The 287875-nt window shown below is 41.3% G+C and overlaps 2 protein-coding genes and 1 pseudogene across 2 annotated transcripts in view; all 3 read right to left on the bottom strand.

The window, feature by feature from the left end:
* The window catches only part of LOC136136057 (ankyrin-3-like), an 89241-nt gene extending 58896 nt beyond the window's left edge, over positions 1–30345 (bottom strand). Inside the window, 5 exon segments of the mRNA XM_065893928.1 lie at positions 2479–2714; positions 8043–8149; positions 23533–23635; positions 28740–28863; positions 30330–30345. Of these exon segments, the coding sequence (XP_065750000.1) occupies positions 2479–2714; positions 8043–8149; positions 23533–23635; positions 28740–28863; positions 30330–30345 (586 nt within the window).
* Positions 30346–44791: 14446 nt separating this feature from the next.
* LOC136136056 (ankyrin-3-like) lies at positions 44792–149991 on the bottom strand. Its single transcript, XM_065893927.1, has 24 exons — positions 149899–149991; positions 148170–148271; positions 147580–147678; positions 147273–147371; positions 139292–139390; positions 134050–134235; positions 132072–132170; positions 109544–109642; positions 87805–87903; positions 82603–82800; positions 80649–80747; positions 78051–78149; positions 75340–75438; positions 72116–72313; positions 70455–70553; positions 70069–70167; positions 63449–63646; positions 58635–58733; positions 51136–51234; positions 50950–51048; positions 50094–50196; positions 45991–46089; positions 45803–45865; positions 44792–44877 (listed from the first exon to the last, which is right to left on the bottom strand). Exons 1-24 carry the CDS (start codon positions 149989–149991, stop codon positions 44792–44794), a joined length of 2712 nt encoding a protein of 903 aa, XP_065749999.1.
* Positions 129112–131489, bottom strand: LOC136136536 (SWI/SNF-related matrix-associated actin-dependent regulator of chromatin subfamily D member 2-like; annotated as a pseudogene).
* Positions 149992–287875: the final 137884 nt, after the last annotated feature.

Below are 287875 nucleotides of genomic sequence, written 5' to 3'. Positions count from 1 at the left end.
GAAAATATTCAGCACACATAAGTAATCGAGGAATTGAAAGTTATTAAAATAGACCATAAGAAAGAAAGTCGGTCCATTTTTTAAAACACAATAGTGTATTGCATTATACAAAATGCTCATGATTTAAAAGGACACAGTCGTTTCTTGAAAAAAGAAATTCTGTAGATTGCCTATTTTGAAAGATTACTGATTTTTTTTTTTCCCTTAGCAAGAAAACAATCAATGTAACAATCCACTCCTTCCAACGGTCAGTTTTCATAACTTTCATGGCCTGTATAGTCAAGACAGTTACTTTGATTTTTACGTTGTGAAATGGGCAGTGTAATTTCCTAGCTCTCGTAGGGCTGCATAGGAATTAAACTTTCTGAAAAAGCATTATTGGTTTGAAACTGTCATATAACGATCTAGTGATTTTTGACAGTGTCCTTTTGCAAAAGAAGGCGAAAAAATGGCTGCAAATTGAAGAGAGCCAATCAAGCACAGGAATAATTTTGTTAAATTTTGAAGTAGGATAAATGCTAAAAAGGATGAATGGAAGTAAGCAGACCACAATCACACACAGTTTATGTAGCTGGATTGTGCAGCTTTATTTTATGACATTTAAGTAGACAGTATCATTATTCTCCTACAGAGGTTGTATATAACCTCGCCTCTTAGCCTGTGTGTTTATGTACATGTGGTGACAGAAGATACAGGCTTAAACAGGTAATAGCATAAAAAAGGACAGTAGTTGTAATGACCAAATGACATAAATAAAAACATATTAATATTTGATTTATTACAAAAGCATTCACTTAAAATGGGATGATAAATATGAAAACTTTCCTTTGGGCAAAATAATTATAATTAATTCAAATTAAGGGTTTGAAACATTTTTTATAATCCCTTTATTTTTCAGCGGGTAAGAACAAAATCAACTATTCCTAATAGTGTTAGTAATTTCAAGAGTTATTAAGATGTTCACCTTAGTTTTTAACCACACCTGGTGATTAGACATTAAATTTTTCTTTTTTTGAAAACTAGATACAATCTTTGCAGGTTAATGCATCAGATACTGTCACTCTACATATTTCAGGAATGTGGCTTTGTGTATGACATTCAACAATATTGGAGAGGAGAAATGAACAAGGGTCTGGGACCAAGGTGAAAGCCAAGCATAACTTTTCATAACAGGTTTCTTCATGCAGACTGCCAATGCAAACACACCAATCAGACAGATAAGCAGACAGACAAATACCAACACATTTCAGCTTAAACAGAACAAAACAAAACAATTTAATAACTTTAGTAGAATATGCTACCTGCTGCCTATTGGATTTTCTTTAAATATCTTGTATTCCCAACATTTTTTCAAAATCAGTTTACTTATTGATGACTTGTCCTTCTCACAGCCCATAAGTACTTTTAAAAAAAAAATGCAACTCCACACACATACATATATATATACAGGTATATATATATATATATATATATATATATACACATATATATCATTTACAGCAAATGTTGATTCAAAGCCTGCATATATCTTCTTTTACACTGGGTTAAAATTAGACTATCAGTCTGTCTTAAAAACTATCAGCATCAGTTGAAACATTTCAAATTAAAGCAAGGTTTACAGAAGCACAGAGTTATGAAAGCAGAATGCTTGCAGTGAATTCCACATGCTTGAAAAGCACAAGAGAGGTAGCGGTGCTGCATTAAGTCAAGCCACTATGATTTTTTTTTCTTCTTTCAGTGACACACATCAACTGAAAGCATTAAAAACCAAAAATAAAATTAAGACAAGAATAAGACCATGGGTGTGACAGAAAAAAATTGAAAATGGAAAAAGAACTGTAGACATTCTGTATCTTGTCTATAAAGATCCTACCCAATAAATTTTGTTCCTTGAGGCCCAAGCTGCAGGATTCGGCTAACCAAGCTCTCACCCTCATTTACAGGGGGAGGATTGGTAGGAAGATGCAGTTTACTGAATAACATCCATGCAGCAGGAAGAGAAACAAGAAGGGGAAACTGTGAACAAACTGTCCGTCACGACAGAGCCTGCCTGATTTGCACCCAAGTGCCACCTCAGAAAATAAATGCATTTTTTCCTTTTGTAAAATACAATATCACAATGGATTGTTCCCCAAAAAATGATCATTAAAAAGACATGTACCCAAAATAGCCATTTATTCAACGTGGGATATATAAGAGTGGTGCCTTGACTTCCACGGGGGCCGCTGGGGTTCCGTGCACTCACTGAGCAGAGAACATGCTTCTCGGTTAGTAAAACCTTTGGCCAGCAAACTGAGTTAAGGAAGTACCAGCCTACCAGCTTTTCAGAGAATTACACAGCTTTGTGACCTCTGATACTACATGAAGGCTGTACTCGACTGAAATGGTCCAACTCAACAGATTTAACTGTTAACTACTTGAGTTGACAAGGGTAAAGAAAACCAGAGATGTGGTACGAGGGCCAAGATGAAAACTGACAAATGACTTACCCTAAAAATTGTGCCCCTGCAGGACCCATTTCTACCAGCCTACTGGCTAATCCCTCTCCTTCCACCATCGGGGGTGGGTTGGCCAGTTTATGTCTCTTTACCAAACGGCAGGTGATACGGGTGGGGGCAGTGCACTTGCGAGGAGGAATGATGATTCTCATCCCGTGGTGCCGGCTTCCCCTCATGGAGCCGCCTCTTGCATCCACCATAAAGCTAACCAGAAACCTGCAGGGGGGAAGATCAGAGGCCAAATCAAGGAGAGACAGAAGCCGTTTTCACAGCAAGTTTGGAAACCGAATGTTAAAGTGACAGACAAGGTAGCTATCATTCCCCCTCTTTAAGAATACGTTGGAAGTAAATACAGTGGAGTCACATCAAACATGCATTTGACTTGTGAACTGAGCAAAAAGTACAACACGACACTTTATTTTTTGATGGTGCGTGGCCTCCGAACAGAAGCCAACCACTGTCAGATGCTCAAACTGAAGGAAGAGTGACTGTTTCAAAGTTGGGATAAAAACCGGCTATTGAACGACTGTCTTGCATTTAAAAACAAACCCACTGTATGTGGTCCCTGTGGGTGGTTTAAGTTTACATTCAAGGGTCATTTTAACTATCAATGGTTTTAGCCATGTGCTGACTATGGAATCTCTCCCCCTCGACAAGTAAGATGAAACTCCACAGTATGTCTTAAACATGTACAACTCATAAAATGAATGTATCTTTAATCATACCAACACTCTAATTTTTACTATTCTCACAAAGCAGAAAATAAGAATAAAAGCAGAAGGTGACTAAAGTTAGTATTACTAAGGCAATTTTGATGGAAAGGGGTTTAATCTTTTCAATATCAATTTGGCTTAAAAACTGTTTAAAATAACCTACATTTGAGTATCTGTATAGCAATACAAAAATGATTGAACAGACTTTTTAGAAAATATCTCTAAGTTATATAATTCTGTCATTGGCTGTTATATTAAAGCTAGGGAGGAAAAATTATTTGTCTGCATGTAGCTATGAAGATGTAAAGAATTAACTGTGTCATATTTGGGTAATATCTTTTAAAAAAATTTTATTGAAGTATAGTTGAGTTACAATGTTGTGTAAATTTCTGCTGTATAGCAAAGTGATTCAGTTATACATATATATATTCTTTTTCATATTCTTTTCCCTTATGGTTTATCACAGGATATTAAATATAGTTCCCTGTGTTATACAGTAGGTAGGACCTTGTTGTTCATCCATCCCATGTATGACAGTTTGCATCTGCTAACCCCAAACTTATTTGGGTAATATCTTGATTCCTATCATGTGTTCGTGAAAAAAAGACCTCCGTGACTCCTCCCACCACTGTCACCGTGTTGTAAAGCACTCTGATGAATGTAAACCACTGAGCCCAACATATGAAGGAGTGCAAGTCAGAGACTGGGGAACAGAAACAATGTATTTTTGCATTCTAATTTTCACATGTGAAAATAGGCTTATTAGTGGAAGAGCACCAAATGTTGATATTTAGAAAATTGTCTGAATACCTACAGTATTTGGGCGGGGGGCGGGGGCGTGGAAGGGGGATAATCCCATCCATCAAAATCCTCTACTGTTTACTCTTCTAAAAAACAGTTCTAACATCCTACAAATAGATTTCAGACCTTGCTTGGCGGTCTTAGCTGGAGACCCTTTCCTAAAGAGTGATGCCTCTTGACCTCGGAAGAGTAGCCTCTTCAACAAAGCAAATGGACCCACCATCCCCATGGAGAGAATCAAGAGCGTGGGGATCACTTTTCAGCCTATCAGATTTTCAGAACCAACTCTGGTCATCAGTGAGGTGGAATCAGCTTCACACCCTTTTGCTCATTTTGGATTTAGCTGTTTTCCTCTGGATTCATTAATGGTTTCATATGTTTTTGATATCATTATACATACTTTGAGAGACGGGAACCACTAGGATATTCAAAGTATGAGGGCAAGAGACTGAATCTCTCAAAAACAAAACAAAACAAAACAAAAATCACTCCTCCCTAGTCAAAGACAAAGATGCTTGTTCACTTGTACAAGTGTCCAGATGAATTGTCTCCAGTGTTGAGTGGTAAAAGGGTCACTTGAAACTGCTCTGGGGAGCCTATACTTTTTTAGACATATACATACTTAACAACTACTTTTATTCAGTAATAAAGACAACATGGCATATTATAAGGAAGCCCAACACAAAAATCTCATCTTTCCCAGCTTCCAGTAGTTAAAAATCAACTTGTGCTTGGGACTAAGAGTAACAGAATGAATTACAAATGATTCAAGATAAACTCTGGGTTTGAAAATGCAGTTGTAGTGGTATTGATACAGATAAACACCGGAGTGTTTACACTGAGAGGGCTGTGTTTGCCCTGGCAACAAACAGCTGAGTCTCACTAATACAGATAATAATTCAGATCAGGTTTTGTCTCGTTCACTGCTTAACCTACAGAGCTGAGCACAGTTCCCATACATAATCAGCACACAGTAAATGTTTACTGAATAAACCAATGAACAAAACCATTTTGTTAAGTGTGCTCAGAAACTGCCTAGGTCAGACTTGGTTACTAACACTGAAAAAAAATAGGGAAAAAATATATACATATATAAATATTTTATATATATAAAGTATATATATGTAAAGTGAAGGTAGCGTAAGAAGGGTACCAGTGTCAATATAAAAATACCCCAGCTACGAAGAATATCAGAACCAAATGGAAAAACCATGGCTTAGAAGATTTTAATAAAATTGGAAGAATCTCTTTGTGTTCTGTGTAGCAACCAGTGCATAGTTGGTGCTCATTACTGATTATTTATTGTTCTATGGTTTTCATTTTTATAGAGCCAAAAGACTGCGGAAAGATGGGAGTAGATGTTTAAGCCTGATATTGAGTTCTGTTAATGGCATTATGAAATATAGTGATTTGTTTTCTAAACTCATCCCTTACATATTGTATGCAAAATAAAATTTCATGCAATATCATTTATAGAAACAAATGAAAAGGTGATATTTAATCATATTCATTGTATCTTATTAACATTTAAACTAAAGCAGGAATTCTACAAATGATCCTAAAACTAACACATGAATGAATGTTTCTAGCTTTAGGAACAGCAGGGTGACAAATGCTGATACACTACAGACATTGACACAATCTAACTGTGGGAAAAATTCACATAAATTAAAAATACAAAAAGGGATGGTTCACATAAAAGACACAGTTATCACCTTGAATCATACTGAGGAAGTGGAGAAGAATAGCTGCAAAATAATTTAGAAAGCAAATGGGAAAAATTAATGTAAGATAATTAGAAGCAAGCAACAGAAAATGTCAATGATAAGCAAAGGAAAAATAAAAACCATCAGAAAATGAAACCAAGGCATTTGGCATTTGTGGGACAACTTGGAAAAAGATTTGCCTTAAATGGCTATATATAAGCTACACCATAGACCTGGCATTAGTGAGCTATTTCCAAGTGTATACCAAGTGTATATTTTCCTTTTCAAATAAGCCCAATTAGCTGCCATTACTTTTCCTTTCTTGCAGAAGTCTACTGTCTTCAGTGAATTCAAGGGGAAGGAGACATTAGTTGCCTATTCACATACTACACTGCCTCCAGTGCAGGGGAAAGCTCGTTTCTGATTTTTTTATCCTATGATCCCTCAACTTCTCAATTTACTAAATTAAACCCTAGTGCTTTTCTTTCCTGTGTAGAATACAAAGTGCTGGTTCTAGATTGTTTGTCACATGGTGGCAATTCACCAAGTTTGGTTCAAAAAACTCTTCAGTATGTTTGCCCACTTAATGAATGTATTCTGGGTGTTGTTTTTTAAAATTTATTTAATTAGTTTATTTATCTTTGGCTGCGTTGGGTCTTCGTTGCTGTGCGTGGGCTTTCTCTAGTTGCGGGGAGCAGGGGCTACTCTTCACTGCGGTGCGTGAACTTCTCATTTCAGTGGCTTCCCTTGCTGTGGAGCACAGGCTCTAGGTGCACGGGCTTCAGTAGTTGTGGCACACAGGCTCAGTAGTTGTGGCTTGCGGACTCTAGAGCATAGGCTCAGCAGTTGTGGCGCATGGGCTTAGTTGCTCCGCAGCATGTGGGATCTTCCCAGACCAGGGCTTGAACCCGTGTCCCCTGCAATGGCAGGTGGATTCTTAACCACTGTGCCACTAGGGAAGCCCTATTCTGGGTGTTTTATATTTTCCTTCTCAACTTTTTTTTTTTTTTTTGGTTTGTTTTTTGATTTTGCAATTTTAGACCCAAATACATCTACTATAAATCGTGTAACTATTTTAAGCAGTTTAAAATGTAATATTACTGTAATTAAAGCTTTTTCTAACTGAATTAAAGAAATGCAATATTAATGATTCAAAGACCACCGTGTAGTTTATAGTTTATAAGGCACTTTCATGTGAATCATTTCCATTTAAATGACATTGCAGTGACTTGTTTTTCACAATTGTGGTGTTACAAGCCACAATTGTGTAAGAATACTTTAAATAACCTGCAGCATTACTTGGAGTCTAGGACTTTTCCTCTCTAATATGGGGATAATGAGTAAAGCCTATCTCAGTGTCATTTTAAGGTTCAAATAAATATTAAATAAGATAATACATGTAAAAGATTTAGCACAATGCCAGATACATGAAAAGCACTAGGTAGGTTAGCCATTACAATTTATTGTAATTAAAAGCAGCAAAAAATACTTCATAAAATATATAAGGCACTTCACAAATGTTAATTATTGTTAATTTATTTAATTCAGGATTAAATAAATTGAATCTGCACTTGTCCTGGATCACAACTAATTTATGGCCTAAATGTCAATTTCAGAGGTGAAAATACTTTGAAATTTTCATCATCTTAATGAATTATTTCGATTCCATTTGTATGCGAATCAATTATCCCAAGTTTAATTACCTGTAATAGGCTAAGAATCCAATATCTAAAAATACAGTAATTTTCAATTCAGCAATTGAAGCAGGTCACCTTTTAGCGGCCTGCCTCAAATTTTGCTAACAGGGCAGCAACAAGGAGCCTGTTTGATGTGGTTTTTACTACAGCACTTCCAGGGTACACACATTGGTACATTCACTTTTTCCTTTCTTTTAAAAATTCATTTATGCAAAAAAATTTTAATTTAATACAGCTTCATTATCATTTTATTTCAGGAAAATCAGATACTCAGAAAAAAACTTCATTTGAATACAGTAAAATTAAGAGAAATGACTGTATTAAAATTTTTTATTTTGAAAAGGAAAATTAGAGACCTAAAAGTAGTGCCAGAATAGCCAGGAAGTGGTTATGCACCTCAGTAACTTCCTTTCTAACATGGTGCTTTTACCAATAAAAATAGAAATGCAGATTTGTTTAGCAAAAATATTTACTAATGACTTACAGATATATGCCACATATACTCACTAATGAAGTCCTTTAGAAGGTCAATACCTCATACATGTGAAGTTTGTCAATATGAATCTATAACTGCAAAAGTAAGTGCAATGTTAACTTAATAGGAAAAGTGACTTTTTGGTTACTTACCCAGAATGAACAGGACTTGAGACAAGATTGACATTGTCCAAGGTGTCTGCAGCCCAGCTGTAATGTCTAAGAGAATCTGAATCAAATTCTCTTGTGAATGTTAGATGCTGAAAAATAAAACGATATATTGTGTCAACAACCCATCCAAGACAGTGGTTTCTCTGTACGTACAAAATACACCTGTATGTCTCCATAGTCCAGAGAGTCTAACATTCAACGTAAGCATATATATATATATTTTTTTACAGTTGCCCCTTAGTGTCCTTGGGTGATCAGTTCCAGGACACCCCCCCCCCCCCGACCCATCCCCGTGGATACCAAAATCCAGAGATGCTCAAGTACCTCATATAAAATAACTAGTGTCATTGGCCCTCTGCATCCATGGGCCTGACTGTAAATTCCTCCACAGGTCTACATTGAAGTTTCAAGAATTAGAAATAAAGTTCATTGATATGCTGTATTATCTCAATCTTTTAAGAAACCATCTTGAGTAACTGGCATGGCACAAGGAATATCACAGAAGTAATGCTAACCATGATTTTAAGTACTTCAACAATCTCTAAATTAATCTGACAATTGTAAATTTCTTTTCCGAGTCTCAAAATAAAAATAAAAAAATTCAATCTTGATGACTTCTGTTTCCAAGTGGGGTAGAGAAGCCAGCAGCAGCCTAGTGCTGTACTAAGCACAACAGATAAGTGTGGAAATCATCTCTGCGGGCAGCAGAGAACAATTGAGGTGCAAAACTGAGGAGCTATATTTGGAGAGGTGGTTACCTGGAAGAGTTGAGTTTTTTGTTGCCATTTTTAACTTGGGGGCATTTGTCAATTACCAGTGCAGACAGAATTTGGGCTTTGTGCCTACAGGGGCTACCTGCTGGGGAACAGAAAAACCAAGGGAGTTTTGGTGGAGAGTTGGGTGGCCTCAGGCATGCTACAGATTTCTGTTCAGAACATTTGCTAAATGCTGGGGCTGGGGCTTCCCTGGTGGCCCAGTGGTTAAGAATCTGCCTGTCAGTGCAGGGGACATGGGTTCAAGCCCTGGTCCAGGAAGATCCCACGTGCCACGGAGCAACTAAGCCCGCGAGCCACAACTACTGAGCCCGCGAGCCACAACTGCTGAAGCCAGCGTGCCTAGAGTCCACGCTCCACAACAAGAGAAGCCACTGCAATGAGAAGCCCACACACCAAAACGAAGAGTAGCCCCCGCTCGCTGTAACTAGAGAAAACCTGAGTGCAGCAACAAAGACCCAACACAGCCAAAAATTAAAATAAATAAATAAATAAATAAAAATAAATAAATAAACTCTGGAGCTGTGCAGAACAGGAAGCTAAAAAACTAACCAGAAAATCTCTGAAAGGCATAACAGAGCTTTTGGGCAGTTTCATGAGAAAAAGATTTAGAGTGTGAGACTTGGAAGGGGAGGGGACCCAAAGATCATACCAGAATTTCAAATAAGGACCCTGAAGGGCCAGGGACAGACCAGAGGTAGCCTGAGATTTACCAGGGCTGCAAACCAGCCTCATTTCAGCAAAATCTTGACCGGATAAGAATCAGCCACCACTCTTTGCCTAGCAGAGGGATGGCGAGTCCTCTTTGAAGGAATATTATCATCACTGGGTGCGTCATGTCTACAAACTTGTTTTTATACATCATGTCCAGCACGCAATGCAAAACTGCCAAGCGTGGCCAGAGCACATGAACAAAAACAAACACAAAACAAACCCAGATACTATAAACAGACTCCCAAGTCATCCTACATTTTGAAGGAAGTTAATAAGAACTTTGATTATAGTTATCATAATAACTATGATTAGTATGTTTAAGAAAATAGGAAAAAAGATAGAGAAAAGAAATGAAAAGGTGGATGATTCAACAGAGGACTGGAATATACGTAAGGAAATCAAATGGGCCTTTGTTCAGTTCTAAGTATAATGTCAGTTCTTAAACACAACAGGAAACAGGGTTAATATGTGGGAAGTGTTCATGGAAAAATATAAAAAATGAAGGGTAGGTTTAAAAAATTTTTTTGTTTTATATTGAACTATAGTTGATTAACAATGTTGCGCTAGTTTCAGGTGTACGGCAAAGTGATTCAGTTATACGTATACATATATCCATTCTTTTTCAAATTCTTTTCCCATTTAGGTTGCTACAGAACACTGAGCAGAGTTCTCTGTGCTATACAGTAGGTCCTTCCTGGTTATCCATTTTAAATATAGTGGTGTGTATATGTCAAGGATAGATTTTTTTAAAGAATGGAAAATACAGAAAATAGTATGAGACGTAGAACACAGTGAAAGGTTTTAACGTGTGTGTAACTGGACTCTCGGAAGTAGAAGAGGAGAATAAGGTAGGGGCTATGTTTGAAGAGAGATGGCTAAGAATGTTCCAAATCTGATGAGAGATATTGGCTCACACACCAAAAACGAAATCAATCTCAATTTTCGTCCTTCTAAAGATCTGCTTTCTGCTGAAACCCCAGTAAAATGACAGTCAAGAATTCACACACACACACACACACACACACACACACACACACACACACAGGCAAAGAGAATAAGACATCAACAGAAAAGCAAGGATTGGTTGAAAGTCTCTCTAAAAAGGGATCTGATCTCCATAATCCCCTCACTGATTTATCAGTTGCCAAATAACTCACCCCCCATCAACCCTGGCAGAAATCTAGAGGCATAGAAACCAGAGGCAGAAGATTAGAAGGTCAGAGGCACCATAATGAAAATGGAGATTAATTGAAAGTTTATGTAATGAATGTTCAGACCCAGCCTTCTACCTTTATTGGTCTCCCAGACAGACAGTTAGGGACAGAGCCTTGAGGCAGAAAATGGGGAGTCTTCTCTGGGATTTTCCAGTGAAATGTCTCAGACTTATTACTTCAGTGGAAATCACAGGTGCTAAGCCCTCAACCATGCAGAGAGCATCCCATAAGCTTAGTACTCAGTCATCAAAAGCTACCCCGAGCAGTTGTCTCTGGAGAGGAGAAGTTGGGGGCTGAAGGTGTATATGGGGTTGCTCTTTTTAATCCTATTGAGTATGTCTTGTAAAAGAACATGACTTTTTTTGTTTCTTTCCCAAATGGAGAAGGACCTTTATTTGAACGGTTAATTCTCACGTGTTGCAACAGCCAAAGATCATTCTTTGCCCAGAGTGCTGCAGACGGGAAATCTTCATGTGCCCCTTTCCTTTTAAACACCAGATCCTATGGCCAGGCTAAGATATTTGGAAGCAAATTGTGAGCCAGTGTGCCAGCTGGGGGCCTGCTGAGACAAAGGGAAGATGCTCGCTGGCCAGGAGACCCTTAATCCAGTCGGAGTGACTTTAACACATTCATTTCCAGGCTGCTTGGATCCTTCCTTGAAGATGCTACTCCAAAAAGATCTTTCCTGCTTGCTATCAGCTTAGTCAGTTTTAGATTGAGCTATAGCTCGTAGGTTGTATAATTCTAGGCCAGCTGAGGGGAAATCTCCACAGGGTTCCGTCTAAGGTATAAATAAACAGGTGATGACTTTTTATTTGTGTGTGTAAGGTTCATAATAAGAAAACTTAAATTTTAAAAATTACTGTGAATTACAAAGATTAAAAAATAGCCCTGGGCTTCCCTGGTGGCGCAGTGGTTGAGAGTCCGCCTGCCGATGCAGGGGACACGGGTTCGTGCCCCGGTCCGGGAAGATCCCACGTGCCACGGAGCGGCTGGGCCCGTGAGCCGTGGCCGCTGAGCCTGCGCGTCCGGAGCCTGTGCTCCGCAACGGGAGAGGCCACAACAGTGAGAGGCCCGCGTACCGCAAAAAAAAAAAAAAAGCCCTGAGATCAAATGGAACAATAACTTGCAGAGCACTTATGTGTAAGTCACTGTCCTGCCTAGATCTTGGGAAAATGCAAAAATGAATGAGGAGCAGCCGTCTGTGCATTCGGTGAGAGAGGACACATCTGGTGGATGGGTATGCGATCAATGGTGTTAACAAGAGTTTACAGAACTAGGGTCCTAACCCCCAAAGATGAATACGTCACTTCAGAAAGTTCCCAAATTCTTTATGGGTTAACCAAAGATTAGGTGTTGGTTTCCGTCTGGCCTCATTTACCAATTTTACTGACTTTTTTTTTTTTTTGCGGTACGCGGGCCTCTCACTGCTGTGGCCTCTCCCGTTGCGGAGCACAGGCTCCGGACACGCAGGCTCAGCGGCCACGGCTCACGGGCCCAGCCGCTCCGTGGCACGTGGGATCCTCCCGGACCGGGGCACGAACCCGTGTCCCCTGCATCGGCGGGCGGACTCTCAACCACTGTGCCACTAGGGAAGCCCCCAATTTTACTGACTTTTAAAGACCCCAACCAACCCACCCTCAGAGTGGGGCAAAATATTTAATATAAAGTAGGTGGTGCCGCTCACTTTATTTTTTAGCAAACTGCAATTCCTCCATTTGGGGCAGCCCTAAGGCTATTTTCCAAAAGACCTATTCTTTTTCAGGTTCTAAGCAATAAATAATATCACTCCTCTTTGGTAATTACAGTAAATTATTTACCTTTGGTACTCTTAGAAACATGCACTGGCGACATTAATTATTGAAACAATGAATTGTATCCCACAAAAAGGTATGACCGCCGTCATGTAATATTTATCGAGGCTGGGGTGTGCCAGCACATGGGGATCCCTTTGACTCCTTTCTAACTCCCCGACTCTCACACCTCCTAGTCACTCACAGGAACTTTGTCATAACACAAATGAGCAAGTGTAGAATCAATTAAAAGACTTGTTCAAAACAATGAGCCATATGTCCCGATATTTGTCCCAGTTTTTCTTTTTTTCCATAGAGTTTTGCAGAGGCTGATGGGCAGGCCTAGCAATTTTAATAACCTAAATATAGACAAATAAAATGCTCTTCCTACAATGCATCCACTGAAACACAAAAATAAGGCACTTCATCTGAGCCTATGATTTTTATACAGATGAAGTGGTAGCTTCATTTGCAAGCTACCTGTCTCTGAACACTTTTTTCTACAGACTAATGTTTACTTAAAACAGAAACGTGCCGTTTGAACTGCTTACTTATTGTAGTCAACAATATGAATTTCAAGATGTTGTGACACGTCATTGTGCCTGGTACCATGGTACCAGGAGAAGCTCTTCTTCTGTTTGGTTACTGAACCAATAGACATTTAAAATGATAAAAAGGTCACTACGTGTGATGATGGTTAAAAAAGATGAACTAGAGATGGCTCTTAAACTTCCCACAGCAAGTAGGGGTGCTCCCAGGGCTTCATGGAAAAGATTGGCTTTAGACCTGAGGCACAGACTTGGATTTGAAAACTGCCTTCGCCATTTGTGAATAGAGAGCACTTCTTTCCCACTCCTAAGTTTTCCATTTTAGAAAGGCAACTCAACTGCGTCACTGTGGGCCTCGCCCTGTCCCTTAATGTTCAGGAAATGTGATTTCTTTATCTAAGTGGTAGATTTGGGAAAGGTAGCTAGGAAGGCTCCTCTCGGATCCAATTTTCACTCTCATGGACCTGAGCTTGGTCACAGAGGGCAGACATCCCCCTTCTGCTCCCCTAAACAGACCTCCGTGAGGGGGCTGCCTGCCCTGGGTCACTGATGCTGGCCACTGGGTAGGGGGTCTGCTCACTTCAGGGGTTCAGTTACCAAGCCCACTTGGCTCAGACACTCAGCCAGCCCTCATCCTGGCCTCCATCAGGAATAAAGGAGGTATTTTGCCTTTGACTGTTCTTTTTCTTTATTTATTAAAAGCCCCCTTGGAGATGCCCCAACATTACTTACTGCTTTTATGATCCTTAGAATGTCTCTTAACTTTTCTCAGTCTCAGTTTCCTCATTTTCAAATTGATGATTGGTTGATAGGAAGATTAAATGAGAACGTACACCAGAAATCTGGCACCAAGGCCAGGGCTGGCAGGCTGTGGTCGCTTCTACTTTTCAAAGGATTTTCAAAGAACATATGTATGATCGCTTCTATTTTTTTTTTTTTTTTCAGTTGCTCCTACTTTTCAAAGGACTTTTATTTATGTGAGCTCATTTGTTAAAATCTGATAATTTGTGGAGAAAGCAGGGCAAAAACAAACATACTCCAGGGCCAGCACTGGTCCTTTACAGTTATATACACAGGATGCCTATATGAAATCAACACAGCCCATTCAGTTAGAAGGACGCACCTTCTAAATGCCTAAGTCTTATTTATTGACTCAAAAACATTTAAATTTCTATGTTAACAGCAATACTGCAACCTACTCTGTCAACTCAATGTCAGGGACTATCCTAGGCCTTTACATTACTTTGTTCTTTGACTCTTCAGGACGGAGTGGCCTTGGGAGATAATATACCATTTTACAAATGAGGAAACTGAAGTTCAGAGAGAGACTTGAAACATTTGACAACACAAAGTGAATACCCGGTGCTGCGTGGCTTTAGTAGAACACTACGTGAAGGAAAAGTTCACACTGACTTAAGAAGACCTTTTACTCCCAAGTCAAAAATGATTATGAATAAGCACATCATTTTTCATCTTGGAAGTGATATCAAGGATACTATTAAAATCAAAATGCACATTACTCAATAGAGTCCAACGCCTGACTAATGATGATATCACTGTCTCCAAGAGGTTCATACTTTCCCAAAATAGTTTCTCACTAGCCCTGTTCCTCAGAGAAAAGAGGAGAGCAAGTACACACTGGCCTCACCAATGAAGACACACCCAAATGCCCAGGACTGGAAATAAATGTCCAGGCACAGAAGAAAAGAGGTAGAAGGCAAGAAAGTACTTGCAAGGAAAAGAAAAAGAAATCCAGTTCATTCCAGTATCAGCTAATTCTCCAGGCTGCTGACTGTCAACCTCCAGTGCTGGATGACACCGGTTAAGGTCCTTGTCTGTCTGCTTGGCTAGCCCTGGCAGAAGGTGGTCCTGCGGATGAACTGGTGGTCTTGATATTGCTAATGTTACCGGCCCCAGGTAAAACTCACAGCAACAGGTCCCACGGAGAATGAAGTGCATCTAATCTGAAAAACTGTAAACACGATCTAGTTGGGAAACAGCTGGATGATGTAACCAGACTGGGAGCCCAGGAGAGCAGAGGCTTCTCAAAGTCAATACCCGGCACTCGGTGGCTTTAGTAGTTATCCTTGTCAAGGATAACTTGAGCCTGTGGCCACACATCGGACAGGGCCAGGGCAGGGGGACCCATGTGGGTGTCAGATCCCCTAGACAGAGAACAGATGATTGGGTTTGAGGTGGGCTGCATCACTTCATAGCCCAGTGAGTGCAAGGTCAAAAAACCTCACTGAAGAAAACCTCATTTCTGCATGTGAGTAATGGGTGGATAATGTTAACTGCCCCAACTCACCATGAGAATGGAATGACCCAAGTAATATGAAAGTGATATGAAAATTCTAAATCGCTCTGCAAACAGAATCACAGATAATAATAATAATCTTGATGTTCCCAGATGTTTTATAATTGAATTTATTTCTTAAATTTATATAACACTGTGGCCCCGTATATAGCTTTTTAGGATGTTGTATGTTTGATCAGAATATAGGGAGTAGCCTGCTGGATTAACAAATAACAGTGGTCTTTTGGCCGTGACAAAATACTTGTCTAAACGCTGACGCTTCCAGCTGAATATGCTTCCCTCAGGCTGCCATACTTTGCTTATGAGAGTGGCACTGCAGCCTAGGGCAGCAGCAGAATGGGTTCAAGCAGCCATCAGACCTAAGTTTTATTCTCAGCTGTACCACCAAATGTCACCTAATGTGACAATGGACAAGGAAAACACTCAGTCCCAGGCTCTTTTGTCTGTGAAGTGGTACTGATAGTACCTAGTCCGTAAGGTGGCTGAAAGCACAGAGTGAGATGATCCGTTTAAGAAAATGTAGGGCAGGTGCTGCCCTGAGTATTATAATTATCATGATCTATGGCAGATACTGAGTGAAATGGCAAACTGCTGCTGAAATAGACAGTAGGTCTGTCTGGACATCCACCACAACTATCTGGAAATATTCTTTTAAGAAATGGATTCCATCTTAAAAGAAAAAAAAGTCTAATTCATAGTAACAGAGAATAGAATGGTGGTTACCATAGGCTGGGGGGTGGAGGAAAAGAGGAGATATGGATCAAAGGGGACAAACTTTTAGTTATAAGATGAAGAAATTCTGGAAACCTGATGCACGGCACGGTGACTGCAATGAATAAAAATGTATTATATACTTGAAATTTGCTAAGAGAGTAGATCTCAAGTGTTCTCACTACACCCCCAAAAATGGTAATTATGGGAGGTGACTGATGTGTTAGTTAGCTTGACCGTGGACATAATTTCACAATGAAGACATATTTCAAAACATCACGTGTACCTTAAATTCCATAAAAGAAAACCTCATTCAAGTAGCAAAATAAAATACAAATTAAGAGCTTACTAAAGCAGGTCTTTTTTTCCCCTAAAGTATTTCTTTTCTTGAAATCAACTCTTATAACCCCCAAGACTTATTTGAGACCAGAATACAAACCAAAATGAAGCTGCGTTCTGGAGATTTCCAGATCGGATTGATTTCAAGATAATTTAGCTACTAACTTCAACAAGAGAAGGTGAATCAAGGTCAGCATAGAAGCTGAGAGCGTTAACACATCAGCATCTGGCTCAAGACATCCACACGAACTGCACTACCTTAAGTTACAACACAAACCTCTCTGCGTTTAAAAAAAAAAAAATCTGTAATCTTGATGACCAATCTGTGAGAGGTGCTGAGTGGATCACCTAAGTATTGCTGGCAAAGCACCCTGAAGAGGAAAAAGCAGGATATTAAATATCACTAGTCAAAGGTGCTTATCTTCCAAGCGACTATCTCTAGAAAATCTTTAATCCCAGGCTGGTGACCTTCTGCCACCATGCACATTTCTGAGAGCCCTTTAGAAATTAGCTTCAAGGAAAGAAATAGGAAAGTTAAATCTGCCGATGGAGGGGGAAGGGGGCGGGCAGGGGTGGAACGGGGTTGGCAGGGACAGGAGGAAGGATTATTAGCATAACCAGCCTGTCGGGTTGTTCATTCCTCTCCTTTTCTATTACTGAGGTCATGGGAAAGGGCGGGTCTTGAAAAAATAAACATGAATTTCTCCCAGAGAACTCTCCAATTTGCACATTCCTTGCTAATATACCAAGTATTAGTACACAGCACAATATGTAACTAAATATACATGAGATCATCCTTAGCCTGCCAAAAGACCAAGTCCAACCCAAAGGATCTGGAATCCTAGACTGGGAGATAAATGCGAAGAGTTAGGGGGTGGTAACAGTTAGGGGTAACAGCTGCTTGAGGTACAGGGACGCTATCAAGAGGCCTCCACTACTGGCTCCAGAATGATCTCCACTATTACCCAACAGCCAGTGCAACTGTTTACACACTAGTTTAGTTACATCTTCCAAACTGGTCACCATTGGAAGCCGCGCGACTAGTCCCCTTAGGCACAAACCACGTGGGCGAATCTGTTCTGAAAAGGGAAGTCTGAAAGATGAAAGCAACCTAACGAGAGAGGGACAGGGCCCCACAGCTGCCCCGTTTTCTCTCTTTTTGTAGACACATGGCATGTATGTCAACAGAACTGAAAGGCAATGGAAGATCCTCATTCCTTAGTGATCAACTGGTAAAGAATGCCTTTCTAGATATTTTTGCTGGGAAACACCCAGGTTGCTAGCTATTAAATCACAGCTCATTTTTAAAAAATATATTATTTTTCTTTATTCTTTTTTTTTTTTTTTGAGCTGTGCCACACAGCTTGTGGGATCTTAGTTCCCTGACCAGGGATCAAACCCGGGAGCCCAGCAGTGGAAGCATGGAGTTCTAACCACTGGACTGCCAGGGAGTTCCCTCATTTTCTTTGTATTTAGGTAAAATTAGATTTATTCCTAGAGAGAAAGCATAAACTAACCGAATCTCAAGGTTGAACTGTACTTTGAGATTCTAGAAGACTTTCTACATTGCCCTTGATAGGTGGTTGTTCAGGCCAGGTTTGACCACCACCAAGAACAGGCACATTGGTGAGGACGGAAGCCCAAATTAAACTGGCTTAGGACACCCCAGGGGTGGGGGCAGGTTGAGATTAGTGTACTGGCTTATATAGTGGGAAAGTCTGGGGGGTGCAACTTCAGGCATGGCTGCATCCAGCCGCGGCTCAAAAGATGGTAGGAATGCTTCGTCTTCACGCTCCATCCCCAGGAGCTTTGGGTTTACATCACCTTTACACCTTAGCAACCCGAAGGCTAGACAAAATCTCATTAGGCTGGCTGAGATTTTATATCTCACCTCAATGTAATCATTATAACCCAGGACAAGGAATCCTCTGAATGGCCAGGTTTGAGGCCCATCCTTGGAGAAGAGGTGAGGGAGGGATTCAGCCCCTTCTAAACTACACTGACTGAGAAGAGAGTGGGTGTAGGGGTTTGAGCATCAGATCCTGTCACTGCCACCTAAAGAAGGTGGGATGGGTGTCTGCAGGTGAAAACCCATGTCCCTAAGCGATTTCCGCTCGTCTCCCATCTTTGAGTAACTGCCAGAAATGATACTGAATTAAATGTTTCTGCCCACAGTACACATCCCGATGACTTGTGGGGTCACTCAAGGGAAGTGTAATTAACTGGGTAGCCTGCACAGTATCTTCAGAGCCCTAGTACACCTTCTACTCCAGATCTATGTAAAGGCCAACTATTTCCACTCCTTTAATTTTCTCCATAATTTTCATAACTTGCTGCTGAATATAAGCTGTAACTGTTGTCAGTTCCTTTTAAAGCACGTTCAATAAGAACTTAGAAACAAGCATAATGAAGAACATGTGTCTAAATATAATCTTTCATGCTAAAGAAAGGGATACAGAGGATGGCACCGCCCCATGGTAAGAATACTAACAAGCCTGAGATCCTGGAGGGCAGAGTGTGAAGTTCTCCGCTGGCTCCCTTCTCACACTGAATCATGCACATAGAGAGTGGAGTGGTGTGAAAATATACATGTATAACTGAGTCACGCTGCTGTACAGAAGACATTAACACAGCGTTGTAAAGCAACTATACTTCAATAAAATTCTTTTAAAAAAGGAGGCAAAGAGGAGGCAACCTAGAGCCATATGGCCAGTGATTATCTGCCACTTACCAGCTGTGTCCCCTGGGGTGAGTTACTTCAGCTGTCTGTACCTCAGTTTCTTCATCTTTTTAATGGAGCAGAGAAATGATCTCATAGGGGTTTTTGTGCAACGTAAATGAGTTCATTCTAAACTATTCAGTACTAATTCCAAAACACTTAGAATAGTGCCTGGCACATAGTAGGAGCTGTTTTCAGCACCATCACCACAAGCATCACCACCTTATCTCCCGATGCCATGGCATCTAATGAACAGTACTCCATTTATGTCATGGGGGCTGGCTGACCTGGATCACAACACGGCAATTACAAGAGCCATACCAGACAGTTGCTTTCAATAGTTATGTCAGAAGAAATGAAAGAACCTGTCTATTATACTCATCCTCGACAACCAGGCTTCAGCTGAGAGTAAACCCTGTTCTTTATTACCTCCTATTGGGAAAGGAATGTTTCTTAGAGCAACAGATGTTACTCTAAGACATCCTGACACACACAAATCTCAGCTTATAAAACAAATACGTTAGACTGACCAATATACAAAAAGAACCCAGCCACAGTTGCTTTCAGGCAGTGGTTCCTAACTAAAGGTGCCTCCCAGTATCATCTGTGGAATTCTGAAAAACACATGTGCCCAAGAGCCCAGCCAGGGAGACTCCAATTCGGTGCACATCTTAATCTCCAAAGAGCCACTTGGTGATTCCAATGTGTGCCCTCAACTAAGAACTCTGACTAGGAATCAGGGGCTTTCAACTCTGGGTGCATTTAAAAATTGCATGACAAGGCCCCCAGCGCCCCGGAATGAGGAACTGAACAATCCTGACCTTAAAGGTTCTCCGGGTGATTCTTGGGAGCAATTGGGGCTGAGTGTTACTGCCTTAAATAATAAAACGTTCTGACAAATGCCAGACATGATTTATCTACATACACATTTTCAGAAGCATATTTACAGGCGATTCTTGATTACAAGGTAAAGGGAAGGTAAAGGGAAACAGAGTTCATGGATAATCCAATATCACAGTACAAACATGTCAACTCTTAATATCCATGGGGGAATTAAGTAGTTTACAAACTAATCATGACTAAGGCCTAGCAAGGAACGGGGATGGGCTTCCTTCTCTCAGCCTCACTCCCCAGCTCTGGCCTCCACACTTCTGGCCTCCACACCGGCCTTCAAACCAGCACAGGTTCTTAGGAACATGGGGGTGGCAGGCCTAACCACCCTGGACCTCAACTGTACTTTAACAGTGGTTAATGTGCAAACGGATTAATCAGCGGCAGAATAATAAAGAGGCAACTATGCTTTGTATGGGTGAACGCTACTCTTGTTAAAAAAAAAAACAAAACTCACGCTAAGTTAATTTTTATTCATTTTTCACCTTTTCTTGTCAAAGCAACTTTAACTGGGCAATGACAAGGCAGTTTTAAATCGGACAGTAAGTCATATATCATTGCTAAATTTAGGAATTCTAAATATTTCAGATTTCTTGCATGCTTTCAGACAAAATCAATACTGTGGACAAACTCCATTTTGAAATTTGTCCATGCAGATTTTGAGACATGATAGACATCAACTAATAATTTTTTGTCACTTAATTCTAACATAAAGTGTTTAAATGCACTTCTGAAGTAAATGCTTCTCATGAGTCATGCCCAGTGTAACTAGACTCTTCCCTCTTAAAGCCTCTCTTTTGAGGAATTAGCCTTTTCTCTCTCTTCTATGATAAATGAGATATGGGATGAAATAAGTTAATACACCTCTTTCACAATCTGTTTTCCCCTTTCCTCCAAGTTTTAATTTTAATTTAATTTAATTTAATTTAATACAAAATTAAAAAGTTGAAAAAGCTGTATATGGAATATTCATATACACTCAGCCTAGATTTAACAATTAACATTTGGCCATATTTGATTTTTGTCTCTCACTCCATGCATACACTTTTGGCTGAACCATCTGAAAATAAACAGCTGACAAAGATTACTTCATTCCTGAAAAATTCAGCATGCATACCCCTGGAAGAGAGATATTCCCTGTATACCTTCAATACTATTATCACTGTTCGGAAAATGAACAATAATTTCCTAACAGTATAGCTTGTACATTTTCAAATGCCCCCAACTGTCCCTAAAATGTCTTTATGATATTCATATCTTTTTTTCCAAGTCTCCAGTGAATTTATCATGGAGTCATGTGATGTGCTCATTAAACGTGCTCGTTCCATGAGAAATGCCTGTCAGACCACGGATTCTCTGTGGCCATTACAGAAAGCAGCTTCCTGCTTCTGCAGTTATCAACTTAAGATTTATCTGTAAAGCTTTCAAGGTGTCCTAAGCTCTCCTTTCTTCTGACTGGCCTACAGAGGGTTTGTGATGTCCACAGAGGCATTTTTGAAATCGGAGCAGGAACAAACTATACAAAAGAACATCAGCTTTACCTCAAACGTTCTCTCTAGCCTTCATTTCTTTTCACGAATCCTTCATTCTGAGTAAATGTTGCCCCGCCATTCTACCTGAGTAAGTAGGTCTCGGCGGTAGCTGACAGGTCATGGTGTGAGAACACTCAGAAGCCTGTTTGTAACCTTGTAGCATCGCAAGCATTTATATTTTACTTTAAGGTTGATGTGCAGAAATTGAGAGGCTGTGTGACTATGGTGGTAAACGTGGTGGAGATGGCGGTGCAGGTGATGGTGGCAGTGGAGGTGAGGTCACGGTGATAATGGTGGTGGCGGCCTCCATTTCAGGCCCTTGGCCCCCCAAACAAGTATATATTCAGAAATATAAACCATAATTAGGGTCAACTGACAATTTGCTACTCCATTACAATAATAGCAAAATGTTCAAGGAATCTCCTTTTACTTGCAAGTTTGTAAGTTTTGTGGGGTTCCCTTAGAGCACAGAGAATTTCACGTATTTCTACACTTTTAAGTGTTAGCAATATATCCACTAACATTTCATTTCAGTTGGGAACATAAGGAGATCAGGATTATCCAACTAGGATAATGACCACAGCCAACTAAGCAGAGCGTTCTTCAGAAAATCTCAACCAATACCCGGGCAACACTTTACACCCAAGAACTTAGCTTCATCATTTGAGATAAGTGCTTTCTCCGGTGTTAACGCCCATTTAAACCATGGCATGTACCTATAATCATTCTACAGAGGGTGTTTTTTTGACCAAACACTGAAGAGTCACTGCAGTCAGCTCTGTAAGACCTGCTTGCTGAGAATGTTCCAGAGTGTATAAAGCATTAACATACGTATCGTAGGTCCCTATGAAGTACAACGTACATCTGTGTGTCTGGAAGTCGGCGTCTCCAGACAGATGGGAACCCTCAAGGTGTGACGACCCGCGGCTTGACCTCTAACTTGGTGATGATAAGTGTTCATCACTTATTCATCTGCCCCAATTTACCTTCATTATGTAGTGAATCAATAAGTCCAGCATCATTTCACCATTTACATTGTTTAAATATTACAGGCCACCTTCAAAATTAGTTTTATGGTCCAGTTGCATCCATCACCAGCTCCTGACTGTGCACAGTTAACAGCAGGTATTGTGTGAATCTAGAATAATGACCCATCCTGAGCCCCTACGCAGCAGGACTCTGTTACTGAGTCTTCCTGTAATAAACCAGTATCTATTCAACCACAGCTAACGGAAAGAAGAAATTGCATAAACACCAAATGAACCTAGCAGAGGTTCTAGTAGAAAGCAAAATGCTGGCACGCCTTGAGAAGGCCCATCCCAGGCAGCTTTGAAGCGAAGGGACCAAAAACATGACCAATCTAATCTTTAACTTGCTAAAAACAATTTCAGCAAATTCCAACATGCATACATAGTCTGTTGAGCGAAACCTAACCTTCATGTGGATAATGTCAGCAACTTTAGCTACCAATTATTATTACCTCTCTTTCATTTACTTATTTATTTTATTTATTTATTTTTGGCCTCGCTGCACGGCTTGTGGGATCTTAGTTCCCTGGCCAGGGGTTGAACCTGGGCCCTCAGCAGTGAGAGCGCGGAGTCCTAACCACTGGACCCCCAGGGAATTCCCTTAACTGTCTCTTTTAAAAACTGCAAGATCTGGCCAAGAAATGAGAAAGGTATCCATGCCTTTCCTAGAACTTTTCTAAGTTCCTCTTTGTGGGATGAGATTGATATGCAGAAGAGAGGGATATTTCGATTTATGGTACAATGGATTTTTTCTTTAACTGGCAGTACAGGAAGACTTACAAATGCAAAACCAAACATGCAGAAACAGAGTTTTTGTCATGCGACAGAGAACGTGATTCCATCATACAAATGAAAGTTTAACGACGGAAGAAGATTTGACAAAGAACGCATACCTGCTCTTTGGACGGCACCAGGAGTTCTTCAATCGTCATGCTGTCCCGCGCGAAGGAGCTTCTGTTCAAGGTGTAAGACCTATCCGAACTGAAGGAGCGGAGGCTGTTGTAGTTACAGTTAACCATTCAAGAGTGGGAGATGACGATGAGATGGATAAAAGAACGTTAATGCATGCAACTTTAAGAACAGGCAAGATGGCCAAAAACATCAACCAAAGTCGTTCTTGAAAAGACATCATCAAAAATAAAATCCCTTAGACTTTAGGAAATTTCTTAAGCTTAGACAACCTCACGATCAGGTTTTGTTTAAAATTAGGCGAGTTGGTGTCCAATCTTTGAGAAGGTGAAATGTGTGAAAACTTGGATATTTCACTATGACAGTCAAACCAACATGACTCCAGATGACTGCAGATAATTTGATAACTAGAGAGATTTTTCTTGGTTAAGACCTTCTTTTAGAGTCTCCTCCCTTTCTGGTCCGTATCTGTCTATCTTGCACTACTGAATGGAATTATGGTGCTGTAAATGTATCTGTTAATAAGGCTTTGGGAACTAGATGTGGATTTAACCTATCGAGAGCTCTGGTTTATAGTGGCTTGTCATGGAAAACATGAAGAGGGAAGGAGGGTTATGAATACACCTTACATTATCTTCATTGCCATCTCTCTGGCCTGGAAAAATTCAAATTCCATGTATGGTTATCTTGTCTTTCCTTACTGTATGCTTTTTTTCTTTGCTTCTTCTCTTCTCCTTTCTAGCCTCTCTCAAATCCTCTACACAGCCTTTGAATTTCCCAGAATGCATGACTCCTGACGTCCTGAAGTGCCCCTCACCACCTTGACCTCTAAACTAAATACCAAGAGGGCTGGGGGGATGGGCAAAATGGGTGAAGGTGGTCAAAACGTATAAACTTCCAGTTATAAAATGTGAATACTTCACATTTAGTTACTTGCTTATTTTCATTTTCTCAAATCACATTTTATTTTATATGACTTCCAGTTATAAGTCCTGAGGATTTAATGTACAGCATGCTGACCATCATTTATAATACTGTTTTGTATGTTTGAAAGTTGCTAAGAGAGATTTTTCTTTTTTGGCCGTGCCATGCAGCATGTGGGATCTTAGTTCCCCGACCAGGGATCGAACCCGTGGCCCCTGCAGTGGAAGTGCAGAGTCTCAACCATGGTACCGCCAGGGAATTCCCGAGAGTAAATCTTAAAAGTTCTCATCATAATAAAAAAAAAAAGTGTAATTATGAATGGTGATGAATGTTAACTAGACTTACTGTGATAACAGTTTTGCAATATATATATATATATATATTGAATCATTATGTTATATACCTGAAACTAACATAATGTTATCTGTCAATTATATCTCAATTAAAAAAAAAGAGACCAATAGAGTCAGGGATGCTGGTAACCCTGCATATATCCACAAAGGGCACACAGGCAGGCTGGAATGGCAGCTCATCTGAGCCTTGGCAGAACCCCTGTGATCCTTCAGGAACAAAGAGGATGGAGGCTGGTGAGCTGCTCCGAGGCCATCTTCCACTCACCTCCCTACCAGGTAGGCTGTCGTGAGGTAGCTTTTCACTGCCTCCCATTTTGAAAGAGGTCTGAGGCTTCCTGCCATGCCCTCCTTGGAAGAGAGCTGTCTGGAATTGGCTCCTTAGCAATGGGGCAGCCCACAGCTAGCGTGGTAGACATACAGCCCCTTTGGTTTTGGTGTCATCCTTTCTGGTGTGGAAGACAAGGGCCACAGGAAGTTAGCCTCGCCTAGGAAGTAATCAACTGTCTGAATTTAAACGTGGCTGCTCGAATCTTCACCAGCCGAATCTGGCAGACTTTGGCCTGGCCATGCCTTTGTCTGTGCTTGACAGGGGAAAGAGCAAAGGAGAGGCAACTAAGGAGTGATTCTGTGCTTGCACAAAATGATTTCTTCCCCCACTGCCTACATTAAAGGCATATATGGATATATTTTAGAGACACCAAAGAGTATCCAAAAGTGGGGATTTTTATATCAAGATACAGAGGCCCCCAAATGACAGACATAATTCTAAGTGTCTACACAAATGGCTAGGTACATGCTTCTAGGATGAGAGCCTTACTTTCTCCAAAATAACCATCATTCTACAGAGTCATTATTTGATGTATTCAGCAAATACTTACTAAGTGACTATTATGAGAGGGACACGATATCAGAAAATGGATATAGAAGCAAAAAAAAAAAGCATTATCCCTGCATAGAGCTTACTCAGTAAGCCACGTGACTCTGAGCTCTTGCACCGTTGGGCCTCCAGTGCCCAATCATATATGACCCATCACTCTTTTTTTTTTTTCCTATTTTTGTTGCAAACTTTTGTTCCTCCTGTTTCTAGCCCCATCCCTTCTCTCAGATGCAGTATAAGCTTCCTAAAAGCAGGAATTCTCTTTCTACTTTCTAACTCAACACCATCCAACAGAACTTTCTTTTCCAACAGAATGATGGACACGTACTCAATCTGCTCTGTCCAATACACTGAGCACCTGAAGTGCGGCTAGTGTGGCAGAAGAGCTGCATTTAATTTTATTTAATTTTAATTCATTTTAATTTAAATAATCCTATGTGCCTGGCAGCTAGACCATTAGACAGTGCAACTTCCACGTACTTATAGCAAGACTCCATTTTGCCCCCGTGATGTGATTTGAGAGGCACAGGAAGTTCCACACTCTGCATTCATTTCTTCAAATTTTGGTTCCCATGGCACATGGTAATATTGGTGGTACGTGAGAACAGTTTTTTTATTGTATATGTGAACAAACACAAGTTTTTTTTTAATGATGACACATTCATTTTAACTTTAGTTTTTAAACATATCTAAGATGTGCTTTTTATTTTTTTTAAAAACATCCTTTCTTTCTTTTAACTTACGTAGGAGTGCCAACGAAAGAACAGAGCCTAGAATTGGGAGCTACCAATGGAAAAGTCTAAAGATGTCCTCATTTTACATAATGTCACTTGACATAATTCCTACTCCTTACTAATTTACATTAGGCAGATGGAGCCGATTAACGGCATCAAGCTGCACTCTGAATCCTTGAGAGATTATTTGCATGGGGGTCCGGAAGGCATTAGGTTGTTTTTCACTGAGGTCAACGGTATTATTTGCAGCCATCAGTATACCCTAAGTGTTAAACAGGGGAAATGTTAGAAAAACACATGCTTCAGGTTTCTGAAGTTATACTGAAGTACCTAGCACAGCTCAGAACAGAACCCAGCAAACAAACAGCCCTTCCAATCAAGACTTTTCCTTTAAACCCAGTGCAATTTCTCCAGTTACTTCATGCACTATACAGCTGCGTTAAGAGAAATAAATTCCTCACGTATTCAGTCAACTTTGCGTAAGTAAACGTTACTTGTCATACATTTAGTTACTTGCTTATTCTCTCAAATCACAAAACCGATTTTCTAAAGCTGAGCAGAGAGATAAAAAAGAAAAAGCACATGGTAGCACAGCATAGCACAGCACGATGCTGGAGAAAATAAAGATGAGAAAATGAGTCAAGGAAGAGCAGAGAAACACTGTCAAGGTGCCGTATTTTCTTACCTGATCTTGGGACTATTTTTAAGTATTTTTAGAAAAAACAGAAGAAGTAGAAAGCAAAAAAATCAGACAGGGAAAAAAGAAAAAAAAATGTTATGGTCGAATGAGTTACACATTTAATGTATCCCTTTTTAAATGTTACACTCAGAATATTATACTTGGTAACAGTTTAACAGTACTTTAAGAAACATATCGGCTTTATAGATAATTTGCCTCTGAGCATAACATCAGTTGCCAATGTAAAAAAATGAGTTACATATAATAGCAACAAATAAGAATGGTGCAATCCAAACTAGAAGTACGGAAGCCTCAGACATGTCTTGTGGAAAATTTATAAGAGACAATATACTGGTTTCAACTCTCACTGGAGGTCAGCTGCTACAATTCCCTATATACAAATGATTGAGTCATGAAATGTAGCTTTTATATATTACCTGAGGAAGAGAATCAGCTAGTTATTGGATTACAAAAGCTCTTAAATCTCTAAATAGACTTTTCCCTTGAGGTCCCTTAAGATTCTGAAATATTTTCAGTTGTAACTTGTTATCTGTGATTACCTGAAATAAGACATGTTTTTAAAAACTTATTTTCCCCTTCTTATTAATGACACCTGCTACAATAAGATTTTAAGGCCTTTTATAAATATATATATAAAGCCAAAATTCTAATAAGTTACATGAGGCTCCAAATTCTATTAAACAAAAAAAGATTAACTCAAAGAAAAATCAATTCAGTGTCTAAACTGGCCACATCAACGGACACTGAGAATAAACTCCCAGGTTTACTTTGAGGGAAATGCCCTTTACTATTAGACAATGAAACTTTTAACAACAGATCCTTAAACTATAGGAAAATGTCCCCGGGGCGCTAGCTTAGAAGGTTTAATTATTAGCTTAAACTAACTTGACTGTCAGCAAACATGCTGTTAACCCAACCAGGGAAAAGAAGTCTCCAAATTCTGGACAAGGTTCTGTTTCTTTCAACCAGTGTCAGGCTGGAGCCAAAGCTTTCCACATACAAAAGCTGTAGCTTCAGTTTTCAGAGCTGAATTTGCTACCATTCTACCTGTAACTTTTGGTTAAGTCACTGTTTCACTCTTAACATGTCCCTTCTAAACAAAGTAATGGCATACTTTTCAAAGAGATAGTTGACAGACAATTCCAATAAACAATACGTAATTTTTTCCCAAGAATGCTCTTTTTTAAGTCTCAATCATAAATTGTTCTTTCAGTCACGGAGAGAGAACAGTGAACAATCAACACAATATTTCTTACTTATTGGAAAAGAGGATCTTTCTTTCACTATGGAACAAAACTTAATTTTAAAACATGTGACCTAGATTGGTTCTCTCCGTTTTGCCAGTGAGCTCTTTTGCTATTATGCTTGAAGCACTACTGCCACGTGGGGAAAAAAAGAACAAACGATTAACACATTCAATTGCATAAAATTAAGGACTGAAAACCACAAAAGAAGACAGCAGAGCATGTGTACATTTCACCAAATTCACAGCCTTATCCAAAGAGCAAACTTGGGGATAATGTGAAAAATGAAAATGATTTCGGTTTATGACACATCATGGTTGTTTTAAATTAACTGTGAGAAAAGAGCAACGATAAAATACCTGGCAGAGCGGGCCCCCAGACTAAAGCCCATGTAGCCCTCTGCGGGCAGAGAATCATCGCCCAATTCCTTAAGGTCTTGCGGCCCAAGATACTTGTCCGTGTCGCCTGTCATTGCATCTTCACCTGCGGATGCACAAAGCAAGCCCAAATCAGAAGCTTCCCTTTTGAAAATGTGTCTGTTGGGGAGAAAACTGTTCCTCCGGTCATTGGCCAATCACCCATTTTTCTCATGTTCATTTCCCCTCATCCCCCCCGGATAATATTTGAAACTGCCATTAGAAGGAAAAAGTATAGGTAGAGGTTAGTTCATCATTTCAATAGTGAATTTATTGTGACCACCTAGAGGGGTGGGATACGGAGGGTGGGAGGGAGACGCAAGAGGGAGGCGATATAGGGATATATGTATATGAATAGCTGATTCACTTTGTTATAAAGCAGAAACTAACACACCATTGTAAAGCAATTATACTCCAATAAAGATGTTAAAAAAAAAATAGTGAATTTAAGCAGCAGAAAGAGCTCCTGGCATTAGGTACCAATTTTAAACCGTTTCTGTATCTCCTTCCTCCCTGTCTCAAGCCCCAGCTGACTAGAAAGGTTGACCTCTTCTGTCAGCTAGAGTTTTCCTGGCCCAACCATGATGAGGGCAGCTTGTTTGAATGGACCTGGATTGCAAAATAAGAGGCATCTCTTCATTACTGTTCTGCAAATTGTATGTGGGAAGGGAACCGACTTTATTTTAAATGTTCTTCTCACACCCAGGATTTCAATTTGGAGTTTATGTAAAAAACTAGCAAGTTATTTAATCTGGAACTACAACTGCTCAACTGGGGAACCTTGAAACACATCCATTTTGAACTGTTTCGAAATCTATCAAATTAACAACTCAGTCCAGCTGCCCCAGTGCTTGAACCCTGCTTGGAAAGCAGCTCTACCTTCAATAGAGATCAATGGGGGCTTCAGTAGTTGTAAAGAAGGATGATATAAATTGCTCTTGAACCATCTATGCAAAGAGTTAATTCCATAAAGTACTTTTACTAGCTACACACGTACAACATGACCTCACACAGGAATAAACCACATTCCAGGGGTGACAGGGCAGGTTTTCCAGATGGCTTTTGCCCTCTGGGATATTTCCCATCCTTCTCAAAATGCAGCACGGGCTGTGGAAAAGTTCCTTTCACAAACAGGCAAACCCTATCTCCTTTTTCTGACTCTTGTTCTACTGGATACAAGCTTGGCTGGCCGAGCCGGATTTCAGAGGAGTACATGTTATGTTTTCTCAAAGGTAAGCGATTTCACCCACTCCAGCTCTATTTTCCAGTCCTTCATTCAGCACTGTTTATAATTTCCATTCATTTAAACTCGGGAAACCACAAGAGCTCAGCTTTTAAGCTACCAATCAAGTCTAAAAATCCAATAGCAACTACTGTTTTCGCAAGTGTAAAAACCAAACAGATCAACTTTCCATAGCTACCCGGTACCGAGAGATTATTTTCAGTAACTATTTACAGCTGGGCTATTTGCACACTCACTACATAGGAAACAAAAACAGCACACACCAAGTACGACTTAAAGAAAGATCTTACTCTGTGGCAAAGCCATTTCCACCGGGCTGGGCTGATCAAATGTTTTCCTGATGTTTCCAGGAATCCCTGAAGCAGTGATTTAGACTCTACCTCCAAATCAGCCCAAACCAATCCCTGGGTTGGATCCACTGTCTTCACCACTTCCTCCAAGTTCCTCTCAGCATCTTCGCCTCCTCGCCAGCAACTGAAGAATTACACATCTTTTCCTGCCCATCAGTGTTCAAAGATTTTCAATCTTTTAGATGAAAAAAAAAAAAAAAAAAAACCAAACCCCAAATCTGGCTACATTTCATTGAGATCAAGATCCTTTTTGATCACTCCGCAGACATCCTTTTAAAACTCCTTCTGATTGGATTAAAAACTCCTCTGGCAAGCCTCTAGCAGGATCGAATGGTGACATAAATGCAAGCCCCTGAGTTATTTGTATGTAAATATGAGGACTGCTCCAGTGTAGACTTTCGGTAATTTGATACCGATGCCCGGTGCCTAACCGGGTAGCCGAGGCAGCCTGAAATCTAGGGAGGGCCGGCGAGTGAGCCACTGCATTTAATTAGGAGGCGACTCTTCTCCAACCTGAAGGAAGAAACGGCCAACCCAGGTAGAGAGGAAAAACAGGAGAAGAAAACAAAGAAGCGGCCCAGGCAGGGAGTGGCAGAGAGCTCCAGGCAAACTTTAACTTTGTTCTCAGCTGGGAGCCTGGGTTATTTATGGTCCCTGTCAGGTGGAAGGAGGGGAAAAAAAAAAGAGAGAGAGGGAGGAAGGGAGGAAGGGAGGAAGGGAGGGAGGGCGGACCTGCCCTCGGGTTGAGGTTGGGAAACTGTGGGGCAGAGGGAAGCGGCTGGGATCCTCAGAACTCTCCAAGAAGCCCTGGAGAACGAGCTCATCACCGCTGCTTTTGATCCAGAGCTGCAGGAAAGGAGAAGTGAGACAAGCCGGGAAAATGGAGTGGATATTGTTTTCACTTCAGCACAAGCTCTTTCAACTCTCTGATCCGATTAAAGTCACTAACTGGGCCTCCCTCCTTGAGGGGTCCCTGGCGAGCGGGAGAGGAGGAGGAACCGGGTTGGCTGGGGAGGTCTTGGCTGCGAGGGGCTGCAGGCAGCCAAGGAGGCGCTTCTGTCACTGCGCTGTTCCGCTGCTTCCCTCTCTCTGGGGCTCCTGGCCTCCCTTCCCAGCTGTTCCACCCTGTTTTTGTTGGCAGTGGAGGGAAAAGCTAGCCGGACTTCTGCATCCTCCATCTGGGTACACAGGAGAGGCAATTTCAATTGCTTTTTCTCAGAAGAGCTGGAGCGTCAGCCTAGAAAGGGTCAAGGGTTTGGACATTATCTTGAAGGAAGTGGTCTGCAGCACTTTTGCATATATTGCATCTATCTCTTCAACTGTTACCTAAATATACAGAAATGTCAATCTGTAGAACTGAGGAGGTGGGGTACAGATTTGTGGTTCCTGGATCAATGCGTAAATAATGACTCATCTAATATTCAGACGGTATGACATCTGGTGCTTTAATTTGACCCGCCCGGCTATAATCAACACTGAAAATACCCAGAAAGTGAAGGGCAGCCATTTATACTGCCTGGTACATATGGAAAAATATTCCCCCCAATAATAATATAAACAAAAAGAATCATTTCCAACTCTTTAAAGAATGGAAGGGGAAGTCATGGGTAACATGGAGAAAATGTCTGAAGGTCAATCTGTTTTCCACAAGTGCACTTAAAATCCAAACTACTGGGACTTCCCCGGCGTCCAGTGGTTAAGACTCCGCGCTTCCACTGCAGGGGGCACGGGTTTGATCCCTGGTCGGTGAACTAAGATCCCGCATGTCACATGGTACGGCCAAAAGAAAGAAAAGAAAAGAAAAATCCGGGGCTTCCCTGGTGGCGCAGTGGTTGAGAGTCTGCCTGCTAATACAGGGGACACGGATTCGAGCCCTGGTCTGGGAGGATCCCACATGCCGCGGAGCAACTAGGCCCGTGAGCCTGCGCGTCTGGAGCCTGAGCTCCGCAACAAGAGAGGCGGCGACAGTGAGAGGCCCGCGCACCGCGATGAAGAGTGGCCCCCGCTTGCCACAACTAGAGAAAGCCCTCACACAGAAACGAAGACCCAACACAGCAAAAATAATTAATTAATAAACTCCTACCCCCAACATCTAAAAAAAAAACAAAAAAAACACAGATGCAATGCCTCAATCAAATATATGAATGAAAAAAAAGAAAAGAAAAGAAAAATCCAAACTACTTAGCAAAGCCTGATTCAATGGTGCTCACTCATTCAAGCTTCCTAACAAGACCTGCAAAGAGAGGTTCCTTCCTCACGACTTCTTGGCCAGCTTCTCTCCGGCCACTCCTACACACCCATCCTGCCCTTCTGTTACATATAATTCTTTCAGTCCCTAGAATTCCTGAAACTCTTTAGACTTTGAACCACTACATAGGGTGTACTCCCCTGATGGAATCTTTACCCCTCTTCTTCCCCTGAGTAGTTTCTCCAATCTTGGACTCTTTCTAGAACACCTCCCATCCTCCACTCACCATCCTAAGTTTGGTGTCCCTCATGTGGGCTTCCCTTATCAGAGTGTATTGGCGGGAAGAACACCTGCTTGGTCCCTCCCATGGAAGAGTGAGATGAGAACCCCAAAACTAGAACCCAGGTTTTCCTGGACCTGCCATATTGTAAATGCCCCATCAGTATTTTTGGAATTCATGATTGCTTTTATTAAAGAGGTTGGTGGTTTTGCTTTATTTCCCATCTACATGCCACAGCAACTTCGTATTCATTTGGCACGCCAAGCTTGACGACTGGTATACAGTAAAATTTCAATAAAATTAAGTTTCTGTTCTTTCTCTACATATCCTTCTTAGACTTCAGAAATGGTCTCTATGAAACCAAAAGAAGCCCAGAGTTGGGATGGGGATGGGAGGTGTTAATACATTTGGCCGAAGATTAAAGTAGTCTTATGACTATTAAGTAACAGTAATTAAGTAATTATGCATTTACCATTTCAGAATGATGAAAACATTTCTTACAAGGCATGGAATTTAGAGGTAAAGGCCATGGTCTTATTTTAATGCAATTTTGCATAGTAGGCGGTGCCTGGATTCAACTTCAAGCTTCATCACTTATTGATTAGGTGAACTCTGGGATACTGTTTACTCTGAGTCATAGTTTCAACCTCCACCAAACTGGGATAACAACTCTGCCTCTATCCTAAGACCTCTTGGGGGGATTAAATGAAATAATGCACAAAGAAAGGGTTTAGTCAGCACTGTCAGTAGTATTCAGTAACGCAGCTTTCTTTAGTGTTCAAACATCTGAATGCATGAACTCATACAGTTAGCATTTAAAATGCTACTATTGATACTGCCTGGGGCAAAATCTAACCATAGCACCAGGCCTCCCTGCTCTGCATTTCCTAACACAGGGCCAGGTTCATCACAGATACTCAACAAATACCTGTTGATTGAATGAATGGAGACACAATGTTAATACAACTAACTCTCATTTCAATAAACAAAATATTCTATGATTATCGTATAGTACGACACACTAATATACCAAAGATTAGAAAGGAATGAGATGATCTCTGTTGAGTATCTTGTTAACTGCCTCTAATCCATTCTACAATCCCCAAATATTTTGATTAGAAACAGCTTCTGACCAACGGGTACAGATAATTCTATTTGTAATATAACAAAAGTAATATTTCTATGAATGAACAACACTCATACAATATCAGATATCTTTAGTTACAATATATGTATTACCAGAACCCACAGATTTTCACTTACGAAATACTCGTGTGGGTTTGTGTTTCCTAGAAGCGTTTGGTGCAGTGGCATAACCGTTGTGTTGAAGATAAATCTGACTATTTTCTAGCAAAGAAGGTGTGGTAGCTAGTGTTTAAAAATGCCCTCTTTACCCCATCCAATGAACCAACTCTCCTTGTATCCATGCCTGTGTACTGCCCTTGTTTAAATCTGAACTGGCTCAATCTTTGAACACTAAAATGCAGGGGAAGTGATGTTACGTGACTTTGGACTTTGAGTTCAAGGATGCCTTGCAGTTTCTGCCTGAGTCTCTTTGGAGTATTTGTTCCAAAGGGGAAGTTAATCCCAAGGCAAGAAATTTGACGACCATGAGGCCACCTCGTGTAAAGGTGTAAAGAAAGTCAAGGTAGCCATGTGGAGAGAGATGCCAGTCAGCTCTCAGCTGTTTCAGCCATCCCGGCCGAGGTGACAGACCCTCGAGCGATGACGTCACATTGAACCTCTGGCCATGTGACTCCCACCTTAGCTACCGTCTGACTGCAAACTCCTGAAGGCTGTCTAGAGCCCAGCTGAGCCCTGTTAACTCACACAACCACGGGAGACGATGATAATAAATTAAACCACTGAGCTCAGAGGTAATAAGTAGTGGGAACAGAGGGGAATGAAAAATAACAAGGTCCAAAGGTAAGGCAAAGTGGTCACAGACAGGGTGCCTAATGCACCCCTAATCAATGAGAGTGAGCTCTGCAGTGCGTTCTACGATTAGTGTAGACAAAGTCTGGGGGAAGCACATGGGTAAGTGCCACCAGAGGAGGCCTCACCTATATGGAAGGGACTTTACACCTTTCAAAATTATGAGCATTGATGTTTTTACTGCTAATCCATTTCTGACAATAAAATACCAGAGGCTGGAAAATGTTTAAAGAAAAACCCAGGGCTGCCCTGGTGGCGCAGTGGTTGGGAGTCCGCCTGCCGATGCGGGGGACACGGGTTCGTGCCCCGGTCCGGGAAGATCCCACATGCCGCGGGGCGGCTGGGCCCATTAGCCATGGCCGCTGAGCCTGCACGTCCGGAGCCTGTGCTCCGCAACGGGAGAGGCCACAACAGTGAGAGGCCCGCGTACCGCAAAGAAAAAAAAAAAAGAAAGAAAAACCCAAACACCCCAAATCTACCTTGATCTCACCATTCCCCAAATAATAAAAGCTGTTCAGAGGCATTTCACTTCAATTTCGCAGGTACCCCTTCCTCCCAGTCCTATGATGACTAGGTTCAGAGAACAGGTTTCCCGTACTACAGTCAATCCTCCAAAGATTCATACGCTCTGTCTACGAGGAAATAATACCAAATAGAATCAGGGACAAAGGAGAGAAAGAGAATATATTAAATGGTTATCAGGACTGTGGTTGGTCACGTAGCTGTGCCTCATTCCCTGGTCCAGAATCAGTACATGGGGGAATATACCTAACCCAACTTCCTTGCAATCTTTCATTATGCCCGCTAATGATTTTTCATGGTGAATAAATGAAACAGTTCTTGTCTTATTGTTTAAGTGTTTTTATGCCCTAGGACGTCTTTTCTTCTTTTTCTTTTTTTTTGCATGTAATTTTCTTCTATTCTTTTCCATCTTAAGACCACTACCGAGGAATACTTTTGTTGCTTTTCCAGCGGTTGAAAGTTGATTTCCCATCTGGCTGGAGACTAGAATCACAAAGAATATTCCTTAAGGTAACTATATCAAATTATATTGTCAGAAACTTTGCTCAGATCCCTCTGATGCAAAATGCAGAATCTCCCCAAGGAATGTACTTTGTAACATTATGAAGCTGAAAATAATGGTAAAAAACACCTCCAAATGAAATGATAGTAGAAAATCTCCAAATTACATGGGATTTTTTAAAAAGCTAGATTAAAAAGAATAGAGGAACACAGTCTCTATGCTCTAGTGATTGATTAGGAGTTGATTACTTCATAGAACTCAGTAAATAGTCTAACTGAGAAGCAGTTAATGATCAGAATTGAGAAGACAAATTTATTGTGCTTGTTCTGAAAAAAGTGTGTTTTTTGATCATCACATAGCAAAGAGAGGAAATGTAAGCTACTGGGAAAATAAATCCTTTAGCCATTTCTAGTCTACGTTATAGAATAGTAGAATGAGATCACATCATTATAATCAACATCTATATTTATTGAGCATTTACTATGTTCTAGGCACTGTTTGGTGCTTTATAAGTATTATCTCAAGTAATTCTCACAACAACCTTATAGAATAGAATTGTTATCTCCGTTTCAAGATAAAGAAAACCCAGTTCACAGTGGTAGAATAAACAGCTAAGATTACTTAGAACATGGGGAAAATTGGATTCAAAATTAGTTGGTTTGACTACAGAGCCCTACTTTTAACTACTGCCAAACTCTACGCTATTGAACAAATACAATAAGAAATCAGTAACCAAGATATCAGCTCCATGGAGGCAGGGGTTTTTGTCTTCTCCTTCCATATCCAGTGCCCAGAACAATGCATGGCACATATTAGGTGCTCAATAAATGTGTGAGATGAAAGGTCAGTGATTGCTGTTGGAGAAAGGAACTCTATTACTGGAGCAAGAAGGAGGGAGACTTACTTTTCACCGTAAACTCTTGTACCTTGGGAATTTTATACCATGTACGTCTATCACCTATTCAGAAAATGAATAAAATTAACAAAATAAAACAAAATACAGGGACCGCAGATAAGTCATCTGTGTGTTCCATACACCAGAAAAGGTATTTTGACAGATGTCAGTCTGCCAGGTAGACATTAAGATGTGTATGTGCACCAGCAAGTATCCGGCAAAGAGGAAACGATACGTACAACATTTGACCTTACTTGCGTCTTTAAGACATGGAAGAGAAGAAATGAAATGAAACAAGGCAGGAAGAAGGGGATGCACCATATTAATGTGGTACTTCTGGTAGCTTCCCAGGGTTCTAAAGCAGTGGTTCCCAACCTGGAGGATGCATTAGAATCACCTGAAAACTCGCATTTCCGACAAGTTCCCAAGTGAATCCAATGTTGCTGGTCCAGGGACCACACTCTGAGAACCACTGGTCTCACGGGTCCTTACAAATGACAGTGATCTAATGGCAGTACTGATTCTATAGCATTCAGTGTCTGTTTTCCGAGTGGCTATTATGAGTATAATTAAAGTACCAGCTCAGCAAGTGAATTCAAAGAATGAGTGCAGTGTTTCTCAAATTTCAAGGGCTGTATTTGATCAGCTGGGGACCTTGAGAAAATGCAGACGCTGACTCCACAGGTCTCGGGTAGGCCCTGAGATTCTGCATGGGTAACAAGTCCCCAGGAGACCTGTTCTACTGTGTAACCACTTTGAGACGGCAGACAGTGGAGCGCTGGGCTAGGACCTATGTTAGGAGTAAAGCCAACTACTGCCTTTGAGGCATTTAGCCTCTAGTGAAGAAGCTGACACCAGGACACAAACCATGATACAAATACTGTACTCCTAATGCTGCCGGTTCCTCCTGAGATCATGCCTTGTGTGTGCTACATGCTGTGCTTGCTAACTGAGCACTTTACATGCACGTCTCGTTTAATCCGCAGCCCTGGGAAGCAGGTACTAGTATTTCCAGTTTATAGATGAAGAAACAGATTCAGAGTTATTTGTCAAAACTCACACATCTAGTTAGCGGAGGAGCCTGGATTAGAACCCACGCAGTCAGGTTGCAGAGACCAGGCACTTCCCCACCTCGCCACCAGGACAGAAGGTGTGTGTGTGTGTGTGTGTGTGTGTGAGAAGTTACAAAGTATTACAAGAGCACAAAGGAAGAGGGCAGCACATAGGACTGTAGACGTGGCAGATGCTGAACGGAGAGCGTGTGAGTACAGGCAGGGAGAGAGGGGTGGAAACGGGAAGTTGGCCATCCCAGGCCACAGGATGCAGCCCAGAGGAACAGAACGGGAATGCTGGAGACCAGCGAGCAGCCGGCTTTACTAAAGTTACAGGCAACTGACTTGTAGGAAATGGGCTGGTTGGGTTGGATTTTTAGGGCCCTTGAAATTGGATTATAGACTAACAATTGCCATCCGAGTGACAAGTAACATAAACCTGTTAGGGGGGACAATGCAATGACTTTGTCGACCCACGTTGTTTTCGTTTTTGTTTTAACTGAAGACTTAAACACTCAAAGCTCTCTCTCTTCCTCTCGTGCTGTCCCGGCCTAATTCTAATCCTAGAGCAGGAAACAGGATACATAGCTAGTCGTATCCATCTGATTAAGGAAAAGGAAGGACAGACATTTTTTGAGCATCTACTGTACGCTGGTCACTGTTCTAAGTGCTTTATGTGTATATTATTTCTTTTCATCATCTCAGCAACTCCATGGTATTAACCCGTTTAGAGACAAATAAAGGCAAAGAAGACTCAGCCTATTTTATTTTTTGGAAGGTTCAAATAAGGAACATAAAAATCCGAATAATTTTGAAGAGAAAATCTTTTCCATAAATTCAAAACTTTATGTCTAGCCCCCCTAATGTTTAGACAGTAAGTTTTATCATGAAGAAACCAAATGACACTATTTGCTCATGTCTTTTCCCTCAATCTTCCGATATTTGCATTGTCAGAAGAGCAAGGAAGCAAGAGTGAGAGGGAGGGGTTTCCCTGGTGGTGCAGTGGTTGAGAGTCTGCCTGCTGATGCAGGGGACGCGGGTTCGTGCCCTGGTCTGGGAAGATCCCACATGCCGCGGAGCGGCTGGGCCCGTCAGCCATGGCCACTGAGCCTGTGCTCCACAACGGGAGAGGCCACAACAGTGAGAGGCCCGCGTACCGCAAAAAAAAAAAAAAAAAAAAAAAAAAAAAAGAGGGAAGAGGAATATGATAGTACGAGGATGCTGACCCACTCAAACTTTAGTTCCTTCTTTTCTTTTCTTTTTTTTTGGTTGCACTGCGTGGCTTGTGGGATCTTAGTTCCTGGACCAGGGACCGAACCCGTGCCCCCTGCAGTGGAAGCACAGTCTTACTGGACCGCCAGGGAATTCCCAAACTTTAGTTCTAAAAGTCTAATTCTAACCTAGAGTCACACAATAAATAAGGGAAAAGTTACTTAGATTCCAGATGCTCATGCATTTCACTTTTCATTTTGCAGTTTGCAAGGACTCCCGTGCACATTCTGAGAGGCTGATAAAAGGAAGAAGATGTCGTGTCGACAGCGGAGGGGCTATGCCACCCACTTCCCGAGGTCCCCGTGTGTGGCACAGGCACTTCTGGGTCAGGCTGGAGGACCAGTGGATGCTTGGGACTCCATTATCTTCTGGGATGGAAGGAGGCTCAGGGCGAGGCTGCCCAAGCCCAAGGTAGAGAATGCAGTGAGCTCTCTCTCCTGCCCCCTCCCCTCCCCAGCTGCCTCCTCCGTCAGGAAGGAGCAGATGCTGGGTCTTTTGCTTCAACCTTTTGTTTTCCAGCATCTCCTGGCAGCAGTGGTTGTCCTTTCAAAACAGAAAGTAAGTTCTGGAATATACTGTTTTCTTGCTTTCCTTCTCAAAAGATGTGAGAGCAATGGGGTAAGTTGAGACAATGGTTAGATGAGCAATGGGTGACATAGGTGGTCTTAAGAAGTGCACGTCGGGCTTCCCTGGTGGCGCAGTGGTTAAGAATCCACCTGCCGATGCAGGGGACAGGGGTTCGAGCTCTGGTCCGGGACGATCCCACATGCCGCGGATCAACGAAGCCCGTACACCACAACTACTGAGCCTGCGCGCCACAACTACTGAGCCCACGGGCACAACTACTGGAGCCTGGGCTCTGCAAAGAGAGGCCACCGCAATGAGAAGCCCGCACACTGCAACAAAGAGTAGCCCCTGCTCGCTGCAACTAGAGAGAGCTCATGTGCAGCAATGAAGACCCAAAATGCACCCCCCCAAAAAAAGAAGTGCGTATCATTTTAAGGGATTCGTGTATCTCTCATGGGAGGGCCACCCACTGTCTTCTTTCTTTATTTCCCTAACTTCAGGTGCCGGTAAGATCCTGGCTTCATAGATGGTCAAAAAGGAATCAGACTTAAATGGCAAAGTTTGCACATCTCTTAAGCAACGACAAGAACAAGTAGCCATTATCCCACAGAGCAAATGACTCTTTTCTGTTCAGGATGCTTTTTTTTTTTAAGAGTACAAAGTCAATTTGACTCTTTCCTCTCAAACATGATTCTGTTCTTTGTGGCTAGATGTACCTCTTTTTAAAAACTGTATTGCAGTTTACTATTCCTTAATCCAGGCTAGATATCGTTTCTAAAGTAAGCACGCATGACTCAGTGTTGGAACCCTTCCAGATGTAGCAATGAAAAACGTCCCCTGTGATCTTGGTTCGGTTAATAAACAAACCCATCCCAGAAAGGAAAAAGAATTCTGTGTCTTTCCTGTAAAGAGCCAGAAAAAGACAGTGTTGGGACAGACACTGTAATTTTTTCCTATTTTTATCAGTACTCCTTAACCCTAATCCAGAAATTACCCTCAGTCACCTAAGTAAGATTAGATGTTATACTGACTTGGTCAAACAGACACCGAAGAAGAGAGATGGAATGCATACCTAAAACCTATGCCCCTTTTAAAGAAGACTAGAAAATGAATAAATTACTAGCCACAAACTAGCCCTGTGAAATCAGGCACTAAAATGATTCTTATGTACAGGGAAATTAGGTTGCTACATTCAAAGTGGCCGTGTCATGCCCTTTGGTTCCTTCTGTTCAGTCTTTCTCAGCTATTCGTCTAGACTCAACCCCACATCCAGAGCTCACTGCTCTTGGTTCTTCATTACCTGGGTGTATAAGGACCGTGTGTGCAAAACAGGAAGATGCTCACTGCCCCCAGGTATAAAGCAGTGCCAGCATCATGTACGTGCTGTACGCAAGGATCTGGCCTCTTCCTTCTCCTACACCCAAAGTGCTTTTTTTCTTTTTTTAAAAAATTTTTATTTATTTATTTTGGGGGGCTGCATTGGGTCTTTGTTGCTGTGCGCGGGCTTTCTCTAGTTGTGGCGAGCGGGGGCTACTCTTCATTGCGGTGCACAGGCTTCTCATTGCAGTGGCTTCTCTTGTTGCGGAGCATGGGCTCTAGGCACATGGGCTTCAGTAGTTGTGACACGTGGGCTCAGTAGTTGCAGCTCGCGGGCTCTAGGTGCGCGGGCTTCAGTAGTTGTGGCGTGTGGGCTCTAGAGCGCAGGCTCAGTAGTTGTGGCACACAGGCTTAGTTGCTCCATGGCATGGCGGATCTTCCTGGACCAGGGCTCGAACCCGCATCCCCTGCACTGGCAGGCAGATTCTTAACCACTGTGCCACCAGGGAAGCCCCACCCAAACTGCTTTTCACCATGCAGGGCAAGAAGCACCTGTTATTGGTTTGTTTTCTGTCTCCTACCTCTACCTACAGGGTGTGTACATACAAGGTAAAGACAGGCCAGGCCTGTTGTCAACTCTCATCCTCAGTGTGCTTCTGGCCCAGGTGCTTGGACCACCACTTCCCATGTGTTCACATCTTCCCTTGGTTCTCTAACCCCTCCTGTTCCAGACCCTCTGCCCACCATCCTGCCTGCCCCCGGTCAATCATTTTCGGTGCTGATGTTCCGTGGTGTCACCCTCCACTCTCTTCTTTCTCTGTAGTAAGAATCCCAGTGTCGGGGGCGGGGGTACAGGTGGCCAGGTGAGATCCCACTTCCCCATGAAGCAGGTCAAACGTTCTGGGTAGATGGGCAGGGACTAAAAGAACTGGGGGCGTGGGGGAAATCTTATTCAAAATTACAACTTGTTGGGCTTCGCTGGTGGCGCAGTGGTTGAGAATCCGCCTGCCGATGCAGGGGACACGGGTTCGAGCCCTGGTCCGGGAAAATCTCACATGCCGTGGACCAACGAAGCCCGTGCACCACAACTACTGTAGCCCACGTGTCTCAGAGCCTGTGCTCCACAAGAGAAGCCACCACCACGAGAAGCCCGCACGCCGCAACTAGAGAAAAGCCCGCATGCAGCAACGAAGACCCAATGCAGCCAAAAATAAATATATTTATTAAAAAAACAAAATTACAAGCTGTTTTGGGCAAATGAAGAAACCACCTATTGACCTTAGTCAATAAACATGCTAATGCCCTGACAGCTCTTCAACAGTTCCTGTTCCCCCTCGTGCCACAGGCTGCTACAGCTGCTCACCTGTCACAGCTTCTTGAGGAGAAAAAATACACTACATGAGAGCTACTTATTCTGGGTCTCAATCCACGAAGTCCTGGACGTGGCAGTTGCTGAGGTCAGCAGGGATTCCCAAATGGCCTGTGCTCATCTGACTGGACCTTCCCAGGCAAGTTTCTCCCAGGCCGTCTGCTGGAACTCACTCGTCTGGTTTCTCTCTCCATATCCTCTGGCACTCCTCTTCTTTTTTTTTTTTTTTTTTTGCAGTACGCGGGCCTCTCACTGTTGTGGCCTCTCCCGTTGTGGAGCACAGGCTCCGGACGCGCAGGCTCAGCGGCCATGGCTCACGGGCCCAGCCGCTCCGTGGCATGTGGGATCTTCCCGGACCGGGGCACAAACCCGCGTCCCCTGCATCGGCAGGCGGACTCTCAACCACTGTGCTACCAGGGAAGCCTGAGCTGGAAATTCTTTTAAATTCACCAACTATTCTTTGAGATGCAGACACCCCTTGGGAGAGTCATTAGAAAGCTGTTTATCGAGTCAATACGTAGCCTAGGGCTGTCTCAGTGAGAAGGGGTATAAAGGCAGGAAAAGGGAGCAAGGAAGCAAATTTTCTCCATCTTGCCTGTTCTCAGAAACCTGTAAGACTATCTTGTCCTTTCAGTCTCCCTCCTCTTGGATGCAGCTGTGCAAACACGTATTGAAGAGCTGCTGTGTGCAAGGCCCTGTACTAGGTTCTGGGGATACACCAGAGACTAAGATTAGGTCTCTGCGTCTGGTATTTCATTTTGACTTTATGCCGAGAGTAGCATGCAACTATGTAATGTCTGTTTGAAAGGTCAATTGCAAGCAGAGAGATATCAGGCAAGACGCTGGCTGGATGTTAGGATTTAACAGGTATTTGTAAAATGATAAAATTTCAGGTGAAGGACAATTTCTGCCCAACAGTCACCGCTCCCTTGGAGGACCTGGAGGCAAGGTAATCTCCAAGGCTTCTTTCCAGATCCATAAAGCTAAAAACATAATAGTCTGATTTATTTATTACGATGACCAGAAGATCAGGATAGTCCAAAGCATTCGGTGAGAAGAGGTCCTATAGGACATTTCCCCCAATAAAAAAAATTCACTCTTGGGTTCTATACATAAGAACACAGGTCACATTCAAGTAGCTATGAAAGAGGTGACCTAATTCCACAGACTTTCACATCTGTCTTCTTGTCCCACTCTGCCACTAACCTGGTTGGGTAAGTCACTCAACATTTATTTGGGCTTTACTTTCTCATCAGGATAATGGAGAACTTGGACTACAGGTTACTAACCTGCCCTTTGAGTTCTCTAAAATATGTGGATTTCACTTTGCTGGGGCTTCCATTAGGCACTGATTTGGGTACAAAGCTGAGGTGAGCTTGACTCTCTCATGATATCTGATGAAACGTTAGTGCTTTATTATACCTCAAACCTATACCTACTGACAATTATTTTAAGTTTTTTAGAATTTTTAAAATACGTTTTTATGAATAACGTATCCAAAGATTTTGACCCACTACATAAAGTATTTTGTTGTCAATAGTTCCAAAGAGATCAGAGCCTGAATCACTGAGTTAAAGCCTGAATCGGTGACAAGGATGCTCCCTAAAATGAAGAATTTTTAAAGTCAGTGTTGTTCACATGGAATAGGCAGTCTGGGAATTAGGCAATTCCCATCATGGAGGCATTTGGGCACAGGACCTCGTAACAGAGGTAATTCCAGCACTGGGTGACGGTTGTTCAGACTGAGTGACCTTTAACCAACTCCCTTTCAACATTAAACGCTACAACGTTATGAAGTCAAGAGCCCTTTTATTCCAACAGCCCCCGGACACATCCGTAAAGCAAGGGCTAAGTTTAAAGAAAGATGGATAAAATGAGAATGAAAATTTGCTTATTCATTTCAAATTCCCAAGCTGAGATCAATCTAAAGGAAATGATGGTCATTTCTAGTTAAACAGCGAAATGGAATATCTTCAAATGAAGAGATTCAAAATTTCTTCTTTTTGGAAATGAGTTATCCACATGTATAAGGTTGTTACATGGTCCATTCAAACTTGGCCTCTCATCAATGCAGCTATTTGGGGATATCTTGTTAGACACTAGCAAATTTTTAGGTCTGTGACTGTCATATCTCATAATAATTTCATTTGACACCATATTTTGTGAGTGTATGCATCTTTGTGAGAACGTCACTTTCCTTTTATCTTCTGCACAGGTGAAATTACTCTGAAAATGTTGCATAAGAAAGCAGCGGAATATAATATGACAGTAAGGCACGTTACTCGTAGAGTCCTAACGATGATGCAAATATTATCCACTGGGGGATAAACAGAGGTAAACATATAGTTGATGGTTTACAGAAAAAGAAAGAAAAATGATGAGTAGAAGCCTTTAATATTTATCAAAACAACATTTACAAACAATGTGACAGGTACTTTCAGGTCCCTAAATGACCACCAAGACATTAGCTCTCCTAGGCGGGCAATCCCTGGCTACAACGCACTTACACTTGGCAGTCATTGGAACTGAAAAAGCTAAAGTGACTTTGGATCAGGTAGGCTGTCCCACTATTTAGGTTTCCAATGAAATCTGGACAAATCAAAGAAGGAACCAGTAATTACAATACAGACAACCCAGAGGCAGAGAAAGACTAGCTGCACTAAGACTGATCCAAGAGAAAAATACAACATGAGAGACGGAAAATGGAGAAGCAATCAGAACACTGGGAGAGTCAAATGATAGAGAAAAGAAACATAAATATAATATAAATTCTACTCTAAGTAAACATTTCATTATTTCAGTAAAAAGGCCAAAAATTTGCCATCTTTATCATATTTATTTACTGTAAAAATGCTAGTTTTCCAAAGAACAATAAGGATGTCATTCGTTAATATAACTACATAACATGACCTGGTCATACGCACTGATTTTTAAGTAAGGCAGAAAACTAGTAGTTTCTTTTAAGCATATGAAGAATAGCTACAGTCATCTATAATTTGTCTCTTTCATGAAATCAATATTGAAAACTTACATTTTGAAAGCAGTTTTGTTCGGGTTGAGGTTTCATTATGAGTTCAAGTTCAAAAGCAACTTTCACTGCAAAGCTTAGAGTACGTCTTAGAATGGGCATTTGATCCCTTCCCTTATAAACCCTCTCTTATTAAAAAAATATTTTAGATATGAATATTAATCAGATTTTACTATCTAGATTTTCAAATGTAAACAATAAAAACAATTTTTATGCTTAATAGAAACAAATAGTAAGAAAGTAATCCAGATAGTTAGTAACACTTGCATTTTCAAATTGACAAATGCGTTCAAGGAGAGGGGATTCAAAGAGACTAAAAGAAGACAGTCAGCGATACCAAATACATGTTGTTTAAATGATACGTCAATTAATGATTGCAAGATAAAATGAAAAGTTAGTAACTCAAGGAAGGGTTACATTTCAAAGATAAGAAATGAAAGATAAAGCTGGTAGTTAAATTTTATCACAATAAAAATTCACAAATACCTTCTTCAACATCTGAGATATATTCGCCATCACTGAGCATTTCAGGGGCGTTGGCTTTACGAACTGCATGATTTAAGTGAACAATGTAAGTGTGAACAATGCACGCTCTTGATACTACAACGAAACATATTAATGCTTCTAAAAACATTTTGCAATGAATTTTCTTCAGGAAAAAAATACAAAGTCACTCTTTGTTACTATGAACTCAAAGGAGGTTTTCATACCTTCATCATCAGACATGTCAAGAACTTCATTCATCGTTTCTGGAACATTCATTTTGTGCTTCTCTATGACAGTCTAGTAACAAAGAAAGCAGTCATTTTAGTATGAGCAGACAGGATATTTTACTGAGACTATTCATTTCTTCCTGAATTAATCTGTTGGTTTACTGTGGGATTTGTGTGTTGAATATCTTGAAGGCCCCCTCATACAAAACGACATCAAAATTATGCCTTCATAGCACTAAGTTCCTCATCATATACATGGCAGAGAACGAACACAAGGTGAAAGAATTCTAGGGGCAAAGCGCACCAGCTTAAAAGCTTTAGGTCCGCAATAAAGCTTTTCAAAGGAAAAAAAGGAGAGAGATACTGCCTCCCTTAGTTCAATGCTATACTTCTTCACGGTCTTCATGGATCTGCCACCCCATCCCACTAAAAGTCTTAGCTGATGATAAGCCAAATGATTGGCAAGAAGCCTGTCTTTATTGCTTGTGCCAAGCCAGCCCCTTCTCGTTTTCCCTTCCTATGTGTATGTTTAATTTCTAGAATAAATCACAATATTGAGATTCCAATAACTTTTACAACCATGTGTTTGCAGAAAATATTTTAGAGGTAATGCATTTGCAGGATAATTTTAACTGCCACAAAATTTTAGAGAATGGTATACAGTATGACAGAGCAAAGGCTATACTGAATCTTTTAATTGCTCTTTGATGACTTTTCGCCTAGATAGATTGTATCCATCCAAAGAACACTGACGGTATTACTTGTTTGAAAATATTAATGACTTGATATGTTTTAGTTTTAAAATGAATCCTCTTTTAATCTGAGCGTATAAAAGACTAATGGTACAAGTCATGTTGAAGTAAAGCATTATTTTGCATTTTTTCCAGCATGTAATACTGTCATTGAACATTTTCAAAAAATGAATATTTTATATTAGAACAGTTTTAGATTTACAGAAGAATTGCGAGGATAGTAGAGAGTGTTCACCCAGTTTTCCCTATGATTAACACATATTAGCATGGTACCTTTGTCACAATTCATGAACCAATATTGATTTATTATTATTAATTAAAGTCTATGTTTTATTCAGATTTCCTTAGCTTTTGCCAAATATCCTTTTTCAGTGCTAGCATCCCATCCAGGATACCGTGTTATCTTTCGTTGTCAATCTCCTTAGGCTCCTATGGCTAAGTTTCTCAGACTTTCCTTGTTTTTAATGACCTTGACAGTTTTGGGGTGAACTGGTCAGGTATTTTGTAGAATGTCCCTTAATTGAGATTCGTCTCATGTTTTTCTCATTGATTAGACTGGGGTTATATGTTTTGGGGAGGAAGTCCACTGCGGTAAAATGTCATTTTCGTTACGTCACATCAAGGGCATATACTGTCAACATGATTCACCAGGGTTGACATTGTACTTGGTCATGTGGCTGAAGCAGTGTTGGCCAGCTTTCTCCCCTGTAATCTACTCTATTTCCCCTGCTCTCCACACTGTTTTCTTGCCAGGGAAGTTACTACACTCAGACACACTTGAGCAGTGGGGAATCGTGAGCCACCTCTTGGAGGGGAAAGTATTTTCGTAAATTATTCGGAATTCTTTTGCCTGAGAAATCTGCCTCTTCCTCCATAGTCATTCAATCATTCATCCCTTATCAGTAATGAACTCACGGATATATATTTTATACTTTGCACTATACCCCGATACCATTTTATTTCTTTGGTTCAAATTGTTCTGGCTTTGGCCATTGGGAAGTCTTTCAGTGGCTTCCCGTGTCCCTTTAACACGTCCCATCATTTTGTGTATGTATGTTTATTTATTTCTTTACAGGGAGGGCCTTACTTTTTGGCACTACCAGAGGTTGCAGGCTCATCTTGTATATTTCCTGCCCCAGTTGTAGATTTTGTCATTTCTCCAAGGAGCCCTGGTTCCCTCCATTAGAGAAGGCTGTTAGAAACCAACATCTGAGTGATAGAAGTACTCTGCTCGTTGCTACTGAGGGAATTTTAAACAATGCAATTTAAATAGCTTAATTCGTATCTTTTGGATAGCCGCTCCTAGCCACTCAGTTTCCTCCTCTGCCGTGATTGTAATGTCATTAACTAAAGCATCTTTCTCAGAATTGCCACATCCAACATGGCACTCCTATCAAAGATGCAGTGTTCTTTTTAAGGCTGCTGAAGAACTGATGCCTGCTTAAGGAGACAACGGTCGCTGGGGCTTCCATAACGTCTGAACAGAGACCCACCTGCGGGCGGCTGCACTGTGCTTGGTTAGCTTAAGGGCACACACCCCACCCTGAATCCCGTCAGTCCTCTCTGAGCTAGATGACAGGCAACCGCAAAGGCAGGGCTGACAAGGTGGTGTCTCCGCTTGAAATAAAGTCTCAAATACCACAGTGCTGGACTAGGTCTTAGGGACTTCAATGGCCTCTTTTCTAGTCAATGTGAGCGTTTCATCTGGCGGAAGCCTCATTTACTTCACCAGGCAAACTGGACCTTCCTGTTAGCATGAGTAATCTTTTCTGTCTGGCAGAAAGTCACCTAGCAAGTCAGCTGATGATGTTGAGTGAGAAATGGCATGACTCCCGTGCACATTCTTTCACTAGGAACCGGAGCCCTAAAACCCTTTTCTCTCAGTCCACTTCCTGAGGCTGTAACTTTACTTTCCCTGTCTGTAACTTTATTTTCTCCTAAAGCTCTTTTTGATATCAAAGAAACATTTTGAACTTTCCTAACAGGTGAGAAAATCATTGACATTTAATCAAATAAGATTTATATTTTGAACTATTATACCATCTTCAATTCTCTAACACTGAAACAGAGGTTTCACGTATTTATTTCAGTGACTTCAAGTCTTTTATAGCATGGTGACACTTGGTTGTTATTTAATACCTTGTCCTTCTCTCCTTTCCTACTCTCAAGAGAGTTACATGGCATATCTATAAAATTAAGGTTAATAAACATTATTTATTTAAACTCTCTTCTCGAGAATTTAATGATAGATTTTAAGATGATGAAATACTCAAGAGGTATATGAAAGCAATATGTAGGAATTAATTTCTATTCCAGCTATATCTTAAAGTTAGAGACGTGCCCTGGCTGACAACCATTGCTCTAGTCCATTAAAGCTACTGTTTTCTCTTTTGCAAATTACAACATTTCTCTTTTGTGATCAGCAGGCTGAAGTTTTAGCTTCTAAAACCTGTACACAGCCAAATAACTCAACCGGCAGGTAGCAACAGAGTCCTTCGAGCCATGGTGTTTTGTACGAAGCACTGTATATCCAGACTGCAGACGTGAACTATGCCTTCTTCGTGTTGGAAGGTGGCATATGAGAAAAGGAAGCACAGCTGATACTTCCAAGTGCTGCAGAGTCCTAAACTGACACTGTACGGACTCAGTCTCGGGCCTGTGTGTTGAGTCACGCAGTCAGGAATAACTCAAGTAAACCTCTGACATGGGGCAGTATCTGCTATCGATTCCAAAGTTACCAAATCCTGATGGAGTTCAAAGGCACCAGACGGGGTTCCAAAGAAGTGATTGTTTTTCCTAGGAAAACTCCAATAGGTGAATGGAAGAGAAGCGAGCGTGGTGGGAAAAACTGATTTGGAACCCACCTCTAGTGTTTCTCTAACAAGGCCAAAATATGTTTACAATAATGATGACAATGTACCCATTATCATTTGTGAGTTAAAATATTTTAAAGAACCAACTTAGGGTTTTCATCTTTCTTGCACTGTCAAAGAAGGATGTCAAAACATCTCATTAAAAAAGTTTTTTATATCAAAATAAAGAAATACATTCAGCTTTCTATGGAACTAAAACCTCTGTAGCTTTTTGAAAGGTATAACTTTTGAAAAGGTATTTTTAGTGTTTTGAATTTTTCTTCCCATCAGAAATGAGAGTTTTGCTTTGCTGACTGCCATCAAGGAGGTGACAGCATTTGGAAATACGGTGCTTAGTTTCTGAATGGAGGAAAAAAGGTTCATCTCCCCAAAGCCTGGAAAAATCTACAGTCTGAGAACTGGCTCTTGGGGTAATGGGGTTACAAGGTCTGGCATCCACTACTCACAGTCGTGGTCACAGTCTCTTCAGTTACCACCTTCAGGGTGTCCACCACTGAGATGTAGCCAAGCCTCCGGGCAATGGCCAGGGCAGTGTTCCCATTCTGGGAAGAGGGAAACATGGTCAAGGAATTACAAGTCATTCCACGTGTCTCAGCGCCTGTGTGTTTCCACACGTTTGCCTTTACAAACGTAAGGTGAGTGTCTCACCAGTCCTTTCCCACTGTCATACCCAAAACGCTGTTTCATTAAAGACATACCTTGCACAAAACCCACCTAACCTGTCCCTACTCATAGAGCAGAGTCTGGGCTGCTACACATGGAATCCGAGAGGCTTTTTAATGTTTTATGTAATCAAGGAAACAAACACGTGCTTCTTCTTATGTTTGTACTCCCTACTGGGTAGCAGTGGGTTTGTAGTTTTTTTTTGTTTTTTAGTTTTTTCGGTACGCGGGCCCCTCACTGTTGTGGCCTCTTCCGTTGCAGAGCACAGGCTCCGGGTGCGCAGGCCCAGTGGCCATGTCTCACGGGCCCAGCCGCTCCGCGGCACGCGGCATTCTCCCGGAACCGGGGCACGAACCCGTGTCCCCTGCACCGGCAGGCGGACTCTCAACCACTGCGCCACCAGGGAAGCCCGATTTGTAGTTTTTACGTGGGAAACATTAATCACATCTCTGTCTCTGGACAACTCACAACAATACAGTTATTGTCCTTTTCCCTTCATTCTACTGAATGCTCTGTTTATGCCTACTAAACATAGAAAGTCAAAGAGCAAACCTGTCCAATAAAAATGTAAGAAGGCACCAGCACCCAGGCCCAGCTCCCCCCTCATCACTTAGCTGGCCCTTTGCTCTTACCACAGTGAGTTCATTGGGGGAGGCATTGTTCTGAAGCAAGACGTTGATTATATGCGTGTGTCCCTGTTGAGCTGCTTGGTGTAACGGCGTATACCCATTCTGTAGAAGGAAGATGGAAGAAAAGACTCTTACTTCCTTGGACACGAGATCAATGACTTGGTAGATACAAAGGAGAAAGGAGTTTACCTTTGTTTTGGCATTCACTTTTGCAGAATGCTGGAGCAGGAAGTTAACAATCTTGATGTTTCCATAGTGGCAGCCCACATGTAGTGGTGTGTATCCCATCTGTAATTATATATATATAACCTTTATTAAGAAATAACCTTTCTTAACGAGGCAGAAAGCGTTTTTTTTCCCCTATATAAAACAAATGTCATTGACAGAGCTAATCTAAGGTATAAATAACAATACCACCTCACATGGAAATAGTTACTAAATGTCCCAAAGTGCTCACTCTAGCATCGGCTCATTTTATTTCCATAACAACTTTTCAAGATAGGACGAAAAGATGGAACGACAGCCTAGACAGAAGGATCCAGTGGCTTCTTGCAGAGGGTCAGAAGCGTGCTCAATGGACAGACATGGACTAGCATTTATTCAACACTCTACTCTCTCAAGGCATAAAATTGAGGTTAAAAAATGTGAAGTGGTTAAGTGATCATGAAAGCAGTAGATGATGATCAGAATGCATGACGGAGACAGGAAGGATAGAAACACTGAAGCAGGAGAGGCAGGTGTGAGTTCAGGAGGTCTGCGATATATGAACTTGGTCTAGCAATAGATGCTCTAGTTAAAGTCTTCCGCCTACCTAGGTAGAGCCCCACACTTTGAAAACCACTCATTTAGACAAAGCAATGGACTGCTTCTCCAATTAATATCCACTGACCCCTGAGGGGCTATAAGTTCCATCTATTAAAAAATATATCGTGTGTGTATGTATGTGTACGTATATATAGATACACACACACATATATTCTAGATAATTATTTTTTTTAAAAAGGATATTCCAGATATTTTTTCTAGATGGCCATAATGTAACAGACTCCACCACACAATTTCAGTGCCCATGGCCAATCTCTGTTTACGATGACACTGGCAGCACCAGATCACTGAAAGGGAGAGCACAGACTTTTAATATTTCTAAATGGTCATGGGTCAAGGGTCCATGTTTTCAAGTGTCTGCATCTTGTATGTGATGGCATTAGTGTGTCTTTATGGTGACTCTGTGCTACAGACTGAATGTTTGTATCCCCTAAAAGTTGTATGCTGAAACCCTAATCCCAGTGTAATGGTATTTAGAGATGGAAACTTTGGCAGGTAATTTGGTCATGAGGGTGGAGCCCTCATGAATGGGATTAGTGCCCTTATAAGAAGAGAAAGGAGACAGCCTGCCTCTTCTCTTTTCTACCTGCTACCAGCACCTTGATCTTGGATTTCCCAACCTCCAGAACTCTGAGAAATAAAGGTTTGTCCAGGCTATAGTATTCTTGTTATAGCAGCCTAAACTAACTAAGACACTCCAGCAAATGGGTGTATTTGAATTTGAAAAGGGGACGTCCGGAACACAGCTGATTGTGGAAGGTGAAGACACCTCAGCAGGGATGTGCTGCCCTAAAGAACTGACTCTGGTTAGATTCTATTCCATGAACTGAACTGTAAGTACAGCCACACTGACCAGACCCTGTTGATAAGCTCACCGTAACCACATGTATATGAGTCTGACTTAGGACCCCTAAAGCTGCTTCATGCACGATGAAGGGTATCCCATTTTGGGGACCAGAATTCACCTGCCTGCTTTGCAGGGTTCTTTCTTGGTACTGAGGAACTCAGGATACTGTGTTAGGAATCAGAATGCTGCTTAGGGAGGGAGGCATGAAAACAGTTTTCTCCTACCAGTTCTCAGTACAATTAGCTTAATTGACTGAAGTAACATTATTCCCAGTGTTAGTGGCAGAGGACTGATCCCAAACCAAAAGATTACAGAAAATATTTTAAAATTTTAAATATTAAGGAACTCTTCAAGTTTCTGGTCAACATGCCTAAGCAATGATGCAACCCTTTCCAATGGCTACTGTGCTACTGTATTGATCAGATTTTTAAAAGAAATTGAATTATTCTAAGTACCTTAATGTACAGTTTCTTCTCATCCTCATAGCTTCACTGTCACTCCTAGTAAAACCCTAAGTCATTATAGTGGACTGTTAGGACATGGTTGGTCTGGACCCTGCTCTCCACCTCCCATCTATTACATCTCTGAGCTCGTCTCCTACGAGTCTCTCCCTTGTTCACGCTGCTCTAAGACATTGGTCTCCTTGCTGCTCCACAAATACTACAGTATTTTATTAAAAATACATATGCATGCCAGGAAGATTTAGTTTTCATCCAGAGAAACCAAAATTGGGGCTCCTCTATTCATTGAGGGTCACAAAGTTCCCATGGTAAATGGCACCTTGCACATGCCCAGAGAGATGTGATTTGGGAAATTCCCTTCAACTAGTGGCAATACATTTTGGAAAGACCAACTCTTCTTTCTTTAATAACTAAGGAACAGTCATAGTTCAGATAACTGAGCAGTCTTTGCTTGCTTTTTTCACTGTTGCCTACTTATACCATCATTACAAGCTGAAGTTAAGTCATCTTCTTTAGGCAATACTGAAAGGGTGTATTTGTGTAGGAAGAGCAAACAGGTACAGAAGGAATATTCAGGCTGCTGTTTCTGATCTATGGTACGTGAGCATGAGATCTTACTGAGCAGTAGTTAGGTGCCTCCCTATGCAACATGGTTTGAGAAAGCGGGAGCAGGAAATCCACACTATTTCCTCACCTCCTAAACCTGTGCTCTCTCGAGTCTGTCTTTGGCCTTCCTTGCACTTGTCATAGTCTTCCTCAGTGAACACACCCACTCACAACTACAATTATTCCCTGATTTTATTTCAGTTAAATTTTTTGTTTTCAAATTTTTTTATGTTGATACTATTGTTTTAGGGAATACCTTTCTCTTGTCACACTAAATATTACTTAATAATATGGCAGGCTGTAAGATATTTCTATAAATAGCTTTTTCATAATTTTACTTCAATAAAACTGATTGAGATTGAAAAGTTGCATTTAGTAACAGACAGAGATTTTTCCTTTAGAAAACAAACTCTGAAAATAAACTCTCAGTATCTCATTTCCTGAAGGTGCTACAGTTGAACGTCTTAGCACGCTAAAAAGGTTGAAAAAATTTCTCCTGTGATTTTTTTACTTTATTGTTTACCTCCAAAATTAGTGTGGGGTTAAAATGGAAAACAAAACAAAGATCCTCTCAGGGACTACAGAAGAGTCAAAGATTATGAAAGAGTATTTCCGTAATGATAGAAGAAAAATAAGGCAATTGTCATCTCCATCCCTAACCCAGCCTATCCCACTTCTGACATCCCTTATAACTTCTTTGACCATTTCTCTTTCTACTGGCACCTTCCTCTTAGCCTACTAACATACTGCCATACTTCCAAACTTGGAAACAATAATCACTCCTTTCAAATATTTCTCTCCTTTCCTGGGTCTATATTCTCTTAAAGCTTCTTGAAAAAAAACCCATTTTCATTCACCATTCCCTTCCATTTTCCCCATATCTCACCGTCCCCACTACTCCAGTGAGACTGCCTTCTAATAACCCCGGTGCCACTGCAGTGCACGTGTTTTAGTGCTTTCTCTTCTGTGTCACACTCTCCTTGACAGTCTTCAGTTACTTGGCATCCATGTTATATTCTTTCCCCATTTCCCTCCTGCCCTCAGTCAGGCCTGCTTCCTTCCACCTCCTCCAACCACTTTAAAATATCGTTGATCCTAGGGATTTTGTCTTTGATTTCCTCCACACTGTTCCTCAACGATCACGTCCACATTCACAATTTCAACGGATACATTTATTCTGACCACGTCCAAATCGGTATCTTTAGTCCAGACGGCCCTCCTGTATCCCAGACCAAAGCTTTAGTCATTTACTAGCTGTCTCTACCTAGAGAGCCCCTAGGTCATGTAGGAATCAACACACCCAATACAGAACTCAGGGTGCTGTTTCTCCAACCAGCTTCTTCTCCTTCACTTCCTGTCTCGCTGAATGGTCACCTGGTTACAGAGCCACATCCTCAGGTTCGTCCTGAATTTCTCACTTTTCCTTAGTCCCTATATACACATGGTCTCAAGTCTAATTGTTTGTACTTGTTAAGTATTTCTTCAATTTCTCTCTTGTTTACCAATATCCCATCTGCCCCTTACTTGAGGCCTTCTCTATTCTTCATCTGGACCTCAGCAATTGCCTTCTAATGGCCCCTGCTCCAAGCTCTTTTACCAACTCCTTCTTTGCATTGTCTCCTAGGATCTTTCTAAACCAGATATCTGATCTTATCATCTTCTGTTTACAACCTCTCAAGGCTTACCAGTACAAACAGGATTAAAAACGTAAGCATGGCACATCAAGGCCCTCTGAGATCATCTTAATTATCTAGCAGTATCTTGGGGCGTGCCCCCAATTTTTTCTCATGTTCCTGTGACGCTGAACCAGCTATAGACCCCTCCTATACTCCCACCTTTGTAAATAACTCAGTTAACGCCAATAACTCTAAATTTATTTATTTATACATGGGGTCAAAATCAGGCTTTGGACCAGCTAGCTATGTTACCTTACATGAGTAATTCCTTTTCTGTGCCTCAGTTTCTGTAAAACAGGGATACTAATTTTATCAACCTTATAAGATAGTCATAAGGACTAAACAAATTAATAAGGGTAAATGCTTAGAACAGTATCTGACACAGAGAAAATGAGTAGTAAATTTTGCTATTATTATTACATTTTTATTGTTGTGTCTCCCTCTCTAGACTATGAATTCTGTGAGGACAAGGAACGTATCACCCAGGTAAGAATCGAACAACTAGTAAGAGCTCTAGAAACAAATGTGAAATGACTATGTATCAAATAAACATTTTTCATGATTTTACACACATTAAAAGAAAGCTAATTTAACAATTTACTTGCTAATCAGTACCTCTGAGAATCAGTGCTTTGGTGTGCTTTGGGGTGGTCTAAATAAAATGTTTCCAGAGATTCTCCTTTTGAAAAGCAAAAGAGGGCTTCCCTGGTGGCACAGTGGTTGAGAGTCCCCCTGCCGATGCAGGGGACATGGGTTCGTGCCCCGGTCTGGGAAGATCCCACATGCCGCGGAGCGGCTGGGCCCGTGAGCCATGGCCGCTGAGCCTGCGCGTCCGGAGCCTGTGCTCCGCAATGGGAGAGGCCACAGCAGTGAGAGGCCCGCATACCGCAAAAAAAAAAAAAAAAAAAAAGCGAAAGAAGTGGCTTCATTTCAGCTGTACGACACTGAGCATTAAACCCTGTGCCAGCCGCACAATTTAGTCTGAACTGATTTGGTGAACTTCAAATACAAAGTGAGATGGAGATATGGTGGGTCAGCAGGCCAGTGGGAAGGCTGCACGGCTGTTACCAGGATGTTCTGGTCTCTTCCCCACAAGAGAAAAGAGCTCCCGATAATTTAATTATTACTATTTTAAAATTGAAGCCAGTGACTCAAATGGTACCATACATTCTACCTGTCGGCTGCTTGGGATGTCATCTTTACCAGGAAGAATTTGGAAGCTGATGGGATACAATCAACTCCTTATTTACAAGGCTAGGAAGCAAATCCAAGCAACCCATCTCTTTGCACTCCTGCTCTACTCAACTATGGGACAATCATAGCCTCACTTCCTTTTGGTGCTGTGATCTTTGCTGAGAAGAAAAAGGATGAGAGAGTGATTTTTTTTGTCTCTAATTTTTTTAAGAGACAGAGAGATGCTTACGGAACTACATCACTCGTAAAGGGCAGGAAAAGGTACATGCTTCAGAAATATTATACTGAGTACAAAAATGATTACAGACTGTGACCTGAGTTGGACAGGGTTAGAAGGAAACCCTGGTGGAGACCCAATACTCTTAAACCGTGGGGTTGCTTTTGCAAATCTAGAACAGAAGGTTCACAGCACCACTTCTTCTCCTCCCAACCTGCCCTTGAGAATCACTGCCTTAATCCCTGACTGAATTTTGGTGGTGTATATGTTGGATGTGTTGAGATAAAACGTACTGAGAAACAGAACCCTGTTATTGCCTTCGCAAATTTTTCATTTATAAAGGGAGAGGGAACCAAATAAAATGTTTATAAGTCTGTGTGTGTGTGTGTCAATAGAACAACACAGGGTGAATCTATTTACCATGAAGTTGCAAATTTCTAAAGTAAAGATTTCTTTTCTGATGAAAGTGTACAAGCACAGTAAAGAATATAAGCTAAATCCAGTCTGAGCTTTTCAGATTGAAAAATGCTTGTATTTTCATGGAAAGTAACAAGAAACCATTCAGCCACTACTATTGCCTTTACTGGTTTCTCTGTTAAACATTCAGCTATCTAGGAAGGCATTCGGGGCTAAGGGGTTCTTTTAGAATGAAAAATTTGGAAAGAAACAGAATAGAGAGAACTGGGCACTTAGGCTACCAAAGAGGCCATGGGGACTTGAAGGGCACGAGGCATTTCAGAAATGGGAGTGAGGGAGGCTACCTGGGTCACAGCTCTAAGACTACTCCAGCCAGGGACCATTATATTTGCTTCACTATTTTAATACAGAGTTAAAAAAGCATAAAGGATCTTGCCTGGTCACGTCTCTTTTGGGCAGATTCTTTCTAATAGAATGCAGTATGGGTGGAGAAGCCACAGCCCTAGAGAGTCAGAACACGGTGCAAAGGGTGTAGTCTACTCAGGTCTGCTTCCTGTGCTCGTCCCGTAAATCCAGCCTGGTTCTGATGCCTGCAATACCTTTTTACCTGGCTAATTCCTGGTGACCCTTCTATGTTATTAATATCTTCAATATCTGTCCACACACCTCAGAATCCATCTATATTATACACAGAAATGTTCGTATTCACAGTATAATAGGTAACAAGTATTCATTTTTGTGTCAAAAATGTGACACACAGAAACAAAGTTACATTTTGAAGTAGATACAAGTTTGACATGAAGAGTAACAAAATTAAGTGCTGAAAGAAAATATTCAGAGAAAGACTGATATGAAGTCCTATCTTTGATGATGACACAAAACACCCATTCGTCTTATGTGAGTTTGAAATGGCGGCATTCTATGAGATTAATCAGAAATTTCTTTTTGAAAAGATAACTATTATGGCCGAGAGAGGGAAGGAGCTGCTAGCGATCATATACACCATAAGAAATTTAGCAAGCGAGTAGCAGTTGAATAAAACCTAATGTATCCTCTTCCATAGACTATGCCTGAACATAGTTAGAAGTCATCAATTACTGACAACTTTTTCTGTATGCATTTCTTAAAAGTCAGTCACAAAAATTAAAAAAGGTACAAGCTTTCACACTCTGCCCTTGATGGGCAGATGTGTTGTAACAAGGATTAAAAAATTGCATTAACACAGGAGGCAGCAACATGCAGCTACATAAAGTATTCAGGGCAGTAAAGGTAAAAGCACCTGGGACACCACAACCAGAGACACTGGTGTCCCTTGTACAGATACACGTTTGAAATACTGCGTACAAAAGACATGATGGAAGATGTACTTTTCCCCCAGAAAATTGTATTTGTTCCATACAAGGAGTCACAATGACACTCTGGATGGGCACCATCTTTTTGTGTACCTTTGTCTGGACGTCCACGTGTGCCCCCTGGTTTACTAGGACTTCGGCCACATTCACTCTGTCTTCTTGAGCAGCCAGATGGAGTGGGGTCAGGCCACTCTGCAAAAGATGAAAGTGGTCATCTTACAGGAGGGATGGAGGACACACAGGCGTGCTGGAGAAACAATTTAGGACTTCAAGAAGAGTAAGTCTACAATTTCTATGTTTAAAAAAATCTATAGGGGCTTCCCTGGTGGCGCAGTGGTTGAGGGTCCGCCTGCTGATGCAGGGGACGTGGGTTCGTGCCCCGGTCCGGAAAGATCCCACATGCCGCGGAGCGGCTGGGCTCGTGAGCCATGGCCGCTGAGCCTGTGCGTCCGGAGCCTGTGCTCCGCAATGCGAGAGGCCACAACAGTGAGAGGCTCGCGTACCGCAAAAAAAGAAAAAAAAAAAAAATCTATAGAGTAAGTTTATATACTAGCATGTGACAACATGGTTATCTGCAGGCTTAATGAAAAATTTCAAACATCCTCAAAAGTGGAGGGAATGGGCTGAACCTTGTGTACTGATCACAGATGCAGCAATTATCAAGGTTTTCCTACGTTTGTTTCATCCAGCCCTACTTCCTGTTTGTTCTTTGCTTTGCGGAAGTATTTTAAAGCAAATCCCAGACATTATATCATTTTCCTCTTATGTACTTCAGTGTTCACTTTTTTAAAATAGAGTCTTTTTATTTTTTACAAAATTATGCAAGAGTTCTAACGCACTACCAACGCATGACTAGCTTTAGAAAAATTTATTAAAATGAAAACTGTTTATAAATTGAATACTGACATATGATGATATCATTTTCTCCATTAAATATTAATACCCTAGGCTGACAAATATTTTCTTTATGTTGCTTCTGGGTAGGAAAAATGGTCTGTGAAATGTTATATAAATGCTGTCTCATGAGAATGTAATATGAAGGCTATCTTGTGAAAATTTCCAGGTCATTTAATGAGACCAGATACTTGAAATTGACTCTACCACAGAACGGACAGGCTATGTGGTTATCCCAATGGCCAAGAAAAGAATCACCAAGACTGCACCCTGGTTTAAAAATCCTCTGTAGCTGCATTTTTCATAAATAACATTTAAGAGAACGTAAGCTGGTGTAAGTGCGTCCAGATTCTTTTCTTTCATCCATTATGAGCACACAAGTTAATGTCCCGAGTCCTAACGGCCTCTTTCTCCTCCTCTGCATCTGTGTAGCAAGGCCATCAACCTGTCCTATTTGTCAGAGGAAAGGCGTGAACCAAAAGCAGCACCAGGAAGGGCACAGAACCCTCGAGATGCTGAACAGTATTTATTTAGGGGCTCCTATTCCATCAAACTAATGACAGGACTCAGGAAGAGTCATTCACTCTTGACTTTCTAATACTCTTTACAGACTTTTGGAAGAAGCTCACCCAAACTGGATAAAAGAGGAAACAGGAAAAGGAGGACTGGTGCCTTCACTTGAAATCCAAGAAAAATAAGCCTGGGGCCAAAACTGGCACCACCCAAACACTGACATAATCATAGAACAATGTTCCACGTTCCACTTTAGAGGCAACAGATATTTGCAGCTGTAACATTATGTAAAAGTGTCACAATCCCCTATTCTAAGTTTGAGACTTTCCAAACCTTCTGAAGAGCTTTACTGAGTGGTTCTCAGCACAGCTGGGGGAATGTACCGTGGCTGGTGCCCTACTTTCTCGCATTCCCCCGTGGACATTCGTGCTGTCCACTCTACCTTTGGTCTGGAGGCACCTCCAGCTTTCCTGGGCTTCCCTCTCTCTCCCCGGTCTCGAAAAAGGCTTCACTGTTATTATTTACGTGCGAACCCCCTGCGTGCTCACTTCCGTCGAGAGCAACATAATCCTGCATTTAAACTCTTTTCTCGTCTGTATTCTTCAAACCACTGTGAGTTTCTTGAGGTAACTACTGTACCTTTAATCCTTGTATAACCAGTCGAGTATCTAGCGTTTAATCCACCCACTAATCGACTGAGTCAGAGGAAAAAGCAAGCATCTTTCGGTAACATAGTATAAATTAAATAAAGAAAAAATTATTTTTACATTCATGATTTAAAAAACAAAATGTGATGGTTAAAACAGCCCTGTGTGAGTTCAGAAGTTATCTATTAACCTTTTATAAAGGTTTTGAGCATGGCTCTTTTTAAAAATGGCATTTATTGGGCACAGAGAGAATACCACCAACTTGGAAGAGGAACAGCTCTGCTTCGTACTCTATTGGCTGTGTAAAGAAATACAGCTACTTGTGGTCTGCAGAATTCGTGTGGGAAAGTGGGAACGTCAAAAGCAAAATCGCACCAGATCAAACACTAGTACTTCGGCAGGAACGTAGGTTCATGGGCTCTTTTTCTTAAAAACCTGGGAACTGCTGGTGAATAGCAGGAAGAGAAGTGAAAACAATCAAGTGTTTGGTTCAATCATACTTTTCACGAAAGCTAAATCTTTCTTTTAATATTCATTGTTTAGCAAGTGTGAAATGGGGAAGTGGGATGGGGAAGGGGGAAGGGGTGGAGGGAGAGTAACTGATGTTTAAAACTCTGGCAGCTTAGGAAAAATGGACAGAAAACCTGTCAGAGTCCTTATTGAATAGAGCTCTGCGGATTTTCTGTTTTCACACTGGAACTTATTTAATACTTGGTACAGAAAATGACTCCTGAGAAAGGAAGCAAAGACTTACAAATGCCTTCTTATTAGACCATTTCTAGGTACTGTGAAGTTCTTGAAAGTTCCTTAAGTACAGTGTGCCAGTGGGAATTTCCTTGGTGATATATTTGCTTATGTAGAGTTTGTTCAGGAAGGTGGCTGGGCATTTCCAGGCTTTCTTGGTTTGCTATGTCTTTTGGGCCTCAGAATTCCCTTGGCTGATCTCCCTCTAGTCTACCCAAGTAGACACTGAGAAATTCTTTCTGAAGTGTTCTCAGCCTAAATTTTTAAAAAATGATTTTAAGGTGAATTCAAGGCTAAATATGTATATTGCCATGGGTTAGCTAAAGGAATTTAAAGGAAATAAATGTTTATGACACAGTACTTTGGTGTCAGACCTATAGAAAATGTTCACCTGTTAACCAATTGTTCAGGTTTGTATTGTCTCTGGGAGAATTAATGAGATATAATATTCTGGGCTCCTAAGAATAAATACACTGATGGATGCCAGAATGTGGCATCATTTGAGAAGGCCACGTCCTCCATCTCATTAAGACAGGTTGAATTTTGCAGCAAACTATTATAAGGCTGGTCTATATATTAGTATATGAACCTTAGAAATTCAACAGCTCAAACAAATCCTGATTATAATGACTACTTGAAATTGCTTCGTGATTCCCGTTAATGCCGAGGCATACATTCCAAAGGAATGTTTAAAAAGAAAGATATGACAAAAGCAAATCAGTACACGAGAAAAAATAAAAGAAAATTGTGTTTGGTTTGCAGTGATCACAAAGGATTTTCAAGATACTAAAACTGATAAAAGGTTTTCCTATTCTCTTACGTATGTCTTTTGGTTCATAGAATTTGTTAAATTACCACCTTGGGAATTCAGATTAGTGCAGAGTAACCTTTTCCCCAAACTGTGAAAAGTCTAAAATTAGGACAACTATTCTTTTTCCACTTAGAAGAAGGTGCTGAATGTTAGTCATCTTCCTGACATTTCTGGGAAGTAAAGAGTGTTGTCTTTGTTTATTAGAGAATGAAACTGAGGCTCAGAGATGTCACATAACTTGTCCAATCAAGTTACACGTCAAGTAGGAGTCAGATTTCGGATTCATACCCAGGAAATTCAAAGCCTCTGTGATCACAAAACACAGGCCACATATATTAAAATATTTAAACTACTTATTATTCATTGCCATAAAACTACTGCTATCTTGAAACTCTACTCCAGTATCTGAGCTGTGGCTGAGAAATGTCATAGCTGTGCCATCACCATCCTGTAGAGGAGAAGCTAAATAACAGGGAGTTTGGATTATCGGGAATTTGGGGACACTCTTGCAGGTTTTTTTAAATCTGAAGACTAAGGAATATCTGTCTTGTATTTTGGGCAGATCTCAGACTCAGGTATTAATAAGCGGGTCAGCAAACCCAAATTCTCTGCTATACACAGTGGAGGCAGAGACCTCCTTAACATGTCTCTGGGTAACTGTGGGCTGGACTTTCACAGAGCTCTTCACTAACCATGGGGATGTCGAACGTGAGGTCAGGGGAGTCTGAAGACTTCTGGGAACAGAGACTTAAAAGTTCCCTGGCACTGCCAATTTACCTACAGAGACTAAGCTTTTGATCTATGGAGTAAGACAGCTACTCTAAATTTCTGTTATTAAAATGAACTCTCTGAAGGCAGACCTGTTTCCAGTTTCTTTTTGTAACCTAGGACTTAAAACTGGGACAGGCAGTAGGTACCCCCCAAATGTCTGTGGCATAGATCAACTTACAACTTTTTATTTACAACCTACAACTTCTTATTTACTATGTTCTGGTTGCCCTTTGACTTTACATTATAACAAAACATCACGTTACTAGAACAATTTTGTGGACCTCATTTTTATGGCTCTGTCACTCACCAGTATGACTTTGCAGTTATTGACTTAACATTCTCTTATTGTTTAAACAGATTTTTTTCAAGTTCTTCCTACGATAAATAACATGTTGGTACATACTTTTGTGCATACTACACTTTGCACTTTCTTTTTGACCTGAATTTTTCATGACTTCTTAGCGATCTTTTGAAGGTGAGGTTTTGCTGTGCTGGATGCTTTGCAGAGGAAAAAAAAAAAAGGTTACCTTATTGCTCAGGTTCACGTTAGCATTCCTGCTGAGGAGCAGTGACACCATGTCCACATGTCCTTCCTGAGCTGCAAGATGGACAGAAGCAATTCCTTGCCGGGTAACTGCGTTTGCATCAGCACCATATTCCAGCAGAGTTGTCGCTATGTCCATCTGGTTCTTTTTGGCAGCAATGTGCAGTGGTGTATAACCATTCTGTCAAGAGAAATCACTTGGTCACATGCCCAGTCACAAGATAAAAATGTGTGCAGTGCATTTTCAAATAGTATGCTTCCCTTTCTAGTGATTTTCTTTGATGGTTTAAAAAAATCATTAGCAAGTAAGCAAACACTGAGAAATCAAGAAGTGCTAGTAACATAGTGCCCTCATATCTCCCACATTCCTAAATAGGGAAAACGTACTATAGAGAGTTTAATGCAAAAGAGTCAAGAGTACCAGTGGTTTTACAAATGGATGGTAGCACCCCCTAGCACAGGTAGTTGTGTTAGTAGGTGCTCAATAATTACTTGCCTCATATATCCGGAATGAGAGGAAACCTAACTAGGAAACAAACAAATGGTACCACCGGGGCAGGTTCAGAGCCATTATTCAACCTTTAAAATCTCTTTACTAGCCTATTGCTTACAAGTGGAAATTTTTAATTTTCATGGTAGTCAAGATACTGTAATCTACTCCCATTTGCCATTCTGATTGCCTCTTTTATGAAACTTCAGTCACGCTTCAGCTAGACTGGTCCCCAAACAACATATGGCTCATGTTTCTGTCTTGCCTTACTCTACCAAGAATGCTTTTCTCCAACATGCCCTTGGGACCTGCATCTTTCATTTGAAGGTTCACCTCAAGGGTCACACCCCCATGAAGTGTTTCACCTCCCCTTCCACTCTTTTTTTTTCTGCGGTACGCGGGCCTCTCACTGTTGTGGCCTCTCCCGTTGCGGAGCACAGGCTCCGGACGCGCAGGCTCAGCGGCCACGGCTCACGGGCCCAGCCGCTCCGCGGCATGTGGGATCTTCCCGGACCGGGGCACGAACCCGTGTCCCCTGCATTGGCAGGTGGACTCTCAACCACTGTGCCACCAGGGAAGCCCCTCCCCTTCCACTCTTATACCTGCCCCTCACTTGGCTGACTCCAGTCAAAATCCCGGAGATGTTTAGTGGCACTCTTCTTCATATATCTGTCTCCTCCTACTAAAATGCAGATTTGTTAAGGGCAAGTATTGTGCCACATTTGTCTTTGTATCTCCAGAGCCTGGCAATGACTGGCAAATCCTTAGATTTGAGTCAAGCTTACTAGAGCTTTCAGAACATTCTGGGATCCTTCTCTTGGTTGACTTTTGATACTCAGAGGTGGAAGGAACCAAAATTCCTTTGACAAATTGTTAATAAGCTGCTTCAGGAGCCCTCAGAGTCCCCTGTCCTAAGAAAAAAGGTCCCCTGCCTTAGGAAACCCTGTCCTGACTCACAGTCATTTAAGAGGAATGCAAGATTACATTTTGACATGGGCCTGAATCTAATTACATAAAAAATGCCAATGAAAAACTAGAATTTTTTTTTTTTTTTTTGGTATAGACAAGAGGATTTAGAGAAAGAAAATAGAAAGAAAAAAGAATAATTAGAATTTATAAAATACAAATAGGATTTAGATTTGGGAATATGATCCAAATCTGGACAACAGATCAGTCACAATCTTTCCAAGCCATAAGGATGGGTCAGAAATAACTCAGAGGGCAGTGGGGGGCTACTGGTCGACCAGCCTGCTGTAATTAACCCTCATGTTTATGTCAGTGGTATGTTCTACTGTGACAGCATTGCTCCCTTGACAAACATTCTTTCTATATATGATTCTAGAAGATTTAAGGTTGCTGGATATCAACTGAAGAAAGTGGAAATGCCACTTCTAGACTCTTCTGAAACCAGCCTCTGCCGAACAGGATGGGCCAGGGTAGAAGATTTTATGCTCTTATTTTTAGTTTTGACCTATTGCCATCTGGAAACCCCAGCTGACCTCAGAAGCATTTGGCCCTCTGCTCACACACACCCTAAAGAGATCGTCTTCAGAGCCTAATGTAGATCTCGGGATTGAGCCCAACTCTACAGCGAGTGACAGGAGGGGGTGATCTGTTTTACTACCATCCCCACCCCTGAATAAAAGGGAAAATTCAAAAAGCAGTGCTAGGAAACCTGATTAGTCAAGACTCTTAACACGAACTAATTAGAGTGGTAAAGGCAAGATAAAGTCAGAGCAGCTTCTAACCATGCATCTTATCAGTCAGCAACTTCTCAACCTCTAAAGGTAAGTCAGTATCCTCTGAGATGTGACAATCCTCTTGATTACTTTTAATTCCACCAAGAAATCATTGACTCTTAGAAAACAGAGAAGCTCTGACATCTGTGTAATGCATGCCAATTCCAGACAAGTTACTCATTATTACTGAGGGGTTTATTCTGAGCTCCTTACCTGAGATACAAAGGAAAGTATAAAGCAAGGGAAAAACAATTTAGGGTATTATTTTAGAATGGCTAGCTCATCTCAGAAAGGCTTAAGAAATATTTCGAATAAGAAACAAGTACTTTATCTTGAGACCTATGATAAAATTTTCTAAATTTCCTAACTTCTTTCTAATTTCTAGAAAGTTAAAGGATTCTTACTTGCCATACAAAAGGAGACAGATACATTTATCAGAAGAGACATAAAGTAGTGAGAGACTAAACTAGAGAATAATCTCAATCAATACTCTTTTCCTCTTGATGTAGAGGACAAAGTGCATGCCATGTGTCCTTTTGCATTTCAAGATTAAAAACAAGAGCAGATGTAATTTTAAATGATTAAAAGTAATATATTTACACTGTACTTTATATTTTTCCCCCAAACCTTCATAATCTCTACTGATCCATGCCAACAGATATACTGTACAGCTTATGAAAGAGAAATCTGACAAATAGTAAGTTAAGGCTCACTAACCCTTCCACAACCTGTGCCCAGGTTATTCCTGAACTCAAGCCAATCCTCTTTCCAGCACAGTGTCCTGTCTCAGGAAATAGATCTGGCTAAAATGGATTAGGGAAGCCCATCTAGTTTTTCAGCACCCTCCTTCCTCTTCCATTAGCTAAAGTCACATCGTGTTTCTAGGGCACACGTGGGTAAGAAAATATGCCCGCAATTCTACAAAAGGGAAGAAAGGGCAACAAGAAAGCATCATGTACTCCAAGAAGAAAGGATGTGAATAAGGAAGAGGTAGCATGGAAAGCACGGCTGTCTGTCATATCCATATGCCTGCTTAGCTCTGTTGAGTTTTTGGCCCTCCTTTCTCACCACTACCTGAATTCAGAAATGCTGTAGCCTCCCTAGAGGAAAGAAGGTTATTTGCCTACCCTATATCCATTCTCCTTCCTTCCTTACTAAAAGAACCTTTGGTGTTGTGCCCTGCTGAAAACTACATTTCCCAGCTTCCCTTGCAGAAAGAAGTGGCCAACGAGATGTAAGGAGAAATGGCTGGGTGGAGCTTCTGGCAATGCCCTGCTGTCTGACTTTCTTTCTTCTTCTTCTTTCTTTATTTTTTTAATGTTGTGTTTTCTCAATCCATCCTACTGGCGATTAGGGTACTTAATACCACGTTATGAGGGCACATTTATCAGTCTGCTTTTCAAATATTACTCTTCTACCTTCTTCCAACCCACTGTTCCTCTTTTGCGATGTCCTATTCAGTTTAAAGAAATCAGAAAAAAATGACAAAACAAATTTAATTTTGTTTAAAAAAGTTTAGTCCCTATGAAAACCCATCCTACCTATATGTGACAGGCCCTCCAAGGGGGCCTGCCTGGACAGTAAGAGCTGCCCCTGTGGGCTACCTGTGTCTGACTTTCTTTACTACCTGGCAGCCTGAGCAACAAGAGCTGGAAGAAAGACCCCCAAAAAAATCACAGGAAATTTTCTTTACACTCTGGAAACACTGAACCAGCAACAACACCTGCCTACCTCCAGACTGGTTATGACAAGAGAACAAACAGAACCTCATCAGTTTAATCCACCGTAGCTACGTCTTTTTTCTACCAGGTGAACCAAACCCTAACTGATAGAACTGGCTTTGCTCAGGATCAAAGACTAGAAAAAGCTCCTGACCAAGGACCACAGCCTCAGAAAGTGGGGATGGTTGGACATGTGTCAGACATGGCATACAGAGACTCTTACGGAGGCAACTGCACTATGGGAATGAGAATGAATGTCCTCTTAGAAAAGCCTGTGTTCAATTGACTGTAAAAGATATGCTGAAGGCTAAAGGGCTGTTAAAGAACTGCTTTTCGACTCTTTGTCAAAGATGTTTTGCAGATAGGGAACCGTGAAGTCTTGTTGGACAAATACGAAGCTGAAAATCAACTACAAATATATCAACTATTGGCCTTTTTCATAGGATGAAAAGGTGGATTGGACTCATTTTGTTTCACTTATTTATGACTTTTGTCAATTCTCAACTACTTGGCACTAGTTATGACAAAATTATTACTCTCATGTGAGGAATGAATAGTTCACTTATTAATTATTTACTGGTTGCCTGCCATGAGCCTGAGGGTATTTATAACAGAAGAAAAGTGGCCCAGGCTTAAAGGGACAGGAAAATAAATGAAGTGGACAACTATTAAATTTCATTGTAAATTTTTCTCATTTTAAAACTTGTGGTCAAATATACATTACATAAAACCTACCATTTAAGTGTACAGTCAATGGCATGAAGTACATTCACAATGTTCTCTGTTCATTGCCACCATCCATCTCTAAACTGAAACTCTACCCATTCAACGCTAACTCCCCATTCTTCCCTTCCCTCGGCCCCTGGCCACCAGCATTCTACATTGTGTCTCCACATGAAATCACACAGTGTTTGTCCTTTGATACGCCTGGCTTATTTCATTCAGCGTAGTATCTCTGAGGTTCATTCATGTCGCAGCACGTGTCAGAATTCCCTTCCTTTTTAAGACTGAATAATATTCCATTGCGTGTATAGACGACATTTGGTTTATCCATTCATGCTTCCATGGACACGTGGGTTGCTTCTACACTTTGGCTGTTGTGAATAATGCTGCTATTCATTTTTTTTTTTAAATAAAGTTTTTTCAAAAGTCAAGGGATGGCTTTATGATAGAAAGAATGTCAGGGCTAGAAATTATGGGGAAAAGCTGCTCTTAGATGAAAAGCAAGTTTGGGGGCTTGATTTTGAATTGTAGATTTCACTGGGTACAATTCTGAAGACGATGGGGCAGGAGATGACTGAGAAATACAGGAAAAAAGGTTCTGAAGAGAAATAACTTTCAAAGATCACATACTCTCTAAATAGAGAAAGTACCTGAAAACTTTATCTCTGAAAGTATCCAAAGTAATTTAGAATAGCCCAAATTCTTTGTGTACAAGAGATTTGATCTAAACTAAACACTAAGTTTAAAGGAGAACACTATAGCTGCCCCCAAATGGAAGAGCTAAACAAATATAAAAAGCCGGAGGGATGCTAAAAGTTCCTTCAACCAACAGTATTTAGGAAAAGAATGGGATAGCATTTAAATTGTGCTCTGTATCATTCCAGTGTTCTCTGATCATAACTACCTGCTCAACAATAGCGAACTCATTAAACCAACAGCACTATGCTAACCTATCTTTAAATAAACTCCTTATGATTTGCTTCTCAAGTCAGAACACCAGAGTCATAAGAAAGCCATTCACTCTAAGTACCTCTTTTCTGAGAAATCTCTGTTATCTACCGGCCAAAAATGACCTAACGGGGCTTCCCTGGTGGCGCAGTGGTTGACAGTCCGCCTGCCGATGCAGGGGACGCGGGTTCGTGCCCTGGTCCGGGCTGGGCCCGTGAGCCATGTCCGCTGAGCCTGCCCGTCCGGAGCTTGTGCTCCGCAATGGGAGAGGCCACAGCAGTGAGAGGCCCGCGTACCGCAAAAAAACAAAACAAAACAAAAAAGACCTAACAATAAGAAGAAAGAAGAATAACGATTCTCCTACTGTATAGCACAGGGAACTATAGTCTGTATGCTGTGATGAACCATAATAGAAAAGAATGTGAAAAGGAATGTATATATCTGTATAACTGATTCACTTTGCTGTACAGCAGAAATTAACACAACATTGTAAATCAACTATACTTCAGTAAAATAAATTTTAAAAAAAGAATAAAGATTCTCCTTAGCAATAATAACAACACATGAGCAAAACCTCTCAACTTATTTTATTAAGCACACATAAACCACTTGAAGGCAATGTTTTAAGGCCAGGAAAATGTAACACATATTTTATAACTTTGACAAATGAGAACTTTCTTACTCCCTCTGGCTGTTCTTACGTTTTTAGTCTGGCTAAAGAGGACTTCAACTTTTTTTCCTGGATTTTCCTCAGACTCCAGGACGTCCTGGATTTTCAAGGAATATCAATGGACGAGTAAATATTTATTGAGCATCTACCACAGGAGTTGACTATAGCCGAAGGCACAGATTTCCTAAGGCACTTATATTGCCATGATCTTTAAGGGATGCCTAAACTAGGAGGGTGATACAGACGAAGCCAAAGTAAACATACATGTAGAGACTGCCCGTCAGTCTCCTCATGCTGTCACATTACAGGTACCTTTGCAGCCGCGTGGGGTGAGGCTCCTTGGTCCAGAAGCAGAAGGGCCACTTTCTGATTATCGTAATGTGCAGCTACATGCAGTGGGGTTAGCCCGCTCTGAAAACACGTGTAGAAACAACAACCAGTGTCAAAGCGCCTTAACGTCAGAGGCCTAGATTTAGGAGATGGGATTAGATTGGATACAACACACACTGTAGTTTACATTCCAGTTTCCACAACACTTGGACCCCAGCTTTCACCTCCTATTTCTGCAGTCATCTTCATCCTATGAGACTTAAATATGGATTAGTTATAATTTAGGTGGCTGTTGGTGAATGTTAGCAAGAGCTTGTTTTTTGTTATCATGGGAGTGGCCTGTTACAGGTTGGCCGATGATCCCATACCTTCCCAGCGGCATCTGGAGATGCACTTTTCTGTAGCAGGAGACTGGCTACTTCAAGCTTCCCGTACTTTGCTGCCACATGAAGGGGAGTAAATCCTTTCTGAAACGATAAACATAAAAATAATGAATAATAGGAACGATACAAAGGTATCACTCTTCTAGAACTGAGGCATTATTCTAATGGTGAAGAGCAGTTAAGCCTGTATTTAAGGACCAAGACTGGTAGATAACAGTTAAAGAATCCTCCTTTCAACACAGATGAGCAGCATATTTAATCTTTCTCGTTCTGTTGGCTCGGCCACGAGACACTAATCCTGGGGACTAGTCAGGTATCTGACAAGGATGAAGTTGGAAAGCTGGATCTGGGGCTTATTCTAGGGCCATTTGGGGATTTCACATTGTGGGAAGAATAGGTTATAGGGTCCAGGCCCAGTTTGGATTTGGAGGGCTTGGAAAAATCTAGGACAAGTCTGGACCTCCCATAACCTCCCACATCACCAGACTGGAGCCTTTCTCTTCCCCTTTCTTTATTGCCACACGTATACACACGTCTGTATGTATGACCCAGTCCTTAGGGGTAGGAGTCAGAGGTTCTCACACTTCAGCCACCACAGGTGAACTGAACAATAACACAGGGTTCTATCTCAATAAATAGGCGAGAGTTGGATACTGAGAGTTGAGCAGCTCGTTCTTCTTGCTTCCAACTCTTAACAAGGATCTGGGTATCGACCGGTCAGTCACCATGCACAGCTAGGGCCCCAAGCACGAGGCAGGGATTAGAGGGTCGTCAACATATTTGACCCCATGGGACTATAGCCAGTTAGAGTAAGCTCGTATGGTGGAAAGGCCGGGACACTCAAAACCCCATCACCCATTCCTCTGTTTCACATGTTAAATGAGATCCAGGAACTTGCATGTCTACTGAGGAGCCTAAAGAATCACAGGGGGCGAATTTTGAGAAAGTCATCATTTGTTCAGATAGTTTTCCAAGTATTTGTAATCACTGTAATTAATGCTTCTTCTCTGCATCTAAAAAAGGGTGTAACACCGATTTCTAGCTTTCTAAGACATGCCATGGGCCAATTCATCTTGCTATCACACTTGCTAGTTTATGTAGGATCAAAGAAAAATGAGCTCTAAATTTTGCATTCTGCACTTGAAAAGCAACTGTGTGGTGGGTCATTACTGTAAGGCATCAGAGCTGAGATTAAAAACAAAACCAAAAACCTATAAATCAGAAAAGAAAACAACAACAAAAAAAGCAGCATCAACAAACCAAGAAAAATACACCTCCTGCTTTGAAAGTATTATAAAAGCATTAACCAACTGAGCTTTGATAATGTGGTTTGTATATCTGGCCTCGGCAACAGAAATCTGTGGCTGTGTTTTTAAAGCACCCTTTAAATCTGTCAAACAACTTGCAAGAAATATCTGACTCCAGACATCAATAAGGTTTCGTTAGAAGATAATGTACTGAGAAACGTAAGATATACACACACACCAAATCACCCTGCCCCACCCCAGGGCTTTGCTGGCCATGTTAATCCTGGGATCCAAGTATAGCTGCTGTTGTACACCTTTTGTACCTATTACCACGCAGGAAACTGTAAAGAGAATGTTTTTTTGGGGGACACAGCAGGATTCTAAGGCTGGCTTTCATACCTTTGTTGTTATAGATAAAGATGCGCCATGATCCAAAAGGAAGGCGGCTACGTCCTCATGCCCCTCTCGGGCTGCAAGGTGGAGTGGGGTGTACCCAGAAGTCGTGGCTGCATTTGGAGATGCTCCTTGCTGTAACAGCTGTTGTACTATATCTGCTTTCCCCAATCGCGCAGAAATGTGGAGTGGGGTTTGGTCATCCTATAGGACAAGTAAAAGTTCAGGGCTGATGAGCTGAGAAAACAATGGTGCCACTCTGAAAAATACAGGAAACTTCACTGCTTGGTATCAGAGGCTACATTCAACTCTTTGATTCAATACTAAGGAGAACCTCATTTATCTTTTTCTTTAAGTTTCAGAAAGGTGAGGATGGCAGATCTAAGCACCTTAAACACCCTCTGAGTAACCTATCAGCGTGAGAACTGTGAAAGGCAGTTCTATCTAGAAATTATCCCCACTCCGTCCTGCTATACTTTAGCAAGTTTTAAAACTCTGATGGCTCCTTTTTGGGGGAGATAAGGGAATGTATCCTGGGAAAACGGAAATACCTGGGAGGGATATTATACCTCCACCAGTTCTCATGTACTCATATGTAATGAATTATTTTATTGGTGCTGCCTTCCCACAGTCAAAAGTGGGAGGAGGGGAGAGGGCAGTGTAGGATGGTTGAGGAAGGTTCCCAGCTACGATGGGGGCTGACAGCCAGCCCATCCTCTGCTTGCCGAGCTGTCATCCAGGCTGCATCTGCCTGGAGTGGAGGGCACCTTATGACAGTTCACCCAAGGACACAAGGCACTCCTAAGTCCTGCACCCTGAGGGCCTTATCCCCACGTTGGAGGGGTATCTTTTCCTTGTTTGCCCAAAGATGCCCTCTGGAGAGAAATCCTCTACCGGGATGTGAAAAAGTCCCGGTAAATACTTTATGTAGGGCAAGTAGAGAGAAGAGGCTGGAGCACAGGGCACTGCTGCGCAAAGGTCAAGATCAAAGCAAGAGGGTCTGTGTAACTAGTAGGAAGTGTGAGAAGTTAGGGGAGATGCCACTGGCTATGAAAGTCAGGCTCTTAACAATGGTACATACTATCTCTTTAATGAGATAACTATGCATCTTATGGTCAATTTCAGCTTGTGGGTGAAACCATTTCCTAGGCGAAATGCTTCATATGTAACAACACTCAAAAATGTGAGGTTTCTTGTAATGGTAGAGTACAGCCTCTCTTAACCAATCTACTTAACTGATTAACCAACATCCTCTAGATCAGGGGTCAGAACAGTAAAATCCAGGGGCCAAATCCGGCTGCCACCTGTGTTTGTAAATAAAGTTTTATTGGAACACGGTCATGTCCGTTTGCTGATGTATTAAATTATGTACTATTGCTGTTTCCACTCTGTAACGACAGAGTTGAGAGTTTGTGGACAAAGACAGTATCCCGTGAAGCCTAAAATATTGATGATCAGGCCCTTTCCAGAAAACGTTTGCGGAGCTCTGTTTCTAGGTCCTCTGTAAAATCTACCAGCTGGCACCACGATACACTGGATACTTAAGGTTTATAGTCCGCTGACTAGAATGTTACCACTACCTTTGTACCCACCTTTGTGGATTTTATGTTTACAAAGACCTAGTTGTGTTTGTTCCCACACTAGTGTGTTTATACTAGTACTTTTCTAGCTTGTACTATGTTTACACTAATTATATAATGACATAATATGTTAACAGGTAAAGTATGAGTACGGAAGGAAAGGCTTTAAGGACACTTAAAAGCCTTGGAGAGCCTTGGTAGACGTTGATGAAAAACCAACTACGGGGGCTTCCCTGGTGGCGCAGTGGTTGAGAGTCCGCCTGCCGATGCAGGGGACGCGGGTTCGTGCCCTGGTCCGGGAAGATCCCACATGCCGCGGAGCGGCTGGACCCGTGAGCCATGGCCACTGAGCCTGCACATCCGGAGCCTGTGCTCCGCAATGGGAGAGGCCACAGCAGTGAGAGTCCCGCGTACCGCAAAATACAGAAAAACAAAACAACTATGGGACTTCCCTGGTGGTCCAGTGGTTAAGACTGCATGCTTCCAATGCAGGGGGCACAAGTTCAATCCCTGGTTGGGGAAGTTCTGAATGCCACACAGCCAAAAAAGAAAAAAAAGACCAAAAAAAAAAAAAAAAACCCAACTATGGTCAAACTACGTATGGGCAGGAGAGCTGAATAGACTGGGGGAAAATTATAAAAGTTGAGAAATATCCTGTACTCAAACTGCTTTGCAAATGCCTCAGTTTTCTCTTCTTTTAACCCTAAACTAGAAACTACAAAGTATGTAATTAAATGACAAATAAATGTACATTTGTATATTGAAGGGCTAAAATTAAATGGTTGAGGCATTTACATATCTATTTACGATCCTTGACCTAAACTGCCATTTAAAAAAAAAATTGGTAAATTATAGTTTATTCATTCACTGAAAAAATCATTAAAAAAAAGCTAAACATCAATAAATAAACAACAAATTTTAAACTGCCATTTTGATAACCAGACCAACTACCATCAAGACAGTGACAGATGTTTCTTCTGGAGGGTAAATGCCAGGCAGAGAATGACGCATGCAGACTCAGCCCTTGGACTTCCCCAGCTGTCCAGTGGTTAAGACTCCACCTTCCAATGCAGGGAGCGTGGGTTCGATCCCTGGTCTGGGAACTAAGATCCCACATGCCGCAAGGTGCGGCCCAAAACAAACAAACAAACTCATCCCTGATGTTCTTCTATATTCTATGTTCCATGAACAACTCTGACCAAGTCTCAGGGTTTATGGTTTCACAACTTGCAGGGAAAAAGTTCAAACTCCCTTTTTCCTTTTGTGGCTCTGACAGCTGACATCTAGGTCAACCAAAAGAACTCAATTATGCTTCCAAACTGTGCTGGTTTTAGAAGCTTTGTGCATGAGCCCTTCTCCATAGAGTGCAAACAACTCTGGGCCAATTCTAGGTTTGTTTCCTAAGCCATTAGGGACGAGCAATGTGCCAAGGACACAAAGTTCTTGTTCTATTTCATTTTGTTAAATAATTGAGTAGATACACATACAGGGAAGGGATGTTTTCAATATCCCTTGGGTAGAGACTTTTGTCATTGGTGGTGGTTCATTACTTTAAAAGAGTGATCCTAGAAGAAAGCATGCCTATGTTTAAAGGTTTTATTAAAATCATTTCTTCTCTCGGCAGCAAACACTTCCACGCTCGGCACATACCTTAGCTTTAGCTTCTACCTGAGCGCCGTCTTGCACCAGATACCGCACGACTTCGGCCTGGCCGGACCGAGCTGCCATGTGCAGCGCTGTTTCTCCTCTCTGGGGAACAGGAGCCGTTAGGTAACTTAAGGTAACTTAACGGCAGCTCTAAAGAAGACTGGCCTATTTTCTTTGCATAAAGTTGATGATGGAGGGTTTTTTTTAAATAAAAAGTAGTTCCAAGCACTTCCTTATTGAAAATAGGAAAGATAGGAAATCAAATACACAAGAATTTCCCAGGAACCTGGTCCATGATGGCACGGCAGGGTCAGAAGCCGTGCTCAATAATCTACAGTGTAGCCTCACTGGGGGTTCAAAGGCAAATGCTATGGGGCCAAGCAGGAGGGTAGGCGAGTGAAGCGGGCAGATGGGGGAATGCTCCTGGAGACAGGCCAGGCCTTATCCTGGCTGGGGGGGGCGGGGGGGGGCGCTGCTAGCTGGCGTCAGTGGGCTACTCCAGTAACTCTTTGCGATGCCAGCTGTATCATGCCATACCTTCCTATTTTTCAAACACAGCGGCAGTCTGCATATTTGTGGATATTTCTTGAATGCTGGTCAAAAAATCAGAGTTCAAAACAAAAGAAAACCAAAAATGCTGCATAGGCAACACAAAACACACCCAAGGGCCAGACGTGGCTTTTGCCCTTGGTTTGCATTTCCTGCTTTATCTCAACAGGTCATTATCCCTTGGGGCATTATCCCAAGGGGTTATTTTCTTTGCCACTGGACTTCCCCCCCGCCTCTGCTGCTTTTCACCAAATGGACTTTAATTCAGATGATCTTTTCGTTTATGTAATAATAAAAAAAGGAAAACAACATAGAAAACACATATGGATTGAAATGTAAAAAGTAATAAAAATCAAATATATTCCGCCCCACACAAGTGATGCCCACCTTTATTCTTTATTTTAAAATTATAAATTTATTTCTTTATTTTTGGCTGCATTGGGTCTTCGTTGCTGTGCACAGGCTTTCTCTAGGTGTGGCGAGCAGGGGTTACTCTTTGTTGCGGAGCGCGGGCTTCTCATTGCGGTGGCTTCTCTTGTTGTGGAGCATGGGCTCTAGGCACGCGGGCTTCAGTAGCTGTGGTGCGTGGGTTTCAGTAGTCGTGGCTCATGGGCTCTAGAGCACAGGCTCAGTAGTTGTGGCGCACAGGCTTAGCTGCTCCGTGGCATGTGGGCTCTTCCCGGACCAGGGCTCGAACCCATGTCCCCTGCATTGGCAGGCGGATTCTTAACCACTGCGCCACCAGGGAAGTCCCAGTGCCCACCTTTAAATTACTTTTTATAGATATCGCTTTGCTTTATAGGACATCCACCTCCATGGAAGGATATGCAGAGATACAGTTCACACGAAACTTGTTGCTATGTTTCCTGGAAAGGTGCTGAGGATGTAGGTGACCATGTTACCCAGTGTTCTCTTTGTAAAGGAAAACCTTCTCTCCTGGTGTTAGTACCAGGAAAGACTGCATTTCAGCTGAGAGCTGGTCTGACGTGGATGTGCTGACTCAAGCTGTTGGAAGACATAGCGTCTTTCGGGGGCCCACCCTCAGGGTGAGGACACAGGACCTTATGGTTTGCCCTTTCTGTGCCAGAATGTTCCTCGTTTTATTTTTATTTCTTTGGTGCTCATGAGTCCAACAAGTGTTCTTATGCTTGTGGTCTGGGGTGCTAAGATTGTTATGATGCTAAACTTAAAATTCTGTAAAGCAATGTCAAAGGCCACATGCAGGCCGAGGGTGATAAGTTACTCCTCTGACATTTACTATGAAGTGGGTCTCACGGTTCTGCAGAGCAATGCTCAGTGTGGGAAAACAACAACATCCAATAATGAACTGAGTTCCATGGGTTTGCGATAACATTGTTGAGCACGCTGAAGAGAAATTCCTTTGAAGTTACTTGAAATCACAATAAGGAGAGTGTTGGAACCACCTTCTTGACATGCAACACTTATTTTTTAAAAAAATTTTATTCAAGTATAGTAGATTTACAATGTTGTGTTAATTTCTGCTATATAGCTAAGGGACTCAGTTATACATATTCATTTTCATATTCTTTTCCATTATGGTTTATCACAGGATATTGAATATAGTTCCCTGTGCTACACAGTAAGACCTTGTTGTTTATCCATCCTCTATATACTAGTTAGCATCTGCTAATCCCAAACTCCCAATCCATTCCTCCCCCAACTCCCTCCCCCTTGGCAACCACAAGTCTGTTCTCTATGTCTGTGAGTCTGTTTCTGTTTTGTAGATAAGTTCATTTGTCACATTTTAGATTCCACGTATAAGTGATATCATACGGCATTTTTCTTTCTCTTTCTGACTTACTTTGCTTAGTAGGATAATCTCTAGGTCCATCATGCATGCAACATAATGCTTCCGTTGAAAAGAAGCTCTCCCCGTCCACAAAACTTTATTTTTTAAAGCATAATATTCAGTAGTAACATACACAGTCCCTAAGTCTCAGCAATTTGTGACCAGCTAGTGATCGAATGGATCTTGCCTTTGAAATAAAGGAAACCACAGGTATTTTCAAAATTCTGCCCTTTTCTAAGTACTCAAGTTAAATGGGAATTAATTTACCTATAACAAAAATAAGTAGATGGAGAGCAATCGTTTCCAGTTTCATAAATGCTCACAATTAGACCTACTTTGTTCAAAGGATACTTACCACGTTGGTGGTATTTGGTGAGGCTCCATGATGCATTAGTTGTGACACGATATTTACATGCCCCATGAAGGCAGCAACATGGATTGGGGTAAGGCCCGACTGGGGAGAAAGAGGGAGATGTCAGTTTGTTGGCTTATTTTAAAAAGGGTTTGTCTGCCTGCCCACCTGCCTACCTGCCATCCATCCATCCAGGCTAAGATAACCAATTTATCAATCAGATCAGAAAACATCAAGACATCACCATGACGTCATAGATTTTATAAGGCAAACGTATCAATATTCATCATGTCTCTAAAGCACGTTCCGTGATTATGAAAGGCCTATGTCATAACCATTAAAGAAGAAAGATGTATTTCACACATTCTATATAGCTCTATAAAAAATATTTAGAGAAATACCTTGAAGGTTTTTTCCCTTTGCTACTAAGCCTTCCTTATCCATATGACTGTGTGTGTGTGTGTGTGTGTGTGTGTGTGTGTGTGTGTGTGTGGAGGGGGGACACTTGTGTGATTACATACACAATAGCAAAAATTCAACTTGTATTTCAGATCCTGTTCTGGTCTTTTAGTAAGGACTCCCATGCTCTCAGAATCACTGATCATATTACACGTGAAAGAGCAGGGTGGAAACACAAAGCCATCCCTCTAAGAAATGAGCAGATCAGCATTAACTGTCCCAATCATTTAAATTTTTATCTTTCTGCATATTATAAATCAAGGTGATATAATTAAGGCAAATAGAACAATGGTCACTAGACCTTAATTTTCATGTGTGCTTCAAAGTCCCCCTCACACACGCCCCCACAACCACTGGTGCTTCTTGCGTAAAATGATTCCACTTTCAATTTTTCAGAATTTAATCCCACTTATACCATGAACATCATAATTTGGAAAAAAAATACTTAATATGGCTAGAAAAAGCTGAGAGAGAAGGAGACAACTAATTTCAACAGAAATTTGAGTAATGTCAAAAAATATGTTAAAGGAATTCTATACAATGAAAGTAAGAAAGAAAACAGAAGAGGTAGAATTTTGGTTGCCCAGACTTCAAATAGTGGGAACTGAGGAAAACAGGGGGAAGGAGAATTTTGTTATAATTCGGCACCTATTCCCATCAGCAGGGGGAGTTGTGGGGACATGGTCTGCGTCGCCTTTCCGAGGGAGTAGGGGGCTGGCAGTGGCAGCTTCTCATCACAGGCTGGCATCTCTGGACACTTATTCAGACGCCAGTGAAAAATCTTTTATTTCAGAGCCCATTTTGATCTTTAAAAAGGGCTGCCACGCACTGAGAATAAACTTACTATTTTATAATGAAAATAACTGGATGCCTACCATAAAGCCAGAAGACTCAGAAAAGAGCGAATCGGTATTAATATTTTCTATCATTTAGTATTTCGAAGTTGTAAGTGTTAGAAATCAAGGCAAATACTTCATTTGCAGATGAGAAACTGAGGCAAAGCAACAATGACTGGACTAGACCTTAGTTTTTACGTTAGCTTTGAATCCTAGAGTCTTCATGGTTGCATTCAACAAAACTACTGAATGATCTACTATGGCATCTACTGTGTTGCGGGCATATTAACACCAGTAAGACTCTGGCCTGCCTTGGTGGAGCCTGCAGTTTTGGGGCGGGGTGGAGGGGAGTGGCTGGGTCATAAGTAAGCCAGCTGGACTAGAGCTTTGACGGAAACATGCACAGGATGTGGCAATGGTCCCAAGGAGGAGCTCCTGGCCCAGGCCAAGGGTTACGGGAGGATTCCCGGAGAAGGCAGCCCCAGATCTGGTCCTGAAAGACATACAGGACTGGCCTGGAAAGGGAGGGACGTGACGCGTGGAGGGTGTAGAGATATGGAGTGAGAAAAAGGGAGTACAGCCTAGGGAAGTGGATGCCAGGCTTGGTTTGAGTGTTGCAGGCTCAGCCCTGATCCCAATAAGTCACTTCTCTGAGTTCTATGTCAGTTTGTATGAAAGAAACCGAGAGCTACCCTTTTACTAACTTCAGCAACTCTGTGTTTCGTTAATTCTGAGTGTTTCCCGAGAGCAATCCTCACTTCATCAGTATGCAGAGGTTATGTTGTGCAGGGGTTCTCAACCGTGGCACACGTGACATTTTGAGCCAGATAATTCTTTGTTGTTGGAGGCTGGGCTGTACGCTGTAGAATGTTTAGTAGCATCTCTGGCCTCTGTCCACTAGATGCCAGTAGCACCATCCAGTTGTGACAACTAGAAATACTTCCAGACATGAACAAATGCCTCGTAGCGGGCAAAACCACCCCTAAGCACTGCATTACAGGATTTGAGAAGCAGTGCATGAATGGGTTTCATGTAAATTACGCTTGGAGTGATGGCACCCCCCGTCCCCGTGCCTGCCTTGAGCACGACACACGTGTTTGGGTTACGCTTCTCGTCATGGTGATGTATTTGCATGCTCCTCCCACTCTTGTCTGCTCTCCTAAGCACTGGCAGCCCCTTGGATGAAGGGTTCAGAAAGTAGTAGGACACCCACACACAGTAAAACTAGCTGGTCGTCAGGGAGGGCACTGGGCCTCTGCCTGCTGAGGCTATACATGGGGAACCCCAGAAATCCTCCTCTTCTCACCTCGGTTACAGCTTGGATGGATGCACCATGTTTCAGAAGGAGTTCCATTACTTTAATTCGATTCTTCTTGCAGGCGATATGGAGAGGGGTAAAGCCATTCTGCAAGGGAAAAAGACGCAGACCTATTGGATTACGTTCTGTTGAGATCTACTTCCACTGTGTATGGTAAAATATTTTTGCAAAAGTGACGTTGTGTAAAGATTTGGAAATGGGCGGCAACGAGGGGTTAAACCGAATACAGATTCTTTTCTGGAAGCACAGGTAGACTACCTGCTCCCAGGAACCCAAGGTGCCCTGCTAATCACGAACAGGAAGCAAATTTTTGTCATAATCTCCTGGTAGTTAAGGCAAAATGGTCATGCGTCTTCTTAGACTATTTTATTCTGGAATTTATTTTCCAAATATGTCCCTCCTCTACCTCATTTCAAAGACAGACTAAAAACATCTCAGCCAAAATTTGTCCTCACAGCCAAAACTTCACCACTGCCCATTGTGACTTCTCTGCTGCGTTTAAAAACAACTTCAAGACCTGTTCTGAAACGTTTTTATTTCTTCCAAGTTTTAAGATTCAAGTAGATGCTTACTCCAAGGAAGCAGAAAGTTAAACAACCCAACATTAGTTGGATCATTTGGTTTAATATTTAATCTAGTAAAAGAACCTGCTTTTTAAACAAATTACTTACCAAACTGTACTGTCCGCTAAGTGAGAGAGACCACGGAGCATATTTTTGTCGCCACAGAGAACTACAGAATATCAGGGCCCACCACACAAGTTTAGGTCAGAGTCACCGCGAGTGCTTCTATGGAGGTTTTGAGACCATTTACCAGGCCTTAGTCCATCCGGGGGTGACTGCCCACAACCTCCAGAACCTCCTAATGTTGTGAAATCTTCAGTCAGAAGAAAATGAGGATGAGAGCCCACATCCTGTTGTAAGGCTTTTTTTCTTGTATGGAAAAATAAGTCACGACTGCTCATTTCTTTTCCTCCCTTCTCAGAATTCAAAGATATGCTTGATATCTGGGGCCAGTCAACAGCTCTTAAAATGCTGCTCCAGGAAAAGCATTTAGAATTACGATGGTGATGGAGCTGCCTGGGGTCTGGAGGGCTCCTCTCTGCCCATCCGTTACTGCCCACTCCAAATCTCAGGGCCCACAGAGTGCCAGAGGTGACCATATGAACCGCAAGGGAACAGAGACCCTTCCTAAAATGGTTGATCAGATGACAGCCTTTACCGCAAAACTGCTAGTAAACGCACACGTTTTCCCTAGCACTTGGTGACATATTTTTTTCCTAAACATGAGTGCTTCTTCTGAACTAAATTTAAACAGCTTACTAACTTGGGACCATTTATTTTTCTAAAGACAACAAACACCATCTCCTTGTGAAAACCAAACTATATAGCAAAGCTCAAGGTTAAAGCAGCATGGCATTCTAGGAGTTAAGACTACAAACTAGACCAAATTTTTGATTCGCAACTTGAGGAAACAATGACAGGTGATATTTCATTACCTTACATGGTTAACATCCTCACATCGAATTTCTGCTCACAAATTCCTAGACCTTTCATGTTTAAGATGAAGTTTTCTGATCATTTTGCCTCGTATTTTTAGATCTCACAAAAAACTTTTAATTCACAGTTATCACTTTACCTACCAGAAGATAAGCTGACCAGCTCAGTCCTTTTGTACTTGTACAGTCTTTGGGTTTATTTATGTAAAAGAATCATGAGTGTGACCATAAAGAAGTTAATGATTTAGCCTCACCAGTCTTGCTAATGTTGGAAATAGAAGGGTTTACAGATTTTCCAGAAGGCCATTTGAAGGTTGACGAGAAGTACACTTTACTTAACTAGACCTTCCATTTTCACCTCCTGAAAAGGAATCCCTTTACGTGCAGGGGTAGCGCGTGGTCAGCAAGACAACACAGGCTGGACTTGTGAGCTAAGCTACTCACCAGGGCTTTGGCGTTGGGGTTAGCCTTCTTGTCCAAGAGAACCTTGGCGACTTTGTAATGGCCACAGTGGGCAGCCACGTGCAGGGCAGTCAGGTAGTCATTGGTGACGTCGTCCACAGGCACGTTATGCTGGAGGAGAAGCTGGACGCAGTTTAAATGATCCCCCTGTGTAGCCATGTGCAGTGGAGACAATCCATTCTGGAACACAGAAGACAAGCAGAGTTTATTGTTTTACCTTTCAAACGCGAATATGCCCAACATAAAATACAGTACAAATGTGAACAGATGAAAACCCTAGATTTGCACACGGAAATACCTTCTCTTTTTAAAAGGTTTTGTGGCAACTGTTTTGAACTGCAGCTACTTTCCAAACTGGTCCTCCTACTTCTTAAATCAATCAAAAATAAATTTTCAACGATAATTTCTTTTTCTGATTTAAAAAACAGTGTGAATTGCACCAAGGTCCACTACTGATTGCATTTCCAGTGAATCTGAATTCTTAATATTTAAGACTGAAAACCAACTACACTTCAATAAAAAAAGTACTGATAGCAACAACAAAAGAGTGAAAAGGATAAAATAAAGGCAGAAACAGAATGGTATTCACTAGACGGGTTTTTATTTTGTGCTTCTGTGTTATTAATGCTTGATATTGAATATTATATTGATCAACTTTTAGAAAAAAGATCTGAATACAACACATTTCATCTCACATCAACGTAGAAAGGAAAACTTTGCCCTTTTCCATCAATCTGGTGCCCCCATGTGTCTATGGCAAGGAAAGGCAAGACTGTGACGAACTCATTAACTAATTAATGCTTGCCTCAGTTTAAATCAATTGGGCTCAATGACAGGTCTTCATCTGCAATACGGATAAGTAAAAAATTCATTTAGAGAGCTGAGAGAAGGCATGAGTGGGGTCAAAGGTAACTAAAACCATTAAAAAGATTGGAGTGACATTTAGCATTCAACACACGTTTTCTAATGAAGGCAAAAACAAGGTATTAAGATATCAGTCTTTCCAGGCACGCTTCCTTTAAATATGCAGACAAAGTGTTGGAGCCTGGGAAGTTCCTAGAATCGAGTTATCAAGAGAGGCTCTAGTAATTACTGTAACCTAGTTTAACCTACGTGGGAGGGAAAAGTGATGGTAAATTCAGTTTCCAAAAAAATCAACATCACTGAACTTTGAAAATAATGATATACTAAGTATGCACCAAGGAACTAGGCATTTCTGAATCCTCCAGGCCAAGTTAAATTCCCCTAATTTATCTGAATGACATAAAGCAAGAGTTCAAGGGGGGAAAAAAAGCAAGCCTTCCTCTGGCCACTCTCATGGCATCATTCACTCACCATGTCATGTATTTCAGCTATTTTTGTTTCTTGAAAACAGGAGGTTCATGGGTTATAATTTCCCCATATTGCCCAGCAGAGAGCCTTGTATATATAGAAAGAGCTCCATAAATAATTATGTAAATTTAAAGCCTTCATACACTGCCACTCAAGCAGAATATTTCTGCCTAAAAAATTCCACTCCAACATTTTGCACCAAAGTAGAAACTAAGGTGCAGGAAAGGAGGGGAACATTTCTCATTTGAGATACTGCCACCCACTAGCATATGCACTTGTTTATTTCCTGCCAAAACATTCCTCCGCTTTATGTTTTGATACAGTCTTAGAGGAAAACACAAAGTAAACAAAGAAACAAAATGTGAGAGAACAAATGACTTAGTGGAGAGTAGAAATGGGAGGCTGTGTCAATAAAAGAAGGAGCTTCTCTAATGACACACAAAACAACCACATATGAGTGGGTAACTTATAGGCCACTGGGGAAGGACCAGAAGAAAGGAAAGATTATCTGCCGTGTGGAGAGGGGTCATATTATGTATGGCATTGTCATCAAGCTAAAAACATGGATCCAGTGTGATGGCTCTTCTTAGCTCAGAAAGATGAAAGTCTTGAAGAATTAGACAGACGGTCTTAAAGTTCAGAATGCCTTCATTCGCTTCCTATTCATTCAACAAATATTTGGGGAAGGTCTCCTATGTGCCAGGTGCTGATTTAGGTCCTTGGGGTACTGCCCTGAATAAGACAAAGTTCTTGTTTTCATTTCACTGAAGAGACAGCAAACAGGTAAAGAAACTAAGAAGGCCTCTCTGAGAAGATGACATTTGAGTTGAGAAATGTGTGAAAACTGCAGAGCTCTGGGACAGACTGAGAGAGGTCAGTCTGAGGGAATGGGAAATGAAAACAAACTTGGTGTATTCTAGGAAGTGAAAGGAGGCTGCTTGGCTAGAAGAAGGTAAGGACCCGAAGGAGAGATGAGGCAGAGAGGTGGTCAGATTCTGGTAAGGAATTCTCAGTGCAGTGGGCGGGGCAACTTCCAGATAAACATGGTAGATGTGACATGCGTGTTTATCCATCCTTTCACAAACTCCACTAAAAAACATGAACGGAATTGAAAAGGTAAAACCCACAGGGCATGCACACCCACACACTCATACAACATGGCAAAGGAAACAAAAAAAGATGTGTGATATCTATAAACTTTGGAATATGAGAAAATATTTTAAGTGTTACCTCATCCAGCAGAGAGGAAAAGGCTGACACCTAAGTGCCTGTCGAGGGGTATAATCCGTGGTGTGCTGGTAAATGTTTCACAATAGCTCTTTAAAGAACAGCCCTGAGATATGGCATTTGCCAATTTCCAAGGTGTAAAGACCTCTATGCTATGACCGATTTCAAGCTATCAACATGATGTTACTGAATATGGAACTGGAAAGAGATGTACACAACGGGCTCCAGTATATCATGGGGTATGATACAGAGAATGTTTACCTCTCAGATGCCCCAAAGGCAGACAATATGGAAACATAGTACCTTGGAGGATAAAGATGAAGCTTGGGGCCAAAAGCAGGATTGGTTTAGCTGCCTATGGAGTGGTCAGGTCTCCAAGCCCTTCCAACCCAGCAAAGCCTTATGACTGCCCCCTCATAACTTGCAGGAAACCAGGAATTTAATTTCTGGAGATTCTGGATGTGGAGGCTGGGGCAGAGCGGAGGGCAGTGGTTAGGCTCAGGACTGAGAACAGGTGTTCACAGAAGAAGGAAGGACAGCATAGGTGTTAAGAGTAGGATCTCTAGACTAAGACTGCCTGGGTTCAAATCCTTGGTCTGCCACTAGCTGAGACATCTCGAGAAAGTTACTTTCTCTTTTCGGATCTCAGTTTCCTCATCTATAAAAAGGGCATAATAGTAAAATCAGTACCTCATCGAGTTGTTGTGGGGAGTAACTGGGTTAGTATATGTAAAGTGCTTAGAGCCTGGTATGTAGTAAACACTATGTAAATGTTGTTATCATTGTTACGATTAAGGTATGCACAGAGGACCAGGAGAATGACAGCTCCTTTTCCTTTTTCGTACTCAATGTATTCACCTGGATGTACACGGCAAAAGGTTAGAGGACTCATCCCTCAAAAAAAACCAAACCTTCCAGAGAAAAGGGCAACTTATCCCGACGTTAGGGACCCCTCCAACCCACCACCACCTGATACACCTGAGAGAAGCCCTGCCCACACTCTCACAGAGCTTCCACTCAAAGGTGAGTGCTTGACACGGTCAGGTACAGACATTCGTGGGCAACCCCCATCATGAAAAAGACAGCCAAAGCCAAAAAAGAGAAAAAAGGAAATCTGAGGAGTTAGGGACAGATGAGAGGCAGAAAGAATTTTAAAGAAATGTCACCTTGAATGTTCTCCAAAAGGCAACAGGATGTATAGCATCCATAAAACAAGAACTGGATGCCTTAAGAAAAGAAGCTGTCAGAGGACAAGAAAATGTTCTTGCATATTAAAAGCATCAAAGAAAAAAGTCAAGGAGATTTCTCAGGAAAAAAAGTCAAATAGATACTGAGATGAACACTAGGAGAAGAATGACGAGACAATGATTGCTTTTAATCGTGCTTATACTGCTTTGATACAATAAAAATTAATTTTAAAGAGAACGACGGGAATTACTTGGAGGCTTTTTAGGCAAGAGGTTGACATGATTTGGTTGACAGTTTATATGGCCACTCTGACTGCAAAATGGGAACTGGATTGGAAAGGAGCAGGTGAGGAAGTGGGGGACCAGTAAGTGATTATGATGGTTCAGGAAGATGATGTGGCTCAAAGATAGCAGTGGGATGGAGAGAAGATAGATATGGACTGTGTGAAAAGAAGAATAACAAATAGAATGGTTTAGATGAGAAGCATTCAAAAGTCCAACATGTCATCACGTGCAATGAAAAATGGCGGCTGCTTAATTCTGTTGGATAACATCTCCAACAGCTCACCAATCTAAACCTGCATTTCAAATGAGTGATGGAATTGTTCAGACCACCTTGACCCTGTCCATCTTCACTAGAGTTGTTGAGTAAACACCAATCAGAGTACAAACAGGAGTAATACGTGCTTTTGGGGTTTTTTTTTGGTTAATATTTAGAAATTAGGGTTCCTTATAAAGCTTGACATAGCTTCAAAAAATCACTGGTTTGATTTTAAAAAAAAAACAGTAATGACTCTGAGGTAGTGTTTATATGTCCCCAAATTTATTTACAAATATTCTCTTTTTCAAATACTGTCAAATGGTTTTACCATTTAAAAATCCAGAAGACACTTAGTAAAACATTATTTTATTTCGGGCCATCATCACGTATTCCCTTCACATATGTCAACTTTTCCAAAGGCCCAAGCAAGGTATAGTCTTTCCAAAGTTTCCAGTCTTTTTCAGTTAAATGATATCTTGGCCTTTTTAATAGTCTGTCAACTCTCAAAAAATAAACTGAAGGGCTGGAGAAAGTGCACCAGCACCCAGACTTTAGACTGTAGATCTTGCAGTCTTTCCTTCCCCAACAAGCAATCATTTCTGAGCTATGAAAGTTTCATAGAATAAAATCAAGCAGTAAGTGTTCCTGAAACAAAACAAAATAAAAACAAAAGCAACACACACGCAAATGACTTGGTGATAGAGGGCATGCATCTGAAGGCCTCATAAACGCAAACTTAATCTTGAGGGTCACCAAAGATTGGGTGCACAGAGCCACGCTAATTGCTAAATTCAAACTACGGCATTTCTTATGTGATTGAAAGGCTGGGTGAAATAACCAGTCAAGGGATTCAAAGCTCAATACAGCGTGATGACCAAACACCTGGGGAGAAATTACCTTGGTTTTTGAGAGAATGGGGGCAGCTCGATCAAGCAGCATCTCCACCACCTGCTCATGGCCACTCCTCGCTCCACAGTGCAGTGGCGTCAGCCCGTCCTATCAAACAAGGCAACATCTTCGGTTACAGTTGATGGGAAATTCTATAAATGAGTGCATTTGGTCAAGATTCGGCGCGGCACCCAATGTGCTGTGGGCCAGTGAGCTTCAAACGTTTACACATGTATCTCATAAAACAATTCTATATTTTCAACTAGAGGACAGAATTTTTCATAAGTTTAAGTAGTTGCCAAGTGTGTGATTCCACACAAAACTGACATTTAAAAATATAACTGTTCCACTACCCTTTCGACTATTCAATGGAATCTAAACACTTAAGTAATTTGATATCCACCATTTAAAAAAATACACAAATCTTTTTTTTTTTTTTTTTTGGTACGCTGGCCTCTCACTGTTGTGGCCTCTCCCGTTGCGGAGCACAGGTTGCGGACGCGCAGGCTCAGTGGCCATGGCTCACGGGCCCAGCCGCTCCGCGGCATGTGGGATCCTCTCGGACCGGGGCACGAACCCGTGTCCCCTGCATCGGCAGGCGGAATCCTGTGCCACCAGGGAAGCCCCACAAATCTTTAAAACAGGAATTTGTAACAGAAATTTTACATTGGTCCTTTTTGCTCCTGCGTGTCTATTTCCATTCCACTTCCCCCATATAATTTTATCTTCGTGTAATATAATTTTATGCTTGATTGTTTTTTATTGATTACGGTATCATATTTCCCTGCTGCAAAAATACATAAATTTACTTTTTAAAAAGGTTTAAAGATTTCCTGAGAACATAAGCCTTTATTTAAGAATCAAAAATAAATCTCCTGATTGGCATTATAATTATTCAAACACAATGGATCAAAACAGCAAAAATATATTACACATTTTATGATTATTAAGCAAGAGTAACAATTCATTAAAAATTCCTCTCTGAATGAGATGTATTTTTTTCACAACTAGTTCATGGATCTGCTAATGAGTATTATTTATTGCTAAGATGAGACAGGGTTCAGCATCAATACTTCCCTAATTTTTGTTTTTGTAAATGCTAGTGCTAAGACATCTTGCCTGCATAAAGAAGTAGTTGGACTTTTGTTTTGGCAGTGCCGCTAATTCTCTAAACTCCTGAATTACATGCCAAAAGTCACTTAATAAACTTTCATCAAAGATTTCTTCCAATGATCCATCATAAGACATAAGGACCATTAGGTCCTTCCTTTTTGTTGGCAGCAATAGGACTTCTAAGCATTTGATATGCAGAGAATTGCTTATCTAATCACCAGACTCATGAGTTCTTAATAGGACACCAGTATTTCCAACTCTTCCCTTTTCCCCCTCTCCATCTCCCCTTCCCCTCAGAGGTTTTGCTCCCTGGGGCCCTGCGGCTCAGAGTTAGACTCAGGCCTTTCCTTTGGACTAGCGGACTAGCGAGAAGGGCTATTGTATTAAAACATAGGTGGGACAGCAGAATTAACAGGGAGATGAGGAAGTGGAAATTTATTCACTTAAAACTATCTAAGTGGCTCCAAATCCTATGGAGAAGTTTTCACACACCCTGGCTTATGTGTTCCCCAACTTGAAGATTCCTGCTGTTGACACTTAATACCTACCCTAAGGATAGTCACATTTTACAATACGTCAAAAGTTGATTTAATGTATTCAAATCACTTTCTAGATTGTGTGAGCAGATCTTGAAAGTAAGCCTAATTATCCTAATGTATAATCAATAAGGTACAATCTTATTTCTCAACTACTAGCTAAATCTCAGTAGAATTAAAATTCCTTGAAAAATGAGATATGAATTGCAAATATGACATGAGCTGGTTTGTGTATTTTGAGCGCGTTTAAATATTCTACCTTTTATGTTGACTTAAAACATTTGCTCTTCGAAAGCAAAGGTAAGCAATGTAACTGTCTTTCAAGTGGAAACAGCATTTTCTTAATAAAACAGAATAAAATAAAATCTGAGAATAAATTAAAAGTATACCCTGAAGGCCAAATGTCTTCCCAGTAATGTAAAACCTGAAAATATCTGAAGGAGAAATAATACAATCATCGCATCTACCTTGCGACACACAAAAAAGTCACATGCTCCGAATGTGATTGCCTTTTATGAACTAAAAGGTCAACTTTAATTCTCTCATAAGTAGACTCTATGATATAAGGGGTGACAATATGTATAGGCATTTTCAAACTATGGTCACAGACATAAAATTATTTATCTTTGAAAACTCATTTATCTTTGAAAATGATCTTCCCCCAAGCAAAATCCTACATACTGAATAACAAAGTGCTTGGCTATCTAAGAGTAAAATCTATCTCAACTCCTTAATCCTTTGAAGTACATTGTTCCTTACAGACGTATATTTTCGCTGACTTCATCTTTTTAAAAAAGTTTTAATTATGAAAAACGTCAAACATATTTCAGACTAAAGTAGACTGTATAGTGTAATGAATGTCTAGGTACCTGGTGGACAGCATCAATAAATGTCACCTTAAGCTCCACCTTGATTCATCTATATCCTGACCTCTTCTCCTTTCTTATACTGTTTTGAAGCAAATCCACAATATTTGATCACTGTATTCTCACAACTACCCTTATACGGAAGGTACAACCTTCTTTTTGTAAGTGAAGACCCTGAGGCTCAAAGAGGTTAAATGACTCATCCAGGGTTCCATGGGCTGAACTCAGAATGAGGCCACTGCTGACTGCCGTGCCAATAAGGCATATCTTGGGAGGAGTTATTAAGACAAAGCCCCTCTGCTCAAACTTTTAGCCACTCAGCGCCTTCTTCTATCTACATTCTGCAGCTGCTACCTCTGATCTCTGGTGCTTATTTATTAAAAACTTATAGAATCTGGAGACTCAGCCAGGAAAGGTGACTTTTTTTCTGCAGTGTCAGAGCTGTGAAGGGCTTTCCATTCTAGCCACTCCTCCTTTCATCACCTCATTTCAATGATAAAGTCCGCGAGTTCCCCAAGAAAGGCCTCATCATCCTTGCTCAACTGCAAAGAACTCCCTGAAGCAGAGCTCTTTCAATTGGAGTTTTACTTGCAGTGTTTTAAACACTGATTGCAAATGGCTGACTCCTTTGGATCTTCTGCAAATTTGCTTTGAAACTTTTCAAAGGTGCGTGGCTCTTCAAATAGCCAGAAGCCTGGCAGGAGAGAGCCCTTTCAGCAGGAAGCTCTACAAGATGTCACGACTATCTGGTTGCACAGACAGTGCCAGCCTGGCTGCTGGGACAGTCACAGGTCAGCGGAAAACCAGTGCCTAGAGTTAATGTAAGATCTTTAATTAGCACCACAGTTTCTACAGTGACGAAGACCGACACGACCAGCTAAACCACAGGAAGCTGGAAAAGGATCTGCCATGTAGTGATTCACAGTTCAGTTAAAAAAAAAAAAAAAAGCAGGCATTGCCATTACTTAATACCAATTTTGTGGGTTGGGGGGAAGTAAACATTTAAATTTCGAGCTAATTTCTTTGGCTTTGAAACAGGTGTGGCTTATCATTCATGTTCCTGATGGACTGTTCTGATCACGATACCCCTGTGTTCAAGAAGATCTTTCATAACTGTCATTCATTCCTCAGCCAAGTCTGAATTCCTCAGGTTAGCATTCAAAGCCTTCCAGTCAGTCGCTGCTACACTTGACTCTCCCCTAATTCCCTCCTCTTCTACCTCAATTAAACTCTTCGCAGTTCTTGGAGAAAGCCTCTCATATTCTACTTTCTCTGCTTTGCACACACTACTTCATGTACCTTGAAGTTCCCTTTCTACTTTTGCCAAGATCCAAATCCTTACCGTTTAAAGTACAGTTTTTCTTTGAAGATTTTCCCAAAGCTAGACATAACCATTCTACCATCAGGATTCCCCTCATATTTTATCTGAACCTCTGTGGGGGAACCTAAGACTTTTTATTTGGTATTTTAGTCTTTGTGAGCTTGAATTATGATTCCAATGAGTCTGTTTCTGACGACAAAGTCACTAGCTTAAAAGGGATACTTGAATCTCACAGATACGGTAACTCAGTATCATGTTGGTGAAAGTTGCTTACTAAAAATGACTGAGTGAATGAATGAATGAGTGGGCGAATGAATGGGTTTTTGGGGCTAGTCTTCTAAAAACGTTTTCTAGTTAGTTGCTTAATAATTCCTTTCCTTCTTATCCTTTATGTTTAAGACTAGACTGATTTTGTGTGTCAGAAGTGCTATTATAATACCTTATTGTCCCAGAAAAATAAAATTTTCAATAGATAAGTGACTTATAAATTGGAATCACACTGAAGAATATGCCTCAGTCTTCTTAGCATTAAGAACAGCAAAGTAAGACCATAAAAAAAGAACGACATAATGCCACTTGCAGCAACATGCATGGAACTCGAGACTATCATTCTAAGTGAAGTAAGTCAGAAAGAGAAAGACAAATACCATATGATATCACTTATATGTGGAATCTAAAATGCAATACAAAGGAACTTATCTACAAGATAGAAAGAGACTCACAGACATAGAGAACAGACTTGTGGTTGCCAAGGGCGAGGAGGGGTGGGGGAGGGATGGAGTGGGGGTTTGAGATTAGCAGCTGCAAACTATTATATATAGAACGAATAAACAACAAAGCCCTACTGTATAGCACAGGGAACAATATTCAATATCCTGTGATAAACCATAATGGAAAAGAATGTGAAAAAGAGTATATATATATAGAATATATATATTATATATAAATTGAATCACTTGGCTGTAGAGCAGAAATTAACACAACACTGAAATCAACTATACCTCAATAAAAAAAGAATACGAAAGTAAGAGAAATATGAGAATACTTGCTCTAAGATATTTTCCTCTTTGTAATTCAGAACATTGTAAGCTTAAAAAAGCTATTGTGGATGTTGTGTTTTGCAACAGTAGTGAACTGGTTTACATAGCAGAGAACTCCTTTCCTTAAAATTAGAGGAATGCTTTTTCCAATACAAAATAAGGATTCTTACCTGCTCCCAATTCCTGGAAATTTACAATTAATGTACAGTGTCACTTTGAATGGGTCCTAGGCTAAAAAGCAGTTCTTCAACCATATAGGACAGTATATAGCTTTGACCTCCAGTTGAGAAACGCTTGACAAAAGGCAATTCTTGAGGCTCTAGGGAGGCTGCCTCAAGAAAGGCAGCATATGCAGTTGGACAGGAGAGAAGGAGAGAGGATGTGGAGTTGCCATAGTAACATTATGGGAAGGAAATGAAACTGCATGGGGTTAGTGATTTTTTTTTTTTTTTCCAATTCCCCTGATTTCTAAAGCGCTAACATAATGAACAAGTATTCCCTTGGGCAGAATTCTGAAGCAACACAAACTGGTGAGTCTAGATCTCATATTTCATTTCAGTGACAGTAATCTTATTAGTGAGGTGGGGAACTGCACTTTATTGGCTGGAAAAAAGGCTCTTTTGCACAAAGAGCAAAATCCTGCACACTCGAAGGTCAAAAAGATTTTCTTTCGAGCCTGGTTTTTCTGAAAAGCATGGAGCGGGACATTAAACCATCATACTTAGGAATAATGAACCCAGAATATGTCCTTAACAGGTTGAATTTGCCCGAAGCCAATACTGAAATGACACAAATTCATGACTTGGGAAATACTTTCAGAAAGAAACATAGTTTATTTTGATTACTGTCCTCTAGATTTCTTTCTATTCTTCCTTTTAAGCAAAAAACATACTCAATAGAAGGAAAAGGAAATCAAGCAGAGAGAACTCTGTGGATATATACTTTTTTCTGTGTCATGGAGATAAAACAGGATGTGATATTTAACTGAAGATTGAAAACAATGAAAGAGAAGGCAGGTAGTGCCCATAAGACGACAGTTATAATGATAGCCAGAGATCAATTAAAAGGCACCATTACGTTCAATAGCAAAGCTATTCTCATACCTGCATTTTTCTCTAAAAATTCTGACTGTGTCCCCATTTTGTGCATGTTCGGTAATTGTAGATTTGGCCTGAGAGAAAGTGAAATAACATTTTGAAACCCCTCTGCTGTCACGGGCACTTTATATTTGTGATCTTAGTGAATTTTTATAACAGCTCATGAGAAAGTCATAAGAAGTTCCATTTATAGATGAGAAAGCTGCTCCACAGGATTAATGTAACTACCCAAGGTCACAGGCAAGTTAATGGTTCGCATTAGAACTTACACTCAAGGTTGCCTCTGCCAGAGGGACTGGATTTCTTCTACTCTACCAAGCAATCTCCTTTTAAGATCAAGAATTCATTGCTGCCATTTATACATAGGAAAGAAAAAAATCTCTTTCTAATGCTCTTCCTTGCTGTCATGCCATACATTCTACATGTTTTGAGTTAAACTAAAATAAGGTAAAATCCTTCTGTTGTTCTTTCTCCTTGGAAAACTAGAGTTTTCTCTCTGAGCCTAGAACACATCTGTTTACTATTTGTTGTGTATTTCTCCAGTCTGCTCTTTGTTTTTTTTTTTGTTTTTTTTTTTGCTGTACGCGGGCCTCTCACTGATGTGGCCTCTCCCGTTGTGGAGCACAGGCTCCGGACACGCAGGCTCAGCGGCCATGGCTCACGGGCCCAGCCGCTCCGCGGCATGTGGGATCCTCCCGGACCAGGGCACTAACCCGTGTCCCCCGCATCAGCAGGCAGACTCTCAACCACTGCGCCACCAGGGAAGCCCCCTCTTTGTGTTTTTTGATCCTTCTTTCTTATCTTCTCTTGGGTTAACTGAGTATCATTTAGTATTCTAGTGATTGATTCATCATATATATCATTAACTATCTCTTCCTTTGGCTTTTTTTTTTTTTTTTTTTTTGTGGTACGCGGGCCTCTCACTGTTGTGGCCTCTCCCGTTGCAGAGCACAGGCTCCGGACGCGCAGGCCCAGCGGCCATGGCTCACGGGCCCAGCCGCTCTGCGGCATGTGGGATCCTCCCGGACCGGGGCACGAACCCGTGTCCCCTGCATTGGCAGGCGGACTCTCAACCACTGCGCCACCAGGGAAGCCCCCTTTGGCTTTTTAACTAAACTCTTTTTTCTTTTCTTTCCTTTTTTTCTCTAGTGATGGTTCTAGAGATTAAAATATGTATCCTTGGACTTCCCTGGTGGCACAGTGGTTAAGAATCTGCCTGCCAATACAGGGGACCCGGGTTTGAGCCCTGGTCTGGGAAGATCCCACATGCTGCGGAGCAACTAAGCCCGTGTGCCACAACTACTGAGCCTGCGCTCTAGAGCCCACGAGCCACAACTACTGAGCCCACGTGCTGCAACTACTGAAGCCTGTGCACCTACAGCCTGTGCTCCCCAACAAGAGAAGCTACCACCATGAGAAGCCCGCACACTGCGGCAAAGAGTAGCCCCTGCTCGCCGCTACTAGAGAAAGCCCACGAGCAGCAAAGAAGACCCAACGCAGCCAAAAATAAATAAATAAATTTATATATAAAAAAAAGTATCCTTAACTTATCACAGTCTAAATAATATTATTAATTATATAGTTACAGTATTTATATATTATGTATTGAACCAATATTATTCTCATGCATGAGAATTCTGCAATAATTCCATTTACATTAGTAGTTTCATCTTTTGTGCTATAAATATACATTTAACTTTTACATGGATTATAAACCTCATAACAGCTATTACTTAAACAATCAACTTTTTAAAAATTTAAGAAAATAATTCTTTATCTGTTTATGACTTCTAACTCATCTCTACTTTATTTAGATCCACATTTCCACCTAGTATCATTTCCCTTCAGAATGAAGAACTTCCTTTAGTATTTCTTTTAGTATGGGTTTGATGGTAACAAGTTATCTCAGCTTTTGTTTACCTGAAACTGTCTTTATTTTATTTTTATTATGGAAATATACTTGTACTGGATATAAATTCTAGGTTAACAGATATTTTTTTTCAGCACGTTAAAGATATTTCACTGTCTTCTGACCCCCAGTGTTTCTGATAAGGAGTCAGATAACATCCTCATCATTGTTTTTCCATTTATAATGCATCTTTTCCTCTGGCTGCTTAAAAAATTTCCTATTTTTGACATCCAGCAGTTTCAGTATGATGTGCCTCTGTGTGGTTTTCTTTGGATTTATCCTCCTTGGTTTGCTAAGTTTCCTGGGTTTGCAGTTTATGATTTAATTTGGAGATATATATATATATATTTTCCTACCCCATTCTCTTTTTCCTCTACCTCTTAGACTCTATTGTATGTATTTAGTTGGCTTGCTATTATTCTACAGATTGTTGATATGGTGTTAATTTGATTTTTAATCTTTTTGCTTTCTCTTCTTCAGTTTGGATGATTTTTATGACTTGTCTTCAAATTCACCAACTCTTTCTTTCTTTATACTCAATCAGCTGTTTATCTCATCCGATGACTTAAAAAAATTCAGATATTGTGTTTTTCTATTGTAGGATTTCTATCTGGTTCTTCTTAAATTTTTTTAAAGGTTTCCTTATTTCTCCTGAAATTCTTCTTTTCTTCACCCATTATATCTTTTTCCTTCAGATTATTTAACATGTTTAATGAATAATAATTTTTTTTTTTTTTTTTTTTTGCGGTACGCGGGCCTCTCCCGTTGCAGAGCACATGCTCCGGATGCACAGGCTCAGCGGCCATGGCTCACAGGCCCAGCCGCTCTGCGGCATGTGGGATCTTCCCGGACCGGGGCACGAACCCATGTCCCCTGCAGCGGCAGGCGGACTCTCAACCACTGCACTACCAGGGAAGCCCTATAATAATTTTTAAATTATATACTGGGTATTGTGAATTGTATGTTATAGCAACTCTGGAACTTGTGGTGACTTGCATTTTGGCTTTCAACAATAGGTCTATTTCAGTTTTGTCCTTATTCCCAGAGTGATTCCTTTAGTCCTGGGCCAAAGATGTTTAGCAAGCCTCTCTGATGTGGTAATTCTGTCTCCTGTGTAGCAGGTAGCTGCTGAAGTTTCTTTGAAGGTTTCAATCTTTTAGCTGTTATTTTCCTCTGACCACCTTGGAGTTTTACCCTGCACATGCATAGTTCAGGGGTCAACCAAGGATTGTGGAGAGTTACATGTTGATTCCCCTCCTTTGTGGTTTCCTTCTTTCAGGGATTTCCCCCCTAAATGTCCAGCCACTCTTATAGCCCCAAACTTGATCCTCTGTCCTCAAGACAATAAAACTGACTTTCTCCATGAGCTGTCATAGTACGCTGTACTGACTAGTGAGGGCTGCCATGTAAATACAGATCTCCTCCTGTGTTATTTAGTTCTTTCAAAAGCTGAATTCACTCCAATTTATTCCTGCTGTCGATGCTTTTCAATGTCTCCAAACATGTTTCTTTTATTTTTATTTTTTTATAAATTTATTTATTTATTTGTTTTTGTCTGCGTTGGGTCTTCGTTGCTGAGTGCGGGCTTTCTCTAGTTGTGGCGAGCGGGGGCTACTCTTTGTTCTGATGCATGGGCTTCTCATTGCGGTGGCTTCTCTTGTTGCGGAGCACAGGCTCTAGGTGCACGGGCTTCAGTAGTTGTGGCGCACAGGCTTAGTTGCTCTGCGGCATGTGGGATCTTCCCAGACCAGGGCTCGAACCTGTGTCCCCTACGTTGGCAGGTGGATTCTTAACCACTGCGCCACCAGGGAAGCCCTCCAAACATGTTTCTTAAAAATATTTTTCCAGGGACTTCCCTGGTGGCGCAGTGGTTAAGAATCTGCCTGTCAATCTACAGATTCAATACAATACCTGTCAAACTACCAATGGCATTTTTCACAGCACTAGAACAAAAAATTTCACAATTTGTATGGAAACACAAAAGACCCCGAGTAGCCAAAGCAATCTTGAGAAACAAAAACGGAGCTGGAGGAATCAGGCTCCCGGACTTCAGACAATACTACAAAGCTACAGTAATCAAGATAGTATGGTACTGGCACAAAAACAGAAATATAGATCAATGCAACAGGATAGAAAGCCCACAGATAAACCCACACAATAATGGTCACCTTATTTTTGATAAAGGAGGCAAGCATATACAATGGAGAAAAGACAGCCTCTTCCATAAGTGGTGCTGGGAAAACTGGACAGCTACATGTAAAAGAGTGAAATTAGAACACTCCCTAACACCATACACAAAAATAAACTCAAAATGGATTAAAGACCTAAATGTAAGGCCAGACACTATAAAACTCTTAGAGGAATACATAAGCAGAACACTCTATGACATAAATCACAGCAAGATTCTTTTTGACCCACCTCCTAGAGAAATGAAAATAGAAACAAAAATAAACAAATGGGACCTAATGAAACTTCAAAGCTTTTGCACAGCAAAGGAAACCATAAACAAGACAAAAACACAACCCTCAGAATGGGAGAAAATATTTGCAAACGAAACAACTGACAAAGGATTAATCTCCAAAGTTTATAAGCAGCTCATGCAGCTCAATATCAAAAAAAACAAATAACCCAATCCAAAAATGGGCAGAAGATCTAAACAGACATTTCTCCAAAGAAGATATACAGATTGCCGACAAACATCTGAAAGAATGCTCAACATCATTAATCATTAGAGAAATGCAAATCAAAACTACAATGAGGTATCACCTCACACCAGTCAGAATGGCCAGCATCAAAAAATCTACGAACAATAAATGCTGGAGAGGGTGTGGAGAAAAGGAAACCCTCTTGCACTGTTGGTGGGAATGTAAATTGATACAGCCACTATGGAGAACAGTATGGAGGTTCCTTAAAAAACTGAAAATAGAATTACCATATGACCCAGCAATCCCACTACTGGGCCTATACCCTGAGAAAACCATAATTCAAAAAGAGTCATGTACCAAAATGTTCTTTGCAGCTCTATTTACAATAGCCAGGACATGGAAGCAACCTAAGTGTCCATCGACAGATGAATGGATAAAGAAGATGTGGCACATATATACAATGGAATATTACTCAGCCATAAAAAGAAATGAAATCGAGTTATTTGTAGTGAGGTGGATGGATCTAGAGTCTGTCACACAGAGTGAAGTAAGTCACAAAGAGAAAAACAAATACCGTATGCTAACACATATATATGGAATCTAAAAAAAAAAAAAAAAAAAAAAAAAGGTTAAGAAGAACCTAGGGGCAGGACAGGAATAAAGACGCAGACGTAGAGAATGGACTTGAGGACATGGGGAGGGGGAAGTGTAAGCTGGGACAAAGTGAGAGAGTGGCATGGACTTACATATGCCACCAAATGTAAAATAGATAGCTAGTGGGAAGCAGCCACATAGCACAGGGAGATCAGCTCGGTGCTTTGTGACCACCTAGAGGGGTGGGATAGGGAGGGTGGGAGGGAGGGAGACGCAAGAGGGAAGAGATATGGGGACATATTATATGTATAACTGATTCACTTTGTTATAAAGCAGAAACTAACACATCATTGTAAAGCAATTATACTCCAATAAAGATGTTATTAAAAAAAAAAACAAAAACGAACCTGCCTGCCAATGCAGGGGATGCGGGTTCGATCCCTGGTCCAGGAAGATCCCACATGCCTCAGAGCAACTAAGCCCATGTGCTACAACTACTGAGCCTTGCTCTAGAGCCCATGAGCCACAACTACTGAGCCCACACGCTGCAACTACTGAAGCCCACACACCTAGAGCCCATGCTCTGCAACAAGAGAAGCCACTGCAATGAGAAGCCCGTGCACCGCAATGAAGAGTAGCCCCTGCTCACCACAAGTGGAAAGCCCGTGCACAGCAACAAAGACCCAATGCAGCCAAAAATTAAAAAAAATTAAAAAATCAATAAATATTTTTCCAGAGTTTATGATTTTTATCGGCATGAGGCTCAGTTGAATACAAACTACTCTATCATTATTTAAAGTCAGAACTTTGCATTTGAGAAAAAACATGAATATGTGGCTTCTACACACTATACCATCAGAGTTTGTTTTTGTTTTGATCATACACTACTTTAGGAATACTCTTTCTATATAGATGAGAGAATTCTTGAATTTTCAGTAAACAGAAACTGAATATAAAATATAATTTTAAATATGTAAAGTTGCTTTTTATAAAGTTCTTAGAAGATGTTACATGAGGAAAAAAACAATTCAAATTAAGATTCCCAATTTTAAGAAACCCCAATAATGACATTTATTGTATCTCTCCATTAAGGAAGGAAGGTAACTGGAAGACGTTTATAGTGGATAACTGTAGAGTGCTTGTGTGCCTAATAGATACAGAGTTATTTAAAAGAAATAGGATGTGAACATTACCAACATACATCCAGGGAAAACAGGAGAAATAGGAGATTACTTTCCGAGCACCAGCACTTGGAACCATATAGCAGTTAACTAAAATAATAACTGTCCTGGGCTTCCCTGGTGGCGCAGTGGTTAAGAATCCGCCTGCCAGTGCAGAGGACATGGGTTGGAGCTCTGGCCCGGGAAGATCCCACATGCCGCAGAGCAACTAAGCCCGTGTGCCACAACTGCTGAGCCTGTGCTCTAGAGCCTGTGAGCCACAACTACTGAGCCCGTGTGCCACAACTACTGAAGCCCGCATGCCTAGAGCCCGTGCTCCGCAACAGGGGAAGCCACCGCAATGAGAAGCCCTCGCACCACAACGAAGAGTGGCTCCTGCTCGCCGCAACTAGAGAAAGCCCGCACGCAGCAACGAAGACCCAACGCAGCCAAAAATAAATAAATAAAATTTATTAAAAAATATAAAATAAAAGAATAACTGTCCTGAGGCTGCTTTGTAGATTCTTCAAGAGAGCCAGGCTTCAGTGGCACACGGAAGTTACCCAATTCTTTCAGGTCTCTAATTTGGTAAGGCAAATGAGGGTTCCAACATGGTGTAAAATCATTAGGAAAGAGAGAAAGGGAAGAAAAAAGATGCCTCTGTCATGTTCTCAGAACTCTTTGCAACTCTCAAAAACAGTCTTTCCTTCAAAGATATTTTCATGTTTGGAAGCTAAGAGAATTTCATGATTACTTGTTCGTTCTTTATTTTTTTATTAAGACTTTATTTTCCTTAGAGCAATTTAAGTTTTACAGCACAATTTGGGGAGGGTGCCCTTGTCTTTCTGTGAATCCAAATAAATACTTTCAATTAACTTTTAATATTTATGATATAAAAATTAAAAATGAATATATTTTGAATGACATAAAGAAATATTTTCAAATTAGTCTTGACTAATGTAGAAACCCAGAGTCTTCTGCACTACTTCAAATGTTCTTGTCAACATGTCTATGTTAGAACTCAAGGAGCAAGTATTGTATTAGAATTTTCTCTTTGACAGAGGTTATTTTATGACTATGAAATATTTAATATTTTCTTTAAGGATTTATTTTTAACCAAGGCAATCACACTCTGAAAATACAATAAAAGCAAAACTCAATACCAATATTTATTTTTCCTTCATATTTAACCTGAGAAATATAACCAGTTGCACTTCTGGGAAAAGATAAGCTAAAACTACAGGACATCTAAGTGACTCCTGACACCTTCCCAGAAGAGTAAGAATTTAACAACTGACAGATTGTTAGTTCATTCATACTCTGAAAACACTTTATCTACCTATGCACACATACCTTTATTCTTATAAAACCACTGGATGCCATTAACTTCAGGGAGCAAAATTACATTATCGCAGGACCAATATAAAGTCAAATAAAGTAAGACCTTCTGGCAAATGTAACATTAAGAAGTGTGTCTTATTTATATACTCAGCAAATACTTATTAGACATCTAGTATGTGCCAGGAAGTGTGCTAAGTGCTAGAGATATTAAGATGGACGTGTGCTGCTGAGTGTCAGGGTGTAGCTTTGGATGTAATATTATAGTAATGGGATTATATGGGGATGTGGGCAGTGGCACCTTGCTAGAAAGGCTGGAAGTTGGAAGAGGAATGGTTAGAGCAGCATTCTGGGAATCAGAGTATTATTATTAGGAACTCTACCTGGAACTCCTGAATGTTCTCTGAAGCACTAAATAAAAGCACAGCTACCTTTATTATTGGATGGAGAAGAGTCAGTGAAAGGAGATGGAGAACTCAGAAGCTGTCACGAAGTCTTAACCTGGTTCTAATTTAGGGTCCATACTGAGCCTCTGATTTGGCTGTGAATTGATGCAAATAATCAATAAAGGAGAATAAAAATGACAAGAGACCACCCATTGCAAAGTATCTTCCTTCAAAAAGGATACAAATACACGTGCTAGCTTTGCAGAGAGAGAGTTAAACTGGAAGAAATAGCGGCTACCCTAAGTAGTCATTCTTATCAAAGCATTTCTATAAAGAAACAAATTAGGATGCTGCATATAGACCAGATTGAAGCATTTGCCTTGACGTGTGTATATATCTTGGCACATTTGCCACCACTATTGCCTCATAAATTATGTTGTTATAGTGAAAATATGAAAGCTCTGCTCTCACAGCAACGTTCGAGTGTACAATACAGTATCATTAAGGGTACAACACAGTAGCGTTAACTACAGTCACCATGATGTACCTTAGATCCTTGAACTTATTCATCTTATAACTGACATTCTGTATCGTCTGACCAACATTTCCCTATTTCCCCCATCTCTCAGCGCCTGGCAACCATTCCATTCTCTGTTCTACGAGTTCCATGTTTTCAGATTCCACATCTAAACGATATCACATAGTAGTTGCCCTTCTCTGTCTGACTTATTTCACTCAGCGTAACGCTCTCAAGGCCCATCCATATGGTTGCAAATGGCAGGATTTCCTTTTATTTTTATGGTTGAGTAACATTCCATATATATTGACCACTGATGTCATTGATGGATACTTAGGTTGTTTCCATGTCTTGGCAATTATGAATAATGTTGCAATGAACATGGGAGTGCAGGTATCTCTTCAAGATAGTGATTTCATTTCCTTTGGATATATACCCCAAAGTGGGATTGCTGACCTTTATTGAAATGTTCCAAAATGCCTTTTGGAAATGCAAATGCTATATTGAAGCTTTATCAGTTAATCAATAAAGCTCTAGTGGGTTTTTTTCCCCCATAAAACCAGTGGGTGTTTTAATAATTTAAAAAACCCCTCCAATTCCTATATTTCAGGGGCACCACCTTCTTTGTCTAGTCTCCTCCCCTGCTGACTCCCAATAACTTCCCAGATTTGAGGGTGGTGTCATCAATCTAGTTTACTGATTAAGTCATCAGTGATTCTCTCTCTTCTTCTGGGACTCTCATGATGGGTAGATTGTTTTCACTTAATAGTGTTCTGTAAGTCCTGTAGGTTTTCTTCATTCCTTTTTTAAAAAAACATTTATTTATTTATTTCAGCTGCACCAGATCTTAGCTGTGGCATGCGGGATCTTCATTGCAGCATGTGGGATCTTTAGTTGTGGCATGCAGACTCTTTAGTTGTAGCATGCAAACTCTTAGTTGTGGCATGCAGGGCCTAGTTCTCCAAACAGGGTTCGAACCCAGGCCCCTGCATTGGGAGTGTGGAGTCTTACCCACTGGCCTACCAGGGAAGTCCCTTCTTCATTCCTTTTTATTCCTTTTTCTTTTGGTTCTTCTGATTGGATAGGTTCAGATGTCCTTTCTTCTACTTGGTCCAGTCTGCTGTTGAAGCTCTCTACTGAATTCTTCATTTCAGTCACTATAATCTTTAGCTCCAAAATTTCTGTTTGGTTGTTTTTTTATGTTTTCTACCTCTGTATCGAACTTCTCATTTTGTTCTTGTATTTTTCCCGATTTTGTTAAACTGTTTACCTGTGTTTTCTTGTAGCTCTCTGAGCATCTTAAGAACAGTTATTTTGAATCCTTTGTTGGGCAATCCTTGTATCTCCATTTCTCCATTTCTTTCGGTTGCTGAAAGCTTACTGTGTTCCTTGGGCGGTGTCATGTTACCCTGATCCTTCATGATCCTTGCGGCCTTGCACAGATGCTGTGCATTTAAAGAAGCAGTCACCTCTTCCAGACTTCATGGGTTGACCTTGGTATGGAAAGACCTTCACCTGCAGGTAGCATGCTCTGACCTTGGGTCTACTGGTGCAGGGTGCCAGATGCAGGATTGGGCGGTGGGGGTGATGTCTCATCCGCTCAGGCCGCTGGGGCCCACAGCATTGACCATAGTGACTGCAAGGGCTGTTGGAGACCTCAGTGGCACCACAGGTCCAGTGGCTTGGGATTTGGGCAGGCACTGGTGGTGGCTGGAATTGGTGGTGTGTACAGACTCGGTTGCAGGGGCCAACTGCCGGTGCCTATGTAGTGCCAGGTGCTCGTTTAAGACATACACATAGAGATGGGGGCGAGCGCCAGCTGCGAGGGTCTGGGCTAACTGCAGCCGTTGGGGCCCTTGGCTGTCAGCATTCATGACTGTGGCTGCAAGATCACACCGTGGGTGCACTGCAGCGGAGGCTGGTATCGGGAGTCAGGCTGGAGGCATGCAGGTACACAGCTGGAGGGGCCCACTGTAGGTGAGCCTGGTGGTGCAGGCCAGTAACAGGTCTGGCCCAGAAGAGCCATGGGGGCCCTGGCTATTGGTGTGCACTCCTGTGGCTTCAGGGTCTCCCCAGGGGGGTGCGTGGCAGTGGAGGCATGAGGGTCTGGTCGGGAGCGTGCAGGTGCACGGCTGGGGGCTTAGCTGCATGTGTGCTGAGTGGTGGAGGCCAGTGACCAGAGCCAGAGCCAAGTTCAGGTCCACGAGCAGCTGCGAGGGCCTTGGGAGTCGGCCTGCCCTTCCGTGGCTGCAGGGTCTTGCCACGGGTGTGCCCACAGCCGTAGAAGCCTGTGATGAGGGTCAGGCCGGCAGTGTGCAAGGGCACAGCTGGAGGGGCCCGCGCCAAGCACATGCACAGAAGTGAGTCACCCACGGGGGTCCAGGCTGGCGTCTTGTACTTGTGCGGCTGCAGAGGCCCGGGCCGGCTGCTGGTGGGGATGCTGGGCCGCAGCGGGGCAGTGGGAGGTAAAGAGCAGGGAGGGGCCCAGGTGGCTGGTGTCTGCGAATGTGAGTGTCTGTGGGGCAAAAACCAGTGACGTCTGCAGGGGCTCTGTGGCCGCTGTGCTGGCCATCAGTTACTTTGGTGGCAAAAGGCGCTGGGGTCTGCAGAGCAGGTCACAGGGAACCACAATCATTTCTGCTGCGTGGCTGATGCTAGGAGCCCTTGCTCTTTTTCCTTGTTTCTCCCCATCTCTATTCATCTCAGCTTTGCCAGTCTCTGGGTGGGGTGAAACCCAAGTGGGTCCTTTGCTCAGTGCCCCAAAAGGCGGGGAAGCTGGCGGTTCACCCCACTCTCCCTTTCTTGGTGAGGGGAACTCCTTCTAGTTGGGGAGGCTCACTCTTGGCCCTGAGCAGTGCTGGCCTGGGGAATGGGATGACACAGGCAAAATGAAGCCCTTCTTCCTTGCCTTTTTGTGCAGTATTCTCAGGTTTTTTGCTCCACTGTATTGCTGGAGTTTCTTAAGCGGACTCCTGAGCTCTCTTTGATCGTGGATCACTGTCTAATTGTTGATCTTCCTGGGTGATGGGGGCTGGGGTCTCCTACTTCGCCATCTTGGTCACATCATCCCAACGCATACCACCATCCTGACTTTCACTATAACTAATTATTCTTAAAGTTACAGCATCCAGTGCCCCAGCAGCTGGGAGAGCTTGGGAAATCATTGGGAACAACCCACTAACTGTACTGAGATGGAAACTAACACTCAGGAGGATCAACTTTCCTCAGTTCATGATCTCACTTGCTAGTCACGCTTAAGACTAGAGATCAGGCACTAGGGTAAAAAAAATTCACTCATCCTGCTTTTCCAGCTGGTCAGATCCCACTTAAAATTACTCTGACCACAATTCAAATTTATTTCGCTGATTGAAAGGGCACTAAGAAGCATCTGCTTTTAAACTGAATCCTTTATTAGGTCGGTAAGGCGTGCAAGGGGTCAGAGCAAGCCAACGAGGTCCCTTAGAGTGTGCTGGCCCCTCAGGTGAAACCCAGATTCGTTTTCCTGTCCCTAAACCCAAGGGGATTGGCGTGCAACAGGTCAGATTGCTGATGCAACAAGGTAGCTACAAAAGTAGGAAGTACCTGGCAGGAGGTAGGTGGGTAGATAACAATATTTATTTTCTAAAGAGCTACTGGATTGAGTCATTAGAACTTGTATTTATAAAAAAATTTGCTTTCCATTTTGAGGCTTGTTCCCAGGGCTTTCTGACACTTTATGGCTCTCTCCCTTTCACCCACAAACCCAGTCACTACTCAGCAAGAGAGCAGGGAAGCTCTGATGGGGAGAACACAAAATAGCTGACATATCTGGGGTATGTACTATGCTTTCTTCCACAGGGTCTGCCAGGAATTCAGTCTGTGCCCGAGTGACACCCCACACCCCGTGCAGGACAACAATAGAAGAATGACAGGCTTTTCTGTTCTCGGTTTTCCAAGGCTCCTTCACATCCACATGGCACTCACATAACACAGAAGAAAGGTAACGCCACGTTGAAACCGAATGGATGGTAAAAAGAAGTCTACATCTTGTTTAACATAAGACAGCCTTTCAGAACAGGGAGGCAAAAGGGCATAGAAACTAAGTGTATACTGAATTCGCCTATGTCCAGTATTCCGTAGGTCTGATGCTTTGACCCAGAAGTGCTTGTATGTTTTCACCCTGGTCCTCCCCTGTGATACCATGTGCCCCTTTAAGATGGGACCTGAATCTCCTATATGCTGTCCTCCTCCCGCTGTACCAAATACAGCAAGTAAGTGTTTGATAAACGATGCGAAATGACTGACAGGCAATTTTGCTGTGTTGGTGACTGATGATTGTATCAAAAGGGGGAGAAATAAGGTCATTTCTAATCCACACACTCAGTTAAACCCCAGCTGGATATCCAGGTACAGCCCTCCAAGCTTCTCTGTTTGCCTTGGCTCGAGTACCCCTCTTTGCTCGTCACAAAAATTCTCCCTATTCACAAGTGACCCGTTAGCTCTATTGGTAACCAAGTGGCATACACAACGATTCTCTAACTTTTATTGTTACAACTACTTTAAGCAGCCTGTACTCAGTGGAAGACCCCTGCCATTTAAAACAACAGTTCTAGCATACTGGTGATGGTTTCTTAGCAAATAATACCAAGACAATGCAATGAGACCTTGTCTTCAATTTACTTCCCCAGTCAGACAGTCTTGCAGGGGGTCAACCTTCAACTTCCTTCATTCCTCCTCTCCAGGAAGCTTGTTTCTTTTATGCTACATACATGTTTTTCAGGTTTAATAGTTACCAAGAAAAAGAAGTCCGGGTCTCCTGCTAAATATTCATGGCTGGGCTGTCTTTGGGTCACAGCACACAGCAGACAAACTACCCATCGGCTTCATGAGGGTAGGGGAAGTGTCTTGTTGTTTTGCTCTGTTAATCAGCTGTGTCTGGCCCACAGTGGGCACTCAATAATCATTTACTGATTGAGGGAATACATGCAGGGAATAATAAAGTAGTGAATCCAGGAGCTACGGGAATCAAGTTCAGGTGGCTGGGCCGGTTTTAGAAACATGGAGATCAGGATTCTTGGAAAGAGGAACCAGAGGATTGTGGGAGATACAATTACAGGACAGGGAAAACTCTCCGAAACCCTTAGAGAGGAGGATGTTGAGGAGACCACATTTTGCTCTTACATGAAATGCTGAAAAAGAAAATCCCTGGTTAGAAGTTTAATGTTAATTGGAGCTCTGAGTTATACAGGCACACCTCATTTTATTGTTCTTCGCTTTATTGTTCTTTGCAGATACTGCTTTTTTTTTTTTTTTTACAAATTGAAGGTCGGTGGCAACCCTGCATCAGGCAAGGCTATTGGCACCATTTTTCCAACAGCATTTGCTCACTTTGTGTCTCTGTGTCACATTTTGGTAATTCTCGCAACATTTCAAACTTTTTCATTATTGTTTTATTTGTTACGGTGATCTCTGGTCAGTGATTTTTACGTTACTATTGCAAAAAGATTATGACTTGCTAAAGGCTCAGATAATGGTTAGCATTTTTTTTTTTTTTTTTTGCGGTACGCGGGCCTCCCGCTGTTGTGGCCTCTCCCGTTGCGGAGCAACAGGCTCCGGACGCGCAGGCTCAGCGGCCATGGCTCACGGGCGCAGCCGCTCCGCGGCATGTGGGATCTTCCCGAACCGGGGCACGAACCCTTGTCCCCTGCATCGGCAGGCGGACTCTCAACCACTGCGCCACCAGGGAAGCCCAATGGTTAGCATTTTTAAGCAGTAAAGTATTTTTTAAATTTAAAGTATGTACATTTAAAAGAGGTAATGCTATTGCACACTTAATGGACTATAGTATAAACATAACTTTTATATATACTGGGAAACAAAAAAATTCCTGTGACTCACATACTTTCAATATTCGCTTTATTGCAGTGGTCTAGAACTGAACCTGCAATATATCTGAGGTGTGCCTCTACTAGTAATGGCTGAGATTATTTCTGGTCTACTTTACGCCAACACAGTTTACAAACAATAGCTTGATCACTGCAACAACCCTTCAAGGTGGCCACTGATTGTATTTTCAGATAGAGAAATTACATGCAGAGGGTTATATCGCTGACCTAAGTCAACCAGCTAAGCTCACCATCCAGGATTCCAACTTGATTCTAAGTTTCACTTCTTTCCCCTCCCCACACAGTGCATCACACAGAACAAGCAACATGTCAAACACCTGGCTAGACTGATCTGTGTTTAAAAAAATTTTTTTTTTAAATTGTGGTAGAAAAACACACTGTAAAATTTACTTTCTTAACCACTTTTAAGTGTACAGTTTAGTGGTGTTAACCGTATTCACACTGTGTGTAACATCTCTAGAACTGTTATCTTGCAATATTACACTCTATCCCATTAAACAACAACTCCGCATTTCCCTGTCGCCCAAGCCTCAGGCAACCACCATTCTACTTCTGTGTCTATGACTGTCTACTCTTGATACCTCCTGTAAGTGGGATCATACAGTATTTGCTCTTTAGTGTCTGGCTTCTGTCACTTAGCTTAATGTCCCCAAGACTCATTCATGTTGCGGAATGTGACAGGATTTTCTTATAAGGCTGAATGATATTCCATTGTATGTACACGGCACATTTTCTTTATCCATTTATCTGTCGATGGATATGTGGGCTGCTTCCACCTCTTGGCTATTGGGAATAATGCCTCAATGAAACTGGTTGTGCAAATATGGCTTCAAGATACTGCTTTCAATTCTTTGGGGGTACATACCCCAAAGTAGAATTGCTGGATCATATGCTAGTTCTATTTTTACTTTTTTGAGGAACCTCCTTACTGTTTTCTGTAGTGGCTGCACCATTTTACATTCTCACCAGCAACGTGCAAAGGGGGACAGATTTGTTTTTAAATACAATAACCGTCAGTCTTAATATCAAACTGGCCCAACAGCCCTGCCTGCAATATCAAGTAGTGATTAACTGCTTAAAAATTTAACTCAACTAAAACTCTGGACGTAGGTCTTAGTTTCTATAATTAAAGCCAGGTACTATTTAAACGTGTATTAAAGATTTATAAATATGGATCATTATCCCATTGTACGAAGAATCAACTTAGCAGTCATTTTTTAAAGAGACTACCACAAAGGACATAAAGATAAAGCCAGGGCTGAACCAGCAACAAAAGTATTAGGAGAAGTATTCCTGCTTCCTGAAAATAAGCGTAAGCATGCACATAAGTTGCACTCTTACCCTTGTTTTGGCATCAATTTTAGCTCCTCGATCAAGCAATAGTTTTACCATATTGGCGTTTCCTCGTTTTGATGCAACATGTAAAGGAGTGATGTCATTCTGTGGAAGAACAGAGAAAAAAGTAGTGTTACCCGAGTTTAACCAAAACATTGCTTCCTAAACCTTCCCCAACACATCCTCACACTTTTCTTACCTTTTTAAAAAAATATCCATCGTGAATAGAATACTTCCCAACATCTCTATCTGACGGTAATTTTACTCAGAAGGAGACCTCAAAAAGGGATGAATTTTAAGGGACATGCTCTGTGGGGTAGGGTCCAAGTTTATTTCATTTGATTGACATTATTGACGGATGAGATGGTGATAGTTTTTATTCTAACATCCTGCACATTTAAGTCAACATGTTTTCCTATTAATGTGTGTGATGCACACTGGCTACTGAATGGTTGACTAAGTGGCTGTATTAGTCAGCTGTGGCTTACTGAAAGGAGTGTCACGTTACTCAGAGCCGGCTCTGGGTCATCTGAGTACAAGTTGTCAAGGAGAGACAAGAGGAACTCAAACTGGGAAGTCTGTCAGTGCCCTACACGGTCACAGGGCTTCCTTCCCATGCGCGATGGGCTAAAAAGCGTTCACAGGCATTTATTAGCAATTGCACAGAAAAATGACTATGTTGATTTTTTTTTTTTTTAAACTACTGTTGAGGGCTTCCCTGGTGGCGCGGTGGTTGAGAGTCTGCCTGCCGATGCAGGGGATGCGGGTCCGTGCCCCGGTCCGGGAAGATCCCACGTGCCGCGGAGCGGCTGGGCCCGTGAGCCATGGCCGCTGAGCCTGTGCGTCCGGAACCTGTTGCTCCGCAACGGGAGAGGCCACAACAGTGAGAGGCCCGCGTACCAAAAAAAAAAAAACTACAGTTGAGGAATAGACATATGGTCAGGACAATCTGACATTCCAATCAAGATCCCCTGGATACCATAGTCCTTTCCTCCACTCATCTGACAGGTGCTGTGATTATGTCCAGACTGTCAAGGAAATACGTGCACATAGTGAAAACACTCTCTGTTTTGGCTCCTTCTTCTTGTGTAGCAACAACATGGGTTTAAGGTCTGCAGTTCACAAAAGTCAATTACACGATAAACGAACGAGGCTCATAAGGGGTTACATTCTTGTCATGTGATGGCAGACACAATATAATAACCACCAGCTATGGATTCATGTCCTGTGAATTATGCCGCACTGCCTTAAACTCTTCACTATCTCACTTAGTTTTCATAATCCTCACAATGTCACATACAATCGGAATCACAATGACCATCTTACAGATTAGAAACAGCTGGCAAAACCAAGATTCAAATGAAAATATGACTCTTAAACTTATGCTTTTGAAAAAACGCTTTAAAATGAAAATTTTCAAACAGACACAAAGTTTGAGAGAAAGCCATAATGAGCTTCATGTACTCATCACTCTGGTTCAATAACTGTCAAACTTCTGCCAATATTATTTCTTCTATACTCCCTACTATTTTTTCTGCCTGAAGGAGTTTAAGAGGACAAGGAAAACCCTAGGCATCATATTATTTCACCCCCAATCACTGCAACTTAATTATCTCTAACTGATAAGGATATTTGTAAACAAATAATAACAATATCATTAATTTTATCCAAGTAAAAATAATTCTTTCAAAAAGCCAAGATCTGTCAATGTTTACATTCTCCCATTCTCCCCAATTTTCTCAGTACAGTGGTTCAGATTGGAATATCCACAACTTGCATTAGGTTGAAATGTCCCTTAAATCTCTTTTAAAATCTCCATAGATGCCCTATTCCGCCTTCTTTTTTCCATGCCCATGTATTTATTGATTAAACTGGGGAATTTACTGTGTACTTGCATCCTCATGGAGAGCTGTTTAACACATTCTTTTGTATTTTCTATAAGCTTTTCTAGTTAAATGCTTTTAGGCATTATACATTCTCCCGTGTGAACAACTCTTTACCTCATTATTCTTAGGTGCTAAAGTATAAATCAGTTCCACAATAATTAGTTCGTTAAGTCAAAGAAGGAGAAAGAGATCTGAGTAAAAGCGATATGCCTTAGTCATGCTGGTGGGGAGTGGACAGGGCTAGTATGATTGCTCTAGACCAAGTGGTAGGCATACTTTTTCTGCCAAGGGCCAGATATCAAGTATTTCTGGCTTTGCAGGCCATACCATCTTCATTGCAATTTGTCACTGCTGCCTTTGTCAGCAGCCCCACGTGACATGCACAGAAATGGGAGTGTCTGTGTTCCAATAAAACTTTATTTACAAAAACAGCTGGTGGTCTGGATTTGGCCTGTGGGCAGTAGTTGGTTGATCTCTGCTCTAGACCTATCAGCTTGTGGCTGATGGTTTCAACGGTGTGTAAAAGGTGACAAAAGAGGAATTAAAACTATAGAGGCTGTGCATTATATATGCTTTGGCCCTCTTTGGGGTGGATGATTTTGCGTATGAATGAAAGCTGGCAGAAAGAAACTTTCTGATGGTCTTGCTTGTCTCCGTTGTCTGAGTGTAAGTATGTAAACGAGCCAAGCAGCACTATGGATGAATTCTAGGCCTGAGACAGCAGATGCAGCATCAGATTAGGTCTATAGGAAACACAGTCCAACAGGAGAGTTTACCGAGCTCAGAGTGGGATACAACACAAAGACCTCATCACTCCCCAGCGTGAGTCAGGGCTGACATGCTATTTCCCTTTAAAGATGTGCCCTTGCCTGGTGGAGAAGGACTTAATTAACCTTTATCACAAGGAGGCTAATTTTAGTGAGAGGAAAGAGCTCTATTTCTAATTTTGCTCTCTTCCATATTCATGGACTCTATCTTACGGTGATGTGTAGATGTCAAAAGGGTACCTTGAAATTCAAACTCCCACATTTTTCTACACTGCTCTGACCCCTCCTAGAGTACTACTTTCTATTTCTACAGCACTTAGTAAGTGTTGTAAATTACTTATGTAATTTCATTTTATCTTCACAACAATCTACTGGAGATATATATCATTAATCCCATTTGATCAATCAACCAAGGGATAGAACTGATCAGTAATCTGTATATTAAGAGACAACTAATGAGAGGCAGAATCAGCATCAGAATTCAGTTTTCTAGATCCTCGGGGTAGGGGGTGTGTGTGTGGTATTTCCAGTCAGGGATCATAAAGGCTTTGCCTAAAGACTAGGCTTCTCATCTCCGTCAAATGGAGCTTCTGGGGGCTTCCCTGGTGGCGCAGTGGTTGAGAGCCCACCTGCCGATGCAGGGGACACGGGTTCGTGCCCCGTCCGGGAAGATGCCACATGCCGCGGAGCGGCTGGGCCCGTGAGCCATGGCCGCTGAGCCTGCGCGTCCGGAGCCTGTGCTCCGCAGCGGGAGAGGCCACAGCAGTGAGAGGCCCGCGTACCACAAAAAAAAAAAAAAAAAAAAAAAAAAAAAATGGAGCTTCTGAGTGAAACACATACTTTTGTATTCCTGAATCAGGTAGCGACTGCTTCTGCCAATTAGGAACAAGTCAAAATCAAAGTGGGATTTTGGACCAGTCAACAGGACATTTGGACCAGTCAACAGGACATTTCTATTTTGATTCCTCAGTTAACCAATAAAAATCTTTTATGCTCTACTAGGTACCAGGTCCACTGCTGCATTTCCATTATACAAGCGGGTCACAAAATTATGGAATCCCACCCAATCAAAAGAGTCCAGTGATGTTAAAGACAAAAAGGAGGAACCTTTTAGGAGGAACCTCATTAGCTGCTCGGGAAGCGTAAATGTGTGCCTGCTTTCTGGGATGCAGTTTGACAGTATATATGAGGAACCTTCAAATCTACAACTGAGACAGGAGATAGATGGGCCCCAGGCTGGGCAGTTGGAGTTTGTCCCCTGTGGACAGATACTCCAAGATGAACATAATACAGGAGGAAGGAGAACCTGAGCCATGCCCAGATAAAAGAGACCACATATTCCTCATTCTTGAGGTCAAGGAGACCTTCCCAACTACACGTGTGCAGAAAGCCTCCTGCGGGGGCCAAAAAGGGAGGGGGCACATCAGAGTAGGTGATGTCAACCTTCCCACAGGCCTCTGGGCTAATATCCATCTTGGCTAAGAGATGCATGCGCACATAGGGTAGGACCGTGAGTTTAACCCAATACAGACTCAGAGCCAGGAAAAGCAAGATGCTTGGCCAGAGGAAACCCGGCAGAAATGCCCCATAAAAGTGATACAAACTACCACAAAGGCACGACTCTCTCTCTGAGTCTGCCCGTGTGTGTCTATTCACATGTACTCTTTTCCTCCTAATATACAATTGACTTGTTTCACTACTTTCCGTCTCTTTGTGGAAACTCCTTTCTACAAAGCTGATGGGCCAGGGCCTTGTCATTGGCTACTGGCCCTCGTGACCTAGCGGCTAGGATCCAGCACTCTCACTGATGCTGCCTGACTTCAATCTCTGGCCAGACTGAAGTCTGGCTTCAAGCCGCTGCAGGCTGAGGCCACCCGAGATCACAACCACGTATACAAGGCAGAGGTTGGCTGCCGTGGTAGAAAGGGCGAGAGTGCTGAGACAGACCCAGATCTGAGGCCTAGGCATACTCCCTAAGACTGAAGTGGATCCAGAATGAAAGACCCCTCAGCCCCAGCCTAACGTAACAAGCAACTGTAGCCGGCTCCTGAGGTCGGGCAGGAGCTTGGTGAGAGAGAGACTCTGTGCTACAGGGATGCAGGTAGAGCTGAGCGGGGGAAGCGCACCAACCAGGGAAAATCTCTGACGGCCGGCCCTCACCCTCAGCGTAAGGCGGTGCAGCCCCGTCTAGAGGAACGTGAAACCTGTGGCGCAAACAAAATGTAAACTCGGCTCAACTCCGGACTCAACCGGCTTGGGCTTCCACATTTACAGCCTGACAGGAGAAGGAAGACACAGGCCGCTTCCAAGCAGGGATACTATTTTCCTCAGTGTCTGCATTCTATCTAGTGGAACAGGTGAACGACATGCAACAAAAGTTAGGGAGTTTACGTCAAATGGAAACACTTGATAAGAAAACCACACTATCGGAAATGAAGCATTCCCAACCTAAATGTCTGTCAACAGAGGAATGGATAAAGAAAATGTGGCCCAGATATACAACGGAATATTACTCAGCCATAAGAAAATGAAATAATGCATTTGCAGCAACATGGATGGACCTAGAGATTATCATACTAAGTGAAATCAGACAGAGACAAATATCATATGATATCAGTTATATGTGGAATTAAAAAAATTGATATAAATGAACTTACTTACAAAACGGAAACAGACTCACAGACATAGAAAACAAACTTATAATTACCAAAGGGGAAAGGTTGGGGGGAGGGATAAATTAGGAGTTTGGGATTAACATATATACACTACTATATATAAAATAGATAATCAACAAGGACCTAATGCATAGCCCAGGGAAGTCTACTCAATATTCTGTAATAACCTATATAAGAAAAGAATCTGAAAAAGAGGGAATATATATATGTATAACTGAATCACTTTGCTGTACACTTGAAACTATCACAATATTGTAAATCAACTATACTCCAATATAAAATAAAAATTAAATAAAAATATAAAGTAAAAGTGAAAAAAAAAAGAAATGAAGCATTCCTTTGATGGGTTCATCAGTAGACTTCACAGAGCTGAGGAGAGAATCAGTGAACTGAAAGATACACCAGTATGAATGATCCAAACTGAAACACAAAGAAAAAAGAAAAAAGAATGGAAAGAAAGAACAGAGCACCCAAGAGCTGTGGGATGATATAAAAGAGCTGATCGGAAATGCATTAGGAAATGAGAGAAAATAGGGCAGAAGAAATATTTGAAGAGATCATGGTAGGGAATTATCTCAAAATAGTGAAATATACCAAACCACACCTCTATGGACTTATATTCTCATCTGTATAATGGACATAATACCTCCAGTGCCTCCATCACAGGACTGCCAAGGGGAGAGATGAGATTAATTCAAAAAGAGAAAGGAAACTCACAGGTATTCCGTAACTCTTATCTCATTTAACCCACTCAACAACCCTAATAAGGGGTATCATCTATTTTCTTTCTTTATGTTAGAGATGAGGAGAGTAAAACTCAAACAAATCAAAATAACTTGTTGGGCTTCCCTGGTGGCGCAGTGGTTGAGAGTCCGCCTGCTGATGCAGGGGACACGGGTTTGTGCCCCGGTCCGGGAGGATCCCACATGCCACGGAGTGGCTGGGCCCGTGAGCCATGGCCGCTGGGCCTGCGCGTCTGGAGCCTGTGCTCCGCAACGGGAGAGGCCACAACAGTGAGAGGCCCGCGTACCGCCAAAAAAAAAGCTTAATTATTTAAAATGAGTTAATCTAATGATATAGATTTCCTGTAATCTTTCTAATGAATGCTGTAACTTTAATAACAGTCTATATTTTTTTCTAACAGTCTACTAGTAAAATTTCTTAAAAACATAAAAATGAAGGCAGTTTATAGTTATAAATTTTCCACACTCATATCATTTCTAATAAATCAGAAATTAAATTAATCTCTGTGCTGAATACTTTTCTTTCCCCTCCAGAAAATAAATCATTCTTTCAGGCTTTGGAGGTGTCAGTGAACTTGAAACTGTTAGTCTCTCAAGTATCCTACCCTCAACTTGGCCTTCCAATAAATTAGATTCTTGCTGAAGTTTCAAACACGTCAAAAATGAAAACAATGTCTTTGAAGTTTCTAAAGAAAGATGGTTTGGAAAGAAATAAAGCCAGTCTAGTGCAAATGGCTTTATCTGTGTACTCGTTCTAAGGAGATGGAGCTCCTCCAGGGACCAGCAAGACCACAGCTACCCAGGGGCCAACACCCCGGTCTCAGCTTCCATCTGGCACTGCTGCTGGGGGCTGATGGTCACACAGTGAGACATAAAAAATGAGTTAGAAGGTCTGGATGCACATCCTTGTTCTTCCATCTTACTCTCAGTAGGATCTGGGACAAAGGACTTCTTGGGATCTCAGTTCTCATCTGTCAAACTATCTATTCTTGTGGGTCTCAAATGATGCATTGTACATAGAAGTATTCTGTAAGCCAGGGGTCCCCAACCCCCGGGATCTGACGCCTAATGGTCTGAGGTGGAGCTGATGTAATAATAATAGAAATAAAGTGCAGACTAAATGTAACGCTCTTGAATCACCCCAAAACCACACCCCCCCCCCGCCCCCAAGTCCGTGGAAAAACTATCTTCCACGAAACCAGTCCTTGGTGCCAAAGAGGTTGGGGACCGCTGCTGTAAGCTGTAAATACGCTGCATATTCAAGGTTATGTTATTATGGGCTTATAAACATAAAGGTCGTTTTTACAAGCAAAACAATTACTGCGATTTCTGTGACTCAACTTTAGACAATTTATATGAAGAAAATATTTTCATAGCATGGCCTCAGTCAGTGTTTTCTAATATGCTCGATCAGAAGAATTACCTGAGGAACTTGTTAAAAAAACACAGATTGCGAGGCCCCATCCCTGAAGCACTGAATCCCGGTCCAGGGCAATGGGAAGATGCTGGCCAGCTAGGGAAAACCGGCTGCAAGGCCTTGGCTTGGAGGCTATGAATAAATGGTTTTTCATTTTCAAACTCAGAGGCATGTGCTCCTTGGACAAGCCTGCCTTGTATTTCTTACCAGAAAACGTACATGATACCTTTTTGTCATAAAGCCATTACGTTTCTAAATATCGAGAGTCCATTTCAAAGCATGATCGTTGGGGGTTCAAAAATGCAGAACTGATAGAGATAATAAATAACATGTAGTGGAAATATGAATGCGTTACCTTTTAGAATGAATTTGATCATTTGTCAGTCTTTTTAAGTTTGCTCATCTTTCAATTAAAACGTCCTTAAATGTGAGATGGGATTTCGTAGTGAGCTAAAAACAAAAAAACCTTTAAAATCTTGAAAAATGTATTTAATTCATTTTGCAACTGGTGCAGGCAGCAAACGAGTAGCCAGCTGGTCGAAGAGAGACTACTGGCAGTTCTGGTTTTCCTGGGATGACCCTGGATTAAGTCCAAAGCCCGGTACACACTCCCTCCGATGTTAGAATATTATGAACTACACGGTCTGAATGTCGTTTATTTTACTTGCTTGTTTTTATTGTCTTTTTTTACTTGACTGATTTACTTTGCTGTTCTTAGCTCAAGCTCTGCCACCTTGAAGCCGTATAGTTTAATTGAAACACAAGTTATTTAACTTCTTGCTCCCTGGTGTAAAATGGAACTCATACCCACATCTCACGGGAAAACTGTGAAGAATAAAGGAAATAACGTATAGGAAACTTACTGGAGTACGTAGTAATAAATGAAAGCCATTTCCTAAATTAGTTTGAATTTTGGATACGTTTTTTCCACCTCCTATTTCAAAGTCTCAGTAGTAAGAGCGGAAAGGACCCTCAGGGTCTTCCAGTCCAACCAACTCTGAGGGGTGCATCACGGGGGAAGCTTGCTGCCCTCTGCAGAGCAGTCCCAGAGTGAACACGAACTGCCTGGCCCTTCTTTCCCATCTGGGGACATTCCCATCTCTCCACCTCTTGGCTGTAAAGAGATGATCAATCCAGCAATGCTGTCTCGGGGGGGCACCACTGGCTCCACTGGCATTCTGGTTGGGACACTGTCACTGGCATGAGGATGTCCCACGCACTGAAGGGGGTTTAGCCATCCCAGCCCTGCCCCATTACATGCCAGCCATCATTCCACTTCTCCATTTAAAGACCTGTAAGAACAGAGAGTCGAATGGGGCTGACCAGGGGCTGCGGGGTAGTGGATGAGTTGGGGAGATGTCGTTTAGGGGTACAGACTTGTAAATAGTAGATAAATAAGTTGTGGAGATCTAATGTACGGCATAGTGATTACAGTCAACAAGACTGTATCATCAACTTCAAAGTTGCTAAGAGACGAGATCTTAACTGTTCTCACCCCAAAAAAGAAATGATAATTATATATGTTAGCGTTATTAGCTAACAAAAGCTGTAGTAATCATATTGCAATATACAAATGTATCAAACCAACACACTGTATACCTCAAACTTATACAGGGTATCATGCCAATTATCTCAAAAACAAACAAACCAAAAACGCTGCAATTACTCCTTTCTACCTGCAGGATCCAGGCCAGTGCCCTCAGCCCAGCCAGGGGTTCGGGGAGTCCCTTCCCACAGGCTTGGACTCGCCATTCACCTCCAGCCTCATTTCACATGTGCAAATGGGCCTCAGCCTCCACTTCCTGGAGCTGACTCTAATCCTTTTATGTCCATCACAGCTTAGCTTTTCAATTTGTTTTTTTCAACTATGATAGTCCATGCTGATCTCCTACCTGAACTTGTTTTCTGGGAACCTACTGCTTTGATTTGTGAGAGAGCCAATAAAGGATCGCGCATGTTTCCCCAGTTCACCTCTCTGCAACGTTTGGTTCTTCAAAGTCCTAAACGCTTCGCTCTAGGTGCCCCTTCGCCCTTCCTGTATATGCTTCAAACCACCAGAGGAACAAGAGCAAGATTTTCTCACGAAAGAACTAAGATGCCCAGGAGGGGACCAGGGTGCATCTGAGCTCATCCAAGTGTACCTTCTGACAATAGGAAGTGTGAACAATGGTCCGAATGTTCAGTGGAGGGCTGCAGTGGAGGAAATGAAAATTCTACAGCTAATGAATTATTCCCTTTTAAAGTGCAAATGAATAAAGCGAGCACTGCCAACTCCTAACTTAACAGAACTTTATTTCACAGAATTTCAAAATAGGATTTATTCGGGTCATTTGAACATGTTCTCAGAGCAACAATTCTAGAGCTGTACTGCAGGAAGCAGGGCATACATTCAAAGACAAAAAGTGAAAGGGAAATAGGTACCTTCCAATTTCTATGATTTTTTTTTTACTGGCGTTCTTACTGTCTCAAACAATGTCACGTGAAGCGTTTGGTAAAGGCTGCCCTTCTCATGCTGACAGACACAACGCAAACACTGTAACTCCAACATTCTGGGACGCACCATTTCTGACTAGCTCCAGAAGTACTCTAGAGAGCTGACATGATGTCACTTGCTTGACATGTGTCACGCTTGACAGGTGACTGTGTCTTACACTGATGGGCCTCCTCCCAGATGTAAGCATTAATCACCACCACCAGCACAAACATGGCTAGGACCCTGGCCCACATGCTAAGCAATTGGTATGGATTATTTCGTGCGGTCACAACGATGCTACGCATTTGGTACTATTTTCGGACCCATTTTATGGGTGACAAAGCTGAAGAAGCATGAATAACTTGTCCAGGAGCACACAAGTAAGCCACGGTACCAGCGTGGAACTCCAGCAGTCTGACTGCCTTGCTGTTTGCTTTGACACTGTACTATACCTACTCTCTTCTGCGAAAGGCCTCCATCCCTGTCAGATAAGGTGGTCAGGCAGAAGGGAAGGGCTTGTGGTTGATTGATCTCTCTCCTATCTGGCTAATAAGAAAAATGCAGGGCTTCGCTGGTGGCGCAGTGGTTAAGAATCCATCTGCCGATGCAGGGGACATGGGTTCGAGCCCTGGTCCGGGAAGATCCCACATGCCGCGGAGCAACTAAGCCCACGCACCACAACTACCGAGCCCGCGTGCTGCAACTACTGAAGTCCACATGCCTAGAGCCCGTACTCTGCAACAAGAAAAGCCACCGCAATGAGAAGCCCGTGCACTGCAAGGAAGAGTAGCCCCCGCTCGCCACAACTAGAGAAAGTCCGTGTGCAGCAATGAAGGCCCAACACAGCCAAAAATAAATAAATTTTTAAAAAAAAAGAAAAGAAAAATGCAGCCTACATGATGAAGAGGCTTGCCCTGGACCACATCAGTGACCGATGATACAGCCAGGATGAGAGCCAGGGCTCCAGCACGTATCTGAGAACTTTCCTCCTCAGTCTAGGCTGCTACAGCTTAGAAACTTCAGCTCCTCAGACGACAACAACACACATCCCATACCACAGGGTAGGATGTTAATAAGCTCCAATGTACTAATGGGTTTAAGACAAAAACATTACCTTAAAAAATTATATAGGAGATTCTCCTTTGATGTGGCATTCAGGGGATTAAATGAAAAAGGCAGGAACAAGATTGCGTGGCATGCAGAGAGCAATTCTCTAGAAAAGGTCTATCTCCCACCACTCTGGCCTCCGCTTACTGGTTTTGTTCTTCCTGAGATGTTAATATCACCATGGTAACAAGAATATGGGTAATGCAGTAACCACACTGAGACTCTTCCATAACTCACATTTCTTTGCTAAAGGCTCCCAAATCTCCATTTTCATTCCAAAGGAGGTTTATATAACCCGTTAAAAATGTCTTTACAGGAATAAAGACATAGACCTACTAGAGAACGGACTTGAGGATATGAGGAGGGGGAAGGGTAAGCTGTGACAAAGCGAGAGAGGGGCATGGACATATATACACTACCAAACGTAAGGTAGATAGCTAGTGGGAAGCAGCCGCATAGCATAGGGAGATCAGCTCGGTGCTTTGTGACCGCCTGGAGTGGTGGGATAGGGAGGGTGGGAGGGAGGGAGACGCAAGACGGAAGAGATACGGGAACATGTGTATACGTATAACTGATTCACTTTGTTATAAAGCAGAAACTAACACCATTGTAAACTAACCATTGTAAAGCAATTATACTCCAATAAAGATGTAAAAAAAAAGTCTTTAATGCTGTTGAACCTATACTAGGAGATAAACATAAGTTATTTTATATTTGAAAATACGTATCAATAAAAATGAGTGTGTGTGTGTGTGTGTGTGTGTGTGTGTGTGTTTGGGCTTTATAAGGACAGACATCTAAACGTTAACAAAATAGGACTCTTATGGACGGTTTTTCTTTTCTTTCTTTTGCTTTATTGTATTTTATTTTAAAAATAACTTGTATAATGCAGGGAAAATATTTTTTTTTAATGTATTTGCAATGGCATCGCCACACAAACTACAGTAGCGTCTCCGGAAGCCCTGGACCCTTATAAAAACATGACAAAAGCCACCCTCCTGCTGAAGCGATGCTCACCTCTTCTCCACGTTTGAGTGGCTGATGATCTTCCTAGCACTGGCTGGTGGTGGCCTTGATTGGGCTTTGATAGCTCAGAAACTGAGGCTCTGCTTCAAACACCCTTAACTGAACAAAGCCTGGCAGCAGACCTTGGTGACTAGCCCTTTGTTCTAGGCGTGTCTTCCAAGGTCAACTACACTGCTGAATCACAAGACTCGTGGCTGCTCAAATCAACTTGCCTCTCAGTGTCTGACATTCAATACTTGGGTTTGGTGTACTTGCCTCTCCCCCTCTAGTAGAATCCTATGGATTTCCCATCCCCCTTAATGCAGCTCACATCAGTTCGGGAAGTGGGTCCCTATCACCAAGTAAAGCTCAGCCTGAAATTCTGATAGACCAGGGAGAGGACTGGGGCTTGAGGAAAGCAGGTTTGAATAGGTACTGGGTGCCCAGGAATAGTGGATAAGGAGGCCTGGAAGTTATCTGTTGATTCATTCTTGAATTCAACAAATATATATCGAGTCCTTCCCAGTGCTAGGTACTGGGTTACACTCCAGGGATCCCAAAATGTGTAATAACACGTAGGTCTGCCCTTGAGGAACTCAAAGTCCTGCAGGGGAGGTGAAGCACAGGGTGTGTGAGGCGTATTTCACGACACCTCTACTTCAGCCTGTATAGGACTGTTCAGCTAATGCACGCACAATGCTTAACAAAGAAGCTGGAACTTACTAAATACTCAAATCACGACTATTTTCTATCAGGATTACTACACATTTTTACCTACAGAAGAAAGGAAGAAAATGAGCATACGCTGAGCACTTATTCTGCAGCAGGCAACATCCTGGATGCTTTCATGGTACCACCCTCTGGCTTAATGGAATGCAGCTCCATCTGTATGTGAAAGGTACCACTCAGGGAGGCAGATCAAGGGCTTCCAGGCAGCAAAAATACAGGTCCTGCCTTCCCCCAGTACCGTGAGGAATGGTTCTCTGAAATAAAGTGCCTACCTCTCTTAAAAAAGTCTAAATGGCAAGAGACACATTCTCCATGGCTGAGTCCTTCACTGGAGGATTGAAAAGATGAAGTTCACGTTAAAGTCATTATCACAGAGGCAGGAATGTGGTAAGCATTTGGAAGGAGGATATTTACCAGGTGAGGAAAGATGTCCCGTGGAGGAGCTGGAGATAGAGGGTGAATAAGGCATCTCAGGCTGCAAGGGGCTTGGTAATAAACACAGAGTGCAAGACAAACACTCCCACAGAATTAAGTTTCAAGGCCAATCACGGGACAGGACCAACAGGGCACGATGAGCACACACACTGGGGCAAGGAGGGGAGCGACCTATTTTGGGGGGTCAGAGAGAGCGTCTTTGAGGAACAGGATACAAGCATCTTTTACCCAGATTAAAAAACAGAGGCTCACAGAAGTAATTGTGGCATAATCTCTGGCAATTGGAGACCTCTCTTGAGACCTATCTCAATCTCTGATATTTCTGAACTCTCCATGGCATGAACTGGGGAGAAATTACTATGTTCAAGTTGCCAGCAGTATTTTTAGTCCTCTTTGGAAGAAGATTTCAGTTTTATTGCTGTTGGTGGTCACGGCAGTCTCTGCTTACATGATGGGAAAGGCAGCAATCTGCTTTTGGAGCCAAAAGGGGCAAGTCTATTAGGAGTAAAATTGCTTCTGCTTAAAGCATCACTTTCCTTGGAGGGGAAAGTTGCATTTAGAGATAATTATGACACCGAAGGGAAGGAAGACTGAGACTGATGGTGTCTCAGCTTTGCTCGAAAGAACTTTCTGTGATGATGGAAACGTTACGTATACAGTGTTAAATTAATACAATGGCTGCTAGCCACACGTGGAAACTGGGCACCCGAAATGTGGTTCTGGGGAATGAGGCACAGAAGTTTACATTTAATTTAAATTAAAGTTAGTACTCAGTTGTTAGTGGCTACTGAATTAAGAGAGCCCAGGTATAGAGGAAATGGGGTTCCCCCTCTCTCTGGGACCAGAGACTAGGTTAAGGGGCTTAGACTCTGACCAGAAGAGACATAGTGTTGGTAAAAGGGGTTCTCGCTAAGGGAAGTAAGAGAGACTCTCCAACACAGTGGCTTCAGGGGGCTCACAAGGGAGCCCTTTCCTGAGGAAGGGGTCATAGCCCACGGACTTTGGGGACAGTGTTATCCAGAAGAGGTCCCTCAGCTCTTTTTTTTTTAATCTCATTTTTAAAAATTAATTTTTACTGGCATATAGTTTCTTTACAATGTTGTGTTAGTTTCTGCGTACAGCAAAGTGAATCAGTTACACGTATACATATATCCACTCTTTTTAAAATTCCCTTTCCACCTAGGTCACCAGAGAGCACTGAGTAGAGTTCCCTGTGCTATACAGTAGATTCTCATTAGTTATCTATTTTATATATAATAGTGTATATATGTCAATCCTAATCACCCATTTCATCCCTCCCCCCCCATAACCATAAGTTTGTGCTCTATGTCTGTGACTCTATTTCTGCTTTGCAAATAAGTTCATCTGTACCATTTTTCTAGAGTCCACATATACGTGATTATTATATGATATCTGCTTTTCTCTTTCTGACTTACTTCACTCTGTCTGACAATCTCTAGGTCCATCCATGTCTCTGCAAATGGCACTATTTCATTCCTTTATATGCCTGAGTAATAAGCTCTGCCTTTCTGTTCTGAACTCCCTTCATCAATCCCAGAGTTTTTAGAGAAGTCTTGTTGGGCACTAGAGCCAAGACTGAGTTGTGCTTTGGGGAATTAAGAGAGAGAGACTCTTTGGTATGGTTGAGCACATGGGGGCCTCAACAAATTAGCAGCGTCAGGTCAGTGGCTTACTTGAGTCTGGACTTCCAGGTCTAGCTTATAGGAGAAGTTCTTTAATATTTGCTAGAATGAAATTAACTGAGAAAGGAAGTCTCCAGATAATGTTTATCCACGGACGTCGTTTTGCTTATGCATGGGCCGACCCCTTGTCAACCTCTTATTTGGGCAGAACGTAAAATCTGACACTTGTATGTTTCCATCAACAGGTTTAGGAGTTCAACTGTCTAAAAACACTGCTCTCACTTTAACAAAAAGAACTTTAGATAAAGTAGCCTTTATCTAAGAATTTTAGATAAAGCAGCCTTTCTTATGACATAATTGAGTTCCACATGTGGCCAAGGCCCTGCTAAAGCTTTGTTCAAAACAACTGCTATTTGAGAAAGGCAGTCCAGTTGGACATGTTCTCTAGTCACAGACCTGTGGCACAAGTGCCAAGTTCTATCACACGCAATTAGAACACCACACAGCTAAGTACCTGGGCCATAGTGTCTCAGCTTCCCTGGGCAAGGCGCCTTCACAGATGGAGATTTAGGCAGTATGGGGTAGTAGGAATGGAACCTTTTGAAATGTAGCTATTAAAGATACTGCCAACTATGAAACTTTTTTTTTTCTTTTTTTTTCATTATAGTTAATTTACAACGTTATGCTAATTTCTGCTGTATAGCAAAGTGACTCAGTTATACACGTATATACATTCTTTTTCTATATTCTTTTCCATTATGGTTTATCCCAGCAGATTGGATATAGTTCCCTGTGCTATACGGTAGGACCTTGTTGTTTTTCCATTTTAAATTTAATAGTTTGCATCTGCTAACCCCAAACTCCCAGTTCATCCCTCTCCCTCCCCCACTCCCACCTGGCAGCCACAAGTCTGTCCTCTGTGTCTGTGGAAACTCACTGCTCTTAATAGAATGATTCACATGATATAAAAATCACATATGAATTATTTCACACACAAAAAAACCTGTCTCCATAGATAACTAAGACTTCCTTTGTCAGAAAGTGAAAACTATATAACCCGTGCTTCCTTTTCTACTACATGTATAAACGCCCTTAAAGCCTAAATTTAAGGGCTTTGTATTCACTAGCTCTTTCCAGTTGCTTGGTAACATTTACTTTTTCTGTTTCATCCTTACATGTCTTACTTTGTATATTTTAATCTGTAAACCTCCTGAAATCCTTTTGGAAACAAATGAGGTATAGCACTCAAACACATAAATCCGTAATCCTTTTAGAGATCAGAACAAAAAAGTACTACATACCAAGACCAATAGAAGGATATTTTATTCAATTATCTTCCCCAGATGGGAAGTTAAATAATAATTTGCAAGAGAAAGGTTAATGACGAGAGTGCAGATTAAGTTAGGTGGTCCATTGTATTTGATGAAAAAATGTCTTAGCTAGCAAAGCATTCATCTATCTTCTTCAATGAAGGGAATTTTGCAGGCATCCAATAATATCATTTGGCCTTTACCTACTCCAGGGCATCAATGCTCCTTACTGGAAAGCGAATCAGGAGCAGCTCTGGTGTGCCTTACTTACATTCTCTTCCCCAAGAGAGCTAGGATGACTTGCTAAGAGAGCAAGCGTCACGCATAAATTCAGACGGTGTCAAGGCCATCTCAGCAGACACAATTCAGAGAATGCAGCCTGCTGACCCTGCACTGCAGTCTTCAGGAGCTATTCTATTAACTCCCTGCTGTGGACCCTTGAGGCTGAACGGGTCTGGATAATCCGAAAGGAAATATTTAAGATGTCAGACAGGAGATCTTACGCAATATATAAACACGGCAAAATTACAACACAAAAATCAAAATTCACATTATAATAAAAATCTAAGGAAAGGTGTTAATAGAACAAGTAAGTATCCTATAAATCAGTTACCATCACTGCTGCTCGGGGGTAGACATTCACCACTGGCGAGGATCTGCTCTCTTGCTGCCTGAATTAGCTAGCACTACAAAGAAGCATAGAAAGCAATCCATTCTATTGTGTTCTCTCTTTAGTCACACCGCGTTTGGCTCTGCCTCGCACCTGCCTCGTATCTGCACATGGACTACACGCAGGAAATGATTCCAGAAGGGTTATCCCTACTCCTATCCCCAGCTCTCTTCACCAGCAGGTAGCTATTCTTGAGGTCCCGCCCTCAGCCCACAAAGAACTACAAGACCGTATCCGCCTTTCTTCAATGCTCTGTCCCAGCCAGGAAGCAGAAATCACAGCCCCCCTAAGACAAAGGTTGCTGCTGTCATTTTGTAACTTGACCTCTAACTTTCTAATCTACACCTCTATCTCAACCCAGTTCCTGAAGCATACGATTTATGGTTATGATTTGCACCTAGTTCTTTGCAACTCAGGCTTAATGATCCTTCCTTTATTGTTTTGACCCGGCAAAATCTGATCCCATCTGTGTTCTAGGGCATCTTACTTTTTTCACCTGCTACATCCCTGAGAGAACTCTGACCTAGAAGGACCCCACTCGAGTTGGGAAGGGAGAGGTCTCTGTAATACAAAAGGCTAAATGCTGGATTGTTGCATAACAAAATTACTGGAGATTTGGAACCTACGGTGGGTTTCTGGAGGCAACTAGCAGTTGCCTCCAATTAAGCTTTTCGTGAAGACCAGTTCTGCTCAGACATCCTACTGCAAGCCATCCATCACGTATGGAGGGAAGCATGTGTTGTAGGGTGTAAGCAACAGTACAGGCCTCCTAGTAAGTAGGATTAAATTCCACCCCAGCCTTCAGTTCAGAATGCTATGAGGCCTCGTTAATTAGGAATGTCTGGAGAAAATGCTTCTCCAAATCAGCAAAAAAGTCTGAATTTTAACATATTTTAAACAAAAGCACAATGTGACTTTTAAATCACATATGGTAATTCAGACAAGGTTAACAAGGTAACAACGTGGGTCTGAGGTCTCCACTTTTTTTTTTTAAACATCTTTATTGGAGTATAATTGCTTTACAACGGTGTGTTAGTTTCTGCTGTATAACAAAGTGAATCAGCTATACGTATACATATATCCCCATATCTCCTCCCTCTTGCGTCTCCCTCCCACCCTCCCTATCCCACCCCTCTAGGGGGTCACAAAGCATGGAGCTGATCTCCCTGTGCTATGCGGCTGCTTCCCAGTAGCTACTGATTTTACAGTCGGTAGTGTATATATGTCCATGCCACTCGCTCACTTCGTCCCAGCTTGCCCTTCCCCCTCCCCGTGTCCTCAAGTCCATTCTCTATGTCTGTGTCTTTATTCCTGTCCTGCCCCTAGGTTCTTCAGAACCTTTTTTTGTGTGTGTGTGTGTTTTTTTTAGCTTCCATAGTGTCCACTCATCTTTAATCAATAAATTAGCATCATTTGTAATTACCATAGTCATTGTTTTAATGTAAATTGATGCTTTGGAATTGTTTGAAGGAGTCTGAAAATACTGCAATTTGTCCTCTTAAATTGCTTAAACATGACCCCAATCTCCTTATTTTCAGCAGCATCAGGAAATTTCTGAACAATGGCACAAAGACAAAACTTCCAACACTACCCTGACATGAATTTTCCAAATGTCCTAATTAGAAGATGTGACTTAATGAGGTTTTCTGTGAGTTAGAGATATAAAACCAGAAGGATGCATCTTACAGACACGAGCTTCAGTTTTCACATCGGCGTGCCCTGTATATACATGACTTAAAGAAGTACTTAACTTTGTCCTTCAAAATGTCACACTAGGCCTCGGGTCTGCCATGTTGCTGAAACCCAAGGATGCTGTTCGTGCAATAAGAACATGGCTCTAGAGTGACATGAGCTGCCTCATTTCAACTGATAAAGGATTTTAGCAGGCTGATGACAATAGGATAGGAAATAGGTTTTTGGTTTTTTTTTTTGCCACCAATAAACAAAGATTTATTTGGAAATCTCCAAACCTGCCAGAAGTGGCACTTGCCAAGCCCTAGGCCCACTCTCCTTCCCAAGCTCCAAAGGGGAACAACAGTCCTCCCCACCGCTTCCCTGCCCTCCCCCAGCACACTCACCCATGCCTCAGGCCCCGCCAGAGAACTAGCATGCCCTCCCTCTAGGAGGCGTTACCCCTGGGCCCAAAAGCTGGGGGTGGCAGCCCTCTGGCCTCTCAGGAGATGATGGTGGCCAGAGCCACTTGCATAGACTGAGAAAAGAAAATAAGGAAGGAGATACCAAGTAGGGCTCCCTGAAAAACCCCAGCTTACTCCTGTACAAAAAACGTGGCTCCTGCATAGAAAAACCTGCTCCACGAATAGTGCAAATACCCAAAGGAGAGGAAAAAAAAACCAGCAGCAAGGCTGGGCTGGTAGGAATAGCAAAGAACTTTGGTTTGGAAAGGCTACAGTAAGAGTGTGAGCTGTGCCCCTTTTCCTCGCCCAGCTGCCCAGAGCCAGCGCTGACTCTCACTCCAAGGGGGTCTGTAAACAAGCAAAGCCAGGGGCCTTTGTGATGTCAAAGCACAGCCTCCAGGTCCTACTTGGGCCTGCCTGCAGGGGGCAAAGGAGGCCTCTGCTGTGAATCCAATTAAAGCCAACGTGTGAGTAGTAAGGCTTTGGGGACTAAGCAACACGGAATCCTCTCACTACACTTATGAAACTAAAGCTGGGGAGCAGAAGGTGACAGGGGACACCCCTCACCCCCTCCTTGTCCTACATGTCTGTGCCCCAGAGGGTGGTCCCCTTCCAGGCTGAGGAGGGGGGTGCTCCAGGGCTGGGAAGAAAGGAAGGGATCCCCGAGCCTGCGGTCAGGCGGATTCCCGGCACCTGTTCCGGTTCCTGCCTTTGCTGCTGCACCTTGGGAAAGATGCACCTCCCCACTGCTTCCTGGGCCCAGGGCTGGTGGTAGAAAGCAGCTCGTCTCTCCTCCTCAGGATTCCCAATCACATCAGTGATGATCTTGGGAACGGAGCCATGCCGGGATGAAGTCCTGGGGGTCAGTGCTAAAATTGAGCATGAGATCCCTCTGGGTCTTCAGCTGGTTGACGGACTCAGTGGTCTCATGGAGCTTGATATCAAGGGCTGCGATCTGCTGATTGGTGGTAGAGGCCGGAAAATTGCTCATCTGGGCCTTGAGTGGGTCATCCACCTCCACATCAATGTCATAACAGCCTGTCTTCTTCTGGTCGTTAGGGTCCACGCTAATGACATGGTTGATGACAATGGGGTCTGGATGCTGCAACAACCCGGCCAGCTTCATGGGAATCTCAGAGAAACGGAGTCGGCCAAAGCTGAAGATCCGGCAGAAGTACTGGTTGCAGTTGACGTACTCCCGCTCGTGGCAGTCCTGCAGCTGGTTGTGTTTGACGTAGGGCCACAGGGCCTGCATGGTGGCAGCCCTCGTGTGTGTGTGCACCCCCAGCAGCCTCGCCAGTCGGGGGTCCGACTTGTACTGGGGAGGCTGATGATCCAGCATGAGCAGGTGGCTGCACCTGACGTTGAGGTCTCGGGCCGTTTCACCTGGAGGGCATCTGTCTCCTGGGTGGTGGGCATCCGGTGCCACTCCAGCAGGTGGTTCAGGCCCGTACAGTTCCTTTGTCCAGCTCAATGACGAGGCTCTTAAAGACTGAAGAAAACTTCCTCTTCTGTTTCCTAGGATCACCCAGCAGTTTTCCCTCTACTCGGAGTTCCCAGGAAGCCACCTGGTCCCCTGCGGGGTTTCCCCCCGGGGGTCCCTGCGGTTCCTGCACTATCACCCTCTGCCTTGCTGGGACTGAACATACTAGAAATATCGATCTGCAGCTTTCGTTTTTGCGTCAGGGGCTCTCTGACGGCCTCCTGGATCTCCATCTGCTTTCGAGCAACAGGCTGGTCCAGCTTCCGCTCAAAAGCCAAGAGATCCATCCATGTACGCCTGAGGCTCTGGGACAAGATCCCGAATTCGCTGAGGTAGAACTTTATCTGCCACCTTCCTCCTCTTTAACCCCCGGCGCTGGGCAGGCATCGGGGGCTGGGCCTGGGGCACAAGCAGGCGTTTTCGGAATGGGTCCATCACGGTGGGTGGCATGCCAGGTCGAAGTGGAGCAGCTGTGCCAAATGGGGAGCCTGCAGGGGTTCCCACCTGCAAGCCAGCGATGGGCATCCGGCTCCCTGATGACCTGCCAGGCCTCTGGTAGTGCGTTGCAGGGCCCCGGGGTCCCCCCATGCCTCTAGCCGGCCCGGGCCCCCTGAGCGCCGGTCTGGGCAGCACGCCGGGTCCCGATGGCAGAGGTGGAGCTCCCAGGGCCGCGGCCAGACATCGCTCTGTCCCTGGAAATAGCTTTTATATTAGCCCATTCTGAGTTCGTATTAATTTTTATAGAACTAATGAATTATAAGAAGGAAAAGAAAAATGAACCCTTAACATCAGCGGAGGGAGGCGGAAGACTGGAGGGGTGAAGAGCTTTGGGGCTGAAATTCTGCCATTTCTCATTTGCTAGCTCTGTGATCTGGACCAGCTATTTCTTATCTCTAGGCCTTGGTTTCCCCTTCTGTAACACAAGGATAAGTAACACTCTTCTTGATATAAGAATAAACGAGGTAAAAACGCTCAGCTTGGCATCTGCTTCAAAGATGGTATTACTTTTACTACTGCTACAACTACTGCTGGTACTAGCGTTACGATTGTTCTCTCTATCGGGTCTATTGCCACTTCTCCCCTAACAAGTGAGGTTTTTAGCAAAAATAATGCTTCAAACGCTACGTGCAAAATCACAGCGCTGCTGGTGCTGGTGTGTCAGGCGCCGCACTAGGTGCTCTGGGTACGCTCACTCCTATTTCTCAGTGACCCAGTGCAGGAGTGCTGTTATTATTTTTTTTATCACCATTTATTATTTAATTTCATAATCCATATTAACTTCATCTTACCAGTGAGGAAACTGATGGACACAGAAAGAAAAGTTAAATCCAAAACTGGAACCCAGGGAGTCTGAATCCTGAGTCCCCACATCCAGCCACTTCTGTGTTCTGCTTCCCACCTTGTTTCTACTTCTGATGATGCTGTTGCTGACGATCAGGCCTAGAGCTAGACCAGCTTTTACATTCAGGGCCATATTACTCGGGATGTCTGAGCGGCTGTCCAGGAGTACACACGACCCAGTAATTCCTTTCCCTATGATTATGAGCTTACTCAGGTTACAGAATCGTGTTACTCATTCTGAAAGTTTATAGGGGACAGAAGATAAGAGCGAAAGGTGGCCTCTATTATTTGGGTTCTAAAGTCTGGGCCTTATCCAGACATTCCAAACTCATTCCCACCTGGAAGATCGAGACCCTGATTTCTAGAGCACTGTTAGTGCCATCCGACCCCTTTCTACAGTCTCAGAAATTTCATCTTGGGGGACAGTGTGTAGTGTCCAGTCATCATTATTTAAATCACATTTTCTATATATTCACTTAGATATTTATCACCCACCCCTACTCCCGACCCCGATCTTAGTTTTCTTTTCCTCCTAGGAAATAGGCACACCCCTATGCAAGCAAGAAAACGCACTAGGATAAGGAGACATCACACCTTCCACTGACTGGGAGGGCCCTTGGAGGTCAACTGTCTTGACCTCCTCCTCATGTTGGGGCAGGAGGGTTAAGAATCGTTTCAAATGCTTGAAGCGCACATCAGACCGCAGCACTCTTACCCGCGCGGTGAAGTCCACGGCTGCCGCTCGGTTTAACAGCAATGTGGCGACGTTGATATTTCCATAGTGAGCAGCTATGTGGAGTGGAGTGAAGCCACTCTGGAAAGAAAACAGAGCAGACGTTCAGCTGATTCCTGCCGGCCCCTTGCCTGACATGTTAATACCATAACCCTGCCCAGATAAAAACGGGGAAGCAAAATACGCTGAGGTCCACATTCCATTCTGTACTAGGTTTCTTTCCGTTAGTGCCAATTGCTCATAGGATTTCAAAGAGATGCCAAACTCACGGGCAGAGGAATAGCCAGGGAGGAACCAAGGGTGGAGACTGAGCCATTTTAGTAATCCAGGAACAGAACTACACAGAAGCCAATGTTTCCGAAAGTTAAAATAGGGATGACAAGAAATATCTGGACAGCTCAAAGAAAGTTCGATTAGTACCACTGTTTTATCATTCATAGGATCGTCCACTGAAACTCTGTCAAAATTTAACTTGCTTTATATATTCAATGTAGAGTCAAATGAACGAACGGTAAAAGCCAATCTTAATGATGAAAGCAATTTGGGGGGAAGAGGGACTATTACACATTGGTCTTGAATCGTGGTGAACGCATTTCATGAAGAAATCGACAAGCTGGTCTCTTCAGTAGCAAATGCCTACTCGAGAACACGTTTTTCTGGATCATTCATACCAAGGTCATTTTACTTCCTTAAAAAAAGTGGTAAAACATGCAGCGATTCACTTAGTCCCCAAAGATTTAAACCTTATAGGAACTAGATGCATTTCTAAATTGTTAGCAAGCTTCTCAGCCATGCTAGCGATCTGACTGACTCTTGTCAAGGGTGGGTCATATGTGTGCCCTTCTGAGGTAACTTTCATCTTGCTGACACCACTGAGGGTAAGTGTCATGCAGAACTCTAGAGAACCAATCCTAGATGAGTAGAATGACAGGGTTGTCTGCAGCTTTAGGTACAGCTGATAAGTTTCTCAAGTGTCAAAACGCTTCGTGTCACAGAACGCTATTGAAATACCCTTAAGTTTCAAGGCTTCCTCATACTTCCTTTCAAACACCAGGTTCAGCTGCAGAAAGCCCTGGTAATCAGACTACTATCTTCCCTGGCACATGCTACTTTGAGGGCGGGGGTATAAAGCAGGTATCTAGCCTACAGAAGGCAATGCAAAGAAGAAGGGAAAGAAATGAGGTAGCAGCTCTAGGAAATGGGAAAATGATGATGCAGATATAGATCATATGTACACGTATATATATATATATATACCTCTGTTGTTCTATTCACCACCATCTAGGTTAACACATTTGGAAGCAAGGAGGAGGAAAAAATGAACGGTTAGTTTGCTGTCGGTGATAATGGGTGGCAGAAAGCTCATGACAGCTAAGTGACGAGGGTGAAAGCTCTGATGGAAGCACGATAGGCACAGAAAGAAAGCTAGACTGAATGAAGGCCTATGTGACGGCCTATTCCAAATGCCACATTTCCTCCACCGAGACTTGCAAGTGTCCAGACAATGGGAGTTGTTGGCTGGGACCCTGGCTGCTGGCATGGTTTCCACAGCTGATCAATACTCAGTGCATTGCCTACCGTCTGAGATAGCAACCAAAGGTTGATTTTGTGCACACCGTGGCTAGCATTTTGTAATTTTTCACCTTGATGTTTGAGCTGACGTGTTAACTACAGTAAAAATATATGTTCAAAGGAAGGACACTGTTGGGTACATATCGATTGATTTCTTTTGAGGTGGCCTCCATGTTAGCACACATAGGGCAGCACCCACAGTTCCCTCCCAGCTTTAGATGCCAAGGGCGGGGGATGTGCCTTCGGCTGGATGACTTGGGCGCTTGATTTTACTCCTTTCAGTGCAGTTAAGTGTTTGGCATAAGCTCCAAAGGGAGCCCAGGCATTCTTCACATTTGGGTGCCTAACACAGGATGCTGCACGAGGGGCTCGTTTCCCAGGTCCTCACCTTCGACTCTACATCTGCATTGTTGTCGTTCTGCAGCAGCAGGGCGGCAGCTTTCGTGTCATCTTTCCTGGCAGCGATGTGAAGAGCTGGAAGACGCACTTTTCCTTTCGTGTCGTTTTCTAGCAGGAGTGACACTACTTGATCGTGACCTTGTTGCAAAGCTACTGCCAACGGTGTGAAGCCATCCTGCGAACAGACGGATGGGTCAAGACGGGTCTCTATGGATATTTTCTTCTTCACTAACAAATAAGAAGGTGACCGACTGACCAAATGTCAATTTTTGTTCGGGGTTATTAAAGCTGACATACTCAAGTAGACATATATGTGGAAAGAAATTTAAAACGACACATATACCAAAGCAGGAAATAATTTAAAAATTTGTAATAAGTTTACGGGTTTCTTTCTGTGGAAAAAGTGGGTAAATTTTGAAAGTCCTACCTAAACAAGAAAAAGACGGCAGAATTTCAGTATCCATAAAATAATCTCAGCGAAAACAATTACCTCTCGGGTTAAATCCAGGCAAATTTTTCAAAGGAGTTCATTTAAATAAGCTGTAAACATTTCCACTGATAATTTAAAACTGTTTTATCCAGTACCTTGTTGCCTAGCATATCCTATCTGCTTCATCACTGTACCTTGTGGCCTAGCGTATATCTGGTGCTCAATTAGTATATGTGAATTAATGAGCTATACTCACTGCTGTTTTAAGGAAGATATACATGAAAGACTCACAGTTTCTCCGACCAATGAAAGAAAGGATCATACAAAATGTGACTAAAGGCAATTCAGACATACACACACATCTATACATTGAGTGTTCCCACTGTATGGCCCCGGGACTTGACAAAGAGAAGACAGCTACAGATTTCACTGTGGTTAATTAATTTGTGGATGGTCTGCTGACTGTAGAACACATAGTACAGAGCAGAACATCCCAGGACTGGCTCCCAAATTTTAATTCTGCAATGCTTTCATTATCACACACTCAAAAGAACATTTCAAAATTATTTTTACTAGACAATTGGCAAGTAAGTTACTTATTATTTTATTCGGGTCATGGTATTTTAGATCTGTAGTCCCTGTGGCACAAATCGAGGGCTGCTCTGATGGAGGAGCGCTTATAAGGGAGAAAGAAAAATCAGAATTACTTGCATACTCATGTCTTGTTGGCTTTCCTAAAAGACTACTTTCACCATTGTATTCCTTGCTGGAAAACACCTACCACTCCTACCACTTATTTGGCTGAATGCAAATCAGCACACTTATATTCAAGGATGTGTAAAATATTGGCCCCAAGCGCCTAAGTGACAGTATTGCCCAGGCTCTTCTCGTACAAATCATCTCCATTCTCCTTACTAACTGTGGACGTGCGGACCATCCCCACCCTGGCTTCTAATCTCAGGCTATTTGTTGCACCCTGAAATGTCCTCCTTGTTCTACATACACAAATTCTGTCTATGCTCCAAGCCTCAAGATCTGGCTGAAGTTCCACTTGCCGCTTTCAACTTTTCCAAGAAGACCCAAATAAGGAAGAGGACGAGCATTAATGCAGCCGGAAGGACATTCCCTGCAACCATATGTAAGATAATGGAGAAAGGCTGCATACAACCTGGACGTCATCAAAATGATATCACAGGTTACAATGAGGGACATAACGTTTAGAGTGTAATTTAATGTTATGGGAAAAGGAATCTACATAACCATGTAAATATATGATCTCATTTTCATTAAGATAAATGTGTGCGCTGTGAACATGGACAAAAAAATCTGGATGAATAAACAGAATGTTATCTCTAGGGAAAATTAACCATGGCTTTTTCTTCTTTTTGCTTTTTATTGTACTTTCTCATTTATTTAATAGATTACTTTTGAAAAAAAAAGAGAAAAATACATTTAAAAAAATGGAATGGTGAAAGGAAAATTGTGTATTAAGAGTTAACGTTGCATCTCACTTTTAAAACCTGAGCAAAACCTAAGGGGTAAAAATGACAGCTCACTTCTGTTCTGCAGCAAAATGAAATGGCTACATTTCCACTGATAGGAATTTTTCAATCCACAGGGCCTATACATAAAGGAAACTACCTTGCACCAGAAAATCAACTGCAGCTGAGACATTAGCACTGACAAGAATGTGCTTCCTGCACAAACCAATTAAAGACACAAAGTACCAGCCCTAAGGTGTTAACAGCTAAAATTAGCAGCTCTAGATTTTGTTTCCAAACCAAGTTTAAACGGTTTGGTTTGCTCTGTACAGTTATTCTTAAGAGAAAAATACAAGCCGAAAGAAAACGTGATAGGAGCTCCTTGAGAAACTTCACTGCCTTGTGGACTGTCTGGCACATAATAGGTGCTTAATAATTACTTGTGCCATATAAGTGAACAAATAAATTTACCTCATGCTTCAAAATTTTGATTAGCGAAAGAAGGAAGATATCCATGGAAAAGAAGGAAGATATACATGGAAAAGATATAAATGTAGTACACAGTAATACAGGAAAGGTTTCGAAAACCACAACCATGCCAAGGACTCGATACATATATACAAGGTACATATGGAAGAAAAAAATGTATTGATGGACCTTGGCAATATCACATCATATAATAAATTAAAAATCCTATTAAAATTTTTCCACCTAAGGAATCCTTTCATTGCTCACTACTGTTCATTCTGTAAATACAGACTTCTGTATAAATGATACCAATATTATTGCAAATCGTAGTTAGAACACTGTGTGAATGAAACATCTTATTTCTTGCTGTTCTTTTTAGTCTCTAGTACTAATAATCCAAAAGAAGAGATAAAAATTCAGTCAAAGCTTCAAATAGCTCTAGATAATCAGATAGATGTTGTTTATATAGTGATGTACTAGTACCCTCATGAAGACATGGATGTGATTTGTTCTTAGAACATTCATTCATTCATTTATTTTTTAAAGCTACCAAAACCGCCCCCCCAAAACCTCTTGAAATTAATATAAAGGAGTAAAAAAGAAATCTATCTATCTGCATTATCTATCTATCTACATATCTCTATCTACATTTCTATCTATATCTATCATCTACATATCTACATATATATCATCTATATATCTATCTACCTACCTGTCTACATATCTACCTATCTACATATCTATCTACCTACCTATCTATGTACATATATATCTATCTACATATCTCTATCTATCTACATATCTATCATCTACATATCTATCTACCTATCTAGATATATATCATCTACATATCTATGTACATTATCTATCTATCTATCTACCTACCTATCTTCTTGCTAAAAGATTGAATTAGTTGTTTAAGGATTTCATACAATATTTCTTTTTACTTGGTTGTAGTGCCTCTTTTGGGGCCTTGAAAGCTTAAAAAAAATTGGAGAACTCAGTGAGTTACTGATAATTAGCTGACAAGTTAACTCTAATCTATTAGCAGTTAATTGGGTTTATATTCGCTTCTAAAGGAGATCCTTGATGCTCTGTCCATCGCAGCCTGAAAAAGAATACTACTTGTCCTTCACAGACGAAAACAGTACTAAGGAATTGCTGTCATCAGGACATTTATATTATTTCGTATTTCCGTCCAAAAATGCGAATGGGTTTCCTCTTCTACAACAACCTCTGCTGCCCATTCTCCCTGCAAAGCATGATGAGACCTGCACTACTTCGTCTTTGAGGGACTCACTCAGGCTACTTCCTCCCAGTGTGAGGATGGGCCCTGCTCGACGTCTACAAATGTTGGTTCCTTTGTTATTTCTTACCGAGCTCTAAGGATATTATTGTTTAGAAATACATTCTCAAGATAAAAATCACCAAGAGAACTGAAGGGTATGAAGTGAAAAGTAAGGCTCCCTCCTAATTTTCAGAATAAACCATTGGTAACAATACACTACGGACATTTTCTTGTATCAGTACATACAGTCTTGTCTCCTTGCTAATAGTGCAGAAGAGCGTTTTACTGTCTAAGTAGAGCCGTATTTATCCAATGACTTCCCTATTTGTCCTTCCTAGTTTTTAAAAAATTGTCATTAGTAATCGTATTGTTGAGCTTCTTATATAATAATTATTTTTTTGCGTTATCTTCTAATATATGTGACAGAAATTCTTTGAAGTGGAATTGCTATGTAAAAAGGTGTATAAATACTAATTTTGATAGTTATTGCTTCTGCAAAAGTGTTGCAACCAATTGTCAACTTCACCAATAAGGTAGTTAAGTTCCAATTTTTTCTACCCCTTGAATTTCTTCCTCATCCTGTGGGCAAAAGACTGGATCTCATTCTTTATCTGATTAATAAATTAATACTTCTTTGACTATGAGGGAGGGTGAGGTATTTTAAACATTTATAGTTATTTGCATTTCTTTTTGTGTGAACTGCCTCTTCATTTACTTAGTGATTTCCCCTGAAGGCATAATCTCAAAAAAAAAACGGTGAGGTTATATGCAATCCCTGTATTGTCATCTTTCTTGTGCCATTCAGGAAATACTTCAGAATGAAAGTCAGAGGAGTGGTATTATGACAGGGATAACCCTACATCTGTTCTAATTCATTGTTTTGTTAAAAATAAAGAATACCCAAACGTTGGTCCTTTATTATTAGCAATAGATTTCTAGTGATACACTTTACAAGGGATTACCATCTTCCATCCAAATTAGTTTAAAAAATAAACTGTATTACCTAAAACAGTACCAGTGACTTAAATAACTTTTTATTTTTAAATAACTCTTCTATTCCTGACTGCAAACGTTTTTTTTAAATACCACTTTTATCTAGTATTTAAAAATGTGTACTAGTTTTGTTTAGAAGTGAGTTTAATTAGTTTACTTTAGAACTATATAAATCCAATCATTATACTTATGCTAGCTTAAATTTGGAAAAAACCAGATTTAAAACTTATGTTTTATCACAAAAATATTTCAAAACAGTGGCTGCTTTTGAGGGAAAATTGTAAGAAGCAGATACGTGTTCTCAAGCAATTATGTAAATAGTAAATAAACAGCTCAGTTATAGGGTAGAGCCAGGCATTTAAGAACAGAGAGGGTATCTCTGCAATGGAAGATTCTTGAAAGACTAGGAATAGAGTTTTCTAATATATTTCATAAAACCTTGCGAGCCCACACGTTAATATACATCTGCAATGACATACCAGTGAGACAAATTCTCAATTTATAGCTTCAGGTTGATAAAATGCCCTATAAACATGTGAACTTACCCATGGAAAGAACCAAAGTGTCTTACCTCCGTGGCCAGGCTCTGGCTTGCACCATTGTCAAGGAGAAACTTGACAACTTCCAGGTGGTTCTCCTGGGCCGCCATATACAATGGTGTGAAACCATTCTGCAAAATAAGAATTTAAATGTTTGTGGCTTTTTAAAGCAAATCTATCCTTCCACTGTACTGATGATATTATATATTCCAGGAAATCTCACACGTAATGATTTTAATAATAGTTTAATATATTCATATTTATTAGAAAACCTAAGCACGATGATTTAAGCAGAATGTATAATTTACAATTATACTTCCTAATTCATAGTTTGAGTGTGGTTCATTGCTACTTGTCTAAGTATAATTCATACCAATACATCCACTTTAGATAAATATGCACCTTCATTTAACCATCAACTACTTACTGAGTGTTTACCATGAGTAAAGGATTTTACTAGACGCCATGAGAATATGCAGAAAAATACATTTGGTCATTGTCCCAATGAATCTTTTTTTATCCCAAGCAATAATTATGTACCTTAAATAAAATATGTAATACTTTTACATAAAATTAAACACCTGAAATAGCTCCTACTTTGGAAAGAATTTATATTAATTTCCTACAGCTTCAAACTTACCACAGACGGGGTGACTTAGAACAAAGGAAAGAACAGCAATTTGAAAAGGGTATATCTTCAACTTTAAAGTCGAATTCTATTAGTAGTCTACTCTTTATAAGTATCCTTCCTTGCATTTTTTGCAAAGACGTGCTCAGAATACATACACACACATTCATATATTATATATTCTATTGTGCATCTTTGTCTGAAATGTGCCCAACTGCCAAGGAACTTGGAAGCAAATGAATACATCCATCTTAAGCTTCTTAGTAAAAATATGCTGCATATATGTTTGTTCTCTAAAACAATGTATTTCACATCTATGAAATACTTAATATTTAAAAAAACTTATTGTAAGATATATACACCAAAACAGGTATTTTTCAAACTATAATAAATTCTCTTTGAATAAGCTTTTCAGAATTCAGTCCTATTTAACTGAATGATCTGGAAATTTCATTGTTTATATTATGCAATCTCCAAGAATAAATGTAAATACATTCTAAATTAAATGTTACCAAACATTACTCAAAACTTTGTGATTCAAAAGGTTTAGGTTAATTACTGTAAGTATTAATTACTATATGATGAATAACATAATTCAGCCTCTGGTAACCTCACTTTTTTGGCTTATACCTCAGAATTAGGAAATAAGTTAAAAATATTCTTGATAAAAGTATTACACGTAACAAATCTACCATAGCATATATACTTTATTCATCAGAGAGTTCCTCTATTCTACTTATTCTATTTTACACATAAATGTAATAAACTAGGTTATTGGGCTGCCAAGCTCAAGATTAGAGACACCAAATTAGAGGCAGTGGAATATGACACAGTAGTCAAGCTTCTTCCTTTTAAATTATTTACCTAGTCACATCACTAAGTTCACTGCTGCTTTGTTCTGTTATGAAAGATTTTATCAATTTTAAACATGAAACCTGGAAAAACTGCAACCCAATGTGTGTGTGTGTGTGTGTGTGTGTGTATGTGTGTCTGCGTGGGTTTCATCTCTGTCACTCTTCCCAGAGCTATGAAGGAACCTGAAAGCTGTTTAGGATACCCTTTATCGTACTGCTATTTTCTCATTTTCTTATCTGACCAAAATGAAAGATTGTTTAATCCTTGGCTGATTTAAATATCTCTTAACCAAAAAAAAGGAAAAATATTAAAAAGAAAAGAAAGGTGAAAACCAGCGTGGATTTTTATCACTCTATGAACTGAGTATATATCTTGCCACATCACCCAAAATTTCCAGATGGAAGATTCAGATTTTAGGAGTAAAGTCCTTAAGGAAAAATTCCAAAATGGATGTCATTCTCTCGGACATAAATATCAAGTAGATAATATATGTCAGTGGATCCTCAACTTCAGGGCAGAGGTCTGCTGTAGTTCAAGTTACCTAAGAAACGCTGGTTCACAGCCCAGTGTACCTGCCCTGTTCTGGAGGAAACCTGCCAGAACCAAGCAAACATTTCATGACGCCTGAAGGAAACCCCAAACTAGGCACTGAGGTTTAGGAGATGCTGTTCTTACAGACCTAGAGCTTCCAAAGAGTGGTTCTTAACAAATACAACTTTTAGATCACTCCGTGTGCCCTTTCCACAATGGCAGAGAATGAAATGTGTACAACTGGAATTTCTCAGAAATGATACGTAGACACGGGTCACAGCAAGATGGGGCTCTGTAGTGAATAGTTCCCACAATAGATTTTCTTCTTGTTTTTTGAGTGCTTGCCATTGTACCGCTATTACTCGAAAGCTGGTCATTTTCTGGATGGTCATTCTTTCATATTGTTTCATTTTTATATATTTTTATGGATATATAATTCACACACCAAAAAACTCACTCTTTCAAAGTGTAAAATTTAGTGTTTTTTTAAGTCCGTTCACAAAGTTGGGCAACCATCCCCACCATCTCACTCCAGAACATTCCATCACCTCATAAAGGAACCCTGGACCATTAGTATTCACTCCTCATTTGCCCCTCCTCATGTCCTCTGGCAACCACTCATCTGCCTTCCATCTCGATGGATTGGTCTGTAGTAAAAATTTCACGTAAATGGAATCATCCAGTATATGGCTTTGAATGGTCTCATTCTACTTCTGCTGACCATATTGACAAAATGGTTTTGGCGAGGCCTCCATAGTGGAAATTTCAATTTTACACTGGGTATTTGAGTGTGCGTGTTTGTGTATTTTGGTCCCTTCCTTTGCCAGTATTGTTTCTGTTTTCTTTAGAGGAACTACATCTTCACAGATGTGTAGGTAGGACTTGTCTTGGTTGGACTTTGAAGTAAACTGGACTGCCCTTCTTCAACCACAGGGTGGACGCACGTGCGGCACGCCTCTCCTTGCTCTTCCACGTCTATTCTACGTCCTTCTCAATTCTCTTTTCTACCAAATCTCCCCTCCCCACCCTCGAATGGCCTGTAGGGACTGTATCAAAGGGCAACCTTACCCTTTAGCTTCTGATTAAGTTCTCTCACTCCAACTACCTAGTTTCCAAAGCTTTCTGAAAGCTTCTTTACCCTTCTATTCTATGGGTTCCTCATATAATTCCAAATTGCTGAAGTTATTTGGATGAAAGCAATAGAAACTAACACGAATTAATACAAATTTTGTGTATTGGGAAAGGATCAACAAGGCGTGAGAACACGTACACACTAGATATGGTTCTAGGAAGATAATTATAAGCATCTTTTTGAAAGAGTGAATAAAAATATTACCATTACTCTCTAGTGCAAAGAGGGTTAAGGCACAAGTAATCCAGTGTGGATGACCTAGAGCTGTAATGATTTTTCATGAAATAGTACCTGGATTGGGAAGATGGTAATATTTCAGAAAGAATGTTATTTTTCTCTTAAGAGAAAAAAGTACATCACTGGTTTTTTATTAATTCCCTAACTTAGGAAATTTCCAAAACAAAGAGCTGACCAAAAAGGAACATATGGGTGGCCCAATTTACATTTGCTTTTCTGTAGCAACAATACACTGAATTCTCAAAAGGCTCAAGACTGAGTATGCTTTTTGATGTCTGATTTTATCCAATATCTTCAGTACCTTCTGCTCTGATTATGCTGTTATTGTAAGTATTGTGGTGTTATCATAAGTATGCAAAGTTGCAGACTTATAGTTTTATAGACCGTACTGAGGCATGCTACCTAATACCCACTAAAATAAAACAAAATAAAATAAAATAAAAATGAAATGAAACAATATAAATAAGGGCTTAAATTTCATCCATGCAATTTTATCCATCCTAGTTTCCTCCAACCAAGCCTTTGTATATCATAAAGTGCTGTTATTAATTAAAATGTCAAGGGCATGGTGATATATTTGTACTGATTTACATAAGGTACTAATTTTTGTGAAGACTGTTTACATCAGAGGTGTGCTATTAGTTTAAAGGTCAGAAAGGCTCTATCTGGACCACACCCATTGTCTGACTTCACCAGGACCTGACCTCCCCCCACCCATAGGAAACATTAAAAAACCCAGAAAGGGGCTTCCCTGGTGGCGCAGTGGTTGAGAGTCCGCCTGCCGATGCGGGGGACACGGGTTCGTGCCCCGGTCCGGGAGGATCCCACATGCCGCGGAGCGGCTGGGCCCGTGAGCCATGGCCGCTGAGCCTGCGCGTCTGGACCCTGTTCTCAGCAACGGGAAAGGCCATAACAGTGAGAGGCCCGCGTACCGCAAAAAAACAAAACAAAACAAAACAAAAAAAAACCCAGAAAGACCACGGAAGCATTGGTTTAATTAAAGGGTCTTTGTCTTTGTTAAAACCACTGTGAAAACCTGTCAATTTAGATACTTTGATAGTTAAAAATATTATACGAAACAGACTTTGCTTCTTTATAAACATAGTTGGTACCTTATATTATGGAATAAAGACAGAGAAGGAGAAAAGCGTAAGGGATGTCATTTGACATGGCAGTTTGAGACTTTTCAAGAGCAAACACTGTTAATCATTGTTGTACTTCGTATAAAGTATTAAGAACTTAGTAGAGTTAAGAAGTTAGGAATCGTAGTAGAGTTCTTTAAAATCACAATTCAGTTATCTAATCCAATTTCTTTCTTAGGGTAGGCCTAAATGATTCCTGGAATGTTAAGTAATATAAGAAAGAGTTAACTAACTTATTAAGACCTAAGATCAAGGCAATGACAAAAATTATTACGAGAACATCCACAAATTCCTAGTGTATAGAGCCTCAGTTCATCAGAACTTGATACTGTCCCATGCCATTTTTATTTTCAAGGAGAATTTTTATATTTAAGGAAGGTGAGGGGCTCTCTTTATGCTGTTTCTTGTTGGCTATTAAATATTGTCTATAGGATAAAATTTCACTTAGATAGGGATACACTTTCTTTTTTTTCTTCTTCTTTTTTTTTTTTTTTTTTTTGCTGTATGCGGGCCTCTTACTGTTGTGGCCTCCCCCATTGCGGAGCACAGGCTCCGGACGTGCAGGCTCAGCGGCCATGGCTCACGGGCCCAGCCGCTCTGCGACATGTGGGATCTTCCCGGACCGGGGCACGAACCCGCATCCCCCGCATCGGCAGGCGGACTCTCAACCACTGCGCCACCAGGGAAGCCCGGGATACACTTTGTTGAATAATAATATTCCTGGGATGTTTTATGTTCTGCCACCAAATGGAATTTCACTGCATTTCATGGCATTATTGCTTGCTGTTCTTTAAAGTTCCTTTTGAAAAGTTGCTACCAGGAATTATCTTTGAAACTCCATTCTGCTTCATGGTGATCTCATTACTTATCCTGTCCACAGAACGATGCAGTTCAGAAAGCTTCTGGGGGCAGGTGTCCAGAGGAAAGGGGGGCAGGTTTTCTGTCAAGTGGGTGGCTGGGTATTCCAAGCACAGCTGCAAGGAACAGAGAATTTCACAGCCCACGTTCTCCTTCCACACTTCATCATCAGGAGAGGATGTGTATACATTGAAATCAAATATGGTTAGGATTTTATTTCGACTACAGCTTCTCCCAGACATTTCAGAGAAGGTTTAAAACCACGCCTCCTCTGAACATTAGTCATGAATGTGCATAATGTTGAAAAGAAGGGAAGGTTAATTTTTCCCTCCCTTGGGGGGGAAGATAGGAAAATGAAAATGGACTCAAGAGTTTTCCCACTATCTCAGAGCTTAACGCTAGCTATTTTCTAAGTAAAAAATTACAGGGGCATTTAAAAATAATTGGTTGAAAACCACAATGCTCCCCTTGTGGTCAGCTGGTCTGTATTTCTCTTCAAGTACCATACGTGCCACTATTCAACTTTATATCACTCCTTTCTGGAAAAGCTTTATTACTGTAAGTGAGCTAGCAAAGGGAATCAGCACAGGTGGCATAGACCATGTAACAAATGCCCAACCATGGGGAACTTAGAGGTTAGACCAATTGTACAAGAAATCATGCGGTCGCAAGTGCAGTGCCGTTTCTTTTCCACGACACTGTTATTCAATGGCATCAGAGCTTTCAGCGCTACAGCGGGAGTAACAAGGGAGAGAATCACTACGATTCTGTGGACCCATAAAATATAAGAGGCTCCTGTTATCCAAAGATAATCAGTACTGGAAAAGACTGAAGAAGTCAAGTGCATTTAAAGTGGGGATCAAAAGGCCGCAGTTAATAATTTAAAGAGTTAGATTGAGACTTCATCTTGAAAGAGAAAAGCAGACATTGTAAAAATGACTTTATGTGATTTAACAAAAGGTAGGTTACAACTGCATTCATGTACAGGTTCTCCGAGTGAATGAAGACTAAACCAACTATGATTCTGGGGGAGAAGATGTATGATGTTCTTCCAACAGAATTGTATGACGGCTTGACATCCTTCACTTTTTATTTTCAGAGCATAAGCAAAAAGATAGTCCTTTTGCAAAAACTACTTGGGAACCGAAGGCCTCACCTAATTTTTTTTCTTCATTTAATCTTTTGATTTTTCAAATCATTCGAGTTTGAAACACTGTCAGGAAATCATCCAAATTCTTCACACAGTCTGGGCAACTACTGCCAGGAAGTCACGACACCACAGCAGTCCGCCAGCGTCACTCTCCCTGACTTCATGAAATCCTACATCTTTTGCAAAACTTGCAGCTTTGTTCTACAGTCAATTGGTTCAAAATCTAATACCCTGGGGTAGATACTGATGAACCAGGATAGATGTCAGCCTTCAGCTGGGAGGAATGTTTGAGTAGGGACCAGTTTTAACAACGGTCAGGTCCTTAGAGATGATCACACTAAGTGAAGTAAGTCAGAAAGAGAGAGACAAACACCATATGATGTCACTTATATGTGGAATCTAAAATACGACACAAATGAACCTATCTATGAAACAGACTCACAGACATGGAGTCTGTTTCGTAGATAGGTTCATTTGTGTCGTATGTGACGTACGTAAGTGACATCATATGGTGTTTGTCTCTGTCTTTCTGACTTACTTCACTCAGTGCGATCAATACCCTTGATAAACCATAATGGAAAAGAATGTGAAAAAGAATCACTTTGCTGCATTGCAGAAATTAAAACACTGTAAATCAACTATACTTAAAAAAATTTTTTTAAAAATGGTCAGGTCCTAAGTGGATATTTGTACGTTATGATGGTGTTTGCTCTTCTACACAAGCTCACATCTGTGGGGACATCTTATCGAGGGCTGAATTGTCACTGATAATAAGGACCTATATTTTTAGAACAATAAAGTGAACTTAATTTTTTTAGACTCAAAGTCTGCCAAATGATAATCTATTGGTATTTTCCTTAGAACTTCATGGAAGATTCGGAGAGCTTGTAGGAGGATCTTCTGAATGAATTATCGGTGTATATGCATTACTAACAATCTGGAAATTTTAAACTTCGGGGATTTTAAAGTTTCTTCTGCTTGTTTTTTTTCTTTTTAATCTGTTTCAGGGAACAACGATGATGCCTGAGTTAGTAAACAGGAATTAACTAGTGTCTTCTCTTTTTTAACTAGATAAAGCACCGACATATTCTGAACTTCTAAGGGCCTTTCCTCTTTTATAGGCCTCCTCATTTCCTTTGTCTGTGAGTAAATACTGAGACTGGATCTGAGCTAACATCATAAAACAGAATAAGTCTCTACATTACAGAGGTCCTCTAATCACTTGTGTCTATGACTACTAGCCATACATACCAGTTTTACAGATGGATGCCTTTTAAAAACCTCTACATCTCACACAAAGAGTACTGCAAGTGAGGATATACATGAAATCGAATAATCCAGAATAATATGGTTATTCATGGGATATAGCTCTTAAGTATTATATTCTTAGAAGATACATAGACCAAGCAAGCACCTGACCCAGAACATTGTTTGGGAACCATTATAACAACATTTCTTGGCAGTAGAGCTGTAGGCTTACCTGGGATTGGGCATTGACATTGGCTCCATTTGTAACCAAGACCTTTACCACCTCTGCTTGCCCTGCCAAAGATGCTATATGCAACGCTGTGTTTCCTTTCTGTAAAACAAAAGGCAAGATACATGAGCTCACCCATCTTTCTGTCTACTTTCAACATTTTACAATATATCAAATCCCTCTATAAGTTCCCCAAAGAGAACAAGGTTGACAGGTATCTCATGAGAAGCGTGCCCCAATTCTTATCGAGGGCTGAATTCTCACTGAATTGGGCAATTGATATAAAAAGCACAAAATGTGTCATACTGACCTTTGTAGCTGCATCCACGTTGGCTTCTCTCTGTAGCAGCTCAGAAACAACTTCTACATGGCCTTCTTTGGAAGCAAGATGGAGAGCATTCAACCCATTCTGATTAAGTGAAGGGAAAGCTTTACTCAGCAGGTTGAAAACAGAAGAGTAAACAGTCAACCGAGAACTCTGAAGAGTTCCCACCAACAACCACTTGTATGTGTTTAGTGTAGGAACTTGAATTAGGAATAAAAGTACTCGTGGCAATTAGATAGGTTGTTCTGATGTCATTACGTACTAAATTTTAGGAATTAGTTATTAAAGCATACATATCTACATTTCTGAATGCTTCTCTAACAAAGCAGAGAATAACTTGATAATTCAAGCTGGAGACATTTAATAGAAAACACTGACAAAACAGAGAAAGTCTTGGTAATATCTAACGAAAGATTTAAGGAGTTTGAAGTCTGGATTTTTAAAATTTTATCTAAAAACTTAAATAACCATTGTAAAGCAATTATACTCCAATAAAGATGTTAAAAAATAAAAAATAAAATAAAAAAATAAATAAAATAAAAACTTAAATAACAACAACAATCACCACAACTAACCTGATTGCAAATGTTGATGTCGACTCCATTTTTTATGTAGTCAAGGGCCTTTTCTAAGTGTCCGGCTCGAGCTGCTCTTAAGTAACTTGCATTGGCATCCGACTGAATAAATAAGAAAAAACGTGTTGATGAAAAAAGGAAACTAATATGCATGTTGCTAACTATGCAGAATTATTGTCCAAACTAAAACGGAAGTAAAACTGAGATTTGTTTCAATTGAACTATTTTATTTCTAACGTGAAAACACTAATAAAAGGTCTTCATAAAGTCACCAGGAAAAGTACAAATTCTTCCAAAGTTAGTTTCAAGTGTATAAAGTTACCCCTTCTGTGATGTCATAACTGATTCTGAACCGAAAGAGAAAATTTCCATGATGTGTAGGTACGTTAAATCAACACACAATTTCATGAAAGTTAAGAAAAATCCTGTAACTTTCTGGTAGTTACATTATTATAAACCTCACTGTTCTCTTTAATCAGAAATTTAATTATACAGATGTTGAACTATAAGGCTACACCTGAAACTCATATAATTAAAAAAAAAAGAAATTTAACATCTACTCCATTCTTTTGTACCTCTCCAACCTTTCAATTAATAGCTTCACGAATACATTTAATGTCACACTAGTTTAACAGGAATTTGTGGGTAATGATGTTCTCTTGAATTTTCCTGCAGGACATAGCCATGTGTTGGAACACAGACTATCTGAAAAGCATTCATTTATAAATGTCTACACAGTTTGTGAAGCATACTTTCCATATATTTTCAAGCTAGCTAAATCCACAGCGTGCAGAAAACTTTATCAGAAGCAGTAGCAGGTTCAAACAAAGAAATATATACACATTTTTAAAACAACAAAAGCCAAGCCTGTAATTCATTCACCGAAAGCATACAACTCTGAACTACTGCTACACTCTAGTACCTACAATTACGCAGCTGAAATCATCTACTATTGAAATTTTTAATAGAAAGAAGGTGATGACAAGAAAGTCTGCCAAGTTGAGTCTGTACAATTTGTAAAGGAAACTTGCTCCATGTCAAACAACACAGAAGCAGATTTTCTTGAAAGGGCCGCCCCAAACATCACTGGTTATAAATGCAATCATGCAGGGTATGGCTTAAAAGAGGAAAGTGTCTTCTTTCAGCCATTTGCCAACTACGTCCTTCAAACTCCCATTCACTTACCACCTCATCTGTAAAGGCTTCCCAGACCACCAGGCAGAGCTTTAATTGCTCACTGCTCCCAAGGCACTGATTTCATTGAGCCCTCTTGGTATTTATCACCCAGTATCATAGTTTTTGGTATACCTGTCCTTCTTCCTCCCTAAACTGAAGGCCCTTTAAGAACAAGCAGAGGCAGATTTAAGGGGTAGGCAACTTGAAAAAGTTAAAGTCACCAAGATGCCAATCTTTGAGGAATACTAATGGAACCCTGGAAATGTACCTGAGATGAAGGAAAGGATCCATCCCTCAGAAGGATCTTTGGTTCTGGCGCGGGTCAATTCAGCTGAGTTGACTTGATCAACACCTCAAAGAAAAAGGGCACTGTCTTCAGGGTCTCCTCCCTCCCCATGTACAGCAGTGTGCCTCTCTCTGAAGGAGTACTGCTTCTTCTAAATGGGGGCTTCTTAATCTCAGCACTATTGGCATTTTGATCCAGATAATTCTCTGATATGGGGACAGTCCTGGTCACTGTCTATGGTCACCAGTATTTCCAGCATCTACCAACCAGGTAGAATCTCCTATTTGTGACAACCAAAAATGTCTTCATGTCTCCAAGTTTCCCGGGGTGAAGGGTAAAACCGCCCCTGTTGAGAACCATTGCTCTAAATAAATGGTAAACCAATTTGCTGAAAGATTGTAGGTTTCAAAAGTCTTAAATCTTTGGTTTGCCTGCATTGCCATATGCCTTGACCTAGCACAAGGCAGTGACTATATGTATAACATCCATCTTTCTCTTTCCTCTACAGCTGGAAGCAACCCTGGCACACAGCAGGTGCCTATAAATGTTCTGTGAATGAATGAATCAACAAATAAGTAAATTATGTGGAAATAACTGATTATTTCCTAGAACAATACAGGAGGCTTTATTAACAACAACAATAGCAGTTACTTAAGTTACTATGATACAAAGCTGAACAGCAGAGAGCATAGACTGAGCCATGAGTTGGGTATCTGGGAACACACGTAGGTGCTGCTAAAGCAAAATTGGGATCTGAGTCAAGCACGCAGATCACTTAATCAGGGCAGAGAGTTAAGTAAGAGGAAGACAACAGATTTGGTTCAAATCAGACAAAGAACAAACCAAAGTTTCCAGAAATGTAAAGAAAAATAAAATTCAGTCTTTAAACAGCTTTGGTACTTGGAGAAGGTTAGTTTTTGTTTGGTTTGTAAGTTCAGTTAGAAATAAATTAGCTGTGCAAAGATGGGTCATTGTACCATAAAATACCATCTTCTTTGTGCCAGCTCAGTGACTTACCAGGGAATTTGCCCAGAAGGGCTCTGATGCTGTTCTGAAAACAAATGACATGAGCCTGCCTGGATATTTCAACAGCCAAAGATAATAACTGTGAGTTAAGTAAGCACCCCAAACCACTGACTTTGAGTACACAAAAACAGCAGCTAAAGAAGTTCAAAAAGAGGTGTCAGAATTCAAGGAAAGCCCCTGAATTGATTCCAGATCTGAAAAGGTTTGGCATTGCTATATACTGTCATTTTTCTCCCACATTTTCTCATAATTTTCCTACCAAAAATTCTAAAGCAAAACAAAATACAGACAATGTAAACCAAATCTTCTAATTCAGTGGTTTCCTACCTATCTGGACCTCAGATTCTTTAGAGACTAACAAAAGTTAACGAATAAATTCCTTTCCTTCGGGCTTCCCTGGTGGCGCAGTGGTTGAGAGTCCGCCTGCCGATCAGGGAACATGGATTTGTGCCCCGGTCCAGGAAGGTCCCACATGCCGCAGAGCGGCTGGGCCCGTGAGCCACGGCCGCTGAGCCTGCGCGCCCAGAGCCTGTGCTCCGCAACAGGAGAGGCCACAACAGTGAGAGGCCCGCGTACAGCAAAAAAAAAAAAAAAAAAAAAAAAAAAAATTCCTTTCCTTCAACAATTGCACATATATGCATACACATACCAAATCTGCATACACACAGCAAATTTGCATACAAACATCAAACCTGCATACACACATCAAACATGCATATGCAAACACAACTTCCACGGCTCAGGATTGCTAAGCCTGCTCACAGATTTAGGTTTAAGAACACCTGCTCTAATGATAAAGAATTCTCTGGTGGATACCCTCCCTATATCTATTTCAGCCAGTAACCCTGGTATCAAATATTTCTCTGAGGTAGCTAATTTATCACCTGAGAACTTTAGGAAGAAGAAAAAGGACAAAGATTTATTTTCTTCATTTCTCCCAGCCCTCTGTTACGTGCAGACATGTCCAATACACCAATACATAATAATCAGCCACTGCTTGTACTTCAAAGAAGAAGTCTAGGGAGAGAAAGAGGAAAATACAAAGAAAAAGCAGGAAGAGGGAAATGAAGACTGCCTTGAAGAAACATGACAACTTAGGAAATGCAATTATTACAGCCCACAGACAAAGAACCAAGATCTTCCTTCCACAAATATTTGTTGAACATCAATTTTGAACTAGTCATGCCAACATCTGGCTGTACGGTGGGGAACAAAACAGATGTGGTACCAATGAACACTCGCTGGCCTTCATCTCACCCTTACTCTTTCCCAAACTGTGCTGCTTCACTGGCAGGATAAATAATGGAGTCTTCATCTTTTTCTTTTTTCAGATTTGCCTGTAGTACCTATATACTGTTGTTTATTTCCTTAATGTTAAAAATATATACAGTATTTTGTATTAGGCTTAATATCAGTGTGTTGCATCTCTTAGCTATCATTCCATCAAGTAACTAGGGGTTACTTTTAACACAGGCTACAGCCTGTTTTTAATCTGGAACATTCTATCCAAACAATGTCTCTTTTAAGCTAACTGTAGACAAATTACTATGGAAGGAAATTAGGTCCCATGAGAGGCTGAGCGCTGTCACATGGAAAGTCATACTGAGGAGACCATTGCCTACGGAGTTAGTTGGTACAAAATGAATATGAGTAAGTTGGTCATCATTTCATTTCCCCCCCGAGATGATGAAAACCTGAAGGGAGAACTTGGAAAATGAAAGTGTCTTTCACCACTTTGATGTCTACTTAGTAATTTTACTAGACAGGAAAGAAATATGAACCTTGTGTGTTTTTCAACGAAAGTTTTTCAAGGATAGAATCAAACATCATAAATTAACCTACTAACTCAGAATTTTCACCTGTACTGAATATTGGTATTATTCAGCAAAAAGCAGTGATTGGAAAAAAATAAGCATTTCTTGAGTGCCAACCTCAGGAATAACTAGTACTTCATACCTCTGACTATGTGCTACGTAATATTACAAGCACTTAGATTAACTTAATTTTATTATTGGCACTTGATTATATCATTAGTCACTTAATATAATATGGAATAATTGTATAAGTACTTATATTAACTTAGTCCTTATAATATTTCCACGAAGTAGTATAGTGGGGTTAAGTCATGCTGCCCCCCCCCCCAAATTCACGTCTACTTAGAACTACAGAACATGACCTTATTTGGAAATAGGACCTTTATAGACATAATTATTTAAGATGAGGTCATACTGGATTAGAATGGGCCCTAAATCCAATGACTGATGTCCTAATAACAAGAGAAGATATACAAATATAGAATCATTATGTTGTACACCTGAAAACAATATAGCGCTACATAGCAATTATACCTCAATTACAAAAAAAAGAGAAGGAGACACAGACACATAAGAGAAACCATGTTAAAATGGAGGAAGAGACTGGAGTATTGTTGCCTCGAGACAAGGTCTGCCAGGAACCACCAGGAGCTGGAAAAGACCAGGAAGAGTCATCCCCTAGAGCCTTTGGAGGGAGTGTGGCACTGAGGACACCTTGATTCTGGACCTCTGGCCTCCAGAACTGTGAAAGATCGATTATCTATTTATTTATTTAAAGATGTTTTTGATGTGGACCATTTTTAAAGTTTTTATTAAAGTTACAATATGGCAACAATATTGCTTCCGTTTAATGTTTTGGTTTTTTGTCTGCAAGGCACGTGGGATCTTAGCTCCCCGACCAGGGATAGAACCTGAACCCACTGCATTGGAAGGCTAAGTCTTAACCACTGGACCACCAGGGAAGTCCCCTATTTATTTATGTGCTGTGTCCGGTGCAGCTTGCGGGATCTTAGTTCCCTAACCGGGGACTGAACCTGGGCCACAGCAGTGGAAGCATCGAGTCCTAACCACTGGACTGCCAGGGAATTCTGAGAATACATTCCATTGTTTTAAGCCACTTAGTTTGCGATGGCTTGTTATGGAAGCCCTAAGAAACGAATGCAAGGAAGCACTACTAGCTCCATTTTATAGATGAGGAAACCGGGCTATAGAATGAATGACTTTTGCAGAGACACACAGCTTGTGAGTGGCAGGGAATACATTCAGAGAGTCTGACTCCAGAGTCTAGGCTGTTAATCACTACTTTAAGAAAGGGCTTAATAAATATTTGGTCAATAGTCTATGCCCAGTAACTCTTGGTTAATTAGTTCATTCGTCTTCCATCAATCAATCCATCCGTCTGTTCATTCATCCATCGAATTAACTATCTAGGCAATACTTCAGGTACATCCTCGCTGGAGCACAATCCCTTCACTGAGTTCAAGGCTCAAGATCAGGCTAAGAGTAGCTCGCCAGAAGAAATGCAGACTGGCGACTCAGTGATACATAACAGAGCTTTGCTCCACTGCCTCTAAACAGCAGGGAGCAGTCTCTGAGGCCTATTAATACCGGATCAACCAATTCTCCAATCCTTTTCCTACATCTCATCTTCCCAACTATCTGGGAACCATGTGAAGCGAAGATGACCCTTCCTGTAAGCTTCAGGTTCTTTTTTTCTACTGGTGTCCTGTTCCCTGCCTACCAACATACTCAGGTGTTTCTTAAGCCTAAAGCAAACAAACAAACAAACTACACACATACAATCCAAAAGCCCCTTTCCTTCCAGTCTTCTACACAGCACCCATGCAAGGCATGTCTGTTTCTCAGTGTGGTAGACTGGTTAATTGGTCTGTATCCCAACAACTCCACTTACTAGCAGTGTTACCTGTGGCAAGTATCTTAACATATGTGTGCTTCAGTTTTCTCAGCTGTCAAATGGTGATAAACTAATCTATTAGAATGAAATTAGTTCATGTAGGGTAATTAACAGGGTGAGTGCATAGCAAGCACTCAATAAATGATTATTATTTTATTTTAAAATCATTCTGTGAATATCAAACGTTTTGAAGGATTGGTTTAGGTTAGTCCCACTGCTTCTATATCTTAATACTATTGATAACTCATCTTTGAGTCCCTAGCAATATGGCGTCTCTCACTAATCAATAAAGTCTCTGTATGCAATCACCAATGACCTTGCAATCATCAAATCCCGTTACTTAATTATACTTCTCTCTCTGAATGGTGAATCATTGGACAGTACTGATCGCCTTCTCTTTCTTCAACATCTTCCCTTTAGCTTCTCTCAACTCTTTGTTCACACCTTTGTGTTCTTCACTGCCTCAACCCATCACTGAAAAATGCGCCTTTTCCATTTTCAGATCTCACATTTCTTTCCTTCCTGTTCTCTTTCCCAAAGTGATTTCATCACTATCACGACTTCCACAATTCTTTTTATGCCTAACACTCTATATCTACATTGTGCTCATCTGTATCTATCCTAAAACATTTCCCTTTCCATGTCTCACAATTTCCTCACCTCAACAGCAACAACAAACATTTACTGAGAACACATTTCTGTCACTGCAACTAAGTACTCATGGCAGAGATGTGAGTAATAAACTCCCTTGATCTCCTTATTTCGATTTAAAGGTCCCAAGATTATCCTAACCCCTCAGGCATGCAACTTTGGTGTCAATCGTTTTTATTTTAATTGAGGTATAACTGACATATAACATTATATTAGTTTCAGGTGTACAATGACTTGATATTTGTATATATTGAGAATGATCACCGTAATAAGCTTAGTTAACATCCATCACTGTACATGGTTATAATTTTATCTTTCTTGTGTTGAGAGGCGTGAATCCTTAATTACATCTTTCTTCTCCCTTCTTCCCCTCAAACCCGCCCAGAAAGTTACACACATGAATCCTATCAAATATTCTGTCACTGGGGGCTTTTACAGTTTCCATCTTCCTTTTGAAAAGTGCTTATCAGAATGTGTATCATACATACAAAAGACCGCATAAAACATATATGAACAGTTTAAAGAAAAATCGTAAAAGCAATACCCACATACCTGGTCAGCTCAAGAATCAAAGTTACAAGCAGCTTCGTAGACCTCCAATGAGCCCTTCCTTAACTGGCTCTCCAAAGGCATCTTGTTCTAGTCAATCATTCTCATGACTTTCTTTATAGTTTTAACATCTACATAAACCTTGATAAGCCAAATATGATATAATTGGCTATCTTAGCACTCTCTATAAGTAGAATCATACATTATGATGTATACATTAGGATATATGTATATACATTATATATAATATCATACATTACATATAATCATACATTATATATATCTTTCTGTGACATGTCCCTTTTGTCTAATGCTGTATTAGAGTCATCCTTGTTGACACGTGTAACTGCAGTAGGTTTATCACTGCTGCTGCAGAAGGTATCATTATGTGACTGTAACAGAATCTATCCACTGTGGAGTTGTTAACTGTGCTGTTCCTGTCTACTATGAACGGTGCTGCCATGAACATTATGGCACCAGTCCTGGTACACACAGGCAAGATACTAAGGTATATACCTAGGACCATAAATGCTGGGTCATTGGGTATGTGCTCATTCAACTTACCTAGTTAATGACAAATTGTTTTCCAAAGTGATGGTACCAATTTACACTTTCTGTCGTTTGTGATTATTGACTGTGAGCTCATACTCCTTAGAAACTAATCTTTGGGAATACTTTAAGGTTTGGGTTAACAGTGCCATCTGCCAAAGAGGAATTTTAGATTGTGTCTGTCAGTTGCCTAGAGGCACTATCAACCCAAGATTATTTCTGAAATAAATGCTTGCCTTGAGGGCTTTTTGTTTTTGTTTTAAAGACAAAAACAAAAATAGATAAATTTAGACCTCAAACTGGTATGGATATGAGGGATTCCTTGTGGTTACAAATTCTCAGGGGAGATTTTTTTCTTTCTATCTGGTAACCAATTGAGACAGGCAAGTTTTTGCTCTATTCTTCTATGCGGTGGGTTTATTTCCTGGCCACCTTTTATATTGGGAGCTACACCCTTTGGGGTCCAGCTTATTGGAAGGCTCACACTAGACCGTCCACCTTGGTCTCCCGTGTCCTGTGTCTATGCAGCCAAGTAAAACTGGTCCTTGGTTTCATGTCATTTTTCACCTCTAAAGATCCCTTACCTTTGTGCCAGTTCACAGTACTCTTCAAAAGACTTATTTTTATCATTACCCTAACATCTTCACATTTTTTACAGCTGGAAATACACTTAATTTTTTTTTTTTTAAATTCACCCTGCTACTTGCCCAGTTTGGGCCCTAGCCATGTGACGCCCAGATCCGTCTAAAAACCTCCAGGAGGTAGTAGCCAGCTCGCTGTCTCTGGCTGAATATTCCAGAAGCACTGAACGCTATTCAAGAAAGTGTGAGGAGCCACTGAGAGCTCTGAGAAAATTATGACAAGGATGATAGCTGCATATTAATAAGGGTCTATTACAGGTCAGGGACTTTACTGAGCATTATATATATATTATTTTGTATCGTTATACATGCTTTATTATTATTTATTTCTTAGCAATTCAATCAAGATAGGAATCTTCATTACAAATGTGAAAAACTGAGTTTCCTAAAAGGTAAGTGACTTGCCCAAGGTCATGCAGCTAATAAGTAGGCAGCAAGAACTGAAACCCATAACTGCTTGATAATAAACCCAGGCTCTTTCCTCAACAGCAGAGGTTCTGTGGAGCCCTAGGGTTCACGAATCCTGAGGTCAAGAGTAAGGCTGAGTATAGAACTAACATATGATTCAGCAATCCCACTCCTGAGCATATGTCTGGAGAAAACCATACTTTGAAAAAATACGTGCACCCCAATGTTCATTGCGGCACTATTTACAATAGCCAGGACATGGAAGCAACCTAAATGTCCATCAATAGATGAATGGATAAAGAAAATGTGGTACATATGTACAATGGAATATTACTCAGCCATAAAAAAGAATGAAATAATGCCATTTGCAGGAACATGGATGGACCTAGAGATTATCATACTATGTGAAGTCAGAGAGAAAGACAAATATCATATGATATCATCCATATGTGGAATTTAACTAAAAAAAAATGATACAAATGAACTTATTTACAAAACAGAAACAGACTCACAGATTTCAAAAACAAATTTATGGTTACCAAAGGGGAAACATGGGTGGGAGGGATAAATGAGGAGCTTGGGATTAACATACACACACTGCCATATATAAAATAATCAACAAGGCCCTATTGTTTTGCGCAGGGAACTCTACTCAATGTTCTGTAATAACCTACATGGGTAAAGAATCTGAAAAAGAATGAATATATGTATATATAAAACTGAATCACTTCGCTGTACACCTGAAACTAACACAACATTGTAAATCAACCGTACTCCAAAAAAATTTAAAAAAAAAAGGAAAGAAAAAAAGAGTAAGGCCAAGTAAGCAGCATTCAATGTCAGCCCAAGTAGATCTACTTTTATCTGGTTTCTGTATTAATGTTTGATGACATGCTTCATTTGTAAAAATGTTTCTGCTTTTAAACCATAGCATTCAATCGATTCCTATGGCATAGCCTCTAAGGCCCTCGAAAACCTGCCCCCAACACTTCCAGCCTGAATGAAAACACAAATACTGATCTTGAGGGCAATCTAGACAGCTGACCATCCCACAAAGGCTTATGATTTCTCAACAGGCTCCGTAATTCCCCGGCACTGTGGCATCACCCACGCATCCCTTCAGCAGTCATGCTCACCGCCACCCCTCGCTCCCCTCCCCCACCGAGAGATTCAGCCACTCTACCCTAGATCCAGCTCCAATGTCACTGCATCTTTGCTATTTTCCCTGATAAACACCAGACATGACCCCTTCTCTCTCCAGACTCCTAAAGCACTTGGTTCAGCTTAGATGCCAGCTGTCGCCTCAAGATGGACTCTGTTCTCTTTTAGGCTAAGTCCACGTCCTGTGCAGAGCTGAGTTTTCTACGTGACAGACTCTCAGGAAACGCTAAATGAAGACATGCTCGTCTCTTGCTGAGTCCAGTGCTCTAACTGTTCCTTGAGAAATAAAAACCTACACTAACTTAATTGGGAAGAAAAAAAGTCTATTTCGTATCTTCTCTAGTCTCTTGCAAAGAAAGAGTCTAGTGACAGAATTAGAAGTTCCTCCAAAATTGAAGAGAAGAAGAAGGAGTGGGTCTGAGTTTATTCTGGTTTCTTCATTCACGTTGGGCACATGGCCTGATTTGTAATATGCCTGCTGGGATCACCAATGGAGCAACGTTTTTGTTTTAGGCGTAACTGTCAGAGAGAATCTGCAGGTAAAGTCAGAAAGAGAAAGACAAATACTGTATGATATCACTTATATGTGGAATCTAAAATATGGCACAAATGAACCTATCTATGAAACAGAAACAGACTCACAGACACAAAGATCAGACTTGTGGTTGCCAAGGGGGCAGGAGGTAGGGGAGGGATGAACTGGGAGTTTGGGATTAGCAGATATAAACTATACAGCATGGATAAACGACAAGGTCCTACTGTATAGCACAGGGAACTGTATTCAGTATCCTGTGACAAACCATAATGGAAAAGAACCTGAGATCTGAATCGATTTGCTGTACACCAGAAACTACCACAACATTGTAAATCAACCATACTTCAATAAAATGAATTTTTTTTAAAAAAAGAAAGAATGTGCAGGTAAAGTCTGCATTCTGTTGGCCTAATGAATCACAAGGCATTTAAGTATCCTGTATCTAACAATATGGTAACGTAACTAACAATCACTGGGCACTTATAACACACAAGGCATGTTCATTGATTGCCACATATTTATTCTCAGTGGTCTGTGAAGTCTGTGCCATTATCACCCACATTTTACAGATTAGAAAAGTCAGGTTAGGCCACTTTTCCAAAGGGCATTCTTCTAGAAACTGGCAGAGCCAGGATTAGAACTCATGCCCACCTGGTTGTAGAGCTCTGGCCTTAACCCCTAGTATCTAACGCCTTCCTTGGCTAAATGTTCCAGACGTATCAAAGAGCAAAAAGGAACTTAGAGGGCTTCCCTGGTGGCGCAGTGGTTGAGAGTCTGCCTGCCAATGCAGGGGACATGGGTTCGTGCCCCGGTCCGGGAAGATCCCACATGCCACGGAGCAGCTAGGCCCTTGAGCCATGGCTGCTAAGCCCGCACATCCAGGGCCTATGCTCCGCAACAGGCGAGGCCACAACAGTGAGGGTCCCGCATACCACAAAAAAAAAAAAAAGGAACTTAGATTCACTAAGATAAGAAGGAAAGAAACAGCAGCAACATTTATTTAGCGTCACAGGAGAGGCAGGCAAGCACTCGGCTAGACACTGCTCATGGATGAACTTATTTCAGGATCCTGAACGTCTGATACTTCTGTGCTTTCAAGGAGAAGACAGAAGCTCAAGAAGCTGTATAATCTTCCACACCACACAGCATTGGAACGAGAATTCAGATTCAGGTCTGTGTGATGTCACCTCCAGGGAAGTACAGCTAGAGCGTGCGAACTGTTCTTTTAACCAGGCTCCCTCGCTCACCATTCCTTCTGTCCAACAGGACTGATGCCCAAACACAGGAGACCTTTCCCACACCCACCTGCTCCTACAAGTAAGTCGATTGTGTTTTTTTCCTCTACCATGTTTATGTCAGTTGTTCTGGATGTTATCATCATGTAACTTAATTAGGTATTATTCAAGCTGTGAAACAGTATATAGAGAAAGAGTATTTTTATGCAAACGAAATTAAATGCTTTGGAAAGACTCATTAGAAAGACGTTCCTAAAAATGTCGCTGCTGAGTCAGATATAGATGACATGACTGGAAAGGAGGATAATACAAATCAGAAAAATTCGGAAAAACTCTGAAGTCAGATTACATTAGTTTCTAGCTTTCCTTTAAAGACAGCGAACCTGAGACTCGCAGAAAAAGTGTGGGGAGTCATGGGAGGACAACCTCCCAGTCAGCGGCTCTGCGCTCAGAAAACAGTCCTCATCTTCACCTCCCACATTTGGCAAATGGATGTATTGATACATTTATGTGGCTTCAGATAAAAATCGAATGTTCAACAAATATGAATAACTTTACGATTCCTGGCTACTAACCATTTAAAAAAATTAACCCAAGAACTACTGCTATATAAAAAGGCCTTCTAAACAAACTTACAGCTACCATAGATGAAAGGGTTGGGGGAGGGATAAATTGGGAGAGTGGGATTGACACATACACACTACTATATATAAATTAGATACTAATAAGCACCTACTGTAGAGCACAAGGAACTCTACTCAGTGCTCTGTAATGGCCTATATGGGAAAAGAATCTAAAAAAGACTGTATATGTGTAACGGATTCACTTTGCTGTACAGCAGAAACTAACACAACAGTGTAAATCAACTACACTGCAGTAAGAAGATTAAAAAATGACATCTGCTTCCCCAAAATAAAAAGATTCTTTTATCTTAAAAAATAAAAGGCCTTCTATTTGACCATGTTTTCTACTTCTCAGAAAGATTCCAAGACACCTCTAATAAAGCTTCTTCCAATAAAAATCTCCGTAAGTAATAATCTCTCATCTAGGCGACCAGATCCAACAGACCACATTGCCTGGTTTCTGATCACACATCAGAAAATATGGCCCAGGAAGAGCACAATTTTCCAAACTTCTCATATTGGATGTACTAATATAAATGTGAATGGCAGTACCAGTGTATTTATGCAGACATACCCAGAAAGTCAATCTATCTGTTTTCTTAAATCCACATGGTTTACCTCACTGGGAGGTTGTGCTGAAAGCGAAATCCACAAGTCTGGGTCTTAAAGTCATAAATATCTTTACTATTAAAACACATCTTCAAAGCGGCTGTTCCATCGTTTATTCCATCACCAGGATTAAGAGTCCATATGCAAAAAAGGGTTCAATACCCAGCAGTTAAGGAGTAATGCCTACTTGGCCTCTACCTTAAGGATGCAGTTATGGCTTTCAATGACCTGGAGGCAGCACGTGGAGTGAGAATTCATAGAACCTGCAGCAGATGATAAAGCCCGTAGAAGCTCCCTGAGAAAAGCATTTCTGCATCCTGGATACAGGTGGGAAAAGAGGTAAGAGGAGGCGGCAGGACTTCAACAGGGGACTTAGTCAGTGGAGACGAGAAGGAGGGAGCAGTGGCCAGAGATTCAGAAATGGAATGGTTGAAAAAATGGTGAGTAGACGATCTCTACTGAAAAGGACAGTCCCCTGAGGAGAATAGCCAAGGAAAGGTTCACAAAAGGTTTGGAATGGCAGATAAATCTGATTTAACTTCACCCTAAAGATACCAGGAGAGAATGAGGGTTTTAGAGAGTGAAAAGGAGTCATTAAATCTATCTTTTAGCCCAACAAGATGGCAGATTAGAGTGTGGTGGGGGAAATGAAGACAAAAAGATCTGTAGGTCAATGGTTGTCAATCTACCATGCTTCAAGGATCTCCAGGAGAAGATTAAAAAGAAACAGTCAAACCACTTAGGTCCCAACCAGAGATTCAACTGTCTGAGATGGGACATTTTGATAAACACAACTCAAGTGATTCTAATACACAGATGGAGGTGAGCACCACTGAATTAGGTTGCTGTAAAAATATGGCTCTATTGATTTGGAGATTTGGGGGAGGGGACAGCAGATAGAACGGAAAAGAAGGGAGTGCTATGAGAGGCCTTTTGAAGGTCTGCTGACCAACTTTTAATTTCATGTAAAAGATTAAATTCTCAACGCTGAATTTGTAAATTTTGGCTTTCATGTTTGCCTCTTGTCCCCTTTTTCTTACTCTTCTGTGGCCCCCCTTTTTGAAGCAAACTTTTACAGGCAGAAATGAAAGCTATGAAGCTTTTCTTGGCAGCATTAGCAGTAATTTTTGATGGATAAAGTAATACAGATTTGCAAATTCTTCTCAATCAGGAAGTAGACTTACACAGTGTCACGGCTTGCTTATCAAGAACCCAAAATCCTCTATGGCATTGCTCCTTAATTAGTGATTTCAGCGTCAGTTACAGTTTTGAAATAGACATGGAGCTGCTTTGTGGAACTTCTCAAAATCCACACCCAGAGTGTTTACCTGGAATAAAACCATGTTCAATGGAAACAAATCGAGTGACTCGAGAGTCACATCCTTCTGCGTTTCAGGCTTTGAGATCAGATATGGGGTCGTGGTGCTTCCAAGCACATGAGGTGGGGAGAGAGTGACAAGGGATGGATTTTTTTCTCACTAGATTGGAGCAGAATCACTGCTTATACCCTGGATGATAGCCATTCAGATAGTACCCATTCAAAGTTTCCAGTGACTTTAGAGTATGATATTATGTGCTGATATTTCATAAGTATTTTACACAGTGATCTAATTTCTGACCAGTTTCAAAAGAATGCGACCAATTGCGCAACTTAAAACAACTGTGACTTTCATGCAACAGTCTGCCCCCTGTCAATAAAAACCTCGGACTTTTGGGAGACTGGTTTTTCCTTTTTTCCCCCCAAAGGGGTATTATGTCAGCAAGTAGATCCGTTTTAGGTGTGTGTTTGGAGGTGGGGTATAGGGATATTAAACAAAGGGAAATTATGTGTGTGTCTTTTGCATGGCAAGTATTTGGAAAAACTTGAAACCTTTTATTTAGGGAAGACCTGTGGTTATTAAGATTTCATTCTTTTTTGGGAATTTGCTGGCGGTCCAGTGGTTAGGGCTCTGTGTTTCCACTGCAGGGGGCACGGGTTCGATCCCTGGTCAGGGAACTAAGATCCTGCATGCCACACAGCCAAAAAAAAAAAAAAAAAAAAAAAAAGTTTTCATTCTTTGTTATTTAACTGCTACCTAGTTATTGGAAATAAACCAGCATTTTCCATCCATAAAGCGGGAAGAGGAGGAATACAAGGGGCTGGGGGCTTACCCAGTAAGGAGAAGGCTCCTAAAGGCTATCTACATTTGTAATCATCACTATCAAAACGACCCCAAGTGCAAGGGGCTGCCGCCACAGATTCCTCTGATCGCTACAAGGCTGCCTTTGTTTGTAGGGATTTTGCTTGGAAGTAACGTCAGTTCATCCCTGAAAATGAGGTCACTGTCCCCTAACACATGTTAGGCATGGTTAGCATCTTTTCACTGGGACCTCTGCCAGGGAGGCCCCTGCTGTTGTACATTTCAAACCTGCCAGGGCGTCTGCACACAGTAGCCCCTCTGAAACTGAAAGGCAAGACAGCATTCCTACCTTTATCTTTAGGTAGAGGGGAATGGGAATCCTTTAAAAAAATAAATGCAGTGCCGGCAGGCTTTTGTTTTTATAAAGGCAGTGGGTTTTTTTGTTTTTTTTGTTTTACAGATTTACCTTGCCGTGCCGATAAATCCACTCTCATCAAGTGTGTCTATTACGATCTGGTTTACATCAAGAAGAAGACCCAGAATACAGGCCCCTTATGATATCTTTGCTCACCCAGAATTCAGAGCCCTAAAAATTCTCCTGGAGACTGATTAGAAATGAAAATAAATACAGAGAGGAAAGATGTTTCTCATAGAAAAGAAGAAGCACGTCAGTTATCGGTGGTGGGCGAGTGGGTACTTCCAATATTCCTCAACGTAAGGTTGATTCTATTCAGCTGTAGAACAGGATTTATTTCAGTTTGTCTGAAGTTTTCTGAGAATACAAAGTAGGATTTAAAGAGCCAGTTTCACCTGCCTCCCAAGGGATATAAAACCATATGTGTCAGGGGAGGAGAGTTTTCTATGTCTTCATAACATGAGGGCAATACAGTAATCTTTTGTCCTGATTTGTACTAGCTTGGAGCAGAATTTCAAATCATTTGGACTTAAAACTTTCATTTAAATAAATTTCCTCACACAGTAGAAGCTGTACGTTCTCTGAGTGTGCTGGAGACACAGATTATGTCCTAACACTATTATGTGTTAGGGAGAAACCATAAATAATGTTAGGAAATTGATAGAGTAGAATGACTTGACTAAATGATAGGTGAGTCCCCACTTTCCCTAAAAGCTCCCTGATACTACATGATGTGAAAGCACTCTTACAGCTCATGGTAAATAAATGGTTTATTTCCTCAGTGAATAAAAACGGAAAAGCGGTAATGAAAGTTCTATTGTAGCCAGAATACTTCACACAAGTCGTGGAACGAGGTATAGCTCTTTATCCAAAATACTTTTGAAGTTTTAAACGCAAACCAAATGAACTCTTCATTCCATTCAAGGACGTTGTAGGACAGGGTGAGTCAGTCTTGACTCACATCAGAGTGAAGGTATACCACAGGGATATGTTACCTTAAGATTTAAAATATTTATCTCTGGTTATTCTGAAACAATAAACATCCAAATAAATAAGTAAGCCTGGGAAATAGCCACAGATGGAAAGATAATTTCTGCAAAGTCTGTTTTGCAGGTATATTCATTACCAGGCTTGTTTGATATCTCTGCTATGTTTAGACATGTTTCTGGTTATCCCTTGGGACAAAGAAGCACTAGAGAAACGGTAACACATTGTTTGGAAGAAAAACAAGCCTATCCGCAGCTCTCTCAGCACTCAGCAGTTCAGAATATAGAACAGCCCTGCAGAATTTCCTTTTTTTTTTTTTTCCTATATTCATTCACAAAGATGGAACATTACTATGAGGAAGATTTAGTCCTTTTGGAAATTTTAATCATCTTATTTCAGGGAATTATTTTCCCCATTGACTTAAAACAAGAATGCAATGGAAGATTGCATAAAATAGTTAGCTGTTCCTGTTGGTTTGTAACATGTCCGTTTTGTAGATGTCAGGCTCTCTAAAGTATGACCAAATGCCGTTTTCCATTTGTTAGGCAGAAGGTGAGTGCTGAATAAAAAGTATATAGAGCCACTCGGGCTCTTAAAATTTCTTATTATCAGTCATTCCTTCCTCCTTTCTTGCTGTGCTTGATCTAGTTCATCTGTCTCAATTATTTCCCATGTGAACTTGTCTTTTAAGAAATTCGTTTTTGCTCTCCCACGAGTGAGGCTACCTATAAAATACTTGATGCATAATCTGTACTTCATTGTTCATTTTGGGAAGTGGCCGTCTTACACGAGCAGGCTGCGCCACCCCGGGAACGATCAGTTGACATGTATCTCATTGCGCCTTCGTTTACAATTGTGTTACAGCATGAGTGTCGTTTATGTACGTGCCCTTGACTGACCTCAACAATATTTACTAAATCTCAGGACACATAGCCCTGAACTAGTACACTGGTAAGCAAAGATTTAATATATGGATGATTAAATCTTAGTCTTAAGAAATAGCTTTGCTTTGTATTAACAATAACAACGAAAAAGGTACATTTCTGTTGTTGTTATTTTTTGCACACATCTTGTTTTTTGGCGTTAGGTAGAGGTCACCATATCATCTCTACTGTATAAAGAGGAAGCTGAAGCAAAAGCAGGCACGATTTGCTTAATTAGTTAGAAAATTGCTGAAAATAGAATTTAAGATTTCTGAATTTAATGTTCTCCCCATTACCTCATGGTTCAAGAGCAAGAATGAATTTGTGCACAGTTTTATGGTTTGAACTACAGGGAAAAGACTTGGCTGAAGATTTTCCTGCCAGACTCCTAAGATGAATGGGATTTCCAAGGTCACCTAGTCCAGCCTCTCCATCCCCAGCCTCCCATCCACATTGCAACTCTCCCTACACAGCCATCCTGAGGATGCTATCAGGTACAACAATGCATCTCACCAGTGTGACCCCACGCCTCACAGACAAGGAGGGCTAAAAACAACAGACAAATCTGTCTCTTTAGACGTCAGATGAAGCTGCTCTATGACCCAGTGGTATAGTATTATGCAGTTAAAATCTGGGAGTCTGTGGGCACCTTTATTTACAAAACAAATACCAGGTTGTTGCACACCTTGGCTCAACAACAACGATGATGACAAATTGCAGAGTCCCTTAGAAATGCACCTTGTAATACTAAGATATCGCCGCTTACCATTCAGGAAACACAGAGCAGTTACTTCTGGCATCACACGTGGTGGATTATATAAAATACATCAAATGTTTGGGATTTTTCCATTTATTTGGTATGTTATGAATCAGAACGAGGATGTCAGGGCTTCATACCTAAGGATCCTTATTATGTAGGAGGTATTGGCACAAGTCCTAAAATATTTAATCCAGGGAACTATTCACATTTTAAATACAACAACTGAAAACAGTGATAAGCAAATATTGGTCTAGGTATCAGGAGAAAAGAGAAAGCATTTACCGAGGAGATGAACATTTTCCCGACAGTTTTTTGTTGTTGTTGCTTTTTGGAGATCAGGAAATAAATCGCTAGGTTTTTAGTGTGGATAGACAATGTTGCCAACATAAATAACTATTTTCTTCCAGTGCATAAATGTACTTTATATGGAGGGCGTCAGCCAGGAAGTCACAATACGCTGGACTTTGCTTCCCGGTCAGATAATTAGAGGCCTGGGGTTGAAAGCCCAGAGGAATTGAAGGATGAGGCCCAGAACACCAGAGGGAGAGGAGGCGTTAGCTAGTGAGAGGAAGGGTTCTTGAATTTAGCATCCTAAAATGTTGCGTACCAGCTGGTGCAGCTGGAACCTTGCTGGTATGTGAAACTATCTGCCTTTTTTCAGGATCCTTGCAGGGAGGATGTTTCATACTGATTCTTTTTAAAACCAATATACTGAAATGCTATTGTTCTTTTCCATTTTAACTTTTCATTCCTACTTGAGTCTATGATCAACAAAGACAGCTAACTAAGTTCTTATATGAATGAATAAAATTTAAAAATAAGGTTAAGTCACTAGTGAAGTCAAAGCTAGCTAGCTGGCGAGATAGATAGAGTTGGGATTCTTAAATATTCTTCAAGTGACATTTACGTTTTTCCAGGACAAGATTTGTAATTAAAAGACGTAACATCTTTACACTGAATGCAATAAAAGGGAAGAGAGAGAGAAAGCAAGTGGTGCTCGGATGTCCCAAAGATCTTTTTAAAAGTACAACGAAAACACGTGGTAAAGACAAAGAAGGATTTTTTGGTTTTTTTTTACTATATAAAGTGAAACATGTAAGAATAGACTTTATTCCAAAGTTAAGTACCCAATGGAATGTGTAGTCATAAGTAGTTACAACATGGTACGAGACTTCGAAATGTCTCCTACCAACATTATATATAACATTATATATAATGTTATATATTAATATAATATAATAATATAATATATATTATATATATAATAATAATATAATATAAAATTTTATATATAATGTTATATTATAATCTAACAGCTAAGACATACTACATGGATCCTGGGAAGGATGGCTCATGTTTAAGGAGCTGCCCTTCATGTAGAAGATAAAGGTACTAAGTCAGGGATAGCATGTCATACGTGTTTTTTAAGTGTTTGGAGTGAGATCTAACCTAATTCATCCGTTCCTATCAGCAAGTCAATATATTTTGATGATTTCAGAATTCAGACTCCGGAGCCAAAATGCCTCAGTACTGAATCTGGCTCTACAATGTACAAACAGTGTGACACTGGATGAGATACTTAAACACACTGTAGCTCAGTTTCCTCATCTATAAAATGAGAATAGCAATAAAATTTAACTTGTAGGGCTGTCGATAAGATTAAGGGAGATGATATATGCAAAGCAGTTAGAAATAGCCTGGCGCACAGATGGCCCTCAATTAATGTTATCCACAATTACCATTTAAAAAAGTTTTTTAAAGTTAAGTTTTTAGCTTGCTTGGCCGTGGCTATGACCATGAGAGCCAAGTGAACATAACTGGTCACAAAGGAACTAAACTCATAAATTGACCTGATTTGATCAATGCCTCAGCAACTCAGCTAAGCATACAAACCAGGCCAGAGAATGTCCACAGTGCCTTCTGCCTACAGCAGTGCTTATCGAACTTGTTTGTCTCTGGGTCCCTTTCCACTCTTAAATATTATGAGAATCCCAAAGAGCTTTTGACTAATAGGGCTATAATTTATACTACTGACCATATTAGAAGATAAAACTGAGAAACAAATGTTTACTAATTTTATTTTGAAAGGACACGTTTCTTACCTGGTCACATAAAATATATACCTCATGAAAAGTACCTAGACTTTCCAAAACAAACCAAAAGGTGAGAAGACTGGTAGTGCTTTGCAGTTTTGCAAATCTCTTTAATGTCTGACAGTAGAAGACACATTCTTATATCTACTTGAGCATTCAATCTTTGGCCATGTGTTGTTTTGGTTCAAGTATGCAAAGGAAATCTGGCCTCAAAGAATAATGTAGTTAGAAAAGGAGGGACCTCATAGGTGCTCTTCTGGAAGGGTGCAGGGACACCCAGGGGTTCCTGGACCAACTTTGAGAATGGCTGGTCTATGGCTAAGTTGTCAAAGACTTACTTCATGGTACCAAGGACTACCACCTCCTAACAGGATAATATGGGCAAGAGCCACGAATGAGCAGGGAGGCAAGGCCTAAATAAATTCAGCGCTGCTATTTTCACAAAGTACAGACTGGGATCACTCTAATCGCTGCCTATTTATTGCCTTTCGGCTACCTTACTTCACCCCTCTTCCTAGATAGGGTCTTTCCAAGGGGCCACTGTCCACACACTCCAAATACTTTGATGCTACTACACTTTCTCAGTGGATAACACAGTCCTCAGAATGTCAACTTAACATTGTTGGAAGCGACACGTGAGAAACAACACATCCTATTGCACGTGGTGCCACCATATCAGAACGACAGTGTGAAAATTCTTTATAGAAACTTTGTCCTCGTGTAAGTGCAGCTCTAGATACCAATCCTGTATTCTGGGAAACTTCTGGACTGGAAAAAGCAGTCTCATTTTGGTCACTAAGACGGAAAGTTAACAAGTACACTTTTCTGCTTAAAATATTGAAACATCTAAGAAAATTGCCCTTATTATAAGACTAAATGGTGGCTAGAAGGCCAAACATTATTTTAAATCTAATTTATGAAAAATTTCTGGCTCCTTTTCAGCTATGTAACTAATACCAAGCTTACTTTCAATTTAATTCAATATTCTTTTGAAGAGAAGCTACACTCTTCAGAGATGAAGAATTGTTTACAAAATTCTAACAAGTTATTTATTGAGCGTTTAATATGTGCCAAACTCTGGGGATCAAAAGATGAGTAAGACAGTCCGTTTAAAAAGTTACAGTGTTTAAAAAAAAAAGTTAGTGTTATTTAAAGTATAAGTTATCTTTGTGCTTTCTTAGTGCTTTCGAAATATGACAGAATGATCATTGAATTACAGAGCCTTGCAAATCAATAATATATCAGGCTGATGCTGAGTTAGAACATAATATAATAAAGAATTCAAGACTAAAGAAAACTGAAGCATACCCAGATTTTACAAAGCAGGATTTAACATTATTGACTTTTCCTACTTTTTAAATGGTCACATCACTCACTTGCCACTTGGCCAAAGAAAAATGGCATTTATTTCCCAGTATTATTCTCTGGAGATAAGTGTCTCTCTTGAACATCTACACACATCTATACCTTCATTTCATAGAATAGTAAAAAGGGGCTGCTAAAACAAAAAAGTTAGAATTCTTTATAGACTTTTATGCTTAAAAATGATTACTTAGTAATTGTAGATGTGTCCCTGATATATTCTGAAATTTGTTATATAATCTAATAATATATTTATCAACAGTCTAATTAGATGGTATAGTTTAATTTTTATTACTAGCTTTTGCAATATATTCTGGGGACCATAATGAAAAGAAAATATAACAAATAAATATTTGCATTAGGATAAAAGAGTTGGCAAATGTATTTTGCTTTGTGACTAAAAAGGCCTTAACATTATAAAGAGAATGACTGTTTAAAAAGACATGACAGTTAGATTTTAAATTCTTTTGTTTAATAAATGTTGCTTAAACTTGGTTATTGCCCAAATTTATAACTGAGAAGTAGTATTTCTGTATCATCACACAGAAGAAAACAAATTTAATTGATAAGTAAATATCATACTTACTACAAAACTAAAAATTTTCAAGTTGATATAAGAAACTATATAGTCTCAGCAGTAAAAAGATAGGTTTTGTGATTCCTTTAAGTTTGATTATATAAATTTTCCTACTTGCCCCCAAATTCCTAAAGTGAAAATCATCAACAATAAAGTTAGGGATTCTCCTAATAGATAAATATGTATTTATTAATGGATTACTGAAAACCAGATATACGAAATAGAACACATCCAAGTTGGAAGATGGAAAATAAAATAATACCAAGAATTTCTATAAAGTACCTTTATAGGATTTAAAAATAATTCACAGCTATTGAAAGATCTTTTCATTAACTGCCTCTAAAATGCACAATAAAATTGTATTAAATTTGAGCTTTGCTCAATATTAGAATCTAGATTTTTTTTTTTTGGCATGAGCATGATTTAAGAGTTAAAGTTTAAGAGTTAATTTTTCATCAATCATTTATGGCAAAATGAGTTCTTCCATAAAGGCTTGATTATTAGCAACCCATGAGAATTTCTAAACTTGGTAAATGTACACATATATCTACACTTTTAAAAGTTTTGTGCTGCAAATGTTTTACAATAAGAAGTTGTCAAATCCCTGGAAGTTTCTCCTAAAACACGACTAAGCAATCTCGTAGAAAAGCTCTAAAAAGTACTACAGAAACTATAAGCCAAACAGAAGGAGCAAAAGAGGTGTTAATGATCATTTGGGAAAAATGTAATTATCTACTATACCCTTTTCGCAAGGACTTGATCCATAGTTCAGCTCCTGCAGATGCACTGTTCAGCCTTCAAGACAGAGATGAAACCAGGAGATGAATAATTCTTATTCATTGTCCAACTAAGCCCAGTCCAGCAAGAGTACGTATTGAAACGGGACTTCTGTGTGATCTCTAGCAGGTCAGCAGCCTTCCAGAGTCACTGCTTAGGGCAGGGTAATTTCAAATTCAGCCTGTCATTTTATTACACGTTTTTTTCAACAGCATGCCCACCGAAACAGAAAATGCTGCACATATGGGCTGAGATCAAATGCTTTCACCATTCAGTTGATATATTCTGATATGAGGCAGAAAGAAAGATGGTCTGCTTTTATTGATTTTTTCCTTTCAGATCTCAGATCTTTGTTTTTTAACTTAACTTATTAATTAATTCACAAAAGGCCCAAGTTTTTCAGGTACGTGCTTTAAGATCTGTGATATTTGCACTGGGTTCAAAGCTTCCTCGCAATTAGTATTCCTCAAAGCCGAGTCTCGCTAGGTAATCAGCAAACGTCATTATGATTATATGTAAAGTTTTCAGTTTCACAGCTAATGGAACAGAATGCATATCGAAAATTCAACCTTCAATATAGCTCATCATTTTTGACGGGTGAGTTGATTATTTAAAAAAAATTTTTTTTATTAGAGTATAATTGCTTTACAATGTTGTGTTAGTTTCTGCTGTCAAAGGAAGTGAATCACCTATATGTATACATATATACCCCTCCCTCTCGGACCTCACTCCCTCCCAGCCCATCCCACCCATCTAGGTCATCACAAAGCAACGAGCTGAGCCTCCTTTGCAGGTTCCCACTAGCTATCTATTTTACACATGGTAGTGTATATATGTCCATCCTAACCTCCCAATTCATCTCACCCTTCCCTTCCCACTCTGTGTCCACCCATCCATTCTCTATGTCTGTGTCTCTCTTCCTGCCCTGCAAATAGGTTCATCTGTACCATTTTTCTAGATTCCACATATATGCATAAATATATGATGAGCTGATTATTTTTAGAGTGACATAACAGGATTTTTAGGACTCACCTGCCAATATGCTTATATTACTAGTAAATTACAATTGATGCCAGGAATGCATGAACATTTATATCTTTATTCTGAATCTCAGTGTTTAATCTAGAAAGGCCTTTCTCTGAGGCACACAGAATGTTTGCAAAGTCTCACTCAAATTAAAATCTCATAAATGTCTACTCTGGAGTACAGTGACTTTCCATAAAGATCATGAAAGAATACTCTTTGCTAAAAGATTAATCTATCTTTAAGAATACCAAGATTCAAACTGAATCCATTTAATATAATGTTCCAAGTTGGGAGAGACTTCTCTGAATTGCTTTTTGCAGCACTAAGAAATGACAGTTCTTTTCTCAAAACCATTAGCATGTCTGTCTGCCTGAGGTTGGATCTAGCACCAATGTCCTCATTTTCATGATTTCTTCTTCTAGTCATTATGAGTATTTTATACAAAATGCTCATCTTACGCTCAGGATTGAATATATTGTATTAATAGTAAATACTTCTCCCTTCTATTCATAGTACATGTGTATTCTCATGGTTAAACTGGCACTAACTGAAAAGACACAGGTAGAAACAAGAGATCACATGAAATCCTGAACTCTGCCATGATCTAAAAAGAATTTTATGAATCCCTCAGAATCAAGTATGTCAAAATTTTATAAACATAAACCAAATATCAACCCCCTTTTCCCATATAGTATCCCGTAAGGGGAAATGGCTTACTATGCTAATTCTTTAAAATTAAATGAGATGACTTATTTATACCCATGTGCAATTCTATTAAAAAACAATAAAATTACATTTCCAACCTCCAAGTGACATCCTCCATCTACTATTTACATGCGTTTCAAAAACAGATTTTAACTCCATGTTTCTCTCCCGACTGTAAAAGACCATCCTTCCCCTTGTAATTAATACACCAGAAAAGGCTGAGTTTCAAAGCTCTCAGATTTCTCTTGAGAAAAGTCTGACAATTTAAACCTTCTTACATTCCCGGGTCCACTAGGCCCTTCCTGCACCCCGAATCGCCCACCAGCTTTTTGCATTTCAATAAGCGTCCTCTTGAGACGGACCTGAGCTGAGTACACTCCAAATTATATCAGAGGCAAAACATACCTAGAATCCAGACCTCAGCAAAACAGAAAGAAAGGACAGCCCATTGTCCCTGCCCCACACACACGGAACTCAGGCAATCCACAGTGCAGAGAGGCAAGCTTCCTTCCTATCTGCCCACAAACATTTTGTAAAAAGGCACAACCATTCCGGCCCAAACGGCACTTCTGTAAAGAAAATGCATTTCATTTGGAAACCGTATATGCTTACTTGTTCTGGGAAGCTCTCTCCCTCTTCCACTGCCATTCTCTGTGGCCAAGTATGAAACCTGATAACTCAATTAGTTAACACTTTGGACAGAGCATCGCGTCTAAAAATATCTGCCTTGGGAAACGTAAAGATTTTCCCTACCTCCTAGTAAGGAGGTCGGAGCTGGTCAGAATACTCTTAACTGTTGAAACGAAGGGTGGGCGGAGGAGAGAACGGATGATGTCTTGGTCCTTACAAACAATCTAGTACCTCCCAGCATTCCTCACGGACTTACCATATCTGTGGCTTGCAGTCGAGCTGTGTGTATTTAGTCATGATATGGGGATACCGAAAATAGCAGGGCAATCAGCTGGGAGTGTACCCTGGCTGCTGGGAATCACTCATGAAACCAGCTTTTGTCATTCTGCTTATCAGGGATTCACTCAGGCCTGCCCTTTACTATTGGGCTTTTGAAACTTTTCATTTCTTTTGCTGCATTAGCTTCACTCTTGAATATGTGGATGAGTGTATACACACACACACACACACACAAACACACACAGTGAGAGCATACTGTACTGCCAAGGAGAGTTAGCTTACAAATGTAATTAATTTCCTTCTGTCTAAGGACAAATACAATCGATTATCTTTTTAAAAATATCGCACTCTGATGATCTGTGTATCATCATTTTCTGATGATCTGTGTATCATCAGAAAAAAAAAAAAATATTGCTGTGCACCTGGAACGAACACGACATTTTAAATCAACTATACTCCAGTAAAAAGAAAATGAAAAAGAAAAACATACTCATTGAATGCTTCTGGTCAATTTTTTTCAATTTAGGTTTTTTTTTCTTTTTTAAATAAATGAAATTTCAGATTTGGGGCACGTAATACTTACACAACTTTTTACTAGCCTTACCCTTGAGCTCAAGAGTCAAAGCCCTAAAAAACCATCATCCTAAGAACTTGCATTTATGTTTTACTTAGAATTGTTCTAATCAATGCGTCCCTCAAACCAGTCAGACTTGAAGGAAAAAGCCTCCACGGTGGACTGAATTCAATTTTGCGAAGGCCAGGGTGTAAGTCTATTCATTCCCTGCCTGTTTATAGAGAGCCTACTACGTGTCAGACACTCCTCTAGGTGCTGGGGTGGTGTGGGCAGAGAAAAACAATGAGCAAAATAGAAAAAAATCCCTGCCTTAATAAAGCTTATATACCAGCAGGGGGCGGGCAGACAGACTCTAAGTCATAAACATAATAAACAAGCTACTGAGTTTGGTCAGCAGGATAGGTACTGTGGAAAAAGAGAGTAAAAAAGGGGTTCATTGGTATGTGTTTAGGGAGTGGGTATGCAAGCTTAATATTAATAATAATGATAAAATAATAATAATGTATACAGGGTAGGATTTTAATCTTGATAATATAATTATTAGTATAATCGAATTATACTCTATAAAATTAATAACTGCACGGAATTGCCAGTTTTGTAGGTCGCATCCATGTACATACCAGCAATTTCCTATGGTTTAATCTAATAATAATATAATCACGGCCATCACTGTCATTATCATTTAATAGTAATTAAGGACTCGGCAGGCAAAGCACTATGTTAATTTCTTACACATCACTACACTGCAGAGCACTCTTTCTACAATTGTGAGCGAGACATTAGAGTTCAGAGAGGTTAAGGAACTTGCCAAGGACGCCAGCTAGCAAGTAGCCAGGATTTGCATCTCATTCTATAGGATTCTAAAGGGAAGGTCACATACCGGCAGCAAATGCATGTTTTCTTGGCCCTCAGTGTGTTTTTAAAAATATTTTCAGTTGTCACCACTTAAAAATTGAGATGTTTCATATCAAAATCTAGAGTTCCTGTTTAGAAAAATAAGTAATGCAAGGATCTGGCAAGTCTGGGCGCACGTTTCTCTTGGGCCGTGTCTCTACATGTCGAGTGATGGCTTCCCGCCTCTGCCCACAGGACTCCCTGCAGTCTGACCACGGTCTGCTTCACTCCTTGACTTTAGGGGCCTGGCTGCCCAGAGGCATGTCGAGGTGGGCCTCTGTCCTAAAGCCTGTGCTTCTGACCATAGCGCTAGCGATTCCCAAGGGAGTGTGTCATCCCAGAAGGGCTCAGGGCCCCCAAGAGGGGCATGACCCCCTTGGGAGGGTCAGGGGTCAGGCACTGCTCTGAAATGCCTGGAGGAGCCTGCCGACTGCACACCTCTGTCGTTCCCCCTTCCCACATCCAATCACTTGTCCAGTCACCCCATAGGAGGTGAGCACCTGATGCGTGCTAGCAACGACGCCTTGGCAGAGAAAACCAGGAAAACCCTCGCTTGCTCTGTGCCTCTTTCTGGACTGACACACAGGGAAGCAGAGCCAGAGTCAGCTCTGGAACATCGCGGGTCTGATCCTCCTGCTGTAGACCCGAGGTGGGTGGGAGACAGGGCTGGGAAGGGGAAAGGTCCCTCACCCTCCCCAGGCCAGGTGTTGCCCGACTGAGGACAAACTATTCTTCTATCAAACTCTAGGCTGCATCCCCAAGCCCTGCTCTTTCCTCTGGAGCTGCAGGTTTCCTTCCAACGACATTGGCTGTGTTTCTCTCCTCTTCGAAGCCTCCCTTGATGTCTGTGTTAACACACCCTTGATGTCTGTGTTAATATGCCTGGTTTATCAGAATGCTGGGGGCCTGGGAGTGCAGGTCTGTGGATCTGTCCCTGGGATCCTACAGGCCACCCCTCACGTTCACAACGGAAATCAGAGAGGAAGACTTCCGCCTCCAGACAGGTGTCAAAACTCCTGTCTGCCCAGACCTCCCCTAAGGAACTCGCTTCGGGGCATAATCACGCTCACTAGCAAGGCCTTCTGCCAATTTCTTCATCTCCTGTCTTCAGCGAGAAGACAGAACAGTTGGTTATCATCTTCCAAATACTCAAAACTGTTACTGAGTTATCCGCCCCCCCACCCCTCCGGTCTTCTCACCCCTAGGGATAAATAATCCCAACGGATTCAACCTTTCCGTGGAGCTCTTCAGAGAAAAACACTATATTTACACTAAATAAGAAGAGTAATAATTCCCATAATGGTCTCTTTCAACCCACCCCCTGGCCAGGACATTTTGTTTCCCCTGTGATCAACGGTCATCTCACAGGTACCGTAGCTGCAAAAGAAGCAAAGACAGGAGGTAACTTCCTCGAACAGTGAGCATGGGCCGACGTGGAAGGCTGGTGGAGCCTGAACTGGGAGGCTGGTGGGTCTATGGAAAAAACTAAACGTTCCATAATGAGATATGATGGTCACATTTTCTATCATTTTTTTTTTTTACACCTTTATTGGAGTATAATTGCTTTACAATGGTGTGTTAGTTTCTGCTTTATAACAAAGTGAATCAGTTATACATATACATATGTTCCCATATCTCTTTTTCTGAAATCAACTGCGTACTACCTCAAGGAAACCCAATCGTTCAAAGTATTTTTCTCACAAAAGCTAAAGAGTAGAGTTAATCACACAAACTTGGAGTTCATTTACTCAAAACGCATCGTTTGAAAGATAAAGAAATGGAAGGCCAATGGGTTCCACGAGGGTACACTGTGAATCGATGCTATTGCTGTGCCTAGAATTCATAATGGATTCCGGCAACAAGCACCAAGACGTAGGGTTTTTACCGAGTGATTTAATGTCCAAAATGGGATTCAACTTGTGATTTTTTTAAGGGTCACTGATACTGCTCATGAAGAATAACGTTACCCGCATCCTTCAGGTATTTGTCATTTGGAGGCTCAGACGAACGGGCAGAAACTTGCATCAGGCTGTGTAAGGAAGAGCCCCGGGCTTAAAGCAAAGTCTGGTGATACTTTTCTACATGGATCTGTGAAGTACAGAGCATCTTAGAAGTTACGGCCTTTTACATCAATCCAGGCTCCCCTCTAGGAACCAAGGATCCAGGGTCCACTCATGTCAAGCCACTCTGAATCGCGAGTCACTCAGTTGGGACTGGCCGGGGAAGTTTTGTCTGTGAGCGAGCAGAGGATGGGGGCGGGGCCGGCGGAGGGCTGGGGGCGGGGCTGCTTCTCGCCGCACCTCCCTTCCAGCTGCTCATCCGACGTGCGAGATCCTCCGTTCACTTCTCTGGCCCTGCCTACAGGCTGTGAGTGCTCTGTGCTATCTGGGTCTTATGTCGCCAAGCCCCCAGTCAGGGGCTCCTCTGTGTGCTCCCAACGGACATTTCAGGAAGGTGAGAGGAGGCAGAGAAGAAGTGGGGAGAGGTCGGTAGCATCTGCAGAGCTAGTGGATTTTGGGGATAACCCCCAAGGTCAGAAACCATTCCAAGGAAGAGGAAGAGGGGTTTTGTGCCTGTGCTGAAATCATTCCTGAAATCCCACTGCTTCACAAATCCTTTCAAGACCCAAAAGGCAAACGTCTGGAGAGCTGCCCCTCCCTCATCCTGTCCATTCCAGACGTGGGCCTCCCACATCCTGGCTTTTTCATTGGGAAGGTCGGTTTGTCCGGAGATGTCGCTAGTATCTAGGTCAGGGGGTTTATGAACTATGACCTGAGGGCCCAAACTGACCCTGTTTCTTTTTTTTTTTTTTTGCGGTACGCGGCTTCTCACTGTTGTGGCCTCTCCCATTGCGGAGCACAGGCTCCGGACGTGCAGGCTCAGCGGCCATGGCTCACGGGCCCAGCTGCTCTGCGGCATATGGGATCTTCCCGGACCGGGGCACGAACCCGTGTCCCCTGCATCGGCAGGCGGACTCTCAACCACTGCGCCACCAGGGAAGCCCTGACCCTGTTTCTTGCTGCCCGTGAACTATAACCGGCTTTTACATTTTTACACGGCGGAAGTAAATTAGAAGAATAACATTATTCTGTGACACGTGGAAATAATAGGCAATGCAAATTTCCGTGTTCACAAATAAAGTTCTGTTGGAACTTGTGGGAGGCTGTATGGCCAACAAAACCTAAAACACGTACTTTCTGCCTCCTTTCAGAGAACGCTCGCTAACCCCTGATCTACCTCCGGGGGTTGGAGGTTGCATCCCTATGACACCTTTGTGAAAGGCAGTGGAGTGTCCTGAATACTTAAAATGCTGTCTGGTCTTTGAGGTTGAAAAACGGCAGAAACCCCACAAGACCCCAGTAGGATGCATTCACCCACTAGCTTTATGTGACAGAAAACATCACTGTCTTTTCACGCAATAATCTGAAGTATTAATATACTCTCTATCCTCTCTTTGTGTGTCGCACACAAAATATTGAGCATTAGGACCTAGATCCTATGTAATTTTCTCTGTCCAATATTCAGACAAAACATAAAATGTGTTTTGAAAGGAAAACAAAATGATGGCAGTATTGACATCACTGATGTGACTCTGGAAAACTTGTAGTAACAAAGTGTGTTCTCTCTTCTCCTTGTTTTCCCCCTTCTTTCCAGTTGAGACCAGGACACGGGCACCATTCACAGGAACACATGGAAAAAGCAGCTCATTGAGCTTCTAAGAGGGCAAATGATCTAATCTACAAGGGAGCTTTTAAAGAGCAGAGGAATCCGGATTGGCCATATTCAGTATTTTTCATATCTTCATCAGGGCATATTCTACTCTCCTTTATCAGCAGCAAAACACACAAGATGAAGGATAAAAGAAAAGTTTAGGGATTCAGATGGGACAGGAGCCCCTTGACTTTGGAAGGAGACTGGTTTGGGACGGCTCCTGTGGGAACCATGGGGGAGGGTGGAGAAGAGAAGCCCAGCGGTCAGGAAGGAGACACGCCCCTCCCCTACCTCTCCATTCCCAGGGCCCCAAGCCCTCACCATCCAAAATCCAGTGAAGTGTCATCCAGGCGGGAACACACAACAGCTATCTCACAGGTTACTGTTACGAAAACAACCGATTCTAAGGTGAAAATGACCAATTCATCAAACCCTCAGGAGGCTTGGTTTATCCCCAACAGAAAGTAGCCACAAATTCCTCTTGCACTGGATGTCTGGGACACTTTTTCCTTCAGGGGCTAATCCTCCACTTTCACAGCTTGCTACTCTTATCCAAACATTTCCCTACTCCTCAAGCCCCACTACCACACTTCCTTAAAATCTTGTATTCCAGGAGAAATGAAATGGATGGACTCAAGAGAGCTTCTCTCTTCTTCCTTCCTTTTGCAGATGGCTCTGTATGCAAATGAGGGCATAGGCATACAAAGATACAAGAGAAGAAATGACATGTGGTAACCTATGTTGTCTTCAGCACTTCATATATGTGTGATCTCAATACTTGCACACTTTACTGCTAACAGATTACAAAAGGTGCCTCCATTAATGAAGAGGGAACACTGGTTTTTATGAGCCCGCATTGCATGAAGAAAGCCAGGTTATTTCTGGGCTACCAAAGCTGTGTTCAGTGTAGCCTGAAGAAACAGAATGGCAAGATAGCTATTCATTATTTCATAGGCTCTTGAACGTATAAAGACGAAGCATGCAAAATTCAGAACAGACTGTGAAATGATCACCCCCCCCCAGCTCCAAGGGGCTCCACTGAATGTACATATTCTCAGATGAAACTATGTTTCTATGGTTGTGTACGATCAGGGCTTGGGAGTCTGAAAGCGTGATGAAATCTGGGGGTCCGACTGGCTTAAGAACAACACCTTTAGAGATGATCAACTTACAAGTTGTGCATTCTCAACACTGACACATTACTCGAGGTGGATGTCCAGAAAACGTGACACGCATTCACATTTCCGAAGGTGAACCAGAAGGCTGGAATAACATACCCTGTTTCACACTTGTGAGTAAAGGAAAAACACCTGCAGAAATATACCAACCGTTTAAAATTTCTCTCTATTTAAACCATCAGAAAGGAAGAAACGAAAGGTAAGAAAGAGAGGAATTGGACTTCGGTGCACAAAATCAACCAAGCATATAGTTTTCTAAATTGTGTTTTATCAGAAATCAGCGTACGCAGTTTCTTTAAATATCTTATGGCATAGAGTTAAAATGTGCGTGCGCACGTGCGTGTGCGTATAAAATGACCTAGGTTTCCAGGAATCTTCTAATGGTTCTTCAGCTCTAATTGCAATGCTCTCATTCTGACTTATGGCTGACAGATTTTCATCCACAAGTGAAATGAAGAAATTAAGATCCTTGTTCCAGATACTGCCTTTGTTACAAATACACACACACACACACACACACACACACACACACACGTTATATGAGATATAGTAAATGTGGATAATTCTTTGACAAAAGCTGGTTGTCTTTTTTCTTTTTTTGGACGCACTGCACAGCATTTGGGATCTTAGTTCCCTGACCAGGGATCCCGGCACTGGATGCATGGAGTCTTAACTGCTGGACCAGCAGGGACGTCCCTGGTTGTCTTTTATAAATGGAAAACACTAACTATTAATCCAGAAAATTATTCCTTAGAAAAAAATTATGCATGATTTGGATAGATTAAGGAAAAGAGTAAATAAAAGTTTAATAGGAGGAACTAAAAATGCACTTATCAACATAAATTCAGGAGCCATAACAATTTTTTTAAACATCTTTATTGGAGTATAATTGCTTTACAATGGAGTGTTAGTTTCTGCTGTATAACAAAGTGAATCAGCTATATGTATACATATATCCCCATATCCCCTCACTCTTGCGTCTCCCTCCCACCCTCCTTATCCCATCCCTCTAGGGGGTCACAAAGCACAGAGCTGATCTCCCTGTGCTATGCAGCTGCTTCCCACTAGCTATTGATTTTACATTTGGTAGTGTATATATGTCATTGCTACTCTTCCACTTCATCCCAGCTTACCCTTAGGAGCCGAAACAATTTAATAGGTCATCATGACTTATTAAGAAGCAAGTCTGGACTCAGCAGCCCTGATGCTTTCCCCAAACAGACCTGCAATCGGACAGCCATCAAGATAAGCCCCAGATTCTAACACAAGCAACTCCCAATGTCTAAAATGTGTAGAAACGATAGAACCACGAAAGTTATTTCCTTTTTACTGAAAGTACATTTTCCCCAGAAATTCAACAAGGGGGAGAACTAAATACTAAATATCTTCACACATCATCCTATCTGCACTGTCCTTTTCCTCAAGTCTGGAACTGAAAAGGTCAAGTGGCACAAGTCACATGATGGCCTGCTGCTGGGCAGAAAGGAACGGCGTCTGTCATGTGTTGTGTTCTAAGGGGTGAGAACACTTGATGACTCCAGCCCACATTCTGACCATCTTTCATCTCTCCCAGGCAGCAGGGCACGACGGGGTGGCGGGGGGGAAGCAGCAGTCAGTTATCAGAGAAGGCCAAAGACCTCCTCCTTTCCCCAAAGTGCCAGACTCGGGGGAGAAAGGCCATCTTGGGGTGGTAGCTGTTCAACTACAAAGACTTGTGTTAAGGTCCCTGCTTCTTTATCTCCTAAACCAGATGGAGGTCTGCTGGCCACTGGCTCCAAAGACACATGCAGTCAAAACAGCACATGGATAAACTAGGAAGAAAGGGAAGATCATATGTACTCATTTGGGTACTGCTGAAACAGCACCTGGACAACAATGTCCCCCCTGCACACCTCCTAGGCTATGAGATGTACCCCATAGTGAATATTTCTAAATCAAACCACACTGAACTGTAACTCCCCTTTGCCACACTAAAGGATAAGTTCTTCATGTTCAGTCAATTAACTAAATATTAACTGAGGAACTGGGTACTACAGAGGACCAAAAAAAGATCGATTTAGTCCTCTTCCCTTTAAGGAAATGAGACTCTAATTGAGGGAAAAGAAAGCTTATTTGCATAAAATAATTTTAAAACAATCTATATGTAAACAAATTCTCTGAGATCACTTCTTATCTCTACACTCTCACCCCACCCACCCCGAATTTATGCTGAGGCTGCACGGGTTTCTTTTTTTTGTTTTTATTTGGCTGCGTTGCGTCTTTGTTGCTGTGTGCGGACTTTTCTCTAGTTGCAGCGAACGGGAGCTACTCTTCGTTGCCGTGCGTGGCCTTCTCATTGCGGAGGCTTCTCTTGTTGCGCAGCACGGGCTCTAGGCACACAGGCTTCAGTAGTTGTAGCGCCGCGGGCTCAGTAATTGTGGCTCGCGGGCTCTAGAGCGCAGGCTCAGTAGTTGTGGTACACGGGCTTAGTTGCTCCACGGCATGTGGGATCTTCCCGGACCAGGGCTCGAAACCATATCCCCTGCATTGGCAGGCAGATTCTTAACCACTGCACCACCAGGGAAGTCCCATAGGCTTCTTTTACATCCTTCCAAATGCTAATTTTGTTCCTGCCCCAGGGCCTTAGCACTGGCTGTTTTCTCTACCTAGAATGCTCCTTTCCCCTAGATCTTCCAGGGCTGCTGGTTCCTTCTTATCAATGAGGCCAATGAATAAATAGCCTTCCTCAGATGGGCCTTTCCTGGCCCTCAGTCTACAGTAGCCCTAATATAACTACCATGATACCATTATTTTCTATGTAACACTATTTGATAAAGTGTTCATTTATTAGTTCACAGTTTGTTTCTTCCTTCCCACCCAACCCCCACAGAATTTTAGTTTGTGAAAGCAGGGCCTTGTCTGTCTTGTTCACTGATAGAACAAGATCAGGAATATAGCAGATGCTCAATAAATACTTGTAAGAGAATGAGAACAACCAGAGTTCAGAGATCGTGGGCAGGAATGAAAGAGGACAGGCTTGAACTGTCTTTTGAGGGTGATTACAATTGCTAAAGGAAGATGAGCATATCCTAGCTGAAGGGAAAAGTCAAGCAGAGTGAGTTCTGGAAGTATCCTCCACGGGGACAGCCTCAGTGAAGCAGGAGAGGGATGGTAACAATTACTGAGCCCTTATTCTGAGCCCAGTATTGGGCTGAGTGCCCTGCATTTCAGAGTTGGAAAGAATAAAAATCTCTTTATCCACATAAGGAAGCTGAAAGGATGGTGCCTGGCACAGGGCTTGGCACAGAGAAAGCCCTCAATGTCTGTTAAATGTTGAAAGCATCTATCCCCTATATTACTAGTGGCCCAGAAAGGTAGGCGTGTTGGATGCTTTGTTCCTGCAATAAAGGGGGCCTGTATAGGCAAGGTGGGCACAGTCCCATTACATTCTGACCTTGTCATGTCATATCTATTTGACTGTGATCTCCAAGTGGCAAACACTGAATCTTAGACCTCGAAGGAGCCTCACAGACAACGGGACCCAATTTCCCCCATAAGAAACCCTTATGGGATTAATGACTTGTCCAAAGTCACACTGCTCGTTAGTGGGTTCCACATTTTCCTTCATTAAAAACCTCATTAAGGCCCTAGCATTAAAAAAATATTCTAATTATTGCCAACATTCAAAAATAAAGATATTTCTCATAAAAAGTCAGATATCTGCCTCTTCTTAAAAAATCAGATGCTTTGCCAAAACCAGCCCTTTACTTCCATGTGGCAATGACTAATTGCAGTTGAGCCAAAGCTATGACCTTTAGCTGGGCAACTGCTCTGCAGTTTGCTCCAGTGCCTTGGCATGGCCTCACTAGATAGTAGACTTCGCAGCTCCGGGGTTGAAGGCCATCAACGAGGCCCACCTGAGAACAACTGGATCCTCCCAAGGGTACAGAACACACATGGCGGGGCTCTTGCCAGGAACATTGGACTTGGTAGTGGTTCAACTCCAGGGAAGGTGCTCCATTCCCCTTTGCACCTCTTTTAATTATCACAGTACCCGAGACCTGAACCGAGCACGCCCAGTTTGGAAACGGCCCTCACTGCAGGGCCAGGAGGATGACAGGAGATGCGGTTTTGTTAGATTCAATACACAATTGGAGAAATATCCTCCAGAGATTTTGGAGTTCCAAAGTTACAGGAAGCCAGTGACTTTTGAGTAATATGTGAGTCATAGGAGAAGGAATAGGCACGTTTCTTGTAAAAACTGTATGAACATAATACCCTAAAACAGAGTCAAGACTGAAAAAATGAACTTCACTTGACTCAAGTGGATAATGTCCTTTACAGAGAGAAGGGAAAAGTGCTGACTTCACTGTATCGTTAGTTATCTTTACCGCAGGAAATGGTAAGCTGGGATATATAAGTTTTCTCCTGCTATCCTATGCTTATCTCTCCACCTGTCCTCTGGGGCCACTCATTTCCCCCTGAACTTCTTTAACCATCAATCACTTGATTTTCTGGAATCTTCAATTTGCCCTTGGCTCTCCCCCTGCAACTCAGCACCTCCATAAAATATTCCTTCCTCTGGTTTCAAACCATGCTCGTTAAACTCAGCTATCATGACATGTTCCATATTTACAGAAATAGTTCTGCAAGAAGTTTCAAATGAACCAAAGAATAAATAGTTCAACAGATGACACTGTAAGAAGTTTATAAATCACTTCTAATTTTTTTTTTTTTTTTTTTTGCAGTACGCGGGCCTCTCACTGTTGAATCACTTCTAATTTTGATCACAGCATCTCAGATGTTACCTTGTCATAGACGACTATGGTAAACATTTTAGCTAAAAATAGCATCTCCAGCCCTCCCCACTCATTACTCTAGCTCCTGATTCTGTCTTACTTTTCTTATTGGCTCTTATCTCTATATGAATTAATATGTATCTCTATTACTTTATTGTCTATCTCCCTGCTAGAGTTTAAGCTTCTCCCAGACAGGAGGCTGTTGGTTAACACAGTTGGTTGGTTAACACAGCAACCCTCATGTCTAGAACAGTGCCTAATAGTCAGTACATAATTTTTTTTTTTTTTTTTGTGGTACGTGGGCCTCTCACTGCTGTGGCCTCTCTCATTGTGGAGCACAGGCTCCGGACACGCAGGCTCAGCAGCCATGGCTCATGGGCCCAGCCGCTCCGTGGCATGTGGGATCCTCCCGGACCGGGGCACAAACCCGTGTCCCCTGCATCGGCAAGCGGACTCTCAACCACCGCGCCACCAGGGAAGCCCAGTACATAATTTTTTAGTGCTTGAATAAATAACAGTTACTTCAGTGGAGAGTCTGACTAGAAGAATACTTTGAGAGAATCAAGTTAAAAGGTCAAAAATTTTCAGTTACATAGATTGTATCAAATGATATCACTGATGAACACAGATGCAAAAATCCTCAACAAAATAATAGCAAACTAATCCAACAATACATTGAAAGGATCATACATCATGATCAAGTGGAATTTATCCCAGGGATGGAAGGATTTTTCAACATCTGCAAATCAATCAACGTGATACACCACATTAACATAATGAAGAATAAAAACCATATGACCATCTCAATAGATGGAGAAAAATGCTTTTGATAAAATTCAACATCCATTTATGATAAAAACTCTCCAGAAAATGGGCAAAGAGGGGACCAACCTCAACATAATAAAGGCCATATGTGACAAACCCACAGCTAATATCATATTCAACGGTGAAAAGCTAAAAGCATTTCTTCTAAGATCAGGAACAAGACAAGGATGCCCACTCTTACCACTTTTATTCAACATAGTTTTGCAAGTCCTAGCCACAGCAATCAGAGAAGAAAAACAAATAAAAGGAATCCAAATTGGAAAGGAAGAAGTAAAACTGTCAATGTTTGCAGATGACATGATACTATGCATAGAAAATCCTAAAGATACCATGAGAAAACTACTGGAGCTCATCAATGAATCTGGTAAAGTTGCAGGATACAAAATTAATCTAGAGAAATCTGTTACATTTCTATACACTAACAATGAAACATCAGAAAGAGGAATTAAGGAAATAATCCCATTTGCCATCTCATTGAAAAGAATAAAATACCTAGGAATAAACCTACCTAAGGGGGCAAAAGACCTGTACTCCGAAAACTGTAAGACACTGATGAAAGAAATTGAAGACCACATAAACAGATGGAAAGATATACCATGTTCTTGGACTGGAAGAATTAATATTGTTAAAATGACCATACTCCCCAAGGCAACTTACAGATTCAACGCACTCCCTGTCAAGTTACCAATGGCATTTCTTACAGAACTGGAACAAAAAATTTTTAAATTTATACGGAAACACAAAACCCTGAATAGCCAAAACAATTGAGAAAGAAAACAGAGCTGGAGGAATCATGCCCCCTGACCCTACTATAGTATAGTCAGACTATACTATGTATAGTACAGCTTCAGACTACACTATGAAGCTACAGTAATCAAAACAGTATGGTACTGGCACAAAAACAGACACATAGATCAACAGAACAGGACAGAAAGCCCAGAAATAAGCCCATACGCTAATGGTCAACTAGTTTATGACAAAGAAGGCAAGAATATACAATGGAGAAAAGACAGTCTCTTCAAAAAGTGGCGCTGGGAAAACTGAACAGCTACATGTAAAAGAATGAAATTAGAACATTCTCTAACACCATATACAAAAATAAACTCAAAATGGATTAAAGCCCTAAACGTAAGACTGGATACTATAAAACTGCTAGAGGAAAACATAGGGCACTCTTTGACATAAATTGCAGCAATACCTTTTTTGGATCTGTCTCCTAGAGTAATGGAAACAAAAACAAACAAACGGGGCCTAAATAAACTTAAAAGCTTTTGTGCAGCAAAGGAAACCATAAACAAAACGAAAGACAACCTACGGAAAGCAGGAAACATTTGCAAATGATGCTACTGACAAGGGATTAATTTCCAAAATAAACAAACAGCTCATACAACTCAATATCAAAAAAACAAACAACCCAATCAAAAAATGGGCAGAAGACCTAAATAGACATTTCTCCAAAGAAGACATACAGATGGCCAACAGGCACATGAAAAGATGCTCAACATTGCTAATTATTAGAGACATGCAAATCAAAACCACAGAGAGGTATTACCTCACACCAGTCAGAATGGCCATCATCAAAAAATCTACAAATAATAAATACTGGAGACGGTGCCTCCTACACTGTTGGTGAGAATATAAATTGGTACAGTCACTGTGGAGAACAGCATGGAGCTTCCTTAAAAAACTGAAAGTAGGGTTACCATATGATCCAGCAATCCCACTCATGGACATACATCTGGAGAAAACTAACTTGAAAAGATACATGCACCCCAATGTTCACAGCAGCACTATTTACAAAGCCAAGATATGGAAGCAACCTAAATGTCCATCGACACATGAATGGATACAGAAGATGTGGTATATATACAATGGAATATTACTTAGCCATAAAAAGAAACGAAATTGAGATATTTGTCGTGAGGTGGAGGGGCCTAGAGATTAACATACAAAGTAAAATAAATCAAAGACAAATATTATATCACTTATATGTGGAATCTAAAAAAAATGATACAAATGAACTTATTTACAAAGCAGAAATAGACTCACAGACAGGAAACAAACTTATGGTTACCAAAGGGGAATGGGGAGGAGGGATAAATTTGGAATTTGGGATTAACTACTATATATGAAATGGATAAACAATGAGAACCTGCTGTATAGCACAGGAACCTATATTCAATATCTTGTAATAACCTATAATGGAAAAGAATCTGAAAAATAATATATATACATATATATATATATCTGAATCACTTTGCTGTACACCTGAAACATTGTAAATCAACTATACTTCAATAAAAAATTAAAAAATTAAATTATATAGCTTTCATCAAATGATACCCAGTTAATGTGATCAGTATAAGCAGAAATATGTAATGCTAGTGATATTAATTGAACATTTATGATATATTTCAGGCCCTTCAATAAGCATTGTGCATTCATCTTCCTATTAATTTTCATAACGCCATAAGAAGTCACTGTTACTCATTCTATAAGTGAATTGTGAAAGGTCTCTTTATTATTGTGTTATACTGGAGAGAACATGCAGAGCAGTAACCCCAACAGAAGGGAACCAAATTAACCCTTCGAATAACAATTTTTCAATCGTGTTATGTAAATAGAGCCAAGTCTGGGTCAGGCAAGAAATGTAAATGAGGACACAGTCCTGGGAATATGTGTCTTATGAGTAATACGTGCCTCACCAGAAAAGGAATAAGCATATTTCTGTGGAGCAGCCCCATGAATATGAAACTGTAAAAGCACAATCAGGACTGAAAACATGAGCCTCACTTTCCTTGGATGAATAACATTTTATGCAGGAGTGCAGGGCATGCTGACAGAAGGCCCAGGCTGGTTTTACCAAACTGAGAGTGAGCTGGCCCCATTTATCATCATTCTCCCCTTAACTAGCATGTTAAGTATTTGTTTTAGGTGTTCCGACATGATTTTACCAATGGATACTATGAGCTCAAAAGTGATAATTCAGAATGGTCCGATGGTTATATTTCAGGAGTATATGAACTCTCCCCAGCTTTCAAACTATGCGTTGAGGCTAATTCTGATGGAAATGTTAAAGAACAGCTTTTGATTTTCTAGTTTACTCAGGTCAGCACAGAAGATAGGATTTCCAGAGACCCAGGGCTTCCTCAGCAACAAAAGACTGCTGAAACCAAGGTTCCCATGTCACAGCTTCTATGGAGAGAGACAGGGAGGACTGGAGAATTCCCAGAGCTTGGCGAGCCATGAGGAGATGCTTACGAACCTGTGGATTCTTCTGAGCTGCCATCAAGGCAGGCTGTAGGGCAGCCTGATACTTGAGCCTATGAAAACTGTTAACTGTCGGGAACAGAAACAGGATAAGAAAATCTAAGTGAAGTTATGGTTCCTTAGCAAACTAGATGTCCTCATAAAAACATAGTGGCAGTGAGTGTCATGGTTCAGTAGGTAAGTTCAAGGGCCAACCACCTGGCTTTAAAATGTGCTCTGCCCCTTCTTCGCTCTTAATCTTGAACAAGTTACTTGGCCTTTTATTTCTCAGTTTTCTTATTTTTATTTATTTATTTTTTTTTGCGGTACGCGGGGCCTCTCACTGTTGTGGCCTCTCCCGTTGTGGAGCACAGGCTCCGGACGCGCAGGCTCAGCGGCCATGGCTCATGGGCCCAGCCGCTCCGCGGCATGTGGGATCTTCCCGGACCGGGGCACGAACCCGTGTCCCCTGCATCGGCAGGCGGACTCTCAACCACTGCGCCACCAGGGAAGCCTTCAGTTTTTTTATTTTTAAAATGAGGATAATAATAGCTTTACTTCATAGGGCATTTACAGGGAATAAATAAGCTAATGTATGCAAATATATGTAACATACAAAGAGCTTATTTAATATATGTACAGTAGGTATTCAAAAATGTTAGTTGCAATTACCTTATTAATGTTTATAAAAAGGAAGAGAAAGTGCTTTTAAAAATATCCTATTAAAATCAATATAGTTCTATGACCTCACTTTTATGTGGAATCTAAAAACAAACAAACAAACAAACCCAAGTTCACAGACAGAACACATTGGTGGTTGCCAGAAGCTGGGGGCGGGATGGGCAAAATGCGTGAAGGAGTCAAAAGGCACAAACTTCTAGTTATAAGATACGTAGGTCCTGGGGATGTAATGTACAGCATGGCGACTATAGTTAATAATACTCTATTGTATATTAGAAAGCAGCTAGAAGGGTCGATCTTAAAAGTTCTCATCACATGAAAAAACCAATTCTGTAGCTATACATGGTGATGGATTTTAGCTAAACTTATTATGGTGATAATTTTGTAAATATCAACTCATATATTGTACACATAAAACTAATATAATGTTGCATGTGAAATATACCTCAACAAAAAAAGTCTGTATAAAAATAGAGACCAAGCATGAAAAAAAACCCAAACCTAACACATACAGTCCTGTATCATATATATCCATATCGCAGAGGTAGTTTATCCATCCATCCATCTCTCCCCCTCCATGTATTATACGGATTTGCACATTAAAGGGGCACACTGCACATGGCAGGGGGCAGGGCAGGAAAGGTTGCCCCTTCCCTGCCCTGCCCCCTTTCAAAACACTATCTCTTGACGCTAATAGTGATCTGATACTTAAATGTCTGGTTTAGAAAATTACAAAATACTAATTTTGGAAGAAAACTTTCCTCAGCCTAAGAAACCCTGACAATTACCCCCGAGTGCCCGTGGCATTTAAGATCAGTGCGATCCTAAGTACAAAGCCATTTAATGACGCCAAGTTCTCAAGAACACTTCATTCATCAGCGACGCGGCCTCACAGAGCCTCGGGTACTTGGTAATCAAGGCTCCCACTCTCGCTCACTCACTGCGGAAGAGTGGTGAGCTCGTGTTCTTATTACAAACGATTACTGATTTCTTCAAAGTATTGCCAGATTATATAGTAAATTAAACTTTAAAAACACCATACCTAGACTGTTATAATAGCTATGTATTTGCAAAAGGATGTTTATAGTTTCCAAGGTTGTGTTACATGTATTATTTCATTTGACTAGTACTTGAGATATGAGGTACTCTGACCAGGTCCTATAATCCTCCTTTAATAGACCTGGAAACCAATACTCAGTTTAACAGCCTTTCCCCAAATCAGGTGGCTGGATGGGATCTGGGTGGACTAGAATTTGGACTAGAACTAGGTCTTTTAATTTCTAACATATTAACATATGTTAGGCATATCAACACAGCCTCCCTTCACTGGAACGGAAACAGAAAACAACGCAAAAATGCCAGATTGAGGAAAAACAAGTGGACGGCCCTGTAGACTCTGTTACAGTGAAATATGTCTTCTATTCTGTACATTAATATGTATTTTAATATATATTTTGGGTAAGCTTCCAGCTTGCTCTAAAGCACTTTCACTTATTCATTTCTTTTCATCATGTATATGACAATCACTAACCAGGCATCAGGAACCATGCTCGGTGCTGGGCTAAACAGTGAACGAGGCCTTGCTTTCAAGGAGCTTACATCCTTGGGGGGTATATGTATTCCACCCAGTTAATGGGCATAGTCTTTGGAGATAACAGCTATGCTATGAAGAAATCTTTCTCTATTTGGTTACAAAAAGCCATTATGTTCAGATTTTGGAGAGAAAAAAAAAGTATACATTGAGTAGCCTGAGAGTTCTAACTCTATCTTGTCCATAAACCACGCCTATTCATTCAATCACCTGAAGATGATTATTCGCAACCTAAAAACTCTTCTACAGTCTCTTCCCCATTCACTCCAGCTTCCCCCTCACAACCCTAGATCAGTGTTTCTCAAACTGGTGCTCCAGGAAATGGACACGATTTTCCCTCAGCCTTCAGTGCTTCTCCTTCACACCTATGATGTCTTCCTAAGCCAGGCTCTCCTTCCTTAAATGCCTTCAAGTGACTTCCTTCTGCTCCAGTCACTTTCTTTTCTGGAGTAGCCAAGGAGCCGGGCTCTGTGTCTACCTTCGTGGCAATGGCCCTACCACCTACGAATGTCCCCTGAGAGTGGCCTGGAACCATGTGCATGACTTCATGTTGACTCTGCCCCGACCTGTAGCCCACTTTGGGGACTTTTAAGCAGAGAAACATACGGCTGGATAAAGTACAGAGGCTCCCACTGCAGCCCTCCCTCTGCTTGTACTCAAAGCGCTAATTCATCTGAAAGTCACTGTGTGTACAGCACCAGGGAGTCTCAGTGGTGACAAAGATCTGAAGGGAACAGCCAGGATGTGGCAAAACCTGTCGAGGTGGCCTTCGCTGTCTGTTTTGGAGGGGCCGTAAGCGTGGACAGCAAAGGTTCACTGTTGCTTATTTTACACAACTGTGAAACGCCACTCAACAAGGTGGACTTCACCTGTGGGACACAATCCCTCTCCTTTCCTCTCCCCACCCCACTTCTAAGAGTGGCTTCGTGTGGCAGTGACTCCAAATCTCTAGCGGGTATGTGTAGAGTGACAAAATCCTCCCAGCCAGCTCCTTTGCAATGTCCGCAGCCGTGAGGAAAATACTATTATAGGGAAACTTTCTGTGACTCCTTAGTAAAATCAAGATCATTATACCTACTCTTCTGATTACAGAGGTGCTATTTTGAACATGAAATGTACAAAGCATGAAAAACTGTGGAAAGCACTATACAAACAGAATCATGATGCTATGAGAAAGCCCAGCTCACGTCTTGGAACTTACAGTGTCGTCTGGGACGTACGACAGGTAAATACAGAAACCAACCAGAGAAGGGTATTTCACACTTACTCAGGGCTTACTCGGTGCCAAGCATTCTGCTCTGAATACTGCATGTATTAGCTCACTTAATCCTCACAACAACCTCATTAAACAGGCACCGCTGTATCTCACCATCTTCGTAACATAGCATCTTACCGTGGTCAGACCCTATAGTGTAATCCCCAGAGGATTTTTTTTCTAACTGTACCAATATTTCAATAACAAACAGACAAGTGTGTTCTGGAAAAAAAAAAAAAAAGCTGCATTTAACATCTTTAAGCATTCTAAGTAGCATCTTTTTACCCTTTCATCCCCGAAGCATTTTCTCATGAATCAGTTTTTTCAGGATCCATGCAACGCATTCAGCAAATATTTGAGGGTTCACTGTGTTTCAGACTCTCTTATGGCCACGGAATATAAAACAGTAAAAAAAACACATGAATATCTCTTTCCTTATGGAATTATATTTAATTGTCTGGAGACAATCTTTTTTTTTTTTAATCTATTTATTTATTTAGTTTTGGCTGCATTGGGTCTTTGTTGCTGCTACCCTTGCACTGGGCTACTCTTCCTTGCGGTGCGCAGGCCTCTCACCGTGGTGGCCTCTCCTGCTGCAGAGCACGGGCTCTAGGCGGTGGGTTTCGGTAGTTGTGGAGCATGGGGTTAGCTGCTCCACGCCATGTGGGACCTTCCCGGACCAGGGCTCGAACCCATGTCCCCCGCGTTGGCAGGCGGACTCCTAACCACTGCACCACCAGGGAAGCCCGAGAGCATTTTTTTTTTTGATGAAAGGAGACATGACACATGAAAATGCTAATGGGAAATACCTACAAAGGAGAGAAAACTTGTAACAGAAAGAGAAGAGACAGAAATGCTGGAATGGTGACCTGGAGTGGGCAAGCGCAGAGGGATCTAGTGTCCACGTCAAGTGTATGGCCTTCGGGAGGAGGACGGACAATTTGGGCGGGGACAGAAGACAGCGTACAGGTGGTGGGTGAGCAGATGTGGTGGTCGGGCCTCCTGAGTTCGCTCACAGAGTTTTCGCCTGGCTCCCGGGTGTAGAATTCCACTCAAGGTAACCTATGGGGCCCTCTGTTGCCAAGATGAAATGTTTCCTCCCTGGTGATAACGTTGCTCAAGTTGTCTCATGCCAGGTCTCTGTTACCCAAGGACAACTTTACTTTATTGGACCCTCATTAATTCAATGAACTTTGGAGCTGGAAGGAACCGAAGCAAAGGTTGTTCTGTCTCTCCCTCTCACATCATATAAATATTATAATTATATATAATATTTATAATATTATTAAGATAAATGTATATAAATATAATATAAATGTTCTAACGTTTGCAATAAATGGCCAGTCAGCATCAGTTTGGAATCGTATAGGAATGAGGAACACAAAGACCCTTAAGGGCTTCCCTGGTGGCGCAGTGGTTGGGAGTCCGCCTGCCGATGCAGGGGACGCGGGTTCGTGACCCGGTCCGGGAGGATCCCACATGCCGCGGAGCGGCTGGGCCCCTCAGCCATGGCCGCTGAGCCTGCGCGTCCGGAGCATGTGCTCCACAACGGGAGAGGCCACAACAGTGAGAGGCCCGCGTACCGCAAAAAAAAAAAAAGAACTTAAGCTTTTTAAAACCATTTATTTTTGAGAGCTCTCACTTTGGCTGCCCAGACCACATGATCTTTACCTATCCCTGCAATTCCAGAATATTCTTCGCACCAGCAACCAATCCACCAAGCACGATTATCTGACCACTGAAACGGTAAGCTGAGCGAGAGGGAAGACTGTGTCTGCTGTGCTCACTGCTCTAATCCATGGTTCTCAGAAGAGCACATAGTAGATGCTCCATAAATACTCAGTGAATACTGAGAAGAGAAACTTCCCGGTGCCTCTCAACTGAGGTGGATCTTTTTGCTGTTTAACAAACATGCCCTATTCATACGCTGGGCTGCTGCACCTTGATTCCCTTTGAATTTACCTTTTACCCGTCGTCACTGCCCATCATGTGCCCGGCTACCCAGGTAAGATGGGAAGCAACGCAACCCAGTTAGGCCAGTCGGACGTTTCCTCCCTGACATGTGACTCTTAGAGACAACAGTCTGGACTATTGTTGGGCTTCATCCATCCCAACAGAAGCAAGCACCCAGATAAGACCACCCAAGACAAGGCTCCTGGTGTTCCTGCTTCCTGGGCTTTGCCTCCTGCCCACCACAGAGGCACCAGAGGTGCCCCTCTATCTGGCTTTCCTCACTGTCTGTGCTTTTGGGAGGATACCCTCTCTTTGCACTTGGGAGGAGACAAATGACTAATTTTGGCCAATGGGTTGTGGGTGGAAATGACACGTCATTTTCTGGATGGAGCATTTAATTGCCAGGATAACCCTCCAGCGCTTTCTTCCCCTGCTGCAACGAAACGTAAACATGAGTAAGATGCTTTCGAAGAACTCTGGGGAGCGGATTTTCACTTTCCCCACCCCCGACAGGTAGCACGCACTATCAACTTTTCTGGATTCTCTGCTGTTTTCCAAGCCGGAATCGCCTCCTAGCAGAGAGCTCCAATAGTTTTCAGTAAGTCACCTTTTGCTTAAGAAAGCCACAGCTGGTGTCCATTTGCTGCATTGCAAAAGCTTCCATACTGTCCTTACACTCAAGTTCAATGGTGAAGCTCTGATTATTGTCTTGAAAAGTTTCCACCAGGAGCCTGTCCCTTATCTACCCACTTTTGTTTCCAAAGCCTTCTCTATCCTTATGTGGGTATCCATCCTTGCTTTCCCCCCCTCCCCTAAGTATCTGGACTTGAGAAAGCATTTTCCCCTCCAGTTTCTAATATCACACCCCTTCTCTCCTTTCAATCACAGATTGGGCTCCCAGAAGCAGCCTCCTACCTCTACCACATGATCTCTGAGGATCCCAGGACCACCTCCCTCCCCCTGACCCTTCTGCCGATGCTCTTCAGTTGTTTATATGAACAGGTAGATGTGGACGGCTTGCTTATCTTCTCTCCCTTATTAAAAAGTAAGTAGGCTTCGTTGGGATTAGCAGGTGTAGCCTTTTATAAGGATGGATAAACAACATCCTTTTATAAGGAATGGATAAACAAGGTCCTACAGTATAGCACAGAGAACTATATTCAGTGATAAACCACAATGGAAAAGGATATAAAAAAAGAATGCATATATATGTATAACTGAATCACTTTGCTGTACAGCAGAAATTAACCCGACATTGGAAATCAACTATACTTCAATAAAAAAAATACTGATAAAAAAAGTAAGCTTCAACATGGCAGGGACTGGATATATTTATTTTTATCTGAGCATGGAGCTCTCATACAAATATTCACGGAATGGGGAGGGAAAAAAACAGGAGCCAGATCAATTGATTTAGTTGTAGGATTAATGGAGTGTAAGACGTCAAGTCATGATCACTCTCACTGCTATGTCTATCCTTTAACATGTGCCTACAGTCAGTACATGCAGTGAGTTCAGTAAATAAATATTCAAGGAGATCTTCCTCTCTCTTTTGAGATAGGGAGGGGGCAAATAATTTTCTCTTAGGTAGGATACCAAGCTATGTTTTTTTGTTTGTTTGTTCTTTATAAGCAGATAGATACAATACATATTAACATGTAAATTTTGAACAGTGGGGTGGTGAATCCTGCCCTATACGAAAACTTTTTTGGGGGGTAACGACTCCCACATTCTGATCTTTTTTTCTCCTTACAATGAAGCAAAATAGTCCGTAAGAATTACACAGTCTTCTAGATCCAGAGTCCCTCATTGCCGCTTTTAACGGTCTAGAAAAGAACAGGGCTCAGGATATGGGAGAGTGCCATGGGATTTCTTAGAAATAAAATAGAGGCTTAAAGGCTGTGATGCCTTAACTCGTAGAGTCTCCTGGCTCTTCCAAGACTCCTTCCTTTTGTTTGATGTCTTTCTAAAGCTAAAAAGCATCATAGGATAAAGGCGACAAGATGCCCGTGGCTGTACAGCTCTCCAATCTGGCTGATTTTCAGAATCAAATGATCGGATTTAAAAAATACCAATTCTCCCGGACCACCCCTCAGGTATTTTGACTTAGTGGTCCTAGTAAATTGTATCGTTAAGACATTCTTCGGGTAACCTGGATCCGCAGCCAGGTTTGCAAAAACTACTTCACAGCCCAGACGGTTTATTTTCAGAAAGGTGTGCATGCACTAAAGTTTACTGAATTCAGTTGTATTTTAAACACACTTGGGTTGGTACCAATTAAATGAACTCTTGAGTGAATCTTTTCTTTAAAAAGAATCCTTTCTATAAGGTGTGCAATCATCTTCAAATTTGTTTTGTCTATTAAAAGTTAGGCTTGACTCATTTAAAGTAGGTATTTCCAAGATAAAAAACTGACGTCGATGTGGCTGGTGATACTTCTGAGAGAGAACAGTTGATATAACAATGTAAGTGAATACAACAAGAAATAAAAGTCTCAATGACATTGAAACTGAGCAGGACCCTATGTCCCTTCCCTGGCATGTCCTCAGCCGGCCTCTTGTCTGTAGAAAAACTTTATCCAAAGAATAAGTTTAATCAGAGAAATGAGAAATACCGAAGCAAAGAAAAGCACTCAAACAGGACAAAATGATAATAGTTTACTCATTAAACAAAATCAAGGACCCTTCAGTTCCTCCTCAAGGGCTACAGATAATATTCTGAGGCACATCCTTTGAGCTGTCTTGCTGATACTGAAACCCCCAGCAGGTGGAAAAAGTTAACTACATGATGACCAGAGTGTAGCCATGACGTAAGCTGCCACAATTCCTAGAACTGGCCTCAACGAAATGGGAACAAACCGACCCTGGAACTGAAGAGTAACTGTCCTCAAAACAATCGAGAGGACGCCGATCAGGCCGCCCCAGGACCAATTTCAAGACGGCTGTCAGAGCCGGCTGTGCTGTTTCTGCACAAGGCCCCTTCCCTCCACCTATTCACCCCTGAAACGCCCATTTCAAAGCCCTTGCCCACTGATTGTCAGTGGGGAGTTGACCTTGGGACATGAGTCTGCCCTCTCCCCCGGTTGCCAGCCTCTGACGTAAAGCAGACTTTCCTTTCCACCAACCTTTTGCCTCTCAAGTTTTGGCTCAAGAGGCAAGCAGCGAGACTCCACTTTCGGTAACAACATTTTTAACGCCACGTATCTCTTCTATAGACTTATGTAGGCTTGAAATCAATTTTTAGGTGGTGTCAATTTTAGATCATGGGACAAAGATGGAGTTGAAAGTGTTATTGCTAAAGATATAATATTACACGTGGATGAGGATTTACCAGTATGTTCATTGCAACATTATTTATAAATAAGGAAAAAGGAGAAGCAATGTTTAATAATCAAGTAGTGGTTAAATAGAAGGGTTATATCCTTGTGGTAGAGGGACTTCCCTGGTAGGTCCAGTGGGTAAGACTCCGTGCTCCCAATGCAGGGAGCCCAGGTTCGATCCCTGGTCGGGGAACTAGACCCCGCATGCGTGCCACAACTAAGAGTCCACATGCCGTAACTAAGAGTCCGTATGCCACAACTAAAAGATGCCGCAGGTCGCAATGAAGATCCTGTGTGCTGCACCTAGGACCCGGGGCAGCCAAAATAAATAAATAAATAATACATAAATAAATAAATATACCCTTGTGGAATATCCTGCAGATATTAAATCAATATTTACAAAAATGAGAATGATTACTTCTATATGTTTCGTAAAAGTTAAGATGTCATTAAAGTAGAAAAACGTAGAGGAAAACCTTGAAACTACCATGATGTTAAACCAGCCTCATTTTTTAAAAAGAAAGGTTGCTATAGCTACCATCCAGGTCACCTATCAATCCTGCTTGTGATTCAGAATCTAGTTTCCACTCATCTTTCTTCCACTGTGAACCCACACAGGTCATTCTTTTTGATAAACACATTAGCCTGTCCTTGAGTTACCACAGGCTAATAAATACACCAAATTTATTCTTCCAGGAGATTTAAAAAATGAGAGTTCACAATCTAAATTAAAATATACTACTTTATCACAAGTGGCAATCAATTAAAACGGAAGTGACCTAACTGCCTTCAGATATGAATATTAAACGCAGTTCACTTCTGCAGAGAAACTATTTTAAAGATAGTAAATCATAAAAGAAGAAAGGAATTGGCTCATCTCTCCCGAGGACAGGGTCACTACCTTTTTTTAAAAAATAAACTACAGATCTAGTGTCTGAATAACTCATCTGAACAACTCACAACATCAGGAAATTGATCCACGTAGGTAACACAAGTTCTTTTGTTGCAGTCTAAGCCCGTTTTCTATTGTGCTAAACTCAGCACAAATGCACATCATCTAGTTACCATTCCCCTCAAGATGAAAACTAATTAAGACACTCCTCTCTCTCTGCTATTATAAGTGCATGCAAATGGGCACATTTCCTTAATGTCTGCTCCTAAATTGAGAAAAGTATAAAGAAGCAACTCAGGGCTTTATTCAGAAAGATTAGAGAGTTCCTGTTGAAGACATATGCAGCGTAATTACATGCAAAATATGTTAATACAATGTGGAGAGCAAATGATACCCAGTGATTTTCCTTTAGAAGCTAATCTTAAATCTTAAATCTAGTACGAATTCACCTAATGCAAGGCTGTGTCTCAGGGCTGTGCCTGCAGATGTTGGTTCCACTGCTCTGATGTAAGCATCTATCTAGTGCATAGAGTGTGTGTTATTTTCTAACTTCAGAATGATATTTACTAATTTCTGCTGGTGGTACCTCTCTGTAGTCACCTCATTGTTGGCCCAGCTAGAGGGACACATGGAGGGGGAACAGAAGGGAATGGCAAGGCTGCTTCAAGTAGCAACTGTCAGTATTGCCAAATTTGCTTGGCAGGAGCTGCTGAGGGGAGAAAAGAAGGAACACAGGCAGACACTCAGAAAAGGCAAAAACCAAATATATAAATAAAAGCACCTGATTCTAAATTCTAAACCATATTAGATAATGGCATCGTTCTATTTTGATAATTGCCTTCTGCAACCATGAGTCTGAGGCTGTTTGTTGGCTGTGTGCTGCCTCTGGGGTTTCTGGGATGCTGTTTAATTTCGACCCTTTCGAGAGAAACGGTGCCTTAAGGTAGTTATCAGAGAAATCACTGAGCTGTGAAAAGTGATTACAACACAAAGAGAATGGATCCGTTGAAAGGATAAAGAGAAGTAAGAAATTGCACTGTTCAAATGTTATAGCTCTGAGCAAATTTTAGACTTATTTGGCAAGGTCTATTTAAAGTGTGTATATACAACTACAGATCTGATAAAGTCTCTTTAATCTTTTAATTCTGATAAAGAAGTCTAAAATGGGTCACGTGGATATATATCTGCAGTCCCCAAATCTCCATAGTGTATTTAAAGTGATTTTAATTTTCTTTTCCACATAAAAGATGAAACAAGGCACCTATAGTCTGCTATTCTGAATCCTGGATTAATTTCTAATTATATCATTCTTTTCTTTATTTCCATCAATAATCCACTAATGATGTACAATACATTTTAGCTATGTTTTGTTTCATTTCCTAGCTAAATGCTCACTAGAATTTCAAGAGAGCAGAGATTAAACTTTTTTAAAAGGTTAAAAAAACCCAGGTGACAACAATTAGGTAAATTTCTGTTAGTATTCACAACCCTTACACAATGTTTGCAGTCTTGGTTATGTTGGGTACCAATTATCTTGTACTTTATTACCTAATAAAGATTTTTACCACCACTCAACACAATGAACAGGGCTTCACATATTTACAGTCTGACCACATTAAATAATCTTTAAGATTTGTTAAATTTGCAAGTGTACTTCAATGAAAAATGTTTCCCTTGCTAGCATTTTATGGATATAGAAATAATTATCTAAACTCGAGGTTTTTATTTATTAACTTGGATTCCATGGGCCAATGTCAGGAAATTCACGAACCCCCCCAAAAGTATGTGCCTACTAGGTGTTAATGTAATCTGGGGGGGGGGGAAGAAGGTGGAGTCTATTGCTCTCATGAGATACTCAGAGGTTAAATTCCCACTATCAATGTCACTCTCCAGGAGGCACTTGGATTTTTATTAAAGATAAGGTCCTAGGGATCAGTCCTTTAGGAAGACTTATGCCACTTTGAGAAAATGGGACTTTAGCAAGCGCGTGTGCACGTGTGTGTATGTGTGTGTGTCTGAGAATTGTTAAAGAAAAAGAGCGCATTCCAGGGTGCAGGATGTTTTCCAGGTTGGTAGTAGGGGTCCCTGGGAACCAGGAACAAGCATGAGTTGTGGGTACTGGGGGAAGTGAAGGCTACAAATAGGAGTCTTAAGGACAAACTTGTCTACTTTACTTTATCCAAACTCTAGGCAGCTTAAAAAAAAGAGGTTTTGTTTTCTCAAGGAACAATGTTTTCTCGGAGGAATATATATACACAAAAAATACATACACAATACATACATCTATATTATATGGATATATTAGAGCAAATAATTTCTGCATAGAGGAGGGAAGATGTTTTGGTAGCACTTAACCTGAATGTTGTTCTCTTCCAGGTAATTAATCTAGAAAATTCTGTCCCCTGCCAAGGAGAAAAGTTAGACCTGATCCATTCCTGTTGATCAGCAGAGAGAATGAGGAAAGTTGTTGCACCTAAATTCCAGACTTTACAAACAGCTGTAGAATAGCAAATAAAGGCAAAGAGTCAAGGCCATATAAATGCAGGCAATGAAGACAGTTCTTGGAATGTAGAATTTTGAGCAACTATGAATGGAGTGATCAGAATTTTAATGAACCCATCAGTCTTGATTCAAAACCTAGCCCGCATGGAACGAGCAGGTATGGGAGAACATCATCTACACGATCACGAGCATTATTTCTTCAGTAGTGTTCTAAGTAATTTGTAACTTTTAGTTCATTTGATCCTTATAAAAATCCTATGCCGTAGGTTCTATTATTATCTCTAATTTACAGATGAGGCAAACAAAGCACAGAGAGGTTGAGACACTTGACCAAAGTTGCACAGCTACCTCTAGGTGGCAACCCAGGCTTAATTTAGATTGCAAGAGAATTGAGCATATTTGCAGGGAGACGTGAAGGAACTTGAGAAGGAGAAACGTAAAATGCAAGAGTGAGAGGGAACACATGAAAACCTGGGGTCTCACTTTCTCATACTGTATCCTTCAATTCAATAAATTACAGCATTGATAGCTCACAATGGAGCATACGAACTATGGGACTGACATCCTTTCCCACCAATGCATTTTCCTGAAGGAATGTGTTTACTTTTGCTAGGATGCAAACACATATACATACCAGAAAGTGCCATGCTGAGATGATAATTATTTCTGGTTTGGTGGGATTTAGAGAAATCATAATTGTTCTTTTTTGCTTACTTATATTTTCTAAAATTAACAAGCATTTGAAGGAAAAAAGTAACAGCAAACTCTCAAAAACAAAATAAAACATGTGTTGAGCTGATGACAACTGTAAATGAGTAGCTGACAAAGCTACTGACATTAGCTGATACATTTGACCCTGTAGCATAGGGCCCACTGAAGCCCTGGAATTGGCTGAGAGCATCCCCAAAGCACAGGATATGTATTCAGTGAGAAAAGGATCCAACCCCGAAACAAAGAGAAGGAATCCTTCCTTGGACCACTTTGCCATCAGAGGCAGCCAGGTAAATGGGCGACGGCTCCTGATGGAAGCTCTGGCCCTTCCGTCTTGGGTTTTCAGGGACAGATTAACAAGACTGAAGAAAGGGATTGCTGCTCAGTGGCTTGTCATCCAGAGAGAGCCTCTAAAACCAGCTGAAGAGGAACAATTTCCATTGCCAAGGACCGAAATATCCAGCGGAGGCTCTCAGGGAAGACGGTGGGGCAGCTACGGGGCGTGGACAGCTTAATTGTGTGAGTTGGACTTTGACGAAACAATAAGGCAACAATGAACTTTCAAGTCCTTAAGTCTAGCTGATCAGATAAAATTCTCATCCCCACCCCCTCCTCCACGCTTTTCATCTTCTTTCCTACCGCTCACGGTGTTCTCGTATCCTCCATCCCGTCTTTCCTCTGCCACTGCCACCTCGCTCCATTCTGTTGTCTGAATGCTCTATTCTTGTCAAATGCTATAATCTGAGTTCCCCTCTTCATACGCAATGCTTTCTCTTTTTCTCCAAACATCGCATTTCCCTACCATCTCCTTCCCTTTTGCAATCACAGACTCATACTTCCAATCACAGCATTTTCTCTTATCAGGCTCCCACTGAATATTCTCCTTATTAAGTGCCATGCTTCCCCTCAGACCCCACAATCTCTTAAGCTTTTCCCAAGTTTGTGTTCTTTGCCTGTTTCCCTTTCATGCTCAGTGATATCCTACTTGGCAAGCGAGCTGCTCTCCCCACACCAGAATGGTTTGCTTCAGTTCAACAGATACCCATTGAGCACCTAATATGTGTGAGTCATGTACTAAAGGATACCAAAAAGGAATAAAGCATGGTATTCCCTGCCTTCACAGAGTTATGGACATAAGTTAACCAGTAATCTCCATACATCATGGTTAGGGCTACAGCAGAAATACATATTCCTGGAGTGGTATAGTAGTTAAAAGCAGATTGTACCTAACTGTCAATAGAGTAGCCTCGAATTTGACCTGTTACCTGCTTTTCTGTTTGACTTTCCAGATGACATTTTTTGTCTTGCTCCGTTTTGTAATTTCAGTTCCACAGTTCAAAAATGCTCAAACTGCTGCTGTGAACTATTAGGAAGAAGGCTGATGCCTGAACTCTTTCAACTGTGTACTAAGTTCCGTGTACCTGGTCCCTTGTTTCTCTCTCCATCCCTGATTTTTTCCTGAGTCTTGGGTTCCACTTCTCTGCACACCGAAGTGCAGAACAGCACAAAACAGAGCACTGACTGCCAAATACAATGAAGCGTGATTAACCAGTGAGACGACCAGAGAAGAGGCTAGAATCAACCTCCACCCACCCAATGGCACTCAAACAGAACTCAGGCTAATTCAACGCTTTAGCCAGTACTTAGACCCATGGTTCTCAAATGTCCATGTGCACCAGAATCACCTGGAGGGCTCGTTTAAAACGCAGATTACTGGGCCCCTGTCTCAGAGGTTATGGATTCAGTAAATTTGGACTAGGGCTTAAGAATGTGCATTTCTAACAAGTTCCCAGATGCTGCTGAGATGCTGGTCCAGGGACCACACTTAGAGAATTTGTATTGAAGGAAAGAAGGGCAATAAACAAACTCATTTCTCAAGTTGAATATCATAAAGAACATTTTTGTCATTGTTGTTCTGTAATGTCAATGGCACCTGGGCACGTCCATGATACGTCACCACGTGCCAAGCAATGGGAATACAGTGGTGCACTCCCAGCCCTTATGGGGTCGACTGCTACTCCAGTTTTCACTGTGTACTATGATGAGTTTACAAGGTAGAGAAGACCGGACTAAATGTTCCCTATCCTTTGGTTAAACTCTTTACATGGATTTTCTAAATAAATCCATGAAACAGGCTTGTTCTCTGCTTCTTCCTAGAAAAAAAATTCCCCATAGAAGTTTAACGTAGAAAAATTTGAGGGTTTTGTTTGTTTGGGTGTTTGTCTCCAAATAAATGGGAGTCATATTTAAGTCTGGAAGCCATCAAGTCTGGGGGAAAGCTTCACAGATGTTTGGGGACTTTCCAAAGAGAGAATCGGAATATACTCCAAGAGCAGAGTGCAACAGAATGAATGTGTGTTTGTTTCTTTGCTTTGTTAGTACAAAAATAGATTTGTGTTTATTTGCTAGAAAAAAAATTTTCCAGCGTGATTAAAAGGTTCAAAAACAAAAAAAGGTTCAGACGTTAAGTGGTACGTTTTGAAAGTGCTGCATAGCTATATGGCTTCCATTAACATCTGTGGGAGTTCAATCCTCCACGTTGCTATGAAAATGTAGTCTACTCAGAGGCCAAGAATATTTCTGGGCTGTGGAATAACAGGAAAATATTAGCAAAGAGATAAAACATCAGTGAGCCTTCTTCACATCCCACGACTTCTCTCTCAGGAAAAGAGAGGCTCTAGCCTATGACCTCTACCTGCCTGTGTTGATGGGAATTCCTGGACAGCCACACTTAGATAATGAACATGTCACCACTTCACGTTAACATAGTTTTTAAGATTTTTTTTGACGTGGACCATTTTTAAAGTCTTTATTGAATTTGTTACAATGTTGCTTCTATGTTTTGGTTTTTTGGCCACAAGGCAGGCGGGATCTTAGCTCCCCAACCAGGGATCGAACCCATACCCCCTGCATTGGAAAGCGAAGTCTTAACCACTAGGCTGCCAGGAAAGACCCTACATTCACATAGTTATATGACCATAATCCTCTCACATGATCTTTGAGTCAGTTCTGCCTGTCACTGAAAGCAAGGATGGGCATTTCACCTGGATATTAACAGTATGTGTTAATGGGGTAAAAAAAACGAAACCAAACAGACAGACCTGGGTTTATATTCCAGCTCTATCTTTTTATTGCTTAGGGGTCATGGGCCTTTCAGCAAGAAAGGAAACGTTTTCTTCTCTTATAAAATGCAAAACACAATGTTTAGCCTGCACAGTTTTACAAATACTAAATGAAATAATAAAACCAGAGTAGCTCTTCTGACTGGTCCAGACAACTTCCTCCTTCTAGGGCAGAGCTGAGGCTTTTGGAAGCAAGCAACGTGCGCAGAGGTAGAACGAAAAATACTAGGGGCTCTAGAGGTGGTAACAGTAGTAGCAGCATTAGTACTAGCTAGAGTTGACTGTGCGCTCACCGCTAACCAACATGACGACTTTGTGCAAATATTGGAAAGATCTCCTTCCTCAAGAAAATGTACTCATCACTACGTGTATCTGTGACGACCATGAGGGGCTTGATTCCCTCTGGAGATGTGCAAAGCATAAATCAGATGAGAGTAAGCTGCATCCCTGGCGAAGCATCTTACGTGCTTCTCTCCTCCAATTCTCACCCAAAAAGTCTATGGGGAGTTACTATTACTATCCTTTTTACAGATCAGGGAGGAGACTGTAGAGGTAAGTAAGAATGGAAGCAGCGCTGAGCAGCCAGCATTGACTGAGCACTTAGTCTGTGCAAGCCCTGTTTTATGCACTTCCTGTGCGGTATTTTTTATCCTCACAACGACCCTCTACATTCTGTAGTCATTCTCATTTTACTGATATGAAAACTGAGGCCTAGGAGATTAAGAAACTTGCTCAAGCCTTCAAAATGAGCCAAGTAGTAGACCTTGGGACTCAAACCCAATAATAACCGAGAACAGAAACTCTAAATCATTAGTCTATTCTGTCTGCCTCTTCGTCTTTCTTGCGTCTGCTCAAAACCCCTCAAAGCCTAACCACTTCCTTAGTAACTCTGCTCCTGAGAATTCTGACCTTTATTTTCTCTCCAACCTTGACATGGGCTGCTCAGCTCTACACAGTTATTTCTTCTATTATTAAGCATCTGGGACATTCCCATTTCTTGAGAAAGTATAAAAGACCAATGGAAACCAGGAGCGAGGGCTTTTGAAATGCAAATCTACGTATCTGTGATTAATCACGTTCTGCTTTATAACAGCTCATACATCTCTTGGCTTACAATGGTTACCTCTTCTATCATTGCCTACATGTTTACATTCGTGGCTTGTCTCCTGAGCAAGTGTTTCAAGGACACAAACCAGGTGTTATGTTTCTTTATATCCTTCCCAGCATCTACTAGTTAGAATGCATCATCAGTTGATATGATTGGATAACATCAGAGGTTCCATGAAAATAACCTATGTATGTTCAGAGAATTCCCCATCTGCAAAAAAAACTGGGTTTGTGGTCCAGTTACATGCATGCCTCTGCTTTGCATTTTATGTATTTGTGCACGTCTAACGTTCCCACTTAAAGAGTGGGCATTTAAGGGTTAGGATAATGTCTTGTTCATCTCTGTGGGCTGCTCTGTGCTTGGCTTTAAACGGTGCTTTAAATATAGTGCTTAAAATATAGTGCTTTAAACAGAGGAGCCACTGAGTGATCGGTTTCTGAATGATTGGTTATGCAAAATACTCAATTTAGGCAAAGGAAATAGGAAGTGCTAATTTTAGGTTCAAAATATCTAGATTGGTTTTTAAGTATCCCATGACTGGGTTAATCCACACGAAGGCCTGGGTTTCGCTTGGGAATGTCAGGTTCTAGGATACGATGGTCGGGTTTACGAAACAAAGTGGCTCAAAGGAGGCTCAGCTGGGGATACTTTCCAGAAAGATAAATATAAACCTGCTCCTTCCGACTGACAAATTATACATTTATGAGAAAGGGGAAAAAACAAACAAAAAACCCTGAATTTGTAGGAGCAAAGGAAGGCAGCTTTCATTCTGGTAAAATTGATTAATAAATAATTTTATTAAAATCTACTCTGTGTCCATTTACTGTGCTCTCCTAGATTCTGCAATATGACAAGGCCCATGTCCTCAAGAATGGTCTAATTTATTCTTGAATAAATCATGAATAAAGCATGAATCAGACCGAAATGAAATGTTCTCCTATATTGTCATATTTCGGAACAGTGTTTTCCAACATAAAGGACCTTTTTATTTAAGTAGATAAGAATTCAGATATTGAAATCTAAGAACTGAAAATGTACTTCAGGGGTTTTCTCATTATTAAATGAGTCCATTAATTATTAAATGGCTCTGTTTTTCAGAAAGAAAATCTCTTCAGAGGAGGAGGCTGGTTAAGGTCATTATCTCTAGGAGAAGTTGGAGGAAAACAAGAGAAACCAAGCCTTTAGGAAGCATGCAAATCCCAGTCATATTATCTGATACAAGAAAACCAGTGGCCAAGTATTTGGACAGAGGCCAAATGGTGCTGGCAGTACTCGACTACATCATAGGTCATACACATGTGGCTCTTAGAAGCTATTATGGTAGCTGAGGAGAAAAGAACTTTCTTGGTCCAAGTCAGAGCTAGGATCTCAGTCAACAATGGTTCACTAAATCTGAGCACTGACCCAACAGGCAGTATGCAGAGTCCAGGTGGAAAGGAAGCCTTCTGGATCGGAGGACCCACAAATTCCAGAGGGCAGCGCTTCGCACAATGAGTTGCACATCAGACTAACTCCTTGAGACGCCTGTGAAACAGGGGTTCCACTTGAGAAATGCGATATGCCAATCCCTCTCTTGAAGATTCATAATTTTTATTAGAAATGAAGAGGCTCTGAGCCTGCCCCAGAGTTCCTGTTAGAAATGTAGGCTCTGAAGAGTCCTACAGTAGTAGGTTTAAGTTTGTTTGGGCTTTTCGCAAACTCACTTAGCCACATTTTTGCTTCACCCCTACAGAAAACACTTTGGGATGTGTTGTCATGGAATAATCTAAGGCTGTGGACCAAACCCAGGCAGCAGGCAAGCACAGGAGGACACACACCAGGGGGACGAGGCATTAAGTCAAAAGACCTTCATTCTGCAGCCAATAATATTGACATCACCATTCTACTGCAAACACTATTTCCAATTTTCAGCAGCAACGTATAAACTAATTACCAAGTGATTTATCATAATAAAAATAGAAACGTCGACGGCCTAAAATTATCGGAGAGAGGGAAGGGAAAGGAGAAGGTGGGGCAGTGAATGCCAATTTCTTCACTTTACATAGTACTAAGTTCAACGGTGAAGACTTAAGAATTGAAGTAGATCACTGAAAGTTATAAAGGTCATCTCTGGAAGAACCAAAAATTAGAAAAAAATGTACGTGATAAAAAATTCAGAGGAGGCAGGGAAAAGGGAAGGGAGTATAAGTAAACTAAATCCTTAGTTCTCAAATAAGGTAGCAATAAATACTTTTACATAAAGAAGAATAAATCTTAGAATAGGGGAAGCACTGCTAATGTATCTAAAAACAAAAATGATGAAAATGGCTCCTCTGAGGACTTGGGGTGGAGGTAGACGTGTGCCTCCCCCTAACGTTTGAACTCATTGGATCTTATGAATTACGCAGTCGTAAGTAAAGACGATGGTGCTAAGAATGTGCTTGTGGGTTAAGTTTCTGTTCTTGTAATGGTCATGGTTGTTAAACTTGAGTGTCCATCATGATTACCTGGAGGGCTTGCTGAAACACTCTCTACTGAGCCTGCCCCAGAGTTCCTGATTCAGTGGGAATCTGTATTTCTAACAAGTCCCCAGGTGATGCTGTTGCTGCTGTCCAGGGACCACACTTTGAGAACCACTGTTCTAGGGCAAATGCCGTCCTGATAATCCACGGACCTGAGCTCTTATTTTTGGAGTGGCTGCTCATGGTTGAATGTATGAAGGGGCAGAAGTAGAAGCACATCCTAATAACCACTTAGTTTTAAACCAACTCCATAAAAGCAGACCCTGCTTGTCCTTCACTGACATTTCCACTTAAATGACCTGTTTTCAACATCCAAATTCCAACAGGTGACTCTTTGTACAGGTGCAAAGAGAGCGTTCAGAGCAATCTGTGAACTGATTTCAGGTGTCTGATATCATGTCCACGGCTTCATTATTCCCCATGGAAGCCAAGACCAATGTCATCAAGAAAGGTTCTCCTATGGGAGTAGAAAACTGAAGAATAAACTGAAACATAGCTATTGAGCTTGTCCTGATGCCAAAGATGCTCTGTGAGAATCTAGATTTGATGAGGGATGTGAGGAATAGAGATAACAGCTCAACAGGTACAGTTTGAGGAACGAAGCAAAGACACACAGGAAATAGGTCAAAGTGGTCTACCCCCATGGTATTCTCAAGGATACAGCCCATTACAAAGAATGCTCCTCTTAAAAATGTCAACATTCCACCGCCCCCCCCACCAAAATATCTTAGATCTTTTACATTTGCTATTGGTATGAAATACAGAACTTCAAAACTCTTTTAAAACGTTTTAGATCAGAAATATACAGTGACGCTATTTGACCAAGAGTGAGATTTTACTAAGTGTATACAACTTTGAAAACAGAGTTCAGAAATGGATAATCAGTGGGAGGCAGCTCATTCCCTCTGACTTTACAGCCGCCAAAGAATCTAGAGATTAAGTGCAAGCAATCAAATGGACTGTGTGATCTGTAATTTCAAAATAAATGTTGAGTTAACTCTGAAAAATGAAAGGGATTTAAATAAACGGCTCGTGTGTGCACACAGAGGTTAGAAAATATACATCTCTTTTGGACTTCCTTATTCTCTAAAGGCTGGCAGAACTTTCGACATCTGTATAGGTGGGTCTTCAACAATTCACCCTGACTACAGATGTCATTCTGTTTTACCCATTTCTCACTGCATAAAGCTCAGAATGTTGGATCAGCAGTCAGTACCGTAAAGCAATGCCCAATTACACACGCCTGCGTCTCAGTCGAGCACTAAATTAGATTTACGGTGCTATTCATTTTACGACAGAAGCAAAAAGCTAGCGTTATAAACATCTGGAAAAAAGTAGGTGGCGAACTTTCCCAGCACAACTAATCATTTAGCTGTTGCTCCTTCTAGCCTTTCACTGTAAGTGGTTTTTACAGTTGGTATACTATATCCTGATTTATGCTTTTTAATTGCTGTTTTCAGTCATTGATCCTATTGGCCATTTTGGTTCCTTGCTATCAAGATATTTATGATATGAAGAGTGCTATAACGAGAATTTTTATACATGCAATTTTCCCCTTCCTTTTTGATTTTTTTTTTTCCTTTGGAGAGATCCTTAGAAGTTTTACTGGGTTAAAGACTATGACAACTTTTACGGCTTTTGACACATTGTACCAAATTCAAAACAGCTGAACCATATCCATTTCGGTGTACTGCTTCTTTATCTAGATGAAATACGTTAATCCTTTAGAAAGTGAAAAGCAGACATAATATGACGATACCAAACTACCAATTCATTCATTCAATTTATTGAGAATCTATTCTTCTCCACGCGTCGCTCCGTAATCTCACGCGTCTCACATTCTTGGAGAATATATCGTTAAAAATCATGAACCCTGTTATCATTATATGATTATATTTATTATACTATTATATTCTTGATGCACGTACCCTTTAATAGTGTTTATATCTCTCTCCTTTTCTATAAAGTGTACTGGAGGCAGTATTCACAGGAAGCAAGTGTGGTCCTTTATTAACTAGAAATCCATTCTAGGACTACAGACTAAACTGGGGAAGATGGCAGGAAGTCTTAAAATTGGTTTAAAAATAATGAAATCACTCAAGTAAAACTGAGAGTTCAATATACAATAGAGGTGCCATCTGAAGTCAGTGAGTTATATATGATGATTGGGTCTAGAGTACTTGGTTGGTCATTGGAAGAAAAAAATGAAGTTAGGTCTCTCGCTCACTCTTTATACTACATAAAATTTAGCTTTCTTTAAAAAGTGTGTAGAAAATAAAACCACAGAACTAGTTGAAAACATGGGTGAGTATTTTTAATAGTTTTGCAGCAAGGAATTCCAAGTAGGAAACAAAATCCACAAGTCATAGAGAATAGGGTTTGTATACTTGTGTACGTAAAAATGCAATACTTATATATGGCACACACAAAAAATTAAGGTCAAAAAGAGGACACAAAGGAAGAAATATATGCAACTCATACAACAAAGGGCTGCCATCCATGGAGTACAAAGAATTCTTACAAATAAGGAAACCCTCCAATGAAAGATAACAGGCAGATGAAATTAAAGATAAAATAAGCATATGAAGAATTACTTAAACTTGTAAATCTTTAAATATAAACAAGTAAAACATTATTTTACTATTAAATTGGTAGAGATTTAAGAGTATTGATAATAAACATCCAGTCATGAAGAAGATAAGGTTATCATATTTTGTTAAAGAAAGTACAACTACATCCATCCATTCAGGGAGCAGTTTAGCAACTATTGTTGGAGTTTACTTGTGCATAGCCACTCTCACAAATTGGAAATATACATATGCAGATCTGTGCATACATGTAAACACACACACTCTCTCTCCCTTCCTCCCCCGTATCCCTCCACTCCACACACACACACACACACACACACACACACACTCACTCACTCACTCACTTAGAGTAAGCTATGCCTCATGCCTCTTTGCCCCAGGCCCAGAATGACAAACTTCAATGTACTGATTATATAGACTTATTCTCCTGTAAAACACTGGTGGGTGGAACGACTATCACTGACCTCATCCTTTATTCAACCCCGGTTGCATCATATTACTTAAGCCCTGACATTCTATCTTTTATTGTTTTCTAATGATTTCATACAAAGATTCTTTCAAGCGACTTGAAACCATCTATTATTATTATTTTTTTTAGCTTCTACCCAGTACCTAATGCAGTAGTGAACACACTAGATATATGTCTACTGAATGAGTGTGCATACTAGCAGTTTACACAGTGTTCCAAGATTATGAACTACAGACAAGAAGACTGCATGTTTCATCTCTTTACCATACCTCTTTCTGAGAAGGGCTTATGTGGATATTTTTAAGGGAACCTTCACTTGGCTAAGTCTCTGGAGGCTGAAAAGGTTCATTTCACTACCATGAAAGCATATAGACGTAGTAGGGTTTCTAATTTTTGCTGTGTATCCATTTTCCTGGCTTGACTGTGAGCTCCCTGGGATGCAGCCTCTTGTCTAATTCTCACAGCACATGTCCAAAAACTTGGTTCAAATCCCAAGATGGCTGTATGCTGTTGGACAAGTCACCTAATATCTCTAAACTTCTGTTTCCTCAACTGTAAAACGGGGATAAAGAACATCCCACAGGATTATTATAAGGATGAAATCAACTGCCATCTGTCAGAGTCCTTGGCAAGAATAAACGAACGGTTAAGTTCCAGGTAGGTGAATTGATACTATTAGAAACCAGGCCCTTTTGCTTGTTTTATTAGACCTATTTGCAATGATGAACAAAGGTGTACCTTAAACCAGCGGTTGTCACATTTACAGTGCATCAGAATTTCCTTGTAAAAACATAGACTGGGCTTCCCTGGTGGCGCAGTTGTTGAGAGTCCGCCTGCCGATGCAGGGGACGCGGGTTCGTGCCCCAGTCCGGGAAGATCCCACATGCCGCGGAGCGGCTGGGCCCGTGAGCCATGGTCGCTGAGCCTGCGCGTCCGGAGCCCGTGCTCCGCAACGGGAGAGGCCACGACAGTGAGAGGCCCGCGTACCGCAAAACAAAAACAAAAAAAACATAGACTGCTGGGACCCACCCCCTGAATTTCTGATTTAGTGGATGTGGGGTAGGGCCTGAGAATTTGTATTTTCATCAAAAGCTGATGCTAATTCTGCTGACCTGGGGAGCAAGCTTGAAGAACCACCACCTTAAACACTTAATAATGTGTGACCATTTTGAAACACAGCTTCTTTTTAGTTTTAGCCTAAGTGAAAAAGGCTCTGAGATTTCAGGTGTGACCTTGAACTCGTAAGCCCTGTTCCCTCACCACCACCATGTTCTCCCTTGCTTGCTGCCCTTGCACTGGAGGTGCCAGCCAGGAACTGGCTTTGTTTCCTACATGTTCCTTTTGCCTCATTAGCAACAGAGCAAGGATGGCTAACAAATTCTTCGAAGGGCAGAAGGGGCCCCTGCATCTGGCTTTGCTGCTCTTCCCCAAGCAAACTCACGTTGAGTGTTAAGTCTCTGTCACCCCAGCTAGCCCGTTCCGAGTCTGGGTGGTACAGAAACCTGGGTCCTTGGGTTTTAATTACTCATGTACCTGTCTTACCTGTTGCATGAAAGAAAACCCCAGAACTACATGGAACCTTCTGGCTCTTTCAGGATATATGGCACTTGACAACCTCCAGGGAGAGTAGGAGGAAGTGACTAAGGACACAGGCTTAGGGGTAAAACAGGCTTAGGTTTGAACTCCAGCTCTGAAACACATTAGCCATGGGACCCAGGACAAGTAATTTAACCTCTGTGAACCTCAGGCTTCCCAGCTGTTAGACGGAGATAAACACCCATTGCAGAGGGCTGAGAAGTTTAAATGGGATGTTATACCTCAAGGATGCATAACAGAATGTAAGACCCCTACACTTGGTAGGTGCCAACAGCAGTAGCAGTAGTAGCAGTTTTATAACTCATGAGATACTATATTTCTATTTTATAGAAGGGGTTCCTCTAAAAAAAAGTGATTTCATAAGCCATACAAGCCATCAATGTACAGTTGTTCCATACAGACTATAGGCCCACAGTGCCTGGTACAGTATGACATGCACATGACAGGTTCTCAGTAATTGTATCGTCAGTGAAGAGGAACATATCCGTTATCTGCTAGAAGAGCTTAGACTGCAACGTCTAAAGACAGAAGAGATGCTAATGCAACGTGCATATCTCCCCCACATATTTACAGCCCTCTATTGCCCTTTCGATCTCCCAGGCATGCACGGGTTTCTGAGGAAGGCTTGCTCCAGGACTGAGTAAGTGGTGACAGTACAGGCTCATGAGAGAAACAAAGAAAGAAGAACACATCAACACAACTCAGCAGAGCAGTAGTTGCTTTTTTTTTTTTTTTTTTTTAAGTAGTTGCTTTAAATAGAGAAATGCAGAACATTTTTGGTGCAAGCTGTTTGGTGTTACAACTTGGCCTTTTATTTGCTACTTGAACTCCAACCTTTCGTTTAACTTGTGATCTCATGAATTCAACCAGAGAAATCAGAAAAAGATCTTGTTCTGCGAGATGTCTCTGCAGATCGTCTGAATGCTGGATTTCATTGACTACTGGAAAAGAAGTACAAAGACCTCGTGTGTTATAGCTTTGGCAGGCAATTCAAAACTGAAGGAAATGTCCTTCAGTTCTCATGAAAATAGTAAACAAAGATTAGTTGGGGATAACCGTTTGATGCTAAGGAAGATAACTGCTCAATAAGTAAATCCATGAAATATTCAGTGCGTCTAAAATCCACCCCCATATCCCCCCTTCTTAAAACACCAAAAAAACCCTAAAATATCTGAAAATCTTAATCCTTCTTCTTCACATAAATCCATGCTTCACATATAGATGGCCTCAAAATAACTCAAGTTCCTTGGATACAAATAACTTGGCTCATTTGCTAAAATCCCGTGTGAATCTTATTTTTTCTAAACACAATGAAAGAGAGGAGAAAATTAAAAAACAGTAGCAATCATTGCAACAGGAGCTAGAATGAGGTTAAAAGTAGAGATTCTCACCCTCTCTGCTCTCCCTTCTAATTGACACAAATATTCATGGAAAGAAAAGAAGCTTACGAGCACTGACTCTCTGGACAATTCACATCTTCGAGAGGTAAGTTGAGACTTAGAGGAACATGTGATAAGGTAACAGCAGGAGACTGGGATAAAAAGAACCCTATCCAGTTAGTAAGCACTTTCCTAGAAACAAATGGAATAGCCCAGAGTGGTGCAGAGTACACACCTAATAACTAACATATCTATCATTTACATTTTTTTCAAATCGATTGAAAACCATAGTGCCGGCCACGTTTATCCAGTATGCAGTATGTACTATGTATAAGACGCCATACTAGGGAGAGTCAAAGATGGCTAATGACTTGCCGTTAAGGAAATTACAATCTAGTAGGGGACATAAGACAATGTGTATAGATTAAGACAAATGTCGATAATATAATATGCATAGTAAGGTACACAGTAAATAGCCAATAAATGTAGGCTAATTAATTATGAGCTCAGATGGTAGCTAAAGGTTCTGGCTTTCAGAAGAGACTGAATGGGTATGAGGGAGGGGGAATAAAATGGGCAGGGAGCGGCCTAAAGGAATAGAAGCAAAAAAACCAAAGAAGTGCCATGGCTTTAAATGAATGTGATTAAACAACTTTAGAGGATGAAAAGATCTTTATCATATGGTGATCAAGTAAGACGGGATCCTCTAACTCTTGGCAAGTTACAGATGAGGGGAGACAGGAAGATATTAAGTAATGTGCAGGAGCTATTCCAGGTTTGTCTCCATAGACGAAGGAGGCCCCTTCGGTTGCTCAGGCCAGTCCTCTCAATCCTACTTCTGCAGGAAAGAGACTTTAGAAATCTAACCCAGAGAGTCTCTTAAACCCCAGCGCAAATCTCTCAAGGAAAAGCAGCTGTGGAAAGCTACAAATGGAACTGTTACCGAGATAAAAGAGAAGGTTGGAGAAACAGGAAAAGGAGAAACGTTACAGTGAGAACTTTAGGTCAGTGACCAAAATGGGGCCCCTGGGTGCGTGTCCCGGAAAAACTCAAGTGGGTTCCTCGGGGCCTTTATGGTTCCAACAGCCCCTCACTCACCAGGTGGGAGAAGATAACAATGCTGACGCTGCTGCCCCACCTTTGAGTTCCCTGTGCCCTTCCATGCTTCCCAGGCCATTGACCTGATGGTGTTCCAGGGAGAAAAGTTTAGCTCCAATTACTTAAGCTGCTTTATTGGTTTCACATAAACAATTCCCTGAGTCCACTTTCACAAAAGCGAACAATGCCACTCAAGAGAGCACCAATGTACCTACTCAAATACTTTCCTTTTAGAAAACAATTAGAATGTAAGCAATGAAAGAGGCCAGGCTTACTTCTCTTAATTCAGTGGAAAACCTCCAATCCAAAAGCTTCCTACAGTTAACAGGACCACAGACATTTAAATAGAAAAAAGTTCACTTAGGGATTCCGACTCCGAAGGTTTTTCTTTGAGGACAATTGCTCAGAAGATAAAACGGCGAGGAGGGAACTCCTCCACTCCCTTTCCTTCGCCATCCCCCAACCCCAAATCTGCCAGTAACCAGTAAATAACTCCCCAGATGCATGCTAATGGCAGCCACCCAGAGCGTACATCTGCTGCGTTTATGAGACTTGCTTTGACATATAACTGCCAAATATAGAATTATTCACTTCAGTGCTAACATAGATTGCTCCATCCAAGGGCAGGAGCATTTGGGAAGTTCCCTATTTGAAGAGACGAAACAAAAGACCACTCATTTGCATCTTTTGGTCCAGGTTCTCTCACTAAAATATGCAAAAACTACAGACGCCGTCAAGATGTTAATTTTTATTTGGAATCTTATTGCCTTGAGATTTTAGGGGAAAACTGTGTGGCAGGATAAGGAAAGGAGGCAGCTACCTACAATTCAGGCTCCTGAAAGATGAAGGTGAGTCACAGGGAACTTAGAGGGGGGCGGGGGCAGTCAGAGATGGGCAGGCGACAGCTGCTCCGGCCAGCAGGGTTCCACTGAACAGCTTAGCAAGCATCCGAATGAAAAGGTACATCCTTATTACTTTAAAAATTGCTTTCTAACAAGGATTATAAAACAAAAAGCTTAGCTGCCAGTGCATTGAAAACATCCAGAAATTGCATTTAAAAATGAAAGAAAAATAATCCTACTTTAAATTTAAAATATAGGTGTGCAATGACAACGTATTTCTCATGTCTATTTGAATTATCAATGAAAATAAGCAGCAAATTGAAAAACAGAGCCTGAGTAAAAACCCTCCCACTTCTGATAATAAAGCCCTTGCTGAAGGTCTGCCTTCGGACCTCACTCACACCCCTACACAAACACAGATACTTGTGAACCGGCTGAAGAGTCCACACCTAAACAAATACAGACAGTTTCACTTCATAGTAACTGCACAACTTAGAAGTTCAAGTTGATGAACAGCTGAGCAGGTAGATCCCAGGAAACCGTGGTGCCTGACACTTACTGATTAAAATGAAGCCCCAAGAGCATAGGTGAGAACCTTCTTCCGGTGGTATTCTTATGAAATGACCCCAGTACCTTTGGACTGCTCCTTCAATGCTTTCAACATTTGTTTCTCCCTCCTTCCTTCTCTTTCAAGAAGAAGAGAGGGTGGGGTGATCAACAAAGAGAAAACAAAGTTTCTCTTTTACTTTTACTTTTCTCATTTACTTTCCTATTCCACTAACGTTTCTAAGTCTCAGAGACAGCATCGACACCATGTGGCTGTAGGTACACACGCACAGTGCGGCTGCGTGAGGCTCCTACTTAGCTTAAGTAAAGCAAACTGGGTTCTCCTGGTGGAAGGAGAAGAGGCACAAAGGGATGGAGAGAGAGAGAGAAAGAATATGAGTAAGTGAATGAAAAATAAAAACTGAATCTTAAATCCTAAGTTCCTTTAGTTCACACGAGCCCCCATAACTATTACAGCATGCATTGTAATAAGCCAGGATTGGAACATCATCTAATTAAAAATCTATTTATTTCAATGTAAACTCCTTCGTAAAAATTTCCTTGATGACCCTTGCCCAGTATATTTCTGGATTCTCATACTGTTCACTGTCTACAGGATTTCTGGCCACACAATCTCCCTTTCATTATTAAATTTGTTGATTGATTAATATAAACTGAGACTATATCTATCTGGAAGATGCTATGGGTGACTGAGACCTTTGGCCCACTGGCCCCAGTTGAGCACCCAGGCAGAATATGACAGGCCCCACCCCTCATTCCAATCCCTGCACGGGCCCCTGCGCGTCCTGGGGGAAGGGGAGGTTGGCAACATTCAACAACCACTCCAAGAATACGAAGATCACAGGGGCAAATTTTAGAATGAAGCCCGATTCACAAATAAACGCTGTCTCAGAAACCTACCATTTCTCCCCCATGAACCCCTGCACTTATGGTCTCTTAGGATTTCCCAGGGAGATCCCAGCCTGTTAACAGCAGCTGTCAGCAGGCAGGACCAGGAGAGCCACATGTATTGTCATCATCAGCGCAGCCCGTGACCAGGCACGAAGTGGCTGTGCTTGGTTGGGGCGTCTCCGTGCCCACATGCAGTCCATGATGTCATGGGGACTGTGCTGTCCCCTGCAGAGTACTGTATACCCTCTATCGACATCTAAAGAAAAGCCCAGTTTTCAGTTCCATCCCACCTTCTACAATCAGCTAGACTCGATCACAGAAGACTCTGTGAATTGTGAATTGTTCAATGATGGTGGAAATAAAGCATTAGGATTTAAGCCATTCTCCCCCTCCCCCAAGAGAGATGGCCTATTTGTTAGAATAAATGTGAGAGAAGATCTGAGGATTTTTTTTTTTTCAGAGAGGTTTTTTTTTTTAACATCTTTGTTGGAGTATAACTGCTTTACAATGGTGTGTTAGTTTCTGCTTTATAACAAAATGAATCAGTTATACATACACATATGTCCCCATATCTCTTCCCTCTTGTGTCTCCCTCCCTCCCACCCTCCCTATCCCACCCCTCTAGGTGGTCACAAAGCACCGAGCTGATCTCCCTGTGCTATGCGGCTGCTTTCCACTAGCTATCTGTTTTACTTTTGTTAGTGTATATATGTCCATGCCACTCTCTCACTTCATCCCAGCTTACCCTTCCCCCTCACCGTGTCCTCAAGTCCATTCTCTGTGTAGGTCTGTGTCTTTATTCCCGTCTTACCCCCTAGGTTCTTCATGACCTATTTTTTTTCCCTTAGATTCCATATATATGTGTTAGCATATGGTATTTGTTTTTCTCTTTCTGACTTACTTCACTCTGTATGGCAGACTCTAGGCCCATCCACCTCACTACAAATAACTCAGTTTCATTCCCTTTTATGGCTGAGTAATATTCCATTGTATATATGTGCCACATCTTCTTTATCCATTCATCTGTTGATGGACACTTAGGTTGCTTCCATGTCCTGGCTATTGTAAACAGAGCTGCAGTGAACATTTTGGTACATGACTCTTTTTGAATTATGGTTTTCTCAGGGTATATGCCCAGTAGTGGGATTGCTGGGTCGTATGGTAGTTCTATTTGTAGTTTTTTAAGGAACCTCCAAACTGTTCTCCATAGTGGCTGTATCAATTTACATTCCCACCAGCAGTGCAGGAGGGTTCCCTTTTCTCCACACCCTCTCCAGCATTTATTGTTTGTAGATTTTTTGATGATGGCCATTCTGACTGGTATGAGGTGATATCTCATTGTAGTTTTGACTTGCATTTCTCTATTGATTAATGATGTTGAGCATCCTTTCACGTGTTTGTGGGCAATCTGAGAATGTAAGTGAGAGTGCTTCAAGCCTTTCAGACAACTAAGTGATTATCCCGGAATTACAGGTTTCCTTAAAGACGAGAGATGGCATGCATCTTCACTTGCTGGAAAAACTCTTCTCGGGAGTGAACCGCTTTTATTACCACAAAAAAGGGCAGACACTAGCTTCAAACTCAATAGAAAATTGAATTTGACATTGGTAAATCCATAATGAAAAAATAACGAGAACCCATATTACCTTAAAATAACACTTTCCAAATAAACTAGAGTTAAGAACAGCAGTCAGGAAACTCTTTGCCATCATTTTTTTCCTGCAAATCCAAGAAATAAAGAACATAAAGCATAAAAATAGCTCCTTGCCCTAGTTCTTCTTGGCTCTTGCTTAGATACTGATTGAGAGAAAGGACTGTGATCGAAATTGTTAATTCTCTGCTTTTATCCTATTTTAAGGAAGTTCCCCCCCCCAAATGTGGTTGTATAAAAAGTGGAAACTTTTATTGTAATACAAGTTTATCATATGCTTATGGGTTTTAAAATTAAAGATACCACTCCTTTTGTATTAATTTTTAGATATTGATAGTTTTGTATTCTATAAAGAGAGAATTCCACGTTCAATATTTCTGCTAAAGAAGATCTGGGAGGGATAAATTAGGAGTTTGGGATTAAGAGACACACACTACTATATACAAAATAGATAAACAATAAAGACCTACTGTATAGCACAGGGAACTATATTCAGTATCTTACAATAACCTATAATGGAAAAAAATCTGAAAAAGAATATGTACTTATATGTGTAACTGAATCACCTTGCTGTACACCTGAAACTAACACAACACTGTAAATCAACCATACTTCAGTAAAAACAATAAGTAAAAATAAAAATACACAGAAAAAAGAAATAGCCCTGAATCCAATAATCTTCATAATTAATTTTAGGACACTAAGATCTTATATTTTGTGGCTTAATCTAAGAACAGATTTCAAATTTATTTTATCAAGACTGTTTACAGAATATAACTTAGCTACTTAAAAATATAGGACATCGAAAAAAAGACTGGAAGGTAATACACTGCATTGTTAATAAGAGTTAATCCTGGGTGTTGAGACTATTTCTGATTGCTTTTTTTCTTCATATAGTCTGTATTTTTCACAGCTTTCAAGAATTGTAATTTTCAAGAATTATTTAAAAATAAGCAAAAAACAACCACTCTCTCCAAAAAGTTTAACTGAAAGCAAACCTAGTCAAGAAGTCAATGTATTTGCTTTCCCCTCAAAGACAGTGAAGAGGCAAAAATCAATGATCAAATTTTTTTATTCAAGTTTGACTTTTATGCCACTGTCTTGAGCAGCCTGTTAGCCTTTCGTGGCCTAACTAGTCCTTATGTGGGTTATCACTGTTCGTGACCTCAGAGAGGAAGACTTTGTCAAATGGAGCCCAGGTCTGGGGTAAGGTCTTTGCTACAATTTTATCATATTTATTCTCTGCGAGACATTCGAGGCCAAACACAGTTCCGAAAACACGTCTCTAATTGAGAAAAAAACAAGCTGGATGAACAACTCCCTTATAGGCTCCATCTTCTCCTTGCTCACACAAAAATCTTAAACTACCCTTTCACCTCCATAGTCATAGTATAATATTTCTTTGTTCACATATGAAAGCTGTATTTTAAGACACTTTCCAACATCTTTCTCCTGGCTCCTTTTCTTCATATGCCTAAATGTAGTCCGTACCACCTTGCCCTCTGATCACTTTAAACAAAGTTCTACATTTCGGACACAAGTGCAAAGTGAGACCAGTAAGGGTCCTCGCCCTTCTTTCGTTTCTCCTTCCTGTCTTCTCACGTTGGCTTTCCTGCCCTCCCAGAAAGGACAAGGGAGGAACAGAAATGACACACTTCCGAGTGCCTGTCAGGCAGTGTGATATGGAGATGAAGATATGATTTCAGGCATAGTCCTGCTTTCCAAGATCTTACAGTCTAGTCATTGCAATACATACATAAAAAGTTCACAAGAAAGAATGAAACATGTGCTTGGCTGATTATGTGGGAGCCCGGGGAAGGGGCAGTGAGTTGAATGTACTTTTCCAATAAAAATGGCCTCAAGGATGATGGGCACTGTAGCCTCCTTAGATTTCTGGTTTATCCACCTTGTGTGTGAAATGTCTTCATGGACTCCCCTGAGAATTTGACACCCTGCACTGTTACAACACAGCGTTCCCAGGAAATACATTCTGAGTTCATATACTTATAATTTATAAATCTCTGAAATGATCTGGGAGTTGAGTCCTCACGCTCAACTTCCTAGCATGTATTTATCTACTGGCTCCACTCTACACTTAATAGTCAGTGGTACTCCCACTGCCACTGGAAAGATGAGATGCCCAGAGATTTCCTCTGGCTGCGTGAGCATCTACGGTAGATGTAGGCATGGCATCTATTGGCCTGAGGGAAACTGCTCTCCCGGTTCCTCTCTTGGGTACCCCGGGCTCAGGAAGCTGCCTAACAGAGCAGTCCCCTGAAGAAGTCTCTGTCCGCTCACCATGTCTAGTGGCTTGAGGACGGAACAGCTATGAGGTGGCCCCAGCTAAGTGCTCTGAAATCTGTCGGGTGACACCCTTCCTCTGAGAGATTTCTAGGTGCAGTCCCACCCTACCTAATATCCAACAACCCCTTGGCCCCTATCAGAAGTCCAGGCATCCCAGACACACACTGCATCTTCTCCTTGGCCTGTTACGCTAGCAGAAATGGGCTGGCTTCCTTAGATGTGTCTGCCATCCTTTCATGTGTCTGTTTTACTTCCATGCCTCCCACAGTTCAGGGCCTGGAGTGGGAGTGGGCATCGTTTTTGCTCTCTTTTGCAGCTTGCAAACCATTTCTCCTCCCTCCTCCTTCAAAAACACAGATCCTCTGAAACATTAACCCATCACCTCTTAGTCTTCCTTGTTGCATTCATCCACTGATGATGGCATCCTATGGCCCAACAGCTTTTCCTCCATCACCGCTCCTGGCAGATTTCTTAGCAGCTTCAACATTCACAAAGCTATTCCCAAGGCTCTGATCTCTCAAGTCCTTGACCTCCTTTACTCCAGTCCATTTCAGCCGTACACTCACACGGCCATACACTGCACCTTATAACCTCCAGCAGCATCACCTCCAAAATACACACTGTAAGCCTCACAGTCGTCAGTCACCACCTTGTGTCTCTTGGTTCTAGGACTCCACTCCATTCAGCCCTTTCCACTATTCCTCTATCCAACACCTCCATCTTATCTTCAATTTCTTCCCTATTAGCTTATATTTCACATCCTAGCGTGACTAGCCAACCACTCCCTTTATACACTATGCCCTGGGCATTTCAACCACACCCTCCTGGAAACTCCCCTGCACATGTATAAGCAAATCCAGTTGCACCTGGATCTGACTGCTTGAACAATTCCAGAGAAAATCATCTGAGCTCACAGACTGGACTGACTTCAAATCTGTTGCCATAAATCGTGAATGAACACTCCATAGTGCCAGATGGTCTTATAAAACTTCCCTAGCACACGATTTCCCAACCAAACAAAGCAATGATTTCACCCCTAGTCTTCTCTCTTCATTCTCCAAAACCTCCTTCCCCCACCCCACCCCCACTTCCTGCTGCCTCATACTTTAGGGAGGAAACAGACACATTAGGGTGAGCACGACGTCATCTTCTGACCGGCAATCCCACCAGCCTTCCCAAATCTGTTCTAGGTCCTCTGCTTTCCTCCTCTCTGCAACAGAAGTGCCCCCACTTTTTCCTCAGGCCAACCCTTCCACGTGGACAGTGGCTCCCTCACATCATCCAGGGCTCCTCTTGGCTTAAGCACTTAGCTCCTGCCATTATCCTCTCTCTTTTGTACCATCAGTTTCTTCACCTCTACAATCTCCTTCCCATCAATGAGATGCTTTTCTCATCCTCCCCAAGCTTAAAAACCAAACCAACCAAACCTCTCCCATGGCCCCACTTCTCCTCTATCTACCACCCCATTTCTCTCCTCTCCTTCACCATAAAATGTCTCAATATAAGGTCCTCTCACTTCTTTTTCTCCCTTCTCTTGAACTCCCTTAGTAAGATCACCAGTAGCCTATACCTTACGAAGTCAGTTGCCAACTCTGTTTAACACCCTCGTTCATAAGTTACTTTCCTCCGTAGACAATCAGGCAGGCTTACCTGGTCTTCTTCCCACCTCACTGGGTGGTCCTTCTCAGTCTCTTTTTTGGTTCCTCCTCTTCTAAATATTACGGTGCCCCAGAGCTCTGTGCTCTGTCACCCTCTGTTCTTTAGTTACCCCCTCATCAAGTTCCATTGGTTTAAAATCACCCAACACATTCACAGATGACTGTCTCATATTTCAGGTTTGGACCCCTGACTGTCATCCATCATCCAGACTTACATATCTGACTGTCTTGCTGATGGAGCTACAGTCGGCTACAGAGCAGGCATATCAGGGTTCAATTCAACCAGACTTTCTACCACTCTTCTTTTGTATGCTTTACTCTTGGAACTTTGGCCACCTTTTGGAGCTTAGGACATTCAGCTATGATCCATCCCCAGGGCCTTTTAATAATTCAAAGCAGAACTCAAGCGACATTTCCTGAGTGGCCTCCTCTGACCATTCTAAATAAAGCAGTTCTCCTAGTCACTCCCTGGGTTAAATTTGCCTTCTTTGTGGCATGTATTTGGACCTGCAATTGTCTTATTGGCCTATTTGTCTGCATGTTTATTAACTCCCTCCACTAGATACAAGCTCTATCCTTGGAGGGCTTGGAGGCTGCCTCAGTCAGTGATGTATCCCTGGTACTTAGAAAGGTGTCTGCCACAAGGGAAGTACTCAGGGCATATCTGACGTCTGACTACTTGCTGTGTCTACATAAATGGTAACAAGGATTAATATCAGTCAGTAAACTGTTCTGACTATATGCTCTTTATATAAGCACCTGTTATCCTCACTTTCACAACCGGGTTGACACTCAGTGATATCAGTGGCCTCAATGGCACTCTCTCTAGCTTGAGCCTATGTACCACCTTGATTGAAAGTGCTGATCAGAACAGTGTCCTTAGAATAATTTCTCTCTGCAAATACATACCAAGCTTTAATGTAGTAAAAAGCTAATAGATAATCTCTTCAAATCATATTCAAAGGAGCTACTACATTTTATTAAAGCACCCGGTCATGTCAGTTTGACGTTCTCGGAAACATCTGTCACGTGTACTCTTAACCCCCCAGGTTTATTCCATTTGTGTGCTTTGCACTTTCCTTAGAGTAGTTCAATCGAAGTCCTTATCAATTGGCCCGTTGAAGATTCCTTTTAAAACAAAGCTAATTTAAATCACGTGCCAGTTTGAATTGAAAGCGTTCAGACGTGCTACCTGAAACTTTAAAATTCACGACCGTAACACCAGGAAATCTAATTTTGACCAAATTTAGAAGGTTAAGCACAGCTCTACTAGTCATTTCTAAGATTTCTAGCGTTTGGTACCATTAATTCTCTCCACACCTCGCAACTATAACAAAGGGACAAAAAAATGACCTGACTCTGAAAAAACTTTAAAACACCCTTTTTTCCCCCAGAATCCAAGCAACAGTTCTGATAGTTATAGTTTTTAACCACAGGTTTACATTTCAACGTGTTTGGTACTGTGTATGTGCATGTTTCCGTGTGTGTGTGTGTGTGTGTGTGTGTGTGCGCACATGGAAAGGCAAGTGACAACTGCACCTTCAGCCTTCCTGCATTCACCTGTTTTGACCAAGACTTTAAGGAATTAAGTGCAGATCTAACTTTATTTCCATTTTATTAATTTTAATTTTATTAATTGGTTTTTATTAATAAAACTTGTTTTATTCCAGGGAGCCAAATGAACAAGACTACTCAGCTAAAAAGTCAAGACACTTCGGGGCTTCCCTGGTGGCGCAGTGGTTAAGAATCCACCTGCCAACGCAGAGGACACGGGTTCGAGTCCTGGTCCGGGAAGATCCCACATGCCGTGGAACAACTAAGCCCATGCTCCGCAGCAAGAGAAGCCACCGCAATGAGAAGCCCGCGCACTGCAACGAAGAGTAGCCCCTGCTTGCTGCAACTAGAGAAAGCCCGCGTGCAGCAACGAAGACCCAATGCAGCCAAAAAATTAAAAATAATCAATTTTTAAAGAGTCATGAAACTTGGAGTGTGATATTTGTTTCATTTTGTTTAAATAAAGTAGAAATGAAATATTTCTCACCACATAAGGAGCAAATGAAGGGTACCACCTAAAATACTCTCTTTTCCTTTCTAGTGACAGGAGAGTTAAGGAGACAGGTAACTGGATTTATTGAAGGCAAAAGATATTTTGGATGAAAAATCACTTTTAACTTTTGAATCTAATACTGCAAAACCTTTACCTAAAAATGGAAACTCGGAATTATTTTTCTTGGTTTCTACTTATGATCTATTCATAAAAGAAAAAGGAAGTTGACATTACAAAGAAGGATTCTTTGTAAGAGTTTCTAAGAAAGATGGATGAAAATAAAAAATAATACACCTGCTTAAACTATTAATGAAAAACACAAGTCCAGATGGATCTATTTTATTAAGTAATACGACATTAAATCTTCGGTCTTTAGCCTGAAAACTCTACATTTGTATGCAAGCTTATATCAACAAGATGATGAGTGATATCAAACAGGGTCTAGAATCAAGACATTAGATCAATTCTGTTTTTTGAAATCTTTCTTCTGGGGCCTTCTTTTCATTCTCAACCACCTAAGGAATCTATTCAGTCTTCCACAGTGCTGACGTGTATCCTCATCTTTTCTAACACATTTTGCATTTGAGTCAATCAGAGTTTTTGCCACTAATAATTATGCTACATAGAAAAAAACAAAACAGTAGAATATAAGTGATCTGCTCTTGGAAGTTTTCACTTATCCTTGTGGTCTTTAGTAATATTGACATATTGGAATTCCAAAGAGGAATTTTAAACCACTTCTGGTGAATGGTTTATTAATTGGAATGTTGGGGGAATGGAATTGTCAATTTAATTTTTGTTCAATTAAAAACTTTTCAGAAAATACTTTTCTGTTTAGCCCTTGATGTTGAAAATGTTTCATAAATGCCCTAGTCCACTTGTGTTTCATAGAGTTCAGCTACTTTATTGAGTAAGAAAGGAACCTGCAGGAGTTCACGGTCATGGATATTACTCACTGTAGGAGAATAAGTTATTGAGGGGAACGGAAGAGATACATTCCAAGACATAGTCTGAAAACCATTATTTACAATACATTCCTGGTAACAGATCATTTTGTTCTCGTTTCCCACTTTTGTGAACATAAAGTAAAGATAAAAAGATCTGTTCATTCGAGTTTATTGTCAGTTTGGTTCTAGTCAGTAGAAGTTTCACGTATGGTTACCTCATACTACTTTTAAACTGAAGTATATTTTTGTGAAAATTATTTACGAAAATCATATTGCCTGATTGTAAAACATAGGCACACACATTGTTTTAAAAATTAAACAATGCAGAAGAACTTAAAGTAAAAAAAATATCATGCCCTAGAGACAGTCATCGTCTACCTTTTCTGGTGAAAATGCATAATCTCAGCTTTGTAAACCCATATGGAATCATGTCTCACATCCACATAGCCTACTTGATACAACCAGCAACATTTCTGTGCTATTAGGATAACCTACATGATCATTTTTAATCCTTCCATAGTGTTCCATTATCTACTTAACCCAAATCCTAGTGATGAGTTGGAATGTTTCCAAATTTTATTATAAAGCACTGCTATAAAAATCCCCCAAACTTTGCACATATATCTTTGCACACTTGTTTAATTATCTGTTTAGGACAAATTCCGAAAGTATAAACTATATTTTACATTACATGCCTATTCAGGTACAACCAAGAATATTTCCTATGAATAGATTATTTTGTATATTTTGTCATTTTGGAGAACTGTACACTGATTGCTATGCTGAGTTCAAATCTGTACCATCAAGAGCCCAAATGACCATCAATACTTAAACCTGTGTATAAAAATTCTAGGAAAGCAGAAAGTCTACTGTCCCAAACAAGAATAATTCTATCACACGTGAGCCAGCAGTGCTTTGGCAAAAAGCTCCCCATAGTACCTTAATGAATACAAGTGGTCAGGGTTGTGGTTTCGCATTTCATCAGGGGAATATCCCCTGGACCAGGATGGCATGTCAGGTGGAAGGGAGATTTCCTCATTCAGCACTCTCTGATTACCTCCAGCAGCTGGCTTTGGGCAACATCCAGGGGATCTGTACACCTACACATTCATTCATTCTTCCAGCAGCCCTCACTGGGCACCGTGTATGGTCATGTGGTCCTTGTTCAGGGAGCATTCTCTGTCTAGCTGATGACAAGTGCAGGACCAGTAGGTTCATAGGGAAAACCTCTGCCTGAGCAATTCACTGAAGTCTCCACACGAGGGACATTAGAGCTGGTCTTGGGAGGGTGAATGGGTTGGATTACCTCGGACAGTGGTAGACTTGTTCTCTGGTCTTTTATTGGATGACTCGCCCCACCCTCTTTGTTTGCTACCTCCACAGTAGAAAGGCTAACTACTCCCTTTGCCAGCCTCCCTTGCAGCTAGAAGCCCGCGCACCACAATGAAGAGTAGCCCCCGCTCACCGCAACTAGAGAAAGCCCACACACGGCAATGAACACCCAATACAGCCAAAAATAAATAAATTAAATAAATTTATATTAAAAAAGTACCAAAAACAAAACAGACAACCCAAACGTGAATTATAGAACCAAAGGGTAAATATAATGTAAGAATCAAAAGTGAGAGTGAAATCAACTATACTTCAATAAAATACATTAATAAAACAAGTGAGAGTGAAAAAGGCAGTGGAACCAGGCAAAAGGAATGTATGTGTACAGTGTCCTTTCTATGTCCTGTCTTCTTCTGGTAGAAACACTAAATGTTTAAATGAAAATATAAGGCCAGCTTTTTTTTGTTTTTCTTTTTAAAGCTAACAACCAAGTGCTACCAGCCCACTGGAGTTAAATGAGAGAAAGTGATTGTTTTTTAACTTTAAGAGAAAAGCAAACAACAGCCTCTAGACTATCATGTATCTTGGTCACCTGAACGGTCAAAAAGTAAGATTATTCAAGGCTGCTCAAGGGATCTAGACATGATGTAAAGAGGCATCTCAGGAGAAGAAAGAACTAATGATAAACATGTATATAAGCTGTTAGAAAAATAAGACGATGGGGGCTTCCCTGGTGGTGCAGTGGTTGAGAGTCCGCCTGCCGATGCAGGGGACACGGGTTCGTGCCCCCGTCCGGGAGGATCCCACATGCCGCAGAAAGGCTGGGCCCGTGAGCCATGGCCGCTGAGCCTGCGCGTCCGGAGCCTGTGCTCCGCAACGGGAGAGGCCACAACAGTGAGAGGCCCGCGTATCGCAAAAAAAAAAAAAAAAGACCAAGAATATGCAGACTGTTGTCATAACAAATCGTATGTCCTAGTAAACTGTTTCCCAAGGTAATGGGAAAACACAACAATTATTTTTAATATGGACAATTTATACAATCATAAATAACTAAGAGGAAACACATATTTTAAAGAAAACAATAACAACAAAAACAATGAAACCTAAACATAGAGATGTTTCCTACATTCCCAAAGAATGAGAGACAATATCCTAACAGGTTCTATTCTGTGGCTCTGTTTCTCTGAGAAATAACCAAATAACCAAAAATCACCACACATTTGAGTGTGAAATAGAAGATGTGCAATCAACTTGTAGGTGTGAAAAAACATAGACTTTAAAATCTAAGAGAGTAAGGCACTGACCACTATTTCCCAGCATCTTGCACAGAGCCTGACAAACAGGTGCTAAAATATTTGTTGAAAAAAAGGGCAAAATAGAAGGAAAGGAGAGAAGAGGAAAATGGAAAACTTCCCACGTGAACAAAAAGTTCTTTATAAAGGACTTGGTTTTTTCAAGTCACAGAAATATCATTCAGTATAAAATATACATAAGTTGCAAAATGGTATTAATGAAATCAAAACCAACAGTGGATACATTCTTATGAAGTAGGTTATGGATGAACATGTTTTGAAGATCACTCTCAAGTTCCGTTCTCAATTCTATTAATCACAACCTGATAGATAATATCTATCATCATTTCCACTGAATGATTCTCAAGCAATCTCTAAAACAACAAAGGGCAATCTTCTCTGAGAGGGGAAGATCGAATTATATCAAATGAGGTTACAAGTATTTCTCACTTGTCAAAAGCATTTCTCTCTTGGTTGCCTAATGTTGAAGGAATACATCCTGTTGCCTGACGAGAAACTTATCTGTAAGATTCTCAAACAAGATTTAATCTGAAGTACGTTCTTTCCTGGGACAATAAGAAAGCATCAGAGATTTATTTAGCCCTTCCAAAAGTCATGCTAAGGTTATGCTGACCATTTTAGGAAATTTTCCCAACCATCCCCTCAAGACAGAGATTACTGCTGTCTTCATTTTATTGATGAGCAGACAGACTTTGTGAGGTTAAGGAACAAATCCAAGTCCACACGGTTAGCTAAAGCAATGGAGACAGGAGTAACATGCAGAGAATCTGGGAATCTGACTACATAGCTGACTTCTCATCACCGTGATCAACTACAATGGTGTCAGTGATAGTGACAGTGATAATAATAATTGGTAATAATACTACTAATAAATTACCGAACACAACAGTCGCTGGAGCAACTTCATGCATACTTAATCCTTTTTTTTTTTTTTTTTTGCAGTACGCGGGCCTCTCACTGTTGTGGCCTCTCCCGTTGCGGAGCACAGGCTCCGGACGCGCAGGCTCAGCGGCCATGGCTCACGGGCCCAGCCGCTCCGCGGCATGTGGGATCCTCCCGGACCGGGGCACGAACCCGCGTCCCCCGCATCGGCAGGCGAACTCTCAACCACTGCGTCACCAGGGAAGCCCCATACTTCATCTTTGTAAGATATATCAAACCTCAGTTATCCCTCTGCTGCCGAGGGCAAGATACTTATTTTTTAGGACTAAAGTATTAAATCACTCTACTTGAAAATTCTTGATCAAAAACGAACTGTTCTGTCTTCCTTTTAACCTTGGTGCTATTGACCTTGCCAGGAGAGGAGACACTTCTAACATCTCCTCTAGGCCTCTAGGATACTATCTAGACAGGGGCAGACCTTTCTTCACTGCTCCTCCTGTGGTTACAAGCCTGAAGTTGTCACACGCCTGAAGTGGCTGCTCTGGCAGAGAAAGAGAGTAGGTACTAGATTCTTCAGTTCTTTGGTGCCAGACAGAAAATGAATAGCTATCCTAACTGTACTGTGAGTGCATACTTAAGAGATAGCATCTCGGTTCTCTAATATTTTAAAGTACATGGAAACAACAAACTAGATGTGTTCGTTCACTTGGCTTAAACAAATTCTGGGAACTGCTATTCATAGCAGGTTATGCCATGGTCCTAACTTGGCCTTGTTTATCCTATCTGAAATATCAAAAATCAGTACCTTCTGAGTTTCTGTATTTCTAGTTCCTTGATCAGGGTATTCGCTATTTAAAAATAGACCTCCGCTTTAATGTTTTATGTTGATACCAACTCAATCTCTACATGTTTATGGCATGTCACAGTCATCTTAGGACCTCATGAACTGGCCTTCCTAGTTACTTCTGAACGGAAAGACAGGGATTAACATAAAAAGTAAAAACGAACAACTGCAGGAAACGTGAGTTATGTGAGAGGCAGCCTGCAAACGAGAAATGCAAACGGCTAGCAAACCTATGGAACGATACTCATTTGCACTAAGAATGAAGTATTACAAACTGAAACAACAATGACAGGAGCAATGTTCAGCTACGGAGCTGGCAAAGGAGAAAACAGTTAATGCTGGAGAGGATGTAGTGAGGTCAACACATGGCAGAAGAGTAAACTAGTTTAACTGGTGTACAAAACAATCTGATGGCTTGCTTTATCACCGAGCATAAAACTCTCCCTGAATCTCCAGTTTTAGTCCCACGTAGGAGATAAACACACACACACACACACACACACAATATTTACATTTTAAATTTGAGCTCAAATACCACTCCTGTGTCTCAAGGCTTAAACTATTCTCAAGAGAAACACTGGAGCCTAAGGACGCCTGGCCCAGGACGCCCATATTCAGAAGAGAACATTTTATGCTCTCACATGTTGAAAGGAGGAAAGAAGGAAGGAGGGAGGGAGGGAGGGAGGAAATCATTCAGGATTCAAAGTAACCTGGTAGCTAATGGACCTTGAGCTAGTAAAAGAACTTCTTGAGTATGAGAATATCCTTTTCACAGAGTTACAAGGATCAAGTGTGATAAGGGAGGTGAAAGTCCTTTGTCAATAACAAGTCAATACACATGTTTTGAGATTCCAAAACTTTGATTTTTCACAGCTTCTCTGTTCAGTGTCCTTAGAAGTCCCTCTCAAAGCACTGCAGTACTATCACTTCAGCCAGTGGGCAAACCTCCTCTGACATGCTTTTTATTCTTACTAAATTTCCATGATTGTACCAGTTACATTGAGTTTTACCCTCTGGGGTAAGGATACCCGCAAACCCAAACCCCACCCTGGCCAATGCTATTCCAGCAGAGTAACATTAAAATGTTCTATTACATGTAAGTTACCCAAGGCAGAATGCCCATGAACATGAAGTCTTCAGGGAGAGACAAACCAGCACGAGAGCCTTGGACTCACGAGAGAGGTCTATTATTTAGAGAGATGGCACAGAGCACCTTACGTAACCGTTCCTACCGAAGCGGAGCTTGGCGTGACACCTGACAGAGGCTTGCTCCTAAAAGAGTGTATTTAAAATTTTCATCAGACTGCCTTTATAAAAAATTGAAACAGAATATTCTCCAAGTGAGGGAACAGTTTGCTAAGAAGAAGATTAAAATTTACAATTACCTTTCGAACCACCTTTTCAGGACTCTCTGCTTTCTAGGCCTGAAGTGTCAAGCGAGTGTTTGGCTTTGAAATTAGCAAGAGTAATAGTGAATTTTCCCGGTAGCCCAAGAAGGAGGTTTTCACTTTGCTAGGCTTTTAAATAATGGCAAGTTCCCATTATCAGAAGCCTTCGTCCTTCAGGCAATGGCAAAAAATGTGCTAAAATGACCGTGCGCGCTTCACTTCCGGACTAGGCATCAGTACACCGTGTCAAAATGCCTTTTGTTTTCCTTCTCAAGGTGATTAGGCTGGTGATGTGATGAAAGCAGAAGTACAGCAGAACCACCAAGCCGGGAGCCCATTCATTTCCCTCTGCGGCACTGCAGATTCTTTTCGACCCAACTCCCATGTCCTCAGTGACCCCCTTTGAAACGGATGCAGTAATCCAAAGGGCAGATGAGGAGATCCACTGCTTCCGTAAATTAAATATTATAATTCTGTTGGTCTCCAATATTAACATGTTTCAGTCCTGGGTGTTTTAGAGAGAAGGGGTTATTTCAGAGGGTGGCAGCCTGCTGTGAATGCAGATGGCCATTTTAGTGCTTGTCTAATGCTTGTCTATTTTAATAAAGAGAATTACGATGGCAGTGCAATTTCATTCTATATGCCATGGGTTGCAATACTGAAGTGAAAGTAGCCCTCCATCCTGGAATCTTTTCTCTCTCTGCGTTGTTCAGTCTATTCTAACCCTGTCCCTGAAATTTATTTATCAAGAAGAGCACATTAGCTAAAAGGAGAGAAAAGAAAATCTCTAGGGGCAATATGGAACGCTCTCTCTCTCTCTCCCCCCATTCCCGTACCCCAGGGGAGAGAACAGAAGTACTCTTTGTCTGGTCACTATGAGAACCAAATGATAAAGCCTCACCTTTGAAGCAATGGTACATACTCATGGAGAAGAAATAGATGTGAAGAATATTTTACTTATTCTCCTATTACCCCACAGAGGCTGAGAGGATACCAGGCAAACACTGCTTCTCTACATTTGGGGGGCGTTAACTGAGTTTGTCAGCTTCATCCATGACACTTACCGATCATTCGTACTAAATTCCCATTGATGGATCATTTATCCCACCCCACACAAGGGTGTACACACCACACAAGGTTAAGGTGACAACCACAAAGCATTGCTGGCAATCTTTAACAGTCTGGGAATTAAAACAGAACCAGATTTTAAAATGCAATGAGAAATAAAACGCCTTGAAATCTTTTTGACAGTCTGGAAATGGACCTGTTCCTCTTCTAGTAACAACTGAACACTTAGGATGCTTGCATGTGTTTTAGAAGCAATCCATTGAAATTCTATGTAGCTAAGTTTTTGATCCTTATTCTTGGTCAATGCATGTACTTTTGGATGATTCCCTAAGGGGGAAGTATTCCTTAAAAAGAAAACATAATTTTAAAGATCCTTCTTTGATCTTTGATCAGCAATGGTCCTGGAAATCCTAACACTGGCTGCTTCAAGTGGATGAGGGATGCTGACTGGGAAATGGCACAGAGGAACTTTCAGAGGCGATGAAATGTAACACCTTGTTGGATGAATGGCTTATATAACTATGCATTTGTCAAAACTGAGTAAATATATATTTAGCATCACTGCATTTGACTAAAGTGAATTATAACTTGATTTAAAAAAATTCTCCTGGAAACATTAAAAAACAATAAGATTCTATGCACAGAGTTCCTTTCAGAATTTTCCAGACATACAGTTGCAAGGCAAATCAGAAAGAACGCCTTTTGCTGTAAGTTCCCATAAAAGCCGAGGCATTCCTGGTGCCACACGTCTCTGCGTTGGTGCTACAATTTACTAAGACATTACCATGAACGGTTTGCTGTTATGATGAAAGTAAACATTGCTGAGAATGCAATTAAAAGTGTTACATTAAATTGCAAGTTCAAGCTAGAATTCTGGGCTAGGCATTCCTGCCACATTCCCCACTAGGACATGAGGGACCTCGGGACTCCCCAGCCATATCTGAAGTAAATTTCCCAGCTGTGGTCTAGAGCACAAAACACTGAGGCTAGGAAGGCCTCTCTTCATAAACTGTGTGCCTCATTTATGATAATTGGATAGTGAACCTCAAAGACAGATACATCAAGACACGATTATCCTAATATAAAAGGACTCCTTTAAATTGTCAAGGGCCAACATGTATTTTGCAACATTCTATCCAGGGGAACTTCCTGTTTAACATAACTATCTATTACATTGAGCCATAGATATCTGTTTTATCTTTAGAAAAACAAACTGTGCACTGTTTTCTCTAATTTTATCTGTGTTGACTCTCAACTAAGCTGAACTCAGATTAGACGTCTGTTCATTTCTGCTAGAACTAATAACTGCAAATACTGATATGCAGTTGTCAAGCTTATGAATTTAAAAATACAGATATACAAACAGACACAAACACAACCACACAAGAATTAGGAAAAAATTAATCGCATGAATTTGGGGGTAACGACATTCCTTACGGGTATTTGGGCTTTAATACTTAAGCAACATTTTTCATCGGAATACTATGTACATTTCCCAGAAGTGGTTTATAAAAGGTCAGCCGAGCACACTTGATTTTTGTTTTTTTGCAGAAGTCTTTAAAATGCAGCTTCAAACTTGAACTATTCTTTCAGTAAAAGTAGCACATTTCAGAAAAGTGAAATCTAGTGCATGTTACTATAATCACTTTGGCAAACTTTCAGAGCGCTTTTATTTTTCAAGCGAAATCAAGCCCATTTTTGTTAATGAAGGTATTTGTTGGAAACAACTGATCTCCTATTAAATTGTTTTTCGGGATCTTTTCTTTTTCATTTCTCTAAATTTCTGAAAATTAAACATTTAAAGATGCTTTGTGAAAGAAATGGATTGATCATGTAGTTTATTGTGGGCGATTTTCTTCGATTTTTCTACTTCTTTTTAAAAAATCACTATAAATACATTGTTCGCAAAGAGGAAGGATACACTAAAGCGTGTCACGGTTATAAAGAGTTGATTGTGAATATAACAAATGCTTACAGTATATGGCTGGACACGAATATAACTTCACAGTTCTCACCGTGAGGGTTGTCACAATCTAAAGTTAAGAAGCCTTTCCACTGGCATTTCTAAATTCATCATGTCCGATGAATAACAGCCTAGACCAAAAGCAATGGCTTCAACATGTCTCAAGATAATTCAGTAATTATTCTCTAGGTTTCTAATTGATCAGCTGAGTGGATTTCTCTGCTCTCGCGTGGTCCAAGTACAGAACTTCAATATCTCTGAGCTAATACTGAAAACCCAAGTTAAAAGTCACCATACAATAACATTTTTTACTTTGCAAAAATAGTAACAGTTGACAGGAGCAAGGGAAAGCAGGAAGATGGGAGGGGGCACATCTTGCATAAATGTAAGCCAAACCCTCTGCATTCCCACACAGCCTGCGGGAATCTTAGTTCCCCGACCAGGGGATTGAACTCGGGCCCTCAGCAGTGAAAGCACAGAGTCCTAACCACTGCGCCACCAGGAAAGTCCCTGCATGCCTTTCTTAATACAAGGTGTACCAGCCTCTCAGATGCCCACATCTGACATCTCCAACCCATCCTTCTTGGCTCCTTTCTTTTCCACCCCAATTAAGCCATCACGTCCGATCCATCCTACTTCTGAGAGTTTTTCTAGCTGTGCTCTCTCTACATCATCTGCCCACACTTCTCAGTCTTCAGGAGCCACTTCAACGGCTGCACCTCTCTGCCCTCTGTCCTGAGAGACCTGCCCCTTCCTACGACCTCCATTCACTTTCTACATTTTCTATATCAACTAGGAGACTATTTCAAGTCTTTGAAACTTGTCTCCTTTACGAAACTACGAGTTCCCAAAGAACTGGAAGCACGTCTTGTTTCTCTTTGCATTCCTAAGGCATATACATATTTGTTGAACTGAAACGTTTCTGAATCAAAACAATGTATATTTCACAGTCACTGGACCATAACAAATTACTTCAGAATTTTATTCTTTTTATGCCCTTATTAGTGGCTAATTTTTCTGTCAGAATAATTCCACATGCCTTAGTTTCTAAAGAATCAGTTCATAAAAGTTAGTCTCTAAGAAGCCAAGTGTTTACCTATTAAATTGGTTAATCTGAAATATATGAAAAATCAACCTTTGATAAAGTTTACCACATTACAGAATTTGTTCCTCTCTGGTATCCAACTGATAAATGAAGTATTTCCATCTGTTCTAGTGCATTCTAGTAAATGTTTTTACGATAAAGAAGATAAGAAAAAACAAAATGGAAGGGCAGAAGCCAAGCAGGAAAAAGGAGAGAAAGTACCATGCAGGACATATGGTTGGTACTTAATAATCACTTAGAAAATAATGACTAAGTATGAGGGATAATGTAATGGGAGATATTACAATGGAAGATACAGAAGATAAAGTATTAGAAGGAACAAAGCTTTTCCTCTTTATAAATCTATTTTTAGGTACTGTTTATAAGTGTTCCAACATATTCACCAATCAGCCAAACGTATACACTGCATTTCAATGCCAACCAGAAGGCCAAACTGAAAGTTAAGAAGGAAGGATAAAATCCATATGCAAAACGGAAACAAAGTTCCCATGAAAAGGGACTGAACAGGCTCTCAACTGTCTTCTCCCTAAAACGACTGTGACCTTGGCCCCTTTTACAAATTAGTGGCAACAGCTGAGGCTGTGCTATATCAACGTCCACATGCCAACTACTATGTCAATTCAGGGTACCACATGATTCCTAAGTGGGGATCCTTAGGATTCCTCGATTAATTCACGCACCTAATTCCTAAATGGGGAATTAACGGGTCTTGCAACCGTCTCATGAGCGCCGGCTAAAGGAACAGAGAACACTGAGCTTGGAGGGAAGAAGCAACACGGGCACACCACTCTCTCCGTCTCTGTAAAGAGCTGGCATATGGGTGGACATAACAGGGTGCTAGATTTCGTCTCAAAATGAGAGTATACTCTAACATTTAGAACCGTCCCGAAACAGTGTGGGCTACGTTTAGCGGCAGGACGCTTGGACTCACAGGCGACTCACACACTGAGACTGACAGGCAATTCGTAGACTGTGTCGAGGAGAGGCAAGCTCTGCAGAGGGCAGCTCAGCGACCTCAGAGGCTCCTCTCACCTCTAACGTTGCACAGCTCTAGACACTCTGCGGGGACTTTGCATACTACTGCACCCTTCAAAACCCATGCATGTGCCCTTGATGTAAGTCCTATAGGTTCAAATGTAGATTTCCACAGTAGCTCTTCATTGAATTGAAATGAAATCGGTCATTCACTCCTTCTAATGAAGTGAAGTAATTGAATCATATATTTTAATCTACAGTCCAAAAGAGTCACTTCTAATCCATTATATATGATTTGAGGGGTTGGTATGAAAATGGAGGCATGATAAATGAATTTTTAAACTCAGTACTTCAACTTGTTGTAAACAATCACGTGTGTTATCTTTTTTTTTTTTTTTTTTTTTAAACCCCACAGTTGTTTATTTATTTATTTTTCTGGCTGTGTTGGGTCTTCGTTTCTCTGCGAGGGCTTTCTCTAGTTGCGCCAAGCGGGGGCCACTCTTCATCGCGGTGCGCGGGCCTCTCACTATCGTGGCCTCTCTTGTTGCGGAGCACAGGCTCCAGACGCGCAGGCTCAGTAGTTGTGGCTCACGGGCACAGTTGCTCCCGCAGCATGTGGGATCTTCCCAGACCAGGGCTCGAACCCGTGTCCCCTGCATTAGCAGGCAGATTCTCAACCACTGCACCACCAGGGAAGCCCTCACGTGTGTTATCTTAATCATGTAAATCACGGTACAGTGTGAGCCTCCTACACGTGTAACATTTTAGTTACGTCGATCCATAGCGGCCCCCATCTAAACATTTCCTAAAAAAGCAATGGTGGCTTCCCTCTGACTAGGATGTGAAACTCTAAACCGGAGTTAAATTGAAAAGTAGTAAAGTTCTTTCTGTCTGTGTCAATGCCCCATTACATGGTGGAAAGTGGCAACCAGGCCAGGGCTTCTCCAGGGATGAGACTGCTGGCAGGTTGGGGTGTCCTTCCCTGGGCCCAGGTGGGCGGGGGAGGAGACAGCTTCGGCAAGTCAGAGTTGGGAACGCTCAGAACAAGAAGGTGAGTGCAATACACGATCCAGGGAGTTAAAGAGGCAGAGGGAGAAAAGCCAAGCACAAGCGATTGGGTCCTAGATGAGACGCTATATGATGAAAGCACGAGTTGTTTCCCAAAGCTCAATTTTATGTACTTTCCTATACTTGCTCTGGCATACATAGTATGTGGAATGGTCCACTGTGCTTAGACAATCAGGAAATGGTAGAAAATTCAGGTAGAAATAATGCCCACTGAAGACACTGGAAATTAAAAAATGGGAATGTGACTCCAGAGGAGAAAGTGACATCATAATTATAGATGGAAGGCAAGACCCTCAGAGGAAGCAAGGCTGAGAGGGTTTTAGAGACAGGGGCCACTGAGGACCTCCCCCTTTGCTCTACTATTAGACCCCCACCCCCTCCCCAGCCATGTTCTATCAATTCTAATACACCCTTGGGGAGACAGGCAGGGCTGTCCCAATTTCAGCACTGAAAGTCCTACACGCTGGGGAACCCCTCGGTCCTGGACAAAACAGGCTGGTTGGTCACACTATCCCAAGGTGAAATGTGACATGGCCTCTTCTCTGGCCAGTTAAGAGCCATGGGCCTAAGAACTTTCGACTGAAGGCTGGAGGAAGGGCACAGATCCCTGGGCAGAGAGCTGTGTGGTCACTGCCATTTATTCATTTAACAGGACAGGGCCAAGGGGGCCTGGGGAGGACGTGCTATCCATCAGTAATGATCTGGATCCAAGGAATTTGTAGTCCAGCAGGGGCATGAGAGAAGGCTGGGAGCTGGGAAGGCCTCTCCATAGCACTGTGCCACGGGCCTCAATATAAAATGCAAGGAAAAAGCAGCTGAAGTTGCAAACTTATGGGCCTTGCCAAGATTCAAAATCAAGACTTGTAACTTTTCATGGAGAGCTATTCATTTACAAAAGAATGTAATTTCATGGAGAGTACCTTAAGTTTCCTAAGAGGTACAAAGAGTTGTAATAGTTAAGAGGAAAGAGACGACTTCCAGCTGGTGAACCAGTGTCCCAGGAAGAAGGCGGGTTTGGAGATGAGCCCTGGCACTTGGAAGGGGAAGGGGGGGAAGGAGATATTGCAGGTAGAGCGACATGGAGATCCGTGGTGGGAAATAGGAACATGCTCTGGGATGCGGGAAAGAGAGTCATTCCAGCTAGAACTAGGCTTAACTAGTGGATCCGTGGAAAATGACGTTGCAGACGCTGGCTCTGGTTTGAGAACGGAGGACCCTGAATGTGATGCTAAGGAACCACCAGAAATAAGAAGAGCTGAAAATGAGAACACTTTGGTTTCAGGAAAAGACGAAGCTGCACCGTCCTTTGTGCCATGTTTCATAATAACAGAAATTGAAACGAACTCAATATATTAAAAAAAGGGATCAGTTGGATACAATGTGGTACATCCATTAAGTAGGATACTGTATAGATCCACTGAAAGCCTTACAGAAATATCTTTATTGACATGAACATACGTTTATATTGTATTGTTCAGTGAGAAAAAAATGAGGTCACAGAATAGGAGATACCGCTATTGCCTCCTTTCTATTAATTCTGGGGAAAAAGGGCAAGAGAAGGAAAGGAAGAAAAGGGAAAGAGAGGAAAGAAGACACTAAGTATATCCACGCATAGAAAAAGACTGGGAAGACATATTTCAAAAAGGTCACAGTAATGCTCTCAGGGCGATCTTGGCCTCCCTGTGTGGAATGTCGTGTTTACAATGGACAGCAATGATTTACACGGTAAGAATAACTAAAAGGACTCAGAGAACATCCTAGGAGATGACAAGTAATACAGCAGGGGGTAAAAGTGGCACAACCGGCATTAAATACCGTCAAAGGCTCTCAAACAAGTGTTCTGTGATTGGACAGTAATATTTAGCAAGACACCCTGTCTGTCCGTGGTTTGCCTACGTCTCTTTCTTTGTCCCTGGGAAACGTGTATCAGAGACAGGCTCTGACACACTTAGAGGAGAGTCGCTAAAACTGAACTTGCGCTGGCTGCTTTCCTCCAGGTGGATTTCACTCCGGGAGCCAAGGAGCAGCTACCAGTGCGAGACCTTTAACGGGAAGGCAAAGGTAAACCCATGAAGGCCGACCCAGGGAAAAGGACTGGATTCTCACTCAGCCTGGCAAGTCCACCAAGCAGACGGAGACACCTGCGTTGGATGTTGGGTGCCCCGTGCTGAGTGATCTTGGGAAAGCCCTGCACCTCCCAAGGACCCTAGTGTCCCACACCACCTTCAGTGACCACCTTCAATGCTCTAGCCGCAAACCACATTTCTTCCTAATGGAAACTAATGAAATCTGGCTCCGGGTTTAACTGTCCTCTGTGGAATCTGTCTACCTATGGCATGAATATATATATATATATAATGTATATGTATAGAGAGAGTATATAATATAGATGTAAATATAAAATTATTATTACATTTTATATAAATATCTATTTTTTCTCTACACACACATATACTCTTTTTTTTCTGCGGTACGTGGGCCTCTCACTGTTGTGGCCTCTCCCGTTGCGGAGCACAGGCTCCGGATGCGCAGGCTCAGCGGCCATGGCTCACGGGCCCAGCCGCTCCCCGGCACGTGGGATCCTCCCGGACCGGGGCACGAACCCGTGTCCCCTGCATCGGCAGGCGGACTCTCAACCACTGCGCCATCAGGGAAGCCCTACACATATACTCTTTACTTTTTACGCCCTGCTTTATGATTAACTTCAGCAAACTTAAGTTCCCCATTTTAACTGACAACTCTCACTAAATATGCTCAGGCTAGAACAAGACTCTCATTTCTTTCAAGTGGACCAGGGAAAGAGGAAAGGAGTGGGGAAGTGGGAGGAATTAACATTCGTTGAATCACTGCTCTGTACCAGATACTTCACGATCAATTTAATTTTGTCTTCATAACCTCTCTTTGCACTAGGTGTTATTAAGGAAGAGGGCACGGAGGCTCAGAGAGGTTAAGTAACCACCTTGAGACTACTCAGCAAAGAAGTGACAGTGGTGAGATTCAAATCCAAGCCTGTGTGACTCCACAGCTCACAACCAGACCATTCGCTCTTTCCACAGAAAATCAGTTTTCCTATGATTTCAGAGATCCCCAACAGCACTTAAAAAATAAAAAAAAAAAAGAGGCTGGATTAGGCACTATAGGCAGACACAGCACAGATCGTATTAATAATTTAGGTTCCACTAAAGCTGAAATGAAGCTCTAGGAAAGCAGGTCAAAGCCCAGAATGCCGAATGCACCTAAGAACACTCTCCCTTCCTGACACTGCAAACCAAATCCTAACTAATCCACCAGAAAATAAAAGATCATCAAATGCTAAATGGATGGCTACATAATTATTTTAATCTTATCCCACAGAAAATCCACTAAAACGTGTTATGTAAAATCAAATGACAACCAGCCAGTGAAGACAAGGCTCCTCCATGGAAAGCTCGGAAAAGGACCAGGATCTGGACCCACACACACAGAGGAACAAGAGAAAGCCCGGCTGTGTTAACCACACCAAATGTCTGCAGAGAATCTCCGCCAGGGCTCACATTAACCAGGTCATAACACAGTCACCAGGGAAAATACCTATTTTTCAATGTATTCATGGTCACCCTCAAAGATCCAATTTCAGCTAAGACAAGGCACAATCAAAACCTTTTGAAACGAATCACAGACTGGAAATGAGAAGGATGATGATGATCACTAATGAAGACAAACGAATATGTGCATTTCACATGCCTGAATTACCAGTATTAATGCATTAATTCCATTTGGAATGAATGTGGATGGAATCAATGTGCATAACGAAACCATTTATTTTTAGATGGCAAACAACGACGCCAGCCGAAGAGCCCTAGTAGAGCGGGGATCGTTAACAATGGCCATTCTTCAAAGGGAAGAAATTAACTGCATTCAGCATTTTTTTTTTTTTTTTTTTTGCGGTACGCGGGCCTCTCACTGCTGTGGCCTCTCCTGTTGCGGAGCACAGGCTCCGGATGTGCAGGCTCAGCGGCCATGGCTCACGGGCCCAACCACTCCGCGGCACGTGGGATCTCCCCGGACCGGGGCACGAACCCGTGCCCTCCGCATCGGCAGGCGGACCCTCAACCACTGCGCCACCACAGAAGCCCTGCATTCAGCATTTTTAAACATCAGTATGGTTATCCTCCTGTTACTTTAGGGCGGGCAAATATATTTTGAGTGTTGACAGAGCTAAGTAAATATACTCATGATGTTGCTGAATTAGGCGGCCGTGACCAAGCCGCCTGCACACAGGGACAGCAGGTCTTCACAGGAGAGGGAGGGAGCAGTGGTCAGTGACCTCAGAACCTTCCAGCACATCCTCTCTCCTTCACCTCTCAGCAGCCAGGTAGCAGGAATGTAGCCGGGAATTATGAGACTGGACATGTTGAGGATTTACTAATAGAAAACAAAATGCATTGTTCAAGGTCATGGCTTGGACAAATGTTGCTTCCCTGGACTATTGGAAATCCATGGTGCGAACGTCAGTTATGATCTTTTTGTACCTGATTCAAAATTGCTGTGCTTTGCAATAATACTTAAAGTCCCCGTGTAACACTGGAAGGTAAAAACATAGAGCTTAAGTCATGCGTCATTATTTAAAAAGCACTTCTTATCTAGTACTTACCACATAAAACAAATGAATGATAACATTGGCGACAGGGAGGCATAAAAATGATTTAGAAACTGATTAGAAAGTAAAATAACGAAAAATGAAAGTAAAAGACGTCTCCAAATGCGAGAAGATTGTATGACTGGTGAGTAATCTGTAGGCAGAACAGTGAAATAGGGGTGGGGGACGGCCTTCGAGTCTGACAGCCATGGTTCAAGTTCTGCCTCTCCTTTTTGCTCTCTGTTGCTTATAAATTCAATGTCTGAGCCTCATTCTCCTGATCTGCAAAACGAGAATAAAGCCACCTAACTCAGGGGGTTCATGTAAGTATTAACAGAGATAACAGCCTTTGGCACCTACCAATTATTTTACTGTAAATGGCACCTAACTTTTTATTTTATATGGGAGCATGGCCGATTAACGATGTTGTGATAGTGTCAGACACACAGCAAAGTGACTCAGCCATACATATGCATGTATCCATTCTCCCCCAGACTCCCCTCCCATCCAGGCTGCCACAAAACACTGAGCAGAGTTCCCTGTGCTATACCTCAGGACCTTGTTGGAACCTAACTTTTGCTAGTGAGTTTCCTGTTGATTCACTCTGCGGCTCGCTAGTAAAGCCTAAAATCATCTATTCTAACTAATACAATTTTTGGAGACTCCGATTTTTACCAACTCCCCTCCCCAAATTCAAGTTTTTTACCCATTGTTCTTATTGTCCAGGACAAAAAGGAGTTATCACTTCATAAGGCCTAAGAGATCTTTCCTCTCCTGACGATGACAAAAGAATCTGGCAAAGCAATGGTGACTCAAATTCTAACATTTTGTCTATGTCATCGGCTGAAGTAGATTTTTGATGTTGGTGTTAATTTCTTACCATCCTACAAACCGTATTTTAATTTTTAATCTCTGAAATTTCATCTGTTTTGAGGCCCTGAGTGGGTTATTTAAAGCCAGCTTCTTCCACAGTTTTCTTATTAAAAAAATGATAAGCATGAGATGGAGGGCATCGGCAAACACGTGGGAATATACTCATTTCAAAACCCAAGAAATCAGCCAACACAAAATGATTTCACCGCTTATCTTGGAAAATACCAACATTTGGGAATTAATTATATTTACATTACTTTATTGTACCATTAGCACGATTATGATTTTGTTAAGGTAGGATGCAGTTCAAGTAAATGTGTGAAGTGAAAGTGGCTTGAAGTTATGTAAATTGATTTAGCACCTTCCATATTACCAGCCTCCCATGCTCCATGCCCCATTTTGTACTTTTCTTTTGGTGGGGGAAGAGATAAATCACAAGAGGCATCCTATTAGGAATTTTCTAGGGAGCAGAAACCCCAGCAAGGCATCCCATAGTCCAGGAAAGACTGATTTCAGTATTCCGGGAAAATTATGATCAGGCTGATCTGGGTCTGAACTCGAGCTTTATACTTGCCAGTTGTGCAAGCCTGGGCTTGCTGAAACTTTCAGAGTGTAAGTCCCCTAATACAGAGAATGAGGATAATACCACCCATGCATGAGGATTCAATACGATACTCAAAGCACTTGATAGACTGCCCGGCCCATGGTAGTTCCTCAATGAATTATAGCTCGATAAATGAAAGGGTAAATTATATTCCATATACTTTTGCTGTTCAGTATCTCACTGTACAGTCCTCTTCAAAAAGTGAAAAAAAATCACATAGAGTCTTTAATAAAAATGTCTTAGGAGAGAAGTCCAGGTTTCAGGTTCGGTTTTTCTATTTGGTTTAGGGTGAAGGAGAGAGTTTAAACACACAGGTAATTCTTAGTGGCAGATACTGAACTGGGCCAATCTGGTCCAAGGCAGGGTAACATGCTGTGTCTGACTGAAAATGGTAGAGGCCCTTCCCGGTGGCAGTGTGCGAAAGCAGCGAGAAGAGAATGTGCTGGAAAAGGAAGACGGTCCACAGGCCACTTTGGGTTCTGAAACCAGGTATAAAAGGTGATGACTTTATACTGGCCAGATTATCCACTCTTCCTTCGGTCCCCAACTACCCTGCAACTCTCTTTAATGGCCGTGCTCCCTAGAAGGGGTGATAATTTACTTGGTAATGAAATACAGTATATGTATCTTACAGACATATTGTACAGGTAACGTTTTGTTTCTTCTCATTAATTATAATGTATAAACTCTCCAGTGAAGATTGTTTCATTCAGCCCAATTAAGTACTTTCCCTCTATAAGTATTTCAACCTTCATGCCCAAATCTGCAAAATAAAGTTCATTTGCTAAAAGAATTATCTGATACCTCTATCTGTACATATGGTTCTTAAGCTTTCTTTAATATCTACCTAGGCTATCATTTAACTACTGAGAGAAGCTAATTAATAATAGTGTTAATGAATGGAAAATGTATTTAACATATGAGTCTTTGGGAGGATTTCTCAAAATGACAGATGTCAACTCCCTGAGGGCTACAGAAAAGTTTGCAAAGAGCTGAACTGCAGGACTCAAATGACTGTTTGAGGATACAAGTCTATGAGTAAAATTTCATTCATCAAGTAATTTGAGTACTTCCTGGGTGTAAAGCTTCTTCAAAACATTCCCCCCCCCCCTTTTTTTTTCTCAGTTCCTCTGCCCCCTTCTTGGCTACAGTCACTTGATTACATTTGAGAGCCCACACTATAAGGGAAGCTAGGAGACCTTGTAAGGGCTCCCTTTATGCCAGGAACTTGGTAAAACGCCTTTACGGTATTTCTACTCTTAATGATATGTATGCAAGTAAAGGATTAATAGCCCCATTTGACCAAGGTAGAAACTGAAGCCCAAAGAAATTTAGTTTAAGGCCACACAGCTAATCAGAAGCGGCTGCCATGTGAACTCACATCTAGCCCCAAAGCGCATTCTTTCCAGAACCATGAACTGTAGTACTTAGCTCTCTCCCCACATCTTTCTCCTTATTGCTTGCCTACTTTGTTTTTAATCCTCTACTAAACAAAATTGACCATTTACCTCTTCCACTGTCTAGGGTTCTTACAAAATTATCTTTCATTAGGATAAAAGAATGCTGTTTATATTAACATCACAAGGGTCTTGGGCATCTACATGTAAATTATAAATGTTTCCACGTCACTGACTTCCAGTCACTAGAAAATCTTGGGCTTCTTTCCATCCAACCCTCTCTAGCCAACCCCTCTCTCCCAGTCCTTTTCCACGCAATCCGCATATCCTTCTCATATGGTGATGGTGCGAGTTGCCTTTTGTTCTGCCTAAAGGCAAGCCCCAGAGCTGGCAGATATGAACATTAGTCTCTACCCATTCTCATGGGCTTCATCTAAATTCAAACGGAACTGGCGATATGATCCTCATTAGTGGAAGGCCACCTAAGACTGAGAAATAATTCACTGGAACCAACTAAATCTAAATTGAAATCTACACATTTTATAGGCAGCTCCTATATTTGGCAATGATGGACTTTTCTAGTTCATGACACCACTTTGGGTCCAGGAAAGCATAATCTTGAGTGAATGGGATAAGCGCCAGAAAAATGTGATTTACATGTAAAAGATTCAAGCTTGATTTCCATTGCTTTGCTTTCAACTCTTCTGCTTTTCATTTGTACAAACTAGAAACAACAATTTGGGTAAAATTAGAGCAGACTGCTTGTTTCCAAATGTTACCTTTCTATAGAAATATCTCTAGAATAAAGTTTGGATTACGTAACTGACAGTGTAACATTGTATTTAGACATTCTCTTTCAATATTTAACCTATATATTAGTCAATAGGTATAAGCTAATGATTCTTTTTATTTCCAGTGACTGAATTTCCCTTAAAAATTCTTTTAAATGTAGAATTACACTAACTTAAGTGTAATGGTTTACACAAGATTTAGACTTTGCAGTTAAATTTAAATGATTAATTTATAAAACTCCCAATTACTAAATAACTTTTTTTTTTTTTTTTTTTTTTTTTACTAAATAACTTTTAACATTTCAAAGGTGATGACTCTTCTCTTGACATAAGAATTCACCATAGATGTCTATTAATAAGAACCTCCCTTAAAGTAATCTCTTCTGTAGAGGTTCTGATGGCCCAAGCAAGGGACTTACAACCACAGAGACCCTGGCCTTAAGCCCAGCTATTTCTGTAACTGAGGCAAGTTACATAACAAACTTGAGCTTAGGCTAATACCTCTGTACATGTGGATGACATTATGGAATAGCGTTGACATAAATTCAGATAAGATGAGGAATGCAAGAGGCACTCAGCACATTGGAGGCCCACTAAAAAATACTCATTTTCTACTTCAGTCCTTCACCCCGACCTGTGTAGAGTAATACAAGCAGAATCCCAAAGAGAGCAAGCAGATGGACCTACAGCTTCCATCCTTTATCTTACCAGTTCCCCGTACAGGGACAGGCACAATGGAGGTGCACAATACATTTGTATTAAATGAACAGATGCAGGTAAAATGTGATAATGATTGATGCAAACTTTTCTTATAACTGTAAAGAACTTAAAACACTGCCAAATCCTCATTTTCCTCAAGCATACCTATGAAAAGGTATTTCCATATTGAAATTTCCATATTGAAATTCAATAAAACACACACACACACACACACACACAATAATATACCATCATGCCAAAGGAAAATTAAAAGACAGAAAAGGTCAAGGGCCTGGAGAGTGAGGAAGGAACAGTTCAATCGCTGCAGTATGTCGGCGACAAAACTAACAAAAAGAACTTTAAAATAACATATTTGGACATTAATAAATGCAGAATTTATCCCTAACGTGATCCTGTACTGGTTATAAAGGTAATCGATCAAGAGCAAGCCAGTGTCTTAAGTCTTGGGCTTTACTGGGGAGGAGTATTATATACATTTATTTTGTAGTACTAGGTTATAAGCAATCATTTCGAAGCCATAATTAATCACATTATGATACACTGCTATAAAATCATTCCTGATCTATGTTCAGCATAAAGGTACGAGTTATTTTGGCTCTAATCTAATAGCATTAAGTTTTTTTTTTTTAACGAACAGATGACTTTACTGAGGAAAAAAATTGTACCGTGATGGTAACAGAGTACAGAGAACCAGTCGGCTGACGTCTTATTGCACCGCCTCCCGACGCCTAAATCTCTGGCACACCAAAGGACAAAGGTTTACAGCCTTGCCTACGAGAGAGCTAAGCCTTCTTCCACCCATCCCTTTCCAAATGGGGAAGAGTGAAGACAGGGCAGCAGCAGCCCGATGTGCTCCTATAGGGAGCTTACCTGCCCCGCTTCAGTGAGCTGACTTGTTGGCACAATCCTTCTTGAAGCCTCAGGTTGGAAACAGTCCATTCATTCTTCTGTTTACGTGTCTGTTCATTATGAACAGACACAACAACTACCACTCTGTGATTCTTACTTTGTGCCAAGCGCTGTTCCAATACTAATTCACTGACATCTTATTACAACCCTGTGGCTAAGTACATACTATTATTGTTTTCATTTTGCAGGTGAAGAGACTAAGGCATCGAAAGGTTAAATAAATCCCTCAAGAACACAGCAGCTAAGTGATAGCACCAGCACCTGAACTCAGTCTGACCCTACGGTCCATGTTCCGAAGCATGATACCGCCTCTCATCCACCCATCCGTCCTGCCAGCCACCCAGCCACCTTTCTCCCTCCCTCCCTTCCCTTCCCCCCACCCTCTCACTGAACCACCTGCTCTGCAAGCCTCAGTCTGGCAGTAGGTGAGTACGATACCACCTCTGCCCTCAAGGAGCTCGTAGTTTCCTGGGTAGGACACACATGTAAACACATAATTACAGCGCAGAGTGTCAAGTGTGTTGAGAGAGAAACCGGGCTCCCTAGATATCTGGAGTCTATGGACTCAGCAAAGCAGGAAACAGACTAGGTTCCCTTTGTCCCAAAAAGGTCCATACAATCCTCTTCCCCAAAGTCCAGGTGCTGCAGTAAATGCCTCACCTCGCGTGGCATCTCACATCATGGGTGCCACAGGTACCTAGGTAACCAGGCATGGGAGAGCCTGTAAAATGTCAGGAAGCACCAAGCTTCTGTGGCAAGAGATCACACTCAGTAGTTCAGGTCTCCCGAAATCTGTTCTCAAATCCTTCAGTTGTTTTAACTCTTAAAGAGACTGAGAGAGTTTCATTACAATAAACCCAGACTGACAGATTCCAAAGTCCTATGACCCAAGTTTAAGTCTAGGCCCTCCAGTTACTAGCCAGATGACCTCAGGCAAGTTACTTAGTCTCTTTAAGCCGTGGTTTTAGCTATGAAAAATAATACCTGCCTCACAGAAAAGTTGTGAGGAAAAAAACTGGATAATCCATGGGACTCACTCTGCACACTGCCTGGTATACAGCAAGCACCTCAGATGCTGTTATGTTTTTACAGCAACATGTCTTTGAGGATTTGATATCCTGGTGTTGGTAATTTTTCACTTTATTTCTCAAAATTAAAAAAAAAGAAATTCCTGAGGTAGAACATTAAAATCTATTTCAGAGGAAATAGAAAAAGAGGTTCACTATGATACTGGATTACTTAGAGATATAAAGCCTGTTATTCAAGGTTCCAGATGTTTAGAAAATAGCTTATCTTTTAGAAGATTCTCTGACTCGAGCCCACTTTGATGTGTAGCTGTGAAATATTAACTACATACACTGTATAGTGTAGTAGTTAAGAACACAAGCTGGAGAGTTAGGCTACCGAAATTGCAATCTCAGCTCTGTCATGAATTAGTGTGGAGACTTTGAGGGAACAGCTTAAAGGCTCGTGCCTCAGTTTTCTCATCTGTAAAATGGGGATAATAGAAATACTTTCTTCGCAGGGTTGTTGTGAAGATTAAATGAGCCTCCACCTAAAAAAGCAATTTAATAGCACCCTACCCGGTGCATTTTTTAAGAGGTCAAGAAATGTCCTGGGAGAAAAGAAATGAATCTGGGAAATTTAATTCTTCATCTTCCGCTTCAAGCCAGAAACTTGGCAGTTACCCTAGAATCCGATCTCTCCCTCTCACATCCTACACACAATCCACTGCCAAGTTCTACTGAGTCTTCCTCTAAATATCTCTCGTATGCAAAACCCGCTTCTCCATTGGCATCATCTCTGCCCTGGTTCAGACCCTCAGCATCTCTCATGCCTGCATCACCGTCGGTACTTCCTGACGGCTTTCCCAGCTGCTGTCTACAACACTGACGCTTGAGGGATGGTTCTAAACTCAGAAAATTCTTCGGTCTCCTCTCCCTACCATCACCACCAAAGGTGATTTAAGTCCGTCTCTCCTTTGAGCAGGTTAATTTCCAATCCCGTAAGATGGCAAACAAAGACTTTCCTGATCTGGCCCCTGACTACTTTTCCAGCCATTTTTCCTGCCATATACTCATGTCCCCTTTTCTCCAAAATACCGTTTGTTTCTCACACACCTGAATGTTCTCTCATACTTGAACAGCTGCGGGCCTGGGATTCCTGTCCTTCTGCTTGTCTATCTCGCTCACTCCTCCTCCAAGGTTCAGCTATGCTGAGAACCTTCTGTGAGCCCATTCGAGTTGAACGGGGGGTCTTACTGTGGCTCCTTGTCTGTAGGGTATCTCACGGTGCTCTTCTCTTCCTCCCCGCTCTGCAGGGAGCTACATACCATTGCCACTCTGCCTTGTTTAGCTTTGTCTCCAATGGGGAACGCAACGCCTGATGCCAGAAATCACTCAATAAATATTTACTGAATGAATGCACGAATGCAGAAATGAAGCCGTGAAATAGTCACTCCTGCGTTGCCACTGAACAGCTGTATGAGTCTGACACCAATATCAGAAAGGATATTAATCATACAATTAACTGCTACTTTATCCTGGTATATTCCTGTGTCAGTCATACAGAGAGAGAAGGGAATTCCATAAATGTTTCTTTTTTTTAGTATAAATTTTCATTGGTCACCTCAAAGTTGTTGCTTTTTTTTTTTTTTTGACGGGATGTATTAAGTACATACAAGCCTACATAAAAAATACTGAATAAATAAAGGTCGATTCTCCTAATACTCCTCAATATTGAAATGTATGTTATAGCTCATGTGGAGAGAGGGCAAACCATGTAGGTAATATGGCACCAGAAGCCAAAAGCAACAAGGAAAGTATGGGGCTGAAGAGCGTTTGTGAGTCTAACCCTTGTGGGTTCATGGTGGCTTGGACCCTCTACTGACCACCACCTGTGCGCCAGGGACCTGCTGGGTGCAGGAGATACAGAGTTCCTCCCTGCAAGTTGCTTAGTGAGGGCATAGATCCAATACGGACCCGCCCAAAGGTGCTATCTACCTTTGTCATGCCTCCCACTTGCTGCCAAACTAAGTCCCTCAGGAGAGAAGGAGGATGAAGGGGAACATATATCAGGGAAGGGCAGAGGGAAGTGTGGGTAAGGAACTTTTACACTAGATACGCATTGAAACTTTTTTCTTCTGCTTAAAGTCAGAAAACTTGATGATAAATGATTAAGGGTTCATCTATCTAGACTAATTTCCTTTCAACAAACAGGAAGATTTTCTTTTTCTTGACACGAAAGTTGTGATGCCAAGAAGAAAATATATCATTATTAAAATTCAACTAATTATAAATCCTAGAAGTTTCCTACTTTTTGACAGCTAATCACTTATTCATGGTTCTCAATATTCAAAATATCCAAATGTGCAACTCACTGGGTTTAAAAACACTGATGAAACCTGAATCCTATGTTCATTTGACACGTGTATTATGATTTGATTATAACGCTTAGTAGCGTCCCGTACTGTAGGATTCTGTGTCACAGAGATATAATCAAGAAAGGTTCGCCTTCGGCTTGCTCAAACCTGAACTGCAGGGGTACCATGAGTCCAATTCCTTATTTTATAAACTAGATACTCTTAAGTTTTTCTTCTGTGTTTGGTGATTTTATGAGAGCGCTCACTCTTCCCTTACGTAATTAAAAGATCCTAGAGGATATTTCTGCATATGAGGAAGAGCAGTGATTCCCATAGCAACCCACAACGTATTTAAAAGCAGCTTTTCCAATTGACATGGGGCTGACAACATGCAACAAAGTAGCCCAGAAGCCTGAATTAGGATTTTAGGAAAAGGTAGGAAAAAGAAACTCAAAGTTGAAACAATTCACTCTGGAGAGAGTAAGTGTTACATATGCTGTGTCACGGAAGGAGAGCTAGATTGTGTCTTCAAAGCCGTTTAATCTTAACTTTGCAAATTAGAAGCAGTCCATGCGATCATTTGACTATGAATTAAATCTTCTGTAATACAGGTACCTTTGATAGGGAATATACACACACTATATTGTGTTATGAATTAACAAGCGCAACAGCAATGAAAGTGTTATCCACCAGCCCCTTTCTGGATCTCCTCTGTGAGTGCCCCGAGAACAAAACATTTAAATCCGCCTGCACGTTGACAATAGAGATATTGATATTTCTCCATGCTCCCTTCTGGTTGCTAAGAGATTTACATTGGACAGACTCTGTTGTACTCATAACAAAGCATTTTGGTCCACAAAGCATTTGCTTCAGCTCAGTGACCCCAGAAACTCCCTTTGCCTCACCCCTTCCCTCTTTTGCTTCTAAGTCAAATTAGGGGACCAGGCACAAGCAACGGACCTGGCATTGCTCCCACAGGAAACTGCTATCCATAAGCCTGGCTTGGCTAATAACTCTTAAGTACAGTATCGACATCAACGATGAATCTATATCTTTATACAGATGTATGTTCCTGGCCTCGTGTTTCTCAGAAGCTAGCTTACCATGGAGTTGGGGTGGGGGGGAGATGTGCAGAGAGGGGTCAGAACTACAGTGACCGACCCACAGACAAACCTAACTTCAGTAAAATTAGACCAGAACCTAGCAAACCATGGCGATCTCACAACAGCTCTGCTGTGCGAGGCTTTGATAGACACTTGCGGAGAATTTCCTCACCTAAGCTTGTACTTCCATGAAAATACGTTCAGGAAGTTTATCTACAAGAATCCCGAAGCAGGAACCATCTATATTTAACATCTTGCAGCAAAACCACTGCAGCCCTCCAAACTCAGTCTCAGAAAGTCTGCCAGGTAACAAAAGGCAGAGGGTAGATCCACACTTGGAAGAAAATGGCAAAGGCACCGAAAATATTCATGCTCCCTCCTGAGAAAAGGGGCATGTGGTGGATGAAATCTGCATGTCATTTGCAAAGCACAGGCATCACTGCTCAAAGCGAATGAAGATGATCTTTCCTTTGGGAACTCTCACAAAGAGACATAAGAATGCTTTATGACCTATTCAGGTCACAGAGTTTTAGTCAATTTTTATTAATTGTCAAGGAAGACAAGTGCTTTGGGGCCTCACTCCCCCCGGTCGCTTTCTAGGAGTCATATTTAAGGGCACAGCCACCAAACAGTAAGTACTCCCAGGCTGTAATAAAACACAACTGACCTAGAATAGTTCTCCTATTTGCTCCCTTGCGTTGGAACATCAGTAGAGGAGGATCGATGCCCATGCTTTGATCTAAAGCAATCAGTGTTGAAGGCTGCAAGTCCCTGCCCTGTCACGGGAATTCCTGCATTCAGGATAATCACTCTCAGCCAGCACAGAAAGACCAGCCTCTCTGGTTTTAGCTGCACTTAACAAAAGAAAGTTATTTCCAGCAGTTTATGTCCATTGCACAACCTACCTAAAAGTACCTTATAGAAAGGAGAGGCAGAAGGAGAGAAGAAACAAACAAACCAACCAAAAAAAAAAAACAAAAACAAAGCGGGAAGTGACTTTTCTGCTACATCTTTAAGGTCACAGATCTGCCTGAGAAATGCACACATGTGACACAGTTCTAGCACAAAAGCTCCTTTTCCACGAGACAGAACTGTAAGAAGTAAAAAGGCTGGTTCTCCAGCCTCTCCCTCAATCCTAAGCCACCGCAGTGCATTTCACCTTGACCAGGCTGGAAAGAAACTCCTTTTAACTCCCTTGCAACTCCTTTCTGTGTCATGGAAGCGTGCCCGTGCCTATGTAAAGTGCAAGGCTTCCGCATGAGCTCTGCAATCATCCCCACACAGGATAAAATCTTCCCTTGTCTTGCCCACCCTACACCGGTTGTCCACCATAGGGTTTCTATCGTCTGTCCCCGACTTACACACCCAACTTACACACCCAATTTACACTCCACACAGCATGTAAAAATAGCCCCGAATGCTTCTAACGGATGCCAAGAGGAGATTAAAACAAAAAGGATCCAGGCAAGATCTAGGCGCTGGCATACATAGCTACCTTTTTCTTCCGATCCCGGGACCGTTTGCGGTGTTTCCTTTTTTTCTCAGTCTCTTCTTCAGCATTGATTTCTAAATCCCTGTTTTTCTTTAATTGTGAGGCTGCATGAGCCATAATGCATTGAAAAAGATCCTCTCAAGCACGCAGGGCTTCCTGGTAGAAGGTGATATCTTCAGGCACCTTTAATCAGCCTTCCAGCAGCATTTCAATCAGTGGAGAGAAACCTTGGACCCGAAGCAGGAAGACATTCAAAATGCCAAGATGCTGGGGAAGCTGAAGCCTTAAAAACCCCAACGGCGGTCTCCAGACTTAATCCTACACCTCCCTCTACCTGAACCTTTACACGAGAGTGCAGCCATCGTAATGCATTTAGCGTAGTGAAAAAGACAGCTGGGACAGAGGAAGCTGTATTATGGCTGTATCCCCTGCCACCAGCTGGAAGTGTCTAAGTGATTCCTCGGAAGGGGGAATGCTGCAAAGGAGGCTTCTCCGAAAGGAAAAAATCAAGAGTCACCACACATGCAGGAGCAAAAATCCAGCACTAATTCTGAAAACCTATTTTAGAATCCTTCGAAAAAAAGACAGGGCTGCAATTTATACATCACCACTAGGTCTGCACAGAGCAGAATTTAACCCATAATAGAATGGAGCAGTTCCTACTTTAGTGTAACTGCTGATGGTGACAAAATATATAAAATAAGATTTTACACAAGACACTCGATTTTGCTATGGTGATACTGACTGCATGATGGGGAAAACAATGCATGCATTGCCCGTCTCCACAGGGTGTCCTTTATGCTCAACTACCAGCCTAAATGCATCTTATGGGGGAGGATGCACAGAAGGGCCTGTTGTCTTTTAAAAACAACATGCTGATTACAACACATCATACAGCAAGCCGTGAGCGTGTTGGTGTATGGAACAGATGCCTGATTCAGAGGAGTCCCCAGGACCCTCCTCTCCTGAGGTCCGAGGGTCAGAGAATGGGAAATCTGTGCTGTAGTCAGGGGTTCTGAGTCGCTGAAATGTGGACTTGGCGTTCATGTCAGGGTGTGCTTCCATCACCTTACTATTTTTGCCACCTGAGTCCTCAGTGACTGCAGCCTCTGAATATTCATGATGTGAAATAAAGTAGCAGCAGTGCTCAAGGCCTGCTGGGCTATCTTTTGCTAGGATGGACACACACACTGGAAGAAATTTACTCAGTCAGGAACCCTTCCCACACACACACACATGGTACCCACGCAGCTTTAGCAAGAAATGGCTGAAATGTCAGACTGGACCTAAAACCTTTCGGGTCCTGGTGAGAAAACCTAAATCCGCCCAGAAGATAAGCAGGAAGAAAAAAGATGATGCTTCATTGAAAAGATTTCGTGTGTGTGCTTCTAACACTCAAAGCCCTTGATTTTGGAGATCAGTGCATTTGACTTTGCAGGACTGACTGTCAAAAGGTGTGGAGACTGAAGCACAAGCGCAGAGGTGTTGTGCAAGGATGTGGCTGGGGGTCTCTGGAGCTGCTGCCCGCCTACTTCATTAAGGGCCCCAAGTGTGAATTCCTGCCAACGACTACTCACTGTATGTCTGATTTGGAGATCAAGGACCTTCCTCCTTCCTCCCTTGCAGGGGGTCTTACTTTCCGCTGGGCAGTGACAGAAAATGGAAGGGAAAGGAGGACCACGGCCATGACCTTCCACTACCAGGGGACTGCATGCTCCTCTCGGGCCTCACTGCAAACCACATGAAAACCACTCTGGTCCAACATTCCCGAGGGCCTACTGCGTGCACTGACACTCACGCGCTTGCCTTCCCACAGAAACTATCTACATGAGGGAAGAATTCTGGAAAGGTCCTCCACTGCCTACAAACCCAACATCTGACAAAAGGGGGAGGGGGAGGAAGGTGGGGGACGAAATGTGACTCAGATCCAAAAGTGATAAACTTTATTTGGATCTTCATAATAAAAAATAAGTGTGTTTTTTGTCAGAAGAATTTTTATTGTAATAGCAATAGGCGAGGCGGAGAAAAGAATAAAAAGTAAAACTTTTGTATGCTTTCTCCTGATAGAAATCATTCTGGACTTGTGAAGAGCATTTGTACAATTTCCTTTCCTTATTTTCAGTAAGCTGAAGTGGACAGGCAGCTTAAAAACTGGCTGATTTCCTACTGGCTCCAGGACCTTCCTTTTTTTCTTCCTTTATAGACACTAATGATACTTTAAAATATATTTATAAGCACCCTTGACCTTCTCCATCTAAGGCTGGCAAAGCTATACTTTCGCATTGATCTCTACCAGCAAAAGCATAGCTGGAAATTAGGAAAACAGGCTCAGGTATTTTTCAACTGGAATAATTCCTTGCTTTCCCCAAATGTTCAGAAGTTGAGAATCTGTCACAACTTTTATGCTACCATAATATGAATTTTTTGTTACATTGGAGTTTGTGGTAAGGGACTGACCCACCAAAAATAAATTCTAAGACATAGCTTGTTTAGATTTGCTTCCTTAAAGAAAATATGGGCTTTTGTCCGCCATTTCTAAACTAGACGAACTTTAAACAGCATCACTGCCAAGGAGGGCAGCCCTGTGAGTCCTAGATTTGATGGTAATATTACTAAAACCTTAGTCACCTTCTCCCTACCCAGCACACACCCTGGCAGGTAACTCTCATGCTCCTGGTGTACTTACTCTCAACGCAAAGGCACTTACCCAAGATTGTCACAAATATTAGCTTTTATTCCTCCCAAACTGAATTGACAGTTCTGTCAATAATTATAGAAAGCAAGACCTTATGATAGCTGAAACAAAGAAGAAAACTTCATTCTTTGGCTGAAGTTTTATAAAACGTTTCCACTTCAGTCTCAAGAGACTGTTGTCTTCTGGGTGATGAGCAAATTAGTATGAATCTTCAAAGTAAAACTGTGCAGCTGGGGCTTCCCTGGTGGCGCAGTGGTTGAGAGTCCGCCTGCCGATGCCGGGGACACGGGTTCGTGCCCCGGTCCGGGAAGATCCCACATGCCGCGGAGCGGCTGGGCCCGTGAGCCATGGCCGCTGAGCCTGCGTGTCCGGAGCCTGTGCTCCGTGGCGGGAGAGGCCGCAACAGTGAGAGGCCCGCGAACCGCAAAAAAAAAAAAAAAAAAAGGTTTCCTCATCATCTTGTTCAAAATAATTCCTGATTTCTTACCAGCACTGACATGTTTCATCGAGCGTTCTTCTTGTCCATGCGTTATTAGAGCATAAAACTAGCACAAAAAAGTAAAAATCACTTTCCAGTTTGGCATCTCGAGTAATGGTTATACCCCACCCCAAATAAATTCTAATCCAGGAATCAAAACACTGTGACTAAATATGCCAATGAAAATAAAACCAAATCAATACACTAGACGTTTTCCCACTGCCAGGGAACTGTTTTCCCCTTAGTTCTGGCAAACTCCTTGCCAGGATTCCAAGACAAGCTCTGACTATTCTTCAGTCAATTAAACTACTCTTGGTTGTCATTTTATACTGTGTCTCCACATGGCTGGGCTGAGCTGACACACAAACAACAATGTATTTGATTTCTGTGGAGGTGATACTGTCACTTGGTGATCTTGAAGTTCCAATAGTTTCAAAGTGCACTTTGAAAAAAAATATGACATAGCGAGGTGGAGAAGTGGAGGGTGGGGAGTATATAGAAGAATGGGAAATGCGAGCAGGAAAAAAATGAAAAAGAGCGATTCTTCCAGTCACCAGGGAGGCTGCAGCATCCCAACCCTGCCCCCGGCTCTTGATAATGAGGAAAGTGCATGTTTTGATAGGCTGAGAACTATTTCGTGCTGCACCCACTTCAGTTTTCTTAGAAGCAGACCAGCCTCACCATAAGAGAGTCAAAATATTTTTCCTTCGGAAAGAAAAATGGATCCATTGTCATTGCATTAATTTTGGCACCCTAGATAAAGATGATGTCAAGAGATCTTGAGCGGGTTCTGAACAATGTGGGGAACAAGAAAGAAAAGTACTAAACCTGTCAGTGGTTATAAATGACAAAAAGGCACCCTAGGAAATGCTTAACTCGTAGTCACAGACGATTCTTCATTTTCAGATGAGACACATGAAAAAAGAAAAAAGGCGGTGACTAAATCACACTGAGGGATTGGTGGTCCTTTCCACAGTCCTTGTAGGAGCAGCACCTTTGGATAAATGAGCGCTGGCCTTGGTTCCATCTGTCTTTGCACTCGGTCTGCCCTCCGTCCCTGGAGCAGGCTGTCTGTCCAACTCACCAGCATGACCTCAGCCTGGAGCCAGCCAGCTGGTCCAAGCTGCCAGCTGCCTCTGCCACCTCCCATGGGCGGCAGGGGTAGGCGGCCGGGGACGGCTCCCCTGGGGTCCACTGGCTGGCAGAGAGAAGGGAATCCCTGGCTGTGCACGGAAGATCCCCTGCAGGCACAGGCCCCGGACTCTATCCCTCCCAAAGGAGGGAGCTGGCACTGCCTGGTGGAGGAGTGAGCGAAAAGCCGGCACTGAGAGCTGTGGACAATCGTACTGGACAAGCCACTTCCTCTCTGCGCCCCTGGTCCTATAGGAGGAGCAAGTGGGACCAGATGACCACAAAGACACCCACTCCGGAACGCAACATGCAGCGATCTGAAGTGGTAGAAGGTGGTGGGTGTTTGAAAATAAAGGAATATATATAGAAAAGGTTTATTTAAGGAGTGCTTACACTATTATACGTACAGGATAAATAATGAGGTCCCACTGTATAGCACAGGGAACTATATAGTCAATATCTTGTGATACACCGTAATGGAAAAGAATATGAAAAAGGATGCATATATATAACTGAATCACTTTGCTGTACAGCAGAAATTAACATGTTATAAATCAGCTATACTTCAATAAAATTTTTAAAAAGGGAAAGAGTTTACAGTCTGGGCTGGCCAAAACAGTAGCCACCAGCCACATTTAGTGACTGGCAATAAAATAGTACTAGTGTGACTATAGAACTGAGTTTCTAAGTTTTATTTAATTAAGAAATTTAAATTTAAAAACATTCTCCATTCAGATACTGGAACAAATTTAAGTGTTGGAACAATTTGGATATGTGAATCCACTATTTCAACTTTCAATTTCATGAAATAAAATACAGATCAAGTATTCCTGATGATAATTTAGGACCCACATTGAGATATAAAATACACACTGGATTTCAAGACGGTATGAAAAAAAGCCATGTAAAATATCTCGGTAATAATTTTATATATTGATTCGTGCTGAAGTGAGAATATTTGGATATGTTCAGTTAAATAAAATATATTAAAATTAACTTCACTTTTTAAAAAGGTTTTTTTTTTAAAAAAATTATTTATTTATTTTTGGCTGCTTGGGTCTTCGTTGCCGCGCACGGGCTTTCTCTAGTTGCAGCGAGCAGGGGTTACTCTTCGATGCGGTGCGTGGACTTCCCATCGCGGTGACTTCTCTTGCTGCGGAGCACAGGCTCTAGGTGCGCGGGCTTCAGTAGTTGGAGCACATAGGCTCAGTAGTTACGGCATGCGGGCTCTAGGGCACAGGCTCAGTAGTTGTGGCACATGGGCTTAGTTGCTCCGCGGCATGTGGGATCTTCCCGGACCAGGGATCAAATCCATGTCCCCTTCATTGGCAGGCGGATTCTTAACCACTGTGCCACCAGGGAAGTCCCTAAGAAGCTTTTTAAATGTGGTGATTTGAAATTTAAAATTACAGGTGTGGCTCACACTGCATTCCTACTGGACAGTGACAGTCTATATAAAGAGCTTATCTTAACAAAAGGAGCCCAACTTGCAAGCAAGTATTTTCCTGAAGGCAGGTATTTCTCCAAACAAGTATTAAAAGACACTTAGCAGTCAGTCATTATGCTTTCTACGTGAAAAGGTAAAGCACAAAGATACAGTATGTTCTCAGGCACTTGTGCTAAAAGCAGCATGCGCGTACTCACGGACTCACTCACTCACTCTGCTGGTCACTGCATTTAGCATCTGGGACATATAGGTGAATGGGACTTGGTCCTATCCCTCAAGTCATCAATGGGAGAGAGAGAGAGAGACAAGGAAACCGACAATTACAACACACGTACAGGTACTGTGGAAGCAGGGGTGGGGACATTTGATAAAGACCCAAGAGGTCAGCATGCAGAATGACGCTTTTGAGGTCAGTTATGAAGACTCTCTTCCCCATCCATAGACTTTACAACCTCACAGTTCAACACTTCACACTCTAGTCAACATGGCCAACTGCTCCTGCTTGAGCAGGTAATATGGAATTCCTTTCAGAGCCCAGGCACTGTCATAGGTGCTGGTGATACAATGGTGAATAAGACAGACGAGGCCACCTTTCTGCAGCTTCCATTCTTGGCAGTATGGGACAGGGGAGTAAACCGGTCAACAAATCAACGAAGAAGAAAATTTCAGATAGTCACAAGTGTCAGGAAGAAAATAAAGCATATGACTGGAATGAACGTGTCAAGATAAGGAACAATTGTTCAACCCTACTTCTTTCCATTTTTAGATTCTCTAGGAAAAATAAATCAAGATAGTGAAGAGCCAGTTGAGTTGAGTCTTCCACTCTATTAGGGTAGTAATTCCCCCCCAAATAGCCCTCTCAACCAACAAACTGACTGATAATGAATGGGAATGGTTTCTCAAGTAATAGGCTCAGTTCAAATATATTTATTACTGAAGATAAAGAATAAATATGCTTTTGTATTACTTTTCTCCTAAACTGTCTGGATAATTATAGCTTCTGTCACCTTCTATTATCTTATAGTTTAATAACTATTCCAAAAAAGTTGACGTAATATATCCACCAAGTAATTTTCCTATGCATCCATGGAATCAAGTCTCACTGTTTCATAGCCAAACAGAACATATTCTAGGAACAGATATTCTTGTGACATTTCACTGAACCCTTGTAATTTAATGTTTATATCAGAATCATACTTAAGGTGGCCCAAAAGGAAGATAACGCAAACAAACAAGGAAGGCAAAAAAGCTCTTCTCCCAAGTTTGCTACAAGTAACTGTAAGACCTTAGAGAAGTCCCTCATCCTTCCTGAGTCCCTGGTTCCATATCTGTAGGGACGGAAAGGAATTCTACAGTCTCTCTGCCGGCATACACGTTCTGTGATGCTGAAATACCATTACGGTAGGACGCAATGATCGACTTATGTATGCTTCCTCTGCTGGTGTATTCTGATTGAGATACAAGGAGAGTGAGTTCACTTTCAACACATTTCTTTTAAAAGACAACTAAAAAGGCAAAGGTATGAAGAAGGAGGTGGGATTTGAAGATGCAGGAAACTTCTGGCCTACTCAGTGACCATTTGCTGACCCCAAATATGAGAGAGTGGTGCACAAAAGAAAGCAAAGACTCTTAGTTTTAGAGAATGAAGTATCTAATTAGTTGATTCATGAGGTCACATTATAGTGGCCACGGGCAGGATAACAACTAAACACTATGCCAGATGCCACAGAGGAAATCACACTAAACAGTCAAGTATTCACATGAAAACTCAGGTAATAATTCTTTATCATACTGCGGACCATATCCACCATGCAGAGATTTGTGTGTGGCAAAAAAGGAAAAAAACCCCTGCATTTCCTTGTATCTGGCACTGATTTGCTGCCATAGAAAGAGCTACACGCAGAGTTTACCGCCACTTCCTTCTGGAATGGAAATAACAGTATGTGCTTCTTACCAGTATGTTCCAATAGCTAATGTTTATGAAACAACATGGTCACAAAAGTCAAAAACAGTGCACACACACACAAGGCATTATCAGGTCGGGGCAGACTGTAATACAGACAGATACTCAGGGTCCCGAAATGCATCTGTGATTCCCCCTCTTCCTTCCTGTCCTACAAACTTGGTAAGTCTTGGTAGGTTTTCTCTTCCATGTTGATTCTTAAGGCAAATTGTAAATCAGACTAAACTTTCTGTTATATGTTCCACCACTTGGCACCTTTTGACTTGCCCTTCCATTATATCACGACAGGATATAATCACAAGAGTAACTACTGGGACATAAAGTTATGTTTGGTAAAGAAAAAGTTATGAGGCCCTTTTGAAAACAATAAAAGTTGACAACAATTTTCTTATTCTTTTCTAATTTCTCCTAAAAGAAAGGGCGAATTGGGGAAATATTTTCTCAAATATTGTGAGGTGTGGCTTCAGCCAGGTAGATTTCATCCTACTCATTTTTTTTTTTTTTTTTGCGTTAGGCGGGCCTCTCACTGTTGTGGCCTCTCCCGTTACGGAGCACAGGCTCCAGACGTGCAGGCTCAGCGGCCATGGCTCACGGGCCCAGCCGCTCCGTGGCATGTGGGATCCTACCGGACCGGGGCACAAACCCGTGTCCCCTGCATCGGCAGGCGGACTCTCAACCACTGCGCCACCAGGGAAGCCCATCCTACTCATTTTTTGTATCTTCTAAGGTAGGGATCAGCAAACCATTTTGTAGAGGGCCAGATAGCAAGTATTTGCGTTTCTGCAGTCCAGCTAGCCTCTCTCACACCTGCTCGACTTCCCTGCCATAGTGAAAAAGCAGCCAGAGACCGTAGGTAAATGAACGAATATGGTTGGGATCCAATAAAGCTTTATTTGCACACGCTGAAATTGGAACTTGAGGTCATGTTCGTGTGTCACCCAATAGTATTCTTTTGATTTGTTTTCAACCATTTTAAAAAGTAAATACCATTCTCAGCTGGCCGGCTGTATAAAATGAGGCTGTCTCCTCTTCTAGGGTCTCACAATGCTGGGGACGTACCATGGTGAGGGGCTCTGAGAAAGAGGGTGAACAGACAGTAGGGTCAAAACCGGATGCGAAGAATGTTTATGTGTATATACATGTATGTGTGCATACATGTAAGTACACACAGGTGTGAATGAGTGTGAATTTACGTAATACCCATGGAAATCTATCCTTTTCATTTGAACATAGTAACTGTCATTGGAGTGATGGAAAGACAGAGTATGGGCATTTTCTATACTGTATACACACAAACTTTCTTTATGAATTCCCTCATTTATGAATATTTATTGGGCACCTCCTTTATTGAAGTAGCAAAATCCTACACGTGTATTTAAGACACCCAAAAAGTTAACAAGCACTCAGGAGAGTGAGAATGAGTGAGAGCAACTTGCAGTAGTACAGCTGATCCCATCTGCCATTCCATTCAATGGCCATCTGCCCTGGAGTGAGCCTCCAAAAGGTCCACAGCCATGCTATTCTCTATGCAATGCACGGGACAGACACGCGGTTCACTATGTTCTGTTTCCTCCCCTGGGGTGGGGGCAGGGCAGAAGGAGCTCTGAAGCCTTCTATTTTATTAGGCACTTACTATTATAGTCTATGTATTTCCTACTAAATTACTTCAGTTCCTTTGCAGAGCAAGGCGTGGGAATAAACTAATATTTATGGAGTATCTCCCATATTTCTAACAGTGCGCTAAACCTAGTGGAAAATTAAAGGGAAAACACATAACCTTTTAAAAAATATAGCAGAATCACGATTACAGGCTTACATGCTTCTTTTTGCATTATTTCATTACAAGAACGAAACTTGGAGGTTTGTCAATAGTTAATGAACGGTGCGAATTTCCAACAACGATCTGACAATTGAAGATGGGGAAGCTATGGAAAGAACGAGCTTAAGTCTCGGACCTACAAGAAACTCTATCTGCTCTGAAGGAAAGTGGACCGTCCTTTAAGAAATGTAAGATCGGTTTGCTCCTCTTCCTCTGCCCCCAGCTTCCTCCCTCCCTCCCCACATAAACTAAACTGTTATTCAGAGAAAGGGAAAGCGAGATGGTTTTGGGGATTAGCAGTGAGGAAAGGCCCAAATTTCACCTCAAGGTTATTAAATTCTAGTGCGGATTGGCAGAGATACACAATTTGGGCCATCTGAGAGCTCTTTGGGAGTCTTGGTCCCGTTCCTAATGAACAGGTGTTGACACGGAAAAGGCTGCCTGTACATCGACGCTGCAGGCACGGAGCGCTGCGGGTTCCTGGGTGTTACCTGGGTGTCGCCCCATCCTCCCCAAGACCTCCTCCCGCCCCAGGAAACCGTGCACCCAACTCTGCACACCAAGCCACGTTCTGTTCCTTCTGGCAGCAAACCCAATAAAATAAATCAATCAAACGTTTTAAAGTGTTGACTATTCTGCACATGTGGTGATTTCACAACACTTTACCCCACTTCTAAAAATCCTCTCCAGCACAATCCAATTTCATTTGGGTCCCAGAAAGTTTCAACACGCCCTTGAAGATGTGCTTGTTCATTACAGATGACACACTATATTAACCATGTCTTAGATGGAAACTGGCCTAAACAGTCTATTCAGCGACAATGAAACAGACATCAAAACCTCTAATACAGGGTTTTGTTTTGTTTTGTAGCCATGGTAAAATCTAGTAGAATTTGGCCAAAGTCTATATTCCACCAGTGATAATAGTGATAATGGTGGAATTTACTAAATAGAAACACCACTGTACTACAGATGTGTAACGTATGCCACCCTGTCAGGGAGCTTATCAATTAGACTGGCAAGAGAAGCATAGAATCATGCCTGGCATTTTAACACAGAAGCAATACCTGTGTCTACTTTTAACAGTAATTTTCTAGCCAACAGATTTTTTTTTAAAGACTCTGGATCCTACAATTATTCAAGTTATAAGAAAGAAATAAGAATGCTGATTCTGCTTCCAACCCAAACTTTTACAAGACTTTTTTACAATGGTGATGTTTTAAAATAAAAACATGACGCTTACTAGAGAAAAATTTCCCTGGTCTTTATGAGTTATTGCAAATGTTAACAGCAAAACAAACATCCTAAAGGAACTACTGCATTTCACGATGCCATGTTCTATTAGGGTGGCAATAAAACCAGTCTTTGGCCGTATCACGTCGCTTGCAGGATCTCAGTTTCCGGGCCAGGGATTGAACCTGGGCCGTGGCACTGAAAGCACCGAATCCTAACCACTAGGCCACCGGGGAAGTCCCAGTTCTGTAGATTTTAAAAGCTCAAAAGCTCTTATTACATAGAGAGTAGCAACTAAAAATACAAATAATCCTGAAATTGTGGCTCTGTAGGGCTTTACAAAAAGTAATTTTTATTTACTTTTCCCATATCTTTCATACATATTCATTCTAAAAATTTCATATCATGGATTTATAAACAGGAAAATAAAAACCACTTTGCCATCATGGCTTTTCACCTGTTAGAATGGCTACTACCAAAACCACAATTCTACTTCTGTGTATATATAATAAGTGTTGGCAAGGATGCGGAAAAGGGGGAACCTCGTGCACTGTTGATTGGAATGTAAATTAGAGAACAGTATGGAAGTTCTTCAAAAAACTAAAAATAGAACTACCATATGATCCAGCACTTCTATTTCTGGGTATATAGCTGAAGGAAACGAAATCACTATCTCAGAAAGATATCTGCACCCCCACGTTCACTGCAGCATTATTTACAACAGTGAAGACATGGAAACAACCTAAGTGTCTATCAACAGATGAATGGATAAAGAAAATTTGATACTTACACACCCACACACACACACAAATGGAATATTATTCAGCCATTAAAAAAGGAAATTCTGCCGTTTGTGACAACAAGGGGTAGATCTTGAGGGTATTACGCTAAGTAAAATAAGTCAGAGAAAGACAAATACTGTATGATCTCACTTATATATGGAATCTAAGAAAAAGAAATCAAACTTATAGATACAGAAAGCAGACTGGTGGTTGCCACAGGTAGTGGGTGGAGGGTGGGTGAAATGGATGAAGGTGGTCAAAAGGTACAAACTTCCATTTATAAGACAAATAAGTTCTGGAAATCTAATATACAGCATGGTAGCTAATGTTAATAACAGTGTATCATATATTTGAAAGTCACTAAGAGAATAGACCTTAAAAATACTGATCACAAGAAAAAGAATTTGCAACTATGTGAGGTAATGATGTTAACTAAACTTACTGTGGTGATCATTTTGCTATATACACATATATCCAATCATCATGTTGTACACCTAAAACTCATACAATGTTATATGTCAATTATATCTCAATAAAACTATAAAAAATCCTATTGCTATCATTCAGAAATAACCACCATTAAAATTTTCTTGTATATTCTTCCAAGCCTTTCTTTTAGCATACATGTATTTATATATAATTATCTACCCAAAATGTAATCATACAAGTAGAAACAAAATCTGCTTTTAAGTGTATATGTCAACTATATATAATGAACATCCATGCAGCTCACTAAATACTCTTCTATAACTTTTAAATGGTTGTGTATATTCCACGTGATGAATATGCCATATTTTTAAAAAAATCAATCCCCTTTTATTAGACATTTAGATTGCCTTTAATTTTTCCATGAGAGAAACAATGCTGTAAGTGACCTTACTCATCACCAGATGAGTTCACACAACCATAGGTAGCGTAGGATAAATTTCTAGAGGTAGATTTCTGGAAAGGTAAAACAAATTTGACTTAACGGATAGGCTTAACTGTATACTTTAGAGACTGATAAAAATTCAGTTTAATTCTATCATCCCATTCCCAGCTCGACTTTTATTTTCTGTGTCCAAGAATTTCTCTATTGACATGCTGAGAAACCTAGAGAAATATATTACCTATGCCACCTAAAAAAGCTATGCTTTCTTTTTACTTATAATTTACCCACAGATGAGAATTACTTAAGACCCAGATTGTTTCTTAAGCCCAAAGTCAACACATCTATGATCATTTTTACCAATGCCAGATTTTGAATTCCGAAAGTATTATGGACCACAAAACAGCTTGAATCTCTAACGGTTTGAGGCTGTGTAGACAACCAAAATATATACTGACTTATAAAACAAAAACCTGTAAACAATCAAAATCTTCCTAAGTATTAATAGGAAAAATGGGGTTTCTTTTGATGTAACACCAAAGAACTTAATGTTCTGTATAATCCAGAAAGACGCAGGAAGACTGTTGTATCACAATATTGGTAAGACCAGAGTATTTACACAAAATTGCTGAATTGATAACAGTTGTTCTATAACAATGTACCTGAATACATGAAAGATTGCCAAAATGGTGTTAATTCTCCCCTCCCCACACTCACAGTTGTTTGGAATTGGTGGTAGGTCTGTTTCTCCACCTTATAAATCTGAGTTGTTCTTGTGACTTACTTTGGTCAAAAGAATGTGCAAAAAGAGCAATTACAGTCCTACACCTAAACCTTAAGAGGACTTTCATACCTCCATTCTCTCCAGGGACACTGCTGACTCATCATGCCAGCAAGAATGGGTCAGCCTAAACGATGAGGCGACACATGGGCCTGCCACCCTCATTGCCCCCGCCAAAGCCACCCAAGCCCCAGAAGCGGAGGCACCTAACTGACAAGCAGCTGTCCAAAGACTCCTGCGTGAACCTGCTGGACCCTAAGAACTTACTAGCTGATCCTAGCCCAAATGGCCTACCCACAGTGAAATAAATGGTTACTATTTTAACTCATTAAGTTTGAGGTGGTTTGCTACACAGCATAACTGATGCCTTCAAAGTCAGAGAATACAAATACTAAGAATCAAAGAGGGATTATCACTACAAAGCCTACAGACATTAAAAAGATAAGAATATTATAAATGACTTTATGCCAATAAATTGAAAATTTAGATGAAATGGAAAAATTTCTCAAAAAAATACAACTCATCAAAATGTACACAAGATTAAAAACGAAAAGCAGAGTTGCCATGTGATCCAGCAATTCCACTCCTGGGCATATACCAGACAAAACTACAATTCGAAAAGATACATGCACCTCTGTGTTCATAACAGCACTATTTACAATAACCAAGATATGGAAATAACCTAAATGTCCATCGACAGATGAATGGATAAAGAAGATGTGGCACATATATACACAACGGAATACTACTCAGCCATAAAGAGAATGAAATAATGCCATTTGCAGCAACATGGATGGACCTAGAGATTATCACACTAAGTGAAATAAGTCAGAAAGAGAAATGCCATTATGATACCACTTATATGTGGAATCTAAAACATGGCACAAATGAATATATATACGAAACAGAAACAGACTCACAGACATAGAGAATAGACTTGTGGTTTCCAAGGGGGTGAAGGGGGGTAGGGGAGGGAAGGATTAGGAGCTTGGGATTAGCAGATGCAAACTAGTATATATAGAATGGATAAAAAACAAGGTCCTACTGTATAGCACACATAACTATATTCAATATCCTGTGATAAACCATAATGGAAAATAATATATATGTATAACTGAGTCACTTTGCTGTACAGCAGAAATTAATACAACATTGTAAATCAACTGTACTTCAATAAAATTTTTTTAAAAACTTACACAAGATGAAGAGGAAAATCTTAATGGGCTTTTTTTTTTGTTGTTGTTGTTGTAAAGAAACTGAAATCACATAAAATCATCCCACAAGGGGAACTCCACACACATATGGTTTCTCTAGTGAGTTCCACCTAACATTTAGGGAAGAAATATCAATATTATACCAACTCTTTGAGAAAATAGTGGAGGTAGAGACTCAACTCATTTTACAAGGCTTGCATAACCTTAATACCAAAACCTAACAAAGAAATTAACAACAAAAAATAATACAGAATTATCGCTCTTGGGCTTCCCTGGTGGCGCAGTGGTTGAGAGTCCGCCTGCCGATGCAGGGGATGCGGGTTCTTGCCCCGGTCCGGGAGGATCCCACATGCCGCGGAGCGGCTGGGCCCGTGAGTCATGGCCGCTGAGCCTGCGCGTCCGGAGCCTGTGCTCCGCAACGGGAAAGGCCACAACAGAGAGAGGCCCACGTACGGCAAAAAAAAAAAAAAAAAAGAATTATCGCTCTCATGAAGATAAATGCAAAAATGCCTTAGAAAATATTAGCAAAATTGAATTTAGCCGTGAATTGGGGTTTATTCCAAGAATGCAAACTTGATTTAACAAAACAAGTCAAAAAACATCAAGGAAGACAATGTATCACGATAACTAATAAAGGAAAAAAATCTATATGATCATTTCAACAGGTACAGATGATTCTTTTAACAAAATTCCAACCACTTACGATATTAAAACAAACCTCACCAAGATAGAAACAGAAGGAAATTTCCTCAGTGTGATTTTTATAAAAGTCTGTCAAAGACCTACAAAAGCTATTATTATACATAATAGTGATATATCGAATACTTTCCTACTAAGGGTAAGAACACGGTAAGTCTGTCCACTCTCACCACTTCTATTCAATATTATACAGGAGATCTTAGCAGTGTAAGAATGAGGCAAAGAAAAGGAATAAAGTCTTAAAGATTGGAAAGGCAGAGTAAACCTGACTCTTCACAGATGACATGATTATTTACATAGAAAAATGCTAAGGAATTTACAAAACAATTTCTAAAACCAATAAGTGAATTTAGTTTGGTTTCAGAATACAAGATCAACACACAAAAATCACATACGCTGGCTGTAAACAATTGGAAAATGAAATTTAAAAAAAGAAACGTACTTAAAAAAATGAATTTATTTATTTATCTATTTTTGGCTGTGTTGGGTCTTGGTTGCTGCGCGCAGGCTTTCTCTAGTTGCGGTGAGCGGGGGCTGCTCTTTGTTGTGGTGCGCAGACTTCTCACTGTGGTGGCTTCTCTTGTTGCAGAGCACGGGCTCTAGGCGCACGGGCTTCAGTAGTTGTGGCACGTGGGCTCAGTAGTTGTGTCTCGTGGGCTCTAGAGCGCAGGCTCAGTAGTTGTGGTGCACGGGCTTAGCTGCTCCGCGGCATGTGGGATCTTCCTGGACCAGGGCTCGAACCCATGTCCCCTTCACTGACAGGTGGATTCTTAACCACTGCACCACCAGGGAAGTCCCAAGAAACCCACTTTTGAAAGCACCAGAATCCATAAAATACTTAGGAATAAATCTAATGAAAGACAGGCAAGACCTCCACATTGAAACTACATTGAAATCATTGCTGAGAGAACTTAAAGATCTAAATAAACATAGAGATATCCCCCATTCATGGACTGGAAGTCCCAACATTGTAAAATATCAATTTTCCTCAGATCTATAGAGTCAATGAAATTCCAGTCATACCTCCACCAGGTTTTTTTAAATAGACAGGCTTCTTCAAAAATTTGTATCAGAATGTAAAGGACCTTTAGAATATCTAAAGTCATCTCGAAAAATAAAAACAAAGTTGGAAGACTTACACTACCTGAATGTAAGACTTACTGTAAACCCACAGTGATCAAGAGATTATGGTACTGGTGTTAAGAGAGACAAATAGATCATTGGAACAGAAATAGACCTGCACTGATACCTCTGATTTATTTATAATAAAGGCACAAAGCAATTCAACAGGGAAACAATGTCTTTTAAACAAACTGAGTAAAACAACCACGTACTCATATGGATAATAACTTCTACCCCCGCTTCACACCATACACTAAAAGGAATTCAACTTCACCAGACACTTACAAAGGTCCAACCGACAAAACGTTGCTCATCACTGTTAGTCATCAGGGAAATACATTAAATCCACCATGAGATACCACTATCATCTACCAGAAAGGCTAAAATTAAAAAGACTGACACCATCAAATGTTGGCAAGAACGTGCAACAACCAGACCTCCAATACATTGTTAGTAGGGGTGTGAAATTGTACAACCACTTTGGAAACAAAGATTTCCCAGTTTCTGACCTTATGACCTAACAACTCTACTCCCAGATGTTTACACAAGAGACAAAAAAGCACGTGTTCACCCAAGACCTGTGTAAGAATGTTCAAAGTAGATTTATTCACAATAACTTTAAAATGGAGACAGCCCAGGTGTCCATCAACAGGTGACTGGATAAACTACGGTGCGTTCATAAAGTTAATATTCCTCAGCAACAAAGAGCAACAAACTACTGTTATACACAACATCACAACACCACACTGAGTCTCTGACATACAGTGCTGAGTGAAAAAGATCAGAACAGTAGTTGCCTCTGGGAGTGGCTGAGAAGGGGCACGAGGGAATTTTCTGGGGTGACAGTAATGGTTGACATCTCAACAAGGCTCACTTGTAAAAATTCATCAAATGGTACATGTGCATTTTCGCACTCCACTGCGTGTACGTCTTACCTAAAAAAAGTAAACACTGATCTCCAGTTAGTCATACTGATGTCAACACCTTACTTTGAAATGCATAAATAAAAAATAAGATGGATTGATGGGTGGATAGAGAAAGTGGTAGATGGATATATAGGTAATAAGACAAATACAGCAAAATGTTAATTGTTGAGTCTAGATGGTGGGTAAATAGCTGTTCACTGTACAATGTTTCAACTTTTTTATATATTTGAAAATTGTCTTAATAGCATGTTGGAGAAAAAGTAACTGATGCTACAGAGTAGACAACTTTTGTTTCCATACAATTTTCACATGCAAGAGGTTACTTTCTTACAATCCTGTAAGATACACAAGGCTGGCATCATTAATTCTGTTTCACAGCTGAAAAAACTGTCTCATAAAGGACCTGTTTAAAGTTTCAGGGCGGTAAATAGAAAAGTAGTAGTTTAGAGGATGTCAAATATTTTTGTAAAGGGTCAGATAGGAAATATCTTAGGCCATACAGTCACTGTCACAACTAATGAACTCTGCTTTTGTAGCATGAAAGCAGCCATGGACAATTTTGAAATAAAAAGACATGGCTGTGTTCCAATAAAACTTTATTTACAAAAATAGGCAGAGGCCAGATTTGGCCCATAAGTTATAGTTTGCTGATCCCTAGGATAGTTCAAGTTTTCTCATTACAGAGGGTATAGATAAAAGGATTGATTTTTAAAGCCAGACTGACCTGTGTTCTACTTATTACATGGGATTATTATAACAATTTAAATTAGAAAACGCTTATGAAGTAACTAGCATAGTGCCAGTTTTGTAGTGCATATTCAATAAATGTTGGTTTTTTCATGACCTTGCCTTTTTCTCATTCATTATTTTTGCCACTACCCCTCAGGGCCTGGATAAATTATAATAAGAAAACAAGCTGCTTAATGTTGCTCCACGGAACTGATCAAGCATAGTAGACCTTTTATTTAGGAAATCTATACCAGTTGCACTGTCAATGGAAATGCATCATTTTCCCTGCATTTTCTAGCATAACCTTCACACAAAAATGCACTGAGAGCCCCTCAGGTTTTCTGCTCTGTTTAAACACATGGAAGTCCCACTTACCACCCCTCACTCCATATTTGAGTGAGTTAAGTTGGTTGAGTTTCTCTCAGGCCATTTCTCCAACCTGCTTGATTTCACTTACTTCTTGTTGCCCAGCTATGTTATTTGTACCCAAAATCCCACTGAAAATCAAGTTTTTCCTGAAGCGCCTGGTGCCTCCACATTCTTTGATCTTTGGCCTCTCTCCAAACACCTTGAATCAACTGAGGCAGCAAAACGCTAGTGATACTTGTAATGTATTCCGGTCTACAGAACTGTGCAGGTGCAAATTATCCAACCAAGTCTTAATTATTTAGCATATCAATGGGCAAAGCTGCAGGAGTATAGCCAAGCGGTAGGTTACAAGCGAAGAGCCATCTTCTGCCTTCTTTAAAATGGCTTACAAAATATTGTAATACCATCAAAACAATAACAGATCTATTCAGTGAGCATTTACCATGTGCCAGGCACATTGTTAACCATTTCATTCTGCCATTCATTCATTCCTTCATCAACATGTAGGAAATACCTCCTACGTGCCAGGATTTACATAAACTATCTAATGCATCCATACCCAAACTCTATAAGGTAGGTATTATGATTCCTTTCTTACAAATTGTGTCAACTGAGGCTAAAAGTAATTAAATTACTTTCCCAATGTCCCATGGCTGGGCATGAGAGAGCCACTGTCTAGCACAGATGGAACATTCTGGAGACTTGTAGTAACTACTGCAAATGTGCATTTAATATCGCTTGTTTCCCGTGTTTCTGTAATTGCTTTGCCCTTTTCTCGTACATCTATCTGTCCTGTATCTGCCACTTTATTAGCTCGGTGAAGGACTGGGCCAGGAGGCTCCCTTCCCATGCCCATCCTCCGAATCTCCCACACTGCTGTGTGTACAGCCCAAGGTCAATAACGTCTGTGAGGCTAACCCTCATCCGCCACCACCATCTGTTCAGCTCACTTTCCAGCATGGGCCCCACCTGATATTTTCTCATTTTATTCCCAGCTTCTCTAGAATTAAACTGTGGAAGGCGATAGAGTCAGGGACTCCCTCTCCTCTGAAACACTTTAAACACATTGAACGTGGCCCATGATACTTGAACAGTCAACTACACGGCTCAAGTTTTCTCATTGTAACAAAGAATGACTGCAAGAGTGAGTGAAAAGGAATGAACACATCAGTCTATAAACTTTAAAGAGTGTGCAATTTCAAGAGATACTTCCTCCCAGTGTATATGTACCAAACACACTGGTCCCTGCAGCCTCTTGCTGAAGCATTCCTCCTGGACCTGAGGTTTCTTCCCTTTCTTTCTTTGCTTTCTTCCCCTAGCCAGGCTTTTATACCAACTCAGAGCCTTCTGGGTAAAGACTCCACCTTCTCAGATGTGCTTCTGAGATCAGGTAATAACACCGGGAACGTGAACTAATTAACAACAGTAAGGGGTTCAGAAAACAAACACGCGCGTGGAGCAATGCTATTATTATGTGGCTTCTGCCTGACACTCCAGTCCTCGTTAAGCGAGCAGCAATGTCAATATATCTAGGAAAGAAGGCAAAGTAAAATTTGTGCTGCAAGTTACCAGCTGGGTTCAAATTCCTCTTTCCTGAAATGAAAGAGGACAGACATAGCTACTGCTGCAGTGAGGGTTGCAGCTGATTTCTCCTTTTAGTTGGATTTTTTCTGAAGTGTCGGATGGTAACTAGACTTGTTATGGTGATTGTTTATGCAATGTATACAAATATCAAATCACTGTGCTGTACACCTGAGACTAATACAATGTTATGTCAATTACACCTCAATAAGAAAATTAAAATTTAAAAAAGTCTCCCTTTACTGCCCTAGCCATGCAGTCTCATTTTGCATTGCTTGAAAGTTTGGTTCATGAAGCTTCTCACCAACCCAAATGGCACTTTCTCCAGTTCCAGAACGACTAAAAGAAAATGACAGTATTATTTTCCCCTTTCTCATCAGCTGGTATCCTCGCATATATCACATCATCGAGAATATCAGTCTATTTGTGTGCTACTTGTTCAAAACAAAACAAAAGTGAGTTCTTTTCTGATTAAGTATATAAAGGCTTTGGCCTGAGTTACTTTCCATTGGTTAGCTATTGAAACTGAAGTTTAGGAAGTAGCTTTTGTAAAGGAGTTTGGCCCCCTCTCTGTCCCCTTTGCAGACCCAGCCTGCTTTCCCATGGAATATCAGAGTCCTTCCATCCTGAGCCTTCTCCTCGTCCCACTCTAGATCATCTCATCCACACCCACTGCTTCAACTATCACCTACATTAGATGACGCCCAGCCCAGACCCCTCCTCTGAGCTCCCAACCCCCAAAACTCAACTGCCTATTTGACACCTTCCCTTGGATGTCTCAAACTAATAACATACAAGAGTAAACACATGATGTGCCTCCCCTAAGTCTACCACTGTTCCTTTGCTCAGACAATGGCGCCATCATCCATAAGACAGAAGCTTCTGCCACCTCCCTTAGGTCTTGGGCCATGTGGTCTAACCCTCGCCCAGCTTTCAGCTTCACCTCACACACGCGCTCTTCACTCCTCAGCCCTCCTTCAGGTATCAGCTCAAATACTACATCCTTGATATCCTGACCAAGCCAACTCCAACTCCTTTCCTCGTAGGTTTTATAGTATCACCTCCCTTCAAAGCACGAGTCAGAGATGCACGTTTCCTTTTTGTGTGTATTTGATTAATGTCTGAATTCTTTACACCAGGTTGTTAGCGTCACAAACAAGGGGGGAAGGGACAATGTCTCTTTTTGTTCAAGTTGTAATTCTGTAGAGCTTAGAGGGCTTGACACTTACTAGGAACGTCTCATTAAACATCTGTTGGAAGGAAGGCAGGGAGGGAGGAAGGACGGAAAAAAACCAATGAGAATATTTGTGCTTATCAAACTTTGCTTGGTATAGCAGATACCACCTAGATGGTGTCCATACAATTTCCATTTTCCTGCTGAGTGCATATCTTGACTACCTTTCCTGTCTCCTTGCAGCTGGGTGAAGCCATGTGACTGAGAATGGAAAAGGATGAAGACTGATGTGACATGTGGCACCTCCAGGCCTGGCCCTTTACAACTTCCCACACAGTCCTTGCCCTCCTACCTCCCTCTCTTCTGGTGGCTGTTGGCCAGCTACCAAGGATCCACTGATGGACTCCAAGGGCCTGGGTGATGGGATCCCAAGCTGTTCTGCAAGTAACTGCACAGCCCCTGCACCAAGCCCCACTGGACTGTGAAGTGGACCAGAAAGAGACCCTTACTGTATTAGATTTCAGGTGGTTTGTTTAGCCGTGAGGCTATGCCAATTCATAGAGTTCAGAAGAGACAAGATAAAGCCGTTCTCACCCTCTGTCTGTGAATTTCCTTATGTAGACTATTTTGCTTTTCTCACTTGGAGAAAAGTTATGCTAAGTTTACGGCTCAGAAGGTAAATATGTTTCAATGTGAAATATACAACTGGTTAGCAATAACTGTACTTTCTGGTCAGGGCAACCTAAACAGAGAAATGTTAGAATCCTCTCTGCCAGATAAAGTTGGGTATTAAGGATAAAGACATTCTGTTTTCTTGCTGGTTCTTTTGTGTGTACGAGATGAGAACAACAACTCCAAAAGCAGCACTTCTAACAGAGCCATCTTGGGGAGAAGGGACCAGTTTAGAGGTGGTCTGCTTCTAATACTCAGGAGGGGTGGGTATGGGGAACACTGGAACGGAGCTGGACCCTAGCTGGGGGGTGAGGCACCTGTGTGCAAGTCTTACCAACCTTGCGACATCTGAATATGAATGAAGACACGGAAGTTGTTCAGAGAGTAGATCATAAAAGTTTTCATCACAGGAAAAAACAATTGTAACTACATTTGACCCCTGAACATGGGTTTTTGCATGGGTCCACTTATACATGGATTTTTTTTTTTTCAGTATTACGTACTACAGTACTACACAATCCATGGTTGGTTCAATCTGCAGATGCAAAACCACAGACACAGAAGGCTGACTATAAGTTACAAGCTGATTTTTGACTTTGGGGAGGGTCAGTGCCCCTAACACCCACATTGTTCAAGGGTCAACAGTATATGAGATGATCGATGATAACTTATTGTGGCAGTCATCCTGCAATATATACAGACATCAAATCATCACTCAGTACACCTTAAACTGGCACAAAGTTATATGCCAATTATATCTCAACAAAACTTGGGTTGGGGGTAGAAGCCACAACATACTAGAGATGAGCCCAGATTCCAGAACCAGGCTGCTGGGCTTGAAACCCAGAGCTACCACTAACTAGAAGAATGGCCTCAGACATATGACTTCACCTCTCTGTGCCTGTTTCCACATCTCTAAAACGTGGAAATGAGGATACTCATAGCGTCTTTACGGAGATAAAATGAGTTAGTATTTGTAAAGCACTTATCCCAATAAGTGCTATGTACGTGTGAGATAAAAAAAAAAAAAAAAAAAAGACTGAGAGGCGGGGCAATGAATCTCAACTATGTACCATCTACTTATAATGGGTCCTAGAGTTTTTCTGGAAGAGAAACTAATACTTTTGAATCTCTCAAAGGCTTCTGAGTACCACAAAAGAACCAAGAGAGGGGGATTCCTCACTGACTGCTAGTTAGGAAGCATTTGGGGAGATGCTGATAGCCACCAGGCAGATAAACTATGCAAATGTTTAAAACTCTCACCGTCAAGTATTACCCAGCTATTGGGAAGACTGAGCCATACCAGCTCCCTGAGAGCTGATACTGTCTCTTATTTTCCCCATGGTACCCCCAGTGCTGACTATTGCACCTCCACAGAGAAGATCTGTAACAAATATTTAACTGATTGGTTTTGTCTCTCTAATGACATCAAAACTTTCTATTTAGGACTATGATCATTTTAACGTGCCCACCTTATCTCTCTCTCAAGTCACTTGAATGCAGTGACGTCATACCTCATCTATCTTTTCATTCTCACTTAGCACAATGTCTGGTACATAATAGAGACTCAAAATACAATGTGAAAGAATTAATGCATCAATAAAGCGATGGATCATCCACTGTCAACTCATTAATAGTCTTCCTCTGCCATCTGTGAAATTGTAAAATCTGAGTTTATAAAACTGAACGGCGAAGTACAAAATAATCACCGCTTTCTATGACACCAAGCTTGAGCCCTTTTATTAAGGGGATTGTGGCAATTCTAGCCACTTCTTTCTCCCTAGAGTTTTATGACCTTGAATGAAAACTTAATTTTAGCCAATTTACTAGAAGGCATACTAGTTCAAAAAAGAAGTCTATTTCCTCTTCTGAAGTTATGCCACACAGTACACAAGTAATGAATTCATGATGCGTGAAAGTAGTGGCTGCCATGTTGCTTTAGGTCTGTATCTGTAGTACTTCCATGCCAAGTTCCTAAGCTTAAGTGCTAAAGAACACGTTGTGAACAGATGATAGATAAAATCTTTATTATATGGACAAGCTTCTCATCTAGCTCCCTGGGTCATTATTAAGTAACTCTCCTTTTCTTTGGAGACAGTATAGAAATCTGTAAGACTCATCACTTGAATTCCAAAACATCGTTCACCAGCAAATATCACCCTAACTTTGGGGAAATCTAGGGGATCTTGCAAAATAAAAAAGTACGTGATTCTGCAAAAGTATGGAAGAAAAGCAATTTTATTTCCAAAAAAGGAGTTGAAATATTTTATTCAGAATGACAGACTATTTAATAAATATTTGATAAATGGAATAAGATATACTCAAGTGCTAATAATTCATAATGAAAATTGAGCACCCAAGGAAAAATTGGCTTTATGTAGGCACTATTATTTTGTCCCAAATTTTTAAAATCTTTGTATTTTGAGAAAGAAAAGATGGTTTCTATTCTTCTCACAACACAGAAAATATGTCATTTTAACTTAGCAACATTTATATTCATCATGTAAAACATGCCAACAAGAGATGTGTTCTGCTGAGTAGATTCAATCCTATTCTCAGCAAGTCCCCAAACGTACCTCCTGCTGGGCAGGGACACACTGAACTGTAGGCTCTTTGTGTTCAGCCACTGAATGCATTTCCCACCCTCACGGGGAGTAGACTCCAGAATGTAACGGGAATCCACAAATCCTCAAGTATCTCTCAGAAGTGTACAAGGTTATTTATTTAATAGAGACTGATCTTCAGTGCAATTTAACAAACACAAGCCATATCCACAAATAACTACAGTAAAAGACAAGACCTCATAAGTAATTACAGAAAGAAAAGGTGGTACAAACAAGGGAGATCACCTTTGAAGATCAGAGAAGGAAGCCACCGTGAAGGAATGGGCTTTGGAGGGTGGGTAGGGCTTATGTTAATATACCTTCTCTCCCACACGCAATGGACCACTGCGGAAAGACCGATGGTATAATAATGCTGGTAGAAATCATACGCGTCAAAATTGTGTATGTTCAACAGGATGGTGAATGAGACTGCTTCGATATGCCCCCAGCCAGGAGAAAACGTCACTGGCAACCATGTCCACCCTTGGAAGTGAGGTGTTAGAGACCTAAGCAGCGTTTGTAAAGGGAGTGTCTGAGAGCCAGTTCTGACGTCCTGGTTTACTTCCCGCCTCTAGACCGTAAGAGACTAGAAAGGCTGAGAGGAGACAGTTGAAGATCAGAGGGGATCCTTTGGAGAGGTCACTATGCTCTGAGTTTCCCGACCCACCCACCCCCAATGACCGGGAGAGCAGAACTGCCTTGCAAGTCTGAAGCATCAGGGGCCGGGTGAGTCTCCATGCACGCGGCTGTGACTGTGGATGGAGGACGCAGGCAGGGAAAGAACCAAGCTGCATTGGCCGCTGCCCACAATCCCCTGTCCCACCTGCAGCAGAGCCCAGGTGTTTCTGCTGATGAGTTGTGGGCCACGGGGATGAAAAGACTCAGCCCAGAGCTACTGAAAATCCAGTGCAAGAGGGCTCCTGGAAGAAGCTGCAGGCCTCCGGTAGTCCCAGAGGAGAAGGAAGGCAAAATGAGAGCCCAGCCCGGGGCATGGGAAGTGCAGTTGAACGTTTTCAAAGGGGACCCCCTAAATACTCCAAACAGAGGCAGCCCTGATCATCTGCAAAGCTTTTCAAAGAGAAGAACCTTTAAACTCCTTGTAAACAGCCAGAGGGAACCACTGTCAGATTTCATCAGGGGTGATGCCTCTTCTCCTTCCATGTGCGAGCTGGGAAGGGGAGGCTAGAGAAACTGGGAACCAAACCCGCACTCCCATCCGTGCTGCAGGCTTCCACTCAGGCTGGAGCCAGAAGGAGGGAAGGGCTTTCACTTCCAGTGAAGCTCCAAGGTTTTAAATTATTACTGTATTTGAATGAACCTATTAATTTCCTAAATGGGAGTATTCCTGTGATAGAGAGTGACCCAAAAAAAGTCATGGAGTTTGTCCTAATATTTTACCCAAGCAGCAAAGGAAATAGCACCTCAGAAAAGATTTCACTGGGCAAGTAGGGGCATCGAATAGAGTCGTTTCCGATTCATGATTCCTGCTCATTCAGATACTGGCCATACTCCATCGACAGATGAATGGATAAAGAAGATGTGGTACATATATACAACGGAATACTACTCAGCTATAAAAAGGAATGAAATAATGTCATTTGCAGCAACACGAATGCAACTGAGATTATCATACTAAGGGAAGTCAGAAAGACAAACAGCACACGATATCACTTATATGTAGAATCTAAAATATGACACAAATGAAGCTATCTACGAAGCAGAAACAGACTCACGGACATAGAGGACAGACTGGTGATTGCCAAGGGGGAGGGGGTTGGGGGAGGGATGAAGTGGGAGGTTGGGGTTAGCAGATGTCAACTTTTATATAGAGAATGGATAAACAACAAGGTCCTAGTGTATAGCACAGGGAACTATATACAATGTCCTATGATAAACCATGATGGAAAAGATTTAAAAAGAATATATATATATATAAAATGCAATCACCTTGCTATACAGCAGAAACTAACACAACATTGTAAATCGACTATACTTCAGTAAAAGAAATAAACAAATTTCGGAAAACATACTGTACACACATGTAGCTTGGGCTACAGTCATCATAATTTATATTTTGGTTTTCTTTTAAGATAGAAAATACATAAAAATGACCACCTACCCTTGCGTGCCATTACACAGGTAAATCTTACAAAATATTATGTTAAGTGAAAGAAGCCAGATGCACGCAGGTCTGTGAATACACTGAAAACCACTGCATTGTACATTTTCAATGGGTACATTGTGTGGTATGTGAGTCATATTTCAAAAAAGCTGTTTGTAAAAGCTGGACATAAAAGAGGATAAACAATATATGAGTCTAAGTTCTAAAGCAAGAAAATTCCATCTCGGGGGTGCTTAGTGACCAGGCATGGGGGATTGACTGGAAAGAGGCATTAGGAACATTTGGATGTGATGGAAAAGTTCTCTATCTGGGCTGCATATCAGACAGCCATATTTTAAATGTATTAATTTTTTTAAAAATTAAATTCATTAAAATTTAAATTTATTTAAATTTTAATTAACTAAAAGTTCAATGCCTAAAATGACCCTGACAGAGTAACTATGAAGGGAAGTAGATGCAGTTACAGAAAGGATGTCTGTCTTTGACAAGGTAGGGAAGGTCTTTTGAGAAGGCAGGAAGATTTGCGTAGGACATTTTGCAGGATACAGCAGACTGAAAACGACGTCATTCCCTGAACAGAGGTGAGTGGGCAAGGAGGAGTCTGAGACCTAGAAGATGCCTTTGGAGAATACGCATATTCAGGGGAAAAGTAAGTCCTGGAAGAGAGCTGCTGGACATAAAAGTTCTGGAAAAGTGTCTTGAAGAAAAAATGAATCACTAGGCTGAGATCTGGGTGGTTTGAGAGCAACCTCCCTGGGGCCAGCAGAGAAAACCGAGTGCCTCAAGGGTTACAGAAAAAGTCATCGACACAGCCAGGGTCTGAAACATGGAACAAAAACACCTGTAGAAGTTGATCTGTTTGTCAAGCTAGTTTAACAGCACAGGCCTGATTCCTGGGAGCACAAGTATTCTGGATAGGGTTGGTGTTTTGAATAATTGTTTTGAACTCAAAAGCAGATGTCTAGGCAGGCATTGTTTGGAGGAGGTTGTGGCTCCAATGGATCCAGAAAAATGGCGGAAGTGAAAGGGTGATGTGCCACCTATGACGTGGTCAGCATCCTGCAGAAAGAGTGATGAAAACCTACGTGAACTTCGGTGGTTTTCATGGAAAGCTTGCTGGTACTACGGGGGGTGGGGGGTGGGGGGGGGGGCATTGGGCAGACAATATGGCGAGTGGATGATGCCACAACAAAAACTAACAGAAATAAATCAGATCCTACTCCCTATAGAGAATTTTGGGGGAAGGAATTTTGAGAAAATGAGCACCAGTGTCTTTTTCTTGAATACCCTTAGACCATTTTCACCTGCCTGGTAAACAGGCATTCATGTATGTATATCAAAATAATCACTCAAAAGAAAACTCATGCATTTACTAACTACAGTGGAAAGGGTCTTGTAAAACTTGTAGATACTTTGACGGCACATTGCAATCCTGTTGCCCTGAAGTGAAAACACCTGTCTAGTTATCACCTGCTACTTGTGAGGCCCACAGCTAAGGAACAAGCAAGGACTGGTGATTTTCTCTCTGGAGTGTTTGTGTGGTCTGTTCCTTCTCCTTCAATGACCACAGCCTTAGTTCTGACTCATCATTTGCAAGGTGGTCAGTAGCCTCCAAGCTGACCTTCTTGCGTCCAATCCCACCCTCCTGAAATGCAGCTTCCAGATCACACCAGAGCAGCCTGTCTGAAGCATGATTCTGACCACACTTAAAGCTCTGTCCACCCTTGGACCCTCACCAGGTCCTCAACACACACACACACACCGCTGATTCACACCTCTTAGCTTTCACTCTTCCCATTGCTTCTGCCTGGACCACTCTTTCTACGTCTCTTCCTGTGGCTAACTTTCCCTCATCTGTTAAACCTGAGCCCTGATATCATTTCCTGGGGAAGCCTTCCCTGAACCACTAGGCTGGCCAGGTACCCTTTTTCTTTGCTCCCATAGCTGCACTTAATGCAATATTAGCGTGATCTGTTTAGGTCTGCTCTAAACTTCTTAAAGGAAAAATGTATTTTATCCATTAAAAAAAAAAATTTATTTACTTATTTTTGGCTGCATCGGGTCTTCGTTGCTGCGCACAGGCTTCGCATTGTGGTGGCTTATCTTGCTGTGGAGCACGGGCTCTAGGCACGTGGGCTTCAGTAGCTGTGGCTCTCTGGCTTCAGTAGCTGTGGCTTGCGGGCTCTAGAGCACAGACTCACTAGTTGTGGCGCACGGACTTAGTTGCTCCGCGGCATGTGCAATCTTCCCGGACTAGGGCTCAAACCCGTGTCCGCTGCATTGGCAGGAGGATTCCTAACCACTGCGCCACCAGGGAAGCCCCGTATTTTATATATTTTGTACTTAGCACCTAAACTACTGATGATCTAGATATAATTTAAAAATCTAAAAGTACAGTAATATTGTCAAAAATTATAATAAAAACAAGGCTGCCAAATTTAGCAAATAACTTACGGGCCTCCCAGTTAAATGTGAGTATCAGATAAACAACAAATAAATATTTTGTATAAGTATGTCCCAAATAATGCATGGACATGCTTATACTGGAGAATATTATGCTTTAACTGAAATTCAAATACAACTGGGTGTTCTGTATTTTACACGGCAACTCTAAATAGAAATTTTCAGAGAACTGAAAACATTATTTTAGTGCTCTTTATTTAGGGTGAGCTTTTCAGAAGTATGAAGTACCCTAGGTTTCATAACATTCCATCTTCTTAAACCGATCAAAACCCATGCTCTAAATCCACATTTTTATTAAGTCTTTCAAAGGCAAAAATGTTAGAGCTGTATTTATAATCTCTATCAGGGGAAAAGAATCCTCTCCTAAGTGTTTTTAATCTGAAAAATAAAGTACATCATTTATTATGTAATTTAATTTTAAATTAAAATTCTCAATTTGATTATTTCAAAGAGCTAACGTGTGAATTCAATCTTCTACTGAATACAAACATCTGTGTTCTCAAACTAAGTTTAAAGTTTTGGAAACATTTATCAATGTCCCACAAGCTCTAAAACACATCCTTGGAAAAGAGATGAATTTAATAGAAAAAGTACTGGGCCAGGAGTTTGGAAGTCTCACTCCAGGCTCACCTCGGTCATTAGCTTGAAATGTGAACTTGGGCATGGCACGTAACCCATTCTCTCCATCTATGAAATGAAGAGGGATTTGTAAATGATTCCAAAAGCCCCATTCTCCAATTCTACCAGTCTATAACTGGAGGAAGCCAATGCCATGAGACCTGGTAGGAAGGAATGAGCACAGGCTGTGAGTCCGCAGACCTGGGCTACTCCTGAGTCTGCTGGGAAACTTTCATATATCAAGTACACCTGCCCTCCAGGACTGGCAGGAAGTCTCCACGCACCCTAGTCCTTACATCACTGAGCTGCCATTCCCTCTTGGGCTCGTCGCACTTTTCAGATACGACATCACCGAAAACAAGGGACCACTGGAAGCAGAGTCTGCATCAAGATGGTGGGTGCCCTCTTGGTGTGTTCCATGCAGGGGGAAACAGAGTCCCTTCTGCCTAACACGGCCTACTTTCTGATTTCAGATTTTTGGTTCAGCCACCTGCCCCTTTTAGAGACAGACTTCTGGAAGGAACCCCTACCCTCTGGGAAGGTACTTTGCCTACTTTCGCAATGAGGTAGGCCTCAGGAAAATCGCAATGTCAGAATACAACATCATAACCCCAGTGTTCTTCTGTGAAGGTCATTCTGTTACATCTCCCCTCTCTGAGCCTTGCTTTTCTCTATACATCTTAGCATGTATCTTCTAACAGCCATTATCCCTGCTTTGCCATTAGGATTTCAGCCTCAGCTGCAGGAAATCACTCAATGGCGTCTCGCCACCAAAACTGAGCATCTTACCTGGACCGTCTCTGACTAACATGTCCACCTTGACACCATTGAGCAGAATGTCGGACCAGGGCAGCTCTGTTCAGACACCGCAGGGAAGACCTAGCGAGCAGACTCGGAAAGGCGCCCAAAGTGGGTTGATTCTCTAAACACCACAGAGGCATATTTTATCACCCAACGTATTAAATGTCCACATGAGGCTATGTGAAGGCGGAATAAAATGCTATACAAATCACTGGTATATTCACCAGCATTTTACTGTGAAAACACCATGTTCGAGGAGCCCGGAACACAGAGAGCATCTGTCCTCAAGATGAAAAGCATCGGAGGGAGAAGAAACTTTATGAACAAGCATCAAAAGAGAGGAAATGACCCCAGCCTTATTACTACTGTCTTTCCTCTTCAAGTGTGGATGTTACAAGCTAGCGGTGCAATTACTGGTCAGCCTACTGTAGGGATACAGTGAACACCCAGAGCAGAGGAAACAGGTGTTCTGTGAAGTAAGCACGTAGGAGGAAAACTTTTTTTTTTTTTGGCGGTACGCGGGCCTCTCACTGCTGTGGCCTCTCCCATTGCAGAGCACAGGCTCCGGACACGCAGGCCCAGCGGCCATGGCTCACGGACCCAGCCGCTCCGCAGCATGTGGGATCTTCCCGGACCGGGGCACGAACCCGCGTCCCCTGCATCGGCAGGCGGACTCCCAGCCACTGCGCCACCAGGGAAACCCAGGAGGAAAACTTTTGCAGGACAATACTGGGTCCTGTATTAGTCTGGATCAAAAGGAACTGTTATCTGAATCTGACATTCCTTCCCCCCACTAAATGAGCAGTTATTTACACATAAGGCACAGATACTGAGGTATAAATAAAACTATAGAAAACTTTAATAATGTACCTGGTCATCTCCAGACTTGGTGAGAGAAGGAGATGATCTCTTTCCCAAAAGGGAGTAAAAGGTTATAGTTTGATGGTTCCTCAAAAAGTTAAACACAGAGTTACCATATGACCCAGCAATTCCACCACTAGGATTTCACCCCTAAAGAAGTGAAAACATGGATTCAAACAGATGCTTGTATGTGAAATGTTCCTTGTAGCATTATCCACAATAGCCAAAAGGGGGAAACAACGCAAGTGCCCATCAACTGATAAATGGATAAACAAAATGGGGTACAGACATGCAATGGAATATTATTCTGCTATAAAAAGGAATGAAATTCTGGTTCGTGCTACAATACGGAAGAACCTTGAAAACATTATGCTCAGTGACATAAGCCATGTTCAAAAAGATAAGCATAGTACGATTTCACTTACATGAAATATCTAACATAGGCAGATTCATGAAGATAGAAAGTAGATTAGAGGTTACCAGGGGCTAGAGAGAGAGGGCAATAGGGAATTATTGCTTGATGGGTACAGAGTTTATGTTTGGAGTAATGTAGGGGTTTTAGAAACAGACAGTGGGATTACTTTTACAACATTGTGAATATAATTAATGCCATCGAATTGTACACTTAAGGTTACAATGGCAAATTTTATGTTTTATGTATTTTATCACAAGTTTTAAAACGGGGGGGGCTCTTCTTTAATAATATGGGCCTGGCAGAGCGGGTTGGGGCGTGGTTAAAACCTCAGCACTCCATGCGATTTAGTGACACAGGTGGAGAGCGAAGAGGGGCATTTGCGCCACCTACTGGCCGTTGGGATTAGAGAAATCAGGTCTTGATTTCTCGAGGGAAAATTCAGTAAGGAGGCGCCCTGACAGAGGAAGTGCAGTTATACCAGGGGGGTGGGAATCTCTGCAGATGCAACAGTGGCATGGTCCTGTGACCTCACCTTTCTCTCGGGTAGCACCCCTCAAGCCCTCACTCTAAGGAGATAGTTAAGTGAAACCCTGTCGCTTATGCTGAGCAGACACTCAAGGAGTATGCTAAACAGGCACAAGTCATCCCAAGAGACTTTAAAAAATTTATTGTTAAAATCCAATCTCACTCTCACATTGTAAACATAGCACCTGTGCCGAAATTAAAACTTGGTTGTTGTAATCAAGTTGCATCAGTCAGCTCTATATTTAAAACCCACAAGCATCAATTAATTTAGGGGGCACACCGGTGGCCAAAAGGAGAGTTTGTTGAAATGTGGCTTTTGTTTAGAGGGCCCAGATCCCAAAGTGGATTGTTAGAACTAGAGAGTAGGAAAATATAGAAGGGCTTGGACAAAAATTCACTGTGGATATTACGGAGCAGGGTTTTGGAAATGGGCTGGGTTTTGGTGATGAAGAAGACATCCACTTTCAGGCTCTGATCACTGCTTGGAATATTTTTTAAATGTTGACTTTGTCTTGCTTTTCGTTTTGAGTAACTTCTACCAAAGCCCCCCCCCCACCCAACAATTCTCCCTTTGATAACTTTTGACTATGGTTTAGAGCCATAGAAGCCTGGCTACTAAAAAGCCACAAGGAACTTTCTCTTTCTTGTTCGCTCTCTTTCTTATCTGTTGACCATCTACTACCTACAGAATTATTGTTTTCACCTGTGATTAGCAATATGAATTTTAACTGAGAAAGACTGCTCTAAACTTTGGGTGATTTGCCAAGAGATCCAGACCCTATATGCTATCCAAGTGAGTAGAAATAATCATAGATATCTGCTTAAAATCCAAGATTAGGGGCAAGAGATAGAACATCTTTTTTAAGATTCTTATCTTTTGTATTTCACTTCCTTTTGAATTTAGTAACAGATTATTTTACTATTTCTAAGTCACAAAGCTTGAGCAAAACATTTTCCTTTCGCCTTTCCTTAATTTGCTTCATAAATATAATTTCTTTTTTTCCCCTCCTCATCCGTAATGGCTTTTGTACAGCTGTCGCAATAAGGGAAGTTTTTAAAATGCAAATAGGCAGTAGGTATATTGCACAAGCTA

This window comes from Phocoena phocoena, chromosome 16, assembly GCF_963924675.1.
Source record: "Phocoena phocoena chromosome 16, mPhoPho1.1, whole genome shotgun sequence".
Lineage (NCBI taxonomy): Eukaryota > Metazoa > Chordata > Mammalia > Artiodactyla > Phocoenidae > Phocoena > Phocoena phocoena.
Note: the sequence above shows the minus strand (reverse complement) of the source record. Positions and strands in the feature narration are given on the sequence as shown.

Excerpts from the sequence above, each read along its gene's own strand:
- LOC136136056 (XM_065893927.1), bottom strand. The coding sequence starts at position 149,991 with ATGGTTCTCAACAGGGGCGGTTTTACCCTTCACCCCGGGAAACTTGGA. Across the intron at positions 63,647-70,068 it reads CACCCCACGCGGCTGCAAAG|AATGGTTATACACCACTGCA; the intron begins GTACCTGTAATG and ends TTCTCTTGACAG. Across the intron at positions 50,197-50,949 it reads CCCCCAATGAACTCACTGTG|AATGGGAACACTGCCCTGGC; the intron begins GTAAGAGCAAAG and ends CCCTCTTCCCAG.